Source organism: Gnatocerus cornutus, chromosome 5 (assembly GCF_029298725.1).
Source record: "Gnatocerus cornutus isolate USDA-ARS CGAHR chromosome 5, icGnaCorn1.1, whole genome shotgun sequence".
Classification (NCBI taxonomy): Eukaryota; Metazoa; Arthropoda; class Insecta; order Coleoptera; family Tenebrionidae; genus Gnatocerus; species Gnatocerus cornutus.
Window position 1 is genome coordinate 11,076,374 of NC_142237.1, and position 281,961 is coordinate 11,358,334.

The following is a 281,961-nucleotide window of genomic DNA, read 5'->3' on the forward strand; positions in this document are numbered from 1 at the left end:
TGATCCATCGATTGATTTTTTACACATGTCTAGATAAAACATGCCGTGTGACACAAATTTTACTAAATCAAATGGTTATCGGGTTATTGGAAATGAAATTGTGTCTGCTCATACATACTTGTTCGGCTTTTATTTTTTTTCTTTCAAACCATCGAATCATCAATATGCATACACTTATGTTTGTGATAAATCAGCATTTTTAACTGTGTTGTCATAGTAAAATTGAAGGATATTTTGTGCTGAAGAAGAAATTAGGTAGATTCCCAATCAGTTAATCGACAGATAGCCTCAATTTTAAAATCGATCACCCGAAAAAGTTAAATTTACTTTCATTTTTCCACTTTACATTTAATGTTTAGCAGCTGAGAAATAATCAAAGTGTGTTAAGTTTCACAATCGATCGATTTATCTATAAACTTTTGAAACTTGTTGAATGCAATTATTTTGAAATCATCTTAACGATTGCGATCGATTCGCGTATTCAGTAAAAATACTAAATATCTCGGAAACTATTAAAAACATTGAGCAACCGTTTGCGCCATCGTTTTCCCCGGCTCATTTTACGTTAGAAAAATTTCATTTCAAATTTTTGATGCAAACTTGCGTTATTCGGGCTCATTTTACGCAGAATTTCACGCAGATTCCAAACGCGGACTTAAAATTTACGTACGACAACAAACGACTGAGTTATGGATAGTGAATTTGCCGATTTTTAAATTGTTTCTGAAGAACCAAAGTTGATACACAAAAATGGTAATTATTCTTATTTATAAGTTAAGAAAAACATAATAATATGAGACTGAACCACTTTGTAATAATAATTATGTGTTGTAATGCAGAAAAATGTGTCATGTCATCACTACACGACAATCGTGCTGCCTACACTGATTTAAAAATGATACGAAAAAAATTAAAATTTCATTTGATAGATTCTAAATTCGTTACCATGAACATCGCCGCCGTCACCATATTTCGGCTGAGTATAAAATTGCGTGTCCAGATGGACACACTTTGACCTTGGTCAGCACACCCACCAGTCTATTCACCCCTTGTTAGCATCGATTTAAACCCAAAGAAAAAAAAGTCTATTGACGCTAGCTATAATTATCTTAATTAAATATGTAGTCCCGGCCCATAAAAACTATAGCAGAAAGCATTATATGAGCTTGAGAAACAAGTTGAATTAAAAGTTAATTATTGATTCATACACTCAAGGTTGATTTTTATCGTTTTCGTTTTGTGCAATTTTTTTTATTCCTTTTAATGGACGGAATGCGTGTGGTGATTGTGTTGCAATTGTTATTATCACACGCAGTCGTAAAATTACTTGAATTATTATTCCTATTCCTACTTAAATTATTATTCTTACCTCTATTCTTTGACCTACGAAAGGTATAGTCAATTGGCGGGGCTAACAGAGTTGGTTTAATACCTCGAGTAGGTAATATTAAATAATCCATGTACGCCATACAACGTTTTATCCAATATGCCGTAAATTGTAGTCGGTATTGGAAAAAAAATGGAATAAAGAAATATTTTAATCCGCGTTGTTATTAAATAGTGTCCGCATCGTCAATACATTGCAATTTATTGTTGCAATAAAGTTAAAGAAATTTCCTCTGATAAATTTCCAATTTCTTTGAACTGAGACAACAAAATTAAATCTTTTTTATTGGGACACCTGTATAAAAACTTCGTAGCTAATTTCATCAAACTTCTAAGCTCCGTCACATTCTCAACTCCGCCAAAACTTAAATTGAAACTCCCATTCTCTCCCGGCGCATCCGCCAAATTCCGCCCACGCAACTCACCTCCCGTACATCTTCTTATTACTGTACAGCGCTTTGGGCGAACTCGCGTACGTGTAAGCCACATCTGGATCCTGTAAAGCATTAGCTTCCTCTACAGGTCCTTGATGCAACTCCAACAGAATCTTCGGTTGCATCGTTAAGACGTTATCTTGACCACTCATTCCTCCTCCACCTCACGCGCCTAAAGATGCCGCACCACCGCACATCGCACCTTGTCAAACTAAAGTTAAAGTCATAATAACACACGCCCACTTATGGTTCACATTTTCGTTGTTTTTTTGAATTATTTACATTTTCGTGTTGAAGGAGGAAAACAAAGCAATGGATTGTTAGGACGTCGTTGTAAACGTATCCATGGCGATAACGTGGTAACTGCCAGGAGCTGGTGGGGAAAAGATGGAATTTCGAATTGAGAAAGAATCAATTGATAAATCGATGGTTTTTTGAACTTATTTTATATTGTTACATTTTTAGGGCCGAAAACCTCCGTTAGATCAATAATTTATTGGTTACAGGTAATAGAATTCAATATTTAGTACATACCTTCATTCCATAGCATCCTCTTGAGTCCTTCGTGTCTAGAAACGACGAGAAGAGAGTTTAACTATTGCAGCATAAAACCTTTATTTATGACAGATATGTTTAATAACGATAACAGTTTTACAGTCATAATTAAAATGTTATAGATCTGCTAAATTACAATATAAATTTATACTACCTACATAATAAATTCTTACACGATTTAGTTATGTAGAAAGTAACGATCACACTTAAAGTAATAAGCTATCGATGAAATCTTTTCATTTTACGCTGTCACAACTAAAAAGCCGATCAAATGTACAAACGTGTCACCAACAAAAAAAAATTAATCGCGACCTATCATAGCTCGGGGTCGTAATTTTTGAGCAAAATGTACGTAAAACGGAAGCGGGTAAGTGAAGTGCTTCAGGGAAATTTCGTATCACTAGGAAAATCAAGCGGAAACGACACCAAAGCAAATTCTGTTTAGTACATTGAAGGCATTTTCTCAACGTTCGAGTAGCGTAGTGATAATACTGTGAAACTGAGGACATGCACACAAATATTTTTGTACTAAAATCAAAAGAAATCGTTGAACAGGCCTGAAATAATATTCGTGTGCATGATTGTCCTGAAAAAAAGTTTGATGAGTGCGAGTCCGATCCTGTGATTTGCGGAAAGTTTGTCCCCGGAAATTGGTCCCCACACCTTTTCGTCTCCCCGTTAATTCGTCCCCCGCAAATTTGTCTCTGAAAGTTTTGTTTACATGAGCTGTCATAATAATAAAAGCTTTAACTGCACGTATTTGCAGTCAATCAAGATATAATCCGTTTTTCATTATTTATTATCTGCATAGGGTCTGGCAACCATTGCAGCCACCCCTAAAACTACTATTTATTTTATTGATACAGTGCAACTTCGATTATCCGTGCTTCTCGAAAAACACGGATAATCAAGTTGTTAAATAAACATACGTTTGAGGCATCAGAATTATTTGGAACGTTTTTTTAATTCAAAATATCTAAAAACCTTAACAAAACGTATCAACATCTTAACAATAACAATTTTAAAAATTGAACGAAATAAAACTCAACTCTTATCAGACATTACATAAAGGCAACTATTTTCTAGTAAAAAATGTAGTACTTTCATTTATTTCTTTTTTGGTCCCAAAATTTTCTTTGCCACTTGAGTTTTTAGTTTTCTGAATTATGAAGGTTTTTATTGCAAAGAATTTATTTTAAGCATTTTTTAAAGTATGGGAACATTACTATTCAAAGACAAAAATTTTAACTCATAATTTAGTTTTTGCTCTCTGCACTGACTTAAATTTCATTTAATACACCAATCGTTACCAATCGTTTTAAGTTTTCTAACATTGCAAGCAAAAGTACGAAGTAGTTGGTCTTCGATTTGTGTGTTTTCTGTAATGCACGGATAATCGAGGTTCTACTGTATTGCAGGAAACTAATGCGCTCATTCAGTTATTTTTTAAACGTTCTTTGCATCTGATCATTAAAATGTTTTTCTTAATATACTACGGATTTACTACTTTTATGTAATTTTTTATTTTGGCGGAGACGGACAGAGTGAAAAGTTAAAAATTCATTTGCAGATGTTTGTTCATAAAAAGCCTTTTTTTCGCTTATTAAAAATTATTTAGAATATTTTTCAAACAATAATAATGATTATTTAATTCTTCGTCAGACTCTATTAATTTGTAATGCGTCTTCATCGCATGCAAATAAATTGTGTTACAGATATCAATTTTAAGTAAAGTTATATAAATCACATTCTTTAATTTTATTATCAAAGATCACACCGAGACCAATAAAACTGGGGGCAAATTGCATTGGGGACGAAAGAGCCCGAGACGAATTGACCGGGGGACAAAAAAGCCGGGGACAAATTGGTGAGGAACGAATTATTGGGGGCAAACTGTCGGGGCCGAACTGGTCGCATCCCAATCCTGTAACGGAAATGCTGCGACCAAAACCAGCGCTGGACTCCTCTAATTGTAAGTTAAACTATTAGAGTCGCGTGTTAGAATATGAATATTTAGAAATCTTACGAACGATCATCTACATTCTCTAGTTTCTAATCTAAACAGGCGTTCCAAAGTCGGGGTCCCCTACTCCATCCGCATTTATCGAATTGGCGTTATAAACGTATCTCGCTAGAAGTTTCTCTTTTCTTTGCTCGTTCTCCACTTGCTCGCTGAAGTCTTCGTTGGGACAAAGTCGCAGCGCCTTGCCCACCCTCAAATTCTGTCCATGCAAACTAAAGTACTTCTTCGTTCCTATCGGTTTACTCAACGAAATGCTGGAGACGTTGCTCTCAGCAGCGACAAAGTTCTTCACGAATATGTCCGAGAGGATGTTGTGGATGTTCTCTTCAAACTGCGGACTCGTATCGTACTTAACAACCTTTTCTTTCTCCGTTTTATTGTCTAACTTATTGGTTTCCAGCTCGTCGCCAAACTCCGACGCCGTGCTTGAGATGTCAGAATATCCGTCGTGTTTATTGAAAATACTCTGGAGGGTTTTCACCCCAAAGTACTTTTTCTTGTGTTTCCGCACCTTCTTATACTCGCGGTTGTTGTTTTTATGAACCGGAGAACTCCCGCAACTCTCTCCGGAGTTCAACAGACTCTGGTCGCTCTTCGGATTCGACAACGACTCGTTCGAAGTGTAAAGCGGCTTCAATGCAAATTTCCCCGGCTCCTGATACGTGAAGCTCTGCTTCGACGCGTTATCCTGCACGTTCTTCGGCGACTGCGAATCATTCGACGCCACATCCGTCGACAGCAACTCCGAATCCAAGAAAACATCCGCGCTGGTCTGCATCGGCGAAGAAAAATTCTCCGAGTTGAGCGAGTTCGTGGAACAGTTAAAATTCTCGTCGTCTATAACATCGACTTTCTTGAAATCCTCGAGTTTGATGACGTTGTTGGTGGTGTTGTCGAAAAGCACCATCGTGGTCGCTTCGTTGCTGTTGATCTCTTCATTGGTGTTGCAGTTTAAATCGTCGGCGATTTTGATGTCTTTCGTTGAGGTGGCTTTGTACACTTCCACGTTTCCGTTGGTGTTGAGATTGTAGTTGAAGATATTGTCGGGCGTTTCGTCCAGAACGATCAGTTTCTGGACCTGGGGGACCTCGGGGCTGTGGGGGGCGCTAGTTCTTGAGACTATCCTGAAATTCCTGAGATTATTACAAGAACGGGAGGGGAAGCATGCGGAAGCCGTGCAGAACTGAGCTGTGAGGGACGTCATGCCGGGACTCCAGAAGACGGCGGCAAGCTCAAGTTTCTTCATCATTTCTCGACGTGCATCCTTTTGCATCGTGAAGAAAAACTGGATGACCAGGACTCGGGTCGAGGACGTGTGGGTAAAAATTGCAAATATAAACACAAAACTAACTAAAAACAATTTAATTAACTCGTATAATACTCTGAACACATCTACATTAAATAAAAGTTTCGGCTTAACTAACGTTGGAATTTACGTAGGTAGGAACCACATTTGCCTTCATGCAATCAGTACGAAAAAAAAAACACAGAATCTTTGGTCATGGTAACTCACCGACTCGCCGCTGAACTAGATTCGGGAGTTCTGGGAGCTGTCGGCGTGTTTAACATGTCTAGAGAGTTCGAAGGGTTTAAGTTCGAATGACTGTTGAGATCACACACTTCGCCGTCGAAAAACCTGCAAAGAACAGATAACAATTTGACCAGTGCCGATAATTTTTGAAACCAAAGAAAATAGTGGTAGGATGAAACCCATTGTTAATAGAAGAAAATACATATAACAAAAATGAAAGGAAAAATAAATTACGGGCGATCTGAGTTCGGGAAGCGGAAGGGGGTGAGTTTTAAGGGTAAAAAACGGATTATCGCGATTTCCGACAAAACTACAAGTTCGATAAAAAAAAGTTAAACGGCAAAGTTGTAGGTTATAAAAAGATCTACAACTTTTGTTTTACACTTTTTTCACATAACCTCACAATTTATGCAAAAAATTCAAATAACCGAGTTTTTGGTTTTATATTTTTATCTTCTAAATTTTTTTTTACGAAAGTTGGTGAAAACTTACCAAACACAATTTTACAATTTTTTTGTTTATCAATGTAACATAAAATCTTACATTTTTCGAGTAATTAAAGTGCAAATTTTAATAAACTCGAGCTGTTAACCATAATAATAAAAAAAATCGGATTCGCGATTTTTCGTTTTTTGCATTTTTTGAGAAAATTTGCCGTAATAATGTATATCTTTTTTTACACCATCAGAAAGTAGAGATTTCAACGAAAAAAAACACACCGAGTTTTTAAAAAAAGCAAATATTTTGACGGGAAAATTTTCGATTGAAAATTAGGGTGTTTTAAAAATAATAAAATAAGGGAAAAAAACAAATATTTTAAATATAAAAAAAACAGTACTATGTTTGGGACATAAAAATAAATTTTCACCAAATTTCGTAAAAATAATTTTTTTGTAGAAGATAAAAATATATGTAAAACCAAAAATTCGGTTCTTTGATTTTTTTGCATAAATTTTAAGAATATGTGAAAAAAGTGTAAAAACAAAAGTTGTAAATCTTGTTATTACCTTCAACTTTGCCATTAAACTTTTTCCATCGAACTTGTAGTTTTGCCGGAAATCGCGCCAAACCGTTTTTTACCCTTAAAACTCACCTCGTTTCGCTTCCCAAACTCAGATCGCCAGTAATTTATTTTTCCTTTGATTTTTGTTATATTTGCTTCCATTTCCAATAGGTTTCATCCTACTACTATGTTTTTTCACTTTTTAGGATTTTAAAAGGCTGGTCTAAATTGAGAGAGTTTGATTGAGGCTGACCTGAAGTTGTACCCGTCCTCTTCGAGAGAAGTGTCGCTGTCATCGGCCGCTATGTATTGTACTTGTAGGGTGCAGTCGCCTGTTTGCTTCTGGAGGATGTCCACTGCTTCCCGATGACATGCTTGCCTCAAATCGCGGTCATTCACGGATAAAATGGCGTCGCCGATGTAAAGCTGCTCTGAGAGAGCTGCCGGGCCGTTGGGCTCCAACTCGGAGATTAAAATGGGGACGCCGTGTTCTCTGCCACCCTGAAAAAAAAATCAGATTGGGGGAGAATAACGCTGGTTTGGGGAGTACCGTTATGCTGATCCCCAGTCCCTGACTGGGGCTCCGTTTCACCACCACCGTCCGGATGTCCCCAAAGTGCTCAGTCCTCTCGTTGATCGGATCGATTTCAGGCTTCGGACAACTCTTTTCGGAATTATTCAGGATACTGTTCCTCCGACACGCCCGCACCACCGTCTTGTGCCGCTGCAATAAGATCTCCGACTCCAGTTGTCTCCAAAGTTTATCTCGAACATCTCCTCTCATTTCCCTCCCTGCAATCAACTTTAATACAAGAAATTTCGCGCAAACTTCGAACCTAAAAGCTGTAATTGCTGTATTCTTCCAGCTAATTCTTTGTCCAAGTATTTGGCGGCAAGCTTGGCACCATAAACTTCGCTATTTAGTGATAAGATGGATTTCCTCAATGCTGCGTTCTCCAGCTGTAATTGCTCATTTTCGACGCGCCATTGTGCACTTTCCATTAAAGTCGTGCTGAATTTCAGCTCGTCGGACTCTTTAGTTACTGGAAAAGTGGGAAATTATTAATACGCGAAATCGCAAAACGGATTAAATTCACCGAGGATAATTCTAATTTACGCACTGGACGGTGCTCCTGTAGGAGTTGCTGAGATGTTGGATTACTGATCCGGCGATAAATCTTAATTTTGCAAGGTGAAAATTGAAACCGAGCTTAAAACCGTGGAATCCAGGATCATATTATAAGGATCGATGATAAATTCGGTGACTTTATTATCAGAAACATCAATAATGTCATAGTAAACTTCAAATGACAGGCCTACCAACATGAGTGAAAATATCAGAGTCTCTTTTAACAAAATTAGCTCCCAAATCTAATCTACGGAAACAAAATTAATGTTCACCATTGACCATCTGTCCCAAATTTCAAAATTCTTGAGCAACAAATATTTACCAATCGTACCTGTAATATTCGTAGTTTTCTTAGGAAGGCAATGAAATTTAGAGAGAAATTCCTATTTTAAACCTATTGACTGTCTGTCCTAAATTTCAGATCTTTTGAACAACAGAGACGGATTTTAGAAATTTTCATTTTTAAAACGAGCTAAAAATTTCTAATATTTTCCATTCGGATCTGTAATTTTGGCAGTTTTCATGTTAGGTTAATCCAATTTGGAGAGATTACAATTTTAGACCTATTGACTGTCTGTTCCAAACTTCAAAATTTTTGAGCAACAGGGACGGATTTTGAAAATTTTCATTTTTAAAACGACCTAAAAATTTCCAATATTTTCTATTCGAACTTGTAATTTTGGCAGTTTTTATGTTAGGGCAATAAAATTTGAAGAGTTTACTATTTTAGACCCATTGACTGTCTGTCCCAAATCTCAAAATTTTTGAGCAATAGAAACGGGTTTTAGAAATTTGTATTTTTAAAAACAAGTAAAAATTTGTAATATTTTCCATTCGGACCTGTAATTTTGGCAGTTTCCATGTTAAGGTCAATAAGATTTTGAGAGTTTACTATTTTAGACCTATTGACTGTCTGTCCCAAATCCCAAATATATATTTTTAACAGGGACGGATATTGGAAATTTTCATTTTTAAAACGACCTAAGAAGTTCCAATATTTTTCATTCAGACCTGTAATTTACGTAGTTTAGATGTTAGGGCCCAAATCTAATCTACGCAAACAAAATTAATGTTCACGCGTCAAGTGTCACAAAAAGCAGTATCTTGCAGTCAGCGGCGCTCTAAAACCACTTTCCAACTGCAAAAGCATTCTCCCCGATTGCACAAGTGCACAGCGATTGTATCAATGCCACAAACAAAATGAGTTACGACCGAAAATGAAATATCGCCGATGCATAAAAAACGACAAACTCTGCAATAACTTTATTAACCGGCGCCGGTGAAATAAGAACTATCCTGCGTTAAAACTTTAATAAATTTTTTGATTAAACACGTGTCCCGTCTTGCCAACTGTAAATTGCATGTTTTATGAAGCAAATCGGCGCCCGCAGACGAAAAGTGCGAACTTACTTCTTATGTTACGAACAGGACTTTGTCGGAGTTCTGCTTCGAGCTTTTTCTTGATGTTATTGACGTCCGGTTTGAAAGTGGGGTCTTGTTTTCGATTGACCAAACTGTCGGGCAACTGCGAGAGCTGCGACGAATGCAATTGTAGGAGTAAATTGTGGAGTTCTTGCTCTAGGAGTTCGCGTTTTGCTTTGGATTCCACTAGTTCGGCCCTCATGTGGATGAGCTCTGCCTGAAAAGAATCACATCGAGTTAAATCTGTTGCTTTCTTCTCAAGCTCACGCTTGTTGCTTGCCGTTTATTATAAAAAAAAGGTTCGTGCTTGGATTTTTCGTAAATAATACATGTCAAGATGCGTTCTTCTACGCGTTATGTAACACGCTCTCTGAGCGAAATGGCAATTTGATACGTTATTGTTGTCGGAAAAAATATTTTGTTCGGTAATTGGATTATGATCTTCGGCCCTGGACTATCCATGTTTTTTTAATTCTCACGCAAAAAACTGTATTTAAATGCGAACTCTGATATAAAACAGAATCCCCTGATTTCGAGACCACTCAAGTCTGTTTTATGATCAAGGTCCGACGTGAAGGGCATGGATTAAATGTGTTACAATAATAAATCTTAGTTACAAACAAAAACAAGACAGCAGACCAATCTTAAAACTGAGTTTAATTTTATATGCAAATTGGATTTGTGCAAACAAACCAAAACATTTGAGATTCTGCTTTAATTAAGTAGATCAAGGCTTAACAGTACAATAAATCGAGCTTGTAGCTTTTTATATTAAGCTCATTATCACTAAAGACGCAAATTTAATGAAATGCAGAGAGTTAATGCGCTTGGGTATGTTTAGATCCAATTAATTTTCTTTGAACATTCATTTTGGGCTTCAATTAATAGGACGATCGAGTGGTTGTCTTAATACTTCTACTTACTTTTATTACCCTAATCGCTTTAGAATCACAATAATCTGGACGAAAATAATAATGCCAAATCAATCTTTACCTCTTCAGTTAATTGGGTTTAAAATTTTATTAAAATTCGTTCATAAATAACAAATGTAGGTATTGAACTGAAAAGTCCGTTCTAGACACTCGTCGAGCAGAAATAAAGACTGAAGTTATAATTAATTAATAAAACATTAAATAATTTGTCATAAAAGTAGTAAAATCAAAACTGCAAACAGTTGAGCAAACTCAATGAGAAAATTAATTCATTACCATCACGAATCTATCAAATTTACAATGGACTAAATTTAATCAATTATTTCTTTATTTGGCGTTTTGAATTGTTAAAGCAAGATTGACATGTAACACAGCCCCATTGCATATCATTTGCCATTTTTAGTCCGAATCAATACATCGTAAGAACAAATTTAATATACGAGGTAGCATGTAAAATAGCAACCGAAATTCAAATTGATTTTCTAATTGTGTGGTTTTATCCACAATCCAATTTTTTTTTACAACAGGATCGAATAAAAATTTCCAATGTGTCTCATTCGACTATGTAATTTGGGTAGTTTTGATGTAGAGGCAATGAAATTTGGAGAGATTACTATCTTTGCTTTGCTTATTGTCTGCCCCAAATCCCAACATTTTTGAACAAAAGGGACGAATTTTAGAAATTTTCATTTTTAAAACGAACCAAAAACTTTGAATATTTTTCTTTCGGAGCTGTAATTTTTGTAGTTTTGATGTTAGAGCCATAAAATTGAGAGAGATTACTATTTTTGATCTATTGACAGTCTGTCCCAAATCTCAATTTTTCTAACAACAGGGACGGATTTTAGAAATTTTAATTTTTAAAACGAGCAAAAAATTTTCAAACTTTACATTCGGACCTGCAATTTAGGTAGTTTTGGTGTTGGGGCCATAGAAATTGTATAGATTACTATTCTTGACCTAATATCTGTCTGTTCAAAATCTCAAAATTTTTGAGCAACAGGGACGAATTTGAGAAATTTTCATTTAAAATCGAAGCAAAAATTTCCAATATTTTCCAATCAACCCTGTAATATTTGCAGTTTTGATGCTAGGGCAATGAAATTTGGAGACATTACTATCTTTGCATAGTTTATTGTCTGTACTAAATTTCAAATTTTTTGAACAACATGGACGGATTTTAGAAATTTTCATTTTGAAGACGAACAAGAAATTTCCAATATTTTCCATTTGAACCTGTAATGTTCGTACTTTTCATAGTAAAGCAATGAAACTCGGACAGATTTCTATTTTAGATCTATTCACTGTCTCTCCCAAATCTCAAAATTTTTGAGCAGCATTAACGAATTTTAGAAATTTTCATTTTTAAAACGAGCCAAGAATTTTCAATATTTTTTCATTGAACCTGTAATTTTGGAAGTTTTCATATTAGGGCAATAAAATTTGGAGAGATTACTATTTTAGACCCATTGACTATCTGTCCCAAATCTCAAAATTTTTGAGCAACAAAGACGGATTTTAGAAAATTTTTTCAATATTCTCCATTCGGATCTGTAATCTGTAAGAAATTACTATTACGCTTTCAATTCGGTTATTTATTGACGGACGTAAAAATATCGCCCAGTTTTGGATTCTACTTGAAATTCTGCGTGAAATGAGCACCAATAGTTCAAGTTATTTTTACATAAAAATTTATTTTTTCAGTTAGGAAGTGCAGATAAAAATGCTTATACTAATAAATAAATCCTTGCCTGTGCCAATACAAGAATTTCTGGATTATTCAGAAGTTAATAACACCCTATTATTAATTTTACCGAGGTGAAATATTTTTGGGATCATGTGCATCTCAAATGAACGACGCGTCGCCGTTGCACGTTTTGGTTATATTTTATACCCGTTTACGATCGTGTCCAGAAAGCAGTTCACCAAAAGTCGTTAACTAAAATCCTGTACCATGTATTGCATGACGAGATACCTATTTACGAAAATTTATTTGTAGTAAAAAGAAAATTTAATGATCGTGAAAGCAAAGTGTTGTTATAGTGTTAACAAAATGAAGTAAACTCAGTACGCCTCATCTTTCTATTTTAATCGCATCTAGAAGAATATCGAATGACCACTGAAAATAAGCTCTGTTTGTTTCAGCGAGCATTCACTTTAAACTCTCGGGGTGGTATCAAATCTGACTTTATGTTCTTATAACAAATTTACTCGAGTTGTTAAGTAGTATCCAATTAAATTGTGATTACATAGCGCCGACTATCCTGGTAATCGAATGCGAGTTAATAGGCATCTTGACACTTCATAACTTTGATGGTAATTTTATGGGCAATAATACTGACTGCTGGAAGAGACAGGACAACTCCAAACATACAGGACCGGATACTGAAGTTTATCCATTTTAGCAGCTCTGTTGATAACATTAATTGTCAGTCAACTTTTTAGCACTTATTCCCATAAATCATCTGCAGTTTAACAGTGCTTGCAAACGAGCACTAATAATTTTTATGTAACCACATCCCAGCAAAATATAGCGTCACTTAGCCGGTAATAAAACTGGTTAATTGCAATGAAATTCTCCGTTGAATTTCCACCGCCATAAGGGCCTGCAATAACATTATTGCGGTTATTCAAAATGAAGATTTCGTGATCTTCTCTGCTCGAATGAACGTCATTAAACGACATGTTCGTATCTGGATGCGATCGTTGCCTGTTACCGATATTCCAGCCATTGTTAAAATTTCATTAACTTCCTTCCTGCCAGTTTTGTTCTAGTCAAAACGAGCGTATTGTTGGCAGCGAGGATGAAAGGATTTATTAATGGCGAAACAAGACTTCTTGCATTAATGATAAATTTTTTCGAACTGATGAAGTCGCGAAGTGGTTCTCGACAGGCAGCTCCCAATTAAGGTGGATTTAGAAGGAAACTTTTCGGTTTTTAATGAGTATCACGGAAAAGTCCCGAAATATTTTCGTGACAGCCAAACCCTTCATTTTTCATTGTCATGAAAACACAATAAAAAGAAAATCCGGGCGCAATAAAATCGAATCATTGGAACAATTGGAAACTTCTTTCTCGACACTCACCCGGAAATTAAACGCTAAACTTCACGTAACGTTAAACATTGTACGCCAACGTCCGGAAATATTTTTTGCTCTCTGAGCTTGTACTTGCGCTTGGAGTTGTCAAATATCAAACGCATTAAACAGTAATGATAAAAACACAAGTTTGGAAACGGAATTGATGTTTGGGGACCGGCAGATGCTTGGTTTCGTGATAGGAATTATTTACAAAAAGAGCGAATTGAAACAAAGATTGAAATTTGATTGTCGTGCTTTTACAACTTCCGCTCAGAACTCGAGAGAGATTTTCTCCGGAGAATGTGGAACGAAGATTTATCTAGCCTCCAATAAGTTCAATAAGCGGTGTTTATCCGCAGATTCTAAAAATTAATTCGATGTTTTATGTTTGAAGATTTATAAACGTGCGAATAGAAATTTGCCACGTCTTTGGAGCATCACTGACGATTTAAAAATGAGTTTGTAAGACTGCAACTAAAACCTTTTCGAAAGTTTCAATCCTGGCTATTAAAAACTTCTCTTAAAACGTCTGAAGTAATTCATCAAGTTCGTAAATCCAATTTCTTTACAATTTACATCCATCACATTTTTAACGCTCGTTAATTTCCAACGAGGCCGCTGCTACTGGAACTACACTCACTTTTTTTTTTTGCGATTTTTTAGCTATAAAATCGAACTTAGTTTCAGAAAATAATTCGAAATTTTATTTTTTTCAGTATGGAAGTTAGCTGCTTTTCAGTCTCTAATTCTGACACGGTCGAAATCTCGCTTATTTATGAAGCAATACTAAAGTGTTGTGTTCATTTTACGCAGAATTTCGCGCTGAATCCAAAACTATCAAAAATTTTTCTCGTCCGTCAACAAATAATTGATTTAGCGGCGTTTGAAATTTGCGGTTGTCGCCAGAGAGCTAAAATTTTGGAGGTTCGAAAACAATTTTAGAAATTTTGGAAAACGATCTCCGGAGTTAAGGCGAATATAAAAAAAATCCTTTTCAAAATCGTTTTTCTCGCGTTTTTTAGCTTAGAAATCGATCTTCGATAGTTCGAATTCAAAATTTTATTTTTTTAATGATTTTTAATGAAAAAAAATTAGTTCGTCCTAAAATAAAATTTTCCAAAATCTCTAATCTATGTCCTAAAATTTTGTGCTTTGGCACAAATAATGAACATTTTTGAAGTAATTTTACCATAAAATAAATTTAAAATTTTTGGTTCGTCCCAAAAGCATGTAAATTCTAGTTTTGCCTAAAATGAACTACAAAAATGGTGCACGAACATACTGTATATGTTTACAAGTATTGATTTAACAGAATTCGTATTTTATTGTATTAAAATCAGTCCGTAAAAAGACATTTTTAAGCCTTGCCGTATTAAATTTCCCCGCCGAAGAGTTGAAAGCTCTTTGGCGACCACACCGAAGCCCCATAAAAACTGTCTCCTATCGTAAACGCAGGGATGCCATCTATTTATATTTATTCAGATTAGAAAAGCAAACTGTCTTCTCCGATAACACCGTCATTACAATCATCACGGAAAAACAAATAGAGAAGACATGGTATTTCACCGTCTCGAAATCCAGTTTTGACGCCATCGTCGTTGAGATAAAAAACCCGTGAATTATTTGTGGTGTTGACGGAACGCGAATTCCCTGATTGAATTGTAAACATCATCTTTGGTCAGTTTTTAAACAAGAAGCCGCCGTTGGACCAGTCAGACTTGGTCAAACAACCTACCACAACAGTTCATAAGAGGTTCCTCAGCGTCCGTCATGTGGACGTCTTTCGTGATCGCCGTCAATCTTTTCGTGTGCGCTATTGTTGCAGTGCCCACACAGAACGACGTCGTGAAGAACTTTCAACAAGCGGTGTTTCGACAGGTATTTAACAGTTTCGGGCAAAATTTAAGGGAATTTTCGGAATGCATGCTGCACGATATTAATCGCTCAGAATTTGCAAGAATTTTATTAACGTACTATAAAAGAACCGAAATACATTTTACGAGAGATTCAATACTTTGCAAAAGTCGAAGCTATTTGTAATTTAACACAGCGTTTAACTAAACATGAAAACTCTCCGGGAGCGCAATAAAGAACTTTGTATACTAGACTAAAATTATAGTGCGTTCATGGCTTTGACGTCTTAAATGGTTTACAGAAACCTTCCCGCAAAGCCCTCAAATGGTTGTGTAGAGGTAAAACAAAGCCATAAACGCACTAAAATTTCGAGTGAAAATAAAAATCGAACAATGGTCTTGGAAATAAAACCATCCCCTGTTGAAAACAAAACATTAAACATAAAGAGAATCTCCGTTTATATCAAATAATGACATTTTAATAATAGGATGCACGGTATTGACATTTGCCATTTTCCTGCTGCAGCAACCAATTCCCATTCGCAGCATCAATTTGAGTTCGTCCAACACGAATAGAATCGGCTGATGATTTACGATTTGTTGGATTTTAAGTTCGCACAAATGAAGTGACACTATTCGATGATAAATGGAGCATTGTCGTGTTATTTAAACGATTTTCGCCGTTTTTAGAGTCGAAAAGAAAGAAAATTCCTCCACGAATCTGAAAGCTTGAGCGGCCTGAAATAACTGGACAACAATTTCGGGTATTTGGAGCATTTAGTGCGAAAAATGCAAGGTCTGCCTTTGAGGATTCTAATGTTGAGACGATTACGTTTTAACCCTTGGTGATGGGGATTTTGCTCAAAGTATATTGTCGCAGTCGTTAAGCGGAAAATCCTCATTGCTGACCGTACCAAACAACGTGTTTCATTGTCCTTCTAGCCCTTAAAAAATTCACCTTTTGAAATATCGCCCTGTGGCTAAAACAAACTGAACCTTTTTTGTATCAATAATTTCCTTTTACGCCTCCATTCGTATCACAGCAACATCTTAAGCCCCGACTTCTCGGAAATAAATCGTCCATGAATATACGCCGTAGACATCGGGAATAATGAAGTTTTATCAGGATTTGATATCAAACCTCCCCGAAGGATACACCGATCTTTGTAAGCTTATATCTTCATTAGTGCTAGACTATCTCCAATAATTTAGAACTCAAGTGATGAATAAACGTGGGATTCATTACTGTCGAGTCAGTAAATTTGTGTGCAAATATCTCCCAAAATTATGGGCGAAATTCGAGATGAACAGGTCAAGACGTTAGTGGAGCGGAGATTTAATCAATTTTTACGAGTGGCCAGATCGATCGTGTGCAATTTGTCCAATTTTAGAAACGAACAACGGAATTTATGTGCAGTTTGTGGGAGGAAGGCCCTGGGGTTATGAATTTTAAATTCTCATTTTAGTTTTTCTATTTCTGCGATTCTTTGATGCTCAGTTCTCCAGGTTCTAGGATTCTCGGATTCACACTCCCTCGTTTCCGACTTTTCAGAATTTTGCACGAATTTAATGAAAAAATTGATTTGATTTTTTTGGTTCGATTTGAAAAGATAAATTTCGAAAATTTGAATCGTTTGCTTTAAAACTTTACAATTTCGCACTCTTAATAAATAGCTTAAAAAAATAAACACTCGCCTTACTATTAAAATTTTCAAAGTTGCGAATTTAATAAAAAATTTGGACTTTTTTCGTCTGCTTTATAACTTTCTAATACAGCACAGTTAATAAACAGCTTAAAAGTAGTAAACTCTGCAAATTTCATCGCCATAGCATTAACATTTTCAAAGTTACAAATTTTGATTTTTTTTTGGTTGATTTGAAAAAATAAATTTCTAAAATTTGAATCGTCTGCTTTATAACTTTGAAACTTGGCACAGTTAATTAATAAACAGTCTAAAAGTAGTACACTCTGCAAGTTTTATCGCCATAGCATTAAAATTTTCAAAGTTACGAATTTAATAAAAAAAATTTGGATTTTTTTTGGTGTATTTTGACAAAATAAATTTCTAAAATTTGAATTATCTGCTTTATAACTTTGTAATTCGACACAGTTAATAAACAGCTTGAAAGTATAGTAAACTCTGCAAATTTCATCGCCATAGCATTAAAATTTTCAAAGTTACAAATTTAATAAAAAAAGTAGGTTTTTTTTGTTCGATTTAAAAAGATAAATTTCTAAAATTTAAATCGTCTGCTTTATAACTTTGTATTTCGGCACAGTTAATAAACAGCTTAAAAGTAGTAGACTCTGCAAATTTTTAGCGCCATAGTATTAAAATTTTCAAAGTTACAAATTTAATGAAAAAAATTGTTTCTTTGATTCCATTTGAATAGATCAATTTCTAAAATTTGCATCGTTTGCCTTAAAACTTTGCAAATTTCACACACTTAAGAAACGGCTTAAAAAATAAACATTCCACATTTCAGCGCCATAGCAATAAAATTTTCAAAGTTGCGAATTTAATAAAAAAAATTGGATTTTTTTTGGTCAAAAACTGTTCGTTTTTCAAAATTTTCATCATTTCTGAAATATCTGGGCAAAAACTACCCCCCCCCAGCGTCTTCTACAGTTTTTTTAATTACCATTTCAATCATAAAGTTTCACAATTTTGCAGTTGTCACGCAAAACTAAAAACGAAATCGACCGGTGCAAATTTCGTCCAAAATTTGTTGACAAGCGTTCTTAGCCAATTTTTCCGAGCCTGAGGGGTAAACGAAACGAAAGAGCTTGTAAATTGCCGCTATTTAAAACCGTTTTGCCTAATTTCCCGTATAAATACAAGACTCATTGAATCCGCCGCTGAAATTTAATTGTCCGACGCAATTTAAGCAAACGCCCTTCAGGCAAATCCAACTCGTTAACGTTCACATGTAGTTGCCCCGAAACAAAAAGCCAAATAACGCGGCGAGTAAACATAAGAAAAGGCGCGGACCGAAATCACGTTGTTTTATCCCCCAATTTTGTACTCACCTTGAATTAATAAATAAATGATGGACGAGGAAACGGAGAGTTTGAAAATTTGTTTCAAAGCACGTTTTTGCCACGTCGCATAAATCTAGTAATTTTAGGACCTGCAGTCGATTTTAGTGTCGATCGAAGAACGATTAAGAAACCTGGATAATATTTATTCCATGCACCTCTCGGCGACCCTCGAAGAGAAATTAGAACAATACCAAAGAAAACTCGAGTCAATCGATACGAAAATCATTCGACTGGAATCGTTGGTAATGTTGAATTTAGATAAAATTTCAGAGAACATCAGCACGAGAAACTTCAAAGAAGATATCGCGACGACGAATCTAGCAAAGAAGGTCGATGCTGTGTACGAAGGTATAAGTCATAGATTGAATTATATGGATCGGAAATTTGAAACGAGCGTTGGGAGGATTCAGGCAAGATTTCAGAGTTTTTGGTGGTTTTGTTGAAAACAATAATTTTAGGGTAAAGTGGAGACCACGTTGACGCGATTAGAGCGAATGGATGAGAGTTTCACGACGAGAAATGAAGAGATTGAAATTGAGTTGTCCGACGCTCTCGTCGCTTTGGATGAGTTGAAAACCGGATGTAACGTCATGGAACAAAATATTGTAAACAACACCAACGAAAGCTTTGAGGTTCGTGCGAAAAATAAAAATAAAGTAATGAATTTATCCTTTTAGATCTCACTGAAAGAACAAATGCTGTTAATGAAAAGCTTCAACGACAAATCCAACAAAGCTATACAGACCCTGTACGAAAATACAACGAGGGGTTTTGACAGCCTGGAGCAGAAGATAGGAATAGGATTGGACGCTATTAACGCAACCGATCGATTTTTGGAAAGGCTAAAGCTCGAACTAAAGAGGGAACTTAATGAGTATGCAGTCAAAGTAAGTCGCCTACATACGTAGATTTTGTCAGCTCGAAAAAACTTTTCTAATCACCTGTTTCGGCCATGTAATAATTTGCGTAACGCTTCTCTTGAGTTGTTTTAACGTGATTCACTTAAATTTTCAAAGTCAGCAGGATGGAAAATCGATCTCTACGAGGATAATGATAATCTAATCAGTTTTCCTGCAGCAAAATTATTGACGCGGAAACGAAGTAAAAGTTGCATATGAAAAGGGCTTTTACAATCGAATCCCAACTTTCAAGCTAATCGTATTAAGTCTTAGCACAACTTCTACGGTTTAGACTTTAGTTGAATTAATTTGGCCATAAATTACCGACAATAAAGATCGCTCTAAAGGCTCATTTTAATCATATTTTCCGGAGATTTATATGGTGACTGCGTTTTGTGCAATGAAAACTTCGAGACGCAAATGGAAATTTTATATTGCAAACGAGATTTCAGCGGAGAAAGGAATTCCCCATGAGGATGTTTCTTAAATCTCGCATTGGCGTACCATTTGTGTTTTTCAGATCACAGTCGAAATTGCCACAAATTTCAATAATTTAGCATCAAACTATAACAATCACAGGTCCGACTGAAAAATATTGAAAATGTAAATGTCCTTCAATGTATTTTTTCCGATTTATCGCGTGTTCTAAATCGCTGCAGGTCCCAAAACCGGAAGTTAATTTCAATTTCAAATTAATAGTAACCCTACAAACATTGCAATAAACATAATTTTAGTGTAGATAATTTATTTATGTCAAGAAACAGAAAAGTATCTCCTTGTTGCCTCCGCAATTTCGGGCGTTTATTTCAATTTTTATTAACTGCCTCAGGTCGCCGAAATGAACTCCGAAAACTGGAAAACTGGGACCCTTCTGGAAAACAAGCACAATAGACTGGAATCAACATTAAACTCCACGAAAACGGAAGTGCAAAACGGGATAAGAGCCCTCATGGTACTCATCGGGAAGACTTCCAACAAAGAGTCACCACAAACCGGTAAATATGATTACATCCCTTGATGGAAATTAACACAAATCCTTCAGATCAGTCGCAACTTGAAAAACTAAAAGAAGAAATCGATGCCAACTTCAAAAAGGTGTTTTCGGCCCAAAATCTGTTCATGGATAGCTGCTACAGGCTCCAAATGGATGAATCTCAGATCGAGTCGAAAATCAGCGATCTTTTAGAGAAACTCATTGAAACATTCGAGAAAAAAACTGCGATTGAGCTCAAGGACATCAAAGATTTAGAGACGCTGATCAAAAATCACGACACGCACATCACTAGAAATTTGTACCAAACCAACACAAACGTTGTTAGTCTCTACGAGAAAATCTCCAAAGAAAATGCGAAATCAGAAACAGAAATACGGAAGGTCACTGACCACTTAAACGCTCTATTTTCCTTAATCCAAGACACTCTGGCTGATGAAAATGGATCGTTATCGCCGAAAAATGTAAATGTAAGTACAGCAATGAAATTTATCCGTTCCGTTTTACCAAAACTTTTTTCTTATTAGTTATTATTGAACGGCCTGAATGTGATGGAACAGAAAATTACTGCGCTCTCTAAACAAAGCGATTCTCTCACGAATTCAGCAGGAGAAATCAAGGAAATGGTTGAAAATATCCGTCTGGAAAATTCCACCGGAGTCATCAGTGAATATTTTAAAAACATTTCCCGGGTAATGGCCGGGATGGAAGCCAAAGTAAATACGGTCTACCTCTACTATTATTTCAACAGAAGCAAAATCGACGCGGTTAATCAGAATTTGACGCAACAATTGAGCCAGCTTTCCAACGTTATCAATGAAACAACCCAGGAAACAAGAAGTAGCGCCCGAAACGACCGGATAGACGACATCATCAGCGAAGTCTTCGGGGCTCCAGACACCCCCAGGAATAATTCAAAGTGTCCGGAATTACGCGGAATTATCGACGTTAGGAGCAACTTTGATTGTGAAGAAGAAACGAGCGAACAAGTTCCAACCACGACCCCTGAAAATGATGACGATTCGGATGCCAATTGGCAACAAGTCACGATTTGAATTTTGTACTAGAAATAAAGCGATTTTAAGACCAAAACTTACCTCAATTTTCGCGCTATTCTGAAAAATCGTTTGTGCCTTGTGTGTGAGTTGTGCAAAGCATGAGCTAAGACTGCAGAGTTTCTGGCGGACGTTGAAGACAACATCTGGCTCCTCAGAGTCGAGTTCACCTGAAAATTGGAAAATTCATAGCAACAAGTCTGAAGGAAATGACATAGAAAATTCATGACCTGACAACCACACACTGTCCGGATTTGAGAAAACTGACCGAATCATTAAAAATTACGACAGAATTAAAACGGAATAACGATAAATAAACAAAAAACATGATAACATGTGTGGTTATTGAAAAATGATAGTACGATCACAATCGCGGAAATTGTTTCTCACATCGCTGACTCACCTATTGCCAAGTCCAAGTCTACAAAAGCTTTGTCGAACTCTTTTTCTAAGATATCTAACCACCTAAAACCGACACTAGCCATTTTTAACTACTGTCACTGTCACCATTTGTCAATTTTGTTTGACGTTTGCGTGGTGCGTCCTCTTTCGCTGAAAAAAGTTGGGGACTTTTGACGCATCAGGTTTCATCTTAACACCACAAATACAAATAAATCAATAAAAATTCCGATTTTTCCGTATCCGCAGGCCTAAATAACCTCCAATGTATTAATAAGAACAAAATCTGTTTCGCCGTTTTTTAAATATTGGCGATTTTTCATCATTGACATGTCGGTATTACAGTTTTCTTCTCCCACTAATCAAGTGTCAAATGTGAAAGTAAAGGTTACGTTCAAATTGTGTCAAATACTGTTTATAAACAATTATTTCTGAGGTAAATGTGATGACTACCTCACGGATAGTCCGCGGAAACAAAGCCCGCATCTTTTTGTATGTATGTGCCGTTTTAATAATAACCGGAGTTATTGCGTGTTATAACAACACACTTTCACAACTTGAAGATGCCAGAAAGTCTAATGAAATCTGCCATCAACAGGAAGAGAACTTGTCCACGCAACTCCAAGGTAAAAATTAGATTTCCATATAATTGAACTTACGATTTAGCTTCCAGTTATCTCAGACTACAAACAACGTCTGGAGAAGTCATTAAAAACAGAAAAAGCAGAGCATCAGCAGCTGAAAAACGATTTAGAGAATAAATTGAATGATGAGAAGACGAAGAATGAGAAAGCCACTAACGAGGCGAATTTGCGGTTTAGTTCCTTGCAGCAACATTTTAATATGTTGCAGACACAGTATGAAGACTTGCAAACTAAATTAAAAGAGATGCAGGATGAGTTAAAGGAAGTTAAAGATGCAAAAGACACTTTGAAAGTTTGTAGACGCATTTTATAAATGTTTCTAGATATAATTGTTGTTTTTAGACAAAATACTTGGAAGTGCAGGGTAAGAATGAGGAATTGCAAGGAGTGAATGTGGATTTACAAAAACAAGTAGAGCAGCAGGTGAAAGAAAATGGAGATGGCCAGAAAACTATTAATCATCTAACTAAGGAAAATCGCGTTCTTCAGAAAGAAGTTGAAGAGTTGAAAGTAAAGATATAAGTTTACCTGCAAATTAGGAATTGTTACTTTTTTTTTTTCGCAGCGCAAATGTTCGTCTTATGACTCCATCCAGCCCCCCCATGTGCCCCTCGAAGTCTCTTCTCCTCGCAACGCCCCCAACTTCAGCAAACAAGTACAAGTTGACGGCGACCACTACAAAGTCAAATACGAGAATAAACAAGCGGCAGAGGCACCTCAATTAGACTCTCAAAAGCAAGTAGTGCCCCCGAATCAAAACTACATAAAAACACCATCAAAATCTACAACGACGTCAAGTCTGAAAGTCTCCAAAGGCAGTTTAAACGGCGCCAGACCGTTGTTGGTACCTACAGTGACACCAAAGAGTGCCAACATTGCCGTTCCTCTTCCTTACCAGAAGAAGTTACCGGAAGGAGTGGTGCCAGTCCCTGAAAAGCGCGAAATTGAGAAGAAGACTGAAGAAGAGAAAAACGAGCTCCCTGATGAAACCATCAATAATAGGTATCGAAATAAAATCAGCGACATTGCGTTGAAAGAGGATGTAAAGAAAGTGGAGGATGCTGATAAGGATAATGTTGCCGGGGAAGTTTTCGACCAACATAATGGTTATGATAATTTCGGGTTTTTAGAAGGAAACGATCCGATTAAAAACGCCGAAAAGCAAAATTTCAACAAGCATCATATAGATCAGCTGGGAATTATCGGGAATAAAGCGTACGATAACGAAGATAATCCACAGATTGAAGACAATGATCCTGAAGATGGTGAGTGAGCGATTGAAGTCTTATTTGTTGTGTAATAATTGTTTTAGACGATCCCGACTATGCTGACCATATAGGACGGATGAAAGATCCAGCGGTCAGAAACTGATTTTTAGGAAATTAGGCACTGAACGTGGCATGCTTAAGCACTTTTCCTTAAGCTTGTCACGTAGTACTTAAGTCTCGTTTTTAAGAAAAACATTTTTCAGTGTTACATTTAAGGCTCAACTATTATAGAACTCTGCATTTGTATTTAGCCATCTGTTTAATATACAGGCTTAAATTAAGGATTGTATATATGTTATGTAAGATAATTGGTATTTTAGAATTAGATTTTGTTGGTTAATAATAGTTTTATTGTGTTGATCTCCGTTCAACGAAAAAAAAAGCATTTTTGCAGTTTGTACAATTTTTGTTTGCAGACGATTACTTGTGATTTATTACATTTTTCATCTATTTTGTATATATTATTTGTATTAATACATCCGAATAAAAAGATTTTAGTGTATTTTTTTTCCATATTTCAGCAGGCAAAACCATTGTTCCGCCACTGCTTCGAGTACCTGACAGCGGCGCGCGGTTGAATGTCTCCTATTACAAAAATTATTAAGTGAAATCAATTAATTGATTCGTACTATCTCATAATTAATTTAATCGATCCTACCCTTATTTCAACCCTTAACATAAATGAACAAATCGATTTGTGCCTTAAATCGTACAAATCTCATTAGTTATAATAAGTAGTGGAAATTATAACTCCTGACATTAAATGCGCATCAGTTTAAACGAGCACATTTTCGCCGTTTTTTTGTGGAAAATACCCTCAAAAGTGCCGTAAAAAACAGTCTGTGCGATGGCAATCCGAAATATTCGATATTTAGAGCAATTGCGTGGTTTTTAGTTTAGAAATATGAAAACACCGCCGTCTAGATCCGCACTTTTTGACAGTTCTCTGTCATTTTCCCACCAATCCAGTGGAGTCGATTGTGTTGGCTTGGGTTAGTAAAAATATGATGGTGTGAATATAAAATAAGTCGAAAAGTGCACCAAAGCCTCGGTCAAAATGGCCCAAGTCGAGTACGACTTAAATCGGGTTTGTCGGACGTGTAAAACCGAGTCGACACAGATGAGATCTGTATTTGAGGGCTACGAATTGTTGCACGAATGTCCCCGTATTGACGAGATGCTAATGGCTTGTACCTCCGTCCAGGTAAACAATCATTCTTCGTAATTAGTGTAGAGAGGGTAAATGGACGGTTGCAGGTGAGAGTGGAAGACAGATTGCCCAAGTTAATTTGCGTCAGTTGCACGGAACAGCTCAAAGGTGCTTATATTTTCAAACAACAGTGTCAAGAAGTCGATGCCTCTCTCAGGGAATATGTCAAGAATTTTACGGAGGATATCAAAGTGGAGTTGCAAAATTCCGAAGGACTTACTGGTAAGTAAGGCGGAATTTTAGCACTACGATCTCAAGTTTGTCACGTAAAACAAATTCCAAGCTAGCATACCTTTGAGGAAATTTAAACAAATTGGGTTGAAAATATTCACTTCATAATCGGTTTTGGAAGTAGAAACGTGTGTCTGTGATTGGTCGCTACGTAGTTTCCCAACCGTCACATGTACATAATACGAGTTAATACGATGTTTTACTGGTTCAACACGTCTATTGTTTCTCCATTTATTATATCTACCAGTTTTTTTTAAGAGTAATTGTCGTAAATACCATTTATGTAACATTTCTTACGATTGAAGGCTGACATCTAAAAATTAATTTGTTTTTTAATAAATTCATTGTACAACAAAACGTATTTCTTCTTTTAGAAACCGATGTCCTTCCTCAAGAAGAATCGAAGCAATCAACCAATTCCCCCGAAAACTCGGACTTTATCGAGTTCATGGAGAACAACCAGATGATCCTAACTTGCCGCGAATGTGGAAAAGTCTTCACCACTCTCGAAGGCCTCCGCAGCCATAAACGTATACACTTAGGCACTCTCTTCAAATGTCGGTACTGTGGTAAAGGTTACACTCGTCAGACTCACGTTTACCGCCACGAATTGTCGCACGGAAAACACAAACTCCACGTTTGTAGAATATGTAACAAGACGCTTACACGAATGGAGCACTTAAAACGACATCTTACCACTCATTTGAAAGAGAAACCGTACTCTTGTAAGTCGTGTAATAGAGGGTTTAACCGATCTGATCACTTGGAAGTTCATGCTTTGAGGTGTAAGGGCGAAAGAGTCCATATTTGTGATATTTGCAATCGAGGATTCTCGCGAGAGGATAGTCTGGAGGTGCATAAGAGGCTGCATGAGAATCAGAAGCCGGCGCTACCTACTTTGGATAATATAGATAATATAGAAGAGCATTATTATGAGATTGATTTTGATCCCAATATGGAATACACGGCTTCTTCGGATGTGGATGACTACTTAGAACCTCATGTGGAAGTCACGGAAAATTTCGACGAGCAAAAAATGAAGGAAGTTGCGGATTTGCAGAATGACGACAGTTTACAGAGGAAAGAGGCTGAGCAGATGGACATCAAACAAATTTTAGATTCTCAGGTGGACATCGAAATCAGCGAGAGCGATATTATTATTGACGAAGATAAGAAAATCGTGAGTGGGAGTTTCCAGAGCGAAGATTATGGAAATGAGCAGGAAACGGAAATACAACATGATGGTAACTACTTTTATCTTTATAGTCCAGGCAAAATAGACACAAAAATTTCAAAAGCTTGGAATAATTTCCATAAGGCTGATTTTTTGTGTGGTCGTTCATTTTATTGTTTCAAACAAAATGTTAAAAGTCCCCATCGCGTAACTTTTTTAGCAGCACACCTATCGATAGGGACACTTGACAATTTGTTTAGAACAATAAAATGAAGGTCTGCACGAAAAAATCAGCCTTATGCGATTATTTATTTTCTTCCAATTTCCAATTTGTACTTCTTTTAGCACCTGCGGACAACGACTCTGATAGTACCCACTCCGAGTACCTCCCCACGCGAATGGTGAAAAAGCGCGGTCGCGGCAGACCACGCAAAAATCCAGCAACTTCGTACAAAAGCGCCAATCGCACTAAAAATCGCTCCACTGCCCTGAAAAGAATCGATAATGAAGATGATGAAGAAGGAGAATACCCGTGTCCCATCTGTAGTGAAGTTTTCAACAAAATTAGTTTATTAGACAAACACGCGAAAGTCCACGACGGCGCGAAAGTGCACATTTGTAAAGTTTGTAATAAGGATTTCGTTCGATTCAATCATTTAAAAAGACATATGACGTCACATTCTTTCGTTCGACCATTTTCCTGCGACATCTGTCCGAAGAGGTTTTCCAGAAGAGACCATTTGCAGCAACATATCAAGTTGCATGATAAGAAACAAGACTTTCAGTGTCCGATTTGTTTGAAGATGTTCCACCGAGCCGACCAGTTGGCGAAGCACCGAGTTTCAAAACACACTGAGGGGGAGAAGGTTTGCTATCCAAACATACTTCAGAAGTGCGTTAACTGTTTGTTTATTTAGCCTTTGGGGGAGAAGAAGTACGAGTGCCATGTCTGCTTGAAAACCTTCACAACGGAGAAATACCGCGATGTGCACGTCAAAGGTCACATGGGTGAAAAACGATTTCAATGCAAAACCTGCGATAAATGTTTCCTATCAAAGTCGCACCTCACTGAGCACATGAAGTTCCACAACGAGCATTCAAAGAAGTTTCTCTGTTCGGAATGTGGCCAAAGGTTCATCCGTAACGATTATCTGGTCATTCATATGAGGAGGCATCGAGGCGAGAAACCCTTCAAATGCAAATACTGTGGCAAAGGTTTTCCAAGGACCACGGATCTAACTGTCCACGAACGTTACCACACCGGAGAAAAAACTCATTTGTGTACAATTTGCGGACGAGGCTTTGGAAGGTTGTCGTTTTTCTTTGCATTTTTTGCGGTGATAAGTGGGATTTTAGGGCGTATAATTTGACGGTTCACATGCGGACACACACCGGGGAAAAACCGTACAGATGTACATACTGTGAGGCTGCGTTTGCTCAAGGCAATGATCTCAAAGCGCACGTGCGGAGGCACACAGGCGAGCGGTTCCAGTGCGAGTTGTGCACGGAAAGTTTTCTCATGGGGTACCTTCTAACGCAACATAAAAGAACAGTTCATGGTAAGTCTCCGGGTTTGTTGGGGGTCATAGGGTAAAACTACTAATAAACTTTGTAAGAGTTGGGTGTATTGTAAAAGCCTGCCGAACATTCTAAACGGTAATCCTAGTTTTTGAGAAGCCTTTTGGTACTTTAAGACACCTCTAAAAAGTATGACGAGCTAAAAAAAATATTTTACTCGATGGTTATTATATGTTTCCAAAAGTGAGCTGTCTTTATTTGTTTGCTAAGAAATTGCTTGCTGGTTTCCCTTTTTTTTTTGATCTGCGATGTGTATTTTTTTTGAGCTTCTCGTGACAACGAGAATTAAATTTATAAAATAATTGTGTTAGTATTTGGTGTGAACAGTATTAGATAAAATCTAACTCATTTTTCTATAATTGGCATAGGACTGCCCACTATTGGATGACGATATTTTTCGATTCGTTTTGAAGTTTTTAGTTTTCTTTTAGTCAACTTTTGTTTACTAAATCACTTGCAAAATGTATTTTGTTTTCCCACGTGTTCTTCCACATTTCGGCACACCATATAACTAATAACTAATAACCAGCATGCCTGCTTATAATAAAATTCCCAGATAATAAGGTAACATTTTACATGTATTCAACACTGTTTGTATCTAATTTGAAATGGTGAAGTGTACTTTTCAAAAAAAGAATGATAAAAAGATAAGTAACATTCTGTCAAAATCCATTTCTCCTCGGTAATGTGTTCATATTTCATACCAAAGTAAGATTACTACCACAGAATATAAAAAATCCATTTGGAAAAGAAAGCGAAAAAAAATTGTCCTTGAGTCGAAAAAGACAAAGGGCATTGAGAGAAAAAAGAAGCAGAAAGTAAATGTGCTATTCTGTGCCAAAAAAAAACTGGGACAAAAGACTTTTACAATAAATAATTTTTGTTAGAATAATAACTATTATTATTATTACACTATTAGTCGAGAGCGGTGCCGACTATTGGCAAAAAAGTTGCCCATAATTAGCTCAATGCTGTGTTTTGTGAATTTTGAAGATTTACGAGTTTATAACATTATCTGGAGGTTTCCAACTATTTTTGCAACATATTAAAGTTTTTCTGAGGAAAATGACAACAATCTTACAGGCGTCAAAAATTCAATTTTATACAGCGTTTTGAAGTTAAGAAGTCTGCTAATAGTGCCGATTATTGATAGTTTTATCCTAACTACAATCTGTTTTAGGCTTGAATGTCGTCAGCAATATCCGCCGCCTCCAGCCTGTGAGTAAAATCAAACAAGACACGGACGAGCCGCCTCCGATTACAATTCCGTTGCCTAAGCCGGTGGTACCTGATATTCTTTTGACCAACATTCAAGCGCATTTGACGGCACAAATTCAACACCATCAGCATCCGTTAGCCAGAGAATAACCTCAGTCGTAAAATTTCAGACTTGTACATAAGATTAGTGTAGGTTTCGTTTATACCCATTTCATTTGAAGAATTCTCACTTTGTCTTTCACTAATTTACGGTTTTATTTCGATCTGTAGTACCATATTCTTGTCACCGTTTTTTTTTTGTCTAAAGTAGCATGTTATTGGGAACTGTGTAGTGTGAATTGTATGTGGACACGTTTGCCTTGTTTGATTTCATATCAATGTCCGCGTTCGTAGGTTTGATTTTTACAGCTTGATGGCCTATTATCGAAGTACAATGTAAAGGCGACAAATCAACCCATTACACATCTAAAATTGTTTTCAGTTTGCAGAATATATCATTATTTAGAGTGTAAAAAGCCACGCCATTTTGTATTTACTTTAGTAGATTGTAAATATATTTTTACATTAAAATTGTGGAGCAGCTCCGAACAAATTAAAGTCGGAATCGTGAAAAAAAATTCGTTTTTAGACACCAAAGATCCTACTTCACTATCCTTCGTCACAAGTGGCATAAGAAACATAAAAAAACTAGATTTGAATTGGGATTATTTCGTTTTTATCAAAGGAACATGGCGGCTGGGAGAAGTGTTGGCTACTCCAAATCTCCAGTCTCAGGGCGCAGCCAAATTGGTACCTTGGGAACTTGCAAACTCTAAATAAATTTAACTTATTTTTCCGTATCCGTAGTGCGGAAGGTTGTAGATGAGATTTATGTTGCTTTTAGAGTGGACTGGGCGCATGGGGACTTTACCCGGTGTTTCATGAACGAACAACAGAAAATACAGGGTGATTTACATAACTTATGACTCTGGCAAACTTTAAATCTGCAACTTAATGTACAATCTTTATAAAACTTGGAATTTTAAATTGGTATAACTTATTCTGGAAGGTGGACATCATTTTAATTTGATGCGGGATGTCTAAACTACGTTGCAAACGTTTGCATTGACAGTTATTTTATTATTTAAAGTTGGAAGCTTGATGAATTAGCTTTAGAAATTTTTAGTTCTCCCATAAAACTTTGTAAATCGGTGAATTTTTACACAAAAGAAATCAAATTTGGTGGATTTATGACGAGAAGCGTTAGGTGTACCACTCAAAATTTTAGAACAAGAATTAAAGATTTTAGTATTTTTTATTTATAGAACGAGCTCGAATCTCAAAATTTTGTGACCTTGAATAAACATTTGCAACTAAACGAACTATACACGAAAAATTAATTTGTTTCAATGTTTTTAATCAAGTTACAGATGAATCACGTATAATTGGTTGCATACAAAGTTAGCCAAACTCGTAAAGGTTTATGTCACATTGTATATCAATATGCCCGGAAAGTAATTCCCGCCAGCTTTTTCATTTAGTAAATATTTCTGTTCCCACATGCGGTAATTTGTTCTTTGAATCGTCCGTCGCTGTTAACAATAAACCAAAACAAAATTTCAATAAAAAAACGTCGGGACAATGTATTCAGTCGTTTGTGGCGATCGCTCCGTAATAAATTTTTTAAGCAGATTCCCTGAAGGTACCCGAATGTTATACAAGGGAAGAATGTAATTTTAGTATCGTTTTTTGTCTTTCCATTTCTTTTGAAGTTCCGAACTACTGTGAAAAACGAATGAACAAAGAGTCGAAATTTAATTGAGCGATTTTTTGCAAGCTTTTTTGTTTAAATGTTATTGCGCTAGAAATATTCGTCGAATAAAACTTTCTCGATGTGGAAACTCAACTTCCATCGTGTTTGTACAGCTGTTCGGAGACTTGATTATAAAGGGACAGGAGTTATTGAGAAAATGTAGGCGTATTTGAACAATATATTTGGATAAGAACCCAAAAGTTTCAATTCCAGTAGAATCATAGGTATTATAATACCTCAGAACTTTTCAACCATTATCCTTTAACCGATTCCCAGTAGCGAGCGATTTCAATTCCCTCCCAGTCGGTTTTCTTAAGTTTCGACAGAATTCTGCAAAAAAAGGTAAATAATCCGGACACCGAACAAAAGACGTACTTTTTCACTTCATTGTAAACTTTTGTCTCCGTATCTGTCAACTTATTGTTGTAAAGAGTGTCTAGATTTTGTTTCAACAAGGCGGTGGTGTTGACTCCGACAAGATTCGTGTCAGGGCCTTGTTCGTTAAGAGCGTAGTGAAGAGCGAGTTTCCCCAATTCCACACCGTTTTTCTACAACGAATACTAAATTTTCTCTTATTTCCTCAGTTTTCTTACTTTGCAATATTCTCGTGCTTCCGTGCACGCATCTCTGATCTCTGGAGTCACTGGGTGCCACTCAGGAGGACCCGCACTGCTGAGGAGGCCCATACAATGCGCCGCCGCATTGACAAAGCCTAAATTCTTTGACTGAAACGCGTTGTTACAACTAGAAGGGCACACGGTTCGCCGGAAGAGAATTTTATTCGAAGTAAATTGCTCATGAAAACGAAAACCTGCAATGAAATTTGGTGGATTTATTATTTAAGACGCATTGATTAAGTATACTAAATTACAAAATATTAGAACAAGAATGAAAGATTTTAGAATTTTTCAGTTATAGGACGAGCTTGAAACTCAAAATTTTCTCAATAAAACGTTGTAAAACGGTCAATTTTAACGTTACAATAACCAAATTTAGTGGATTTATTACATGAGTAGTACTTATTAAGTGTACTAAATTACAAAATTTTAGAACAAGAATTAAAGATTTTAGAATTTTTCAGTTATAGGACGAGCTCGAAACTCAAAATTTTCTCAATAAAACGTTGTAAATCGGTCAATTTTAACATGATTAACCAAATTTGGTGGATTTATTACTTAAGTAGCACTTATTAAGTATACTAAATTAAAAAAATTTAGAACAAGAAGTAAAGATTTGAGAATTTTTCAGTTATAGACGTTATGGCAATTTCTTATCTATCTGTTTTGATTTTAGAGTTGTATGACCTAAACGCTTTTCACATCTCTGCTTTTCACAGCAAACATGCTGCTGTCGATTATAGAATTTCAAACGGCTAAGCCATCAAAAGTTCAAAAAATAATGAAAATTCAAATATAATAAAAGTAATTCAACCTACGATGATTTAAATTTTGACTTTTTATGAAAAAAAAAAAATTTTCGAATAAAATTCTTTTTCGCCGAACTGTGGACAGTTGGTTCATACCTTGAAGAATGGGTGGAACTGTTTGGCTGTTTGGTTCAACAGCGACCACCTCGTGTAACACAAAACCATATCAATCTCGATATTGCTTCTTTTAATGCACTCAGCCAGTGTCGCGACTGGATATCCGGTGACACCAATAAAGCGAGTTTTTCCTTGTTCTTTCGCCTCCTTGAGGACGGGGAGGGTCTCGTTCAAGACGATATCCAAAGACGGGGCGAACTCGATATCGTGCACCTGCAGACACAGTTAATTTGATTTTCTTATGAAAGAAGAAGTTTTACCTGGAGGACGTCAACGTAATCGAGGCGAAGTCTTTTTAAACTCGTTTCAATACTCTCTTTCGTTCGCTTGGCGGTGAAGTCAAACATCTCTTTGGGGTCCTTTTCATAGCGAGCTACCTTGGTGGCTATGTAGTAGGCTTTCCGGGGGATTCCCTCCAGACACTAAAATTTCCACCCTTATTTTAGAAATTAAATTAAGAACTCACCTTTCCGAGAACTTCTTCGGAGACGCCGTGACCGTACCATGGAGCGGTGTCGATGTAGTTTATCCCCTTCTTGATGGCTTCGTGTAGGGTGGCTTTGCACTCCTCCAGAGTAAAGGGGCTGGTACCAAATCAACCCTTAACATTTCTATGATTTTTCCATCAAAGTTCTTACCCGTAATTGTAACAGAAGCCTCCAGTCCCGAGAGACAACTGGGACACAGTCATCCCCGTTTTCCCAAACTTTGAGTATTTCATTTTTCTAACAGCGGCTTCATCGTGAAAACCGGCGACGAAAGTTTCAGGCAAACCCGACATTTTGTAATATTGCACTGGTAGCCACGCCACGGAATGCTTAGGTTAATAATGCGAGGAATGTTTTTAAATACTCGTTATCAATTCAGTGGAGGACCTTCTAATCTAACTTTAGATAGGTTTGTTTCAGAGAGTGGAAGCGAGATGGGGAAATGATGTAGAAGATAAAACTTTGCTTTGTATTGTTGTGTTATTTGTTATGATCCTGTAATGTATAAAATGGAAAGTAAACATTATGTGTGCTTGTATGATAGGTCGCGACAAGTGAGATAACTCGCAATTGGTTACATAAATAGCACGCGAAGGTCACATTCTTGACATTGAGATGGTTTGAAAATGAGTAGTCAAGAATTTTTGGAAAAAATGGGAATTGGCCTTCTGATTCAGATTCAGAATCTATGTCTCGCAACAGTGACTTAAAATTTTTATTCTATTTTGGTGCTTTGTAGACTCATTTCGACATTTTTCAAATGATAAATTTTCAATTTTTTTTGTGGTCTATTGAATTATTAATTATTTGGTGCTGTGGATTTTTTCTAATTTTTTATTTATTATTGGCGCTTAGAATCGATGTATATATTTTGAAAAGAACAAAATTAAGAATTTCAGAATTTTTTATTTGTAGAACGTTCTCGAAACTTAAATTTTGTTCAATAAAACGTTGTAAATCAATCAATTTGAACATTTAAATAAACAAGTTTGGTGGATTTATTACTCGAGAAGCACTTATTGGGTGTACTAAATTCCAAAATTCTAGAACAAGAATTAAAGGTTTTAGAATTATTCAGTTATAGGACGAGCTCGAAACTAAAATGTTACCAATAAAACGTTGTAAATCGGCCAATTTTAACACTAAAGTTACCAAATTTGGTGGATTTATTATTTAAGAAGCGTTGATAAAGTGTATTAAATTACAAAATTCTACAACAAGAATTAAAGATTTTAGGAATTTTCAGTTATAGGACGAGCTCGAAACTCAAAATTTTCTCAATAAAACGTTGTAAATCGGTCGATTTTTACACTAGAGTAACCAAATTTGGTGGATTTATTACTTATGAATCTTTTATTTGGTGTACTAAATTACAAAATTTTGGAACAAGAATTAAAGATTTTAGAATTTTTCATTTGATTGGATTGATTTCTTAGGTAATTAAATCATGGTAAAAAAGTGTCATTCATTTAAATTTTCTAAAATTTGAGTTTTTTGTTTTATAATTTTAAATTTTGGTAGAGTTAGTACACGGCTCAAAAATAGTAACTTCCTCAAATCTCGTGGCTGTAGCTCTAAAATGATCAAAACTACAAATTTCAATGGAGGATGCCGGACATTTTTGCTTGGACTTCAAAATGAATATGAAGTGTCGAGAGTTACTTACTCCTTAGTCTATTTCTGCCTTAATGCTGTTTCGTCTTCTCATGTGTAGACATTTCTAGCCCAACTTCTTACAAATATTAACAGAATAGAAAAATGTGGCAACGTGAATCAGACTTTCAAAAGGAACTTTATTGGTCCTAAAAGTAGGTGAAGTTAAACTAAAGTTTCGACAATAATAATAGCCATTTTAGAAATCTTTATTTACAAAATTAATTACAAATCTCGACCTTATAAAAATACAAAAGTACAAACAGCTCGACCTACGCATCCAAATGTTTCATCGCCAACTCTTTCATCCAAACCAGAAAATTATTGGCCAAAGTAATCATTCGATCAACATCCCTCGTTTTTTCAACGTCTTTAAACAACGCTACGGTCCCTTTGTTTATCAACTCCTTATTAGCATTCTTGTAGTGTTCTAAATTTTCTGACAACTTTACAATTTCGTTTTCCAACTCCATTTTCTCGCTCTCAACTCCTTCAGAGTCTTCCCCTGACGTCGCTGATCTTTTAAAAATCCCCAAATTCTCATCATGGTTGTGTAAATCATCCATGAAATTGTCCATCAAGTTGGAGCGTTGATTTCTTTCAAATCGGACTTGAAGCGGTGGCAATTCCGACTCTTGCTCTTCAGTGACTGCAGATCTAAATCTCTCATCTACGTGCTTTTTCGTACAAGTCGTGTTTTTACAGTTACAAAGAGCGTCGGTGTCCACTCGTAGTTTGATCACTCCATCAGTGTCTTGGTACATCTTTAGAGGAAGATTCATGTTTTCGCCGACGTACAACACTTTCTTCATTCTGGGGTCGGTAACTCCGGAGAGGTCTTTGCTCGGAACCAACGAACCAAAGTAGTTGGATTGCTTCCCATCTTCAAATTGAGACCGGGGTTCTAGGGCAACATGTGGCGCCCCCACGTTATCAGGAGCCTCTGCCACCGGTGCTTGAACTTCTTCGGCCGGTGCCGGTGCTTCCACCAACGGTTCTTTCATCGCTGTCTGCATATCTTCCATGTTGGCTTGACTAGATCTTGGAGTTTCTTCGCGCAGCAAGTTTTCACCACCGGCGGCTTTCAGACTATCTTCGACTATTTTCAAGACGTTGCGTTCTAAATCGTTGGCGGGATCTGCTGGTTTGCCAACTATTTGGTTCTCTGAGGGTGGGACTGATCTGTTGGTATCTTCCACTATATTTTCTGGAACTTCTTCTTTCGCGGCGCTTCTTACGTTTTCAGGTTCGACTTCTCTCACCACGTTGTCGTTGGTGTGATCTTTGGCATCTTGAAGACGCGAAGAGGTTTCAGGCACCACTCCTTTGCTTTCTCCGGTGTCATCAACGTAATCATTAACCAAGTCGTCTTTCTTCAGCGGTTCTCCGACGTTGTAATTGTCTTGGATCACCGGAGGATTTTTTATTTCTTCTTCGTACGATTCCGCAGACTCTTCATATTGGGGTTGCGGTTTTTCTTGAGGTTTGTCGTGGTGAAGGGTAGTTTTAGCGCGCTCCGCCATGTCCGCTGGAAGAACAGCAATGAGGTCCTCCACAGCCTCGTCTATATTACACCGCTCTGACTCGGTTTTCTCCTGGGGGCTGCCGACGCTGTTGCTGACCTAAATACCAGAGTTTGAAGTGAACTTCCAACTTTGCATTACTCACTTCTTTCATCGCTTCGTCAATGACTTCGTCGATTTCTCCGGCCCCCAGTTGCTCTCCCGTCTTCTTCTTCTCACTCAGAATTTCATCGAGTTTTTGATTGAGTTGATTGACTAATCTCACGTTGTTAGGATCGGAATTCTCGAAGCGATGAAGAGTAACTTGCGTCTTCTTGGCGGTACCAAAAACTTGCGCTAGATCAATAATAATAATGTTATTAAAATCCGCCCCTTCCGCGGTTCCCTTCATCTTCCCCAAAACAATAAACTTCTCGAAGGCGTTGGGGATGTTGAAAATCTTCGTAAAGAGGCGCGTCGCAGGTTCGGATTCCACCGCACCCACTGAGTAGTACCTCGGAATTGTTTTACCATCGTCACCATTTTCTCCAAATCTAGAGCCTAAGACTACATCGCCTCCGGGAGTTTCTGGAACGGGGGCGGAAGCAACTTCTCTTTTTTCTTGTGGCGGTGTTAACTCTTCCGCCGAAGAAGTTGGTTCTATTGGTGAAGGAGTTGTCGGGAGGTCTTTACACAAAGCTTTGCAATGCGAGCACATGTTGTGCTCTTTACAGAGCTTGCCGTTTTTGCACGCTTCGCACTGTTGAACACGTCTTCCTGTGAGGTCGCGTCGGGCGATGGACAAGGGAGCTTGATGGCTTCCGACTATTTCGGATCTGCAAACGAGTTTTGTTAGTGAACTTGCAGACGTTGGCTCTCACCTCGCGCATCTTTTAATTAAAGGGGAGTCTAGAAACGGTTCCTCTTCTTTAGGAAGTTGCGGTTTGGCCACATCAGTTTCTGGCTTCTCGCCGCGGACATTGCTTGGTTCCGGGATTGAGGTGGTTGCGCCGTTTTCTTCGTTTTGCAGAATCGCGCCCGGTCTATGACAGAATAGGAAATTAACACTCACCACTCCATTATTATCGACAAAGCGAGGGAAGCCCGTAATTGCTAATTTAAAGAACATATTTCAGGTCGCCGGCCACATTCCATCTCCGCCGTTGGCCGTGATTATTGCGTTTCCTTCCAACTCCTAACTTTTCTAATTTAATGTCGCTTTTACAAACACACAACATGAACTTTTTAAGTTAGTTAATAACAGTAATGGTCCTCACACACGTCGGTAAACTCAATAACAGTTGACATTTCATTTCATTTCATGTTCTAACTTTGGACGTTGAAACTTGCAAAGAAGATAGTAAAACCGGGAAGAGTGACAAAACAGTTAAGCTTTATAGTAAAAGGTGTATTAAATCCTGTTTAAGTTTAGCAGCTAAGAAACTATGAAGTTTGTTGAAATATCCAAGTTTTGACAATACAAAGGTGTTTGCTAATGTGAGCTGAATTATTAAATCCTGCGGTGTATCTTTCGAGATGACAACAAGCGAAATACGTGATAATAATGTCAATAACCAGAAGATCTTTTTTTTGCCTTGTTAGAGAAATGTAATCATTTTAAGAGAAATTCTTTGACGCTTCTGCTTTGTTGGCACCATACGCATAATCTCTAATGGAAAAGGGTCTCGTAATGTCGGATTTGCGAGGTGCTAAATTAAAAATAAACATGAAAAGGTTGAGGTGGATTTATTATTTGAGTAGAGTTTATTAAGTTCACTAAATTACAAAATTTTAAAACAAGGATTAAGGATTTTAGAATATTTTATTTATAGGACGAGCTGGAAACTCAAAGTTTTTTCTATAAAATCGGTCAATTTGAACACAAAAGTAATCAAATTTTGTGGAATTATTACTTAAGACGCATTTATTAATTATACTAAATTACAAAATTTTAGAACAAGAATTAAAGATTTTAGAATTTTTCAGTTATAGGACGAGCTGGAAACTCAAAATATTCTCAATAAAACGTTGTAAATCGGTCAATTTTAACACAAAAGCAATGAAATGCGGTGGATTTATTACTTGAGGCGCATTTAATTAGTATACTAAATTACAAATGTTTAGAACAAGAATTAAAGATTTTAAAATTTTTCAAATATAGGACATGCTCGAAATTCATAATTTTTCACTAAAATGTTGTAAATCGGTTAATTTGTACACAATAACAATCAAATTTGGTGGATTTATTACTTAAGACGCATTTATTAATTGTACTAATTTACAAAATTTTAGAACACGAATTAAAGATTTTAGAGTTTTTCAGTTATAGGACGAGTCAGAAACTCAAAATGTACGAGCTGGAAACTCAAAATGTTCTCAATAAAACGTTGTAAATCGGTCAGTTTAAACACAAAAACAATCAAATTTGCTGTATTTATTATTTAAGACGCATTAATTAAGTATACTAAATTGCAAAATTTTAGAACAAGAATTAAAGATTTTAAAATTTTTCGGTTATAGAACATGCTCGGAATTCATAATTTTCTCACTAAAATGTTGTAAATCGGTTAATTTTTGCACAAAAACAATCAAATTTGGTGGATTTATTACTTAAAACGCGTTTATTAAGTCTACTAAATTACAAAATTTTATAACAAGAATTAAAGTTTTTAGAATTTTTTATTTTATGAGAGATTATTAATGAAGGCCCCTCTTGCATCCAAGTAAAACCAAAAACTTTTCACTCTACGTATCCGAATTTTATTAATTTTCCAAAAGCTAATTCTGAAAGTCGGTTAACACAGATAAAGCTCTGTAATCTTTCACGAGATAACAAACGATTTCAAACGTGAGCTCTTGCAAATGTCATAACGTCACCAGCAAATATTGTTATTTGTGGTTATTAGTTCCGTTTTGAGAGCGCTTTTGTTGTAGCTCAGGTTCATTAAAACGTCAGCTAAATTTGTTTCGTTTAGTTGTGGAATATAAAATTTAATTGGATTGGCGGGGGGATGAGTGATAAACGACGGCAATTACGATTCATTGTTCGGTTTTTACTATTTCGAGGTAAATTTTAACATAAAAAGCGACGAGAAGTGGAAAGCTTCTACTGGGGAAGATGTGCGAAACATTCAACACGAGTTAATTTTATATTAGCTTTCAATTAACTTGATTGCTCTCAGGAGTTTACCTACCTATGTTTAGAAGGTTGTTTCTAGTAGAAGGAAGATAATTGAGAAATACTGTCTGCACGTAACTACAAGTAAACAAGCGTTTACTTTGAAGTAAAATTGTTTTATTTCCATGTTGAATCGTAAACCAAATTGATAAATAATAGAACTCACCCTTTCATAACGACCATAGCGGAGATGACTTGGAAGACGCACAGAAAAACCAAAGAAACGTTAAAGACCTTCATTGTTGTCCGCAACTTTTTTCACACTGCACACATTTCACTGGAACTGAAGAATAAGCGTTTCCAGTGCAGTTTTATTTAAGCGATTTATAGGTCAGCTATTTTCCTTACTCATCATTTTCCGCCTCTGCCGTAACAGTTTTGTATTTTCAAAACTATTCTAGTAAACCAATGACATAATTGATGAAATTCAACATGATGAAATCGCTTTTCGCGTGAAATAATTTCTTTCAGTTAATTTGAATTCTCCCGGTAATTTATATACAGGTAGTTCAAATTTATGTGACTAACGCGGTGTGTTTATGGTTGCAATTTCTGACAAATGTTCAATTAGTTGGGTTAAAAGGGAATAAAATTCTATTTTGTGCACGAAATGGATTCGAAATTAAGAACCCGCTTCGTGGTTTATTGTTCGCAGGGGTGTAATTTCCCACAAAGTGCTTGAAGCAGAAGTTATAAATGTTTGCGTTTTAAGGGAACTTATTAAAAAATTCTACGCGATGAGAGAAACTCAAATAATGGTGGGATTATTGTTCTGCGAGCGATAACGGAGATTTAGGGAGACGAGGATTTTTAATAGATAAGTGGTGCAAACGGCATTTTTTTAAATTCTTGTAGAATCGTAAAATTTCTACTCCTATCTTCTGAACTAAAGTTGATTTATTCTTCTGCCATCTCTGACTTTAACAAGCTACAAAAATATACAGTTAATTCTCTCCAAAAACTCTTCGAATTCCCTTTCATCTCCACACGAGGTCAATTTGTTAGCTTACTTCAAACAAAATCTCATTATCACAGAATCAGTCTGCCACATCTTCATGAAGTAGATTAACGGAATTGAAAGCAAACATACAACGTTACACAAATTGTATTGGCTTCAAGCGAATCCTTTATACGAAATTTAGCAATATTCTTGTTACTTTCGAGCTCATATCGAAATCATTTCAACTGGATTCGTGGAAAATTTCGGGTGAAATTGCAGAGCTAAAACTTGCGACAAAAATAAACAACATTTTTAGAATACGCATTTTAGAATGAGGCTTTTTCGGACTCAATCTCAAACAATTGCCATGACAAAAATTGATTAAAAAAATCATGAAATCACTTTTATGGACTCTAAATATTACCCATATTATCATAAGCTTTGCTTTCAATTTTTAGTTAGAAAGCTCCCTCAATATTTACCGATATTACCAAGACAAAAAAACCGCTATAACATCAAAAAAAGAAACATTTTATAGGTTTTTATTTAAAACGGAAGTGCACTGAAAGATAAAATAAAAACCCCAACCCCGTCATTTAATTACGTTTCGTTCCTTAAATTAGTTTTCATGTAAAACGTCTTTTAGTTTTCCTCCAGTCATTGGCTAAAAAATCCAGATACATAAATTATCCATCGTGGTTTGCACAATCTGCAATTACATTAAGCGTTGAAACGGGATAAAACGATTATTCCTGTAGATTTAATGATAAAATTTTCTATTTTTAGACAGTAATTTTTCCGATTTTCAAGTGGTGAATAAACTTTCATCAATTAAAGCAGTGTCGTTTCGCGAAGATTTTTCATTTATCTTTTAAATTAAAATTAATTTGCGCAATTTGTTTTATACCCGTCTAATTTTCGCCTGCAACATCAACTCTCATTTACGCCGCACTGAAAATAATTAAAAATGAAAGCTTGAAAATTGAATTCATTAAAAATATTATTTTTGAGAGCTATCCTTTCTTTGGGTTTTGTTATTCTGCCGTCTCATTAATTGTGTCGCCAGTAATTACATCTTAGGTTGTCTTAAAGGAACGATCTGTTTTAAATATTTCTTTTGCATTTCTTATAAATTTAAGATTGTTGTGATTTTATTACTCTGGTCTCGACCCTTGAGGGGGGCAAACATTTTCATGGTTTCAAAAGGGTATGCAAAATATGGGAACAGGATTGACAGTATTTAATAAAGGAACAAAACGTTTTTAATTAAATTCATTTCTATGCTAAATATCTCACAGCAATCGGAATAAAATTACTTCGTTAAAAAAATCAAAACGCTGAAAATATTCATTATAAATCGGGTGTTTTTTTATTTTAATTTTTTTTTGCTACTGTTAGCTCATTTATTAACTGTACGAAATTATAAAATTCTAGGATAAAAAACTCAGATTTTGGAAAATTTTAATTTAAGGACAAACCCATTAGTCTTAAAATTCTTCATTAAAATCTATATTTAGTTCTCTTGGTGCCACAGCGATGAAATTTGAGAAAGTTTTTACTTTTATCCTATTTATTAAGTGTACCAAACATTCTTGAGCAAGAGACACAGATTTTAGAATAGTATATTAAAACACCGAGTTTCATAAGGCAATTTTTTAGGCACGAATCCAAGTTTATAAAACGAGCGGCAAAGCCGCGAGTTTTATAATGGATGAGTGCCTAAATGGCCTTATGAACGAGGTTTTTATATTATTTTTCCTAATTTGTTCTTGTAACACAGCTATTTTCGCTATTTTCCAATTCGTTTTCAGTGCTAGAATATCCATTTCGATACGGAATGTTAGAATAGCTTTGTTTCCATAGCAACTTGGGAATATTTAAGATACAAATTAGGAAAAATTTTATTTTTAGGACGTACTAAAGTCTCCAAATTCCACATTAAAATCTGTATCTTTGGTTCGCTTCGTGCCACATCGATGAAATTTGGGAAGGTTTCTACTTTTATCTAATTTATTAACTGTACTAAATTTCAAAATTTTAGAGCAAAAAACTCAGAATTTAAAAAAATTTAATTTTAGGACGAATCCAGTAGTCTCGAAATTCCACATTAAAATCTGTATCTTTGGTTCTCTTGATGCCACAGCGATGAAATTTGGGAAGATTGCTACTTTTAGCTTATTTATTAACTGTACAAAATTACAAAATTCTAGAGCAAAAACCGCAGATTTTAAAAAATTTTATTTTTAAAAGTTTCAAAATTCCACATTAAAATTCTGTCTCTTTGGTTTTCTTAGTGCGACAGCAATGAAATTTGGGGAGGTTTCTACTTTTATCCTATTTATTAACTGTACGAACTTTTTAATGTATAGAGCAAAGGTTGTAGATTTTAGAAATTTTTATTTTTAGGACAAACTCAAAATTTCAAAATTACACATTAAGTCGTAAAATCCTACTGACATCTACTCGAATGTAAATAATTATTATCTTGGACATTTGTAAATCTAAACCATACCTATACATGTGACAAACATTCCAATTTTGCCTCAAAACGAATCTTTATTTGAACCTTTATAACCTGCACGAGATAAGTTCAAGATTAACCGAAAACTCAAATAAAAATGCAAATCTCACAAAATCCAGGGAATGCGAAATAAGTTTGCTTACATAAGCACAGATTCATTTTAATGTGACGTTGGAAATCATTTTTCCGTTAGCAGGACCGCACCGTGAATAAAACCTGAAAAGTAACGTCTAGACAAATCCGTCTTGCTCATTTTTGTTAAAATGTCGTCTATAAAGAGAACAATATTTCACATTAATGTAATCATTATTTTCGTTCCTATCTTCAGAGCGATGAATATTTGAATTTGTACTTAAACAAGTCTTCATGCATCAAAAGTAGAATTCCTAACAAAAACAGCAATTATTCTCGAGTTTAATCGCAGTTTCGTTGCTTATTCTTCCTGCATTTTAGGTCAATCGTGTTTAAAATTGCTGAAGCGGACGATTTGAATATCCTGAAAATTAGATTTGTTCGGACTCGGTGATACGGTGAGTTTTTGCGAAGGTTTTGTTTTTAGCATGCTGATGCGGACAAGAGGCGTATTTGCACAAGGAATTTTTAAACAGAATTTTTGAATTTATGAACGGGGATTGTTGGTAATCCGATAGCCTGAGACGAATTGGGTTTTCAGGGCTGCATGATGGATTATTGCCAACTCCAAGAACGCACAATATTAAACGGCGGAATTTTCACTAATAAAGTTGTGCTGTAATTTTATTGGTGAGAAAAATCCAATTCTTTTCCATACGATTGGCAATTTATCGTACCCTTAAATTTATATCAGCATTTATTTGCTCTTTTATACTGTCGATACATCATTGCTTTAAAACGATTCAGAATTTAATGAAACCGCAAAACTGAAGCGAACATTGAGCGTTATTATCTGATATCGAATGTTACCGTGCCGGAATATTTATGACATGGAAATAAAGGGTTTTGAAAAGGCAATACGGCTAGATATTGGTAATAACGTCGGTATCGCATCAGCGTTTATTTCGTTTTACGCCACAGCAGTAGTCAAATTAATCTTTTCCAATTTTTAATTATTTCTCACTCGAGCAATTACAATTAATAATTTCCGAAATTAATCACTTCTATTCACACACGAGATTTGCCATCACCAAATCTGGGTGAATATATTAACGGGCTTAATGAGATTTTTGATTCTGATCGTGAAAAAAATATAAAATGGGGGTATCAGCTCACGTCGCAGCGAATGGATGAGAAAAGGAAACTGAAGTTATCAGATGCGCTGGTTTTTCCTGTCATGTGCCAGATTTCACAATGTCTTAGGGATTTTTGTTTTAACTTGCTTTCTTTATCGCAGGATAAGCAGGTTACACATTCTTTGGAGTTCTTGCGGTTCTTGTCTGGGAATGAAATATTCGCTGTTTGAAATCGTTCCATCATTTCATTTGAAATGCACCTGGGTCAAGCTGTAGCGGAAACACATGGCTCTCGGATGTGATTGATGGATGCAAAATTGAGTCGTTACAGTGCGGCATTGCTGTGCCATCTTAAAGGCGCAGATTTTTTAGAAAATTCTGTTCTTAGTAGAAGAAAAAACGGAAATGTGTGCTGCAAAGTGATATTTAATCAATTTTCTGCATATTTTGCTCTCGGGTGCATGTTTGACAAAAGTTTAACATGGGAAATTTAACTTGTTTAAATACTAAAAAAAAATTCGATTATTTGTACTACTTCTAGTCATTTGAGAGTTTCCGGAGAGTTTGGAACAGTTTAATTAATTTCAAATGATTTAATTTAATTTGATTTAATTAATTATTATCAAAAATAATAACAAAATTAAAGCAAATTAATAAAAATGACGATGTTTTTGCATAATTTCTTGCATTTTTTGTAAAAAATTGCTGCATATTTAAAAGATTTTTTTTTAATTTATGCTAATTCGAGGTTTATTACTTGCATTCAAATAATAAATAATAATAAATATATTGTGGAATGGCCGCCTGAATCCGAATCTGAAGTCCGATATGCTCCTTTAGATTCGTATTTAGAGATATTCTTGAAAAATATTTTTTTAATTTTTAGAACGAACCCAAAAGTTTCAAAATTCCAGATTAAAATCTGTATCTTTGGTTCTCTTGATGCCACAGCAATGAAATTTGGCGAGGTTTTTACTTTTATCCTATTTATTAACTGTACCAAAAATTTCAAAATTCTAAAAGAAAAACTAAGATTTTTGAAAAATTTAATTTAAGGTCGAATCCAATAGTCCCGAAATTTCACATTAAAATCTATATCTTTGGTTCTCTTGGTGCCACAGCGATGAAATTTTGAGAGGTTTTTACTTTTATCTAATTTATTAACCGTACCAAATTTCTAAATTCTAAAACAAAAAACTCAGATTTTAGAAAAATTTAATTTTAGTTTAATTTAATATGCAGTCTCAAAATTTCACATACAAATCTAAATCTTTAGTTGTCTTGGTGCCACAGTGATAAAAGTTTGGGAGGTTTCTACATTTATTTTTTTTACTAACTGAACTAAATTACGAAATTCTAGAGCAGAAGATGCAGATTTTAGGAAAATTTTAATTTTTAGAACGAACTCAAAAGTTTAAAAATTCCACATTAAAATCTGTATCTTTGGTTTTCTTGGTGCCACAGCGATAAAATTTGGACAGATTGTTATTTTTATTTTATTAACTATACCAATTTCCAAAATTCTTGAGCAAAAAATTGCGATTCTAAAATTCTTAAATTTTTTAAATCGTTTAGATTCTAGTTTTTCTGAAATTTGTGGCAAAAATTAACTATTCTGGTGACTTCTATAGTTTTTTAGGAAGCATATTGATTAATAATAAATAAAATGTTATGATTTTGCAAGCTGCTAGGCAAAACAGAAAAAAAAACTAAAGTTACTTAATAAAAAACACTTATTTTATAAATTTCGCTGAGTCCTGACCTGATCGGGAAAAATGGACTTCGGATTTAGAACCTGGAAGCAAAATTTTGTCTACTAGTGTAATTACAACACGATAGATAGCTAATTTTATGAATTTTGAAATATTCTAGATAACGCACAATTCATATTAATTTCGGCACTTGTTTACCCTCATCATCCCGCAGCTTCACCAACTGCAATCGATGCCATTTAAATTAACCGGTTATGAGTTAATTAACACAAATTACAAATAACATTTCCAACAAATATTCCCCAGCTTGTACAACTAGGTCGATAAATTAGCGAAGTAATAAAGGGACTACTCGGTGCATGATCAAGGCTAGAACCGCCTTGCAGCTTTCCACTATGTGGGTTAGTAGGGGTTGTTCTGACAATATTATCATAGGAAACAGGCACCCGGAAATCGCCCTATGCTTCCGCTATCCCTCGAGCTTAAGCAAAGCTTACTGACCACCGCTAATCGACGCATATTAATTTTAGGGCAGTGTTCGTAGGCGTGTTGAACTTTCATTAATCAATTCTGCATTATTTTTTCACCGCTTCCGGCATTTTACCGTTTCTTTCCGGAGTGTAATTAATGGTTGAATATATTAATAATTGTCTGTCTAGAAGCCGCTTTTCGACGTCATTGTTGTGGTAAGAGCTGTCAAGTTGGTATTGTTAGGAGTGGCGGGTTTTGTTTGCAGCGACGTTGTTGTTATATCTAATTGTTTCGTCACATTTGTATGTTGTTTTTCTATGTGTACACACTCTTACATAATAGATTAAGCGAAAGATTACATTGCGTCATTTTACTTACCTTTCATATCACTCCTCTGATAAAAAAACACAATTTTTTTTAGAAATTTAGATTTATTTTTTGCAATATGTACACAGCTACAATTTTTTCTAGTCCTAAAAATAGTTATAATACAAACTAAAATCGTACTTTATACAAAAATACTCCTTCTAAATAACGCATCCGTGCAACCATCGAAATGAATTAGATATGTTTTCCATTATATTGATATCTTATTGTCTCTTTTTCTGTCAAAAAAGAAATTCTTTGAAAGGTGTTTGAATAGTCATACTTTAGGGACAAAGCGTGTATTTTGAAATTTCCGCAGTGCTGAAACATCGAAAATTTGACCACATAAACTTTCTTTGGTCGAGCAAACTTGCGTTATTCGGACTCATTTTACGCAGAATTTTACGCAGAATCCAAATCCAAAATCGTGAGATTTCTACGGCTGTGTAAAAAAATATAGCGCGGTTTTAAAAAATCAAGTAGGTATATAAAACAACAACAAAACTTCAAAATTTTTTCATCCCCTCAAATTTGCTTTACGAGGGTGCAGATCATCGACACCACCCGTTGAGGCTTACTCCACCTCCTTACGACCCATTCCGCCCATGAGCCCATTTCTTTTCCTTATTACTGTACAAGTAATGATGTGGAAAAATAGTATATTTGAGTGTGGTAGTCTCATAACGTCCAACCAAACAACCACATTAAAGTTTCCATAGCTTGAAGGGTCGTTACATAGACACATTCGAGTAATGTTTGCTCGTTTAGATCGGTTGCGCGGAATATTTTTCATCGAGGAAGTTATGATGATGGCTTTGTTCGGAGAGAAAACGGTCAAGTGAAATATGAAAGGGAGGATATGAATTTTATTAAGTTGGGGTTAATTGTCTATCTGGGGTGATTAAGTGCTCAGAAGGGGTGGATTTATTCTTTTTTTTTATTTTATCCACCCTAAAATATCCAACCCAAAATGTGCTTTTCTGTTTCTACTTCTAGGAGAGAAATTCAATTTCACAGTTCGGAACCAGACGAAACTTAATTGTGTTTCAGCACCCAGAAAATTCAAAACAAACTTGTTTTACATTCTATTTGAGTAATTACACGCGCTATTATTTTTCTAAGCTATAGTGACAAGAATACTGTTTCTGTCTTAACATCAAAGAGATCATGTGGCATTTCAGAATACGAAACAGCACTGTTTGGTGTCAACTGAAGAACTACCACCTTGATATGTAGGTCCAAAATTCGATGTTGTCACAGAAGATTTTCAATAACTTTTTACACAGGATCAGGGGCAGGCTCCCAAGTCAACAACTGAAGACTGGTCGACTTCGAGACTGCAGCAGTGGAAGAGGCACGACCCATGCTTGCATAAACTGGTATATGACGCGAAGCTCGGGATTTCATACTTCGAGTGTAGAGCTTTAATACTTGGCAGTTGCATGTGACTAATATTGCAACGAAAATGCCCTGCAGGCCTTGACCGACGTGGTAAGCTATCCAGGCTGTTTCGGATTTTAGGAGTTTGCTGAGGGCGCCTAAAGTTACCACCAAGCCCAGGAGGATTGTGATCTGGAATGAAAAGATGTGTTAACAGTGTCGATTTTGCCCTTTTATAAGAGAAATTTCAAGGAAAAACGAACATTTCCCGTGTTTCCAGGATTTGCGGGGATGTGCTGCTTTGACAAAAGGACTTGCCTACATCTAATTTTCCACAAAGCATGAAAAATGTTGAAAATGCATTTCATATTCTAGCGGAGAAAAGTAGTAAACACACCTCGAATTTTTTGCGTTTTTTGAGACGTTTGTTATCTCCCGCGATAAAGTCGGTTCGTTTTATTCGTCTTCCAACAACTGTTGTGTTTATTTGTAACTTCCCGATTTTAACATGTCTGTCCGAAGAACTTATTTAAACCTCATGAAGCCTTTTAGTGCCCGCGAGACATCTTTCACCGTTCTTTCGTACGATGTAAGTTCCCATCAAACTCACCCCCATTTTACCTCCCTTTTTAGGAAATCTCCAAAAGCGGGTGCAAGAACTTCGTGTTCAGCCCCTTCGCTGCCGAGACGCTCCTCGCCTTGGCTTATCTAGGAGCTCGCGAAGACACCGCCGAGCAATTTCGCGTCGCTCTCGCCTACAAACCATCATCGCAAGATAAAACCGAAGACGCATTCAAAAAAGTGCTTGATACTTTGCAAGAGCAAGCTCCGGTATTTCTCATGTACAATTTTCTTTTCGTTGCAAACAATCACGAGCTAAGAGCGGAATTCAAAAAAACTTGTGAAAACTTCCGCGCTTTTATCTTACCCATAAATTTCAGTAATCCTGCAGAGGTGAAAAAGAAGATGAATCTGCATGTGAAAAACACCACCGAAGCGGATGCCATCGAAGATTTGATCGAAGACAAACACATCAGCGAAACGACTAAGGTAATTCTGAGCACTTTCACGAAATTCAAGGGATTCTGGAACAGCGAGTTTGATATTCATTTAAATGTTCACATGCGTTTTTACGAAGAGGCGAGGAAGCCGTCAGTTTACGTCCCTGGATGTTTAAAATATTGGTTTTATTATTATTTGGAGCACCCGGGGTTGGATTGCAGATTTCTAGAGATTGATTTTTTTGGACGTGACATGGCTTTGACCATTGTTCTTCCGAATAAAATTAACGGATTGGCAGCACTGGAGAGTCAGATCGACTTGGTTGTCAGAGCGGATCATCCGATGCAGAAAGAGCAGATTTCCCTCCATATCCCCAAGTTCAAAATCGAGAATAAAATCGACTACAAAGACATTCTCAAGAAGGTAAGTTTATATTATCGGTTTCCACTTCTTAACTCGCAGATTTTTGCAGATGTGCGTCGAGAAAGCTTTCGCAGATGGAGAAGCCGATTTCACCGGAATTGCCGGACTAGTCGGGGATCTCTGCATCGACGAGATCCTCCAGCAGTCCGTCGTGGATATTGGGGAGACTGGTTGCAACACCAAAGGACTCACTTGCCCAATTAGTAAGAGGGAAAAATTTAGAAAATCTCAATTAACTTTTAATTTTAGATGGGACGGATTTGAGTGAATATGATAACGTCAAAGAAAAACGGGTCGAATTCAAAGTGGACCATCCTTTTCTTTTCTACATCCGAGTCAAGGATTTGGTGTTGTACGTCGGAAGAGTCGTCAGTCTTGAAGAGGACGAAGTTTGGGCCGAATCATTTTAATTGATCTATTTTTTTACATTTTCTTTTATTGTCTCATTGTACCAACTAAATTAAATAAAGATTTCCTAATTATTTTGGTTATCAGCTTCTGGTTTAAACAAAACCTGGCCACTTCTTTCCTCGTTTTTTACTCCAAGCGAAAAACTCGACCTCGCCAATGCACTCTTCGCCAGTCCGCATTTTAACTCGTCTTGTGATCGTCTTGTGTAAAAAATGAATTTCGATTTTCTCACCGACAAGATTTTCTTCCCTACGCTAACATACGAAGTAAGTCTCAATAGTTTTCTTCAAAAAAAAAAAAACTCCTTTTTGTAGAGATTCAGCAACACCAGATGCGTGAATTTCGTGTACAGCTCCCTATTTATCCAATTTTTTAACGTGTTGCTCCGCTTCGGGGCTGGAGGTGCCACCGCCGAAGAGCTGCGGACGTGTCTCCGTCAGTTGGACATCGACTCCGACATCATAAAATCCAACGTGAGGAGGCAAATTGCGTCAATCGTGGGACATGGAGAGATCCCAACCCTCCGTTTTATCAACAGGATGTACATCAGCAACCAGCATCGGATCAAGGAGGAATTCAAGACATTGGCGGCGGAATTTTTCAAAGTCAACATTGCGAGTATTGATTTCACGGATAATGCGAACGCGACGAGGAGTATCAATGATCAAGTGTTGAACGACACGAGGATGCAGACCAGAGATGTTATGAAGGAGCACGAGATTGCGCCTGACACGAAGATGGTGTTGATTAGTGCGGCTTCGTACAAAATCCGCTGGAGGAAGCCGTTTCCGACTGATCAAATCTACGAGAAGATTTTTCACGCCGAAGAAGACGATTTTAAAATCGACTTCTTGCATGCTGTTAATCATTATAAGTACTACGAGTCTGTGGAATTGGGGGTGGATATGGTGGAGCTGACTCTGGAGAACAGCGGCTGCATGGTGGTGATCCTCCCGAAGGAAACCCATGACATCTACGGGATCGAAAAGAAAATCAAAGAAGTTTTCTCCGTACCTTTAAGCGAATTCAAGGAAGACCTAGTCAGAGTCGAAATACCGAAGTTTAAGATCATCACCAGAATCAACTACAAGAACATCCTCGTCAATGTTTGTTTTCCTACCAGTGAAGATTCTTTCTAACTGTTTTTTTTTAGTGTGGAGTCTCGAAGATGTTCAACCGATACGAAGCAGATCTCTGCGGAATTAGCGACGATTCAACCGAATTATCCGTGGATTGGTACTTTCAAAAAATGAGCTTTCAAATTGAAGATGGAGGCATCAGTTCTGGGGATCGTTTCAATCCTGGTAAAAATTTCGTCACGCGCTTAAAATTATGCTAACGAACATTTTTAGTTGAAGGGAGCAGCTCTGATGATGATTTTTTCTCTCAGAATGCAGCAAAGTCGTTTCTTGTCGATCGTCCTTTTATCTTTTATGTTAAATATTGGGATCACATTATTTTTGGAGGGAAAGTCGAAGATCCGACGTATTACAGGAGGCACAGCGTTCATTCTAATCCAGCTCCGGGCCCTTCCAGCCATTATTGGGAATATTGATGGTCTAATTTTGTCTAATTGCTTTATTGATTTTTTAACAATGTGTAGTCTTTGAGTCTTTTTAATTTAAATCTGAAATTTGTAACAAGTTGGTGAAATTATTACGTTTTGTATTTTTTGGTATTTCCAAAAAAAATTAATAAATGAGAATAAGTATTTGTGTGTTAATTTATTAGTCAAAAATTTGGGAAACAATTTGTAATAGAGAAGCAATAAGGTTTCCTGATTCTGCATATGAAGTTGGTTTTGCTCTATCAGATCCGGACCCAAAAATATTCCAGCTTAAGGAAACGTTTTTAAATTTGTTTTTTTTAACAGTTGTTGCATAATTAAATTTTTCTAAAATCAAAGTTTTTTGCTTTAGAATTTTGAAATTTAGGATAGGTAATAAATGAAATAAAAATAATAATCTGCCCAAATTTTATTGCTGTAGCCCCAAGAGAACCAAAATTCAGATTTTAAAGTGGAATTTTGAGACTTTTGGGTTCGTCCTAAAATTATTTTTTTTTAAAATCTGAGTTTTTGTTCTAGACTTTTGAAATTTGGTAATGCTAATAAATTAGATAAAAGTAGAATTCTCTCTAAATTTCATCGATGTGGTACAAAGAGAACCAAAGGTCCAGATTAAAATACGTAATTTTGAGACTATTAGGTTCGCCCTAAAATAAAATTTTTCTAAAATCTCAGTTTTTTGCTCTAGAATTTTGAAATTTAGTATAGTTAATAAATGAAATAAAAATAACAATCTGCCCAAATTTTAACGCTGTAGCGTCAAGACAACCAAAGATACAGATTTTAATATGGAATTTTGAAACTTTTGGGTTCGTCCCAAAAAATAAATTTTTTTAAAATCTGCGTCATTTGCTGTAGAATTTTGTAATTTAGTACAGTTAGTAAGAAGAACAAATGTAGACATCTTCCAAAATTTAATCGCTGTGGCACCAAGAGAACCAAAGATACAGATTTTAATGTGGAATTTTGAGACCATTAGGTTGATCCTAAAATTAAATTTTTCTAATATCTGAGTTTTTTGCTCTAGAATTTTAAAAATTAGTATAGTTAATAAATGAAATAAAAATAACAATCTGCCCAAATTTTAACGCAGTAGCGTCAAGAGAACCAAAGATACATTTTAGAATAAGCCGTAAAAATTTCTAAAATTTGAATTGTTTGCTTTAAAACTTTGCAATTTTGCACACTTAATTAACATTTAAAAAAAAAACATTCCAAATATCATCGCCATAGCATTACAATTTTCAAAGTTAGCAATTTAACAAAAAACATTTTTTTTTGGTTTGATTTTAAAGAATAAATTTTTAAAATTGGAATGGTTTGCTTTAAAACTTTGCAATTTCGCACACTTAATAAACAGCTTAAAAAAATATACACTCTTAATTTCATCACCTAAAAAAAATGGATTTTTTTTTGGCTCGCTTTCTAAAATTTGAATGGTTTGCTTTAAAACTTTGCAATTCGGCACAATTGATGATGTATTACAAAGTTTCATGATTTTAGAAATTGTTAAGCAAACTGAACAAAACAAGCAGCGTACGAAAATGACCTTATTTTACAAATACCTCCTGGTCTGATGAAGTAAAACGACTTTGGAATAATCAGAGTCAGAATTAGAAGACAACTCTACTTTAAAAATACATTTCATTTCGAAAGTAGAATTGCCTTTCCACTGCTCTAGTACAAATTTTGAGCAATCATTACCTTTTGTAGAGAAGAATTTAAACTTTCGCGCCTGTTTTCTTATAAAAATATTATTTACTTATAAAAATCGTATAAAAACGTAATGTTTGCAAGCCGAAAAAGCGATTTTATTAATACAAGGAATTTAACAGAAAAATTAAAAAAAACGTTTGTCGAACGTGACTTCCGCGTTGGCGCGTTTATCTCTTCGTCTTCCAGAAGAACAAACCCAACTTTTTACCACCGTATTTGTCCGAGTTTCTTTCACGTGTCGCTGTTAATAATTGTGTATATATGCATCCCCTTCGAAAAGTGTTCACAATGTTGCCCGCGTCCGCTTTCGGCCCCGTTTCAATTTTACCCCAATATTACAACAACGAGTTCTATTTTTTCGTGGCGACTTTAAAGGTAAGGAATTTCTCGTTTCGCACTTCTCCTCCAGTTGACATTTCAGACGCTACAAAACAACATTTCTACAAATTTCGTCGCAAGTCCTCTTTCCGTCGAAACTTTTGTGAAACTGTTCCAACTCCTCTGCAGCGATGAATGCGCTGAAGAAATCCGCAAAGGTCTCTTTCATTTGGAGCTCCACCGTGAAAAAATTAAGAGTGACGTCCAGGATTTACTCTTCGCGATTCATGGAGAATGCCGCAATTTGAAAGTGGTCAGTTTCATGTTTTACCACAACGAATACGAAATCCGCGATGATTTCGATCTGACCATTGATGGATTCTTCAGAGCGAACAAGGAAAGTTGCGATATGACCAAACCTGAGAAAGCCGCTGAGTTTATTAACAGAACCATAAGTGCAATTAGTCAGAATTCGATTACAAGAGCCATCGAACCTTACAACTTTTCGGAAGACACGAAAGTGATTCTAATAAGTACGCTGTATCTGCAAGCACAGTGGTACCAACCGTTCGATGAAGTTCCTATAAAATGTAAGTTTTTCAAAGCGAAGGATGAAGTCATCATGACGGATGTCCTGCAGAAGATTTGTCCGAGGCGGTATTGCAGAAGCGAAGAACTGAAGGCGGATTTGGTGGAGATCAAATTCGTGGAGGATGGCGCTATGGTCATTGTTCTTCCTGATGATATTAAAGGAATTTCGGGGCTTGAAGAGAAGCTCAAGAAAGTTTTCGAAATTCGCGCGTTTAGTTTCCAGGAAAGGATTCTGAAGATTGTGCTTCCGGTTTTCCGGATTTTTACTCACATTGATTACACCAATATCGTCCAAGAGGTAAGTAAGGCGCCGAAGACAAATCAAAAATTTTGAACATTTTGAACTAAAATTCGTAACTTTGGTAATTTTTGAGATATTGCAATGAAATTTGGAGAGATTACAGCTTTTAACATATTATTAACTGTGCGAAATCACCAAATTAAATTTAATTCTATTCCTTTTTTTTATTTCAGTGCGGGATAAAGAAAATATTCAACAAAAACGAAGCTGACTTTTCGAGGTTCCTCGGCCACAAGAGCGACTTTCACATCAAGAGCATCCTGCAGAAAGTCCGTCTGGAGATTACAAGAGATGGAGTGACTACCAATGATCGGCGTCCGGGTAAAAACTCAAATTGCTACTAAACGTTTTTCTGAAAATTTTCAAAATTTCAGCTAGGAACACCGATTGTCCGGTGTACCCTGTTCTAAACCACCGCTTTTATAAGTTGGTCAACGTAAACCATCCTTTCATTTTTTACATCAGGATCAAAGATGCCATCATCTTCGTGGGCAGAGTCATGGATCCGACTTGGACCGGACCCGTTGAATAAAAGAGAATTACTTTTGAAATCTTAAACTTTTGTCAATTGTCAATAAACGTTTGTTTATCTTGGAAGTTTTTTTCCTTTTATTACATCTAGAAAAAGTCCAAAACCTCTTTATTTTCTTGGTAGTCTATCAACCACGTATTCCAGAAAGTGTGCATAGACGTCGCCGAGCAGGGGATGTCAACCGTCGACGTTGAAGAAGTCGGTGAGTGCACTAAAACTCTTTAAATTCCACACGAGAGTAAACATTTTTCAGAGGAAATTTCAAGCGTTTTTCACCAAGTGTTACAACGATCAGCATTTTAGTAGATCGTCTTTTTATGATTTATATTCGAAGTTATGATGCCGTCATTTTCGGGGAAAGAGTTGTGGATGCAATTAGAGAAGTTTCATAAATATTACAGTTACTTGATTTTGTTGTAAATAAAGGTAATCGTATGGAATGGATTTTATTTGCATTATTTGATTTTATTTATAAAAGCAGCTTATTTAAAAAGTGTAAGTAGTAAACTCTGCAAATTTTATTGCCATAGCATAAAAAATTTCCCATTTACAAATTTAATAAAAAATTTGGATTTTTTTGGTTCAGTTTGAAAAAATAAATTTCTAAAATTTGAATCGTTTGCTTTAAAACTTTGCAATTTCGTACACTTAATAAACAGCTTAATAGAAATAAACCTTTCAAATTTTATCGCCTTACCATTAAAAATTTTAAAGTTACGAATTTAATAACAAATTTTGATGTTTTTATTCGATTTGAAAAGATGCATTTCTAAAATTTAAATCATTTGCTTTAAAACTTTGCAATTTCGCACTCTTAATAAATAGCTTAAAAAAATAAACACTTAAAATTTCATCCCCCTACCATTAAAATTTTCAAAGTTACGAATTTAATAAAAAAAAATTGGTTTTTTGGTTCGAATCGAAAAAATAAATTTCTAAATTTTGAATCGTCCGCTTTATAACTCTGTAATTTGGTACAATTAATAAACAGTCTAAAATTAGTAAACCTTGCAAATTTCATCATCATAACATTAATTTTCAAAGTTACGAATTTAATAAAAAATTTGGATTTTTTTGGTTCGATTTAAAAAGATAAATTTCTAAAATTTGAATAGTCTGCTTTATGACTTTGTAATTCGGCACAGTTAATAAAGAGGTTAAAAGTAGTAAACTCTGCAAATTTCATCGCCATAGTATCAAAATTTTAATAAAAAAATTGGATTTTTTTTGGTTCGATTTGAAAAAATGAATTTCTAAAATTTGAATCGTCTTGTAATTCGGCACAGTTAATAAACTGTCTAAAATTAAGAAACCTTGCAAATTTTATCATCATAACATTAAAATTTTCAAAGTTACGAATTTAATAAAAACATTGGATTTTTTTTGGTTCAATTTTAAAAAATTAATATCTAAAATTTGAATCGTCTGCTTTATAACTTTGCAATTTAACTTTGCACAGTGAATAAACAGCTTAAAAATAGTAACGTCCCCAAATTTCACTTCTATAGCACTAAAATTGTCAGAGTTACAATTTTTTTTATATAAACAAGAAACAAGCAGATAAATCGGTTTGTGCTGCTTTTTATATATTTTGCTCACGTTCCACGTTGAAAACGCGAAATTAACATAAGCTAATGTAGGCAACGTTCATGTTTCAGTAAATCCTCTCGGAAGCATTCCTTACATCTGAAGTTACAATTATGTTCATTTACCCTTATTAAATTTGCATATAATTCTAATATGACACGTTCTCCCGAATTTCCAGCTACCATCTGTAACAACAAACTTTCACATGTGCGACTTTTTCGTGACAAGTTGAAAATGAAGTTTCGCGACTTCTGTTGGAGACGTATGCATAGATAATGCTTCTTTGAAAAAACTCGTTTTGTCTCATTGTTATTAGCATTTTTATTGAGAAATTGATCTTGTTACAGCTCACCTTAGCAAAAAGGGCAATGTGTAGCATCCTTTTACGTCGCATCTTATCACGTATCTTGCGATCCACTTGCATATTGATGACATAACGTGCTACTAAAGCTGATCGTACAAGGAAGTACAGCGTTGAAGATATCAGGATTGCCGAAGGAACCAGTAAGCCGTAGATGAAAGCGTTCTTGTCGAGGAACCTGCAAGGAATTAAAAATGGAACTAATTAACTTGGGGCAAATTTTCATTTTCAAGCTAATTGAAAATGTGCATTAACAACTTTCCGGTGTAATCAAATTACACTTGGAAAATTTTCATTTAAATGCGAGGAAAACTAGCGGAAATAAAATTACAATTTGGATATTACAGCAGTAATTATGTTTATCAAATTTAATTAGTAGCGTTGTAAATGAGATTTGGCTTTTTTGTACAAAGCCGTGCTTCGAAAACAAAATGTTTGTGGATTATGGTGTAATTTACAGTCGACTGTTTGCTGCCAGGAATTTTCCAGTCACAAGTTTACAAAGAAGTTTTAATTTACTACGCTTAAATGCAGTTGGTAAACTGCACCGGGCAAAAATTCAGATATAAACAATCATAAATAGGCGTCGCAACGCCAAACTAGCGGTGATAATGCACAATCTTTGGCGACAGATTCTGGAGTTTGATCAACCGTCGGTGTGTGCAAACTTGCAAATTTTTGTCTTTAAAATTAAAAACAATTTTGGGGGTGTTCATAATTGCTCCAGGATTCAGCATAAGTATTGTGGTCGTCATGAAAATAAAAATTTCTAAATTTACACTATTTTGTTGTAATTTTTTGTAATTTCGCACAATTAATAAACATCTTAAAAGCAATGACTGCAAATTTTCGACATTTTAGCTCTACAATTATTGAAGTTATCGAATTTAATAAAAAATTGGGAATTTTGTGTTGCATAAAAATAAAAAAAAAATTGATATTTTTTGCTCCACAAGTTAGCACAATTCTTCAGAAATAATGACCCTGCAAAATTTCGCCCGTTTATCTGTAAAATTGTCAAAGTTATATAATTTATTAGAGATTTTAATAAGTTTGTGGCAGCTCAATGGTGGTCATAAAATAAAAAATTCTAAAATTTGACTAATCTGTTCTAAATTTCTTTAATTTGGCACAATCAATAAAAATTTTAAAAATAATAACTCTCCAAATTTTCGACTTTTTAACGTTACAATTATGAACGTTATCGAATTCAATCAGAAATTGGAAATTTTGTGTTTATCGTAAAAATGATAAAATTTCTAAAATTGTTATTTTTATTTATAAAATTTTGTAAGCACAATTGATAAACTGGTCACCAAAATGCTCTTGTAAAAATTCGCAATTTAATCTGTAAAATTGTCAAAGTGATGGAATTTATTCCCGACTTTACAAAACGCACACGAGTAGATATTAATTATAAATTGAACTATCGCCAAACATTGTTGACAAACAACCCTTGACAAGTTTGCAATGCTAATTTTCACACAATATTACCAATACTGTTTACCCTTTATATCTCCGTGGGGATAAATATTGCCACGAAACGCACCGATATTTCTCATCAACATCCATATTTTCTAGTGTACAAAATGAGCATGAAAAGCGATTGATCTGTTTTTCCGTATCGCAATGAGAATTCCAAAATTACCAATTTGATCAGTGACACGTCTCGAAACACAGCGACACGGAATAATTATCGATTTTATTCCATTTAATTGATAATTGGAACTTACCAGCAATTTTGCGCTTTTAGACTTGCAGTGTCGAGGAGCTTTCCCGCTTTGTCGTGATATTGTACAAGGACGCTCGCTCCCAAGAAAATTCCGGGAATTCCCCACGCGAAAACGGAATATCTGGAAATATGAAGATCAGTGTGTTTGGAAGTTATTAACGAATTTGCTGGAAACAGTAAACAAAAGGGTTTTTCGGGGATGCGAGACTGCGAGCAAAATAGAGAGGAATTTGGAGTAGGAATGAATATATTAGTTGGGAAAGTTTTGTGAAATTGAAGGCCGAACAAATCACGAATATTGTTTCACTTACCTAAAAAAATGTTTTCCAATTGCATTGTCCGTGATGGGATTCAAATGCAGAATTGTTCGAAATTGCGAATGCAAATGATGAGCCATCGTCAGCATCCAACAAAGGACGCACAGACGGACATATTGCAAAGAAAAGGCCAAAGCGATGCACAATTCAGCGTCCTGAAATGGAAAAGCTTAGCGTTATACCAACGAAAAATTACTGCAGTTAATCCCCTGAGCGATAATCAGCTTCTACCACCTTTTAGAAGAGCTTGATTTATGGCAGATTAATTATTATTATTACTAGGCGTAGGTGGAGGCTTGTCAAAAGGATTCCACTTTGGGAATAATATTCCTGTCTGATATGACATCCTTTGTTAATAATGAACAGATTATACAACTCCTACATGTTATCAATTGGGAAAGATCAAAAGAAAAAGCTCAACGGGAATGGTTTTTGCTAGAAATAGTGAGATTTGGTGTATTTTCTGTTGAACAAATTATTGGTTTATCGATTTAAGAATCTAATGTAAAATGTATTCCGTGTCGTTCTTTCATGGAACTGTTTTCTTGTGTCTCGAATTTGAAAGCACAAATGGATGTGAAGTAACTGCAGAAAATGGAAGACGAGTGATGCCGTTTTTTACCTTTTAATATTCGCAGCAGAAAAATTGGTTACCTTTAGAGTCGTTGCAACAAACATTTAAATTCCGCCAAGTCAAGAATAAAACTTAATTAAGATAATTAAGACAATTCGAGAATTTGGGAAGCTGGAGATCTAATTATCGTCTTTCAAATTTTTGATAATTCCCGCTTCGAAATTTCTCACCTCAGCGCGAATTTCCCGTCCCCCAATCACTTATCTTTCACCATAAACATTAACATTTCTCCCACATTTCCCATCCCAAGTCAAACACATAATTTCTCCGTCATTTTGATGGATGCTCTTTACATTCCCTCCCGTTCCTCGCATTTCTCTTAAGAAAATGGGTCAGACCTCATGTCCTCCCAACAATCTTCCTTCAAATCTGTACGCTTCGCTACCTGCACCACATCAAATCAAGAACATCACCTCCTTCAAAGGCCCTTTCTTTGATAAATGTTCGCAGTGACGTGTCTTATTAAACTCGATCTGCATCGAAATAAAAGTTCGATCGATTGTTAAATAATGGTAAGATGGAAAATAACTGGGACGAGTTGAGCTCCATAAATTTTAATGAGATTTATTTCAGCTTAGTCGGATGCATTTTCGTGATGTATGATCTAATCGGAGTAAGTGGAAGAGAGGAAATAAATCGTCATTGTGAACATCTTGCGAACATAATAATATCACTGAAATTTTTAGCAGGAAAATCGAGTTAATTTTCTAGGAAATAGAAAAGAATTAATTGTGGAATGTCGGATTCACGGTTTGTAAAAATTAGATTCAAAAATGCTGCTTCAGTTTATTATAGTTCGCGTCTACATTTTTTTCATTTGTTTCCCAAGATTTTTTATTTGTGAAAGATAATTTGAGATTTAACATAATATGAGCCAGTTTACAAAAGCTAAATTAAATTTTTGATTTCGATTAAAAACAGGGTGTAACAGAAATAAGTACATTAAACTGATTAAATAAGTACATTAAATTTCTAAAATCTATCTCTGTTGTTCAAAAAATTTGAAATATTGTACAGACAATAAACCTTGTGAAAATTGTAATTTCTCCAAATTTAATTGCCCTAGGCATCAACATTGCGAACTTTACAGATTCGATTGGAAAATATTGGAAATTTTTGGCTCGTCTTTAAAATGAAAATTTCTAAAATCTGTCCCTGTTGTTCAAAAAATTTGAAATATTGTACAGACAATAAGCTATGGAAAGATAGTAATCTCCGTAAATTTTATTGCACTAGCATCAAAACTGCAAACATTACAGATTAACATTACGTAGAATAAACGAAAAAAAAAAGAGTGTTTCCGCCCGGGATCGAACCGGGGACCTTCCGCGTGTTAGGCGGATGTGATAACCACTACACCACGGAAACTTGAAAGACTTGTTTGCAAATACTATTATTATACTAAATCTACCGTATAAATTTTTGATTAGGGAATGACTTGGAAAACAAGAATAAGAAGACGTTTGTCGCAACATAATAAAGATGTCATTTGTCAACTACGCCAGCAATGGGCAAGTTTTAACATTGACTTTATAATATTATTATCAAATCAATGTGCCTTTGACTTACAACCCCTTCAAACCCTTCAACTGTCTTTGCAGTTACCTGTAACGAATATTAAAGCTAAGACGTAATATCATCATTTTCCACTCAAATAAATAAGAAATTATGAACGTGTACCCCAAAATATTCATCCAAATTACAGTTTATTTTATCAAGAAAAAATCACACACGAAGCTGAACAAAGCGAACCTGAAATGTCTGAGTACTAAATTACTACCTAAGGCTAAATGCGCCTCTTTATACACACGTGAACGTTATTTACATCGCTGCCAACACAAACTAAAATAACTCTAAAACTTTTATTTGTGGCGTGTTTTTGACATCTAAACAAAACCAGAATTTGAATTATTCCGCTATTAGTCGACCGAGAGAAAATCCGTTATTTTTGCCGGCTTCGCAAGCAATTAGGCGCCAGCACTCAGTCAGGTAACTTCTCCGAATCCACCCCAAATCAACCCCAGAATTTCTATAACATCTCACAGAAGTGGAGGTATCGGCTGGAGACGTCGCTTATTATAATAAAAGGTAAATGTATTCAAATCTTACATATTACTGCTTTTATGATCCGCGCTTCTTTGTATAAATATATCTATGGATTTTATTTATAGACATGTCCCAAAGCGAACAAGACAACTTCATAAACGAGGAGAAGCAAGAATTGGGCGATGCTGACGTTCAACGGGGTGGCGAAGCACCTGGTAATGAAGAGGCGACGGCGAAGAGTAAAAACAGCTCGTTTTACTACGACGAAGAGTTTTTAATTATGAGTAATATGATATGATAAAGTGGTAAACAAATTCTCTAATATTTGACCATAATATCAGTTTCTTTACGTTTCTGTTCATTTATAAACTTTTTACGACCGTCCAAGTTCTCTCATTAAACCCATCAAATATTCAATAAAGGTTTAATCCCTGTTTAGGTAAATTACCTTTAAACAATACAGAAGTTTGCCGTTAATTTGCATAATTGCTCATCGATGAAAATTCAAACTTCACTCTGAGCCAACAAAGGACACGATTTGGGCCAAAACTTTGCGTCTTCACGGAACTAATCGGAATAAAAACTTTGAGACTTATTTATTTGTTCGGAAAAACTTGGAGGATGCTTTGCATTAATTAACGACTTTTTGGTAATTGGGATAAAAAGGGTAGTTAAGATTTTATGGGCGGATTTGGGAAAATAAAAGCGTTGATAAATTTTAGGCAGTTTAAAAGTTTCAAAGAGCCGGTGGCCTTTCTAATTCAATTAATTTATTTGTACTAGTTTTATTGCGCCCTTTACATAATTTTAACAATACAAATAAACAAATTAATTTCAATTAAAACGTGCATTGGGCACTCCAACTGTCAGCCGGTGAATTAACCGTAATGGATGAATATTTTATCCAATAAATCACAGCTCAAAAAATAATTAATTGTAGGTCTTAGGTAGATGCGTGTCGAGCATATCATTTATTATTTAAAGCAGAGTTCGGTCTGCTCCAGTTTATTATAGACTAATATTTACTTTCGGTTCCCGAATCCCGTAATTAAAATTTCTCCTTATTTGCCTAGCACCTTTTAAATTGGAAGAAAGTTTTTTATTTGAACTTTATCATTGTCGTTTACCCTCGCCCGCTTAACAAATACAGCAGAAAAGTAATAAAGCAGTTTCTTTTCCAACGTCAAAACTCAAATAAATTATTCATACTTTTGCCCGTTTGCGCAGCTTGAGATAAAAGATCCTTGAGGTGAAAATATTACCTAACTTCGGTTCAAGAACTTCGACTTCTTTTAATTAAGTTGGGATATTTTCATATCCTCTCCCTCACAAATATTGCTTTTTTTGATCCCAACAAATCAAGAAATAAGTCTTGTTGGAATTTTTCTTTGTTTTAGAACGGCATCTCAATTTCGCGAGATCGGCTTTTAATAACGGAAGCAAACAAAGTAATTTCGGGAAATTCCTGATTAAACTTTGGGAAATATTCGCATTTGACTGGAGGCACTTTTGATTATTAAGCCTTTTATACACTTTAAAACATGTTTGTTTTCTTTTTAATGTGTTATTTCTGACGGAATGAAAAAACACAATTTAACTTCGTTTGAATAAAAAATTCGTAATTGGGACCGTGTTCTCTTGGATGAGCCGCAATTAGTTTTGTTAAATTAAACATTCAGCGAAAAGAGTAGAAAAAAGACTACAAGGGTCTTTTATTTGGTTATTAAAAATTAAAAATTAAGTTACATTTTACCCGTTTTTCAAATTTCATACTCTAGAACTTGAAGAGTAAACGAGTAAATTTACATTAAAATGAAAGAAAACGTAATAGTTATTTACAGTCGCGTGTGGTAACTTACATTTTACAGCGCGAAATCAGTTTGAAGCACGACGGCGTAGCCGGAGTGCTTTAATGATTGAGCGCTGTAAAATGGTTAACGCACAAGAGTTGTATTAAACTTTTTGGCCGAAAAACTTTAATTTAAATAATTGGGTTTTTCAAAATTCATGAGAACTGTCACATCTGACATTTAAAAATTTCATCATCTGTCAATTCTGTCAATTTTGTAGTTGGTGCACAAAAAGTACACAAGATGGCGCTGTATAAAAAACGTTTTAATATTACTTTAAAAATAGAAATATTGTCTTAATTGAGATAATAATTTAGGTAGATTCCACTTTGGTGATCAATCTTCATTATGGTAAAGTGATTTTAATTTATAAACTCATCTGAAGAGCAGACGATTTGGGCAATTTTTACCGCACGGCGTGTGTAAACGTCCAGGGCGCTTGTAAATCTAGTGTTTCCGAAGATGTCAATTGAATGTTAATTTGACGTTTACAATTCATGAGGCCAAAAAATTATTTTTTTTTAGTTTTTTGTGTTTTGTTAAAATATACATTAACGGAATTAACGACCGTAATATGAATAAAATTATAAGATAAGACAATTTTGGTACAATGGTCTCTTTCTCACACTAAGACAAATGGCAATTTCGTTCGCGCACATTTTAAAAATAAAATTTCTAAAATTTGTCCCTGTTATTCAAAAAATTTGAATTTTAGTAAAAAGATTAAACAACGCAATTATAGTAATCTCTCCAAATTTTATTGCCCTAGCATCACAACTACGAACATTACAGATCCAAATGGAAAATATTAAAAAATTTTGCCTTGTTTTCAAACACATTTCTAAAATCCGTCCCTGTTGTTAAAAAATTTGGAATTTGGAACAAACAGTTAGCAGGTTTAAAATAGTAATTTCTCCAAATATTATTGCCTTCACATCAAAACTACCAAAAATACACCTCCGACTGGATGAAGGTTAAAAATAAAAATTTCTAAAATCCGTCACTGTTGTTTAAAAAATTTGGAATTTGGTACAGACAATAAACAATGCAAAGATAGTAATTTCTCCAAATTTCATTGCCTTGGCAAGAAAACTACGAAGATTACAGAATCAGAATGTAAAATATTGGAAATTTTTGGCTCGGTTTTAAAAGGAAAATTTCTAAAATCCGTCTCTGTTATTAAAAAAATTTGGAACAATACAATTTTCTTTTAAAATTTTCACGATTTCAAAAAAAAAACATTAAACATGTTAGTGAGAAAACTCCAACATTCCTCGCTTCCTATCATTCTTTCCCAACTCAATCAAACCGCGGAAGTTTAGATAGGACCTTTCGGACCCAATGAACTATCTTAAGCAGTGAAATGTCACAAAGACTTCAATTGCGGTATTCAACGGACGATCTAATTTGAATTGTCAAGAATTAAGTCCTTTGATGCGTCACCAAGCAAGTCGAAAGTGAAGCATCCACAAAGACGACATTGAGTGGACTGAATGCATGAGGGTGAAACTTGATTATAGCAGAAACTGAGATACCATAACCTAATCAAATGGTGTTGTTGCACTAAAGGTGCTCCGGTTAATCGATAAAGGATGTCATTGATTCGGACAGAATATGACTGGAATTCGGAATATTGGGTTGGCTAGAGGTAACTGGACGTTTTAGGAATGGTCGAACGGGCTTTGTGTCAAGACTAGAATTCTGATGGCTGATTATTGGAGGACCAACTTTACCGAAATTTACAATGTTATTTTTTTATTAATCAAAATTCGCACATCCTTTTCGAGCGGATTACAGAAAATCGCCTCTATTTCTTCGTCTCCACGACTCCATTAAAACGCTTTATCTACCATCGTTGATGCTTTTGTTGTGTCTCACACCGTAATTCTCGTCACGTAGCAAATACTCAAATTTATAGAGCAACTACTTTCTTTTTATCTCCCATTCTTTGATCCTTCAAGAATATTAGACTTGAAAAATCTGACATTCCTTTTCACTTTTATTTTTCCAATTGTAGCCTGTCAATCTTTCAAAACCTAATTCACGTCTGTCATTCAACGAAAACAAAGCTCTGTTCTCCGCACGTTATTGAAAAATTGGAGGATTAGAATGAACGTAGAAAATTTAATATTGTGATATTAGAGAGTGCAAAATTACGTTCTCGTCCGAGGAAAATCGAAGAATGTGGGAGGAGATTTAAGAACTAATTGCGTCATCTTTTAAAACAGTTTTTGCCGCATTTGTGTGGAGATAGCAATTTTCACATTGCCCTTTAAACTTTGAAAGAGAGGTGAATGAGAATTGAAGGTAAAGGGAATTTTGCAATTCGGAAAGCGAGATTGAAGTCTAGTTCGCATCTGTGTTTATTTGTGTGACAAGACAGTTTTATTGTTTGATTTTCGTGATTAGAATTGCGTCTCTCGTCGATTTTCAAATTACTTTAATGGAGTAACTTTTAACTTTTATTTAGAGTTTTGCTCCATCAGGTTCGGATTCAGAGATATTCTTAAAAAATGTTTTTTTAACATACAACTACAACAAACAACTACTGCACAAAAATTGTTTTTGAATTTATGTTTAATAAAATTTGTATCTTTTTTAGTTCACAAGTTATGACAATAAAATTTGTCAATGTTACTATTTCTAAAACGTTCACGTGTCAAAATACAAAAATTTAGAACAAGAAATAGAGATTTCAGAAAATTTCGCTTTAGGACGAACCTAAAACTTTAAACTTTTTTTTATTAAATTTCGTGTTTTTGTTAGTTTTTAAGATATGACAATGAAATTTGGCGAGGTTACTGTTTATTAAGTGTGCCAAAGTACAGAATTTTAGAACCAAAAATAGAGATTTTAGCAATTTTAGTTTTAGGGCAAACCAAAAATGTTTATCTTTCTATCAATAAAATTCGTATCTTTGTTAGTTTTTCAGATGCTTCAATGAAATTTTGGTAAGATACCATTTCTAGAGTGTTCATTAACTGTGCCAAAGTACAAAATTTTTGAACAAGAAATAGAAATTTTAGAAATTTTGATTTAAGGACGAACCAAACATTTTCAACTTTTTTTCATTAAAATTCGCACCTTTGTTAGTTTTTGAGATACTTCAATGAAATTTTGGAAAATCGCTATTTCCGGAGTGTTCATTAACTGTGCCAAAGTGCAAAATTTTAGGACAACACATAGAGATTTAAAAAAATTTAATTTTGAAACGAACCAAATATTTTTAACATTTTTTTATTAAAATTCGTATCTTTGTTAGTTTTTGAGATATTACAATGAAACGAAAAGTTCTTAGTTTGCTTATAGGGCAACAAACTTAAATGATGAAAATCTTTGCAAATTAATGAGTATAATAATAAGTCCAGATCTGATGGAGCAAAACGAATTTTGGATTTCTACTGCTTCAGCAAAAAATAGTCAATTTTCTATATTCTTATGCTTAATTTTCGGATTATTTGTCAACTTTTTGTAGATTCTAGAAACTAAAACTAATATTGACATTTTGACAGATTCATCCCTTTCCAACCTCAAAACCATAACTCTCTAAATCCTCAGACGCAACTTAGTCAATCCTTCAGTGATAATTTATTGTAATGGTATACTCTAGACTAAAATTACAGCGTCGCGACGCAAGTTCAGAGCAAATATTCACTAAATTCCTGTGTAAGTTTTGGAGAGAATGGTTTTCTGTTAGTTTAAACAATACTCTTGACAATGTTGGTTAATACGACGCGACTCCAATTTGTTGTGTTGGCAGCACTGCATATGAGCCCTGCAGGTGTAATAATGGAGGCATGTGCCCATAACAAATATTGACGGTTCAATATCAACATCAAACCAGATCAAAGCATTTTGGTTTATGGGTGGATATTTGATATTTGATTCACGAAAATCCAAGAAGTTTGCAATAAAACCTTGAGAGCTTCTTTTAATTATTCCTTTCGGCATTGAACAAACAGCTTTCCAGCACTTACCGGCACTCCTCCAACACCAACAACGTAAAGAAGTTGCGTCATGAAAAGTGCTGCCAGCAAATTCATCAGTGTCGTCCCCGACAGATTGCGTAGGTCCGAAAATAAACTGGAACAAACAAGCTGTTAGTGGAGTTGGAAACAGAATGGATTAGGAAGAAATCTTTCACTTTGAAAGATTGAGCCTCGATTCGATTTCGAAGCTTTTCTATTAATGCAACCACAACGACCGACGCTGTACTTTCTAAATTTCGCTCAATTAAACCCGACACGACTCTGGAACGATAAGGGTAATGGACTTCAACACCGCAATAATCTACTTGGAAGAAGATGATTTTTAGTTCGGGCTTTTAGAAGCTGATAAGGTCATAAAAGGCGATTAAGTTGTTTATTTCGACGTGGAATGAGAGTGGAAGTTTAGAAAATAATGCAACAAATATTGAAATAAAACAATAATTAAGTTTATCTGAGCAAAGATTCATTACAAATTACTATAAAAACACCCATTGAAAATTCATTCATATTTATTTCGGTCGATATTTCCTTTATTTGTTAAGGAAATTTGAGCTATATGGGCTCATTTTACACAGAATTTTATGCTGAATCCAAAAAATTCTTTTATTTTTTACGTCCGTCAACAAATAACTGAGTTAGAGCCGTTTGAAATTTCTGTTTGTCGCCAGAGGGCCAAAATTTTGCAGATTCGAAACCGAATTTTCTCGATATCTCCGGAATTAAGCCAAATATTAAAAAACCCTTTCCGAAAGCGTTTTTCTCGCATTTTTTTAGCTTTGAAATCAATCTTAGATAGTTCGAGTTCAAAATTTTCGTTTTTTTAATGTAGAATTAGCTGCCTTTTGGTTGCTTATTTATGGACATTGATAGTAGTTGACAGCATAGCAAAGCGAGATTTACCGATTTCCGAAGACCACCTAGTTTTTCCTAAATTTTGTTCGTCCTAATAGTAGCGTTTGCGTGTATTTAAACGTGTAAATGTACTTTAGATTCGACGTGAGTGGAATTTTAGCCGAAAAGGTTAAAAGTCGCTTTATTAAAGTGCGGCAGTGTGTTAAATTTATTCAAATAAGAACGTCAAAAGAATTTTAAATTAACCAAATTTAAGAAGGTGGCTGTCGGTTTTGAAAGTTTGGAACGCCAACATCAAAGAAAACGAAATGAACCGTAAAAAAACATTTAAAGTGAATTTTCGGGAAGTAAAAACTACTTTTGTTTTAAAATAACGTCCGCTTTAAACTTTCTAATCTAACCAGTCGGTTTAAATGTGAAATTATTTGTTTTGGATTTGTAGGTTCGCCCGCCTAAATAAATAACGCCGAATTACATGGCAGAGCAAGTTTGCAAACAGTTTATGAAACATTTAATTTAAACCCATTTCTGATTGAATAAACTAGCAATCTCAACTATCACAGAGCTGAGAATATATTTTCAACACCACACTACACACAAATGGAAATTAGTGGAGTCGAAAGCTCTCGTTCCAAACGTGATGTCTTTAAAAACGATAAAAGTTATGAGAAAATGTAATCTTCGACAATTCCGTTAAATTAGATCCCATCTTTCACACTTGCTTGATTTCTGCAAAGTTAATTTTCGGTGTTTAGAGCCGACGCCTACACATAAGAGAGATGATAACGGCTTTCAACAGGAGCTTTCGTGTCGAGATAAAGTTTAATGGGAGTACAAAGCGGCAGATTGAGCGCCTATATGAGACAAAGTTGTATTTTAAAGCATTTTTATGCAAAGTGGACGCGACTTTTTTTAAAAATCTAATTTAATTTCTTCTATCGCTTAAGAGATATCGACATTCTAGCAACCGCAAGTGGGCGAAGGCGGCATTTGCTGAAGAGACCTGAAACTCTAATTAGACACATATGATATTTTTTTGTCAACGTTATTTTTAATTTTAGAATTTCTAATAGACAGCGCCACCTTTAAAATTTACGCAACGAAGTTGTGGGTGCTTAAGTATAACAAATAAATATTTAGATATTGATTTTTCCTGAAACCACAAATCAAATTTCCAAGTTTGCCCAACGTGAAATATTATCACGTTTATATTTTATGTGACGATGTTCTTAAAGCGTTTACGACCGCGGCAATAAATCCGGGATTTGAGGGTGCAGTATGAAAAAATTCAATTACCTTCGGTGCCACGTTCTAAAGTTTGAAACCATTAAATATCTGCCGAAGGTCCAAATTTGTTCCTCAAGTATTTCAAATCGTGCGGAAAATAGCGAGTCTTGAAAAAACAGTGTAATTCACTTCTATGAAATCTCTCGCATAAAGCAATAATTTGAAAAAGCACATAATGTACGATTATAAGTTAAAAATACGTTTTTAGATTTTGCGGAAGACAGAAATTTGATTTTGTCGAAGAAATTTTATGATTTAAACTAAATATATCAAAGTTCTGAGATCCATATCTCGCATATTTTTATTATATCTCATTTTACGCAGAATTTTGCGCAGATTCCAAATCTGGGATTGTAATTCAGATTCGACAACAAATAACTGAGTGATGGCCGATCAAAATTTTGGATAATTGTTTTTTATTTGTTTGAAACAATTCGTGCTTAATATCTCGGAAACTATTAGAAATATTTGGAAACAGTTTACGCCATCGTTTTTGTCGCGATTTTTTATATAAAAAATTGTTTTTAAATTTTCCAAAAATCAAAAGTTTTTCGCAAAAATTTATGACTAAAACTATGCCAAACTTCTGGTTTCGATATCTCGCTTATTTTTTTGAGTAATCTTGCATTATTTACCTTATTTTACGCAGAATTTTTTGCAGATTCCAAATCAAGGCTCAAAATTTAAATCCAACCACAAGTAATTAAGTTATGGTCGATTAAAATTACCTCTGATGCGACGTTTTAAAGTTTGAAACCATTAATATCTGCCAACCGTCCAAATTTGTTCAAGTATTTCAAATCGTGCGGAAAATAACGAGTCTTGAAAAAATTTAGGTCACGCCACTTTTAACAGTGTAATTTGATAAACACTTCTTTGAAATGTCTCGATTAGACCAATAATGCGAAAAAGCACATTACGTATTGATGCGAACGTGCTAAAGCGTTTCAGAATTCAGAGAGCACCATTAGAAGATTTCAGCGTGATGTGAATGGCGCCTCTCATTGTTGGCGAAATTTGGGAACATGGAATTGCTGAGGGCGGTTTTTGCGGCTCGTTGGGTTTATAGATAAAACATGTTTTTGAGCGGCTAAGTGGCTAATGAAAAATTACGGTGGTCGAGCTTTTGCGAAATTCAATGTGGACGTGTCTATAAATTTTTTCAATTTTTATTACATATTCGCCCTAACTCTATATCCGCTTCAATATCATCATCGATAATGAACGGTAATTCCCCCATCAATTCATTTAATTTCATTATCCTCGCAAATTGCAGATTAATCTCTCCATCCGGAGGCAACATCGTACCACTACTTGTTCATTACCAAGATGTGTCGTTTTGGTAATTTACGATGTCGTTTGCTTGTCAAGACAATCAATTTTCTCCGGGATAACATTTTAAGTAGCTCTCTCATCCGAAATTAAATTTGCACACAATTTTACCTGACGGATGTATCTTCTTAATTTAGGTGAAACGAGCTGAAATGAAAAATTGAATAATTTCGTCGGAACAGGACGTTACAACTCTTGACGATTTTATTCAATTTGGCAGGAATGATCTTTAAAACTCCACGCTAGAAGCAGAGTTTTGCATTTACATTAAAAATTAATGCGGCAATATCCTCGGGCCTAACGAGCCATGAGCTCAAATTAAAAAGAATATTAGTTTGTCGTAAGGTGTATCAGGACATAGATTAAAAATAACGGACCGTAAAAAAGCATTACGGGCCTGAGACAGCGTGCGAAGTCCGCATCTGGTTTAGTGGATAATTAATTTTGAAAGTTGGGCGACATTATTGGAAGTTTCTCGCTTATCCTATTAGGGACTTTTTGAAGAATTGTTTCTGTTGAATATTGATCAGTGGAAAATAAGAAGACAATCGCTCGGAATTTTGGTAATTAATTTGTGCATAATTGTAGTTTTAGTTATTAGTTTATTAGTCGTAAAGTTTGTCTATTATCATAATAAACTTAGCTACTAAATTTCTATCTTAATTTTAATCACATTAAAGCATATTTGTGATGTAGTTATCTCTTTATCCAACTTTCTATCAGAATTTCTAGTGGCTGGGAACTTCATAAATTTTGTCTCTTACGCCAGAAAGTCCTACGCAGCTTATCTTTGGATTTATGAATTCACTACTGATGTTAATTAGTACCTACTGAAATGATATTCTTTTTTTTAGTTTTATTCGTCATTTTTCCTGCAGAGAATATACCAATTTACAAAGAAGCAATTTTAGAAATCAGCAGGATTTAAAAGGCATAATTTAGATACCTGTAATGGTTACATGTCAACTTTGACTAACCAAACTTTTGAACCAACAGGGACGGATTTTGGAAATTTTCATTTTAAAGACGAGCCAAAAATGTTCAATATTTTCCATTCGGACCTGTAATCATGGTAGTTTTAACATTAGTCTAATGCAATTTGCGGAGAATATTATTTTTGACTTGTTGAATGTCTGTTCCAAATTCCAATTTTTTTGAGCAACAAGAACAGGTTTAAGGAATTTTCATTTTTAGAAAGAGCAAAAAACCTTGAATATTTTCATTCGGAGCTATATTTTTGGCCGTTTTGATGTTAGGGCAACGAAATTTGGAGAAATAACTATTTTTAACCTGCTAACTGTTTGTTCTAAATTTCAAATTTTTTAACAAGAGGAACGGATTTTAGAAATTTTTATTTTGAAAACGAGCCAAAATTTTTTAATATTTTCCATTCGGATCTGTAATGTTTAAAGTTTTGATACTAGGGCAATGAAATTTATATAGATTATTGTTTTAGCATTGCTTATAATGCTTTTGCATTGTCTGTACCAAATTTCAATATTTTTAATAACAGAAACGAATTTTAGAAGTTTTTATTTTGAAAACGAACAAAAAATTCCAATATTTTTTGTTCGCATCTGTATGTTCGTTGTTTTAATACTAGGGCAATAAAATTTAGATAGATTACTATTTTTGCATTACTTATTCTCTGTACCAAATTACAATTTTTTTGAACAACAGAGATGGATTTTCAAGGCAAGTTAAAAATATTCAATATTTTTTATTCGGACCTGTAATTTTGGTAGTTTTATCGCTAGAACATTGAAATTTTAAGAAATTACTATTTTTGATCTGTTGATATTCTATTCCAAATTCCAAATTTTTTGGGTAATAGAGACGGGTTATAGAAATTTTCATTTTGAAGACGAACTACAAATTTCGAATATTTTATACTTGGACTTGTAATTGTGGTAGTTTTGACGCTAGGTCAATGAAATTTGGAGGACTTTATTACTACTTTTGAGATGTTGACTGTTTATTTAAAATTTTAATTTTTTTTGAGCAACATAGACGGATTTTAGAAATTTTCATTTTCAAAGCAGGCTAAAATATTCAATATTTTTATTTAGAACATTGAAATTTGGACAGATTATTTTTTTTGATATGTTGACTGTCTGTTCCAAATCCCAAATTTTTTGAGCAACGGCTTTTTGAGACGGCTTTTAGAAATCTCATTGAAAATAACAAAAGCGAGTTTACATTTCTATAATTTTTCCTACACTTTAGTGACAAATTGACAAATGTGACAGTTCTTCTTTGATATCCCGCAGGATTGCACGAGTTTTAAAAAATAGCCCCGTGTAACTCGTTCTGCTCACCGACCAATCACAGAGTCGCATTTTGGTCTTGGCGCCTACAAAAAATCTCTGCAGGAAAAATGAAGTTTAGATGGTTTATCGGCCAAAAAGCAGCAAATCTCGCACTGGGTAAAGATTTTCCGTCTCTCCAGCAAAAGCTATTTCTATTTCGATTTCACGATTTTAATACCCAACTTAGTTGAACGCAAACTCGATTACGCCGAAAACAAAACATCCACTCTATAAATTACACTCTCAAAAGAAAAAAAAGTGTTTACTCCATAAACAATTCCGTTAATGCAAACATATTCAGAATCAATTATGAAAGTGTTTGAACAACGACACCGTTGTAACATACTATCAACAAAAAAATTCAAGAATTAGAGCTTTCATTTCCTTTGATCCCAGCACGCAAAAATTTGTGTAACTCGGCATCTTTTTTTGCTGCCCGAGTAATTAAATGTGAAAAGTTTGCAGCTTAGTTTGGCCAGTTTAGCTTTGGGTTTTCCCAGATGGAAATGCACTTAAATAATGCAAATTAGATGTAAGTGTATTCTGGTTATATTGACATGTTTAAATGTGGCCTGGATGCATTACAATGAGATATTCCCAGAGCTAGGCAGACATTGAAGCCAAAATTGGCAAACTACGTGCGAAGCCGTAAAGTGAGATTTTAGTCAAACATTAGAAGTCGCGTTAGGCACATGAACGAAATTTCGCTGGGAACGGCTTTATTTCATTTGAAAGTCGATTTTTTATCAGACCGGTACAATTTCTTTTAATATCTGCACTTCTTTCATTATAGCCATGGAAGCCATCACTTTGATCCTGATACTTGAGATAATTCAATAAAATGGCGAGATGAAAGCTAAAGAAAGCTGTCGCTTCGTGTCAACTTTTATGAAAATATAACTTTCGGGCAATCTGGTGCACTATTTTGCCCGACGAACAAGTGTAAGTGATTTATGGTAAAATGTAAAAGATTAATGGGGAAATCAATTTTGGCGGCGCAATGTTTTTATAGTCGGACGGCATTCCGAAAACTCGCTAAAACAGAACAATTTATTATTTAAATTGTACGAAAATAAATCCATTCGTTTTTTAGTCGAAGGTGATTAATTGAAAATGTCGATTTTATAAAAGCATTCACAACAAGAAAAACAAGTTTATACAGATTTTGAGATTTGGAGCCTGTCAGACAAATAATGCGTCCCAAATTCTAATTTTTTTTGATCAACAGGGACGGATTTTAAAAATTTTCTTTTTCAAGACGAAGCTACAAATTTTCAGTATTTTATGTTCGGACTTGACATTCTGGTAGTTTTGACCCAAAATCAATGAAATTTGAAGAGATCACTACTTTTGAGATTTTGACTGTTTATTTCGATTTTCAATTTATTTGAGCAATAGAAACAGATTTTTGAAATTTTCGTTTTTAAAGCAAGCTAAATATGTTCAATATTTTCCATTCGGACCTATAATTTTGGAAGTTTCAACGTTAAAACATTAATATTTGCAGAAATTATTTTTTTAATTTTTTGACTGGCTCACTCAAATACCAAACTTTTGGAGAAACAAGGACGGATTTTGGAAATTTTTATTTTCAAGACTAGCTAAAAATATCCAATACTTTTTATTCGAACCTGTAATCATAGTAGTTTTAACGCTAGAGCAATGCAATTTGTGGAGATTACTATTTTTGATTTGTTGACTGTCTATTTAAAATTTCAAAATTTTTGGGCAACAGGAACGGATTTGAAAAATTTTTGTTTTCAAGACGACCTACAAATTTCCAGTATTTTACATTCAGACTTGTAATTGTGGTAGTTTCGTCTTTAGATCAAGGAATTTTGGAGAGATTATTACTTTTTAATTGTTGACTGTTCATTCCAAATTTAAATTTTTTTAAAGAACAGGGACGGATTTTAGAAATTTTCATTTTCAAAGCAAGCTAAAAATATTCAATATTTTCCATTCTGAGCTGTAATTTTGGTGGTTGTGACGATAGAACAGTTTTACATAAAAAGATCTGAATTATAATTTTTTTTTGTATATCCTAAAGAACACTACACAATCTTCAAGAATCTCTGGAAACATTCTAAAAAATTCTACGAAATTTTTGAATCTGTTTAAAATTTCACAAATCTCGCTTTAGATTTTAAACTCTATAAATGACGCAGTTCCGTTCTGTTTCTAGTGATAGAATTAATTTAAGATTTAATAAAACCCGCAGATAATTTTGCTGACTTCTTGGTAAAATAGTCTTCCTGTGAATTCCGCTAGTGCTTGTCTAAAAACGTCTGTTTATGACTTCATAAAGAACTTAACAGACTCCAATTCTCGTCTAAAACTTGCTACTTCCCTCCAAGTTGACACAATTTAGAAAAGTTCGCGTAAATGAATCCTGTGGCTCAACAACCCAAAAGTTATTTTAACCCAAACTTCTAAATTGATTCCAGAACAATATAATTTGATTTGAGGGTATTTTCACTTTGTAATTGAAAATGTAACAAAAAACACTCGCAATTATAATGAGTGTTTGCATTTTTCTTGAAGAACTTTGAAACATAAACCGTCTGATGTTTCAAAGTTGGAGTTTTCAGGCTGTAATCACATTCCTTTTGAAACTCGATTGAACACACGGCTTTGTCCACGAATACAAAAACAACAAACACTCGGCCAAAACAAACAGCTTCAGTTTCATTTAACACAATTTGGGTTGTCTTCAATAATTAATTTTGTTAGAACGGGGACAACAAAGGTGGTATAAATTTAGACGTGAAAAAATCAATATCCGCTTTTGAACTATGACTTTGTTTCAGTTTTGTTACTTCATTGGTGAAATTTCCTCGCTAACATTTCATTTCGCGCTCCATAAAAGTTGCGAAACTCCCCAAAAATCCCCGAAGTAAAGCCAGCCGGCATATTTCCTCCATAAGAACTGTCCGGAAATAACACCATTTTCCGTTGCCTCTCCATTACAGGAACGCTCTACACGTGTGAATGGCATGCAAAACTCTTTCTTGTCCCAACTTTATTTGAATTCCACTAAACCCAAGTCCTAGTTTTTATGGGTCTGAAATCCTTATCGTGGCCGCAGTGTGACCCCTCTTCATATTCATGGTCGCATCTTCACTCTTTTTATTGAGAGGAGAAAAAAGGAATCCTCCAATTTAGACACTTTTCCTTATTTCTCCACTTTTCGCACGGTTTAATTTCAACCTTCTCGAAGACAATAAAGCGGAAGGGTCAACAGAGTATCACGGAAGTTGTGACCTGGAGCTGATTAATTCGTTTGATATAGCGATTTGTTCGAAAGGTGGAAATAAAGAGGAATCGATGCTGGTCGGGGGCGTGGGTTTGGGTTGACACAGCGAAAAGCCAGGAATGTAAAGATTTCGTACATAATTCCCACTCTGCAAATTTCTACTCACAGAATTTTATTGTTACGATCCTGTAAAAATTTAGCAGGGGAATTGGAGCCTAACCGAATTTTCCCTTCACATCTGCTAATTATTGTCCCTGTTTAGTTCGTTATCATTTGTAAAACATGGCAGAGGGCGTTAATTGCACGGCCTCCGGAGAAGACGAAAGTCACTCCGGAATAACTCCGGTTACAAGGCTATAAACGGGACGGACGATCAAAATTACATGTTGACTGCTTTTCTTTAATTAAGGACTATTGAGAGCTTTTATTTTTATTCTACTATTTTGCGAGTTTAATTAATAGATAATAATTTCTAATTAAATAGAACTAATTGTAGCTTATTAATTAGGTGTAAAGGCTGCTGTATATATGACTTTTATTTTAAATTTTTGAAGCCAGCAGGATTTGAAAGGATTTTATTTTTTTTTCATTTTTAGGAGTAAAAATAGCAAAAACGATTTTGCAGGATTTTAAAAAATCAGTGTTGTGTCAAACGATTAATTTGTCTTTTTCATTCTTTTATTAATTTGTGGGCTAGATGTTTTTATTCACATTAAATGAATAGAGAGTTAGAGAAATCAGAAATCAGAAAATTCTAAAGATTTAATTTATCGACATGGTAATAGAAAGCCTAATATAAAGAAGTCACGAAATTTATTAGAACAGAAAATCTACCAAATCTAAACTTTGTTTTTCCTGTAGATAATTTTTGTGGGCACCAATTTAAAATTTTCATTTTGAAGACAAAACAAAAATTTGCTAAATCCCCCACTAAAATTCGTAATTTTGGTAATTTAGGTGCTATAGCTTCGAAATTTGGAAAAAGTATTAGTTTTGAGTCCTGTATTAATTCCACCAAATTGCAAAATTTTAGAGCGAGAAACACAAATTTTAGAAATTCTCATTTTAGAGACGAAACACTTTGCCAGAGTTTCCACTAAAATTCGTAATTTTGGTAAGTTTAGTCCTACAGCTACAAAATTTAAAGAAAGTACTACTTTTAAGTTGTGTATTAACTCCACTAAATAGCAAAAGTGTAGAGCAAAAGACACAAATTTTAGAAATTTTCATTTTTAAGACGAAACAAAAATTTACGAGCTCCTCCACCAAAATTTGTAATTTGTAATTGTAAACATAATAACATACGGCAAACTTCCCTTGATTTCCGGGTGTTCTCGGCTAAATTTCTCGGATTTTCTTGTGATTTCGTCTAAATTTCCCTGATTTCTTAGTGATTTTGTCTGAATTTCTCTAATTTCCCCATAATGTCCTCTGATTTCCTACTGAATGTCCCCTGATGTTCAAATATTTTTCCTTGATTTTTAGGGACTATTTAGAGCTTTAGTTTGTATTCTATTATTTGGTGAGTTTAATTAAATACATAGTAATTTAATTAAATAGAACTAGTAGTAGTTCATTAATTAGGTATAATGTGTGTAGAATTACCTTTGAATTTCAAAACTCGGATGATTAGCGTGCATTGTTTGAGCTCGAAAATTGAAAATATTTCCAAGTCTTTCGAGCAAATATAGACATATCTGAATTCTCCATTACTTCTGTTTTATTTCCGCACATTTTGCGAGTTTAATCAAAAAGATAATTAGTTATATGACGGGATCACAGAGTTCTTGATTATACGTTAACGTTTTATAAATGTGCTGGTGACAGAGAGACGACAAAACATTGTAACGTTTTATCAACATGCAAAAAACATTAAAAACGCACACACGTGAAATTATAACGGCGGAAAGTGCTGAAAGCTCACTCTGATGGATCAATATCAGTATTATTATTTAAACGGGACTCATCGTCATCAGTGCACATTAAAACCGCATCAGAATGTGGAAACTAGGCCGTAAATTGCGGCTTCGTGCTAAAATGCGTAATTCTGGACGGAGCGAGGCCGAATATATTAATTTTAAATGGAGGGGGATATTTAAATAAAATTTAGAAATTTGTTGGGGCGAATTATTGAAGGGAATAATTTGTGTTTTTAAGCCTTTAATTATATTCAGCACGTACGGGTATAGACATATGAATTCGTTTAATCTGATTATACATTAATATAATGGATCTAGGAAATAAAAATGTTGAAAACTCTGTTTGTATGTACAAGAGTTGGAGAGTTGAAGGTTAATAATCACAACGCATTTTGAAAAAAAAAAAATGTATCGGAAAAGTGGAAAGTGGAATGGCTTTCTGATTCCGAAACTAAAGTTTTTGGAAAAATTTAGCTAAGAATTCGCTCTTGGATTTTCAAAAATTTGACTTGGTTGAGACATTTTTATGACTAAAACTATGTCAAACTTGTGAGATCAATATCTCGCTAATTTTTTGGAGTAAACAGGCGTTATCTATTTACATTATTTTCCGCAGATTCCATATCTGAGATTGAAATTCAGATCCAACAACAAATAACTGAGTTATAGCCGATCAAAATTTCGATTAGTTAATTTTCATTTTTTCCAATTTTTCCTAATTTTTAAAGTTAAATATCTCGGAAACGAATAGAGATATGGAGATGCGGTTTACGCCATTGTTTTCCTCGGCTTATTTTACGTTAGAAATAGTACTAAAAAGCCTAAAATTCGATAGTCGATTTTTTGCAAAAAAAAATCCGACTCAAACGATAAAAAATTTTCAATTTTTTGTTTTTTGCTCATAACTCGTTAACTATTTCGATTTGGCCAGTAGATAGATCTTGAGCTCCTCTTTCGATTGATGGGTAACTCAAAGGTATTAAACGTTGCTTTTTCCTTAAAAACAGTGATTAAAAAACACCCCAAAAAGACAGTTTTTGATGAATGTCCCGTTTATTTCTTAAGCAAACAAATTTAGGCTCATTTTACGCATATTGTCACCCCGAATCTAAAGCCCAAAGAATTTTTAATTTTTGTCAACAAATAACTGAATAATAGTCGTTTAAATTTTTGGGTTGTCGCCAGACGGCCAAATTTTTGAAGGTTTGAAACAATCTGTGCTCAATATCTCGGAAACTATTGGAAATATTGGGAAACCGTTTGCGCCATCGTTTTTCTCGCAATTTTTAGATGAAAACAGTTCTTAGATTTTGCAAAAGTCGAAAGTTGCAGTTTTTCGCGAAAATTCATTACTAAAACTATGCTAAAGTTCTGATATCAATATTTCGCTTATTTTTTGAAGTAAACTTGCTTTATTTCATTCATTTTACGCATAATTTTGTGCAAATTCCAAAGCCGGGCTCGGAATTTCCCTACGACAACAAATAACTAAGTTATAGTCGTTTAAAGTTGTGGATAGTAAATTTTCAACTCAAATTTTTTCTCGCGCTTTTTTCCTTCAGAAACTCTTATAGGAGTAATACATATCAATTTTAAAAAAATTGGCCAGAACGTTAAAATACCTCTTGAATTGCTGTATTTCTGTAATAATATTTATCACTTTGATTTTGCCAAATGGATTTAATGTGATCATATCTGTTATCCTTACGATGTAGTTTCTTTTCATGTGCGCGTTCTTTTATTGCTTCATTAAATTCATACAGAAATCCAACAGCCCTACATAAAATACGCAATTTTCCTTCCTCTCTCCACGCCGTCCTCGCCCATAAATGCCATTAATTTTTTTCATAAACTTTTCGACACACGTACGATTGATGCTATCGTAAATAATAAAGAAGGAGCGTTCGGGACATTGACTGATTGACAGTTGTGTAAACGTTGAAGCTCCGATGTGAGGATATTCCAGCTTACGTTATATACCAAGCCATTGAAATTCACTTTTTGTTGAAAATAAATTTCCCTCCGCTGCTGAAAAAGCAGCACAATTGCAGTTTTAGTCATTCATGGAAAACATGTTCACCATTTCGAATGCATAGAAAAGTTTTAGTTGCAGTATTATGTAACATTAGGGCTAGGAAAAGTCGTGAAAACAGATTCAATTCAGGTGCAATTAGAAGTTGTAGTTTAATGGAAACTGCATTGTTGCAGCTGCTCCCACTTATGTTGGTTTGTTTACAACTCGAAAGTTGCAGCTTTAGGTAACGATTTTAGATTGGTCTTATTGATTTAACTATTAAGAGAGAACGAGAAGCCAACATTATTGTCTTAATGCTGCTATTATTCGTGTTTAGTTTGGATATAAATCTGATTCGTTTTATTGGCAGTTTCGTCAAATTTCTGATCTAATATTCAACCATAAAAGATTATGTTCTCAAACATAGCAGCCAGGGCAATATTACGGAAAGAATGGCGGCGGTACTGAGAGACCGGAGACAGATTAACAAAGTCATCTTTGTAAACTAAATATTCTAGGTTGCGACTCGCTGGGAACTGAAAGGAATAAAAAGTGAGGAGCGCTGCAGAGGGATATTTAGAAGCAGGTTTCAACTGCGCGTAAAATTCTGTTTTATACTTACATACATATTTAAGAACGCAGTTGGAAATGTCAAATGCTGAAAGCAGTAAATACTTCATTTCACGGTGATCACGTTTCTGAATGAAAGAGATTCAATTACCTGTAAATAATGTATAAAAATTGACAAACTTTTATGTTGAAAATACGTTAACTTTAATAAAGAAAGTTTGCTGTATAATTAGCGTATGAAACGCATTTAAAGAGATTTGACACGACGTTATGCAAAGTCTAAACAAATTTTTAATACCTGTAAAAGTAAGCTTTTAGCATAATTACAACTCTTCTCAGTCGCAGGCAAATACGCGTCGACTTTGAAGCTCTCTAAAATATGAACAAACCATATAAATATTAAAAGTAAATATCAACAAAAGCTCCTTACACGATGCTTTTAACTAAAGCAAGCAAACACCGTCACGTAAGCTCATAAAACTACATATTTGACCCGAATTTCGTCGCGTACACAACGCAAAGAGGATTTTAAAGTGATGTATGATAGCACTGATAATATTATCTCACTTTCAATAAAAATTTCAAACGGATTTCGTACATAAATTCGATACAAATCTAGGTAGACAGAGCTCGGAAACTTATCTTTACATGGGGGAAGTACTTTTTGTTCCTGTTGGAATTCACCCTTCAGTTGTGACCTACATAGATAAGTATCGTATTCGGGTTTAAAGCGTACTAATTGACAAATCCAGGATTTGGAACAGGATGACACCTTATCCTTAAGGATGATCAAGTCGGAATCTAGTGAAAGGGATGAACAAAAACACAAGATAAATGTGACAGAGGCGATGATTATCTGGGAGAAAAAACTTGGCCCTTTCGAAATTATTATGTTTGGGGAGGCTAAAATTGGACACCGTACTTCCCTGCAAATTCTACATTTTCAAATTTTTTGGACGTTTCTTCTCAATGAAACTTTCAAACATCAAAAAAAATTCTCGCGATTTTTTACAAAAGAAATAGTTTTTTGATTTTCTAATAGTCGAAAGTTGCAGTTTTTTGCGAAAATTTATGACTAAAACTATGCTAAACTTCTAATATCGATATCTCGCTTATTTTTTGTAGTAAACTTGAGTTATTATAAATATATAAGTGTAAAGCAGAATTTTGCGCAGATCCCAAATCTGGGATTGAAATTCAGATCCGGCAACAAATAACTGAGTTATGAATGATTAAAATTTCGGATAGTTGATTTTCATTTTTCCTAATTTTTCCTAATTTTTAAATTTAAATATCTTGGAAACTATTAGAGATATTAAGATGCGGTTTGCGCCATCGTTTTTCTTGGCTCATTTTACGTTCGAAAAAAATTTCGATTTTTCGCGAAAAAACAATTCGACTCAAACAATAAAAAATTTTCAATTTTTTGGCCATAACTCGTAAACTGTTTGTCCGATCGATCTCAATTTTGGCCAGTTGATAGATTTTAAGCTTTTCTTTCATTGCTATAAATACAATGGTATTAAACGTCGTTTTTACCTTGACGACAGTTATTGAAAATCACTACAAATATTGGACACCGTCTTTGCAATTTTAAATTTTTTGTTTCATCTCAATTAAACTTTCTAACATCAACAGAAACTTAAATTTGTAATTAAAAATGTGAGCGCCGATACCCCAAAATTACTCTTTACATTGATAGAAATTTGATTAAAGAAAAGCTCTCTGAAAAACGAGTTGTAAACCTCCACCGGAACATTTTTTTAAATTAAAAATGACAGAGTAAAGCTCCCAGTTTTTGCTCTAAAGAAAGTGTAGTTTGTATAGAAAAATATGCTTACTTTCCCAAGAAAATGTTTTCTTTCCATTCCGAAGACACGTCATGTAGATTTAGGGAAATGTATTTCTCGTGAGTGGATAAATAGAATACAAGAATCAAAGAAATGCAGATAATATAATGCCCATTGGTTCTTGTAACCCAATGGTCGTTAATAATTCCGCGCTTGCAAAATTTCCAATTAAAACAATTTTCCTGAACCGGTGAGATTATGAGCTTCCCGGAGTTATTAAAACTTTTTCTATCACGAGCAAAAGTTTTTGTCGTATTTCTATTATTGGTTCAATTTATCGGATCCGGGGATTCTCTCCGATTTCTCGTTTGTCATGTTTGGAGGAAAATATGGAAACACGGAACGAACGTGATTTCCGGGAAAGAAAAAATTAAATGTTAACCCTTTCCGGAGTGTAAATACAAAGGGTCGCTTGAAATTCGCTAAAAGTACACAAGAATAAGAAGTTTTATTTAATTTCGCTCTGCAAAAAATGGTTTTGTGCCAAGAGCCGCATTCGTTTGCCCTTTCTCCGGAATAATCGCCTTTCATTGAAAAGTTTGTCGTGAATAGTTAGGATGGAAACAAAGAGGGCCAAAGTGAAACCCATAGAAAAACCAGAAAATTCAATTTGGTTTTAATTAGTCGTCAAAGCGAGAGAAGAGCGAGAGAGATTGTTTTTGTATTTCCTGTAAGCGTCGACAGCTGGCGCGTTTGCCGATGACAGTAAAGAGTCCTCAACGTCTATCCGATCAAAGGATAATGCGTTGGTGCTTTTCGCTCGACAGCCGATCGTGTCAAAAAAAGGAATATCCGAAAACGGGCTGTTAATTTTCAATTAAAAGAAGTGGGAGGGGGTTGAAGGGTTGCTACAGAGTTTTTCCTATACAGGGTGTAATGGAATTTTACTACATCTCACCCTGTAAACATTTGAAATAGCGCAAAAAAGTTCAATCATTTCACGTTTCATATTGAGTGTTTATTTTATTCCTCACTCATATTTGGGTTTGTTTGTTCAATTTTATGTTTGTTAGTTTTTTTTAAAGCGAAAATGGAAAAAAGGATTTTTAAATTCAATTGGAAATTTATTTGAAGCAAACAGAAAAATAAATTGTAAATTACAAAAATGTTAAATTTGCAGTTCGTTTTTTTTGTTTTGATGGCTATCGGCTGCAAAGTTTTGTGGTCTGGCACCTGATGGAGAGTTAAAGAAAGTGCTGAGCGCAGGAGCCGCAGCCAAAAGTCGCTGACGAGCGCCACAGGCAGCCCGTTGCGGTTTAATCAATTTTTGAACTATGCGGGTTTTGAGTTATGCACCGAGCACCCATAATACGCAAAATATGCAGTTCAGGTATATAAAAACGGAATTAATAAAGAAGAATAAAGAAAAAAATTATGACTAAAACTATGTCAAATTTTTGCAGTCGATATCTCGCTTAATTTTAGGGAAAACTTGCTATATCAAAGCTCATTTAACGCAGACTTTTGGGCAGATTCTAAATCCAGACTCAAAATCGACGTACGACAACAAATAACTAAGTTATGCTTGTTCAAAGTTTTGGATACCTAATTAATTTTTATTTTTCAAATTTTTTATGCTAAATATCTCGAAAACTATTACAGATATAAATCAACGCTTTGCGCCATCGTTTTTCTCGCAATTTTTTAGTTCAGAATTTGTTCTTAGATTTTTTGAAAGTTAAAAATTCGATTTTTTTGGCAAAAATGCACGGGTAAAACTATGTCAAAGTTCTGAGGCCGATATCTCGCTTATTTTTTGGAGTAAGTTTGCGTTATTATACATCATTTTATGTAGAATTCTCCGCAGATTTCAAATCTGGAATCGAAATTCGGATCTATCAACAAATAACTGAGTTTCGAATCGTTGATTTTCATTTTTCCTAATTTTTCCTAATTTTTAAAGTTAAATATTTCGAAAACTATTAAAGATACTGACATGCGGTTTGCGCCATCGTTTTTCTCGGTTTATTCTACGTTATAAAAAGTTCTCAAAACCAGAAAATTCGATAGTCTATTTTTCGCAAAAAAAAATCCAACTTAAACGATGAAAATTTTTTATTTTTTTTATTTTTGGCCATAACTCGTAAACTATTTGTCTGATTGATCTCAAATTTGGCTTTCCAGTAGATAGATCTAGAGCTTTTTTTTTACTGATGTAAACACAAAAGTATTAAACGTTGTTTTCACCTTGAAAACAGTGATTGAAAATCACTCCAAAATTACCTCTTAAAAACAGTTTTTGGCCAATGCTTTGTTTATTCATCAAGTAAACTTAACTTTAGGCTCATTTTACGCAGAATGTCACGCTGAATTCAAAGCTAAAAAGAATTTTTAATTTTCGTTAAAAAATAACTGAGTTATGGCCGTTTGAATTGTTGTGAATTTTTAAAGGTTTCACAACAACAATTCGTGCTCAATATCTCGAAAACTATTACAGATATTGAGACGCGGTTTACGCCATCGTTTTTCTCGCAATTTTTTACATAAAAAGTAGTTATTAAATTTTCCAAAAGTCAAAAGTTACAGTTTTTCGCAAAAATTCATGACTAAAACTATGCCAAACTTTTGAAATCGATATCTCGCTTATTTTTATTGAGTAGATTTGCATTATTTAGGTCATTTTATGCAGAATTTTGCTCAGATTCCAAATCTCTGCTTGAAATTCACATCCGAGAACAACTAACTAAGTTTCCGACTCAATCGATGAATTTTTTTTAATTGATTGTATTTTGGCCGCCACTGTAAACTATTTGACTTACCGATCTGAGAATTGACCAGTTGATAGATTTGGAGCTGTTTTTTCGATTGATGTCTAATTAAAAAATTTTAAACGTCTACAAAATAAGTTTTGAATGATCCAAATCGGACAAAAACTGTAATTGCTTGGAGCATTTTTATCGAATCGACGGTATAATTTAATACTTCACAATCCTGGAAATCAAGCGCATCTAAAATTAGCGATACAAACTTTTCGGTTCATAAAATCATGTTTCGTTTGTTCCTCCACCAATTTTAAATAGGTTCCTTCTTCGCCACACATCCGAACTACAAACCTGAAACCAAATTATTTTCTCTTCAGATCCAATCTCCTCATTTAATTAGCAGATTCTCAAGTTTCACCCTACGTGTAACTTGATTGGCATAATGTTTTAAGTACATCTGAATGTTATGTTAGTATGAACTTCCTCCGATTCAATTAGCTTCGTCTGAATTCCTCACGCCAATGCACAACTCGTATTAAAATTCTAAGGTCGAGGGAAATGATAGTTATAAACTCTACACGTGTCTCATTTTTCCACTGGAACAAATTTCGGTGGAATCATATTTTCCCCTGACACGGATGGAGTTTCATAATTTTGTTTCAACATATAAAATGAAGGTAATTTTCTTGGTACTGGAAATTGAATTTCTTCCTAGTATATTATTACAGTGCGGGCGCCGCCGCCGCCAACATCAAAATATTGCAATAGTGGTGAATGTTTGGAGGAAATATAAAGGTACAAAACACATTAGATATTCTGATGGCATTCGATACTCTGTATGGGAGCAGATTTCTGCAATGCTCCACTTTTTAAAATGCATAAGTTGCTATTAGGGAGATTATTCGATCTTGTCAAGAAGGGAGCACTCTCTGGGAAAATTGGAATGAATATCAGATGTTAAGATCAATAGCGGGGTAATGAAGAGGGCGGAAAAACAGCCTGCGATACACAATCAACGCCGAAGTTGTTGAGAAAAATTTCTCAGAAGAAAAAAATAGAATTTTAAATCCAACGCCTATTTTTTCGAAAATGTCTAGACTAATTATTATGAGCCTGAAAATTTTCATTGCATAACTTTTTCCCTTTCAGTAGCGACGTTAATGTGAGAATTCCGTGACGAAAAATCCTTGACATTCCCTGGAGGTCAATTCTCAGGCATGAAATGAGCACAGAAAATAATAAATCGATTTTATTAATTAACTAAATTCACTCTCTGCGCTTTTTTTCCGTAATATTTTCCGCGCGTTGGATGTAGATTTTTGCGTCGCGTCGTGTCGCCTCCGGGTGTTCCCGGATCCGTTTAGGAGCAACTCCGGTACAGCTGCTTCGCTAATGAACAATTAGTTAACGCGGTGTCGCCTGCTGTACCTTTTCCATATAGAACGTTGCTGTACTTTAGTTAATAGCATTAGGAGAGGCGGTGCACCCAACACAAGCTGCCCTTTTACTTTACTGACATCAGGATGTGTAATCTCTCGTCTGCAAGATTGTCTTCAAGAGTTTCTACAGCCATTAAATCAGATCTTTCTGGCGAAATTCAATTATGTTACGTAAGTGCTGACTTAAATAATATTGTAAATGGAAGCAGGCTTGTCGACTTGGAAGGACATTGAAGGTATTTGCGAGAGGGTGGTGACAGCTGATAAGGGAGGAAGCGGGAATGACGTAAAGAAGGGGAAGCATTAAAACGTTGAATTATTACTTTTTTACTACTCTCCTCAAAAAATATTAAAAACAGGAAACTCCTTCAAATTAGAACACAACCCGGCGCAAATCCTATTTTCTTTTAGATGCTCTCCAAACAATTAACATCCCGGAAATTGCAAGCAAAGCTTTGGTGTCAGAATCACGAGATTATTTTCCGTTTCCGATCAGAACAACACAGAAATAATTACGACTGGTCTTGACAAAACAAACAACATGGAAGGTGACACGGAGAGCACGAGAGGGAAGTTTTTCCAATAAAATGGTGGCGAATGGTACGTCCAATAAAGTCGTCGAGAGAAAATGTCAATAATTTGGTTACATATAATTTAATAAAGGAGTTAAAATGGGTCGTTATTGAGTTATTTTAATTAGCATAACGAGTTGGTGATATTTTAAGTTTTCCAGTATTGATCTCGATATTAAAAGTTACGGGGTTTGTCAGGAACTCTGTAAGTACAAAAAAGTAAGAAATGCAATATGTCTTGAACTGGAAAGATTAAAGTTTGAAGTTGCGGTGAGTGGTCTCGAGCCAGGAAAAATGTTTAGAAAAGAGTTGAAGTTTTCAACAAGTTTGTACGGTGAAAAAGCAACAGAAAAAGATTATCAGGACAAAACTGTTAGTTCCAACCTTAGCCGAACAATTACGTCATAATTTTACCTTCTTTAAAAAATTCTTCGAAGTTAACAGGAGTGGGTGTAGAAATCTTTAGTTAACTGACGATTTTAATCTCTTTTATAATTTTTCCATTGGGCATTTCCACATAAATTCCTTTACACATAACTGAATGTAAAAGCGTCTCAAAGACCAAGATAAAAGGCAAACTCTGGTTATAAAATCTAAACAAACAGCATCTAAATTAATTTCTCAGAAACGAAGTTATTTTTCTTAAGCTATCAGAGTGCAGATCTTGAGCTCTTTTTATCAAAACTCATCTCAGTTACGAACAATGGGCTTTATAGTCGAATAACTATAAACATCTGTAAAGTAATTGCGAGAAGAGCAATTATTTTAAAAGACTGCATTTTAATGAAAATTCAGAGAATTCCGTGCACTGAATTAACAACGAAACTTTAATTCAAAGTGGCTGCACTGATTATTTCTCAATTGGCGAAATGAAGTTGCACTTAAATTAATGTTGTTCTTAGTGGAACGTGTCTGGAAAAGTGAAAACATTGAAATGAGTTTAGGAAAATCCACGTGACTTTTCAAATGACTTTTTCAGCCATGAATGAAAATACGCATTTCCATTCTCTCTTGTAAAATTGAGCACGGAGAAAAAGAGGCTCGTATCCTCACCTTGAATGCATAAAATTCCGATATCGTTTAGCATAATATCGTCCGGGAACTCTAAATCTCGTCAAGGTGGATTTATTCCGAAGGAAAACAAGCCAATTTAGCGGAAGAATCTAATAGGAGATGGGGAAGAAATTGGGAAAATTACCTTTCGATGGGAGAAGGACGTTGTTGATCTTGGCGATAAATGGAATTTTTGATGCGAAAAGTGAAAAAATGTTTGATGGATTGACGTTAAGAAGTTAATCATTTAGCTAATGTAATAAGAGAGGAAGCGGTATCTAAATATTTATTAAGTTATTAAACTGCTTTGAGAAAATGAGAAATGGGAGGAAATTTTTTAAATCCGGAGGAAATTGGATGAAGCTTAAGAGTTTGTAAATGAATAAAAACGCGATTATTGGTCCGAATGAGACAAAATCCGGATCGATAAGTTACTAAATTTAATCGGCCATAACTTAGTTATTTAATAATAATATTTTTAATAATAATTTTATTTATTTACAAAAGACAAGTCTATACAGGAACAGTACAAAATATTTATAAAAAAATATTTAATGTAAATTTAAAGCATAATTATGCTCAAATAAAGTAAAAATTAAGTTTAATACAAAAAAAAATAAAAAATAATAATAAATAATTAAATGAATAAAAAAGAGAAAAGACATTAAATGGGGAGATAACTTACTTTATGACAACATACAACTGATTAACTTTACTTAAATACTTTAGTTTTGTGACATACTTTGCATTATTTGTTAACGTATGTTTAAAATTTGTATAGTTTTGGATTCTGCGAAAAATTTTGCGTTAAATGAACCATAATAACACACCTTTGCTTCAAAAACAAGCTAGATATCAACCGCAGAAATTTGACAAACATTTTTTTTATGAAGTCAAATTTGCGACTTTCAAAATATATAAGACCGAATTCTTAACTCAAAAATCACGAGAAAAACAAAGGCAAAAACCGTTTCTTTCGATCTGTTGTAGTTTCTGAGTGAGATATTGAGCACATAGTTTCACCTTTAAAAATTTGACACTCAAGCGACAACCCAAAAATTCAAACGGCCATAACTCAATAATTTGTTGACGTACTTTACAAATTCGTTTTAAATTCTGCGAGAGGTTTTACGTTAAATGAATACAAATAACTTGAGTTTGCTTCACTAATAAACGAGACATGGACCAAAATCTATTTTCAAGTGGTATTTTTAGGGTAATCTTCAATAATTTTTTTCGAGGCAAAAAACAGACGTCTAATAACTTTGAGTTATACATTAATCGAAAGAGCGGCTCAAAGTCTATAAACTAGCCAAATCTCAGATTGGTAGGTCAAATAGTTTACGAGGGGCGGTCAAACAAACAAAAAATTGAATAATCTATATCGATTGATTTTTACGCAAAAAAATCTATCATATTTTTTTTAAGAATGAATTTAAAAAAAGCTCTTAAAAAACAATGGCGCAAACCGTTTGTTTTTATCTGTTGTTGTTTCGAAGATATCGAGTATTTAAAAGTTCGAAACCAAAAATTCAATTTTTACCTTTGAACAGCCATAACTTATTTACTTGTTGCTATACGTCGATTCTGAGCTCAGATTTGGAATCTGTGCAAAATTCTGCGTAAAATGAGCTATAACAATACAAATTTTCTTTAAAAATAAGCGAGATATTGACGGCAGAAGTAAAATTAACCCCCAAAAATTCAAACGACCATAACTCAATTATTTGTTGACGTATGTAAAAAATTCGCGCGATTTTAGACAAACCCAACAAATAGTTGTAATAAAAAAATCATTAAACAATCTATACATCATTCTAGTACAGAATTGTCACCAATTTCGAATCAAAATCCTGAAATTTTTTAGAGAATCTGAATTTTAAACTCTTCAGTTTTCAGGTCTTTAGTATCGCATAGTTCCGTCAATTTTTAGGCTAATTTTGCCTTTTCTTTTTATTCATTTGAGTGTTAAAATTGTAAATTAATAGGTAAAGTAACTTACCTAAATATAACAATTTTGAAATTTTCTCCCCAATTTTCCCGTATTATGCCAAAAATTATACATCCTGCATCCACTGCCAGACATCCGTCCAATTAGATCCAAACCACTAAACACCACAAATTTTCCGTCCAATTTCCCGCTTGTGACACGAATAAAAAACAAACCTCAAATCCCACAAACGATGATTTGAATTCGCCTTCAACTCATTTTGACTGTCCTCCACCATTATCTCCTTTCTCTTCGAGAGCCATCATTTATATGTACGAAACAATTGAGTTCCGCCAACATTAATAAAAGTAGAATAGCTTTGCGGGAATTTCATCGTAAATTGATGCGGTAAGTACCAATAAAACTGGACGACATGTGCTTCGAGCATTATAGCGAATCTTACAACTATTTTTATAGCAGAGATTTATCGATTGAAAGAAGCTTTATTTCGTTGCAGTGATGCACTCTGCGAAATTAATGGGGAAAATAGAACCACGATGACAGTTTCAATTTGCGTTGTGAAAGGTCAACAGTCAAATGGAGCGAACACGTTTGTAAATAATAAAATAACGCAGAGCATATTTGTTCAAATCAAATAATGGTGCTCGCATTTGGTGACGTTGCATTTATTTATGTTGGTAGCCCTGTCAAAGTGACGTTTTGAAATTACGTACAATCTTACCAACCAAAGAATGACATAAACATGTATTTTAATAAGGAAATCCTAGAAACAAAAGTATGGCATGTATTCCCCAGAACCGCAAGAATTTCCATTAGAGCCAGACCGGTAATTGAAAATTTATTTCGTTCCCAGGTACTTCCGGCGCATAGCGGCAATTCCCGGCATTCTTACCTTGTTGCAACTTTAATAAACTGCCCTTTACAATTAGGAACATTTCACTGTTGACATTCTCGAGACAATTTCGAATTAAACAATTACTTGACGGTTGGAGGCGAAAACCTTTGAAGACGACGAACCGCAATTTTAATTATTCCAGCTAAAGAGCGTCAAGAGAGATAAATCCGCGGTTGAAATCAGGGAATTTTGTAGAATTTTTGCAGCGTATGTTTAATAATTTGAGATGTCAAGTTTTTTAATAAAAATTTTCCCAGATAATTTCCCAGACAGCAAACTTTAAGATCGGAATTAAAGTGGAAACCCCAACAAAATAAAACACGCTTTTGGTGCCAGGAGAAACTTTCAAGCACTCTCAAAAAGTTGGTGATAAAAGCGACCTTTTTTGGGACTTCCTGAAGGAGACGTCCCACAGGAGAGCAGTCGCATTTGCGTATGAATCCCCAGCTTCTTCAGACGGATAATTCGATCTTAAAGGAAGTTGGATATCGCGATCGCACGCAATTATTATTACATCTAATTAAACCGTTTCTGCCCGTCAATGGCCTGATTTGAAAACGTCGAAATAAATTATTCACGAACGTAATTGCGAAGTTAAATCCGGAACAAGCAATTCGCGTTTAAAAACGATTCATATTCGCGCGGGTAAATTGTCTCAAAAGTAATTTATTCGTAAATACAACAATAGCAAACGCTTCCTCTGTTGAGGATTAGCTGAAAGCAATGAGAGTACGAAAAGGGATTATTTAGCTTTGAGAGATTAGCACTTTAGATGAGTTTAGAAGGCGTGTTCGATGAAACACTCACCTGTAAGTGATGAAAGCGAAAACTAGACCAACGAGGGATATGCTGCTCCCGAGGACAATGAGAAGAGATAAAACGCTTTCTTCAGTGAGTACGGTGGGTTCCAAGCTGTTCCGGCTCAAGTTGGGGAAACCGTGAAGACGGGCTGTATATAACGTGTCCATGATTCTGAAATTACAAAGCGGCCGTTGAATTATTAGCCGAGGGTGGAACAGTCAGAACAGACAGTACTTTTGTAATATAATTTTCAGACTTCGTTTTGTGCGAAAATCTGATTTGCGGACGAATTTTTACATTGATTTGAGAGCGGTCACGAGTTTTCACGGGGAAGTTTTTCCGGATGATCAGATTTTATTTTGCGTATTGTAAAATTACATTTTGTTACAAATGCAAACAAATAAATTAAAATTAAATATTAATGCGCCATTAGTAATTTCATAATTCTGTTATCGAGTTTCCCGGCGCATCCACCAATTTTGTTCAACAAAATTTTTAATGGCAAAATTATATATTTTATTTTCTATTCAATTATAATTTGTTGGCAAACATTTTACTGTTAAAATTCAATTTTTGCATATTTTTTAAGGTAATATTTTATTGCCTGTAAAAGCTCAAAAAAGAAAATTTTCACTTATAAGAGTTGGTGCTTTATTTAAGTAACACCCTGTATACTCTGAGCTGCTTTTTTGACTGGATTGACATACTACAGGCTTAAGCAATATTCTCGTATCAAAAAATTCTTGAAAATAACTCCTAAATTAATAATTTTTGCAAAAATTTTATTTGTTTGTAATGTTGGATAGTCCTTATTTTGAGTTTTATGTAGAGTTCAAATATATTTTTATAATATTTTCAGAACAGCAAATAACTGAATTAAATGCACATTTTGGAGGCGAGATAAAAATTTTACTCCTATTGTTTTAGTCATAGCTCAGAGATTTTCACTCGTTCGATTGCCATATCGTCCCGCAGCCACCATAAAATTTATGGCATATTAAATGACCGTCATTCGTTCGAAATCAAACATTTAAACTAGCAGTCATAACGAGCAATTATTCGAAAATTTTAACCTTTGCCCTTTTTATACATGGATGCAATAATTTCTCACATTTTTGCTACTTGGCGTTCTTTTTTAGCCATTTATCGACTTTTTATTCCCATTCGAATCACAAACTAAATAATTCTCTAATCTCTTTCAACTCTCTTCTCCTCAAAATAAAAATTTCTGAAATTTGTGTTTTTTGCCCTAAATTCTTGCAATTTGGTAGAGTTAATCCACGACTCACAAATAGTAACTTTCCCAAATTTTGTAGCTGTAGCACTAAAATGACCAAAATTGCGAATTTTACTGGATGATGTCGGAAATTTTTGCTTTCACTTCAAAATAAAAATTTCTAAAATTAGGGTCTTTTGCTTTATGTTTTTGAAATTTGATAGAGTTAATACACAACTTAAAAATAGTATAATAACTTTCGTAAATTTCGTAGCTATAGCTCTAAAATTACCAAAATTACGAATTTTAGTGGAGGATTCCAAAAATGTTTGCTTTCTGCTCAAAATAAAAATTTCTAAATTTTGAGTCTAATGCTTTTTTAACTACTCAAAAATAGTAACTTCCCCAAGTTTCGTAACTGTAGCGCTAAAATTACCAAAATTACGAATTTTAGTTGAAGATGTCGAAAATTTTTGTTTCCTGCTCAAAATAAAAAGTTCTAAAATTTGCTAAATTTATGCCATTTGGTAAAGTTAATACACAACTTAAAAATAGTAACTTTTCCAAATTTTGTAGCTGCAGCACTAAGCTTACTAAAATTACGAAGGTTGGTGGATTTCGAAAATTTTTCTTCCTCTTCAAAATAAAAATTTCAAAAATTTGTGTCTTTTGCTCTTTGTTTCTGAAATTTAGCAAAGTTAATACACGCCTTAAAAATTGTAACTTCCCCAAATTTCGTAGCTATAGCACTATAATTTCTAAAATTACGAATTTTAGTTGAGGATATCGTAAATTTTTGTTTCCTGCTTAAAATAAAAATTTCTAAAATTTGTGTCTTTTGTTCTTTTTATTTTTTGAAATTAGGTAGAGTTAATACACCCTAAAAATAGTAACTTTCCCAAATTTTGTAGCTGTAGCACTAAAATTACAAAAATTACGAATTTTAGTTGAGATTATCGAAAATTTGTGCTTCCTCATGAAATGAAAACTTCTAAAAATTTGTGTTTTTTGCTTTTTCTTTTTGAAATTCGGTAGAGTTAATACACGCCTTAAAAATAGTAACGTCCCTAAGTTTTGTAGCTATAGCACTAAAATTACGAATTTTAGTTGGAAATAGCGAAAATTTTTGCTTTCTGCTCATAATAAAAAAATTTAAAATTTGGGACTTTTGCAATAAATTTATGCAATTTGGTAAAGTTAATTCACGACTCAAAAATAATAAAAAATAACCTCAAATTTCGTAGATGTAGCACTAAAATTAAGAAAATTACGAATTTTAGTTGATGATGTCGGAAATTTTTGTTTCCTCTTCAAAATAATGAGAGTAATCATTCGTTCAAAATCACATTTTAACTAACCATTAACGCCATAACAAGCAATTATTTGAAAATTTTAACCTTTGTCCTTTTTATAAATGAAAGCAATAATTTCTCACATTTTTACTACCTTGGCGTTCCTTTTTAGATATTTATCGACTCCTTTTTTTCTATTCGAATCATCACAAACACTCTCCACTAAATCAGCTTTTTTATCTGAAATTCCTATTTTATTTCCAGATATCATTATCCTCTCATCTCTTTCCACTTTCTCTACGTTATTTAGTCAACCATCGGATCGACCAAATCTGGCTCCACTTCCCTTCAGTGTCATTTTATCTCATTCGACACATTGTGTACCTAATTTATTCTTCAGTAATTATGGCAGCGCGCACCGAATCGACAAAACGGTGGATTTATAGCCAGCAAACTCATATTTCATCCCTTGAGCTACAATTTATGCAATAATTGCTGTGGAAGTTGGTCTCTGGGATAATTTATACAAGTTTGGTGTACGTAAGAACAGGTTACAAAGTGCACTTAACCGCAGTTTTTATTCTCTCGCGAACTTGGCTGATTATCTCAGGGAGGCTAATATTTCAGTGACTTTCGTTGGATTGATTTAGTGAGTTTGTGAAGTTGGTAACTACAGACGTCCAATTAACTAATTGATATATAGGGAAAGTTTAAATAGAGAATAATAAATGTGTATAGTTCCGGAAGGGAGCATAAATTTCAAGCAAAGGAAATATTAATGCTGATATTGTAGCTTGTAGAATTTCGCGTCCAAATAAAAGGTAATGTAAAGTCGTGAGTGAACTTTTGGCATATTCATGGATTTTATGGCGTAAACAGGATTTTTGGTGTAACTTTTACTTTTACATTACGTGGATTATGAGAAATTTATTCATGAAAGGCGCACGATGGAAACGGGTAGAATATGTACTTTTTTAATTTGAATAAAACTGTACTTGGCAGTTTAGTCATGTTCAGTGTGCTTGTTTTTATTTCATATTTTTTTTAATTCAATCAGCAAGTCAGAGCGTTTCCCAACAAACATTGATTTTCGTGATGTAACTTTAATGAATTGTAACTACGTCGTCACAGCGATAATTGCCTTTATTTTCGCTTTTTGTGTTTTTGCTACTTTATTATGAACTCGACGCTGTAATAAAGGAGCACGTAATTACTCATTTTTAGAGGTGCTTGTAATAAAATATTTTAGAGGCGTCTAATATAGGTGACTGGATTAAGCTGCAACGATGAAATTAATCATTACTTGAGCTTATGAGCGCAAGTGAAAAATAAAAGAAATTTATTTTTACACCGAGGTGTTTTTTAAAAAAATTCGACCCCCCCTCACCAACTGGTGAGATGTCGTGAGATTTTATTCAACCCCCCTTCCCATCCCCCAATCTCACGCGAGATTTTTCAAAATGTGTGTTTCTTATGTAATTGCGTTGAACTTGTAATTCTAAAAAGAAAAAAAATAATTTGCTTAATATTGCAACTTGCGGCGGCCGCATTATCTCCTTGAAGGATAATATCTAATAGATACATATTTTGTGTACGGTTTGGCTATATTTTATTAAAGAATCATGTTTTACTTAATTTAAAACTTTTTTCTCGCAATTTTGCTGTTTTGAGCAAAAAAAAATTGCCTGATATTTGCCGAGACCCCCCCTCCCCCAAAGGAAGATTAGATGAGATTCGACTCGACCCCCTCCCCTCCTTGAACACCTCACGTAATTTATGGACGCCCCCTAATTAAAATCTCTACGGAAAATCATATTTTATTAGTTGGAAAAAAATTGTGTAAAAAATTAGACACTTTCTGTCTTTAACTTTAGGAACACTCTCGAAATCGCCGTTAATTTTAAAGATATAAAATTGCAATTTTGCATACGCTTAGTGTTGATCAAGCTTCAGAATCTCACCTAAAAATTTGTTTTTTATCATCGTTAGTCTATGCAAATTTTATTGACCTAGCTTCAAAAATGCCACAACTATAGCTCCAAATAAAAATTATTGAAAATAAAAATTTTTAAAACCCGTACCTGTTATTTAAAAAATTTGGAACTTGGAACACAGTCAACAAACAAGAAACAGTATTTTTTTTTGTTTTTAATTTTATTAGTCAGTTGTTAACATTACCAAAATTACAGGTCCGAATAAAAAATATTGTAAATTTTTTTGACTTTTTTGACACTATGACTCAAAAAAATTAAAATTATAAACAAAGAATCAATAGACAAAATATTGTAATCTCTGTAATTTTCAATGCCCTAGCGTTAAAACTACCAAAATTACAGATCCGACTGGAAAATATTGAAAAGCTTGTCTTGAAAATAAAAATTTCTAAAATTCGTCTCTGTTGGTTAAAAAAGTTGAAATTTGGAATAAACAATTAACAACTCAAAAGTAATAGTTTTTCGAAATTTCATTGACCTAGCATTAAAAGTAACACCATTACAGCTCTGAATGAATAATATTGAAAATTTGTAGCTTGTCTTAAAAAGAAAAATTTCTAAAATCCGTCCCTGTTGCTCAAAAAAATTAAAATTTGGAATAAATTTTGTTTAAAATGTTGCCAAATTCTGTATTTAACAATATCGTTGTTAAAAATTTCAAATTGAAAACGTGTGTTATTTCATCTTCCATTAATTTTAGCGGATTTTTGCTTTCAAAACAAAATAATAAATTTATTTTGTTTATTTGTTAATTGATATTTTAATTGAAACTCTGGAAAATATATACAGGATGGTCTCAATAAGCTTGTTCGACATTTTTCTTAAAATTTACAATTTTATAAGGAAAGAGAGTCTTTACCTCTTCTTGGTTTAAATTGTATTAAAATCCGTTTGTAAATACCAAAAATATTTTTCTGAAAAGTCTTAGATGAGCCACCTATCATCCAAATACATTTTTCCGCGTGCGTTTTCTACAAACATTTAATCCGCAAGAGTACCAATAAAGAAAATACAATTATACAAGTGCAGCAACTTCAGTCCACTTTTATCGATTTTACCAAGCAACATACCTACCTCATTTGAAAGGATTTTATAGCCACTTTAAGTAGCGAGTTTAGACCCAAGTAAAAGGAATTAGTTTGAACAAGAAAAAATTAATAGCGTTAATAAAACAAAAATGTGAGTTACCGAACTTCTGCCAAGACTTTAACGAGGAAAAATGCTTAAATTTGCAGCATTTTGTAGTAAAATAAAAAGTCTGAACAATGTAAAAGAACAATAAAATGTCTTTCGAAAATATTCTGGGTCGTTTGGAAATAATGTATTTATACTCAAGTCATCTCAGACCAACTGCAAAACACTTTAGCCAGATTATGTTTCCACTTTTAGCAAGCCTGGGATTATATTTTGCACGGGATATTATTCATTTTATTTGCAGTTGGTTTAGTTGAGCTACAGAAACGTCATGTCGCGTTAGAAATTATCGATTCGTTTTTTTTCTTACCATTTTGTGTGAAAATTTTAATCAATCGAGAGCACAAGAAGAAAGAAATCGAAATAATAGAAAATAAGAATAAAAATCTAAACGCATTTTACGATCCGAGGATTCAAAACATCAGAAGAATCACAGCAGCTTATACACCGAAGTGCGAAAATCTGACAAAAATGACGTTATTTTTAAATAGAATACAAGATTTTATCCAAATTTATTAGAAATATTTGATTTTGATATTAAAAGACACAATCTTAGATTTGCTATTTCACTTTCTTCAAAATAAACTCCCGGCGCATCCACCATTTGTTGACTTCAAAAGTGTCCCTATTACATATGCAGTTTGCATATTTAAATTAAATGCGACCATTTAGTCAGATTAACTGATTAATTTTCCCCATAAAACTTATATAGCATTTGATAACTTGTTACCAAATACTTAATGCACCATTTAACATCACAATTAATTAAACAAATAATTTGTAACGATTGAACCTTGGTGAGAATTAATGGATTTTCAAGCCGAATAGAGCTGCTGAATTCATCATACAAATTCCTATGAAACCCAAACTGAATAATTTCAACGAGTCCCTTTGCGAATTTCCTGATTAGTTATATCGTCATGTTGCATCCCTTAATAACCAAAATTCCTGATTCAAAATTGTTAAAAAGTTTAATAAAACCCCGTATTGCTCCTTTCAATCCCAACAAAGCCTAAATCAGTTTTATCCCTGGATATTACCTCAAAAATGTTCCCATTAATATTTCAGTTCAGAATAAATCTAATTTTACGTAGGAGGGATCCTTTTTGTTTCGTTATTGTCTGGAACGGACAGGACTATAACGTTCGAGATGCGCTTAAAGAACTCTATATTGTAATAAAGATATTATTTTTCTCCTCGTGTCTACTTTTCTATTTTCTTTTGTGGTGCGATGGAAATCACAAAAAGGAAAAGAGCACTCGCGACGATGTAATGTGGTTTTACTTTCGAAGGGTATCTGGTTACGCGTTTTTATAGGAGATGTGTTATTTATCATTTTGAAGTGTTTGTGGAAGATTTGTGAGCGCGTGGAAGTAATCGGGGAAATGGGCAATAATTTACAGGTTTCAATATACGAAAACACGAATTTAGGTACGCGAAAAATCCTGTTATTATTTGATTCCAATTTTGAAACAGTGCTAATTTACGCCTTAATAATTATTAGCTAAAATTTGGCCACCTGGAAATGCAATAAAATTTTACTATTGCCTAAATAAATAATTTAATAACAATTAATTTTGGTATTTGCTAATTACATTTTGTGCTTCTATTAAAAATCCTTCCAATATGTGCGCAGTTCTAGGAAAAGTACAAACAGTAAATTAAACATAAATGGTCTATATTTATACTCCCGTAATTCTATTGACATATTTTATTCAATATATGAACAATGGCAAAACGATTCTGTTGATATAATGCTTTATCACGCCAGAAAATAAAGTAGAATTTTTTCCGGCACTAATCCAAATCGAAACCACACATTGAATAATTAATTTATTTAGCATCAAAACTGTAACAATTACAGGTCCGACTAAAAATTATTCAAAATTTTTAGCTTATCTTAAAACAAAAATTCCCATAATCCGTCCCTGTTTCTCAAATAAATTAAAATTTGGTATAATCAGTCGTCAACTTACTTAAAAATAGTAATTTCTCCAAATTTTATTAATTTACGATCAAAAATACAACGATTACAGTATCGAATAAAAATTATTGGAAATTTGTAGCTTGTCTTGAAAATGAAAATTTCTAAAATCCGTGTCTCTGTGACTCAAAAAGATTGAAATTTGAAATAAACAGTCAACAACTTATAAGTGGTAATCCCTTCAAATTTCATTAATTTAGCATCAACACTATAACAATTACAGGTCCGACTGGAAAATAATGAAAATTTTTTGCTTGTCTTGAAAACGAAAATTTCTAAAATCCGACCCTGTGGCTCAAAAAAATTGAAATTTAGAATAAACAGTCAGCATCTCAAAACTACCACAATTACAGTTCTGAATAAAAATTATTGGAAATTTGTGGCTTGTCTTGAAATTGAAAAGCTCTAAAATCCACTCCTGTGGCTGAAAAAAATTGAAATTTGGAATAAACAGTACATAAATAAACAGTAAAACCTTAAATTTCTAAAACAATGTACAATTTTTTCCGCTACTAATCCAAATCGAAACCACACATCGAATTTTTTTTTTCATTTTTATCACAATCGATCTCGCCATTAGCCGAATAATTAATCCCTTTTCCAGGGAAACCAATTCAGTAATTCCAAAACAATCCCTTAAAAAGCCCTGCATTTACCCAGATTAATGAGGAGCAAAACCAACCAAATTACAAAGCCGCAGCCTAATTTATTTATATCCAGGTGAACAGATAAAAGCTTTGCTAATTTATTTAAATCCCATCACGAAAAAATTTCGTTTTTCTCCCAACGTTCAACTTACAATTGTGAATCTTCTCTTTGAGCATAGACAAGTTCGCAGACACGTGCTCCTGCGAGCGCGTTTCACAGCAAGGAGGAAAGGAGACGTTTGGACGTCGCGACGTCACTGACGCTCACCATTCGCTGCAGTATCCTTGTAGTAGGTTCATTCATTATGCGCCGGCGCTTTTCTTCACCTGTAACCTCGACTTGGGGGTTGCAGGAAACACTACAATGCTAAATTACGTCAAAGTTGGAAACCAAGAAGAAATTTGTTTAAAAGTAGCGAACGAGAAAGTTGGAAAAGTTGTTTCGGAGTCATTTTTGGGGGCGACGAGAAGTGGAATGGAATTTAGTGTATTTGCATAAAGAGGCGAGTTTGGGAAGTTAGAGGGCTGATGAAACTTGGAGGGTGTAATTAAATATAATTAAATTTTTTGGGAAATTTGGAAGAATTCGTTTCCGCCAAATGTTTAATAAATTGTTTCAGACATTTGAAAAGTCTTGTCTTTGATTTTATAAATGAAATTCATATTTTGTCCATTTACATCTGGTGCATTCTAAAAGTTTTGAAATTTTTATGAAATGGGAGAACCAAAGTCTTGCAAATTTAATGCAATGAAAAACAAAATTTTTCTTGGATTAAATTTGCAGCTCTTTTGTCCATCCGGGGCACTATGAATTAGTAAAGATTAATGTTTGTTTAATAACTCCAGGGACAAACTGGCAAAAGTCATCTTCAAGTTGGGATTTAGTGTTAATTTTACTTTTGAAATTAATAATTTTTAATGTAAATTTTTAGACCGTAGGAAAAAAAAAATCTAAATCTTCTATTTCTTGTTTAAAAAATCTTGTAATTTTGCACAATTGATAGACAAGTCTAAAGTAGTAACGCCATCAAATCTTGTTGTTTTAATTTTTGTTTTCTTTCATTGTTCAACTTTTGTTACAATCTAAAGCGAACCAAAGGATAGATGTCATTTGTGACACAAGATGTTGACAGATGGGTGTAAACGTAGTTCCCAATTTTGACGTAATAAAATTGGAAACTAACTTGATAAAACAGCATTTTTTTCTCAAATTTTGAAGACAATTTGCATTGAATCTAAAATGACAACTGAGATATTTTTAACACATTTATATTGAAAAAAATAAATTAGAGGTTGATTTTACAAACCTTCACAATTAACTAAAAATTACATTTTTAAGGCGTCGCGACGCCAAAACTATTAGTGATAAAAAACAAATCTTTGCGTCAGCTTTTAGAGCTTTGCCAACTATAAACGAATGCAAATTTTCAAAATATTATCTTTAAAATTAAATACCATTTTGGGGGTGGGCACAAGTGTTGCCGGACCTTGTATAGTAGAAAAAATTGTGAATTTTTTATCGTTCCGAAGAAAAAAAAATTTAAAATCTCTATTTTTTGTTCTAAAATCTTGTAATTTAGCCCAGTTTATTGACAAGACTAGAACAAAAACATTGCAAAATTTTAATGTTAAAAGCATCAAATTTTCCAAAGTTACGAAGTCTGATAGAAAACTGTTGAAATTTTTTCTTTGTCCAGAAAAATGTCTAAAAATGTACACTCTTGTGTAAATTAAATCTCGAAGTTTCAAATAAATCTAGATACTGATAATAATGTAAAGAAAATTTGAACACAATTTTTAAACTATCAAAGCAATCCAAAGAAAATCAATACAGAGTTTTAGAGTATTTCAAAAAGAATCAAAAGTAATATCTAGTTAATCTGGAGAATGTAAAGATAATCGAAAATCAACTTTTATTAAAAACTTAATAATTTACTGAAGCGAAGAGCGAAAAAGAACTAAATAATTCATGTTCATAATGGCTTATATTTTACTATAAATGGGGCATTAAAGACTACTTTCTTAAGCAGATAAGCAAGTCTAATACTAAGCGCAATTAAAATTTTAATATCTGCTATAACTTAAGGTAATAAAGCAATAAGCAGAAATTTTATAACAGAACGAGCTGTACACACAAATGTCGGATCGTTTTTCCGACATAATAAATTTTCTAACATTCTGACTCTCACAGTAAAACTTTAGTTAAACGATCTGCACTCTTAAAACTCAACATTTTTCTCTTCCTTCAAATCAACTTCCATAACTTTAGCTAGATTACCCAACAAGTCTCCTCCCCCACGATTTGTCTCGATTATTCTCTCCTATTGAAACTTTTGTTTCTTGTATCCCCCACAAATCTCCATTCATTAATCACTGAAATAGTCGTGGTCCAAACCAGACATTATTCAGTCGGAGTAATTTTTTCTCGAAAAACGGGCATTTCCAAATTACCCAACTCCATTATTTACTGCGAACGATGGAAGACAAATAACGAAATTATTCCATTTGTGCGTTGTTTTGACATAATTTTATTTTTTCTGCGTGTTTTGCTCCAATGTTTAATTAGAATAGATGGTGAAACATTCCGATATTTGTGGGAACAAAAAGCGATGAGATTGCTAATATTAACTAATGGAATAGTTGGAAATACTTTGATGGTGGATACGAAATGAGGACTTTTTGTTGGGAAAGTTCAAAGCAATTCGACTTAAAGGGATGATCAAACTAGTATAAGCTTTTGAACCATTGCAGTTTAGTTAGTGTGCAGTGAAATCGGAGTTATTAGACACTGGAAGTGACAGGATCTTTAGTTTCAAACTGCTAGTTTTTGTATTTCGCCGACTTTATTTTTGATACATTTTTGATACAATTACATTGTGCCAAATCCACTTGCACATGCAGTTTATTTTCTCCGGCTTTATTCCCGAATAACACCGCCAGTGCTAAAACTTTATTTCCCTCTAAAACAGGATTTGTGTGTGAACTCTGGACACTAACGTCATAAAATGCTCTAACTGCATACCGGATTTGACCAAACTTAATATTATTTAATCAAATTCCGGACAGGCATTCATGAATAAATTTACACCTAAATCAGACCAAACCCACACCATATTGTTGACTTATCAGAAAATAGTTACAGTGTCTTAATCAGGATAAATCGCTTTGGGCAAACATTTCGGGTTCCCCTTTTTAAGTCTTTTTGTGTGAAACAATCTCCACAAACCCAGTGATTAAAGCACCCATTATTTCAGGAACCGGACGACATCCCATCCGCTCCAGAGACAATTTATGCTTCAGTGTGGTCTGTTGGGCTCACCTAAAATTGCCATCGGTGGGCCAAAGATGCTCTCAACAACGTGAAACACGGCGCGTTTTACGCGGCATTAAGCCGTGGAAATAAAAATCTGGTGCTTCGTAAAAGTCCTCAGCGATTCAATTACTGTGCTAAAAACTAAAATGGGAGTTACGGGGATTTGGGGATTGTTGGAGTTGGTTGAAATGTAGTTTTAGAATGAAAAAGTTGCACTAGTCAACCAGTTTTGGACGAAATATAATCGATTTTGACCAAAAAAAATTCTAAACTTTTAGATCGTTCCAAAGAAAAAATTTCTAAAAATTTTATTTCATGTTCTAAAATTCTGGAATTTAGCACAATTAATTAACAGATCTAAAGTAGTAACACTGTTTAAGATCAGTGTTTTAACATCAAAATTGTCAAGGTACGAAATATAATAGAAAACTGTTGCAATCTTTCGCTCGTCCAGAAAATTTAAATGTCTAAAAATTCACACTCTTGTTCTAAAATTTTGAAACTTGGCACAGTTATTAAACTCGTCGGGAGTAGTAATGCCTCAAAATTTTACTTTTTTTGGACAAAAAATGCCAAAAATTTCTAGATCGTTCCAAAAGAAATAATTCTAAAATCTCTATTTCTTGTTATAAAACTTTGCAATTTAGCACAGTTAATAGACAAGTCTAAAATAGCAACACCGCCAAATATAAGTCTTTTAGTTTTAAAGTTGCCAAAGTTACAGAACCCAATAGAAAACTGAAATTTTTTGTTCGTCCAGAAAAATAAAATGTCATAAAAATTACATTTTTGTTCTAAAAATTTGTAACTTGGCACATTTATTACCCTTGTCGTAAGTAGTAACGCCTCCAAATTTTACTGCTTTTGGACGAAAATTGTCACAGTTATAAAATTTTGCAGAAAAGAAATAGAAAATTTTTAGATCCTTCCATAGAAAAATTTCTAAAATTTCTATTTCTTGTTGTAAAATTTTATAATTTTGCACAGTTAATAAACAGGTCTTAAGTAGTAATAATGCAAATTTTTTGTGTTATAGCAGGAAAATTGCTAAAGTTAAAAAATTTAATAGAAAATTGTTGAAATGTTTTGTTCGTTCAGTAAACTAAAATTTCTAAAACTTCACATTCTTGTTTTAAAATTTTGTAATTTAGTACAGGCATTAAACTCGCCGAGAGTGGCAACGCCTCCAAATTTTACCGTTTTTGGACAAAAATTGCCAAAAATGTAAACTTTCAGATCAATTATAAAAAAAAATTGTAAATTTTCTATTTTTTGTTATGAAATTCTGTAATTTAGCAGAGTCAATAAAAATGAGTAAATTAGTATTACTGCCAAATATTAGTGTTTTAGCATTAAAATTGCCAAAGTTACGAAATCTAATAAAAAACTGTAAAAATTCTTTCGTCCATAAAATTAAAAGTCTAAAAATTCACATTTTTGTTCTAAAATTTGAATCCGGACCGAAGAAAGTAGTACACATGTTTTCTAAAATTTAAATTAATTGCAAAGCGCCTCTTTCCTCCAGGAATTCCAGGCATCTTAGAAAAATCTGCTCTTAAAACCAGATTCAAATTGTCGCAAAGGTCCAAATCCCCTTTCCTTCTAAAATTGATTTCTTTTCCCATCTGAGCACTTGTAATGGATGCACTTCTGTCATTTCGTAATCGCATTGAGCCGTTCCACGATAGGTCTTCGATTACACGTTTGAAAATTTTTATTGGAGACGCAAAATTATGTGGGATCATTTCTAGCTGTCGTAAAAAGACGACCTTATCGCAGAAACCTTATAAACGGCCACGGATTCGGCGCCGAGTCAAGAAATATTACATTAGAGAATCTGAAAGAAATTCCTCTCATGGCTTCATCCATATTATGATAGATCTCCTCTCTACCACCACAATTTATAACACATTTGAGTTGGAAAGATGTCAGCTGGCGCGTGATGTTTTATTTAGATTTTTCGCGATAATTAATCTGCCGCGTTGTGTCGTGATTTGATATTTACGAGTCATTTATTGCTGGAAAGAATTTATAGTTTTGTTGTGTCGTTGGTATTCCAGAGACAAAAAACGTTTTCTTTTGGTTTAATATCGTGTGTTTGCGAAGTTGGTCTCATGAAAAATTCCATTCCAGAAATCGCACCGTCTGCAATTTTCTATCTATGAAATTTTTACAACGTGGCTTTGGATAAGATTACTAATGAATTTCAAATGTTCAATTATCGTGCACGGATCGCTCGAGATCTGCAGATTCTCTTGTAACTTGAGCGTAAATGGTGGATGCGCCGGGTCAAAATACCTCTCGCGTCAAACGATATTTATCGTTTCGTTTTTCTAGCAATTCCAGGTCAGAGATAACAGAGAAATAATATTGACATTCGCAAGTTAATATTTGATTTTTATTATTCGAAACTCCCTCATAAATTTCAATTTCATTGTGTTTCAACATCTCACAACAAGCCTGAAAGGAAGCAATTTCCGGTGACCTAGATATTCTCTCAGATAACGTAACACAACAACATTTCACAATTTATAGTGCACCCTAAACAGAAGTAAAATAAGCGCAAATTACACCCCCCTTTTTAAACTTGCCGAGGAAGCCACTAACCAGAAAAATATCTCCATTTTGGCTCACACTAGCGCCCTGTAATTCCCTAAGCACGTTTCAACAGGAATACCAGGATTCTTAGTCCCGTGGGCTAGTTTATTACGGTCGGCTTTGCAGTAATTCCCACCGAGACCGGCGGACTTACAAACCAATCAAGCACCAGGACATCAGATTGCATTCGCTAACCCACATCAGAATTAAATCGCATTCAAAATGACACCTTTCATAAAGTCGTTTTTACAGGAGCTTGGGGAATCTTTAATTGAAAGCCGTTTTGAATTCCAGCGAATTGCGGCCGCGCTGCGGGAATTGCTTTAAAATGCCTTAAAATCAAACTCTGGAAGTTGTCAAGTTCTCTTAGGTAAAACAGAAAAATTTCAGATCCGATTATGTAGTGTTGTTTTTACGCGCTGATGAGTCTATTTACTTCTTTAAATATAAATTTAAACTCTTAACAATCCTGTTTGCTTTCCGCCATAAATTTATCTCCGACCTGCTTCCCCCGTTCCCTGAATTAGAATTGCAAAGTTTAACACTGCATTGCAGTTCATATCTATATTTTTTGCTTTTATTTCCTCGACGCCACTCACTGAGAATATTAAAAGCACGATCATATCGACGCTGAAAAAATGAACTCGTATTTATTATTATTGAAAAGCTAGAGCCTTGAATTATTGAGACCCGGACTAAAATGAAATGTCGGAAATTCCTTGTTCTATCTAGGGAATTAATTTATTAACAATTTTCATCTAAAATGCAAGTATCGCTAATCCTGAAATAAAACGAAATAAAAGAGAGAAAAATCATAACGGACGTATTCTTGTGACTGCCTCAAAGAAGTTTTTAAATTCAATTATGTCTTTCATGTTTCGCACAAAAGACGTCAATTTAAAAATCTTCTCAGGTCTTTTCGTTGCGAGGTTGAAGGGTGTAATGCGAAATTAATAAGGGATGATGATGAGAAAGACGATTGTTGGATGTTTGAAGTAATAATTTTCAATAAGGCTTCGGAATTGGGGATGGGGGAAATTTTTCACTTCATCTAAAACGAAATTAAACGCAGGACTAGCAACTCCACACTAAAAAGAACAATTCGTCGCTATTGATTGCCTCCGTGCTTGTAAATCATTTCCAAATTGGTTTTTATGGAACAAAAAGGTTTTACAACGGAACTTCCTCGCAAGTTTGGCGTGAAATGTCTTCCTTTCGTGTTTTTATGTTAAAGCGGCTAATGGGAGGTAAAATGGTCCCAGTAATGATGATTGCTCTCTTAATCTTTAGATGGTTAGAAGATCGTTAAAAGAAAATTGTGGGGTACGAAAGAATGCCACATATTCGAGCAATATTTCTCGACGTAAAAAGGTATAACGAACTGAAAAATGGTAGTTGTATCCTTCGCGAAAAAGATAAATGGAGAGATCGGGCTCCGGACGGAATCTCAAGATGCTACTGTCTCGATGAAAAAAGTAATCCTCCAATCAATGCTCTCACAAAAATCGTTAGGGTTGATAGATTGTCGTGATCTTTTACCTTCAGAATTTCGAGAGAGTTGGGAGTTTTATTAAAGTTTCTTGGAACCAAGGCGTCAAGCAATACATTCAAGAATTGAGCTAGTGGGTTCCAATAAAAAATGAATTGAAAATTAAGGCTTATTTACACCTAGTCCAGCAAATTAGACGCAAAAATTTCAAAATCTCTGAATATTTCTCATAAGGCTGATGTCAACGAAGATATACAATTATCCATTTTATTTCTTTCAGGATCTTCAGAAACTATAGCAAGTTCTTAGAGAAAATATACACAAAGAAATTCAATCTGAAGAAGATTAATTTCATACGATGTTACAAAATCTGGTAAATTAGACTTTTTCGATGTATTCTGTTATAAAAAAAGCGCTCAAAGTACTCTGTTTTAAAAATGCTGTTAAAAATAGACAATTTTTTGTAAATTTCAAATAAATCACTATATCTTGAAAACGATTAGTTCTACGACGTTGGAATCATCCGTGACGAGATATTTGCAAAGAATTGCTTTCTTTGACATTTACCACCGCGTAACTTTTTTAGCAGCACGCTGATCAAGAGGGACTTTTGACAATTTGTTTAAAACAATAAAATAAAGAACTCCACAAATTACAGAATCTGTGAGTAAATTGTCCTGATGCATCCACTTGTCGTTTTTTTCGTCATTTCCATCTTCTTCTTTCATTATTTCGAGTTTCGTATCTGAATTACAGCCAATTAGTAGTAATTGTCTAAATTGAAACTCCCATTTAAGAAAAGTTCCAATTAATCGTGTCAAATTAGCATTACATTAAACAAATTACGCAAAGTATTAAAACCTTTCCTTGTTAATGAACGGATCTTAATTGCGAGCGAAAGTTTAATTAACAGATGGATTTCCAACGACAAATTACCATTTATTCAACTTTAATAAATTTTATTATTCTTTATTTCATATTGATCGCGACAAGAGAAAATTTAGAATGAAAAGTCTGCAACTTTCCAAATCAATACAAATTTCGCGGCGGCATTCGTAGATCTATTATTACTCCTAGCGGTAGACATTTTGTCCCCACTCGTCGTAGTTCTCCCGGTGCAGGTAGGTATTTCGCCCGTTTCCCCATTTGAGGTTATGCAAACGCTTGTAATCTAAAATTATTCCTTTTAATTATACCGTGTGACACCCATAAACCACGTCAACTTTGATAACGGCCCCATTTTCCACCTTTCTCCTTCACCAAGTGAGGTTATGTCAAATCATGGCAACCCGACCCATGATAGTGGCCCCCATCTACGCCCGAATCCTCTCGAAATTCCCCCAAAACTTCACATTCTGCTTCGCTTATGGCTCCGGAGTGAAAAAACAACTATCAAAGAAACCAGAAGACAAAATGATCGATTTAATTTATTGCGTCGACAACCCCGTCAAGTGGCACCAAGAAAATATGAAAGAACACTTTTCGCATTACAGCGGCTTGAAGTACTTCGGGCACGAATTTGTCGCGAAATTCCAGGAAAATTTCGGGGCGAAAGTGTATTTTAACACCCTTGTGCCGTTAGAAGGGGTGTGGATCAAATACGGGGTGGTTTCAACGAAGGATTTGATCACGGATTTATTGGAGTGGTCTGAGTTGTACTTGGCTGGGCGGCTGCACAAACCGGTGGAGATCATCAAAAGGAGCTCCAGCGCAGAACTGCAAACGGCGCTGCAGCTGAATTTGCAGTCTGCGGTGCACACGGCGCTGCTGTTGCTTCCGGACACTTTCAGCGAGTATGAGTTCTACCACTCGATTTCCAATATTAGCTACGCGGGGGACTTTCGTATGACTTTCGGTGAAAATAAGAATAAAGTTGAGAATATAGTGAGGCCCCAGGTTGGGGCGTTTCGGAACTTATACGGCCCCTTCATCACGACTTTGAGCGACTACGTCGACTTTCCTTCCCTGCAAGAAGCGAAAACGGAAATTTCTAGTTGTTGCAGTCAGGATGTTAGCCCTTTAGCCAAGTTACACCATCTGAATCAGCTGCCGCGGTGGCCCCAGAAAGCCCTGACGAGGTTTTGGAACAAGGGGGCCCTCAAACAAGACACTGAGGATGTTTTACGAGCCATAGCGTACGACCCAGACTGTGACTACATTGTAGGGCAGTGCATCAAAGAGATTGTATTTAAATCCTCGGCGAAGCAAAGCATAAAGGGCATAGCGACAGCGGGGCTCGTTAAAAGTCTTAAGTATAGTTCAAAGAAGATTGCAAAAATGTTCTCGTAGGATAATGGGAGCACCTGTAGATGTAGAGTGTGTGTTAATTGGGTTTTCTTTTCCAGAAATGAGTCAGTATTCAGACTCAGAGTCGCAAGACTCTGAAGATGGTATTCGGTACAAAACTGACACCACGAGGTTTAAAAATCTGTCGTCGAGCAACCGGCGGAGGTCGAGTCCGAAAAGGAGCGCCGCAGGACCTGATTTACCGCCCCATCTAAGAAAACGAGGGGAAAAAAAGGCAGAATCATCTGTAGGACCTCAGGTGTTAAAATCAAGCCCAAAAAGTAGTTCTGTGGGACCTGAATTGCGCCCCCATGTCAGAAAACGTGAAGAAAAACAAGAAGATCGTGTGGGGCCCCAGCTGCCGCCCCATCTATTAAAATCAAGTCCGAAACGTACTGTAAGAGCGGAGCCGCCGCCCCATCTAACAAAACAAGAAAAAAAGGATGTTTATGTGGGGCCCCAGCTCCCTCCTCATTTGTCAAACAAACAAACGGACCTCCAGACAGATTACCAAGACAAAGAAGTTTCTCCTTCGTACATTGGACCTCAGCTGCCACCACATTTGTTGCAGAAACAAGACGACTCACCTGATGAATCACAATCAGAACATGAAGACCTCGAAGATGCTCCTTTACGAATAGGTCCTCAGCTGCCACCGCATCTGTTAAAGAAGCAAACACCACCAGATTCGTCTGAAGCGAAGGACTCCTCGTATTTTGGCCCCCAGTTGCCTCCTCACCTCAAAAAAGTCGATCCAGAACCCGTTGAAGAAGACAGTGACGACGAAGACTATGGCCCTCTGCCTGCTGGAAGTTCCACCTCTTCTCCCGCTCAGCTTGCTCTGGAGGAACGCGCTCTTCAGTTAAAATTGGATCAATTGGATCCTGGTCAGAACCAAGCTCCTGTCCGCGAAGAATGGATGTTGGAGCTGCCAACAGTCAAAGCTTCCAACTTCGGTTTGGGCCCCCGACAGTTCCGTAGTAAAGCCGGACCGGATATGTCCGATCGCTCCTCTTGGACTGATACTCCGGAAGATAAGAAGAAGCCTAAGAGCCAGAAAGTTGATTTGAAGAAGGAAGCTGAGGTTAAGGAGATTAGGAATAGGGACGAGGAACAAGAGAAGATTTCCAAGAAGTTGAAGAGGAAGAAGGAGAGTTTGTTGGAGATCCATCAGACCAAAATGAAGCATAAGAAAAAGGTTGGTAAAAGGTGGTTTACACGAGTTTACAGGGTTGGTTTCAGGATGAAGGGCCCGCTGAGAGGAGGCCGTTTAGTCGGGAGCTTGATCTTCAAGTGAATCGGTTTGATGAGGCGCAGAAGAAGGCAGTATTGAAGAAGGCGCAGTTGCTTGATGATAGATTTTCCCGTGGACAGTCAAAGTTTTTATAAGGTGTAGTTGGTTTTAACTTTTAGAAGTTAAAATAAATATTTTACGGACATTTTAGTTTGTGTAGAAACTTTAAATCTTGCCTAAACATACGGGGTATTCCATACCGAAAGTTTACATTTTTTTCTACCCTAAGAAACAGTTCTCAGAATTTTTTCAACCCAAAAAAAGTTATGAATTTTTCTGAAAAATGGCTTTTATATTTTTAAATAGCAATAACTTTTTCAAAAATTAACTTGAAAAAAAAAACTTTCAGCCAAATCAAAAAGGGCCGGGGTCAAAAGTGATCGATTTGGTATGGAATACGCCATACACATTTAGCAGAAGTGGATTTTAGATAAAAAAATTTCCCGGCGCATCCACCACTTTTGACATTTTATATTTGCAATCGGAAAAATTTTTACTAAAATAAACGCAAAGAAATCGTCAATCTGTTGGAAACTTTATTGCCAAACACACCACTTTATTCACCATAAAACTTAACAAAATAAAAACACTCCTTTATCAAAGTTTGTGCACCAAATTGGTCACTTCAGGTTTGCCACACTGAAAAAAGTAGATGTAAAAATTAAACCACTTTGAGGCAGCACGATATAATACCAGCATAATATCTACATCTTATCACTTTCGTTTCAGAAATGCTTATAAAACACTGTATAAAATATGTTTATGGGTGACTATGGGATTAAAATGCAGACAAACAAAAATCGGAGTTACTTTACATTTAGCACAGTCTCATTAATGGCTTTGGCAACGTATGCAACGTTCGAAGGCGTGATGCCGCACATGCTGATACGACCAGAGCGGAGCATGTAGACGTGATGCTGCGCAATCATGTGGAGGGACTGTTTTTCTGCAAAAAAAAACATTTCTTTCAAGAGTCGCTTAAAACAGCACTCACCATTAAGTCCAGTGTATGAAAACATCCCAATCTGCGAAGTGATGTGACTCCAATCTCCCGGAGTTTTCAGCTTTTCCAGCTCCTCTCTCAGCGCTTTTCTCATTGAGATGATCCTTGACGACATCGTCTGAATGCACTCCTTCCATTGTGCATAAAGCGCCGGGTTGTTTAGAACGTGAGTTACAATTCTAGCGCCGTGACTCGGCGGATTCGAATACATCCCTCGGATCAACAAAGTCACTTGTGACTTAACGCAGGGAATAACATCAGTGGTTTTAGTCACAAATGTTAAATTACCAACACGTTCGTCTGGAAATCTCAAGTAGTTTCTTCGTGTCTTTCGCGGAATTACTTACTGTACAACCCGAAGTTCTTGGCGAAAGACTGCGCGCACAGCAACTCAAACCCTCTGGATAAGAAATACCGAACACTCCAAGCATCCTTCTCCAAGTCCCCTGAAGCAAACCCTTGATAAGCGGAATCAAAGAACGGGAACAGTTTGCGCTTTTCCATAACATCGGCAATTTTAGTCCACTGATCCTGAGTTGGATCGCATCCAGTGGGATTGTGAGCACAGGCGTGCAAGATTATCACAGAGTTTTCAGGGGCTTTGTTTAGGTCCTCCAGGAAACCGTCTAGGTCCAGACCGCGCTTTGATTCAGACCAATATCTGTATTGTTTGAACTCGACGAAACCAGCGTTGAGAAACACGAGGCGGTGGTTTTCTGGAAAACTTGGTTAAGAAACGGGCGTTGGGGAAATGGGGATGTTACCCCAAGTTGGCGTGGAGGAATAGAAGGTTTTGTAGCCCAAAGTTCGGCTCAGGAATTCGGCGCCGACGCGGAGGCAACCCGTTCCTGATAAGCACTGGACGCCGAAGGCCTAAGAAAAAATATTTTTTATTTTGACAAAAATGGTGGATGCGCCGGGTCGAATTTACCAAATATGCCGTTATTATTTTCCTTGCAGTTTATCTAAAGTACTTAATTGAGTTGTTTTGTGCAATATGATAAGTAATAATGTGTTTTTTAATAGCTTTATAAAATGACGTGGGAATGGAGTCAATCACCAGTCATCTGACCACTTCTGACGTCAATGAGTGGTACATGAAGTTGCCAAAGGTTTTGCAACCGAGAAAACATAGATATAATCAAAGGACAAGTTATCAGAAATGTTTGATAAGATAAGAATGCAAAGACCAAACCATTCGAATTAATTGGCATGCCTAGAACCATGCAAAAAACTTCGTTCAAAATTGACCTGAATTAACAAGGTCGTTAAAACCACTCAATTAAAAAATCTCCTATGACCACAATTAGTTTATGGGTGCATTCAAACTGTACAAACCCGATTTTCCTTAATAGCGGGGTTATCATCCCCCAGCAACATTTTAGTGGCGGCACTAGAAAACGCCTCCAACCCCAAAACCGGCAAATACTCCTTGTTGAGTTTTTCATCGGCTGCTAGGACCTTTTCGGCCTCTCGAACAACTGGTAAAACCCAAGGTTGGCCCTCATTAGTACGATAAGCTATAATACCGCAAATTAACACACACTTTACATACCTTGGATCAAACTTACCCCCAACGCCTAAATTGACTTTATTCGGACAGGTGTCGGCAGCACACTGTTGATTTAGAGCGAAGACTTCGATAGGGGGGCCCTGTTGAACGGACGCGTAACGTGACATGTTCGCACTGTTGAATTTTCACGAGAACTGGGATAAAAGTCGAGATGAAATGAAAAGTTGTTGTTGACTAACCTTTTTGACCTCGATGGGGCTTCAAGGGCACAGCGTGTGCTCGTGCGCAGGAATTTAAAAGTCATAATAATTGAAAGGGGTTTTGGATCTACGCGTAGGTGGAATGCGCCAAGCCTACTACTTCAACCCAGGTAGAATTGTTTATTGATATTTTTCACAAACACGACAAATTCTACGCTAAAAAAGAAGTGTTAATAAAATTGTGTTTTTTTTTTGGTTATGTGTTAGCTTTTACGGCTGATTTTAGAACTACTCCGTAGATCAAATATTTTTAGGTATCTGTCAAATGTCAGAGTAGTTCAATATTTAAAAACCAAATTTTCAATTACGCATTAATCAAGCTCAGTTGCTTTTAGCGTTGTATTTTACCGTAAAACAGAATCGAGCAGCACAGGTGAGTTTATATGTTTATATTAGGTAAATCTTAGGTAACCTTTCTTTTCCAGACAGTTCTCTAAATCGAAATGCTAAACTGCGAATACGGAAAAAGATTTTAAAGAAGTTGGAGAGGGAGGAGAGTGTTGAATCTGCTGTTTCTGGTTGGTAACGGAGCTTAAGAACAAAGAAAAATAGTTTTAACAAAACGGGTGAGATTGCCGCATGAAATAAAGAAATTTTTACCCGGCGCATCCACCAATTTTAGATAAGTAAATTTTATTATATTTACCATAAAAACTTAACAAAACCAAACACTGCTTAGTCGATTGGATCTTATCCACTCTTTGCCGAAAATGCCTATAAAATACCCCCAGGGGCGCTAAATCAGCTACTTTATATTTAATACAGTCTCACTTATAGCTTTGGCTACATATTTAACATTGGAAAATGTGAGCCCGCACACGCTAATACGGCCAGAACGGAGCATATAAACATGGTGCTTTTCCATCATATGAAGAGACTGATTCTCTGCAAACATAAAAAATGTAGCATGCAACCAACACCCCCACAATTAATTACCGTTAAGCCCCGTGAACGAAAACATCCCAATTTGTGAGGTGATGTGGCCCCAATCGCCTGGAGTGTTTAAATTTTCTAGTTCCTGTCTTAAAGCTTTGCGCATTGCAATGTTTCTCGATGATATTGTCTGTAATTCTTGTTTCCATCGTGCATAAAGCATCGGAGTGTTTAAAATGTGGGCTACAATTCTAGCCCCATGGCTGGGTGGATTTGAATACATCCCTCTGATTAATAGAGTGATTTGGGACTTGACGCGAGGTATAACTTCAGTGTTTTTTACCACGAAAGTTAAATTACCAATGCGCTCACCTGGAAATGTCAGTTTTGAGTTACCATTGGGTTAATTTTGAAGCACTCACTATAAATCGCAAAATTTTTAGCAAAAGATTGAGCACAGAGCAACTCGAAGCCCCTCGATGCAAAATACCGCACGCTCCAAGCATCCTGCTCCAAATCCCCGGTGGCAAAACCCTGATAAACTAAATCAAAGAACGGAAACAGTTTTCGCTTTTCCATAACATCGGCAATTTTTCTCCATTGCTCTTGCGTTGGATCACATCCGGTGGGGTTATGAGCACAAGCTTGTAAAATTACAACGGAATTTTCACGTGCTTTGTTGAGATCTTCGAGAAGACCGTCTAGGTCGAGTCCGCGAGTTGCTTGGCACCAGTATCTGTATCGTTTGTGTTTGGTGAAACCTGCGTGAGGGAAAATGAGGCGATGGCTGTCTGGAAAAAATGGGATGGAAAAGTGGTAGAAAAACGGAAATGTTACCCCAAGTTTCCGCGGAGGAGTAGAAAGTTTTGTAGTTCAGGATTTGGGTCAGGAATTCGGCGCCCAAGCGGATGCCGCCCGTTCCTGATAACGTCTGAATACCAAAAGCCTGAAAAAAATTAATTAGTTACAAATTTAATTAAATAAAATGTTTGAATTTTGGTGGTAAAAATGGTGGATGCGCCGGGTCTATTTTTTTTTAACATTATATGCTCTTCTAATAGATCTAATTCGAAGTCGATTCTCGATAATTCGAATTTGAAAAGCTTCCACAATTGATAATAATGTACTGTTTTGATCATATTGGACTACACGTATTTAAGCTTAATTATTATTAATTGGTGTGTTTAGAAAAATCAGAGATTAACTGAAATGTCAACTAACTGCGATTAAATTTAATCTTACTAAAAACAAAATTATTTTATTTTCTCTACTACTAAAAATGTTAGTAACAAATAAACACATGATTTGAAATACATAAATATTTGGATTTTTTTTATGACATCATTAGTTACGAAATGCAGCATTATTGCATAAATGAATGATATAATAGATCATAGTTAAAAATATTTCATTATGCACATCTGACGTCAAAGATTAGATGCCAAAGGTTCTGCATCAGAAAAATGTGTTCAGATAAGAAAATCAAAAAGAAAACACAAACTAATGAGCAACTGCAATTATTGACCTGCACTTTTAAAACCGTTGATTTTATCAAAATTACAAACTGGAAAACTACACAAACCCTATTTTCCTTCACGGCGGGATTATTTTTCCCCAACAACATTTCATTTGCAGCTGTATAAAACGCCTCCAACCCCAAAACCGGTAAATACTCCTTGTTAAGTTTATCATCGGCCGCTAGCGTCTTTTCAACCTCTCGCACCACTGGCATAACCCAAGGCTGGCCCTCATTAGTACGATACCCTAAAACTCAACTCTCCCTTTTGATAATTTTATATCAAACTTACCCCCAACGCATAAATTGACTTTATTAGGGCAAGGATCGGCGGCACATTGATGATTTAAAGCGGTGACTTCGTATAAGGGATTCAGTTCAAGGGTGGCGTAACGTGACATCTTAACAGTGATGAGTATCTAAGAGAATTGCAGAAAATTGACCTCGATGGGGGCAAGTATGGAGGCTGTGAGACCACCGCTCGTGCGCAGGGATTTGAAAGTTGAAATAGAGGGGAGATGTTGAACCACCCGCTGTTTAAATTGGCTAATATTCACGAATAATTTGAGTTCTAAAAATGGTGGATGCGCCAGATTTTAGAAAAAAAACATTCACAGTCTGCAAAAATACGTTTTTGTAGTTTTAATTGAAAAATGTCTGAGCTTAATAAAAACTCCAACAAACGTACCAAACTTCCTAGAATTCGTGTATTTTAGAGAACAAAATGAAAAAAAAATGCATTTTATGCAAGGTGCGATTTATCGCAATCAGTTAAAATCATTTCATCACATCCGGGGTCAATGGGTAGTATATCAAATGCTAAAGGTCTCGGTGGAATGAAAACAGAATGATTGAGTATGTAATACTAGAAGAAATCGTTAGATTAGAAAATTAAAAAGTCGATAAGTTGCGGAAAGTAGTGCGTAGTTACATAATAACAATTTATTAAAATTATCTTCAAATATTTTTAGCTACCGTTTCTAAGAAATATTCGTTTTTAACTACTAGTCCGTTAAAATTCGGAGTCAAGTAAAGTCATGACGTCAAGTAAAGCGCATTTGTATTACTAACATAAAAATTATTAGATAAAATATAAATCTGACGTGTGTAATGGTACATATACAGTATATTTAAATATCAAAGTTGTTATTTATTTTAAATTTGGTCAAATAAATACAGAAAAAAACGTAAGAACTAATTAGCATGTCCAGTAGATACAAAAAACTGTTTTCCAATTAGACTGAATTAATCAATAAAAGGACCTAAAATGGAAATATTCCACGTAAACAGTATTGTTTTTATAGTTTTTACAGTTTTTGCAGTGGATAAAACAGTAAATACAACTTTTTTTAAATACGCGGGAAAAGTGGTCTACAGAACATTGACCAATGCGCCGACAGTAGCGCAAAATGTAAGGAGAATTGGAACTACTTTGTCCACACATAAAAACAATAATTTACGAAAATTAACATTAAAAAGAGTATTTTCAAAACTGTAAATTTGTTGTTGCAAAAAAATAAGGAAAAGTCTGATAAACAACTGAATAATAATGAATCAATCGAACATCAACTGCGACTACCGACTTTTGAACTACCTGGTAGATTAAATATTTTTACTATTTTTATTTACTTTAAATCTCTATTGTAATAACTTAAATCTCGAGGATTTGTAGAGAAGATAAGAAAATCTCCCGAATCATTTGATGGTCGTATTTTCTCATAATACAATTAACCTTAACATCGTTATTAGCAAGTGTCACCTGTTAGAACTGTCATAGTTGTCAAACCTCTCACAACAAAATATTTACTTTCTCCATATTTTCCGTGCAATTTAATTATTAATACCATTTACTGTCGCTGGGTACAGGTCAGTTCACATTCCACCAAATCAATCAATCGATTTTTCATTCCACGTCAGTTTTAGATTCCATCATGTCGTCAACAGTCCCACTAATCCTAGAAGAAGACTGCGAACGTGGCGGCAAAGACTACGATGAAGATGGCATCGAAAATGAGTTTGCTTACCGCAACAACGTCATGCAGGCGTCGAAAAACATCCGCATGGGTTTTATACGAAAAGTTTATGGTTTACTCAGCATGCAACTTCTTCTCACTGTCATCGTGGGGGCGATTTGTTTGTTGACACCGCCGATCAAGAGTTTCATTCACACAAAGTATATTTTTTGTACTAATTAACGAAAACACTCATGTTGTTCTTTCAGTAATTGGTTGGTATTTGTTACTCTTTTCGGAAGCCTTGGTTTACTTCTAGCTTTACATGTGAAGCGCCGAGACACGCCTGCAAATCTTATTCTTTTAGCCGCATTTGTACGTTTGTTTTTTCCCCCAATTCATTTTTGTTAACTCTTCAATTTTAGACTGTGGTGGAAGCTTTCTCAATTGGTGTAATTTTGACGTTCTACTCGCAAGCTGTGGTGCTCCAAGCGTTGGTGCTGACGCTCGTTGTAGTTGCCGGTTTGACTTTTTACACTTTCCAGACCAAGCATGACTTCTCAGCCATGCATTCAAGGTAAAAAATCTAAAGAAACAAGCCCAAGACTAATTTTTGTTTCAGTTTGTTTGCAGGCCTCTGCATTTTGATAGTGGGTGGCTTCCTGCAAGTTTTCTTGCAGTCAAATGTGTTTGAAATCGCCATTTCATTAGGGGGTGCCTTTCTGTTCTGTCTTTTTATTATTTTTGATACACAGATGATTATGCATAATTTGTCAGCTGAAGAGTACATCTTGGCCACCATCAATATTTACATGGATATAATTAATCTGTTTTTGTACATTTTGCGGATCTTGCAAGCGATGAATCGCCAGTAGTGACGACATTTATTGGAATCTTATTAAAAACACAAAATTTTTGTGGTTTAACACTTGATTTTTGAAATTTACGCACATTTGAAGCATTTAATGCAACTACTTTCTGTAGTTCAACTTGTGATATCGTTTATGTATTATAATTGTAAAAATATGTCTATATCGTAAATTGTTTGTGTAAAAGTTCAATAAAGAGATTGGAATCTTATTACTGTTTTTTATTTATTGTTGTTACATACAAAATTGCATTTTTTGCAAGAAAAGTAGTTGCAATTATGAATTCCCAACTCTTGACCTACTTCCCGTGCAAAAAGAACTACTCGGCGAAGAAAAGCTGGCAAAACCTCGAAAATTGAGAGTGAGATGTGAAAAACGTGTTGTTATATTTCAGGTAAGAAAAGCGAAGCACTTTTCCACGAATTAACTTGTAAATCAAGTTAACTCGTGTAAATCAATATTTTCTTTTTTTTTTTTAAATAAGAACTTTGCCCCCTTTAAAAATAGACCTTAAAAACAGTTTCTACTTATAACCGTTTCTTCGTTTTCTCGCTGCGGTGACTTATCACACCACTTATCAAACTGTTAGACATGTGACGTCCTCACCTTGTGACGATTCCAAGAAAAATTAACACATTTGGTATTTATAAAACTGATTTTTTAGTTGCTGTGATGCCACCAGACAAAACCAAAGAAAATGGAGGCAAAAATGGATCTTTTACCACATCTTTGTCGGCCCCCTTGTTGCCTCAAAACAGTCAGGAAATCCATGAGTTACCAGAGATATCACCTGCAAGTTCCCAATCAGAAAGAACCAAGTTTAATAAACATAGAGTTACAATAAGACATGGAGATAGCTTAGAACATGATGGATTTATGTACCACCCGTATATTCTTAGTTATTATGAAGGAGAAGAGGGTGGACAGAGGCAAGCAAGAAATAGGCATAAAAATCCACACAGTTCCAATGATACAGGGGAAGTTACTGAAAGTGGAGACAATTTAGACTCAGACATGGTTGTGGAAAGGTAAGTCATCAAATAAACAAGGAATCGTATATATTTTCCACCTGTGTTTGTTTATTTTATTTGTTTATACTGACATCTAATAGGCAAGTGAAATACAAAAAAGTTACGTCTGATCAATAATCATAACAGAAACACGCAAATGAAAATTAACACCGGTCGACACGATTTTTGAGTCTGGCTTCTAAATGTCAAATTTTGTTTTTTCTACGTTATTACCAACAAAGGAAACAATTTTTTTTTATCAAGCAATTTTTCGAATTTTTAAGAAACATGATTGAATTTCTATAAATTTATTATAAAGTACAATCAGATTTTTTTGCTGAACATCGGAGTTTTTTTAATTCAAGACTAATAGCATACAAATTTAAAATAATAAAAAAATCAAGATTAGATATTTTAGTGTTTTTTGAGGTCTAGCATCAGAATTTATGCATTAGAACAGAAACCCAGAAAAAAAAATTGTCGACCTGAGTAATCGATTATTAAAAGCTGATAAGCGTAGTCTTTCTTCGATTTTCGAACTTTTATGTTTAGAAAATTTCGTACCTTTTCTAGAATTGGTAAATCGTTGGACGATCCTAATATTGGACTAAATTGCTTTTTAATTGCACTATTAATATCGACAGAAAGTTAAGAGTTCTTGTACAGTCAGTCGAACTCGATCAACAAATTTGCATCGCATGTCGCAACTCCCGCAGCACTTGCGCTAATTGAGTGCTATTAACTAATTAAACCCATAATATACTTCCAGAGACATTTCCGCCGCTCAATCAAAGCCTAAACTTCGAATTCCGATGCCGGACTCGATCCAAAGTGAGTCTCAACCAAACGAATCTAGTCATAATAAAGACCCCAATCATAAGTGCCGAGTTCCTACTATATTCTTCGAAGACGGCATGAGGTCCATCGACTTTGTGTTAGTATGGGATGCCTTCAGTGAAGATGCTATCAAAGACGCTGCTTATGATAAACGAAAAGTTTTCGAAGCGAATTTAATTAAGGACGGTTTGGAATTGGAACACGTTCCTCAAGAGCCTAATGGACTTAATTTCGTCAAGGTTCGTCTAAATCCAACGCGACTTTATCTAACGTTGGCTCGTTTTAGATACACGCGCCTAAAGAAGTGTTGAGGAGATACAGTGAAATTTTGAAGCTGAGGATGCCGATGCGAAAAGTAAGTTACAATGGAACTGCGCCACTATTCCCAATAAGTCTGTCTTTTAAACACATTTTTTTTTGTTTTTGTACAATTCTGTTGCTGCAGGAGTTATGTAAGTTGCCCAGAGAGTTTCGCCACAGCCGTTTGTACAACGCTACAGCTTTCATTCGTCAGGTATATGAAGACTTTTGAAGGACCTAACAGTTTTCTTGTTATTAACTCTTGACGCGTGGGGTTTTGCTTTGATCTGTTTCACCACAAATAAGTAGAAAAACCGAAATTAAATAACTCAATTTTACAGATTCCTGCTCTGCGCCAGATGCACTCAAAAACCAACTTCATCGTCGAAGGAATCACCAATTCATGGGATAAACTGAAGTCGTACGTCATCGTGGATCATGCGAAGTTTCCTGAGAAGAATCAACGATTCACTGCTGTTTATAGCAGAGATCGGGAATACCTGTATGTTAATTTGTAATATTCTAAATTAAAATACGTAATTTTGCTAATTTTACTAGTTCTTGAATGAAATTTGGAGATTTTACTCCTTTTGACTCGCTCATTAAATCTGCCAATTTCAACATTTTAGAACAAGAGACTGAATTTTTTGAAATTTTTGTTTTCAGGACGAGCTAAAAATTTGTAATATCCTGATTTAAAATACGTAATTTTGCCAATTTTAGTAGTACTTGAATGAAATTTGGAGACATTACTCCTTGAAACGTTTATTAACTTTACCAAATTTCAAAATTTTAGAACACGAGACTAATTTTTTAGAAATTTTTGTTTTCAGGACGAGGACGAAATCGGGAATACTTGTATGTTAATTTAGAGACGACATTTAAACTGAAGATAAATTCGTGGTGTCTTTTCCAGATTTGATGTTGATTCGCCTTGTTTTTTCACCCCGGCAATTCATTCAAGGATCGTTCAGTTTATTTTGGACCGTAAACGCTTCAGTGAGAACCATCACGACGACTTTGGTTTTGGGATTGAGAAGTTGTTGACTGACAAAGTTTACAGTGCCGCGTATCCTTTGCACGATGTAAGTTTTTGATTACTTTTTATGGTTTTTATTACTGCTTTTTGTATTCTACAGGGTGATTTGAAACAACCGGGTTCCCTCCGGTACCTCCTCTACGACGAGTGGACAGCCATAAGAAAATGGTACCGCTACCAACCCTTGGATTACGTCAAAGATTATTTTGGGGTGAAAATCGGCTTGTACTTCGCCTGGCTCGGTTTCTACACCCACATGTTACTCCCAGCCGCCATCGTCGGTTTGGCATGTTTCATTTATTCCTGCGTCACTCTGTATACCAACAAACCCAGCGAAGATATCTGCAATTCTAACGAGACAATCAAAATGTGCCCATTGTGCAACCACTGGTGCAACTATTGGGATTTGAAAGAGACCTGCACGCATGCAAGAATAACATATCTTTTTGACAACGCGGCGACTGTCTTCTTTGCTGTTTTCATGTCGTTTTGGGGTGAGTTTAAATTCGAAAAAATATCCCCAATACGGTAAAATTTCAGCGGTTTTGTTTTTGGAGCTCTGGAAACGGTACTCTGCGGAAATTACCCATCGCTGGGACTTGACTGGTTTTGACATCCAAGAGGAGCATCCCCGACCACAATATTTAGCGCGATTGGCTCATGTGAAGAGACAGGAGGTGAATGTGGTGACGAATCTACCGGAGCCACATGTCCCGTTCTGGAGGCTCAGAGTTCCAATAACAATCTTCAGTTTCTCGGTGGTTCTTTTGCTGATCACGATGGCTCTAGCTACTGTAGTTGCCATTGTTGTGTACAGAATGTCTGTCTTATTCGCACTGAGAGTTTACTCGGATCAAGTGGACAATAGTCAAGCGATTTTGTTCACCACGTGTACTGCAGCGTGCATTAATTTGTTCTTCATTGTCCTTTTTAACTTGGTAAGATGTTAATTGACGTTAAAAAATAATCTTGACGTGTTCGTAGTTTTACAATTTCGTGGCGGAGTACCTGACTGAGTTCGAGCTCCTGAGGACTCAAACCGAATTCGACGACTCTCTCACCCTCAAGATCTACCTCCTCCAGTTTGTAAATTATTACGCTTCAATTTTCTACATCGCGTTCTTTAAAGGAAAATTTGTTGGCTCGCCCAAAGAATACAGAAAGTTATTCGGGTACCGCCAAGAAGAGTGCGGCCCTGGCGGGTGTCTCATGGAATTATGCATCCAACTAGCTATCATCATGGTCGGAAAACAAGCCGTGAATACGGTCCTGGAGATGTTATTCCCGTTATTCTACAAGTGGCTCAACACCATTAAAGTGAAGACCGGTATCAGTAAAGATCTCTCATGCAAAGGAGAGCGCCCACAGTGGCTGAAGGACTACAAATTAGTAGAATGGGGGCCAAGGAGTCTCTTCCCAGAATACCTCGAAATGGGTAAGTTTGGGATTTTGTACGAAAACGAAAATCTCGGTTTAGTGTTGCAGTACGGCTTTGTGACCATCTTCGTGGCTGCGTTTCCACTGGCGCCGTTTTTCGCGCTTTTGAATAACGTCCTGGAGATGCGTCTCGACGCCCGGAAGCTCATAACGTACTATAGGAGGCCCGTGAGTCAGAGAGTCAGAGATATAGGAGTGTGGTACAGGATATTGGATTCCATCGGAAAACTTTCAGTGGTTACAAATGTAATTAAACAGTTTTTTTAACTGGAAATTTAAGCGAGTTTTTAGGGTTTTATCATCGCCTTCACCTCTGAATTTATTCCTCGGTTCATCTACCGGTTTTATGTGAGCAAAGACCACAGTTTGACGGGCTATTTGAACTTTTCTTTATCGTACTTCAATTCGTCCGACTTTCGTAATGAGTCCGTCCCGCACAGCAGCTCTTCTTTTGAAATTTGCAGGTATCGTATAACTCAAAAGCAGAAAAGGAACTGAATTTTTAATACAGTCGAACTTCCATAACTCGAAACTTGAAGGAAAACCACAATTGGTTTGAGTTAAAGAAAAAATGAAAATTTGGTTGAAGTACATAATCCGTTATTAAATTTTAGCGCAAATGTTTGTTCTTACAATTCTTTTCATAAATTTAGTTTTTAGATAAGGTCGCCTAAAAATTGTTTTTTAAAGAATTAAAAATGTAGTCAGTAGCATAATCACAGTAAAAAGAGAGTTTCAATGTTTCAAGCGCATTTTTCACTTGTAAATGTAAACCTTCAAAATCTACATCGTTTCGAGTTGCAATTTTTATAATTTTCTGAAATTTTTGTTATAGATCTGATTTTGATCTGATTTTTTAGGATATTGTTCTTCTTGCACTTAGAAATTTGTTTTCTGGCTCAATTCTTCTAGTGGGATATCGTTGTCGGAATCACTTACCGAAACCAGATTTTCGAAATAAAATTCTGAATAGTTTTTTCGGTAACATCGGAGCTCCATATGGCGGATACGATTTTTACACAACCCAGAAGATTAATTTTGGGCATCTTTCACTTTTGATAAAATTCTAGATTTATGGTGACATTTAAAGCTATTTTAACTTCAGAAGATTCAGTACCACAAGTACCACAATATCATCTTTAACGAACTAATTCTGAGAAAATATGTTGGTACAATTTAATTCGATTTATAGAAATTTTCGAGTTATAGAATTTCGAGTCATAGATATGAAATCACATGTAAGATTTAAGAAAAACGGAAGGGAATAAAATAAATTTCGAGTTGTAGAAAAATTCGAATAATAGAAGTTCGAGTTGTGGAAGTTCGACTGTATTTTTTTCATCTTTTAGATATCCCGACTTCCGAGAGCCCCCCTGGTCCCCCAATCGCTACGAATCAACGACAGTCTACTGGCACATTCTGGCAGCTCGCCTCGCTTTCGTCGTAATTTTCGAAAATATCGTCGCTTTCATCATTATTATCATCAAATGGTGCATCCCTGATATACCAGGTCCTCTAAAAGACCGCATCAGACGAGAAGCTTACATTACCAATGAGATTATCATCAAACAAGAAACGATAAGAGCGCAGCAGAGCTACTTATGTGAGTTGTGTACACAATTTTTTTCACAATTGAACTGTTTTTTAGATCCGTCGCCAAAGATATGTAAAGAGACTATAAGAAATATCAACGAGTGTCCTTCGACTCCTGAGCAATGGGACAGATTGTTAAGTAGGTCTTTAGCAGGTACCGATTTTGATTTGATGGTTCATAGTAGTACTTATCCCTCCGAGCGGCGGGGAGATAAAAGTGAAGCGGACCAAACACCGTTAAGTGTTTAGTTTTTACTTCTTTTATTATCGATAAAAAAATCCTGTGAAGCACAAATATGGGATTGTTGTGCCTTTTTTAACTCAAATAGAATTTTTACTTATACCTATAAATGTGAATATATGAATATTTTGCTCATTTGTTAAGAGATCTGTACGCATTTTATTGCCACGTTTATTATTCGTTACATAATTCTGTGATAACACCATTGAAATTTTGTAATTTTAAAGCAATGTTGACTGATATTTCTTTGAGTTTAGTAAGTACTTATTTATTTGATTTGTCTCGACTCGAATTACTACTACTACGTAGCTTCCAAATGTAAACAGCTTAGAAATATGTACTTCCGTTGTTGCATTGTTTCCTATTTTGGGTTTTTTGCTCGAATTTTAACTATTTGTGGGCTGTGGAATAAGTTTTTTAATTTGTAGATGCAGTTATTTTATTTTGTAATGTAATTTTTGAGATCTGCTGTTTCTAATAATATGTTTAAACCTGAATAAGTGTATTTCCAATAAAATCACTAATCAAGTTAGTTTTTTTTACTTCCGTTTCTTTGCTTCTCAATTTTCATGTTTAATTAATTAATTCTCAAACCACTGAATTAATTAGGGTATTGACGCTTGTGACTTAACTTTTCTTCTCTCAATACTTAAAAGTTTGGTAAACCAAGTGTTCGTTAAAGGCAGCAAAAAAACACAATATTTTATGGAAACCCGGTGCATCCACCATTTTACACAAATATATTTTTTAAATTACTCGTATATTTACGTAGAAGCAAAATCAGATTGCTTATCAAATATAAAACAGTTTTACCTCTGCTTATCGACTTGAATCTAATCAAAGCGCGTTGTTTTCTATAATTGGAAGATAATTAATAATCTTAAAAAGCTGCGTCATTAAAAGATTTTCATCAACAAACATAAATTTAAAAGAGATGTTTCTTATATCATTTCCAAAGTATCTCTGACTGTTTTAAGACAAATAATGCCTCTCAAGATCACCATCTTGTTGTGTTGCTATCTGTGGATTGTTAAAACAGCAGAAATAAAAATTCCCAGTGATTTCAAACTTGGAGTAGCGACAGCCGCGTTCCAAATCGAAGGAGGATGGAATGCCAGTGGTCTGTGAAAACCATTTTTTTAAGTGAAGTGGATAATCACACTTTTCAGGAAAAGGCGAAAGCATCTGGGACCGTCTCGGCCACTCTCATCCTGAACTCATCGCCGACCAAAGCAACGGAGATATTTCCTGCGATTCTTACGATTTCTGGGAGAAAGACATCGAAATCTTAAAGTACCTAAACGTCGATCATTACAGATTTTCTCTATCATGGACGCGAATTCTTCCAAATGGTTTCTCAAACTACATCAACCCAGATGGAATCAAATACTACAATAATCTAATCGACGCTCTTCTGGAGAACGGGATTGAACCCATGATAACTCTGTACCATTGGGACCTTCCTCAGAATCTGCAGAATTTGGGTGGTTGGACTAATCACGACATTTCTGATTATTTCACGGATTATGCTCGAGTAGCGTTTGACCATTTCGGAGATCGTGTCAAACACTGGATTACAATAAACGAACCGAATAGTATTTGCGTGGGGACTTTCGAAAGCGACAATGCTGCTCCCGCTGGTTTGGCGAATCCAGGAATTGGATTATATTTGTGTGGAAAAACGATTTTATTGGCTCATGCCAAAGCGTACCGACTGTATGAAGAGGAGTACAAGGAGAAATTTAGCGGTAATGTTGGGATAAGCATAGATTCGAACTGGTACGAGCCTAAAACTAACGAAACTATCGACGTGTTAGCTGCAGAAAGAGAAATGCAATTCATGGTAATTTTTGGTGTGGTTTTCTTAATATGGAAGAGTTTTTGTAGCTGGGGTGGTGGGCGCATCCTATTTTTTCCCCAGAGGGTGATTATCCTGACGCTATGAAAACTCGTATCGCTGCTGTGAGTGAAGAAGAGAATTTTAGCAAGTCCAGGTTGCCTTCGTTTACTCCTGAAGAAATAAAGCTCATTCAAGGGAGCTCTGACTTTATGGGAATTAATCATTATCACACATATGCAATTTCTGATGTTGGAGAAGCTAGTAATGTTACCTCTCAAGCTAAAGATAAAGGAACAGAACGCTCAACTAACCCTGACTGGGAACCAACTCCTACAATCGTTCCATGGGGCTTCCGCAAACTGTTAAATTTTATTAAGAACGAGTACGATAATCCTCTGGTTATTGTCACAGAGAACGGGTCCAGAGATCCGACAGAATATGCTGATAACGAAAGAGTTCTTTATATAAATGTTAGTTTGTCTTGATAAAATGAAGATACTGAGTTTTTTTTCAGGAGTATTTGAAAGCTGTGCTGTTAGCTGTCCTGGAAGATGGGTGTAATGTGCAAGGCTATACGGTTTGGAGCATAATGGACAATATAGAGTGGAGAGGAGGATACACGTAATTTTTTTAATTCCGGAAATAACATATTTGCACTTTAATTTTTAGAGCCAAGTTTGGGCTGTTTTTGGTCAATTTTACCGACCCTGAACGACCCAGAACTCCGAAATTGTCGGCGGATTACTACAAGAATATGATAAAAACACGAACACTTACTTATCCTGACACAATAAAAAGTTAAATAAAAGAAATGCAAAAAATGATTCAACATGTTTTATTGACAATTATTCTTTAAGTCACTGAATTAGTTGCAGTATTGACGGTTTGTTGACTTAACCTTTCCCCCTCTTCTTCTTTGAAAACTTCCAAGTGTAGTAAAATAGTGTTAGTTATCGATAACAAAAGAAATGAATATTTTATGGAAACCCGGCGCATCCACCATTTTTACAAATTCAATTATTTACTAATATATTTACGTAGAAGCAAAATCAGTTGATTTCTTATCAATTATAAAACAGTTTCACCTCTACTTATCGACTTGAATCTAATCAAAGCGCGTTGTTTTCTACAATTGGAAGATAATTAACAATCTTAAAAAGCTGCGTCATTGAAAGATTTTCATCAACATACAAATTTAAAAGAGATGTTTCTCATATCATTCCCAAAGTTTCTTTGACAGTTTTAACACAAATAATGCCTCTCAAGATCACCATCTGGTTGTGTTGCTACTTTTGGATTGTTAACACGGCAGAAATAAAAATTCCCAATGATTTCAAACTTGGAGTAGCGACAGCCGCGTTCCAAATCGAAGGAGGATGGAATGCCAGTGGTCTGTAAAAACTATTTTCTTTAAGTGAAGTGGATAATCACACTTTTCAGGAAAAGGCGAAAGCATCTGGGACCGTCTCGGCCACTCTCATCCTGAACTCATCGCCGACCAAAGCAACGGAGATATTTCCTGCGATTCTTACGATTTCTGGGAGAAAGACATCGAAATCTTAAAGTACCTAAACGTGGATCATTACAGATTTTCTCTATCATGGACGCGAATTCTTCCAAGTGGTTTCTCAAACTACATCAACCCAGATGGAATCAAATACTACAATAATCTAATCGACGCTCTTCTGGAGAACGGGATTGAGCCCATGGTGACTCTGTACCATTGGGACCTTCCTCAGAATCTGCAGAATTTGGATGGTTGGACTAATCACGACATTTCTGATTATTTTACAGATTATGCACGCGTAGCGTTTGACCATTTCGGTGATCGTGTTAAATACTGGATTACGATTAACGAACCTAATGCTATTTGCGTGAGGACGTTCGAAACTGACACTGCTGCTCCTGCTGGTGTGGCGACACCAGGAATTGGGTTGTATTTGTGCGGGAAAACGATTTTATTGACCCATGCTAAAACGTACCGCCTGTATGAAGAGGAGTACAAAGAGAAATTTGGCGGTAGTGTTGGGATAAGCATCGATTCAAACTGGTGTGAGCCCAAAACTAACGAAAGTAGCGACGTGGCAGCCGCAGAGAGGGAATTACAGTTTACGGTAATTTCTAATACGCTTTTATTGAAATTTAATTTTTTTGTAGTTGGGATGGTGGGCGCATCCTCTTTTTTCCAAAAATGGTGATTATCCTGAAGTTATGAAAACTCGTATCGCTGAAATGAGTCAAAAAGAGAATTTCAGCAGATCCAGGTTGCCCTCGTTCACTTCTGAAGAAATCGAACTCATTAAAGGCAGTTCTGATTTCTTGGGACTTAATCATTACATTACTTACGCCATAGCTGATAAGGAAATCGCCAGTAATGTTACTTCCCAAGATAAAGACAAAGGAATAGAACGGTCAGTTGATCCCGACTGGACACCAGGTCCTTACATCGTACCCTGGGGCTTCCGCAAACTGTTAAATTTTATCAAGAACGAATATGATAATCCTCTAGTTATTGTCACAGAGAACGGTAATGGAGATTCGGCGGAATATAGTGATACAGAAAGAGTTCTTTATTTAAATGTTAGTTTCTTCTTGTTTAAGTGAAAATATTAATCTTTTTTTAAGGAGTATCTGAAAGCAGTGCTATTAGCTGTCCTGGAAGATGACTGTAATGTACAAGGCTACACAGCTTGGAGTGTAATGGACAATATGGAGTGGAGATCAGGTTACACGTAATTTTCTATTCTCGTAAAAAGCGTTGTTTGCATATGAATTTTCAGAATCAAGTTTGGCCTGTATTTTGTCAATTTTACTGATCCCGAACGACCCAGAACTCCGAAAATGTCGGCCGATTACTACAAGAATGTGATAAAAACACGCACCATTACTTATCCTGATACAGAATAAAAATAAAATTACAAAATTTTTGAGAAATAGAAGCTTATTACGATTTGTTTACAATTGACGCGACTAACTAAAATATTTTGTTAATCTTTGTTCATAAATATAAAAAAAATGTTTTTGTCACAAATTGGTAAATCCGGCTCTGTTCGAAATACAACCCTGTATTCCATACAAGTCACCAGATGAAATAAAACTAAACCAACTATATCAACCAAAAATCCCTAAATTACTGTTTTAAGATTAAAATAACACATTTAAATAAACCGGAAAGTTTAAAATCCCAAAGAAATTAACATCTTTAGTATACAATGGTACTAAATTTTACCATTTGTTTAATTGTTGTATTTCCCTAATTAAGTTTACCGGTATTTTGGTGACCTCCCGTAGGTTGGCAGCGCTGTGCATGGCGGCTGTCAAGAAACGAAACCGAAAATTGTCATCTGTCCTCATGTTTATTGCTAATTGTTTAATTTTTTAGTTACAGTGCAGCAACAAAGGTGTGAACTGAAACGTTACCCCTCAAAAATCCCTCCTTTATGTTAACCTTTAACCTACGTAAAAAACTTGCAATTTCGTTGAACCTCTTAAAGAAAAAAATCTATGCCGGATTTGCTCCATCGTATATTAATTCCGTTGTGTTGAATTGTGTTCGAAGATATGGCTGATTCGGCAAGTGAGTCTGACTCTAGCAGCATCGACGGGGGCCCCATCATGATGCCCCCAAGTCCCATAACAAGAGAACAACTCCAGAAACGAATTGAAAGTTTGCAACAACAAAATCGAGTGCTCAAAGTGGAGCTTGAGACGTACAAACTGCGCGTGAAGGCTCTGCAAGAGGAGAATCGCGGTCTTAGACAAGCTTCTGTGATTATTGTAAGTTAATTTTTGTTGTGAAAGTAACAGATTTGATTTGAGAGTTTTAGCAAGCTAAAGCGGAACAAGAAGAGGAGTTCATTTCCAATACTCTATTGAAGAAGATTCAAGCTTTGAAGAAAGAGAAGGAATCTTTGGCTCATCACTATGAAAGAGAAGAAGAATGCCTCACTAATGATCTCTCTAGGAAACTGACTCAGTTGAGGCAGGAAAAGTGTCGACTTGAACAGACTCTAGAACAGGAACAAGAGTGCCTTGTTAACCGTCTAATGAGGAAGATTGAGAAACTTGAGGCAGAGACTCTTGCCAAACAGAGCAATTTAGAGCAACTCAGGCGAGAGAAGGTGAGAAAATCATCAAGTTTTAAAGAGGATTGTCTTTTCAAGTGTCACATAACATTTGTCAGGTGTTGGCACACTTTACTAGCGTGACATTGCAGTTTTAAGATCGAAAATGCCTAAAAATAGAACTAATTTCAAGGGGACTATTAGCACAGGTCGCAATTTATTGAGAATTCTTAGCCAGAATGATCATTTAGTTTACTTTATTATTATCATTAAAGCTATTTTTAAATTTCGAAATTTATGGAGTTTGTGATTTACCATGTTTGCTCAGATGATTCATATCCAGTTGAACTACTTCACTTGGAAGAATTTTTTAATCCAAAAATTTTTTCAACGCTGAATTATTAACTCTTTAACTGTTGTAAACGTATATTTACGTTTTGTTATTTTTCTCAGAAAATGCAAATGATAAGAATTTGAAATTTAGGGGACAAAAGTAAGCGGATAAGACGAATCGAATAAATAGATTCGCATGCACGTGACACTGCCGGTTATGGAAGTGGCAGTCAACTTGCTTATTTTAAATGGAACACCCTATATTTTATTGCATTTCTAAATTCTATGTGCAAATTGAAGATGACTTAAATTGTATCATTCCTGAAATATCTCGATTTTTCAAAAAAAATAATTAAATTTGCATTACAAAAAAAATATTTCTACAAAATTTTGTGAGAATTTTTCATTTCTATTAGACTACCAAAATTGTTTATAAAAGATCCACCTAAAATTGAATTGTTACCATTCCAAAGCATGCTTAAAAAAATTGGAAACAAAAGAGTAAAAACACTCCTTTTTTCCGTATTTTTAGTAGGAAACATGTGTCCAATACATAAAGTTAACGCATAATTTTGTTGTACGTTTGTAAAGTCACCCTTAATTTGAATGTAGAATCTGTAAATGTAATAATATATGGGTGTTCCATTTTAAATAAGCAATTTGACTACTACTTCCGGCATAACCGGAAGTTTCACGAATACGTGAATATTGTCATTCGATTTGTCTTATTCGCTTATTTTTGTTCCTAAAATCTCAAATTCTCATCTTTTGTAGTTTATGAGAAAAATGTCAAATCCTATATTAGATATTTACATAACAAGTGCAAAAAGTGACCAATTTCGCAAGAGGATGAATGTAGATGCCGAGTGCATATACTTTTATAACAGTTAATGGGTTAAGAAGATAACATTGACGTAATAAATAAATATTTCCGCTTCAGGTGTCATTTTATATCAATAAATCAGTGATAAGCAGATAATAAAGTAAACAAATATGTATTACGTAAATAAAACATTTTGGGCTAGATTTAATTTCGGGCCTTTTTTTCTAGGTCGAACTCGAGAACACTCTCGAGCAAGAACAAGAAGCCCTCGTCAACAAGTTATGGAAGCGAATGGACAAACTCGAGGCTGAGAAACGCATGCTCCAAATAAAACTCGACCAACCGGTGTCAGATCCGGCGAGTCCAAGAGACATCAACAACGGCGACACTGCCACCAACCTCAGTGCCCACATTCAAACTCTTCGTTCTGAAGTGGCGCGATTAAGACAAACTCTCGCTATAAGTCAACAAGAACATACTCAAAAGATGCAGAGATACGCCCAGGAGGAACGCAACATCAAAGAGGAGAACCTGAGGTTGCAGAGGAAGCTCCAGTTGGAGGTGGAGAGACGTGAAGCTCTCTGCCGACACCTTTCAGAGAGTGAAAGTTCTTTGGAGATGGAGGAGGAGAGACATTACAACGAGCAAGTTTTGGGGGTCAGGCAGCACACCGTGTCGCCGGTACCGTATAATCCGTCGCCAAGTCAGAGTCGTCCTCTCAGTCCAGGTAACTAATTGAATTATTTTAGGAGACTCTTAATTTACGAATTTTCGTTTCTCAGGTTTGTCTTCGATGCAAGCGCCGTCCCCCCGCGACTCGTTGGTAGTAGGGGCCCCACCGCGCTGCCCAGCCTGTGGTCAATTACTGACGCCCGCTTGCGTCTCCTCCGGTTTGCACAATGTAGGTTCTAGCAGTCCCCCAGCGCCCCCCCATCGAAGAACTAGTGAGAGGTTTATCAAACCAGCGATTCCAGCGCCCCAACCAGCTAGTCCCATGGATACATCAATCACTAAAGAATAGGAATAAGGTACGTTGGACTTCTCTGCATGTTATTTGTAAGAACTTTGAGTTCTCAACAAATAAATTTCATAAAACTACATGGTGTTTCTGTGAAGCTAATGAATTCTCCTTGATTTCTTGGATTTTCGATTTGGGGCAGCTGTATTTTCATTGATTTCAGGATCTGCTTTGCTTTTAATATGTGTACTTAACGATGTATAATGTAAAAGGAGCTTAATATGGGTAGCTCTAGAATATTTCCATATTTAAATGTTCTTTGAGTGATTTTCAACTAGGCAAACTTTGTCACGGGATTTATGCCATGTTGCCAACAACTTTCACAATGTTTGTGATATTTGAACACTTGTTAGATGATGCGACTGGGAATTTTATCTTTTTGGTTTACTGTATACACAACTTTTGTTACGTTTTAAGCACGCAATAACAAAATCGCTTGGGTAGTTGTCAGGAAATGAAATGTTACTTCTAAATAGGAGAAGTAACATTTCAAGTTCTGTAGTTTAATTTACAATTTTATTGTACCATTTCAATCGCCCCCGATTGAAGTGCTGTAATTTGCATCATTTGTTACATTCATTATGCTAGAAATTACTGAATAAAGACTATTTAGTTTAGATTTAGGTGTTTTTTAGCTTAACATTGTTCTCAAAAATTGACACTACAGGTGGCAATTCAAAAAAATTGTGAAAAGTGATATTAGGATATAAATTCTTTTCATTGGTGAAATATATAATTTGTGCCACAGCCAAATATTTCTATCGTCAAAATCTTCCTTAGCGAGTAACTTTTACAAACCAATGAAAAATATCAATGACTATTTCAGGGTCATGCTGTAGTTTAGGTTAACATTTTGTTACTGTAAGTTGAAATATTTGTTATGTTTTTAGTAAACTGATGTATTTTTCCTGAAAATGTTGTTTTTATCGACTTTCGCAAATGCTGTGAACTGAAGGCCTATTTTGCGAGACCTGACACAGTTCTGAACCAACTGGCTTACGAATTCCTGTATTTTTATGCTACGAATTATTTTATATTTTAATAATTTGTAACAAGGTTGATATGTATTGGTTTTTAAATGATAATAAATATTTGAAAAGTACGTTTTAAATTACCCGCTCATTTTACGTAGAGGCGCTCGCGTCGGTTTGACAGCAACCAGGACCCTACATTACCGGCGGTTCTTTTCCTACCCGTCAAAGTGTCAAGATGGTAAGTGGTGCCTAGTTTTTTCTTTAATTCGCAAACATCGTAATAATTCCTGACTAAAATCAACCAAATTTGGTTTAAACCCAAAACGTAGCCCCATATTCATTCACCCGTGTGCGTATTTTTGGCCTAATTTGGAATGATTGTCACAAAAATTCGTCATGTCAACATTGCCGATTTTGTTGTTATTCTCCAGTTTTGGGGCTCAAAGAAGAAGGAACTGTGATTCAAATTGGTATTGCTTTGTGTCAAATTAGTCTTTTAAAATTATTTAGTTTTGTTGTGGTGTTACGGACGTGTTGATTTTATAACCTTACTTTTCCAGGCGCGAGGTCCCAAGAAGCATTTGAAACGTCTCAATGCCCCCAAAGCATGGATGTTGGACAAGTTGGGGGGTGTTTTCGCCCCTCGTCCATCCACCGGCCCCCACAAGTTGCGAGAGTCGTTGCCTTTGGTCATTTTCCTGAGAAACAGGCTGAAGTATGCTTTGACCAACTCAGAAGTAACCAAGATTGTTATGCAGAGGTTGATTAAAGTTGACGGGAAAGTGAGGACGGATCCTAACTACCCCGCCGGGTTCATGGGTAAGTTTTCAATTTTTTTTGTCTGTTATTACTAATTAAATGTTTTTAGATGTGATCACTATTGAGAAAACTGGGGAGTTCTTCCGTTTGATCTACGATGTTAAGGGAAGGTTCACCATCCATCGCATCACCGGAGAGGAGGCCAAAGTAAGTCTACTTAAAAACAGTCAATTTGTGGCGCTTTTGATGAGACAATCAGGCACTCAATTGAGTCGCGACAATGATCCCACTCTTACTCATCTGATTGTACTTAAAACAACGCCCGTGATTTCGCCCCCTTCATTTTAATGTCTCCCTTGTGTTTTAGTACAAACTCTGCAAAGTGAAGAAAGTGCAAACTGGCCCCAAAGGAATCCCCTTCTTGGTCACCCGCGACGGCCGCACCATCCGGTACCCAGACCCCATGATCAAGGTCAACGACACCATTCAATTGGAGATCGCAACTTCGAAAATTTTGGATTTCATCAAATTTGAGTCTGGAAATCTCTGCATGATTACTGGAGGTCGTAACTTGGGACGTGTCGGTACTGTCGTGAGCCGAGAACGTCATCCTGGATCGTTCGATATTGTACACGTCAAGGATGCAAATGGACACACTTTTGCAACTAGGTGCGTTTATAACAATTGGAGGCCCTATCGAAGCTGCGTTTGTTGTTTGGTGACAAAAGGCAGTCAATGTGAGGCCAAAATTAAATTTCTGTAATTGGTCACTGAGTAGCCATGTGGCTAGAGCAGTATTACCCAAACAGAAAACAGTTTTTTTGAAGTTTTGAGTTTTTGGTTCTTATTGTTTGTTTGTTGCAGGTTAAATAATGTATTCATCATTGGAAAGGGTAGCAAACCTTACGTTTCCTTGCCTAGAGGTAAAGGAGTCAAGTTGAGCATTGCTGAAGAAAGAGACAAGCGGCTGGCTGCAAAGAGCCAGTAATGTTGTAAGATTACAATATTTTCAATAAAAATGTAAAAATTGGGTCTTTTCTTTTATTTTCTGCAGTCCCTTGGAATTCGAATTATTGAGAGTCGACTGTATGTCACAATACGAATTACATACAAAATTTTATCTGCTGCTAGCTGGAAATTGCGATTTAGCCGTTAAATCTTGATGAAAACTCGTAGTTTTTTAGATTTCGTGCTCTACTCCTGGAATCCAACCCAAAAAACGGCAAGAATTTACGAAAAATTGACATTTAGTATCAAAACAAGCTATTTCTCTCCGAATTTTGCAGATTTTCAATAAAAATGTAAAAATTGAGTCTTTTTTATTTGTTGCTCGGTAATTCGAATTATCGAGAGTCGACTGTATGTTACGACTCGAATAACATACAAAATTTTATCTGCCAACACAAAATTGCTTGCAAAAGATAGAAACTAAGCTATTATATGAAAATTTATTAAAGTGAGGATATAAAAATTTAGAAGATCTTTTTATTATGGGAAGACTGATTAGTGGAGCTACCCAATAATTTTAGTTTTTTTATTACAGTAAGAAACAGAGATACAAGTTAAAAAATTATTTTTTAACAGCAGCTGCAGCCTCATCTTCTCTTTGATAATTCTGCAACACTTCTTGTTTCTTAGCGGCGATTCTCTCCTCACGCCGTTTCCTTGCTTCTTTCACCTTTAACCTCCTAGCATCAGCTTGGTCATTCAACATCTTTGCACGCGCCTTCTCCGCCTTCTTCTTATGGATGTACTCCATAAGAACCCTCTTGTTCTTGAACACGTTACCTTTCGCCTTCATGTACAAAGAATGGTACAGATGGCGATCAATCTTCTTCGCCTCTCGGTACTTCTTAAGAAGCCTCCTCAAGACACGCATCCTTTGCACCCACAGCTCCTTCTGGGGCATACGCGCATTGGCCGTACCTTTCCTCTTACCAAACCCACAGTGGCGGCCTTTCCTTCTAGCTTCCGTGTTCTTGCGGACACGAGCCCTGGAGTGCACAGCGACGGGCTTCTTGATGATGAGACCATCCTTGATCAATTTCCGGATGTTTTGACGAGAGTTGGTGTTGGCGATCTCGTTGATTTCGTTCGGATCTAACCACACTTTTTTGCGACCGCATCGCATCACGGAGGCTGCGAGCCGCTTCTGGAGCTTCAGGGAACTCATTTTTCACGTTTCGTACACGCGATTCGCGCTAAAAGGGGCCCAAATTCACGAATTTGAGCGAATTCGACAATTTCACAACGTGTAGAAATTTGACGAAAGACAGAAAGGACGTGCCAACCCAACGACGGGAAATTCACCAGGCCGGTACCAACCTTTTGTGAAAGTCACCAGTTCCTGCCAACTCAAACTGGAGCTTTAGGGAACTTAGTTTTCACGCGATTCGCGCTAAAAGGGACCTAAATTCATGAATTTGCACGAATTCGACAATTTCACGTATGGAAATTTGAGGAAAGACAGAAAGGACGTGCCAACCCAACGACGGGAAAGTCACCAGATGCTGCCAACTTAAACTCCGGTGTTTTGATCCTTTGAAATGCTAAGATAAAAGGGATCATATTGTCACGTAGTAGTGAGGTTCCGATGTGTCCATCCGCGGCGTTCACGGAAAATTTTCGAGGTAGGATAAAATGACTTAAGGCGTTCAGCACCCCCTGGCGTGGCAGGGTGCAAACGGCGACTTAAGTCACTGAATTTTGTAAATATCTCTTTAATTAGCTTGTTTTTGTTTTTGTAAGTCGACATTGGGATGTGTAATGTGGTAGTTTTATTTTTTTTACCATGGAAGTGTGGAATTCCGAAAAAGTCCCGAAGAAAAATGAAAATTCTTGCACGATGAATAACGAATACGATAATTTCGATTTTAGTTTTAATAACTTGTCCGAAAATTTCACGAAATACGACGACGACAAAGAAAAGATCCTCAATTCGAGGTATTTCGTCCAGTTGCAGGAAAATGGCGAAAGTTGCGGGTAAGTTTTCGGTGTGAAAACTTACTAAACTCTCCAATGACCAAATTTAGAAATTTGTGATACTCAAATATGTTTTGGTTTGAAGCTTAGATAACGTAAATATTACAAAAAGTAACAATTAATCGCTGCTTGATCCCGATCAGCGTCTTTCAACGAGCCATAATTTTTAAAAATAGACCACAAATTGAGAAACCTGCTGGCTGCATATTTTTTAGGTTATGTCAAAAGTGACGTTTATGACGTTTGACGTCTGCGATTATTAATTTCAGAATGAGTCCTACTAATAAATTTAGAATTATGGGGCCGACGTTTGGAGGTAATTAATTTTTAACTAACACTCACTTTTATCCACTCTGAAAATAAACACGATTTGTAAAAACAGAAATTGAGGTTATGTGTGCACGTCATGTTGACATTCAATTTAACTTGTTCATTTAATTCCTGCAATGTGACAATGATTGATTTAACTCTTTAACTGTTGTAATAGATATTTACATAACAAGTACGGAAAGTGACCAATTTTGCACGAGTGTAAATGTAGATGCACGAGACGTATTTTCCTATGACCCCATATGACCAATCATCTAACTATGTGGAATACGTCACTTTTATATGAGGTCATAGAAAATGCCATTTAGAATGAACTAATGTCGAGACTTATGGCTTCTTCCTAATAATGGAAGGTCGTAGGAAAAATAGTGTACATAACACGTCGGAAAATGTCTTTCTTGCACTCGTGTAATATCTGCACTCGGCTGACGCCTCGTACATCTACATTCACACTCGTGCGAAATTGCTCACTTTCCGCACTTATTATGTAAATATCTAATATGTAGTATACGTTTTGACATTTTTCTCATAAACTACAAAGGAGGAGAAGTTGAAATTTTGGGAACAAAAATACGCGAATAAGAATTTAGGTATAGCACATTAAACAGAAAGTGATCTTCAGTTTGCATATAGAATTCAAAACAACAATAAAATATAGGTGTTCCATTTAAAATAAGCTAGTTGACTGCTACTTCCGGCATAACCGGATGTGTCACGAAAATGTGGATCTATTTATACGATTCGTCTTATCTGCTTACTTTTGTCCCCAAAATTTCAGATTTTTATCATTTGCATTTTCTGAGAAAAATGACAAAACCTATATAAAATATACATTTACAACAGTTAAAGGGTTAATAAACTTGGTTTTAGATACATCCACCAGACCGTTTCGTTGGATGAAATCTACATGCATATCAACCCTGGTGACTCCACGAAGATGCCAGAAAAACCGTCTCATGCCGTCTTGACGGTGACCAGCACAGACCCCACGACCAAGGAAACGACAGTGAATCGCTACAACTGCGAGTACGAAGGCTGTTCGCGGACTTACAGTACCGTGGGGAATCTACGCACTCACATGAAGACCCACAAAGGTACTTTCAACCCAAATTTCGCCTTTTTTCCTAAAAATTTTTAAATTCCAGGTGAATATAGGTTTAAATGCACCGAACCCAACTGTGGGAAAGCCTTCCTGACATCCTACAGTTTGAAAATCCACATCCGCGTCCACACCAAAGTGAAGCCCTTTGAATGTAAGTTCCCTGGTTGCGGGAAGGCTTTTAACACGCTGTACCGACTAAGAGCCCATGAACGGTTACACAACGGGAAAACCTTTAACTGTGAGTCTGAAGGCTGCGTGAAGTTCTTTACCACACTAAGCGACTTAAAGAAACACACTCGCACTCACACACGTGAGAAACCTTACAAGTAAGTCACAGAAAACCTCAAACATTTAATACAATTTTCCGGCACTAGATGTAAACAAGATGGGTGTGGAAAAGCCTTCACGGCGAGTCATCATCTGAAGACGCATCAAAGAATACACAGCGGGGAGCGGCCTTACACGTGCAAAGAGTCCACGTGCACGAGAGCCTTTTCCACGCCTCACAGTCTTAAGTCGCATATTAAAACTCATCAGAGGTCTCTGGTTAAAACTGACGGTCAGAAAGCACCAGACGGTGAGGGTGAGGCAGCTAAACATGAAGATGGGGATGATGATAACGCCATTTCGTTCGATTTTGAAGGGAATTATAATTACGAGAGCTTTAACACTGCTTTGGAATCGGCGTGGGACGTGCAAGCTAAGAAAAGTGGTGAGTTGGAAAGTGGCGTTTTTTTTACGTTCGTTTATTATTAGGGCTTTTTTCTCGCGATTTAGTCGTTGAATCTTGATGAAAACTGGTGGTTTTCTAGATTTCGAGATCTACTCTGCGAATCCAACCCAGAAAACGGCCAGAATGTACGAAAAATCGTCATTTAACATCAAAATAAGCGAATTTCTCTACGAGGGCTATTATTAGGGCTTAAAATATTGAAGTTTTTCGAAATTTTGGGTTTATTACTGCGAGTTTGTTTGTTTGCTGCGTTTGTATTATTAATGTTGTGTTAATGCCAAGAAATTACGCTCCGTGCTCGTGCAGCGGATTTATTTATGTATATTTTATATCTAATGAAATTTTGGAACATGTAAGCGGTTACTACTGCAAAGACTTCTATTTTTATTTTTATGCTCTGGAGACTTGTGCTAATGTTTAGAATGGAAAGTTTTTTCTATTTATAAACCAGCAGTACATAAATTTTCCACTAAATCTCAGTTTGCGCCATCGTTTTTCTCGCGATTTTTTTACATAAAAAATAGTTTTTAGATTTTCCAAAAGTCGAAAGTTCAGTTTTTCGCGAAAATTCATGACTAAAACTATCCCAAACTTCTGATATCGATATCTCGATTATTTTTTGGAGTAAACTCGCGTTATTATACATCATTTTACGCAGAATTCTCCGCAGATTCCAAATCTGGGATCGAAATTGAGATTCGACAACAAATAACCGAGACCTTGTGAAATCTGTTACAACAAATAATTTTTGCAGGCCTCTCCTCCGCCGCCACGAAACCAGTACCTGAACCAAAACTGAGCCAACCCCCGCCGAATTTACAAGAAGTCAACTTCGACAACCTCTTCAAAAACACGTACAATCTAGTCAACAACAACTACGTAGCCCAAACTCCCAACATCAACGACGTGAACTTATCCTCTTTGACGCTCGACAACAAAGCGAAATTCGCGGCGGTCGTCGAAACCGACCTCAGCTCCCAATTCGAAATGGCCAACGGCTTGAAGAACTACGCGACGGTGAACACCACCGAACCGATTCCCACTCAACTGCCGTACAACATCGGCACCGAAAACGTGGAAGATGGCAAAGCCGAAACGTTGAACGACACTCAGATGGAACTTGAGGATGGTTCTATAATTACCGAGATTGAGAACGTCGGGATTAATTTGTACGATCTAAACACTCATGCGAGTGTGAATGGATTCGATGTGGACATGCTGGATAACGTGTTCAACGAGAATAAGAAGATTAACGTAATCAGTGTGAAGAAGATCGTTCCTCCGGAGACCTCCGTGAATTTGGACAAGCAGATTTACACCCCCGAGGCGCTGCAGATGTCGCTCGCGTGCGACGAAGAAGTTCCTTCAATGTGGGTGGACGTGATGAATTATTACAACTCGGGGCAAGCTAACGTCTTCGAGAACTCTGTTGATGACAACCAAGTCATCGCGGTTCCCACCGCTGTACAATCGTATCTTAATTTACCGCCAGCTCAGTCCAACACTGACGCTCAGTTGGACACTTTTAATTTAATTCTCCAGAGTTTGAACGAGGAGAACGTTGAACAAACTACCAACACCGACAACAATCTCCTGAAGAATCTAACAGCGGACGCGGATATCTGCAAGTGTGTTGACTGTAAATGTGACGCCGTCAACAACTGCCAGAATTGCGACGGGTCGGATAGGCCGCCCCCAGTTGAACAGATAAAAGCGCCTTGTTGTCAGACCAAAGGGAGTTGTTGTCAAAATAAAGTCAAATCAGCAAACGGCGACACTAAAAATGATTGTTGTGTTGTTGTTTGCTTGAAGACTTTGGATCAGTTGAAACAAGTTTTGCACATGGCGAGTACTTGCGGGAGCATTCAGAATTTAATGTTGGGGTGTCTGAAAGGGGCGGACTTCTGCACTGTGCAGAAATAGCAGCTTTTTGAAATGTTTTTCAATGCATACAACTGGAAAAATAGTTTTGTGCATTGGAAATTTTGTGATGTAGAAGTGCAATTAATAGCGTAGGTGTACTAACTTGTGTGTGATTTTACAGAAGTGCCAAATATTCTTAAGCTATGTAGATAGTGCAATATGTTGTGATATTCATAATTTTTTAACAAGATTTAATCTAGCGTAGTCTGGGGGCGTTCATTGCGAAATATTCGCAAGATTCTCGATTGGGAGCGCACCGCCATGCGCAGTATTCCTAGTGCCTTCTCGGTATTTTTTAATTCTCTCAACTTACCACTTTTGTAATTAACATTTCGTACTAATGAACTGCGAAGATATATTCTAGTCATTGTTATTGTTCCACCATGGAGTTCGTCTGTCTTTATTTACTCTAAGGCTTTATGTACCTACAGTAGAGATTCTTAATAAAATTATTTCAACGAGTTTTTGTTTTATTTTTGTCGACCATGAAAAAGAAATTGTAGTAACAAAATTCTAAATTAGGAGGTCCAAAAGTCGAAAGTTGCAGTTTTTCACGAAAATTCATGACTAAAACTGCCAAATTTCTGATATCGATATCTCGCTTATTTTTTGGAGTAAACTTGCGTTGTTATACATCATTTTATGCAGAATTTTCCACAGATTCCAAATCTGGAATTAAAATTCAGATCCGACAACAAATAACTTATGGCCGATTTATATTACCTCTAGTGCCACGTTCTAAAGTTTGAAACCATTAAATATCTGCCGAAAGTCCAAATTTGTTCAAGTATTTCAAATCCTGCGGAAAATAACGAGATTCTTAATAAAATTTCTTGTTTTATGATTGTCGACCAAGAAAAAGAAATTATTGTCTATAACAAAATTCTTAATTAGAAGGCCCAAAATTAAAGAAAAAATATGTTAGGGGGCCCGCAAAAAATCTGTGGAATCCGGGTCTGGGCCACTGAAGAAACGAAGAAATGTAAAGTTTTTGTTTTTCTTTAAATAAATGTCGTTAAAGCATCTTTTATTTGTTGTTTTGTTTTTTTATTCTCAAAATTCAAATTTCTACTCCCGAAATTGAAGTTTGTATTCTGTTAAATAGATATCACATCAAACAATTACGCAAGTAAATAATGTTTATAATCGAATGATACAGCAAATAAAAGCAACTGTCATCATTAGCAGCCGAAATCTAAAATAATGTTTATTCACTAAATGACAATCGTTCTTTGGGCGTTATTATAAATTGAAGAGAATTAAGCCACTTTCCAGTTTATTTAACTTTCAGTGTTCTAAAACATTTACAATGTTGGGTTTAATATCGATAATTTTCGCTGCTGGTTTGTTGATATGGTACTTCTACTGCCTCCACTGCTTTAACTACTGGAAGAAAAAAAAAGTGCCAACCAGCTCTCCACGATTTCCAGCTGGCAACATCCTAAAACCAATCATCGGCCAAGAAAACCTCTTCCTAACGATACAAAATTATTACAACGAATTCAAAAAGAAAGGCCATAGGCACGCAGGTCTGTACTTCTTCAATGGTCCAGTTTACATGCCCATCGACCCTGAAATCGTCAAGTCCATCACAACCATTGATTTTGAACACTTCGTGGATCGAGGAGTGTACGTCGATGATAAGAATTTTCCAATGAGTGGTAATCTTTTTGCCATCGAAGGTTCCAAGTGGAAGAATCTGAGAAGTAAATTAACACCAACATTCACTTCTGGGAAATTAAAAACAATGTATGAGATTTTTGTAAAAACGACTGAAGTTTTGATTGACGTTGTTGGAGAAGACGCGAAGAAAAATGGTTGTGTAAATATTAAGGAAGCTTCTGCGAAATTCACCTCGGACTTGATCTTCTCAACAGCTTTTGGTTTGGATGGTACTATTTTAAAAAATCCCACTGGAACACTGACGAAAATCGTAGAAACTGTGTTTTCTGTGTCATCCTGGAATTTCTTCAAAACTGTGATAACTGAAGGTTTCCAGAATCCGGGACTTTTACTCAAAGCGGCTATGTACGATAGATCACCGGAATTCGTCTTCCGGGATATTCTGAAAGAAAATATTAAATACAGAGATGGGAATAAAAACAACCGGAAAGATTTTCTTCAGTTATTATTAGAAGTTCGCGACAAAGAAGGTTTGAATTTTGATGAGATCCTCGCTCAGTGCTTCCTGTTCTTCCTGGCTGGTTTTGAAACGTCGTCGCAAACTATAAGTTATTGCATCCACGAATTGGCCCACAATCAAAACCTGCAAGATAAACTTCGAAGCGAGATTTTCGAACAGTTGGGACGAGATTACAGGCAGTACAAGTATGAAGACATTTTCAAACTGCCTTATCTCGATAAAGTTTTCAATGGTAGATAAAACAACTTGAAGTGTCACAAATATACAAATTTTTTTACAGAGACACTGCGTTTGTATCCAGTTCTTGGCTTCTTTAATCGGATTTGTGTAAAACCGTACCAAGTTCCGGGAACTGACGTTGTTATTGAAAAAGGAACTCCGGTTTTGATTCCAGTTTTGGGACTCCAGAGAGATCCAGAATACTTCCCGGATCCTTTGAAATTTGATCCTGAGAGATTCAACGAGGATCAGTCTCACGTTCCTTTTACGTTTCTTCCGTTTGGTGAAGGTCCAAGATTTTGCATTGGTACGAAAAGTGGTCGAGCTTAAGTTTACATTCGTAAATTTTTACTTGCAGGTGCTCGATATGGAAAGCTTCAAACTAAGTTAGCAATTGCTGCGTTGGTATCTCAGTTTAAGATTTCCCCGCATTCTTCAACTTCAAAATGGATTGAATTAGATCAGTTTTCTAAAACTTTAGCCATGACTCCAAGGGCTGGGATAACAGTAAACGTGACGAAATTGAGGGAGTAAAAATTATGTGTATTTCACCTTGTAGCTATTAAATAAAATTTAAAAATTTTGTGTAGACTTAAGAATAAGGAACTGTTACAAGACATTTCTAGTTTACCTGATTTTTAAAAACTTACTTTTTAAAATAACAAACCTGAAAGCTAAACTGTTGTTGCGAATTTAAAACCCTTTTATATTTAGAATTATCTTTCTTTTACTTACAACACTGAATTTACAAACTACACAAACGTCTTTTCTGTTTGAATGCAAAACCTTGACGGCCTCACTCGTCTCAAATAGTATCGTTTTTCTCGTCATCCCAAAAAACGTCTCATTAGTCATCACGAGTAAATTCTTATGTAATTTAGAAGGTGTGCAATTCTTTTAATTAATTACATAATTTATGCGTTTTCGTACATATTTATCCTCTTTAGACCGCATCAATCTTATTACAATCATCTCATTATTCTTTTTTGACTCATAGCACAAATATAACAAACAATATTTATCAAAGAAATACACTTCGATTTATTTATCACGATAATTTTAAATTGACTTATAAAATAAATAAAAGAAGCGGTCATCAGTAATAACAACCAATATTTAAAATAAGTATTTATAAAATAAACCAATGACGATTATTATGTGACTGATAACCCAAGTCCCAGATACTTAAACTACCTTCAAGTTTATTTATCTTTTAGTATTGTAAAGTGCCCACAATGTTAGGTTTAATATTGACTGAACTTTTTATTGCTTCTGTGCTTATATGGTACTTTTATTACCACTTCTGTTTTAACTACTGGAAGAAAAAAAGTGTGCCAACTACCTCTCCACGATTTCCAGCTGGAAACATTCTAAAACCAATCATCGGCCAAGAAAATCTTTTTATAACATTACAAAATTATTACAACGAATTCAAAGGAAAAGGTCATAAACATGCAGGTCTGTACTTCTTCAATGGTCCGGTTTACATGCCCATCGACCCGGAAATCATCAAATCCATCACAACTATTGATTTTGAACACTTCGTGGATCGAGGGGTGTTTGTCGATGAAAAGAACTTCCCTTTGAGTGGTCATCTGTTTTCTATCGAGGGTTCCAAGTGGAAAAATCTACGAACTAAAATAACACCAACTTTTACCAGCGGAAAACTGAAGACCATGTATGAGATTTTCGTTAAAACGACTGACGTTTTTATCGGTGTCGTTGAGGAAGAAGCTAAGGAAAATGGTTGTGTTAACATTAAGAATACTTCGGCGATATTTACAGCAGATCTGATATTTTCAACGGCTTTTGGTTTGGATGGTACTATCTTAAACAATCCCAATGGGACGCTGACAAAGATTGTAGAAACTGTGTTTAGTGTCTCGGCTTGGAATTTCTTCAAAGCTGTGATGACTGAAGGTTTACAAAATCCAGGACATATAATCAAAGCCGTTTTGTACAATAGAACTCCAGAGTATGTGCTTCGGGATATTCTTAGACAAAATATTAAGTACAGAGATGAGAATAAAAGCATCCGGAAGGATTTTCTTCAGTTATTGTTAGAAGTTCGAGACAAAGAAGGTTTGGATTTTGATGAGATCCTTGCCCAGTGCTTCCTCTTTTTTGTGGCTGGTTTCGAAACGTCGTCTCAAACCATAAGTTACGCCATCCACGAACTGGCGCACAACCAAGAGCTTCAAGATAGACTTCGAAATGAGATTTTTGATCATTTGGGACGAGATTACAGACAGTTCAAGTACGAGGATATCTTCAATTTGCCTTATCTTGATAAAGTCTTTCATGGTAAACAAAATAACTTTAAGTGTCACAAATGTACAAACTTTTTTACAGAGACACTGCGTTTGTATCCAGTTCTAGGCGCTTTTAACCGGATCTGTGTAAAACCGTACCAAATTCCAGGAACTGACGTTGTTATTGAAAAAGGGACTCCGGTTTTGATTCCAGTTTTGGGACTCCAGAGAGATCCAGAGTACTTCCCGGATCCTTTGAAATTCGATCCTGAACGATTCAACGAGGATCAATCTCATGTTCCTTTTACGTTTCTTCCGTTTGGTGAAGGTCCCAGATTTTGTATTGGTACGCAAAATGGTCAAACTCAACTTAAAATTTATAAATTTCTAATTTCAGGAGCTCGATATGGAAAGCTTCAAACAAAACTAGCTATAGCTGCTTTGATATCACAATTTAAATTTTCCCCGCATCCATTGACTCCAAAACGGGTTGAATTAGACCAGTTTTCCAAAACAATAGCCATGGCTCCAAGGGCAGGAATAACAGTAAATGTTACGAAATTGACGGAGTAAAAGTGCTGTGTTTCAGTTTGAAGCAATTAATAAAACTGAAAATTTTGTATTGACTTTAGTATAAAGAATTGTTACAATACATTTCTAGTTTACCTGATTTTTAAAAACCTCCTGAAAAAACAAACCTGAAAACTTGTTGTTGCGAATTTAAATACCCTTTTGTAATTTTAATTATCTTAGTTTTACTCACCAGACTAAAGAGTTGTAGAAATTTATCACCACTTTATTAACTTTAACAATTCACAAACTGCACGAATGTCTTTTCTGTTTGAATGCAAAACCTCGACTGACTCGTCACAAATAGTATCGTTTGTCCCATCATCTCAAAAAACATCTTATTAGTTATCAGGGGGACATTCTTATGTAATTGAGAAGTGTGCAATTTTTTTAGTTATTTACATCATTTATGCGTTTTCTAAAATTTGTTTTTCTCTTCTAATGACTAATGAGACGTTTTTTGGGACGATGGGAAAAACGGTACTACTTGAGACAAGTATTATGCATATTGAAATTTTGCTTTGAAGCAGAGAAGACATTCGTGCATTTTGTGAATTGTTACGATTAATAAAAGTGCTGAAAAATTTCTTCAACTCTTCAGTGTGGTGAGTAAAAAAAGGATAACTTAAAATGTAAGACAGTTTAAAATTCACACTAATAATTATTAATTTTAATATTGTTCTTTAACCCATGTTATAGTACTATTAACAAACAATATTTGCAAAGAAATAGGGTAAAACTACCAATAATCGGCACCATTAACAGATTTCTTTACTTCAAAACGCTGTATAGATTTGAATTTTTTATACGTATGATTGTATGATTGTATGACTGTATGATTGTTGTCATGTTCCTTAGAAAAACTTTAATTTGTTGTAAAAAAAGTTGTAAACCTCCAGATAATGTTTAAAACTCGTAAATCTTCAAAATTCACAAGACACAACAAACATTAAGCTAATTATGGGCCCCTTTTTTACTGCTATTAGTCGGCACCGCTCTCGATTAATAGTGGGCACCATTTCAAAACACTTTAGGGGATTACCAAAATTGCAAAATTGTAAATTGGTGTAATAATAGTTATTATTCTAACAAAAATTCTTTATTGTAAAAGTCTCTTTTCCAAGTTTTTTCTTTTTGGCTCAAAATAGCACATTTGCTTTCTGCTTCTTTTCTCTTTCAATTGTCTTTTTAGACTCTTAGACAATTTTCCAAATTGTTTTTTTTTATTCTGTGGTAGTAACCTTGCTTTGGTATGAAATATGACGACTTTACTGAAGAGAAATAGATTTGCGTATCTTTTTATCATTCTTTTTTTGAGAAGTACATTTCACCATTTTAAAATAGATACAAACAGTGTTAAATAAATGTTAAATGTTAATTTTTATTTAGGAATTTTGTCATAAATAGATCAAAAAACGTATGGCGTGGCGGGTGCCGAGTATTAGGGGGGGTGCCGACTATTAGTAGTTTTACCCTAATACTTCTATTGATTTTTTCAGAACTTTGTAACAAAAGTATAAGATAAGCGGTTATCATTACTAACAGCTAAAATTTAAAACAAATATTTGTAAATTAAACCAATGACGAATATTATTTGAGCGATAAGACAAATCTAACATACTTAAACTACCTTTTAGTGTCTCTATCTTTTAGTACTGCTAAGTTCCGACAATGTTAGCTTTAATATTGACCGAACTTTTCATTGCTTTCGTGCTTATATGGTACTTTTACTACCACTTTTGTTTTAACTATTGGAAGAAAAGAAATGTTCCAGCCACCTCTCCACGATTTCCCGCTGGAGATATTTTGAAACCAATCATCGGCCAAGAAAACCTCTTTGAAACAATCGAAAATTATTACAACGAATTCAAACGAAAAGGTCATAGACATGCAGGTCTGTATTTCTTTAATGGTCCGGTTTACATGCCTATCGACCCGGAAATCATCAAATCCATCACAACTACTGATTTTGAACACTTCGTGGATCGAGGGATGTTCGTCGATGAAAAGAATTTCCCTTTGAGTGGTCACCTGTTTTCCATCGAAGGTTCTAAGTGGAAAAATCTTCGAACCAAATTAACACCAACTTTTACTAGTGGAAAACTGAAAACCATGTATGAGATTTTCGTTAAAACTACTGGAGTTTTTATGAGCGTGGTTGAGGAAGAAGCTAAGTTAAGTGGCTGTGTTAACATTAAGCATCTTTCTGCGAAGTTTACAGCAGATTTGATATTTTCAACGGCTTTTGGGTTGGATGGTACTATTTTAAAAAATCCCAATGGGACGCTGACGAAGATTGTAGAAACTGTGTTTAGTGTCTCGTCTTGGAATTTCTTTAAAACTGTGATGACTGAAGGTTTCCAGAATCCGGGACATTTAATCAAAGCAGTGGTCTACGATAGATCTCCGGAGTTTATTCTTCGCGATATTCTTAGACAAAATATTAAATACCGAGACGAGAATAAAAGCAACCGGAAGGATTTTCTTCAGTTGTTACTCGAAGTCAGAGACAAGGAAGGTTTGGATTTTGATGAGATCCTTGCTCAGTGCTTCCTCTTCTTCGTGGCTGGTTTTGAAACGTCATCTCAAACTATAAGTTATGCTATCCACGAATTGGCACACAACCAAGAGCTTCAAGATAGACTTCGAACTGAAATTTTTGAGCATTTGGGACGAGATTACAGACAATACAAGTACGAAGACATCTTCAAACTGGCTTATCTTGACAAAGTTTTCAATGGTAGACAAAATAACTTTAAGTGAAACCAAAATACAATTTTTTTACAGAGACACTACGTTTGTATCCAGTTCTAGGCTTCTTGAACCGGATCTGTGTAAAACCGTACCAAGTTCCGGAAACTGACGTTGTTATTGAGAAAGGAACTCCGGTTTTGATTCCAGTTTTGGGACTCCAAAGAGATCCAGAGTACTTTCCGGATCCTTTGAAATTTGATCCTGAAAGATTTAACAAGGATCAGTCTCATGTTCCTTTTACATTTTTTCCGTTCGGTGAAGGTCCAAGATTTTGCATTGGCACGTAAAATTGTCAAGCTCAACTTTACATTATTATATTTTTAATTTCAGGTGCTCGATATGGAAAACTTCAAACAATACTAGCGATAGCTGCTTTGGTATCGCAGTTTAAATTTTCCCCGCATCCATCCACTCCAAGACGGGTTGAGTTAGACAAGTTTTCCAAAACTTTTGCCATGGCTCCAAGAGCGGGGATAACAGTGAATGTTACGAGATTGGAAAAGTAACTTTTGCTTTGTTTTACCTAGGAAGAATTTTAGGAAGAAGTCTGTAGTGTCTTTAAAATAAAGAGGTGTGGGAAAATATTTTTGCATTTTCATGAAATCTCTTCTCTTTGCACTCTATAATGTACTCAGTTTTCCTCAATAATACTCCAATTTTGGTGCAAACAATTTAAAACACTTTAAATCGGTTTCTTATCATCAAAAAAAAACATGAAACAGTTCTTATCATGTAGAGGTCAATTAAGATAAACTCCTTGATCTTAGATCTTATTACCGAACGGTGCTTTTAACATCTACAGTTAATCACTTTGACTTTTTACAACTAATAAAATCACCACAATTTACATTGTCACGATGAATCGTATTCGCAGTTTACAGTCAGCCTAAGCGGCGTCAACATGTTCCTCGTCGCCGCAGAACTCTTCACCGTTTTCGTAGTGTCTCTAATTTTCGCCGCGTATTTATACTACCGGCACTGCTTCACTTATTGGAAGAAGAGAGGAGTCCCTCAACTTGACCCGACTTTTCCCGCCGGCGACCTCGCGTCTTCCGCTTGGGGCAAAGAGAGCGTCTTCGTGAGAGCCCAAACGTTGTACCACCAATTCAAAGATGCCGGTCATAGATTCGGGGGAATTTATTTCACAAATGGTCCGATTTTCTTCCCCGTGGACCCGGAGTTAGTGAAGAGAGTTTTGGTGACGGATTTCGACCATTTTGTTGACCGCGGGATGTACATCGATGAGAAGAAGTTACCTCTGACTGTTCATATTTTTTCGATGAAAGGAGAGCAGTGGAGGAATGTTAGGATTAAGTTCACACCCACTTTCACCTCAGGGAAGATGAAGAGTATGTATAACATATTGGTGAAGATCTCGAGGAATCTCTTGAAGGAATTGGAGCCCATAGCTGAGCAGAAACTCGAAGTTGATATTAAGGAGGTGTTGTTGAGGTACACGACTGATATTATCGGATCCACGGCGTTCGGTGTTGATGTTAATAGTCTTAAGTACCCAGAAACGGAGTTTGCGAAGATGGTCGCGATGATTTTTAACAGTCCTCCGTGGAAGTTGTACAAATTAGCGTTCCAAGAAGGGCTTCATAACCCAGGGAACATTATCAAAATTGCTCATGATAACAAAGTTGTGCAGAAATACTTCACGGATTTGACCAGAGACACCATCGAGTACCGCGACAAGAATAAAATAGTCAGAGACGATTTTCTCAACATGTTAATGCAGTTGAGATCCTCCGGCATGCAATTCCCGGAAATCGTCTCTCAGGCCTTCTTATTCTTTACCGCCGGGTTTGAAACTTCGTCCTCGACAATGAGTAACTGTATCCACGAACTTGCACACAACCAAGAAGTACAAGACAAGTTAAGAAAAGAAATTCACGATAAATTGGGGAGAGACTCTGCTAACTACGCTTATGAGGACGTCTTAGGGTTACCATACTTGGATAAATGTATAAAAGAAACTCTGAGAAAGTACCCTCCGGTTGCAATGTTGAATCGAATCTGTGTGAAGGACTACCAGGTTCCTGGGAGTGACGCCATCATTCAGAGAGACACTCCGGTGTTGATTTCCATTCTTGGTCTGCATAGAGACCCGGAGTATTTCCAGGATCCTCTGGAGTTCGATCCGGAGAGGTTTAACAGTGAGAATAAAATAGTTCCGTTCACGTATCTCCCCTTTGGTGATGGCCCAAGAAACTGTATCGGTAATTAACATTCTTACGAGTTTCCAGAAACTGGAATTTTAATTTCAGGTTTGAGATTTGGCCTCATGCAGACGAAATTAGGTCTCGCCACTCTTCTAAACGATTTCAAGTTTTTACCGAGTCCTAAATCTCCCCGCCACCTGAAGGTCGATCCCAGCACCACCACCATCGTCTTTAACATTCTTGGAGGCGTTCACACGAAAATGATAAAAGTGTAAATTTTGTAATTTCATTCTTTGCTAAATAAATTTGGTCACAACGTTTTTATTAAAAGAGATACAATAAAAAAAAACTCCAATTACTCACCTTAGTCTATTATATAAAGTATTGTCTGCCTGCACGGTCACATTCTGCGGTCGCATGAAGTATGCATGAGGCCGCTAAAACAATGAAGTCATGGTGTGGGGTTTTTCAAATAGAACACAAGAATAAGAGAGGATTTCAATCAAACGAGATGAACTCATGACTTTATGCAAGAGGTGGGCAAAGCGTCGCAATTCTACTACTCCTTATTGACTTTGGTTATATCCTGCCTCGTTCCTATCTGCCTACATTAAGAATCTCTGCTAAAAATGAGTCTTCGTCACGAGAACATTTGTGAGACAAGAAAAGTTTTTGCTTGGAGAGGAACGCTTGGGTTTTACAATCAAACACATTTTATTGCTAATACTGGTTTCAAGGTTCTCTTAATTGAACTAATTGTTCTTATCTGATTGTCGAGACCTAATTATATAAGTCGTGTCCTCGATGGTATAATAACTGTTAAAGTATTTAGAGAAAGTACGTTATTTACCGGAATGTGTGTGTTTAGGTTTTGGTTTATTGTTTGCGCAAATAAATTGTGCCGTTTTTAGCATTTTACTGCAACTTTATTACTTCTTCTACAATTCTTTTTTCAGTAAACATTTTTATCAGTTTGATAAGAATTTGTGAATTTATCAGTGAGACCTGAATTTTACGAATTTTTATTTTGAAGACAAAGCAAACATTTCAGACGTCCTTGACTAAAATTTGTCATTTGAGTAATTTTAGTGTTACTGCTATGAAATTTGGTGAGATGACTACTTATGAGTCGTCTATTAAATCTACCAAATTTCAAAATTATAGAGCAAGGAACAAAAATTTTCAAATTTTTATTTTGAAGACGAAGCAAAAATTTCAGAGGTCTTTAACTAATATCGGAACTTTTGTAATTTTAGTGTTACTGCTATGAAACTTGAAGAGATTACTATTTATGAGTCGTATATTAACTCCACCAAATTTCAAAATTGTAGAGCGAAAGACACAAATTTTCCAAATTTTTGTTTTGAAGACAAAGCAAAATTTTCAGACGATCTTAACTAAAATTCGTAATTTTGGTACTTTTAGTGCTGCAGCTATGAAATTTATAAAAGTCACTATTTTTGAGTCGTGTATTCACTCTTCCCAATTTCAAAATTGTAGAGCAAAAGACACAATTTTTAAAATATTTTATTTTGAAGAAAAAGCAAAAATTTTAGACGTCCTTAACTAAAATTCGTAATTTTGGTACTTTTAGTGCTGCAGCTATGAAAGTTATGAAAATTACTATTTTTGAATCGTGTACTAATTCTACCAAATTTCAAAATTGTAGAGCGAAAGACAAATTTCACAAATTTTCATTTTGAAGATGAACCAAAAATTTCAGACGTCTTTAACTAAAATTCGTAACTTTGGTAATTTTAGCGCTACTGTTATGAAATGTGGAGAAATTACTATTTTACTCTCGTATTAACTCTACTAAATTTCAAAAATGTAGAGCAAAAGACACAAATTTTCCAAATTTTTATTTTGAACACCAAACATAAAGTTCATGCTAAACTTTAACTAAAATTTGTAATTTTGAAAATTTTATTGCTACAACTATGAAATTTTAGGAAATTACGATTTATAAGTCGTATATTAACTCTATCAACTTTCAAAATTGTGGAGCAAAAAACACAAATTTAAAAAAAAATAGTTTGAAGATGAAGTAGAAATTTCAGTCGTCATTAACTAAAATTTCAAATTTTGGCAATTTTAGTGCTGCAGCTATGACACTTGGTAAAGTTACTACTTATGAGTCGTGTATTAAGTCTACGAAATTTGAAAATTGTAGACCAAAAACACAAATTTAAGATATTTTTATTTTGAAACCGGAGCAAAATTTTAAGACGTCTATAATTAAAATTCGTAATTTTGGTAATTTTAGTGCTACTACTATAAAATTTGAAGAAATTACTATTTATGAGTCGTGTATTAATTCTATTAATTTTCAAAATTGTAGAACGAAAGACAGATATTTCACAAATTTTTATTTTTTACAATTTTATTTTAATTGGTTTAAAACTCTTCTAATACAAAGCCAAATGGATCCTACCAATAATTTAAATCCAGAATAGTATGATGATTAGTTAACTTCACAATTTTTCTATCCTCACTTTAATTCCTTTAGAAGGCGTCATAGCAAGAGACGTCGACAATTTATCAAATTCCACAAAACTCGGAGTTTCAGGACTGGGAAAAAATCTAAACTGAGAAATCAAAGCTGCCATTCCCAATTTCGCTTGCAAAATTCCATACCGTTTCCCTGTCAAACATCAATTAGAGAAATTTTCCGTGAAACTCACTCATTACCTATACAGATTCTTGGCCCTTCTCCAAAAGGCAAGAAACTGAACGGCACATTCGACGCATTCTCATCAAACCTCTCCGGATCAAACTTCAGAGGCTCCGGAAAATAGTCAGGATCCCGTTGCAAACCCAAAGTCGAGATTAAAACCGGAGTATCCTTCTCTAGGACAATGTCAGTGCCCGGAATTTTGTACGGTTTCACACAGATGCGGTTTAAGTAGCCGAGAACTGGATACAATCGCAGAGTTTCTAAAAATAAAATTAGTAGTACAATTCTTTAATCATTTTAAGCTCACCATTGAAGACCTTTTCTAAGTAGGGCATCTTGAGAATGTCTTCGTAAGTATACTTCTTGAAGTCTTTCCCAGCAACTTTCCAAATCTCTTCACGCAACTTATCTTGAAGAGTTTGATTATGAGCCATTGCGTGGATTGAGAATGCAATGGTCTGAGAAGATGTCTCAAAACCCGCAAGAAAGAAAAGAAAACTCTGTGCGATAATTTCTTTGAAACTTAGGCCTTCCTTGTCTCTGATTTCCAGCAACAAAGACATGAAGTCTTTGCGAATGACGTGATTTTTATCTCTATGATTCACGATTTTGGTGACAAGATCATCAAAGAAAGTCTCAAGTTTCTTGTCGCTGTGCACCACGTTGATGATATTCGCGGGGTTCTGGAAACCGTCCAAGACCACAAATTTTAAGTAGAGCCAAAGTGGAGGATTAAACAACCGGAAGGTGATCTTAGAAATTTCATTATCGGGGTTCTTGAGAGTGTTAGCATCAATCCCAAGCGCCGTCGTTGATATAATATCAGCGGTGAAGTTAGTTGCTAGATATTTAATATTGATTTCGCTTCGTTTCTGAGCTAGAGGCTCTAAAGTCTCAATGAAACTCTCCGTGGTTTTCTGAAAAATCTCATACATGGATTTAAGCTTAGCTGTGGAGAATGTGGGCAACAGTTTATTCCTTAAACTCTTCCATTTCCCCCCATTTATTGAAAACAAATGGGCGCTCAGTGGAAGCTTCTCTTCATCTATTAAAGTGCTTCGATCGACAAAGTGATCAAAATCGGTCGTAAGGATCGATTTGACCAGATCCGGATCTATAGGAAGATAAACAGGTCCGTTGAAAAAGTACAGTCCTGCATGTCTGTGGCCTTTTTTCTTGAACTCAGTGTAGAGATTTTGGACGGTGACGAAGAGATTTTCTTTTCCTAGGATGGCTGCAGTGATATTGCCAGTGGGGAAAGTTGGGGGTAAAGTTGGTACGCCTTTTTTTCTCCAGTAGGTGAAACAGTAATAGTAGTAGGCGTACCAAAGTACGAAGAGGAATGAGAGAAATGTGAACACTGATTGGAGCACCACTGGATTTAGTAACATTTTTTTGGACTGAAACCTTGGATGGTGATTCAGGAACTTTATATGAATGTTGTATTCAAAGGAAATTGCTGAGACACGTAATTATGGAATATTAATAATGAGAAGTTTTCTTTGTGTGCAATTTTTGTTTATATTAATAAAGGGTTAGAAAATTACGTAGCGCGATGGGAATAATTAAATAAAACAAAGAGTTTTATTTTTACAGTAAACATGCTAAAAAAGATCTCTGAAGAAGAGACAACTAGTTGCCAATTTTTCCTTTTTTTCTTTGGATTGCTTTATGTCAAGTTAAAGTGCCAAAATGCGATGATCGTGCAAGAATTAATTAATAATAAGCTGATAAATTTTTGTAACTAAATAAATAAATTAATAGATCACTGTCATAGCAGTACTGAAAGTTTTGCAAGAAATATTCATCATGATCGTGCCAATTTATTTGCCAAGTCATTGTTTATAAATATTTATAGCAAATCATGCTAAAAATAAATTGTAATTCAAATAGTTTGATAAAATATTGAGAGCGTCAATAGGAATACAATTTAAGAAATGAAGGAAAAATATGAATTAAAATTTGAGATGTGGGAAACTGCGACGGCAAAAATGTTTAAGTGGAAAGTAAAATTATTATTAAATTGGATATACAGTAACATAAATAAAAATATCTGTTATTTAGTGTGACATTTATTTACGATGTTATTGTTTACATTTATTTTTAGCATACATTTTTGTAGAATAAATAATTTCTATTTAACAGTTTGATAAAATATTTGTAGCCTAGACAGGAAGGAAAATAATAACGCAGTTCAAAAATAGTTATTTAATATTTACATTAAAGCAATTAAAAGTAGTGAAGACCGCATTTGCTGAAGAGGACAAAAAGAAATTTAAGGAATTAAAGAAAAATTGAACTTGAGATGGGAGAAAATACAAACTACAGAACAACTATTTAATTTTTGAAAACTTTCTTCCAGTTGCAGTTTGAAGCGATGAAACAAGAATTTCAGACGTGGTTAAATAAAATCCGTACTTTTGGTAATTTTTGGTCTATTGCTATGAAATTTGAGGAAGTTACTATTTATGAGTCTACTAAATTTTTATAATTGTCGAGCAAAAAACACAAATTTTAGAAATTTTTATTTTGAACACGAAGCAAAAAATTCCGCCGTCCTTGACTTAAATTCGTAACTTTAGTAATTTTAGTCCTGCAGCTATGAAACTTGGGGAGATCACTATTTTTGAGTCGTGTATTAACTCTATCAAATTTCAAAACTGTAGAGCGACAGACACAAATTTTAGAAATTTTTATTTTGAAGACAAACCAAAATTTTCAGACATTCTTAACTAAAATTCATAATTTTGGTAATTTTAGTGCTGCAGCTATGAAATTTGGGGAAGTTATTATTTTTGAGTCGTGTAAAAACCAATTTGAAAATTGTAGAACTAAAGATACAAATTTTAGAAGTTTTTATTTTGAAGACGAAACAAAAATGTGCGAGATTCTCCACCAAAATTCGTAATTTTGGTAATTTTAGTGCTACAGCTACGAAATTTGGAAAAAGTACTATTTTTGAGTGGTGCATTAATTCTACCAAACTTCAAAATTTTAGAGCAAAAGACACAAAATATACAAATTTTGATTTTGAAGACGATAATATTAATAATTTTTGAATACTTTTCTGTTATCTGAGACAAAGGAAAGCAACGTGAAGACCAAATAAAAACATAAAAACTTTATTCTAATTATAGATACAAAAACAATTTTGCGTAACAATTAGTTCTTCAACTTTTTAACAGTCACTGTGATTCCCTTCATGGGAGTCAGAACAAAATTGAAAATCGGATCAGGATTAAGCCATTTTGGAGTTGAAGAATTCGGGAAAAATTGAAATTGCGATATTAGCGCAGCAACGCCTAATTTAGTTTGAAGTTTTCCATATCGGGCACCTACAAACCATTCTAGTTATTGTCTCAACCCCTAAAAAACTTACCAATGCAAAATCTTGGCCCTTCGCCGAACGGAAGAAAAGTATAAGGAACCTGCTTCTGATCCTCGTTAAATCGTTCAGGATCAAATTTCAAAGGATTAGGAAAATATTCAGAATCTCTGTGGAGACCTAAAACTGGAATTAACACCGGAGTCCCTTTTTCAATAATGACGTCAGTTCCGGGAACTTGGTACGATTTGACACAGATTCGGTTTAAGAAACCAAGCACTGGATACAAACGGAGAGTCTCTGTAAAAAAAAATTATATTTGTGTTGCTTCAAGTTATATTAACTACCATTGGAAGACTTTGTCAAGATAAGACAATTTCGAAATGTCTTCACACTTATACTCTCTGAAATCTCTTCCTAAATGTTCGAAAATCTCACTTCGAAGTTTATCTTGCAATTCTTGGTTGTGTGCCAATTCATGGATACAAAAACTTATAGTCTGAGATGAAGTTTCGAAACCAGCCAAAAAGAACTGGAAAGTCTGTGCAAGAAGCTCATTGAAGCTCAACCCTTCTTTATCTCGACTTCTAATAACAGTTGCAGAAAGTCTTTCCTGTTGACATTATTCTCTTCTCTGTATTTAATATTTTTTTCAAGAAGATCCGCAAGGGCATATTCGTGCGATCTGTCATACAAAAATGCCTTCGTTAATTTTCCAGGATTTTGGAGACCTTCCGTTAAAACCGATTTGATGTAACTCCACGTCGAAACATTGAACAAGTTTTGAACAATTTTCCCCAGGCGTCCATCAGGTTCTTTCATTACAGTGCCTTCCAAACCAAACGCTGTTGATAATATCAAATCTGCCGTAAATTGGGACGAAAGTCTCTTAATATTAATTTCTTCATTTGCTTCAACTTTCTGTTCAACCGTGTAAATGAAACCTTCAGTCGTTTTTTGAAAAATCTCATACATCGTCTTAAGTTTTCCGGACGTGAACGTTGGAGACAGTTTCTGTCGTAAGTTCCTCCACTTGGAGCCTTCAACAGTAAAGAGAGCACCACTTAACGGGAAATTCTTCTCGTCCACGAACCCGCCACGGTCCATGAAGTGGTCAAAATGAGTGGTCATGATGGGTTTGATGATTTCTGGGTCGATGGGCATGTAAACAGGACCATTGAAGAAGTACAGTCCTGCATGTTTATGACCTTGCTGTTTGAAGTGGTGGTAAAACTTTTCGATTGTTATGAAGAGATTTTCTTTGACGAGAGTTGATTTCAGGATATTTCCAGCTGGAAATGTTGGGGTGATGGTTGGAACTCCTTTTTTCCTCCAGTAGTTGAAACAGTAGAGGTAGTAAATGTACCATATGAATACAGAAACTATTAGAACTTCGAACACTAAACTTAACATCGTGAGAGCAAAGGGGAAAGAATGAGATAATTTCGTGGCAATCACTTGAATACTGATAATTTTATCAGCTTCGTTCTTTCCAGTTTTATAGTAAATTTTTCTAAATTTCTAAAAATAGGTAAAAATAATGACAGAATTAATGACTTGCCATATTTGAGCAATTGTACAAAGAGTTTTCTTCAGTTCTGAATCAAAGAGATGCACCGTGATCGTGCAAAATTTATACCCAACAAGCTGATAATAGAGTTTCTTATCATCGATAACTGATTGTCATGTTAACACTAAAAGTTTTGAAACACATAAGTATTTGCAATGTCATTGTTTACATTTACTTTTTGCATATTTTTCTGTACAAGAAGTCATTCCGATTTAAACGGACATTGATAAAACATTGGGAGTGTAGACAAAAAAAAGAAAATAAAAACGCATTTCACAAAAGCAATTAAGGAAAAATATATAAGTTAAAATGGGACTAATTCTGCCGTCCATAACTAAAATTCGTAATTTTGATAATTTTCATGCTACAGCTACAGCTACAGCTAATTTAGAGAAGTTACTATTTATTAGTCATGTATTAACTCTATAAAATTTCAAAATTGTAGAGCAAAAAACACAAATTTTTATTTTAAAGACGGAGTAAAAATTTCAGACGTCCTCAACTAAATTCGTATTTTTGGTAATTTTAATGCTACTGCTGTGAAATTTGGTGAAGTTACTATTTATGAGTCTTGTATAACCTCTACCAAATTTCAAAATTGTTGGTCAAAAGACAAATTTTACAAAATTTTATTTTGAAATGAAGCAAAAAAACTCGCCACTTCCTATTTAAATGCGTAACTTTAAATTTAAATCCTAAAACAGTGAAATTTGCTGGTTTTACGTGTTTCGACCTCTTATCAACTGTGCTAAGTTTGAAAATTTTAGAGCAAAAGACAAAAATTTTAAAAAAATTATTTTAGAAATTTAAGTCCGACTGGAAGAGAATCCCAACTTTGTACTTTTTGTAAGAAAATTAATTTCAAAAATAAATCACATAACTTTATTAACAACTCTTCCTTGCAACCAACAAACCTAAATTACAAAATTACAACCCATAAACAGTAGCAGGAACGCGCACACTAGGAACTCCATACTCTTCACTCGGAACGCCGTACGTCACAGCAGGAACTCGGACTTGGGGCAAACCATAAGTCTCTTCAGGTGCCACAAACCTCGCCATCGACCTTGCAGGAACTCCATACTCTTCCGACGGTGCAGTTCTCACAACAGGAACTCCATAAGAAGTCGATGGCGGTAGAGCAACTTCTTCATTATCATCATCGAAGTCAAAAGTACGAGAAGCGGGAACTGGGACTCGGACGAAAGGAACTCCGTAACTGGTTGAAGGGATTTGGAAAGTGCGGAGAGTTGGGGCTCCATATTCAATGCTGGGTTTCCTTGGGATGATGGTGCGGATTTCGGGGACGCCATATTCAATGGTAGGTTTCCTTGGGATGGTGCGGATTTCCGGGACGCCATACTCAATAGATGGGGCTTTTCTTGCCGCCACCACCACGGAGTCGTAGTTGGGGTTGGCGTACAAGGCGGAGCAAGTCGCGATGACGCAGAGGAAGAAGATTTTTGCCTTGAATAAAACGGAAATTGGTACAATAAAAAAAGCGCAGACGATGGTAACTGATTACTTACAAAGGAGTTCATGATGGAACGTTTTGTACTGATAAAAAAATTCGAAGTTGATTTGCTTTTATATGTCGAAAAAGCAAGCGGCCTTTCTTTTTTTGGGCGGAAGTAATGAAAGGTGTTGGGCTACCGTAATTTGTCTCGATAATTAGGTTTTCATGATGGAAACTAATTCGAGATTTTATCGCTTTGTGTTAAATGTATTTCGATTTTATAAGTAAACTGGTGCAAATATCTATTTTTTAATTTTTTACTTTTTGGTAGTTTCAAAATTTTAGAGCAACATTCAGAATTTTTAGAAATTTTCATTTGGAAACGAAAGAAAAATGTCCACCACTTTCTATTTAATTTCGTAACTTTCACAGTTTTAATCCTAAACCATTGAAATTTGCTAGTTTTACGATTTTAGACCTCTTCATCATCTGTGCTAAATGGCAAAATTTTAACTTTCACAGTTTTAATCCCAAAAATATGAAGTTTGTTGGTTTAATGATTTTTGAACTCTTCACTAAGTGTGCTAAATTTCAAAATTTTAGAGCAGAAAACAAAATTTTTAGAAATTTTCGTTTTGAAATGAAGCAAATAACATATATACGCCATTGTTCATTTAATTCCGTAACTTTGATAGTTTTAATGCCAAAACTGCGAAATTTACAAGTTGAACTTCTTTCAGCTTGTTGATAACCTGTGCTGAATTCCAAATTCTTAGAGTAAAAACAAAAATTTTAGAAATTGTCATTTTAAATCAATTTTTGATAGAGGCATATAAAAATCTTGGGAGAAAGAAATATTGAGAAAATTGTACAATTTAAAACAAATAAAGGAACTTTGAGGCATCTTAACACCGCCGCAGTTACTTCTAATTTTTTACATGTTGGTAGCTGTGTTTGACATTTCAAATTTTAAAGAAACGTTTTATGATGACAAGCAGTGCTACCAACAAATATCAAGTTTCTGCAGCAATGATTTAAATCCAGAAGGAACGAGTTTAAAAAAAAGTTATGTTGACAAACGTCAAACTTGATAAATAGCAGAGCTGCCAACATTATCGTTTTACGAAACTCTGCTCTGATGACTCTTGGAAGTTTTCTGCGTCACTTGGCGCTTAGTAATTCAATTGTAGGTCTCTACAGTGCAATTGTGTTTTATCAGCGGATCTAAACTGACCATTGGTAATTTCATTTCCATATCTGGCAAAAGAAGTGCTGGCCTTTGGCCCCTTTCCAGTTATCATCGTACATTTATTTCAATTCCTTTATCCGTCCGTTTTTATTAATTTGCACTCTTTCTATTTTTGTGTTTTTCTCTGAAGCGTCTACAGTCTGGCAAACATAATAATGATTTGCATTAATATTGTCGGACCCTTCGAGTTATCTCCGCTCTGTTAAAGCTGTCAGTTCGAGAGCGTAACATATTTTCTCCTTTTCTTCCGCTTTACTAGCTCCCAACCAAAAATTATACCTCCAGCAGTGGACATCTCGACTTGACGCTGTTATTACAGACTTTGTACACCAACAGACGTCCCCGACTTATGCATTATGGATGTGGTCATCCGCAATTTATAAAACGAATGGCAAAAGTTGAGAAATTTCGGCTTTCTTGTAATCTCTTATCCAAACATGTCAATTGTTTTAATACTGGCGGAATTGTGTCATAAAAACTTATCTTTATATGGGCGGCGGCTTGCCACCCCTGTCGTAAAAAGGTACGTCTATAAAATAAAAATAATTCTCGTGTATGGGCGGCCGGAGGCGGCGGCGAGAAAAGAGAAATAACCCGAGAGCGGATAGAGTGGTCAGCGTTATTCGGGCGGTAAATTTGTATTTTTATGTTTCAATTTTGCATTTTATTGCACCTATGATCGTGGCAATTTTTCAGAATGATGCAATTGCATGCTTACATTTCAGACCATTTGGAATTCAATTATTCAAATCGTATTCTGGAGCGGCACGGGGCATTTACAGGGCAGTTGGGCGAGAAGTGGCCATTTCATTCGCTGCACTGTTGTTAAAAACTGCACACAAAAACCAAAAATAACAAAAAATCTCATTTTTCCTGTAAAATTTTTTTGTCAAATTTAAAATCCGGCTCTGCGATTGGTCCTACAATTCCTGCGGGATGTCAAACCACAACTGTCACAAACTTGTTTTTATTATTTACAGTTTTGCAATAATGCGATTTGGCAAAAGCAATTTTTGCATATAAAAATCTAGGAGAGTAAGAAACATTTAGAAACAGAATTTTTAGAAATTTTTATTTTCCTCTTACTATTTAATTGCGTAACTTTGACAATTTTAATTCCAAAACAGTGAAATTTGCTGGTTTTACGATTTTCGACCTTTTCGTCAACTGTGCTAAATTTCAGCAAAAATTTAGAGCAAAAAACAGAATTTTTAGAAATTTTACTTTTGAAACGAAGCAAAACTGTCCGCCAATTTCTATTTAATTTCGTAACTTTTCAATCCCAAAAACTTGAAATTTACAGGCTTAACTTCTTTCAACTTCTTGATAAACTCTAAAAAAATTCAAAATTTTAGAGCAACACAGAATTTTTAGAAGATTTCATTTTGAAAGAAAGAAAAAATTTTCACCACTTTCTGTTTAAATGCGCAACTTTGACATTTTTAACCCTAAAACCGTGAAATTTGCTGGTTTTATGATTTTCGACCTCTTCATCAATTGTGCTAAATTTCAAAATTTTAGAGCAAAAACAGAATTTTTAGAAAGTTTCGTTTTGAATCGAAGCAAAAATGTCCGCCACTATTTATTTAATTTCGTACTTTGACAGTTTTAATGGCAAAACTGTGAAATTTGCAGGTTGAACTTTTTTCAACTTGTTGATTAACTGTGAAAAAGTTCTAAATTTAAAAGCAACATACAAAATTTTTTGAAATTTTTGTTTTTGAAAATTTCGTAGCTTTGACAGATTTAATCCCGGAAACGTGCAATTTGCTGGTTTTACAATTTTTGGCCTATTTATCAATTGGGCTAAATTTAAAAATTTTAGAGCAAAAAACTGAATTTTTAGAAGTTTTTATTTTGGAACGAACCAAAAATGTTCGCCACTTTTTTAATTTTGTAACTTTGACAGTTTTAGTGCTAAAACTGAAATTTTCAGGTTTAACTTTTTTTCACTTGGCGATTAACTGTGAAAAAGTTCAAAATTTTAGAGCAACATACAGAATTTTTAAAAAAAATTATTTTGAAACGAAAAAAAAAATGTTCATTAATTCCTATTTTTTGAAATTTTTATTTTGAAACGAAGCAAAAATGACCGCCAATTTCTATTTAATTTCGTAACTTTGAGAGTTTTAATGCTAAAACTATTAGATTTACGGGTTTAACCTTTTTCCACTTGTAGATTAACAGCAAAAAAGTTCGAAATTTTAGAGCAAAATACAGAATTTAAAAAAAAATTAAATTTTTTATTTCGAATAAATTTTTGGTAAACGCAAATAAAAATCTTGGGAGTAAGAAATATTTAAAAAAACATTCAATTTAAAACAAATAAAAAAACTTTGTGGCATTTTAACGCCGCGTCAGTTGAGAGAAGCCTCATAAACTTCCGAAATTTGGACGTTCCCAATCTTACCAACCATAAAAACTAAACACACTAAAGCAACCAATGTTTTATGTTAAACAGAGCCTTGAATTATTTCCATTGCGGATTCTCTCTCGCATCCTTCTTGCAACACTATCTTCACATTTAATTTAAACGGGCAGTTTTCAGGCAATAAAAATGCACGCCTTCTGGTTTCATGAAAAACCGTCTTTTTATTTATTGCCTGCAACAGTTCGGTCCAGGATTTCCACCGAGCTCGACCTAAAGAAGCCGCAATTTTGTGTGTTCAAACCGGCAGAGCTCCGTCCAAATGGTGGCAGCAACACCGGGAAAAGATAAGTTTTTCTTTCGACCGAGAAATTTGTTACAATCCACGAAACATTTATACACATTAACAGTGGAAGTTATTTATTTCGTCTGGCCCCTTTTAACTTGCGCGCTTTTATTGCCTCGGATTAGTGCTAAAAGGAGTTATTAAATTTATTGTTGGCGGAGATTTGAACTCGGGGGAAAGTGTAAAGAAAAGACAAAAACTGTATTTGTTTTGACTGTTCCATTCGGCAATCACAAGCGGTGCAGTTTCCGTTCGGAATTAATTCGGCGTAAAATCGCTGCGGTTGGAACTACTTGCATGATGCCCTTTGGCAGTTTTTGCTTCCACCACCGACTATTTTTCCAATTCCGCCCGAGCGATTCGAACACTTGGCAATTCTCATCAGTACGAATGATTCAGATCTCGTTCACTGATCCGACGTACAAATTATCGCTACGTTTACCTCGTTATTTACTGTTCATCCGAATAATAATCGCGTATTCGAAACGTAATTGGAAAGCAAACATTCAAACGACGACGATGTTGCTATAACTCCAATCAAAACAGAATCGCTCAGTCGATCAAATGGATAGTTCGGGCGTTTCAATTTCTTTAATTTTACAACGAACCGGGGAAAAAGACAATAGTCCAGGCAAAATAAACATAAACTTCGGAATAATTTTTATGTGGACCTTCATTTTATTATTCTAAAGAAATTGTCAAAAGTTCTCATCGATAGGTGTGCACCAAATATGTATAAATTCGTTAATCATTGTTTTTAGTTTAATAAATTAATGCCAATTGTAAAATTTATTGCCAATATCTTTTTATGCTATGGGCTTTTGCATTTCGTTTCAAATTAAAAAATCTCATAAACCTAAATAATGATTAGTTTTTAATTAAAATTCTCATAACAGAGGCTAACGGCCCCATTTGAATAGCTGTTATTTTACAGAGAATGTAAGTAACATATTGTTAGTAACAGTGGCTAACAGAAGATAAAGAATATCAAAATGCTAACATTGTGTTATTTTTACATTAACAGAGGTTTAACAGAATATTATAAGTTAGAGAATAGCACCATTAGTTATCTAAAACGATAGTTTGAAATATTTGAGCAATTCTTTGTACATAAAATGACAGAAGTGTGTTTCATTTGTACGAAAACGTTGACTGATGGTAAAATTCTTAATGTATTTTAAATGTATTTTAAATGGATTTTAAAGACTTTAGAACTCCTCTTAGAATTCACAGACCCATGAAAATTTAACATTTTATTCCAATTTACGTTTACTTTCCACGTCGTACTGTAACATTGTTGCAGCAAAAGCAAAAGAATGATTTGGAAGAGGTAAGTACTTTTAGGAGTCAACCTCGCAGTAGATTTCCTCAAAGTGAAACCATTTTTGCTTTTAAGCAAAATTTTTTATTTAATTTAATTTTAAATATTGGTAATGACCAACTTTATTATTGCTGATCGTTGCTGAAGACAGACATGAAGACTAAAATGAAGATTAGCAGGCAATTAAAACTGGGTCTACATTTATTTCAAATACACTAGTAAAAAGTAATTCTTTTAATGGTGGTAAGATTTATAGTTTTAATTGTGCGCAAAAAAGTTAAGTTTTATTTTTCAACAGTCTGTGGTAATTGCCGCCGTTCATCTTACCTGAATCTTAGGTAAATAAGTCTAAATTGTACGATTTCAACAAAGATATACATAAAATCCGTCCTGTTTTTTTGAGGACTCTCAAAAACTAGAAGAAGTTCTTAAAGAAAATCAGTACCATGAAAAATAATTTGCAGAAGATTAATTTCATGACTAGCTGGAAAATTTCGTGGATTAAGTTCACTCAATGCTTCCACAATCTAAAAAAAGCACTAAGTTCTATGTTTCGACTGTGATGCACAAAAGAATAAAATTCTTGAAAATTTGAAAAATATTTTCATATCTCAAAAATGGTAAGTCCTACAAAAAATATTACGAAATCTTTTTAGTGCCAAATTTGATAAGGTACAATTTTCATATTAAGTATTTTTACTATTGAAATCACCACTGACAAGATAATTGCAAATATTTGTTTTCTTTGACATTTACCACCGCGTAACTTTTTTAGCAGCACCCTTAAACATGCGGACTTTTAACAACTTGTTTATAACAATAAAATGAACGTCCACACAAAAAATCAGCCTTATGGGAATGATTGCGACTTTTTGAAATTCTTGTGTCTATTTTGCCAGGACTATAACTTGGGGTTGTGTTGGAAGAGTCGTTTAGTGGGTCTACGTCCATTTATCTTAATAAATCGATTCGGGGTCCCCATGTCATCTGACAAGGGCTTCAGTGGTTCGGAAAGTCGCGATAATTTGGTTAGATTTGCCATCGATCTGTTTCTCAATTAAGAAAGAGACTTAATTGTTGGGACGATTTTTCCGGGCAAATCCGAGAACACGGCAATTGCCGAAAGTTCGGTTTATCTGGAGATTTGGCGATATAATTAAAACCGTAAACAGGTGGGAAATCCGGATAAGCTCCCGGAATGTAAATTGAGACAAGGCAAGCGCGAAAATGCCTCGGATTATTTTATAAAGAAGCCAGCTTAAATCCCGGAATTTCCCGGATTCCACACGAAACATTACCTGAAGACACCTGAAAAATAATTACTGGAGTTCCTCCGTCTCGACGCATACATGTCTTATCCTAATCCTCAATCTATATTACAAGTAGCGCGTCATTTGCTTCTAAATTGGATTTTTTTATTTACTTTTTATCTGTATGTGGAAGGCGTCATCCCTGTCATTTCGTATAAGACAGGGGCGAGTCGATTTAACTCATCGAAGAGATGACGGAGATCAAAGGCTACAGTAATCGAAAAGTTGTTTGTTTCGATCGCTTTTTTGATTGCCTCGCGATAAAACGTGAAATTTATCTAAATATCTTCGAGTGACGGCTTTGTCAGATGCAGATGATGAAATATAACGCGTTCGGAGCATGTAATAAAGCAGTGTTGCCACTACCAGTAGCTTCTCCTTACATAAATCAACCCCTTATTAAGTCAAGTGGTTAGGTTGGTAAGAATGGGTCGTTACGAACGACACCCTTGCTAAAAAATAATGTATAAGCTGTCATGTCGCCGAGAATTTACCGAACTTTCGTTTCACCAAAGAAAAAGTGATAAATAAGAACAATAAAACTTTGGTTTTTGATTTAGAAAATAAATTAGATAAAATTCGCCCTCTTTTGAGTCGTTTCTTTGACTTTGCGCGGCCGTCCCTGAAAAATGCAAATCTTAATACTCTAAACACACCTCGTAAAATATTCCGGTAAAACTTCATAAAAGTTTACATCGCATCGTCTCTCGGCAAACTTAAAAGAAAAACATAACTTTTCCGGAACAGAATCACCGATTCGTGGCCCCTTAATGCAGCATTTTACTATTCTAATGAATGCATATCGGCTTAGAGCGGACGGGTCCTAAGCCCCGGAGAAAAACAGAGGTTTCCAAAAGTCGGGGCGCATTTTTCCTTAATTGATCGTCTTTTTAATTCAGGTAGAACGTCTCGAATAAAATTTCAATTTGGAGCGATGGTGGAAGAAAAAAAAAATTCTATCGATATCAAAGCTGTTTTCGCTTCCTTCATCCTTCTGACTGGATGAGACCTGAGCAATAAGGCGGCAAGATAAGAAACTCCGGTGGAAAGCTCCGCCCGGACTCCCGGAATACAATATTTCCCGGCCAATCGTCGATGTTCTACTACTAAAAGGATTGGTCAATTTTCACGACTGACCAATGGAAAAGTCTTTTTTAATGACGCAGATGGAAAATTTTTGTTATAAATAATGGATGTTGTTAAATGGGATGAGTGGAAATTCGGGGGGAAACGAGAGCGGCTTTTCTTACGTGGCCGAGTTGAGGGACGACTATGACGAGCTTTAAGGGGTCTAGAAATTTGTTTATTTAGCTTTTATTACTAAAAATGATGCCCGGAAATCGGTATTTTACTTTGAAGTTGCAATTTATATCGTTTTACGTTCCCTCATAAAGATTTACCAGATGTTCGGCAAATTATTTCAATTTCTAAAACTTCTATTTCTTGTTCTAAAATTTTGTAGTTTGGCACAGTTAATGAACACTTTGAAAATAATAACCCCCTTAAATTTCATAGTTATAACTTAAAAACTAACAAAGATACGAATTTTAATAACAAAAAGTTTAAAAAAATGGTTTGTTCTAAAATAAAAAAATTTAAAATCCCTATTTTTTCTTCTAAAATTTTGTAAATTAGCACAGTTAATAAGCAGTTATCTCCTCAAATTTTGTAATCATAACTTAAAAGCTAAAAAAGATACAAATTTTAATAAAAAATAGTAAAAAAAATGGTTTTTCTAAAATAAAAACTTCTAAAATCTCTGTTTTTTTCTTCTGAAATTTTGTAATTTGGCTCAGTTAATGAACACTTAAAAATAGTTACTTCCCTAAATTTTGTAGTCGTAATTTTTAACCTGATTTAATATGCAATTTTAAAATAAACCCGGCGCATCCACCATTATATCACTTTATCAAACGTAGTAAAAACACCAAAAATCTGCTCTACTGAGAAGTTACATAATTAAATATAAAACGTTCTTCCTTTTCGGTTTCTTCGGTTCTTGGTTTGATTTTTATTTGGTAGAGATTTTCACTTTTACTCTTTGGTTTATTTGAACAGTTTTTCATTTCATCAGCAATTTCACACTTTCTTTGGCTATTTTTTTAATTTTTATTGATGTTTCAAGATCTGTGGTGTTGGTTTTCCAGTTTCCAGTCTTTTCACTTCTACTTTCGTTTTGTCAAGTTTTAACTTCTTCCAACTTTTTCCAAACTATTGAGTTCCGCGGAAATTTGAATTTTATTTTTTTCCTGCTTTCCCGAACCTCCAAATTAAATTCGATTAATGTTGAATTATGCTTTAAGAAGTTTTTAAGTCGACAGCCATTTTTAGAATCTAATGTTTATTGTCGCATTATTTAAAAATCGAATTAAAAATGAGAAATTTCAAATTTCCCACTCAAAATTTCGAAGTTGGTATTACTGAAAATTAAACAGCAGCTGTCACAAAATTGTCTAAACTAACCTTACTTTTGGCATTTACTCCTGCGGGGAAAATACCAAAGGCAAAAACGGACCATAAAATTGCGTTGGAACGGCATATTTGCAGTAAAAAGGTTAGTTTAGGCATAAAGCAACATTGCACAGTGACAGTTCATTTCACAGTCATACAAACCTTCGACATTTTAAGCGGGAAATTTGAAATTTTATATTTTTTATTCCATTTTTTACCTACTAATGCCGTAATAACAGAATTCTAGAAAAATATCTCAGATAAAGAATTCTTTAGAGCACAATCCGCCATTATTTGAATTTGAAGACTCGGCAGAGCAGGAAAAAATAAAATTTAAATTCCCAGGATATTTCAGTCTTCCTTTCTTTCTAAATTCACATTGCTTTTCTCTGTAGCTTCTTCATTTCTTCACATTTAAATTCAAATTGTCGTCACGTTAACCACAAAAGCTCAAGGTCAAGCATATGTCAACATTGATACTGCGTGATTTCAAAAACCTATAATTTCCTCGATGGTACGTACATTTCCAACCATTTTTTCGTAGCCGTCACATATTTCCTCTCATTTTAGATAAAACGTTGTATTCAACAAAGCTCCATTTAAACAAACACGAACTTTTCACTTTTTTGGCCGATATAACCTCAATCAGCAAGTATTTTGCCCGCGAAATTCAAAAATGGACGAGTTAAAATGCAGCAAATGCAACAATTACCTCTCTTACTTCCCCATTTCGATAACTAAAACTGGTTTAAACATCTGTGGACGCTGTGAAGTCCCCAAAAACCAAGAAGACGAAGTAGTACCGCATACTCGCAATGTGGTCTACGAAATTTTAGCCAAAGAAGTCGCTTTTCCGTGTCGGTTTGTTGGTGAAGGTTGTAGTGAAAAACTGTTAGGAAAAAATATTGCGAGGCATGAAGACCACTGTTCATTTCGTACCGTTACATGTCCAGCAAGTTTCCTGGATTTGTCCCATACAAAGGTGGCACTCCCACAAATTAGCAGTCACTGTAAAGAGGCGCATCCACACATTTTAGTGGAGGAGGGATTTGAAATTGACGTGTCAGAGTCGAAGAGTTTCCGCCATATAGTTATAACTGATCACGCGTGCTTTATTTTGAAGCTACAGTACGATTTACAAAATAAGAAACTGAGTTGTGGCATGAGGAGTCCAGATTTCAATGGAAAATTGGGTTTTGATCACTTTAAACTGATCTTGGAAGATGACGACACCAATGTTACTAAACGTTTATTCATCAAAGATGCAGAAGAGAGTACTGATGTCTGTTTGAATGTCTTTGATTCTTTGGACAGTCAAGGAGTGATCAAAGCGAAACTGCTGTGTGAAGAAGAGAAGAGAAGTTGGGTACCAGTCCCTGAAGAAGTCAGAAAATTATTTCAATGTGCTTTTTGTAACACAATTGTACGACCTCCTATTATTATGTTCTTGCAAGATGATGAAGTCTTCTGCGGTACTTGTATAATGACGAACAAAGACTATGCTGCCATTGAGGGTAAGAATTTCGACAAAGTAGCAGAACTTCTCTTATACTATTGCCAAAATAACTCAAAGGGTTGCAAGTATAAATCTCACCCGTCTCTTCTGAAACAACACGAATTTCGGTGTTCATTTCGGACTGCTTTCTGTCCATTAGACTGCAATTGGAACGGCACTATTGATGAAATGACATCTCATGTTACTGAGTACCATCCTGGCGATATAACTTCATCTTTAGTGTTTAAGGAACGAATACAAGATGGTAGAAAATACGTGGATTTTACGAAGTTGTACATTATTCCATTTATGGGTCAGTTCTTCCGACTGTATTTCAGTGGAAAAAACAAGTCTTACTATTGGTCTGTGCAGAAGATTGGGTGTTTTCAAGAAGGTTTTAAATACGATATTGAAATTTTCGATAAAGTGGAGCGGAAACTGAGTAGTACTAAACTTTGCACACCCTTGAAAAAGGCCAAATTTCTTGATAAAAAGGATTTTTGCTCTTTTACTTTGAATCAGTTTCAAGAACTGTTAAGTTCGAGCAATTTGACGTTTAGAGTTCGGATTTTTAAGTAAGTGATCAAATATTTGACTCTAAGTTGGAATTGTATTGTTGCTTTGTAATGCTAATAATTCATTTCTTAAATAAACATTTTCAACGAAAAATTAAATTTATTTATCAGTTTGTACAGTTGCGAGCACGGAATTTCAGTCACTTGAAAAAGTTGGATGTATTTTAAGCTTTATTGCAACTAAATTCTTGTACGAATTTTGCTTTTTTTTAGTACAACGTGTTTCAAAATGATTTTCATCTAATTCTTTTTGTGCCGCCCGGATTGTACTGTGTTCGAACTAGTTCTGTCACTCTGGACTTCTGTCATTGTCACTTGTCAAACCTCAAAATCGCCAATAGAGAAAGAATTTAAACAACAAACAGAAGAATTAAGCAGAAGTTGGTCTGTTTTGTCTCTTCAGCGACCAATTTGTCCTAGATCAGTGTCTAGGATCTTTTTGAAACACGCTGTATTAATTATTTGACTCCTAGTCATTCTGAAAGTTCTTCACTTATCGTTCGGTTTCTTTTTCATTTCTTCTTTGAATTATCTACCCAATTTTTCTTTGCATTTGGAAACATTAAACTAGGTTCGAATGGAAAATATTAGAAATTTTTAGCTCGTTTTAAAAATGAAAATTTCTAAAATCCCTCCCTGTTGAAAAATTTGGTATTTAGAACAGGCAGTCAACAAGTCTTAAATAGTAATTTCACCAAATTTCATTGCCGTAGCATTAAAACTACGAACACTACAGCTCCGAATGGAAATATTGAAAATTTTTGACTCGTTTTAAAAACGAAAATATTTAAAATTCGTACCTGTTGCTCAAAAATTATTGTGGGATTTGGGAGCTTCAGTCAACAGGCATAAAATAGTAATCTCTCAAAATTTCATTGCCCTAGCATCAAAACTACGAATATTACAGGACCGAATGAAAAAATATTGGAAATTTTTTACTCGTTTTAAAAATGAAAATTTCTAAAATCCGTTCCTAGTAAAAAAAATAGGATTTGAGATAGATAGTCAATAGCTCTAAACTAGTAATCTCTCCAAATATCATTGCCCTAGCATCAAAACTTCTAAAATTACAGTTTCGAATGAAAAATACCTATTGTAAAGTTTTGGCTCGTTTTAAAAATGAAAATGTTTAAAATCCATCTCTTTGATAAAAAAAATTGCACGAAATTCCTGGCAGTTTTTCTGTCACTTTAGAAAGTTGTATGTATTTTAAGCTTTATTGACATTACGATTTCGTTATTTCTTGTAAGAACTTTACTTTTTTTTTGGTACACCGTGTTTCAAAATGATTTTCATCTGTAATTCCTTTTGTGCCGCTCGCATTGTACTGTGTTCGAACTAGTTCCGTCAATAGTTCGCCAATAGGGAAAGGATTTAAACAACAAACAGAAGAATTAAGTAGGCTCTGTTTTGTCTCTTCAGCGATCCAGTTGGCTTAGATCAGTGCCTACCTAATGATTTTTGAACATTATTGTGAGGTTAGATAACCAACATTCCAATCACTATAATTGTAAAGCGACATTTTTTAATTTGTACGGAAAATCATACGCGACTTGACGAAAATCTTTTTGAAACACATTCTAGAAGTTCTTCCCTTATCGCACTGTTCCTCTTTTATTTCTTCTTTGAAATAATTATCCAATTTTACTTTAAATTTGGAAACATTCATCAGAGGAGCAAAAAAATAAAAAAAATACAATAAAACGGGAGGGAACAAAAATAGAAAACATGAACCAAGAAAAAAGAAATGACAAAAAGCAGGAATTGGTTGGAGTTAAGGCTTGATCAAAAAAATGAAAAAATGGTATAATGCAAATATGTATCATTTATTTATAATTTCATGAAAATACAAAGATTACAGGCATGCGTTTACAAAAATAAAATATGTAAGTTATTTCAAAATACTCGAACTCTAAATCTCACGTACTTCGAATCTAACAACTCTGCAAACTGAGAGAACGTAAACGAACAATAATCATCTTTATATAACGATTTAATATCTTTTAGCGGTGTACAAAGTTTAGTGCAACTCAGTTGTCGTCCTAACTTATCGTATATTTCAATGTTGTACCTAAAACCTTTATGGAAACCACCAACCATTTGAACGGACCAATAATAAGATTTTCCCTTACAACCAAAATATATTCGAAAAATAAAACCCCTAACTTTTATAATATATAGCTTAGTAAAATCTGTGTATTTTCCATCGTTTTGTAACTTTATCTTGAATTCCGTAAAAGAAACAAAATTATTACTGTGATCTACATCAACATGTAATATTGTTTCACGAATCATTCCCTTCCAATTACAGTTTAATGGACAAGAAATGATCTGAAATGGACACAAAATTTCGTGTTCTTCTAACATATCAGTGCTAGAATTATAATTACAACCATTTGAGTTATACTGACAAGGGTAACATAAAGTTGTTGCCAAGTTATCTAAGGTGTCAGTTTGAATCTTAACGTATTCCGAAAAATTGTAACTTACGCATTTGCTGCAAACAAATTTTTTATCTTTCAAGTACATTTCAACAGGAGGTCTGATCAGTTTGCAACAACGACTACATTCAAATAACTTTGCAATAGTTTTTGTGATCTCGGTATCAGAGTCTTCTTCAGTTTCTTCCAGTAATAATTCCGCAGTTACAACGGTCGAGTCCATATTTGGGAATTCAAAAAAATTTAAACACATATCAATATCACCACAAAGTCCTGGTGGGGCTTTAGAAGTACAAAAACTACGAACGGTGGTAGTATACTTATTCTTTAAAGACAGTTTGTACCATTCAAAATCTACTTCTTCAGTGAATAAAGCTTCATATAAAGTACAATTTAAAATTTTAGTTTCTGCATCGTAATTCCCTTCAACAACAAAGCATTCATCATCTGCAAACAGTATATGATTGTATTTTGCCGATTTTGCTAAATCTATTTTAAATTTTGAATCTTTTAAAATTAAATCAGCGTGCATCTCTTTACAATGATTGTTAATTTTCGGTATTGAGACTTTTGCATCACACAAATCTAACAAACTAGCGGGACAGTCAATTAAGCGCACTCGACACGATTCTTCATGACGTGGTACATCTTTGGTGAGCAAATGTTTAGTACAACCTTCATTAGCATATTGACATGGAAATCTTACATCTTTAGCGAGAACTTCATAAACTTTGTTATGTATGTGGGGCACTGCTTCATCACTTTCATCGTCTAATGGGATTTCACAGCGACCACATATGTTCAAACCATCTTTGGTGGTGTTGATAGGGAAGTAGGATAGATAATTCCTACATAAACCACATTTTAAGTCTTCACAATCGGAAACGATGAATTCCATATTTGAATTGAATTTCGCGCCAAACCACTTGTTGATTCAGGTTATGTCAAGGGCGATGAATCTTCTTGAATTTAATGTAACTCAATTGGGAAATGTACTACCTAAAATGTGAGTAATTTAGAAAGTGAAATGGTCGGAAATTAACGTACCTTTTATATAAAAATTATATTAAGAAACACAAGAAACACATTTTAAATCACATGCGTTGCCAAATTTGACAGAAGCGACAAGTGACATGCGCACTGAGAGATAATGGTGGCTACGGTTACGACGTTTTCTTTTATTCAAAACTGTTTCATTAATTTTTTGTAGATTTTCAAACGGTTCTTAGAGACTACGAGTACTATAAAAATAGTTCTGTATACTTTTGTTAACATGACAGTTTTACAAAATTACAAAATGCCATTTTTGTTTGAACATTTTTTCCGATCCGATCCTGTTTTTAAAAAAACTGTTATTTGGGACAGTCAGTAGGTCTAAAATAGTAATTTCTCCAAGTTTCATTGCCCTAAACTACTGAAATTACAGGTTCAAATGGAAAATATTGGAAATTTTTGGCTCGTGTTAAAAATGAAAATTTTTAAAATCCGTTCCTATTGCTTACAAATTTTGGGATTTGAGACAGATTGTTAATTGGTTACAAATAGTAATCTTTCCAAATTTCAATGTCCTAGCATCAATACTAAGAATATTACAGGCCTGTATGAAAAATATTGATTTTTTTTGGCTCGTTTTAAAAATAAAAATTTCTAAAATGCGTTCCTGTTGTATAAAAAAAAATTGGTATTTGGGACAGACAGTCAACAGGTCTAAAATAATAATTTCACCAAATTTCATTGCCTTAGCATCCAAACTATAAACACTACAGGTCCAAATGGAAAATATTAGAAATTTTTGACTCGTTTTAAAAATAAAAATTTGTAAAATGCGTTCCTGTTGCGCAAAAAAAATGGGATTTGGGAGAGACAGTCAACGGGTCTAAAATAGTAATATTTCCAAATTTTATTGCCATGACATCATAACTACCAAAATTCCAGCTCCGAATATTGGAAATTTTAGCTCGTTTTAAAAACGAAATTTTCTAAAATGCAAGAAATTCTAAATGCAAATTTACAAAACATAATGTTTTATTATACATATAATAATAATATATACTATATTATAATATATTATCTAACTGATGTTGAAGAAACATAAGTAAGTAATGTAATATTTAAAAAATCAACAAAGCACTGACCTACAAGGTGTTTATAAATGTTTCTAGCATCAAGGGTGGCTCTGGAATTCCTGTTATGCACTATTTTGCCGCTTTGTTTTCATAGTGAATACAACTATCTAGAAAATTATTGATAATGTTATTTGCGTCAACGATTTTTAAGCTACGGTTTTGTGTTTCAGTTTATAATTTTGAGGTTTTAAACCACAACTAGAACAGTTTTTTTTTCAAAACTCACTTTGCTACATGATTTAGGTTAACTACAAATGTCAGTTAAAAAATCTAAACCCACATTCAAAATGAGCGGCAAATTTCTTTGACATTTAATTTCATAAACACCTTCTATAAATTGAAAAGCTACGAAAAGAAGGATAATTAGAAGAGCGATAAGTGACGAAAGGGATGTAAGAGACAACAATTATTGGAGATATATTTTCAATGGTTTTTATTTTAATACCAGAAAATTCGACAAAAAGTAGGAATAATATTACAGATACATATGGATAGTTTTAAATATAACATAATATGTTGTAAACTTACATTGCTAACATAATATGGAAGATTTCATTTAGACAAAGTCGAGAAACAACTTTGAATTAGGATTCATTTTGAATTACTCAAAAATCCGAACTCTAAATCTCATGTACTTCGTACCTAACAACTTTTCTAACTGATCCAACGTAAAATAACAATAATCATCGTTATTAAGTAGTAACAGTTTTAAATCTTTTAGCGGCGTACACATTTTGGTACAACTCTGTTGTCGTCCCAATTTATCATATATTTCTATATTATACTTAAAACCGTTTTGAAAACCACCAACCATTTGAACAGACCAATAATAAAATGTTCTAGAACCTGAGAAATATATTCGAAAGACATAACCATTCGCTTTTATAAGATAAAGCTTAGTAAGATCAAAATATTCTCCATCGCTTAGGATTTTTACCTTGAATTCGGGAGAAGTAACAAAATTTTTGGAGTGATTTTTATCAATGTGTGGTGGTATATCACGAATCATTCCCTTCCATTCGCAGTTTAATACACAAGGAACTACTTGAAATGGACACACAATTTCGTGTTTTTCTAACATACGAGGATGAGATTTATAATCACAACCATTTGAATTATTCTGACATTGGTAAAATAAAGATTCAGCCAATTTATTAAATATGTGATTTTTAATGTAAGTGTATCTCATGTTATTGCGATTTATGCAATTGCCGCACAAAACTTTCTCGTCGTGGAGGTATATTTCGACAGGAGGTCTGATTAGCTTGCCACAGACGCTACATTCAAATAATTCTTCAACGGTTTTTGTAATCGGCGGCTTTGCAGGTGTGGAATTTTCTTTAATATCTTCCAGTAATAATTCTGCACTAATTGTCACGTCTTTATTTGGAAATTCAAAAAAGTTTAATCGTACATGAATATCACCGCAAATTCCTAGCGGAGCTCTGCAAGTAAAAAAACTTCGAACGACACTAGTATACTCATTCTTTAAAGACAATTTGTAGCTTTCAAAATCTACATTTTCGGTAAATTGTGCATGATATAAAGTGTAATTTAAAATCGTAGTTTCTGAATCATATTTTCCAATTATAACAAAACATTCATCATCTGTAAAAACTATGTTATTATATTTTGTTGACGTAGCTAAATCGATTTCAAATTTTCGATCTTTTAAAATTAAATCAGAGTGCACCTCATTACAATGATTGTTAATTTCCGGTATTGAGACTTCTAAATCACACAAATCTAACAAACTAGCTGGACAATTAATTACGCGAAATGGACACAATGCTTCATGCCCTGGTACATCTTTGCTGAGCAATTTTTCAGTACAACCTTCATTAGCATATCGACATGAAAACTTTAGGCATTTGGCGAGAACTTCATAAACTTTATTGTGCGCATGAGGTACTACTTCATTATTTTCTAATGGGATTTCACAGCGACCACATATGTTCAAACCATCTTTGGTGATGTTGATAGGGAAGTAGGAAAGATAATTGCTGCACAAACCACATTTTAAATCTTCACAATTGGAAACGATGAATTCCATATTTAAATTGAATTTCGCGCCAAACCACTTGTTGATTCAGGTTATGTCAAGCGCTATGAATCTTCTTGAATTTAATGTAACTCAATTGGGAAATGTACTACCTAAAATGTGAGTAATTTAGAAAGTGAAATGGTCGGAAATTAACGTACCTTCTATATAAAAATTATATTTAAAAAACAATTTTTAATCCTATAGGTTGCCACATTAGACATAAGCGACAAGTGACATGCGCAGTGAGATAATGGTGGCTACGGTTACGACATTTTCTTTTATTCAAAACTGTTTCATTAATTTTTTGTAGATTTTCCAAACGGTTCTTAGAGACTACGAATACTAGTTCTGTACATTCTTGTTCACATGACAGCTTTACAAAATTACAAAATGCCATTTTCCAGAAATTTAATTTTAAAAATGAACATTTCTAACATCGGTTCTAACAAATAAGGATTTGGAACAGATAGTCAATAGGTCTAAAATAGTAATCTCTCCAAGTTTTATTGCCCTAGCATCAAAACTACTAAAATTACAGGTTCGAATGGAAAATATTGGAAAATTTTTGGCTCGTTTTAAAAATTAACATTTTTAAAATCCTTTCCTGTTGCTTAAAAGTTTTGGAATTTGAGATAGACAGTCAATTGGTCAAAAATACTAACTTCTACAAATTTCAATGCCCTAGCATTAAAACTACGAACATTACAGGTCTAAATGAAAAATTGGACAAGTTTTAAAAACAAAAATTTCTAAAATCCAAACCTGTTGCTCAAAAAAATTGGGTTTTGGGACAGACAATTAACAGGTCTAAAATAGTAATTTTACCAAATTTCATTGCCTTAGCATCAAAACTACGAAAACTACAGGGCCAAATGAAGAACATTGAAAATTTTTGGCTCGTTTTAAAAATGAAAATTTCTAAAATTCGTCCTAGTAGCTCAAAAATTTTGGTATTTAGGACATACAATCGATAGGTCAAAAATAGTAATCTCTCCAAATTTCATTACCTTAACACCAAAACTACTAAAATTACAGGCTCGAATAAAAAATATTGAATTTTTCCGGTTCGTTTTAAAAATGAAAATTTCTAAAATCTGTTCCTGTTGGATGGGATTTGGGACAGACAGTCAATAGGTCTAAAATAGTAATCTCTTCAAAAGTTTCACTGCCCTAGCATCAAAACTAGGAACATTACAGGTGCAAATGGAAAATATTGGAAATTTTTGTCTCGGTTTAAAAATAAAAAATTTTAAAATCCGTACCTATTGCTCAAAAATTTAGGATTTGGGACAGACAGTCAACAAGTCTAAAATAATAATTTCTCCAAATTTTATTACCCTAACATCAAAACTACCAAAACTACAGCTCCAAATGAAAATTTTTGGCTCGTTTTAAAAACGAAAATTTGTAAAATCCGTCCCTGTAGTTCAAAAATTTTCGAATGTTGAACAGACCATCTATAGGTCAAAAATAGTAATCTCTCCAAATTTCATTGCCTTAACACCAAAACTACCAAAATTATAGGTCCGAATGGAAAATATTGGAAATTTTTAGCTCATATTAAAAATGAAAACTTCCAAAATCAACATTAACAACGGTAGTGACAATGCAAATTTACAAAGCATAATGTATAATATAATAATAATAATAATACATGTAAAACTAATTTACTATAAGTAGACACACAAATATAATCCTTAAATTTAAAATACAAAATCAAAAATATAAATTAGACACTTTACTTAAATATTCGAACTCTAAATTTGATCCTTTCGGAATCTAACAACTGCTTCAACTGTGACATGGTAAAGCAACAAAATTCATCATTACTCTTCGACTTTTTTGTTATCGTCGTGCACATTTTAGTGCAACTCAGCTGGCGTTCAACATTGTCATATATTTCAATGTTGTACTTAAACCCTTTTTGAAAACTGCCAATAATTTGTACAGACCAACAGTATTCTGGATGCTCACTAAAGAAAAGCAGTCGAAAGAAATAACCCTTAAATTTTATAACGTACATATTTGTAAAATCCGTATAGATTTCACCATTTTCTATTTTTATATCAAATTCAGACGAAGAAACAAAACTTTTAAAGTGGTGTTTACTAACGTGTGAAGTTGTTTCATGAATCGTTCCCTCCCAGTCGCACATTAATGGGCAAGGAATGATTTTAAAAGAACATTCCATTTCGTGTTCTTCTAAAATATAAGGGGTAGATTTGTAAGCACAACCATTTGAACTATATTCACACCGGTAAATTAAAGTTTCTGTTAATTTATTGAAAGTTTCATTAAAAATTCTATAATCGAATTTTATAGAATTGCGTATTATGCAAGAATGACAGAAAAATTGATTATTTTTAGAATACATACTAATGGGAGGTCTATTGAGTTTGAAACAGATATAACATCTGAACAGCTTTGTAAGTGTTTTTGTGACGTCAGTCTTTACAGGTGTAAAATTTGTTTCAAGTTCCGACATTATCAATTCCGCAGTTACAATCATATCTTTATTTGGAGATTCAAAAGAATTCAAACATATATCAATATCACCACTAATTCCTTGGGAACCTCTACAATTATAAAAATTTCGAACGATACTAGTATCGAGGTTTTTTAAAGACAGCTTGTATCTTGCAAAATCTATTTCTTCATTAAAGTTAGGATCATATAGAGTGCAATTGAAAGTTTTGGAGCTTGAATTATAGTTTCCCTCAAAAACAAAGTTTGCATTATTTGTTAGTACTATATTTTTGTATTCACTTGTCTTTGCTAAATCAATTTCAAATTTTTGATCCTTTAAAATTAAGTCAGAGTGCGTCTTTTTACAATGATTGTTAACTTCAGGTAGTGACACTTCTACATTACATAAATTTATCATATATGCCGGACAGTCAAACAAGCGAACTGGACAGAGTTTTTCATGGTCTGGTATATCTTTGCAGAACAATTCTTCAGTGCAACCTTCACTTGCATATCGACATGGAAACTTTATGCATGTAGCGAGAAGTTCATAAACTTTGTTATGTGCATGCAGGACTTCTTCATCATTTTCTTCATCTTTAGGGACTTCGCAGCGACCACAGATGTTCAAACCATTTTTAATCATCTTAATGGGGAAGTACGAAAGGTAACCACTGCACAAAGCACATTTTAAGCCCTCAAAATTTAAAACGCTAAATTCCATATTTGAATTCAAATGTGGCGCCAAAACACTTGTTGATAAAGGTTATGTTAAGGTCACTCAAATCTTTTTTGGATCCAACGTAACAACAATTAAAACGTGTTGCCAAAAACGTTAGTAACTTCGAAGTGAAATGTTTGAAAGATAATGTACCTTCACACTAAAAAATATCTAAGAAAACGATTTAAAACCACGTGTTAAATTTGATGTACGTGAAAGTGACATTGACAGCACAAAAATGACAGTGATAGAAGGTAGTGTATAGAGTTACGCCTCATATTCTTCAGGATATTTTTTAAATTAAATTAAACTGTACATTGTATTGTATGTGAATTAAATATTGAGATTTAAAAATTACCTTACATTTTGATGGAGACTTTGCCATTCATACAAATTGCGGTAATCATGCACAATCGGGACCTGACATGTGCGCATGTGCAAGCGTACTGCGATCCAGCACGAAGACATAGCTTTGTTGCCAAATTGCTTCAGATCACAGAATAGATGGAACTTCGAAGATGGAAGAGGAGTGCCTATTTTGTTAATATTTTTACTGCGAGGAAGGACTTCAAAATTAATTTATCAAAGTAATAACATTTACAAAATTTTAATTTGTTAAAGTGATTGGTCTTTCATCTAATGTAAATTATTTAGGAATAGTAAATAACATTCACTCATTAGGAGGACACAAATTTACGCCTAAACATTTTTTTCTATTGAATTGCACGAAGAACACTGCTTAATTGCAAATGTAATGTGTAATTGTAATATTTAAAGGGATCAAACGAAAGATTTTATCAACGCTCAGAATAATTTCTATCTTTTTTATACAATTTCAACGAAAAAAACAAAGTGCAAAACCTCCATCAAAGAATTTTCGGGATACTGCTGGTAAAATTTGGACTGTTAGATTCGATTTATAAGACAAGGCACTGATTTACATAATAAATTAAATAATTTTAAGTTAATCTCACAACAAATTTGACGATTGCTGACATTAGATTAGCGAAAAACAATCACATGTCATTTTAACATGATGTTAAGTTTTCTAATCGAAATTAAAGATTTAATTTAGCTTCTGCAAACTGGCCCGAGAGGAGATAAATTTCTTCACGCCATTATTTTTTCTTCCTCTAAGCATTATTTTATAAACAACCTTTTTTAGACAACCTTTATACATGCAGCGGCAACTCCAAACTCAAACGATTTGGCAACATTGTAGGTCGTCTTTACCCGAACGGTGTCAAAAATGTCAGCTGTCCTTTCTCAGGTCCCGATTGTGCATGATTACCCAAATTGCTTATGTTCTGGGACACTCTGTATAGTGAAGTTGGTTTCGTGAGTTGGTGAAGGAAGTCACTATTTTTAAAGTGATCTTTGATAATTCGAATTTGAAATTTTATTTTTTTTAGTATGGAAGTTAGCTGCTTTTCAGTCTCTAATTCAAACACGGTTGATATCTCGCTTATTTATGAAACAATATTAAAATAGTGGTGTTCATTTTACGCAGAATTTCACGTAGAAACCAAAAAGCTAAGACTTGTTAACATCGGGCCACAAATAACAGAGTTATGAGCGATCAAACTTTCGGATATTGAATTTTGAGTTGGAAAATTTTCAAAACTCAATATCTCCGAAACTACGGAAGATTTTGGGAAACGGTTTTCACCATTGATTTTCTCGGCTCATTTGACTTTAGAATCTGCCCTCAAAAGTCGAAAATTCAATGATCAATTTATTGGGCAAACAAATTTTGCGACTCAATCGATAAAAAAATTTTCAATTTGTTGTTTTTCGATCGTCCCTCGTAAACTACCTGCCCTATCGATCTGAGATTTGGCCAGTTGATAGAATTCGTGCTCTCATTCGATCGAAATACAATTCAATTGTACTAAACGCAGTTTTCGCGTCGAAACAGTTTCTTGAAAATGACCCAAAAAACACCCTCTAAAAATCTATTTGTTAAGAAAATTTGAGCTATATAAGCTTAATTAACACAGAATTTTGCGCTGAATCCAAAACTACCATCATTTTTTTCGTCCGTCAACAAAAAACTGAATTAGAGGCGTTTAAAATATCGAGTTGTCACCAGAGGGCTAAAATTTTGGAGGTTTAAAAAGGATTTTTTTCGATATTTCCGGAACTAAGACGAATATAAAAAACCCTTTCCGAAATCGTTTTTCTTGCATTTTTTTTCTTTAGAAATCGATCTTAGATAGTTCGAATTCAAAATTTACATTTCTTTCAGTTCATTACAATGTGCCAAACTACAACATTTTAGAACAAAAAATGGAGAATTTAGAAAATTTTATTTTATGACGAACCAAAGATTTTAGTTCAGAAAGTGGAAAGCCTTCGAGAAAGCTCTGTTCGAAAAAAATGCTTTCGAGAATTTGTTCTATATCAAGAGAGCAGATTATACCCGGAATCTCCATCAAACGTCCATTTTAATTTATTATCCCAGTAAATAAACGTTTCGCTTTTAATTAGATAATCCCGAATTTTTCTGGCTGTGGTTTCTTATAAAAACGACAAAGCCTTCTACCTTCCTCTCAAACTTTTTTCAGTTCTAAAAACCCGTAATTAATTCTGAACGAAAAAAAAACACGTAATCCCTTAAAAGACAGCTACAAATCTCGTCTCCACTCCATTGAACGCAACTTAATCACGTTAAAACCTTAATGAAATAAAAACTTAGAACGCCAGACTCTTTTCGTGCGTACTTTTCATCCTAAAAACATAAATAAAAGTTCGTTTTCGACTAAAAAACGTCGGTCTTTCCGTCACATCCTGAATGCAAAATCTTCGGTTTGATTAAAGAATTAAATAAAGCAAAGTAATGGATTCAAGTTCATCAAGTTTGTTTTGACTGTCGTCTCGGAGACTTTTCGTTGATTGCAAAAACACAAAATCAACTTTACTTCCCTTGATTGAAGAGACTTTTAATTGTATTATGCAAATTGTGTGTTTTTATATTTGCATTCTCGAAGGGCGCGATCGAATCGCGGAATTTTCGTGCTATAAAAAGCTAGAGTGACCCTTATTGAATCTCGTTCGGATTGGAGCGAATCAGAGGATGATCGTTATAAGAAGCGGCTGCAAATATTTAGCTGTTGAATATGCATGAGGTCTAAAGTACACCGTCTGTTTTTCCATCGTCCTCAGATTGTCAGTCGACAGCCGACGCTACGAAACGTCCACTAATGGTGCGCACTCTTATTCCAGATCAATTTTAAGCACTCATAACTCCTATTTTGCTTGTAAATTGTTCCCTACACGGATTGATATGCAAATCTCGAGCCTCTCTGACGCCTTTGTCACCTAACACTTGAACGAATTTCGCAAATCAAAGCACCGGACGAGTGCAAATCGAAAGATGACGACTTAACGAACATTCGAAGTGAAAAATTCTAATTTTTAGTTAATTCGGGGAACCACAGAAAGGGAATAAAAATAACAAGATAAGAAACGCTGTCACGACAATTCGCATAAGTGAAAAATAAAAATGTCTTGTCAAGTTGTAAAATAATGTCCGTAAAGCGTTTAACGTTTTCCCCGATAACCAGAAAACACGCCATGCGAAGTTTCCGTGTCGCCAGTCCCTCAATCTTTATCTAAATTCACATATACGTATAACACTTCTATATCTAAACCGTCGAATTTCCACTCGTTTCCATAGCCTATATTATTTACTTTTCCGCATGCTAATTACGATAATAGATGGCGCGTGTTCCAGCCTCACATGTATAAAATGTAGCGCACGGAACATCCGTTTTAGAAATCAGGGCCAATAGCTAAGGCTGTTCTTGCCATTACTCATTTAAAGTGCCTAGACTGGCCATTCCACGGAAGGAAATGTAAAGTGGTCTCTATTCCGGAAGTCGCTGAAAGAATGCCGGACGGTTATCGCACATACTTCCGGTCAAACGTTCCGCCAAATCGGAAGTTACAGTCTAACGTATGCGATAGTGTCTATGCTGTTTTGTTACGAAGGACGAGGCGTGCAGAAGGTGAGAGGAATGGAAAAAAGGCACGTTTTGAATTTTTAGCGCAAATATTTTTCCCGGCGCATCCACCAAAAGTATTTGCATATTATTACAAAAATTGAAAGATACATATAAATAGGGAGGTAAAATAATATCTATACGTCACTTCTTCTGCAGAGAATTTACCGATTTACAAAGGAGCAATTTTAGAACAAGAAATAGAAACATTATTTAAGAACGAATTTTCAATTTTTCTATTGATGTTTGGATCTTTGTTAGTTTTTAAGTTATAACTATGAAATTTAAGGGGGTTATAATTTCCCAAATGTTTAATAACTGTGCTAAAATTAAAAAAATTTAGAACAAGAAATAGAGATTTTAGAAAATTTAATTTTAGGACGTGGTACCATTTTTTTTACTTTATTTCATTAAAATTCGTATGTTTGTTAGTTTTTAAGTTATGACTACGAAATTTGAGGAGGTAACTACTTTCAAAGTGTTCATTATCTGTGCTAAATTACAAAATATTAGAACACGAAATAGAGATTTTAGAAAATTTTATTTTACGACGTACTAACATTTTTTTACTTTGTTTTAATAAAATTTGTATCTTTGTTAGTTTCTAAGCCATGCCTATGAAATTTAAGGGCGTTACTATTTTCAAAGTGTTCATTAACTGTGCTAAAGTACAAAATTTTAGAGCAAGAAATAGAAATTTTAGAAAATTTTATTTTAGGACAAATAATTTTTTTACTGTTTTTCATTATAATTCGTATCTTTGTTAGTTTTTAAGTTATGCCTATGAAATTTGAGGGGGTTACTATTTCCAAAGTGCTCAATAACTGTGCCAAATTACAAAATTTTAAAGGAAAAAATAGAGATTTTTGAAATTTTTATTTTAGGACAAACCATTTTTTTTTACATTTTTTCATTAAAATTCGTATCTTTGTTAGTTTTACGTTATGACTACGAAATTTAAGGATGTAATTTTTTTCAAAGTGTTCATTAACAGTTCTAAAGTACAAAATTTAAGAACCAAAAATGGAGATTTAAAAAAATTTCATTTTAGGACGTATGTACCAAAATGTGTTAACTTTTTTTCATTACAATTCGTATCTTAGTTAGTTTTTAAGTTGTCACAATGAAATTTGGCGAGAGTGCTATTTCTAAAGTGTTCATTAGCTGTGCTAAAGTACAAAATTTAACGATTTACGACAAACATAAAAAAAAAAATAAAGAAAAAGACTGTCAAAAAATGATAACGTAAAGTAGCAACGTGAAGCCGCCGTAACTTTAGCCACTACCAGCAAGCAGCAAGTGGTTGTCAAACTCAAGGTTAAACATGTCAACACGAAATTAACAGAAACCGTTCTCACAGAGTTTAATGGTTCGTATGTTTATTTCCATTATATTTCCAACTATTTTTCATTATTTTCTTGTTTTTTAGAACTTCCCTCTTGCTCTGAATTTAAGTTTCATTCATCATTGTTTTCAAATAACATAACCCACTCAAGTGGTTCGGCGCCAAATTCAAAAAATGGATTTCAACTCTTTAAACACGAAGTCGTTTATCAAAGACTTAAAGTGCAGCATGTGTAAAAATTACCTCTCGTACTTTCCCGTTCGCCTAATTAATAACAATTTGAATGTTTGTGGACGATGTGAAGTACCCAAAGATCCAAAAAGCGAAGAAACGGTCCCGCACGCACATAATAAGGTCTATGAAATTGTAGCTGAGGAAATAATATTCCCTTGTCGTTACGTCAGTGAAGGTTGTACTGTGATGTTACCATGCAAAGACATCCCTCATCATGAAGACCACTGTCCACTTCAATTAGTTAAATGTCCCGCAAACTTATTAGATTCGTGCAATTTAAATGTGGCGCTTTCTGAAGTCAGCACTCATTGTAAAGAAGCGCACAAAGATTTAATTTTGATTGATCAAAAATTTGAAATTGATTTAACAAAGTCGGCAAAGCTCAACAATATCGTGGTTGATGGTGACTGTTTTGTTTTCAAGCGGGAGTTTGATGCAGAAACAAAGAATTTGCTATGCACGTTGATATCTAACAAATTCGATTTTAAATTGTACAACATTTCATTACAGAACGACGATGTCACTTTTGTGAAAAATTTGGCCAATTCGCCAGGTGAGACTAAAATGTGTTTAAATTTTTTTGAAGCGGGAAACGCGACAATAAAATGTCAATTATTCAGAGGAAAAACTAAAGAAAATAATGACAGGTCGATGGAGGATATCAGACAAAAAATTTCGAATATTTTTGAATGCAACGGTTGTCACAAAGTTATTAGACCTCCCATTAAAATGTTCTGCAAAGAGGAAAAAATATCATGTGTGGATTGCGTACCGAGACATTGCAATTACACTTATTTTACCAACAGTGAGAAGTTCAATCGATTAGCAGAAAGTCTACTTTACAATTGCCGGTATTCAAAGATTGGTTGTAAGTACATATCGCACCCTTCTGATTTAGAAAAACATGAATGTTCGTGTTCTTTTAAAACGATCGACTGTCCATTGGGCTGCAAGTGGAAAGGAACAATTCGCGAATCAGTATTGCATATTAGTAGAGACCACCAGAAAAATTTTGCACATAACTGTGAGTTCTATGTTAATATAAACAATTTTCATTATAATCAATACGTTCTTAAATTTGCGAATTTTTTGTTTCGATTGACTTTGATAAGAAGGAACAACCACTTTGGTTGGTTCGTACAAAAAATCGGAGATTTCCAAGACGATTTCAAGTATGAAATTGAAGTGTACGACCTGAATGACAATACATTGAGTGCAACAAAATGGTGTTCTTCGTTAAAAGAGGTTGGCGATTTAGATCAAAACGAGGTATGCTGCTTTGTGTTAGATCAATTTCAAAGTATGTTGCTAAATTTGAATACGGTGCGTTTTCGAGTTCGCATTTTCAGGCGGTAGAAACCTAATAATTGGGTTGGTAGCTCTGACAGGCTGTTATGGGTACAGCGCTGCCAACAGCGTAGTTATTAATTTTAGTTTTAGGGTTAAATGACGGAATAAAACGAATTCGTTGTGTTGATCTTGTTTTGTTTTATTTTTTCCTCACCTGGATTTCCCATTTAAAAATACTAATTACTGTAAATCGCACGGCGGAAAAAAGCAATAAGAACTTTAACAACTCCCAAAGAGATTGTTGATTTCAGACAAATGCGTACTCCAAAAGATCTTAAAAGGGTTTTACGATTTTGCAATTTGAGATGACCACGCGATTTTTAGATGGCAGTATTGTTCGTCACAGTGGTGAAGAAGCCGTGAATCTTCTTTTTAAAGTTTTTTTTTTATTGACTTCAGTAATTAAATTGCAAAATTGTAGAGCAAAAAACTCAAATTTTAGAAATGTTTATTTTAAAATTCAAGCAAAAATTTCCGACATCCTGCAGTTAAATTTGTAATTTTAGTAATTTTAGAGCTACAGGTAAAAAATTTGGGTAAGTTACTATTTATGAGTCGTGTAATAACTCTACCAAATTTCACAAATTTTTGGCAAAGCACAAATTTTAAAAATTTTCATTTTGAGGAGAGAGCAAAAATTTCCGAAATCCTCCACTAAAATTCGTAATTTTGGTAGTTTTAGTGCTACAAAAGGGAAATTAGGGAAAATTACTATTTTTAAGTCGGGTATTAACTCTACTAAATTGAAAAAATTTAGGATGAAAGGCACAAATTTTAGAAATTTTTGTTTTGAGAAGGCAGTAAAAATCTCCGAAATCCTCCAGTAAAATTCGTAATTTTGGTAATTTTAGTGCTACAGCAACGAAATTTGGAGAAGTTACTATTTTTGATTCGTGTATTAACTCTACCAAATTGCAAAAATTTAGGATGAAAGGCACAAATTTTAGAAATTTTTGTTTTGAGAAGGCAGCGAAAATGTCCAAAATCCTCCAGTAAAATTCGTAATTTTGGTAAATCAAGTGCTATAGCTACGAAATTTGGGGAAGTTACTATTTTTTCTATATAAATTTGTTCCCTCATATTCACTTTTCCCCTCCGCTTTATTTTAATAAATTTACATTTCTTGTATCTGCCTGTCTTGATATTCTACCTCGTTTCCGATTATCCTTCTTAGATTCCACGTTGGTGAGATCAATGAAATTACTTCGTTCGTTTTTTCTTTTACACCAAATTATCCATTAATTTTTTTACTCTTATTAAAAAAATAAAAAACCGTTCAACCTCCCAAAATATTTATATTTTTAAATGTGTACACGCCCGTAATCCGTCCACTTTTTATCCCACTCTTTGTTCCCTCCTCATTCTTTACTTTTCTTTCACAATAAGTTAGTGAAATTAATCACTTCCTCCTCGTGTGTTGAACACTAGGCTCATTACGCATGTGAAACTTCCTGCTTCGCTCCGGTCGCATTGTGCGGTTTCCGGAGTCCGGTCTGGTGGACAGACCAAGATAGACGATGTATGGTGGAATCCCTGAAACACCACTGATTTACTGCGGTTGAATTTTTATACGGTCCTTCCTATACGGGACTCGCACTAATACATGATTTACAACGCACATAAATCCACCCTCGATCCTACAACAACAAGATAATGAATTGTTGGGAATTTCATTTCCTTAATTGCACACATGTTCGCTATAACTTATAAACGGCAGTTTGGAGCGCCGAAAAAAGAGTTATTATGCTGCTGCGAGGATTTAAGGACTTTTGTTTGGGGACACAAAAAGTCCTTTCTAAGATGGTGGAGGCGCCGGGAAAAGGTCATTTAATAACATAAAAATTACAACTTTATTTGGTAGATAAAAAAGCAGTGGTTACAAAATGTGGGTCAAGAAGAGCATAAATATCACAAGTGGTTTTATAATAAAACAGTGGTAGTAAAAAGGTACATAAAAATTAGAAATTAGTAATTAGCTGTTAGTTGTCATGGCTTGTCTTCATTTTTGGCATACTGGCAAAAAATCCGCACTCTAAACTTCAGCACGTACTTACTCAACATATCCTCGAACTGGCTCAACATAAAATAACAAAAATCGCGATGATTCCCAAACAACAACTTCTCCTCCACCAGCGGCGTACAATTCTTCGTCGTGACCATTCTCCTCCTGTTATTAACATCAATCAACTCAATTTCGTACCAAAACTCGCTGCGAAACTCCCCGATCATTTGAACAGACCACCGACAACAATCCTTCTGACTAGAAAAACACAATCTGAAGAAATAACTGGCAAACTTAAGAATGTAAGATTTGGTGAAATTCAAGCAGCCGAAACCATCACAGACTTGGACAAAGAACTCAGCGGAAGGAGCGATATCTTGGGGGTGTTCCGTCGAAATGTGAGAGACGGTGTCGCGGGAGAGGCCCTTCCATTCACAGGGAAGAGGGCAAGAGGTTGGTCGGAACGAACAGAGAGACTCGTGGTGGGTTAGTTGAAAGGGGTGGAAAGCTAGAGAGCAACCGTTTGGTTGGTACTTGCAGGGGTAGAGTAACATTTCGGCAAGTTTGTTCAAGGAGTCGTTGTCGAAAGTGTAAATATAATTTCCATTGCAGGAAGAACAGAAGATTTTATTCTGTTTGAAGAAGATCTGCACGGGGGGTCTCAACATTTTTTTACAATTATAACACTGCAGGATCTTCATGACTGTTTCCACCATCTCGTTCTTACTCGTCATGGTTTTGTTACCACCCTCCGGGTCTAACAAATCGAGTTTTATAGTAGAAGAGCTCCCAGGACACTCAAAAACCTTCAAGCAGATATCAGTTCGGAACGACGCTCGCCTGTGTTTGTTAAAGCTACGCAAAATACTCGTGCAGTCGTTTTGTAGCGACAGTCTGTAAGTCTCCAACTTCATTTGGTCGTATTCTGAAGACATCAGGGTGCAACTCAGGTTTTTGCTGCCTGTCTCAAAAACCCCTTTAAAAATAAAACAACCCTCCTTCCTTATCACAATATTGTTGCAATTTTTGGACTCTGCTAAATCAATTTCGAGTTTCTCACCAAAGACTAGCTCAGCGTGTGCTTCTTTGCAGTGCTTCGCCACGTCTGGTAGTGTCACCATTTTCCGACAGGCCTCCAACAAACTAGCTGGACATTTAACTAGCCGAACTGGACAGACATTCTCATGATTAGCCACGTTTTTTCCTAATAATTTCTCGGTGCAGCCTTCGTTAATAAATCGACAGGGAAACGTGACTTCTTTGGCAATAGTTTCATAGACTTCGTTCCGAATATGAGGGACCACATCGTCGCTGTTTTCTGGATCCTCAGGGATCTCGCAGCGCCCACAAATATTCAGATTATTTTTGGTTAAAAAAATGGGAAAGTAAGAAAGGTAGTTCTTACAAACGCTGCACTTCAGGTCTTTGATGAAGCTGTTCGTTTCAACGGTGTTGAAGTCCATGGTGTGGCGTCCTGCAATTTTATTTTTGAATGAGGGTAAAATGCCGCCAAAACACTTGTTGATTCTGCTTACCTCATGTGAAACTGCGAAGGGGTTAGTTTGGGGGTGTTTGAATATCGAAGGAACCAGAAATGGGGGCTTTGACCAGAATTATGGGATAATTGGGTAAATTGATGACGGGTGTTGGGAGTGGAGCTTGAAAAACTAACCTAAGAGTGTAAACAATGAGAGTCACGTGGGTTGTGTTTGACGGATGTGGCTAGAGGCGCGGGTTCGGGAATGGTATAAAGTCATTTCAATTGCCGTTGTTACATTTAAAACTTTTTTTAACGTTTAGTAGCACACTCGGTATATTTGTAAGTTGCAAATTTATAAAGGAGCAATTTTGAAAATCTGCAAAATTTGAAAGGGATAAGTTAGATACCTGTAATGGATGCATGCCATTTTTGATTAATAGATGGCTTAACAAGCAACTGTCAAGATTATTAAAGATTAAATTAAAAACTTGTAAAAAAACAGTATATACAACTTGTAGTTGATAATATTTTAATAATAACACAATAATTTGTTTGCCATATCAACTTGAGTTACACTTTATTGTAGTTCATGTATTTTACTATCGCGGAATCAAAATTTCGAACATGTTTAAAAATTGTAAACTGTCCTTTGATTTTATAACCTTAAAATTTATAAACGGCACAGCAAGTGTCAGAAATTTACTTTAAATGTCAGTCACAATGACAATAAAGCTTGCTTTACATTGCCATGTCAAAAAGTGATGTTCGAAATTTTGATTCCGCGATAGTACATTTTCGCATTTTTGTTTTTAAGTTATGACAATGAAATTTGGGGAGAATACTACTTTTAAAGTGTTCGTTAACTGTGCTAAAGTGCAAAAATTTAGTACAAATAATAGAGATTTTTGAAAATTTTATTTTAGGACTAAAGAGAAATATTAAATATTTTTTTGTTAAAATTTATATTTTTGTTAGTTTTTTAGTTATAAGTCCAAAAATAAAACTTTCTAAAATCTCAATTTCTTGTTCTAAAATTTGGCCCTTTAGAAAATATACGAACACTTTAGAAATTGGAACTTTGGCAAATTTTATGGTCATAGCTTAAAAACTAACAAAGACATAAATTTTAATTAAAATAAATAAAAATTTTTGGTTGGTTCTAAAGTAAAATTTTCTAAAGTTTCTATTTTTTCTTCTAAAATTTTGTATTTTGCGACAGTTAATGAACACTTTAGAAGTAGTATTCTCCCCAAATATCATTGTCATAACTAAAAAACTAACAAAGACATAAATTTTAATAAAAGAAAATTAAATTCTTGGTTCGTTCAAAAATAAAATTGTCTAAAATCTCTATTTTTTTGTTCTAAAATGTTGCATTTTAGCACAGTTAATGAAAACTTTAGAAGTAGTATTTTCTCCCAAATTTCAACTATGTAACGTTGTCTTAGATTCTAGGCTTTTCAATATTATTTGTTTGCTATTGTGTCCAAACAATTTAATTCAGCCATTCTAACAATGCAACAAACATCACACACCGTTTCTCTAATTACTTCCCTTATCGATCAAATATCTCCTCAAACAAAGGCATGAAGGCACATTTATCGCCAGCATTGTTCCCAGCAACTGATTGCCTTTTGAGTATGACGAATGACCGCTCTCTTATTATTTATCTCGACCTAACGCAACCCTTGCGAATGTAGATTTACTAACCGAAACCCATACATCATCTTCTCACTTTATACCGTATTTAACGATATAAAATTCAGTGGACTTTGGTAACATTGATGGTAGGAAACGGTCCTGGCCATATGTAGAACTACATTTGAGAACAACGATGTAATTATGGGTGTTAGACAAGCGATCGCGACGAGTTTGTGGAGGCCTTATCAGGTGTTAAGCTTAGAGAAAGCTCCGTGTGAACGATGCAAGAAGCTCTGTTCGGAGCTTATTTGCATGCTATCAAGTACACTTTCTACCCTCCAGTTTACTACTGCCGAACGTGTAAGCCATTCTTTCAACTGAGGACCTCATATTTAATTCAAATGCTGGCAAATGACGACAACAAATCTGAGCGAAGATCAATATTTTCTGTTTTACCAAAGAGAGCAAATAGTTGGGTAAATATTTCATCAAGTCCTGGACTAACTTATTTATAGTCTGCATAATCCTAAACCCAGTACATCATCCTAAGAGCATTAGAAGAAATAAACGTCGTCGCGTAATCACTTTTAAAGGTAGATCGGAACACAAACGTGGACCGTGCGCGATGATTCAGTGGGGAGATTTATCCTACCCTTGCATAACTCGTCGATTTGCATACCATTTGCATACTAGTTGATATTGCAAGTCTGCAAAGGACACCCTCAAGAAATCTCTATCCCAACAAATCAAAACAGAATCGGCTCTACACTATTCAACTCCCAATGAAATTGTCAAGTCGAAAAGTAAAGGAGCAGGATTTTCGGATACGTTTCTGCATGTCCTGCTAATTGCAGGCTTAGGTAAGGAGAAGGAACAGCAGGAGACGAGACAATATTGCGTATTGTGAGCTAATAAAAGTGCCAAGCCAGGGACGAAGCACTTAATGCCAATGAAATGTAAGATAAAACAATCCCATTACCGAGACGATGTTTACAACGGAGACAAGAAATATTTATGGAGAGGACGAATAAATCCGGACGGTACGCGCATTTAGGGGATTAAACCGACTATTGCCGGAGGGAAAATGAAAAAATCCATGTACTACAATAAAGTGTAATGGCTCGGTTTAATAAAACGTGCGAAAATGCGAATGCAAGTTGTGTATACTGGTTTTTCTACGTATTTTTAAAATAAACTTGACATTTGCTTGTGGAGCCATCTATTAATCAAAATTGGTATGTATCCATTACAGGTATCTAACTTATTACTTTCAAATCCCGCTGATTTCTAAAATTGCACATTTTTGGTTTGTTCAATAATAAAATTTTCTAAAATCTTTATTTCTTGTTATAAAATTTGATCTTTTAGAACAGCTAATAAACACTTTAGATGTAGTATTCTCCCCATATTTTATTGTCATAACTTAAAAACCAACAAAAATACGACTTTAAAATTTATATTATGGGACCAATAAGGAATTTTATTTTTTTTTTTATTAAAATTCGTATTTTTATTAACTTTCAAGTTATGACATTGTGATTTAGGGAGAATACTACTTCTGAAATGTTCATTAACTGTGACAAAGTGCAAAATATTATAACAAAAAATACAGATTTTAGAAAATTTTGTTTTTAGAGGAACCAAGTATTTTATAAATTTTTTAACTAAAATTCGTATTTTTGTTAGTTTTTAAGTTTTGACTATAAGATTTTAGGGGGTTTACTTTTTGTATAGTGTTCATTAACTGTAAATTTTAGAACACAAAATAGAGATTTTAGAAAATTTAATTTTAGGGCCAACCAGGAAGGACCGGGAATTTAAACTTTTTTTTTATTTAAAATTTATATCTTTGTTAATTTTTAAGTTATGACAATAAATGTTGCCGAGGTTACTATTTCTATAATAGTATATTATGAAACGCGTTTCATAATGAACATTTTGCGGCACGCACGTTTTAAGACTTTAGTCATAAAGTAGTAAGTGCGGCAAAATGCATTATGAACAAGTATCATACGCTATTTTTTCTATTTGCCTTATTTTAAACGAAAAAACTTGATTTCGAAATCTAGGGAATTTTAGGGTAGTTGGCATTTGCAAAATGTTCAGGAAAAAAAATCGAAGTAGCCAAATCTAATTTCAGTCAGTTTGACAGGTGTGACGTTTTGAGGTTATCGAAGCGCAAGAGAGCCAAGAGAACGAAGATGTTGATCATGATCATGATGGTTCTCTTGCATCCAAACAGTTTTTCTCCGATGAATTGTTAAGTCAAGTACAACAAGAAATAATAGTGTATTGATCGATTTATCATGGTTGATTAAAACCAAAATCTAAATTGTCAACGTTGACGACAGGTTGACAGTTTGTCTGCTGCAAACCTAAGAAAAATATATGCTCCTGGAAATATTGGCACGGGATTGGTCCATTACGATACCGAAATACGGTCAAACGCGTATCGAAATATCTTCATTATGAACGCGAAATAGAAAAAGTGTTTTTAACTGTGCCAACGGACAAAATTTTAGAACAAGAAATAGAGATTTTAGAGAATTGACATACCTACTTGTCAATAGGTCTTTTATAAATCGGTAAATTCCCTGCAGGAAAAATGTTGTAGAATCCACAAAATTATAAAACAATTTGGCAAATGATTTGAAATGTCACGTTTTTCAGCTTGAACAAGTAAAAGTTTGCTCTTATCCCACACGCACCCGAGTTTGTTTCAACCCAGAAACCACTCGTAATTATTCATAATAACAGAAAACCCCCATCTGAATTACCATCCCGACGATATTTTCCATTTGCTCTCGTAAGAGAAAGTTTGGTGAAATATTAAAATGAGTCAATCAGAGCTGCGGTGGATTGCAGCGTTGCCAACCAAAAAGGGAAACCGCAGCGTTAATTCCGAGAATCCCCAAAGAGCGGTAATTCCAACAGTGTAAAAACCAAAGGGTTCAGAAAGCTTTCCCTCAAAGACATGCAGATTTCGTTGCGGCCACAAACAGAAATATTTGGCTCTAAAATTTTAACTTTTTTTCGTTATGTGAGAGGAACAGTTCCGGACGATGTCAAAGAGTGAGTTTATTGCTTGTGCTGGAAGTAACTCCCAGAGAGAGTTGTTGGCGCAAGATAGAGTTTACTAACACACCTCTTGGCTTTGATCTGCTTCTTGATTGCACGCGTCGTTATAAACATGCTCGCTATGAAGTCTTTATTGGATCTGTTTGGAAAGCCTGACACTTTTCCTTCGTGTTGTCGATATCGACGAAGGGAAGAAGGAAGTTTCCTCCTCCGTTTAACCGCGGAAATGGTGTCGTTAGCGGTTTTGTACTCTCCGAACTCCGTTAATTAACAATACACACATCCCGCGAGTGATTATTAGTCATGGTCCCCTATAAACACCGCACAATCGAGTTTTATTCCTGTGACAGGAACTTGTCCGCATTTACATTTTAATAACTCCCATGTCGATCTTTGTTGTTCTCCCAAAGGACTACCATCTACCATCTCTTTTTCTCCCATTGCATAGACGACACACGGGGTGATTATCAATTTTCTACCAATTTGGTTTCGATTGTGTTGTGTTTTCATACAACGAACTAATGCGGATAACTCGCGGCGGCTTTCTGCATACTCGACTCGCTAAATGGGAGACTCGCGGGAATGCAAATTCGATGGATTTATTGATGGACGGCGATAACAACGTGGGGACATAACGGATATTGCTGATTTTTAGGGATTTTGGGCGGGGGATACGGGATTGGAAACACTGACACATTCTTTTACAATAACTTTGATTCCTTTTCAAATTCATGCATTGGGCAAAAAAATTGGGTTTTTTAAACATTGGATTTAATGTCATAAGATTGCTTTCTCGGTTCTGTTTGACTAAAAGTAGGTATGTCAACCTTCTGTGGTCAATAGATTGCGTATTTTTAGAGGAAACTTGTGTTATTGGCGCTCATTTTACGCAGAATTTTGCGCAGATTCTAAATCCGAGCTTAGAATCAACGTCCGACAACAAATAATTGAGTTGTGGTCGTTCAAAATTTCAGAAAGTAAGTTTTAAGTTTCGAAATTTTCAATGCTTGATATGTAAATGTAAAATAAATGGTTTTCCTACGACCCTATATGAAAGTAGCATTTTCCACACGGTTAAATGACTCCGAAAGTTGATGTTTTCGTACATCCATTTCCGAAAGTAAAAGTCACTAGTGTGATATGAATATATCCGCACAGGCCTGTCAAAATTGACAGTTATTTTGAAATACAAATGTAACTCTTGAATTTTTGTCTCAAATATGTAGACGATTCACTGTAAAACAACATGCATAATGATAAAAATGAATTGTTTAGGTCGTTTCTGACAAATCAGTTTTGACAGGTCTGTGCGGATATATTCATATCACACAAGTGACTTTTACTTTCGGAAATGGATGTACAAAAACATAAACCATCTAAATATGTGGAGTACGTCACTTTTTTATGAGGTCGTTAAAAATGACATTTAAAATAGATAAGAAATGAACTATTGTCGAAATTTATGGTTTCTCTCTGATGATGGAAGGTCGTAGGAAAAATAGTGTACATAACTCGTCGGAAAGTGTCTTTCTTGCACTCGTGCGAAATTGGTCACATTCCGTACTTGTTATGTAAATATCTATTTCGCCATCGTTTTATTTGCAATTTTTTAGCTAAAAAATTGTTTTTAGATTTTCCAAAAGTCGAAGATTTGACTTTGTCGAAAAAAAAATTATTACTAAAACCATGCCAAATTTCTGATGTCGATATCAAGCTTATTTTTTGGAGTAAACTTGCGTTATTATACATCATTTTACGCATAATTTTCCGCAGATTCCAAATCTGGGATTGCAATTTATATCCGACAACAAATAACTGTGTTATGGCCAATCAAAATTTCGAATAGTTAATTTTAATTTTTCCTAATTTTTCTTAATTTTTAAATCTAAATATCTCGGAAACTATTACAGATATTGAGATGAGGTTTGCGCCATCGTTTTTCTCACCATTTTTGAAATGAAAAATAGATCTTACATTTTCCAAAAAATGAAAGTTGCAGTTTTTCACGAAAATTTATGACAAAAACTATACCAAACTTCTGATATCGATTTCTCGCTTATTTTTTGGAGTAAACTTGCGTTATTATACATTATTTTACGTAGAATTTTAGAATTTTAGATTGAAATTCAGATCCGACAATAAATAACTGAGTTATGGGCGATCAAAGTTTTGAATAGTTGATTTTCATTTTTCCTCATTTTTAAAGCTAAATATTTCGGAACTTACGACAGATCAGTTTCCGCCATTGTTTTTCCCGCAATTTTTTGGTTAAGAAAACGTTCTTAAATTTTCCGAAGGTTAAAAATTTGATTTTCTTTAGAACAGTTTTTAGCTTATTAAGATTTTCTGTGAAGTTGTTTTCAGATTCCTTTTAGATTTTGTTGGATCTTTTGATTTTTTTGTAACTAAATATATAGATTTTTCTTATATTCAGAAGAGGTTCTCAAATTTTTTTGTTTTTTTTGTTCGATTGTCTTTAGGAGTTTTTAAGTTATTTTTATACATATTTCTTAGATTGTTTATATTTTTTGGACGTCATAGATTCTGTCTGTATTTTTTTATAATTCATTTATTTCAATTTTTTTTTGTGCAAATTGTTTTGAGATTTTCTGTAAATCTTATTTTCAATTTGTTTTTTTTTCAAAATTATTTTTATATCAGTGTCTCTGAATATATTTTAAAGATGTAGAAATTGTAAAATGATTTTGGGTACGTACTTCTATCACGTGTAGTAATTAAAATAAGACTTGCATAAAAAGTCGATTTAATATCATTGTACTATTATAGCGCCATATACATAAAAAGCCCTGAATTTTCTTAAGCCGCTTCTTTGCGAATCTAATATCAATGTTTTACGAGGTGTCGGCCTTAATGAAACCCATTCAGTCGGAGGCTTAAGAATAACGAGGGCACCGCCGTAGACCAGCGCAATTAAAAACATCTCCGACTTAATTAAGATGCTATTATTAAAATCCGTCGGTGCTTTCGGATCCCGATGCAATATGACGGAAAACCGAAAACCGAGAGTGGAATGAAGAGAGGTGGATTACGACAGAGGACAAAGAAAAATACACGAGTATCTCGAATCTGGACGGATATTACGTTTTATAATGAATACACCAGATGCCGCTTTTCCTTGTTCCTGAAGGGTGGTAAAGAGGGTTTTCTGGAAATATTGCACCTGAAAATCGGGAAACGCAGGATGTCTTCACCTAATAACGTTCCTGTAATCGCTTCCAAATGTTAAATTTTTTCCCATATTTAATTTCGCACACTGTCGTTTTTGTCACCCCGTGCAAACATTGTCACGTGTCATCCCGAAAACACGTATCCGTTCTAACAATTAAAGTCGGTTTAGTAGAGAGCCACCCTTCGTTTGTGTTCCCTTTAAAAAAAGAAGTATTAGCTCAATGCCATGGGGTAGCTATTGTGTTCTTTTCAATGCTCTGTATCTAATAGAGGTGACGCTTTGACCGTCGCTTACCCCAAGTTTTAGCGCATTGTTTATGGGCCCTTTTACACTGATAAACAGACAGCGGCAATCAAAAGGGCGAAAAAACTACAGGATTTGGACACCTCGGACCCCAAATAACTTTCGAAGGAAACATTTCGTTCTTCTGGCTCCCTGGGCGACCACAGTATTACTCTTAATGAATTACAGCAGTTTATGTATACTCGTGGGTGCTGTTACAATTTAACCCCACATTATGGGAGACACAGCGACAGATTGGCGAAGTGAGTGTGACAAATCGAGCACACTAAGTCAGGTTCAATCGTTGAAATTAAACTGGAACGGACATATGGTCTAACAGCGGGGTTGGAAACGGTGGAGAATGAAGGAAGAGACAGAGAACTGTGGCAAACCGATAATTAGAAGTAATGTCGAAATGATTGTTTCAAAGGGTGAAAAGCTGACATATGCGGAGGTGATTTGCAGTTAACACGGGCTTTGTTTGTGTAAATGTCACAATTAAAGTCAAACTCTACAGCTGGCCCAAATACAGGCGGTCGAAACGGTTTGTTCTCCTCTGGATGCTCCCATTGATCCCAGTTTTTTTTATATGCCTATTTTTAGGTTTCTTTGAAGTTCGAAAATTGGTGAAAATTTTGGCGCTGCAATATTTCTTTTCGCTTCTTTGGATTTTAGCTCTTCGGTTATCTTAGTTTTAAATTTTATTGAAATCCATTGACAAATAACAAAGATTTTAAACTGGAAGTCTTACTATAGTGTACATACAGCTGTTCCAAAATTACTGAAAAACTGGTATATGAAATCAAAAGACAATAATTCGGCAGAACATTAGTTAAGGGGCACAACCAGTGTGAAATTTTGAAAAAAATCGATTATTTCGATAGTCTAAATTTAAAAACAACATACAAAAATTTCAAATAACTTTTTAAAATAATTTTTGGGTTATCTCTATTAGTATAATACTATTACAGCTATTAACTACACTCACGTTCAAAAATCTTGCTCCCCCTTATAAAACTGTGACAAATATCGAAATTTGAATATGGGCATAACTATACTGATTTTAGTTTTCTTGCGATTTTTTAGCTTAGAAATCGATCTTCGATAGTTCGAATTCAAAATTTTATTTTTTTTTAATATGAAAGGTAGCAGCTTTTTGGCCTCGAACAAAAATACGATTTTTTATAAAAAAATGTTGAAAATTTTTAGTTCGTCTTAAAATAATAGATATGCTGCATATTTTTACGGCAATTTTGAAACTTCCTGTATAAGATCCTTTTTGTTTAAGTTACGTAATATTAATTATTCCTTTATAAAACATAAAAGTTACTAAAGTTGGTAAAAAAAAAATTTCCTAAACGTGACAGTTGGCGAGAGTGGTTACTGAATGGGCAGTTGAAGTTTCTAATGTCAAAAGTTCAATTTCAAAGAGTCAAATTTGATTGGAATTTTACTGTTTTTCCTCTAGGCAACCTAAAATAAATGAATTTGACATTAACAACAAACTTTAAATTACAGTTCTAAAAATAATTCGTTCTAATACACATATTGCATTTTCATAATCTCTGAATTTTATTGTTTTCACCTATTTGAGCGCATTTGAGTTAGTTTGAGTAACTTAGCGATGTATAAAGAGTTGTCTATAGCAACTACCATCACCTTACTTCGAAGTCCTTCATTTTCTCCCATCTTACATTGAAATTTCCTCTAAACTCCTTAGCAACGTTTTTTCATCCCTCATCCAAAACTTTCATCCCTTAATTAAAATCCAATTTCTTGATTTTTTTCCCCCAACTTCGTACGAGAGGCTTCATTTTGTTTTGGCGTGGTAACGCCACCTTAACGCAAATGCGATAATATCACAGATCAGTCATGCGGAAAATGACGGTGTCAGACGGGGAGAACCCGGACAATAACCCACCCCGTGTATAGCCACAATACGCCACTGACTATTCATACGCAAATGTCAAGATTACAGAGTGCTCTTCACGAACCAGCTCTTTGATGATACACCCACGACTTGTCAGCTTCATGTCGAAGGCGAAAGCGCGATAGGGCAGGGAAATTTTTACGAAATTAACTTATTAACGCCAACTACCATCAGAAATTTTTTCATAAATTTTACATTATGAGGTTTAGTTTAGATACCTGAGTGATCCTACATAAAAATTTTGAAATTTTTTTTATTTTTGCTAAGCTGTCCTTTATATAGGACACAGCGGATTCATATTGAAACGTTTATTAAATAAATAAAGGTAATATATTTTACTGACCAATATAACATGACTCAAAACCTTCAATGCTGGGTTAAATATCATATTTATAACAAAAAGGTTTTTTTTCATAAATTTTTCCTTCATTCCTTATATTAGGTGCAACCCCTAGAGTTTAAACTTCATAGTTTCGCAACAATTCTTCGAAAATCAAAAGCGACGAAAAATTTGTAGCATATAGTATATAAAATTCATGTATAGGTAATTGATAGCATTATTGTGACTATTCCATGCTTATAAGTTAACATCCAATCAGATTTGAGATCTACCATGGTATTATCGCGGCAAGCCTTAGCACGATGCTGGTGTTGTCAACCATGGTTACATAAGCAAATTAATTTTTTGACGTTTAAAAATGAGTCGTTTTGCTAATAATTCCGCTGACGAAATTATTATTATTATTACTACTGTATGCATGGAATAGTCGTGCAAAATACAATTCGTAGGATGAATATTCTGTGATAATTTAGACTTTTATTAGCAAACTCAATTTATGTTGCTCTTAGAAAATACCACTCGTTGCTACGCAACTCGTGGTATTTTCATAGCAACATAAATTTCGTTTAGCTAATAAATCGTCTAAATTATCACGAATATTCACCTACTCATGGTATTACTATTGATAACCGCCTTGGACCACTTTTTAGTTTCTAATTTGAATGGAATATGTATCTGGTAACCAGTCGTATTGTTCAAACCCTCTCAAAAATGGTAAGAATTGTTTTAATACATGATTGGAAGTGTTCGGCTTTTCTTTTTTCTACTACCTCCAGCCTTAAAGGCTTATTTGGAAAAATTTGAGAATTTGTTTATTTCATTAAAACGATGATCATAAGTAGGTACCTCTTTTCAACACCTTATGGTTCTATAAGTGTAATAAATTTAAACTTTTGCGACTCATAAAGTTTTTTAAAAAATGCTACGAATTACATTAGACAATTGGAAATCTTTTTGATCGACCATAGTTGATTTTTGCTTTATTTTTATGTCCAGATCTTACCCATGTACGTCAATTTTTAGGTTTCTTAGTATGTTATATAGTCATCCCCCTCCCGTATAAAGACTATCATCCTCTTAATAGTTAAGAATAATTGCTTGCATTGGTAAATCAATATGCAAAAATTCGCCAAGAAAAATATGCGCTGATATAGGTACTTTTGTAAACTTAACGAATTCGCCCAGTGTCCTATATACAGGGTCCGGCAACACTTGTGTCCACCCCCAAAATCGTCTTTAATTTTAAAGAGAAAATTTTGAAAATTTGCATACGCTCATAGTTGACAAAATTCTAGAAGAATACGCAAAAATTTGTTTTTTATCACTGATAGTTTTGGCGTCGCAACGCCTCAAAAATGTAATTTTTAGTTAATTATGAGGGTTTGTGATATCAATCCCTAATTTAACTTTTTTTCAATATAAATGTGTTAAAAATATTTTATTTGTTATTTTAGATTCAATGCAAATTGTCTTCAAAATTTGAGAAAAAAAAGCTGTTTTATCAAGTTAGTTTCCAATTTCATTACGTCAAAGTTGGGAACTGCGTTTACACCCATCTGTCAGCATCTTGTGTCACAAATGACATCTATCTTTTGGCTCACTTTAGATTGTAACAAAAGTCTTAGTTGGTGAAATTGTCGCTTTGTCGATGTTAATTACCGATTTCTGGTGTCCATAAAGTGCAAAATGCCCGAGTTAATCAAAATTGACCTTCATACGAGTGAATGAAGTGACTTGTGAAATTTTAGTGTAAACGTAGTTTGCCGATGCGCTGCCATAATTTTGAAAACTAACTTGATAAAACAACGTTTTTTTCGCAAATTTTAAACACAATTTGTATTTGATTTAAAATAAAAATTCAGATATTTGTATCACAGTTATGTTGGAAAAAAATTGAATTCGCAAATATTTCCGCAAAAACTCAAAAATCGCTAAAAATTATACCTCTTGGGCGTCGCGACGCCAACCAAATCGTGGTAAAAAACAAATTTTTGCGTCAGCTTCTAGAGCTTTGTCAACTATGAGCGCATGCAAATTTTCAAAATTGTAACTTTAAAATTAAAGACGATTTTGAGGGTGGACACAAGTGTTGCCGGACCCTGTATAGGACAGCATAATTTACGACCTATTATTACTATATAAAAAGTAGAAAATATGTACAAAATATGTGACTTTGTTAAAAATGAACCTTACTTGTAATAATCCATAAGTCAAATTATATATTTAGTTTATCATTTTACAGCAAAAAAATTAAATACGGTGAAGTGATAAATGCACTGAAAACCGAGGTTTTTCAGTTTTTTTTTTACTAAAAACAGAGACAACTATTTGTTTGAAAAAAAAAGTTAATGGAAAGTCAAAAGAGAGAAGTTTATGGTAATAATTAAAACATACAGAAGAAACAATTCTAAAGTAGTTTAAAAAAATTGTAAACTGGCTGTCCTATATACATATAGGACACTGGGTGGTAACGGGTTAAGGCGACTAATTTGTACTCTTAAATCACAAGCAGAAAGAATTTAATTAGAGGTTTCCATGAAAAGTAAACGACTCGTTCGGGGATATCGTGAAAATAAATCTCGAGTGTTTATGCCGGTGAGATCTGGAGATATTATTACGGCGCAACAAGTAAAAATTTTTAAGAAGAATTTTCCGCACAACTGGAAAAGTTCGATAGTCGCTCCCGCGACTTTCCCTGGCTTTTTTCCGCAAATCTATTATTCTCTTGTGTTGTACCGTTAAGATCAGTATCCGTAACAAACAATCGTTGCAACAATGTAAACGCAAATTGTTATCGCTTCCATGTTCTTATTCTTCTTTCGATTAGAAGAATATCACACGAAGAAGCGTGCATTAGCTGCATGCAAAGATGTCAACAAGTTGATTTATACAGGTCTAATTAAAGCCCACGCAAATAAAAAGCGTGCTTTCTGGACCGGTAAGTCACGGTCGCGAAATTACCGGCCGAGACAGAAAGGGCCAATGGTGACCGCGCTCCGGTAGCGATCTCGAATATTTGTTTTATTGCTTTTGATGACATTGCCGCCGCTATTGGAGGAAACGGAACAGAGAAACACTCCCACTTGGGAGGAAGGCGGTTTGGGAGATTTTTTCGCTCGAAGGACAACACTCTTCAGGAAGTTTCTGAAATTCGCCGACTTTCTCGAACCGTCTTACCCATTCGCTCTAAAGACAATAATTAACTCAGTCAGCGTGTGTGAACTCTGGTAATTGTTCGCTCGTTTCGGTTGGCTGCACTGCCACCGTCGACCAATAACGTCCTTTCGACCCTAATTATCTCAGATGCACACGCAAAAATTGAAACGTTCTTCGCGTCTAGACAGTGTTGCGCAACCGAAGCTATTACACAAACATGGAATTCATAAATTGTTCGGCTTTTATCGGATGGATGGAAATTTCTGTAAAGCGGAGAAATTATGAGTTTCCCCTGTATTAAATGGACCCTCTATGACCCGGAATCAGGACCTAGTCACCCTTGCAGTGTCATTATCCATCATGTGTGGCACCACACCCCCACAACTGCCGCAAAATCTGTCCAAATGTACGATACGGTGTTAATGGTACACCATATGACAACTTCGCAGACTAATAACGTTTAATGGCAGTTATTAAAGTTAATTTGATTTAAAATGGACTGAAAGTTCCATGCCCAAGAGAAGAAATGATTAATAAGTTTCTACTTATTGTTGGAGGACTCGATAATGTAATTTAGTGTATCTACAAATTTGTAGGCGTCGTCAAAATTTTAGGGGAAAGACAAACTTTTATTGGCGAAGTCTTTACAAAAAAAATTTAATCATTTATTTCCTTCAAATTTGAGAAATTATGGAAAGCAAAAAGAAATTATGACGGAAATCATGAAGCACTTCACACGTCTTGGGGTCTACAGGGATCTCTTTTCTAATTCTCGCCTATCCAGTGTGTAAATTTTCTTTTTTTCATAATTTTAAGTTGTCAAATTTAAGATTCTTACATTTTAAGTAGTTTTCCAGTTTGCAGTTTTGCCAGTTTTAGTTTTGGAATAATAAAAATTGCTCTCAGTATCTCACTTTTTCAAGTTTCGAGATCCTAGATTTTAGATTCACTAGTTTTTCAGTTATTTTACCATTTTTGAGGGTTTTCATAGTCTCAGTTTCAGAGGCTATAGTTTTCTGATGATCTGGGGACCAAAAATGATTTTGAATGATGAATTTTTAGCTTCTTTATAATATTTGGATTTTAGACCTAAAAATTCTTGTAATCTACTCTTGAGATTCGCAATTTTTTTATATTCTTCAAACAGTTGAGACCTTCTTAGATGCTTAAAATTCTTTAGATGCTCTTGATTCCATCGAAAATTTAAACTTAAAATTCCTAATATTTGGATTGTTTAGATTTTGCATTGCTTAATTTTCGAAGTTTTATTGAGTTACATAATTAAATTTTTTTTAATTTAATTTTTGAGATCTTGAAAAGGTTTTACCTGTCTTTTAGATTCTCTAGATTAATTTTTAGACATTTTTCGACAACATATTTAATTTGTTTAGTTGTTTCTAGAAATTTTAGGCATTTAAATCGCAAAATTACGATTTTCGTCTTCTTAAGTTCTATTAAAATTAAATAAATTAAAATTTTTGGTTTTCCATGGTCCCCATGTAATAATTTGCAAAATGTGCGAGTTTTCACACTTTAAAGGTTTCTAAAAATTTTGCGATTTAATATAAAACTTTGAAATTTGCCACAGTTAGAGAAAATCAAAAAAGTAATCTTAGCAAATTTCAAAGGCAGAGACCTCAAAAATCAAAACAGATTTTTTTAAAATTGCGGTAAATTGCAAGATTTGGGAGTTCTCACACTCCAGAATTTTCTAAAAAGTTTGCGGTTTAAAGTAAAATTTTGAAATTTAACACAGCTGTTAGAGAAGACCAAAGAAGTAATCTCAGCAAATCTCAAAGCCAGAGTACATTAAACAGTCAATTTATGAATGCTGCTGTTAAACTGCAAATTTAAAAGTCCTCACAGTTCAAAATTTTCTAAAAATTGCGCGGTTTTATGTAAAATTTTGATATTTCCCACAGTTATTGGAGAAGACCAAAAAAGTAATTTGCGCAAATCTCAAACACAAAGGTCCTAAAACAGTCAAATTATGTTTAAATTACGATAAATTGCACAATTTGGGTGTCTTCAAAACTTTAAAAATTTCTAAACAATTTGCGGTTTAAAGTAAAATTTTGAAATTTTACACAGTTCTTAAAGAAGACGAAAGGAGTAATCTTACAATATCTTCTCAATACAGTCAAATTATGATTTTTTTTTTAAATAATTTTAAAATTTAGGAGTCCTCACATTTCAAAATTTTCTAAAAATAGAGGCCTTAAAACAGCCAAATTATGCTTTATTTAAAAATGGTGGGAATTTACAAAATCTATTGATCAAAATACCGTACTTTGAAATTGGGCTCTTTGGAGGAAATTAGAACGATTCACTTTAAAACCGCTCAAGAAAATCGCATGAAAAAAAAACCTTCCATGCGTTGGTCACTTTGTAGCACCTTCTAAGCCTGTTATTATTTCATTTAAACCGTGAAAAATACAAAATAGAAACATAAAGAAAAAAGGCGCATAAAAATGCAAAACAGAGTAATAAAGGTCCAATCTGAGTTTCAATCTCCCCTTAAACACACTGAGTGTGTCAAAGGTATATTAATAATGAGGACTAAGGACAGTATTGTAGGATACGCGAAAACGTTACAACACGAGAAATGTAACACTGTTTTGATTAATAAGTGTTAGCGACACGCACATTTCGACTTAATCATGCCGTAAAATGAAGAGAATTTGCATAAGGAATGATTCTTTGTTCATGGTTATTATACACTCGTCATTAAAGTATCGCACTTTTACATCTGCAATTAAAATATACATTCAGACACTTTGTACACCGATTTCAAACGATCAATGGAGAAACTGCGAGCTTCAGTCACGGAAATTGTGTTCTACAAATTACAGGGGGATAAGCAATCGAAAAAAAATGACCGCTCGGTCGTTACTATTCCATTCCGAGCAATTAAACAGTCTTAAGGTTACTGTCTCTCATAACAGTTTACATCGAAATCTCCTTTTTTTCGAGTCTTGTTAATTGTTTGATGGCGTTGTTAATTTTTTCGGTGACTTGTTCTTTACAATAGCGTGAGAACGGAAAAATTCCAAACGAAGAGTTTAGGAGTGTTGACGTGTATTTGCAATTCAAGCATCCTTCAATTAATGATATAAAAGAGCCGTATCTTCGTTAAATTATCATAGGCACGAGCTAAGAAGGTGAATGCGATCAATTAGAGGATTTAATAGCAGCGGCTTCCGTTCAACATCGATGACTCGTTGAAATTCTGACTTCCAATATTACAAGTGCAGGGAACGTGATTTGAGTGCAGTGGGGCATTCTTGGGAAGATTTTAAATTGCTGGGTTAACACGCATTTTTGTGCTTAACAAGAAGTTTCAAAAATGCAATACATTGTTAGAACTTTGGATTATATCTTCACTTTGGATTTTTTAGATCTGCAGGTTCTCCCTTCAGAGCTTCTTCATTCTTCACAATATTTTTGAAATTACTTTGATTTTTTACATTTGTTTTATCTAAAAAAAAAATTAAATTTCTTGGATCCATTTCAGACAATTTTTTTTAATAGCTCTTATCTTATTTGTTATTAAAATTAGTAAAGATATCGACAGGTACAGCAGTTGACACGGCAATTACAATAACAACAAATTTCCGCGAACCTTTTTTCCGTGTATCCAACGTCCGGGAAGTCCAATCTGATTAAAAATTAATACCAGTATTCTCCACTCCATAAAACATAACCAATTCGCGATTACTGGAAACGAGCTACAATTAACTATTGTTTACAATAACTGTTTACACAGCCATTGTTGCCACGCCATGTTAGTCCAAATTAACACTGTCGTATCCCTAGAATCCAACCTCTTTCTTCCTTATTATGTCACAGTCTTGGAATTACGTAAAATCGCCATAATTTTGGGCAGGTATGGAATAACAATGTATGTATTATTCGACACGGTATTTAATTACCATATTCATAGCGCATATTTCTACACCTCGCTCTTATTGTTTGCAAAAGCGTGGGCACAACCGCATAGGAATCGAAGCTGTACACAAACACTTTGCAATAATTGGTAGACCACTGCTAAGATCTTTAGCATTGTATTTTAATTCGAAATCGTAAACAGCCACCTCGGTCACCGCATATACATATGTAATGTCTGTAATTTGCCAATGCTGGAGAAACACATCAATTTGGGGTTTTGACCGGAAAAACTTAAATCTGAAATAGTGCGGTTGAACTTTGAACCAGGTACGATCTTAGACCAACATAAATTAAGATTTTGTCCGGACAAATTTCTGCACATACCCTCTGGAATCCACCATAAATTACACAAGACGACGCTTTCTACCATCGTGGGCGCCACCATCGCCAAGGTGCGCCCGACCTTGTGCCGCTCACGTATTTCGATACAGATTTATGGTACGTATGTGTCTGGCGAAGTCTTCAGCTCCATTATGCACTCGGCATAACAATTTATTGCAATTATTAGCATTGCAAGGTTTTTCCAATGCCCGCCGAAAAACTACAATTTCCCGTTTGAGACGAAAGGAAGGCATTTCACGGTTATCTAGAAAAACGAGGATTCACGTATTTGAACTTTGTGGTTGGTTGTGAATGGGCGAGCGACGGGCGGTAAGAGTTAAAAGTGCAGACGGTCCCAGATTTGTATGATATTCGAAGCAGGTCCTTCGGACACGCACATTATACGTGCTTCAAGGACACTCCTCGGTAATGTCCTGCATTTATAACAATGCGGAGACGACGCGAACATGTAATGGGACGGATGTGATTTCGAGTTTGGGCTATTTTCGGGACGAAAGGGGAAAACTCGAAAAAATCTAAGAGGTTTAACAATAAGACGTGCGTCTGAACTTGATGTTTAAACGTCAAATAACTGACTGAATGGTGGAGATATCTAGACATACGTTCACATACTAACAGCCAACTTTTTGTGATTTATGATTCAAGTGGCCAAAAACTTTTGAACAGAACGAATTGCAAAACATGGAAGAGTTTTGGTTGAATTAAAGAAAGTTTTCAATAAGTTTCTACGTAGTTTTTTCGTCAACATTTTTGGAAAACTCTCAATTTTTAGCCGTAACTAACTTTTTTATGATCAGAGAAAATCTATGCTTGGGATTAACGTCAGTAAAAAAAAAAGGAAAAGAGTTTTTTGTCTGAAAAGTGTTACAAGAACTGCGATTGTGAAACTTTCAACCTACAAACCTTTTGGAAGTGTTGTTTGTTCCAATTTAGAATTATGAAACGTTCTTCGTATTTCAATTTCCCAAATTTTTAAATTTTCGTTATTAGATTTAACAACTATAATAATAAATTAGCACACCACTAAATTTCCATTAAAATTATGCGTAAGACAACGATAGCTTCATAGCAATGAAAAAGAGAGAGAAATGAAAAAGTTGTGGTCAAAAATAAACTTGATTCACTTGGAAATTTCAAAGTCGAATATCTCAGCAGGCTGTGACTGTGGAAAGAAATTGAATACACCACTGAATTCATACCGAAATTATGCACAAGGTGAGACTAAATTCATACAAATTGAGCAAGAAATAAAAAAGTAGTGGTCAAAAATTAGAAATTGTCTAACTTGATCCACTTGGAAATTTCAAATTTGAATATCTTAGAAGGTTGTGACTGTGGACAAAAATTGAATACACCACTTAATTCCTACTGAAATTATGCGCAAAGTGAGACTAAATTCATACAGATTGTGCTAAAAATAAAAAAGTTGTAAGCAAAAATCTGAAGTTTTCTAAATAGTCCTCATAATACTATTACCGCCGCTCTTATTGAAAATTATTGAAAAACGATCAAGAACTGTAAAATTTTGGATTTGCTTTGTAGTTTTAGATACTTTGACTTTTCCTTTTTTAATTTAAAAAAAATAACTAAAATTTTCACTTAAAAGCACTTACATTTTTTATCTGTATAATGTTGTTGACAGTTGGTTCCAGTTGAAAAAATTGAATTTTTGTTGTTAATTACAGTATTTTTCTTAATTGACAACACTTTCAAATTTTTAGATTTTTGAGAATGTCGTAAACTATTTTTTTTCTTGGTTTTTAAAGAGTTTTATTTACAAATTTGGCGGATTATTTTATTGGGAAATAAAAAAAACATGTAGATAAAAAATTTAAACATTATTAAAGCCAACATCTTGAATTTACATTTACATTTTGTTGTTAAATTTATTGTAAAATTAAAGAACTTTTTTGCGAACAATTCAAGGTTCGCATTTGATTCTAAACAACCGTAAAATTTAATCGATTTTGGTTGTTACATTTATGACAATTTTATTTCAGCTTTTAAGGGTTTTGTGGAAACTTGGTTGTTTTAATTTTTCTTGAATTCTAAAAATTTTAAATTATCAAAGATAAGATAAGAATTATTATATCGTGGCGATAAAAAAAAACTCATCATCAGTTGGCTTTGAAATGTCAAGTCATGTCTTTGATTAAAGAAATAGTCTTTTGTTCCTGTCAGAAAATTTGGCGTTGTCAAAGTCAGAATTTTGTGAGAATTTTAATGAAAGATTTTCACAAGCCAGTATTTGAATTGTAGCATCGTATCGTAGCGAAAAGTTCTTTTAATTTAATTTTTTGCATTTCAAGACAGTTTTTATCTAATAACTAAAAATTGACAGCTGTCTAAGTAGCAATTAAGTATACGCTGGGGAATACCAAAAGTATGAGTTGATTGCTCGATATTTTATTCGTTTTTAAATTTAAAAGTATTCTCAGACTTATATTTTAGATAAATCCTAAATTTTCTGGTCGTTGATTTTTATTCAGTTAAATTTCGCGTTTTAAAACAATATTTCTCATTCCTTTCAAAAATTTAAGCTTTTTCAAATTTGATAGGAAAAGAATTATGTAAGTACTAGATTTTAGATCTAACTGACTTTTAATTTTTCTGGAAGCGTAGATAAGTTTTTTTTACAGTAGAAAATCGGGTAAATTTCATAAGGAAAAAACAAGAAGTAAAAGAATGCCAGAAGTAAGCGGCTAAAACTGGAATAAAGTGGGGAGCGTCGGTGATTTCTATAAGCTGACGGCGCAACGGCCAAGTCCGTCGCTACGAAGATTTATGAAAGTGAGCTTAGTTGTATTTTTCGTACAAAAAAGTATCATTTTTTATAATCTACGTCTGAAAATGTTGACTAATTAGTGTCGCAACTGAAAAAAAAAATAAAAAAAATTCGGGTTAAATAAATTTTATTTCATTATTATCGCCGCGATCACTGCGCTCATGTGTCATATCCACTGTATTTAGCAGTTCCCCACCTCAAACTTGCACCCAACATCCGAATTTCACTCGTATTTATAGCCAAGCATATCCAAGATGGCCGCAACAACAGCCGCACCTAACCTCACTTTTCCACACCACATATGTGCACGTGTTTTAAGTATCTCCAGAGGGTGTTCGGATGGTATCTATGGAGGAATTGTAGATCGCGTCGGTGGTAAATGTGGAAAAAGCACCTGGAGGAGACCTGGGGCTTCGGCGGCGTCGAAGGGTGTACGTGGACGCGACGCGACCGACGCCAGAATGTGCCATCACTGACACCCTTCCCAATTTTATAGCGCGGTGTTGGCACAAAGAGGGGGCAAAACACTTTTTATTCCATCCAGCAGACTCAGTCGCTCATCTGCAAGTCGGATAACACACCTAATTATCAAGTTAATATGGCCATTCTGTATGGCCGCTGGAAAGAGGTTTCAATTTGGCTCCCCGAGAGCGAGAAGGCGCTAGTGGCGTCGCCTTAGATCGACAAGGAACGCCGCCACATTGATATTATAAGTAAGTTCAATAGCTGTATTCATTTGTAAACTAAGGCCGGTATATATTCAGAGGGAGGGCAGAACTCATGTATGTTTCATACAATTTAAAGTACCCGTTATATTCAGACGGCGGCGCGACGCCCGGAAGATTTCCGGGGCCTAACGACCACCCCCTGAGGATGCCGGCGGATGACCGCCACGGTGACTTCAACGCCTACCATATGAACGACATATCACACCCCGAGAGCACGCCCCTGCTTCACCACCATCCATAATTCAACATGGAAATTAGAAATAAATTAAATATTAAAATTATGCCAAGAAAAAGAGCCTTATTGATTATGTATGCAGTAGAGGAAAAATTAAACCTCTAATGAAGAAATACGTCTTTTGGGACGCACGCGAAAGAAATTACTTAACCCTCTCAAGGACGAACGCAGGTGGCGCCCTCAACTTTTTAAATTTACATCCTCATTACCCCAACGCGGAATTAATCGCGGGGATTATAAAGAAATCCATCTCGAAAAAAGTCTTCATCTATCACGTCGTATGAGGACCCCTGCGGCCGGGATATGAGTAAGTCTTCGAAATCCAGGATAACAGACGAAATTCTCTTTTTATATCCTGACATGAGATTCACAAAAAAATATTGCTCTTCGCTATTCAACCGCATATATTAATATTTTATTTTGGAAAGAATAAACTTTGCCTCTCGAAAGTAAAAGTGGCAGTTCTGGAAAATATTTTATTAAGAAGAGGAAAAAACTCAACGCGGCGTCACATAAAAAAGGGGCGCAATTTTTCTCTATCATAATGTTGCAACTAATAGAAACTACAATGAAGAAATACAAACAATAAAGAACGTTAAAAGCAAAAATTTGAAACTTTTAATAAAAATTCATATTCCGGCGCCTCCACCATTTTTCTACCAAAACTCAACATTACTTACTTTTTTGTGGTCTCTTGGGGAAACTAAAATTTCTTAAGGATTTATGAACGCCTTTGAGTTTACCTTAAAAATAAATCATCCAAAAGTTCTAATTAAAAAATTTCCATTTCAACTTGTCCATTTTGTTTTAATTGGTTTTACATAATTTTTTGGAGCTAGATACCGCATTTTTTTAGCAGTTTTAGCATCACAAAAATTGGGGTGCGTATTATTTTTAAGATTTGAGCTAAATTTTGCAGGCAGTTCATAAATAGAATAACATATAGGACGTTGTCTTAAAAAATAACTTTCTAGGCTAAATATTGAAAAAATTAAAATGTAAACTTTGGTTTCGCCTCGGTTTGTTTGTCTTATAAATAAAAAAATCCGTGTTATTTGCTCTACAATTTTACAATTTGGTAGAGTTAATACACGACTTAAAAATGGTAACTTCTTGGACTTTCATTGCTATAGGACTAAAGTTACCAAAGTTACGAAATTGATACAGGATACAGGAAATTTTTTCTTCGTCTTACAAATAAAAATTTCCAAAATTTGTGTTTTTGATTTTACAATTTTGCAATTTAGTAGAGGCAATAGACAACTTATAAGTAGTAATTTCCTCAAATTTCATTGCAATAGAACTAAAATTACCAAAGTTAGGAATTTAGGTGAAAGATGCATGCAATTTTTTCTTCGATTTATAAATACAATTTTCCAAAATCTGTGTTTTTAGCTCTACAGTTCTGCATTTTAGTGAAGTTTATACGCGACTCAAAAATTGTGCTTTGTCCAAATTTTGTAGCTCTAGCACTAAAATTACCAAAATTATTTGGTTGATTTTTAGAAACGGAAATTTTTTGTTTTCAAATAAAAATTTCTAAAATTTGTTTCTTTTGCTTTCAAATCTTAAACTTTGGTGAAGTTAATTCACGACTTAAAAATAGTACCTTCAAATTTCATTGCTATGGCACTAAAATTACTAAAGTTAGGAATTTGGGTGGAGGATGCATACAATTTTTTCTTCGAATTATAAATAAAATTTTCCAAAATCTGTGATGTTTGCTCAACCAATTTACAATTTGGTAAAGTTAATACACAACTTAAAAATACTAACTTCTTAAAATTTTATTGCTATAACACTAACATTATTAAAGTTACAAATCTTAGTGGAGAATGCAGAAAATTTCCAAATTTTGTGTTTTTTGCTTTAAAATTTTGCATTTTAGTAGAACTAAATGGACACTTTGTAGGTAGTAACTTCCCCAAATTTCATTGTTATAGCATTTAAATTACCAAAATTACGAATTTTATTGGAGATAGTAGTAGGGGAGAGGGGGGCATAGTGGGGTACTTAACATTCAATTAGCCACGCATGTTAAAATAATAGAAATTAACAATTTTTTTTTACTAAATATCGTAGACTAATGTATTGCGGATGATTTTTGTTGAACTTTTTTTGATTACCATAAAAAACTTACGACTTGTGAGCATTATTTTAAAAAATGGGATTTGCCCCGCTTTGCCCCGCACATAGGGGTAAAGTGGGGTACCCTATGGGGAAATCAAATTTTTGAATTACTGTGTACCTACTTAGAAAAAGTAACATTTTAAAATTACTTAGGCATCAATGCCAATTGCACATAAATGAGCAGGTTCATTATAATTAGCCACAACATTTGTATGACTAAATTTGAAAAAAACTTGCTCCCTAACTTCGCGAATTTTTTAACGAAAACACTGAATTTCACATATTGTTTTATAAAACATATAGGTTTTAACATTTTGTTTTATAAAACACACGTGGTTAACTGTCAACTAACAACCAATCAAAACACGCCTTTCGACTTTTTTCACAGCGTTTGATTTGAGCAGCAGGAGTGTTACCCCGCTATGCCCCGGTACCCCACTATGCCCCCCTCTCCCCTACCTATTTTTTTTTTCGTCCTACAAATAAAAATTTCCAAAATTTGTGTTTTTTGTTTTATCATTGTGCAATTTGGTAGAATTAATGCACGACACAAAATTAGTAACTTCTTTAAATTTCATTGATATGACACTAAAATTAACAAAGTTACGAATTTTAGTGGAGGATGCAGTACATTTTTTTTTCAGCTTAAAAATAAAAATTTTCAAAACTTGTGTTTGTTGCTCCACAATTTTGCAATTTGGTATAGCTGATAGACAACTTATAAGTAGTAACTTTTCTTAATTTTAAGTTATTCCTCCATAATTTAAGCGGAATAAAATTTTTTTAGAAATTTGAAATGTAGATTTCCACAAAAACGACTTATTTTTCCATCACGCTTGACTTATTATTCGTATTACCGACATCTAAAACTAACCATCATTTTTCATATTTAATCTCAATTTATCACTTTCTCAACCTGAAAGCAAAATTCTCCTCTCCCATCTTTTTTCCAATGGAATTAATCGTTGTGTGGTGCGTCCATGAGGGGCGTCAGTGAAGGCGGTGGCCACCCGCCGCCGCCGCCAAGGGTCGCAACAGCAGCAGCATCCTCAACTTATGATAAGTACATATTTTATACGGCGATGCTTTGGCCTGATGTGCTGAATTCATACATGTGAATGTGTAGCTTATCCAGGGTTAGCTTTTCAGCGGCTTTTCTATATTTTTACAACGTCTTCTACTACCTTTTGACTGCACAGCAGTTGAACGTCTTTCACGTTTGATCGAATCGTGCGTCAGCAACAGGGGAATCGTAAAATCAACAACCGCATAAAAGAGATAGATCTCTACATAAACACGAGTGAAAAACGAATTAAAATATGTTTGAGACACCAAGAGTGAAATAGTACTTCTTGGAATTAATTTTACGTTGGATAATAAAAAGCGCGAGGACCACAAGTGCCTGAATTGGCCACTCTTGTTTGGTTTCTTTCGAGAGCTGAGCTCATCACTTATGGATACTGATGACTTCGACAATGAGGATGAACCCCACCATCTCGCCTACTTTGATACCACCAGCACCTTGTTAGATGGAGCCGACGTACCGATAGCCTCTTGTTAAAATAAATTGGGAAGCGATAGGCTTTGATGTTTTCGAGCGGTTTCTTCAGAGGGACGAACGATCGGGATTAAATAGGAGGAGATACAAAACTTGGATAATCGCAAAAAATGAAAATAAAAGAAAATGTGACTTACAGTCAGCAGCAAAAAAATAGCTCATGGGCGGAATGGCAACGCTCAACTAAAAATATGTCAAATTTCTTCGGTCAATATGTCCCTTATTATTATATATATCATATATCTCTTATTATTCGCGCAGACTTCAAATTCGGGCTCCTTGCGTTAACGTTGAAATTATTAGATTTGTTGGAGTTAATAAAAATTTTTAGCTTTTGAGTTCGACCAATAAATGAAAAATTCTCAAAATTTTTATTTTTTGTTTTAAAATTCTGAAATTTAGTAGACTTAATGAAGGGCTTTAAAGTGATATGCACACCAAATTTCGTTGCTTTGCCGTTAGAATTATTGGATTTGTTGCTGTTAATAAAAAATTTTAGCTTTTGAGTTCGACCTACAAATATAAAATTCTCAAAATTTTTAGTCCTTGTTCTAAAGTTCTGAAATTTAGTACACTAAATAAAGGGTTTTCAAGTGCAAGGCACACCAAATTTCGTTCCCTTAGCGTCAAAATTGTCGGATTTGCCGTTTTTAATAGAAAATTTTAAAAAATTTTAGTTCTTGGTCTAAAATTCTAAAATTTGGTACATTTAATGAAAGCTATAAAGTGATACGCACACTAAATTTAATTGCTTTAACTTTAAAATTATCAGATTTGTTGGAGTTAATAAAAAATTTTGGCTTTTTAGTTCGACCTACAAATAAAATTTTTTTTAAGATTTTTATTTTTTGTTTTAAAATTCTTATATGTATTTTGTACACTCTGTGAAGGGGTTTAAAATACGCACACCAAGTTTTGTCGCGTTGGTGTTAAAATTGTCGAACCTGCAGCATTTAATAGAAAATTCTAACTTTTGAAATTTGATCTACAAATTAAAAATTCCCAAATTTTTTTTTCTTGTTTTTAAATTCTGAAATTTAATACACTTAAAATTATTAGATTTGTTGCAATTAATAAAAAATTTTAGGTTTTGAGTTCGATCTACAAATAAAAAATTCTCAAAATTTTTATTTCTTGTTTAAAATTCTGAAATTTAGTACATTTATTGAAGGGCTTTAAAGAACACCAAATACGCACACCAAATTTTGTTGCTTTTGCGTTAAATGGTCGAATCTGCAGTTTTTAATAGAAAATTTTGGCTTTTGCAATTTTTAACTACAAATACAAAATTTTTACTTCTTATAAAATTATAAAATTTCGTACATTTGGCCAGTTGATACACTTTGAGCTTCTCTTTTGATTGGAATAAACTTAAAGGTATTTAAGGTCGTTTTTGCCCTGAAAAAAAATCTTTGAAAATTACTCCAAAATGATCTTTTGAAAACAGGTTTTGGTCAATATCTTGTTTATTTGTTAAGCAAACTCAAGTTAATTGCGCTTATTTAACGCAAAACTTTACACAGAATTCAAAACCGGGCGAGTTTTTAACGTACGTCAACAAAATAATTGTATTAACAAAATTTTGGCCCGGCGCATCCACCATTTATCAAAATAATAAAAAATAAAAATTCGATTGAAAGTCATTTTTCAAGACAAAATCCTCAAATTCATTTAAATTTATTAATAAAAATGCCGTTTAAAGTGAGCATGCAGCCTGTTGCATGCGCGGCTGCACTCTAAAAAATTGCTCGTATAAGCACAGAAAAAGACGTAAAAATCTTGAAATTAAAATGGTGAATTATTTATCGCCTTACTCTGTACTCCGTCTCGAAAATAAACTTATATTCGAGAAGCACTCCAAATGTAAAGCATTAAAAGAAAAGTTATCTGAAATCTGCATAATCCTAAGCTCGTCTCCGCCTTAAGCGGACATATACGGATATTTACAAGTGAAATTAGGCTACTTAGCGGACTTTTCAACTTTACATTTCGGCATCCACTTTAGAATATTGCGATTAAAACATCGAAACACGTTTCGAATGCTCTAAATAGATAAAAGTTACCGGACTCGCATTGAGAAGGGCTCAAAAACTCTTGAAATAAATGCGAAAATTATCGCCGAGTCATTCACTGCAGGCGAGTCGTCAGCAGGAAGTAACGATCATTTCATATCGTTGACATATAAAAAGATTACTTCCGGTGGTGTTGCATAATGGCCCGTTCAGACCGTACTTAGATTTATCTTGAAAGCGCGGATGAAATTCGGGGCTCGTTGGAAATGACCGCATTAAAAGTACGGTAAATAATTGTGTGCAAGATGCGTTGGGAAAGTGTAGTAAAATATATCAAAAGTCCGTTCCGGGGGCTTACCTCACTGCATCAATTCAATTTAACACGACAAAGCTGCACATTTATAGTCCCATAGATCATGAGAAAATATTTCAATTACTCCATCCCAGATCCGAGCAGGAAGGCAATCTATATATCTCCGGTGGTGTTTTCATCTTCTGACCGTTCATTTTTGTCGGAGCCATAAAAAGATATATAATATGAAATATTTCTGTTGCAAGTTCTGGCATCTGAGCTCGGTGTTCACTCAATATATCCTTATTTCTGGCGATTTTATGTGTTTATTATACCGCAGCAAGGTTCATAACAGTCCCTCGGATTTGCCAGACTGTAAATTCTACAAAAGTTCCTTTATGTGATACAATGCGTCCGGACTTTTATTAAATAATTTCGCCGCTTTTATTAAAATTCGTCGACGTTGATAGATTCGGGCTCGGGTTTGCTCTAATTGCTTAATTCAGGTCTATCGAAACAGTGTCAAAAGAATAATTCACGAGTGATTAATAAAACATGGAAATTACCTCGGGTATCTGGACGTAATCTGCTGCTCTTTTATTGAACAATCGATCAAATGGAAATTTTAACTTCAAGGTGAAAACAATTGGCTTTGTGTTTAAAAATACCTGCCCGGTTAAATATGCAGGCATTTTGTTGACATTTTTGCCGCATAAAGTCGCAGAAAGTTTATCTTTTTGGCACAATATTTAACACTAAGAAATAAAGACTGATGAATGTACTTATTGATAGTGTAATAACTCTTATTTCTACCGTAAAATCTATTATACCATTTCACGATTAATGTCTACCTTTATAATTATCTCTAGTTATTTAAATTTTATTGTATAATATAATTGCTAATAAAGGTTTAACGCTACATTACTGGCTACTTTCAAGGATTATCAACCCATTTTAATAGTTTGAGATTTTATGAGCAGAAAATTTTAATTTAAAAAAGATTTTTTGTATTTATATCTGCAGATTTTTAGATTTTTAATTTTAGAGTTTACATTTCCAGTTCTCAGAATTCTAGCTGATTCGAGAAAACTTTAGACTAGACTTTCAAGAGACGATTTTCTTGCTGCAAATGCCATAAAATGTGACAAACGGTTTTCGCCATTGTTTTTCTTGCAATTTTTTAGATAAAAAATTGTTCTTAGATATCTAAAAGTCGTAAGTTGGAGTTTTTCGGGAAAATTCTAGACTAAAACTACGCCAAACTTCTGATATCGATAACTCGCTTATTTTTTTGAGTAAACTTGCGTTTTATACAAATTTTACGCAGAATTTTCCGCAGATTCTAAATTTAAGATTGAAATTCAGATCCAATAACTGAGTTATGGCCGATCAAAGTTTCAGATAGTTGATTTTAATTTTTCCTGATTTTTTCCAATTTTTAAAAATAAATATCTCGAAAACTATTAGAAATACTGAGATGCGGTTTGCGCCATTGCTTTTGTCGGCTCTTTACACGTTAGAAAATGTTTTCTTAAGTCCAAAATTCTATAGCAGAATTTTCGTGAAAAAAAATTGCGATTTAAACGATGAAAATTTGGCCATAACTCGTAAAATATTTGTCCTATCTATCTCAAATTTTGGCAGTAGATAGATCTCGAGCTCCTCTTTTGACTAAGCTAAACACAAAGACATTAAACGTCGTTTTCACCTTGAAAACGGTGATTGAAAATAAGGCCAAAATAACCTCTTCAAAACAGTCAATTTTAGTCAATGCCTCGTTTATTTATGAAGCAAACTCAATTTAATTGGTCTCATTTCACGCAGAATGTCTCGCTGAATCCAAAACCGAAAGAATATTTAATTTGCGTTAACAAATAGCCGAGTTATGGCCGTTTGAATTTTTGGATTGTCGCCAGTGGGCCAAATTTTTTACTGTTGAAAACAATCGGTGCTCAATATCTCGGAAACTACGACAGATCGCAAAAAACAGTTTTCACCATCGTTTTTCTCTCAATTTTTTAATTAAGAATTCGTTTTTAAATTTTCCGAAGGTCAAAAATTCGATTTGTTTGGAAAATATGCACGACTGAGTTATGAAGTCGACATGTTGTTTATTTTTGGAGTAAACTTGCGTTATTATACATCATTTTACGCAGAATTTTCCGCAGATTTCAAATCTAAGATTAAAATTTAGATCCGACAACAAATAACTGAGTTAAAGTTTCGGATATTTGATTTTTCTTTTTCATATTTTTCAAATTCAGGCGTTAGCAGAAATGTTAAATTTTACACTGTCACAAACTGTTTACTTTTACCAAAAGCAACTGCGCTAAGGAATTTACTTACAAGTAATAATTTATTAGATTATTTAATTATAAATAATTTATTCGTGTTTAAGCACCGGAATATGACTAAATGTGTGCCAGTCTATAAAAACTCGAACAAATTTGGCCAGTTCGCTCCCATAAAACCGCATAATTAGAGTTATAATTAATTATTAAAACGCCAATCTATCGAAACAATAAATTTCGAAAACGTAAATCTAAGACTAGTAAAAAATGGTTTCAATTAGCCCCGTTAAACTCCGCTATTAAAAATAAAGTGCTTCCGACAATCCAAACGTCAGTCCGTCAGCTGAAAGGCAAATATTTCAAATTCACATTTTTTTCCACGTCTGTCAATTAAGCCACAATTACCATGCAAATTATAGCAAATCAAGGTCTGATCAATCCACTCCAATGCATAAAATAAAACTACAACAAATTGATTAGCGCTTATTGAATAATTCAAATCGCTGTGAACTTACTCACGTTTTCATGTATAATAATCGCTTTCACAATATTTAATTAAAACGCAAAAAAATGTTTAGCGCCAAGACAGCCGTAATTACAATAATTAGACCAATTGCCTCGAGCATGCGACACTTTATCGAGTGTGTTGGCGAGATTGAAAGACTTTATCCCGTCCGTCGCAGAAATTTTTTAATAAAAAACCCGAAAAAGACAAACACCAGACAGTAAACAGCCTCTAATGGTATATTTAGATGGGAAAAGCAGCATCTTGGGCCGTGTACATCCCCGGATATCGCGCACTTACGCAATAAGTTTAGTCCAAATATTTGGCGAAGGGTGGCATTTAAATTCGGGGTTGTTTTACGATCTGCATTGTTTCTTTAGGGTGATGTTTATTTTTCCGAATGTGTGAACCGACTCGCTGACCGTTTTTAACTTATGCTAAATTATTATAATGAAATGTATCCGAGATGAATCTCCGACTAGTTTTTACTCGTGTTTCCTTCCGGTCTGTAATTACAACCGCGTTAAATTATCTTATTATCTGTCGGTAATAACGAGCGTTATATTGCTAACACACATGATACAGTTTCGAATTTTTCGGCTGTCGATAAATTATTCAACGAGGATGTGTTGCTGAGTGATTTATTGGCGATTTTGACATTGGATGCGTTTAATTTATTCGGAGGCTAAAGGCGGAGGTGCTTCCGGTTGCTACTGCACAACGGAAAATTGTTTTTTGGACGGGCTGTTTACATTATTTTAACCGTGCGAAAATTCAAATTTCACGTAATAATAAACAACTGGAAGATTTTTTGATTAATTAAATTGGTGAACTAAATTTGAGTAAGTCAAGACAAACATTTCTGAATATTTATCTACTGCTGTCAAGATTTTTTGCAAATTTAGTGTGTTTAATACAGAAATAAAAAGCAACAAATCCTGAAAAATTAGCTATTTTGGTGAAAGTCAAAATTGCAATTTCTCGTCGTTTTCAAGACAAAAATGTCTAAAACATTTAGCACTGCAGTCAGCAATGTGCCATTTAGTGTGACTATTAAAGAACTTAAAAGTGACAAATCCTAAGACTTTCATGTACATAATTTAAAATATGAGCTATTTTTAGAAATAAATAGAAAGATTTCTTGGTCAAAATTACAATTTCTGATCTTTTTCAAGACAGAAATCTCTGAAACTGTTTTTACTTCAGACTAGATTTTACAATTTATTGTGTTTAATAAAGAAACAAAAAGTAAAAATCCTGAAAATTTCAAGTCGATGACTGGTAAAATTAGCTATTTTTAGGGATGAATATAAAGTGTTTAAGGTCGAAATGGCAATTTCTTGTCGTTTTCGAGTCAAATATTTCTGAAACTTTTATCAATGCAGTCAGCATTGTGCCATTTAATTTGATTATTAAAGAACCCAAAAGTGACAAATTCTGAAAATTTCAAGTAGATAATTTGAATAATGCTATTTTTAGAAACAAATAGAAAGTTTTCGTGGTCAAAATTACAATTTCTGGTCCCTTTCAAGACAGAAATTTCTGAAATTGTTTATCCAACAGTCTAGATTCTACAATTTATTGTGTTTAATAAAGAAATAAAAAGTAACATATCCTGAAAATTTCAAGTTGATAACCTAAAACATTAGCTATTTTTAGTGATAAATATAAAGTGTTTAAAGACGAAATGGCAATTTTTCGTCGTTTTCGAGCCAAAAATTTCTGAAACTTTTACTATTGCAGTCAGCATTGGGCAATTTAGTGTGATTATTAAAATTTTAAATTTTTGTGATTATTTAAAAAAAAGTGACAAATCCTGGCAATATCAAGTAGATAATTTGAAAAATGAGCTATTTTTGGGGATAAATAGAAAGTTTTCTTGGTCAAAATTGCAATTTTTCGTCCTTTTCACGACAGTAATTTCTGAAATATTTTCTACTGTTGTCAAGATTCTACAATTTGTGTTTAATAAAGAAATAAAAAGTAACTCATCTTGAAACTTTCGATAACTTTAAAAATTAGGTATGTTTAGGAATGAATAGAAATTGTTCAAAGTCGAAATTGGAATTTATCGTCGTTTTTAAGACAAAAATTTCTGAAACTTTTACCACTTTAGTCAGCATTGTGCTATTTATTGTCATTATTAAAGAAACTAACAGTGACAAATCCTGAAAATTTCAAGTAAATAATTTGAAGAATGATCTATTTTTAGGAATAAGTAGAAAGTTTTCTTAGTCAAAATCTCAATTTCTCGTCTTTTTTAACACAAAAATTTCTGAAATTGTTTTTACTGCTGTCAAGATTTTACAATTTATTGTGTTTAATAAAGAAATAAAAAGTAACAAATCCTAAAAATTTCAAGTCGATAACTGGTAAAATTAGCTATTTTTAGGGATGAATATAAAGTGTTTAAAGACGAAATGGCAATTTCTCGTCGTTTTCGAGACAAAACTTTCTGAAACTTTTACCACTGGAATCAGCATTGTGCCATTTAGTTTGATTATTAAAGAACCCAAAAGTGACCAATCCTGAAAATTTAAAATAGATAATTTAAAGAATGAGCGATTTTTAGGGATAAATAGGAAGTTTTCTTGGTCAAAATTACAATTTCTCGTCTTTTTCAAGACAGAAATTTTTAAAATTGTTTCTCCAACAGTCAAGATTCTACAAATAATTGCGTTTAATAAAGAAATAAAAAGTAACAAATCCTAAAAATTTTAAGTCGATATCCTGAAAAATTAGCAATTTTTAGGTATCAATAGAAAGCGTTCAAAGTGGAAATTACAATTTCTCGTCGTTTTGAAGCCCAAAATTTCTGAAATTTATACCACTGCAATTAGCATTGTATCATTTAGTGTGATTATTAAAGAAACTTAAAGTGACAAATCCTGAAATTTTTAAGTAGATAATTTGAAGAATGAGCTATTTAAAGGAATAAATAATTGCACTGCAGAATTCTAGAGAATTTATAAAGACTTCTAAGCTTCCAAAGAATTGCTTAGGGCTGAATACAAAGACATTTAAAGGATCTTTCAGATTTCAGAAAATAATTTCAATACATGCAAAGAACAAAGAGACAAAAGCCTAAAGAAGAATATTTTAGGTGATTCCAGAGGACTCTAATGAAAGGATTAAAATTTTACTAAAGCTTGAAGAATCCTGGAGGTTTGGGAAGAATATAGTGAAGCATTGTTAATAATTTCTTCACCCAAATGAAGATCAGGAACCGTTCGAATTTTCGGCCAAATTAAAGTCAAGTTATCTTGTCTCGTGTGAGTAATGCGTTTCGCTTATCGCCCGATCTATAAAGTAGAACAAGACACATTCTGTCACGGCAATTAAATAATACACTATAAGGAACCTCCAGAGTGTTGTATAATTACAGTGGCATTTGTGCACGGTCTATGACTCCGCTGGCTAGTTATTTCTGTACTTTTTTAACCATATCCAGTTCTGTAATTAACGGAAACTCCATACTGGTCCTGGTTGGTTCTCTCCTTTCGTTGCACAAGACTTATTCGAGAATTGGACGAAGTATCTATGATAATACGCGAATGGTAACTGACACGACTATCATTTTCCTTCGTCGACAAAAAGAAGATTGATGCTCTCGCTTGTCACAAATTTGCCTAAAGAAATCTCCAGAGAGTTTTGTTTTGGTGCATATTTTCCCCTGCTTCTCTCGACCGACACATTGTTGAAAAATGCCGCGGAAAATTATGCTAAGGGCGAGGAGGGTGAATGAAAAACTCTTCCAACAAAGATTTTATTCGGTGGGGACCTGCAACAAAGAAAATTCGATAAGTACAGACACACGAAATTTTATGGGTCACACATTTTTGCAAAATTTGAATTGTTTGCTAATGAGATTTTCAAAATTATTTTAATTACTCATTAAAAAAAGATATATTACATCGTAATATTTTCTTAAATGTGACACTAAACATCTAATTAAGTTCTTCAAAAGTTTACGAGTGGTTTTATGGGTGAAGCAAATAAATTCGTTTTTATTTCTTTCTCCGACGGATGAACTGAAGAAGGTCACAATTTCGACTCTTTTCTTTAATTAAGTAAGAAGCGCTGTCCAAATAACGGATTTGTGCCACACGCCTGCTAAATTTCATAGAAATTTTTGTTCATAATCGAAAAGCGTGAATTAAGGATCTAATAATTGAGGAAGTGTAAATTTTGGATTGGGAACGTGCTCATGTTACGTTACTAAAGAGACTGTGCTTATCATAATTTACTGTTAAATTGGTGTTTACAAGACCTGGAAAATAGAGAATTTACGCCAAAAGAACGTAGTGAAAGTTTTTTAGGTCGAGTGCAGTTATGCTCGGTTAATAAAATGTGCTAAATGAAGAACTGAAATAATTTAGAAATAGACACTCGTTTTATTGCTAATTAGTTGTTTCCAAAAACAATTTTAAGCATATAATTATAGAAACTTTTGAGCCAAGAAATAAAGATTTTGACAATGCAGAAGAGTCAAAGTCCTCTTAAAAGTCACCAAAGTTCTAAACGTCAAAAATTGTAAAAATTTTATGGTTGTAAAATTTTTATTTATTTTGAATTAGTCATTAATTTTTTCTAATTAATTATCTATTAATTTATTCATCAACTAGTTAACATGATATAATATTTAAAGACTCTAACAGGAGTGGTAAATCATTTTAATATTAATTTCTCAAATTTAAATAATAAAAAATTCCCAACATTCTTCATTGTTATTAGAGCTGTAAAAAACTGATCCGCTTTTCAAAAATCCTTAAGCCGGAAAAACGAAAAATTTTAAAAGGATCTAAAAAGGATAAGTTAGCAAGTTAGCAACCTGTAGTGGATGGATGGCAAAATTTTAGAGCGAAAGACATAAATTTTAGAAATTTTTATTTTGGAAACGAAAACAAAATTTGCTAGATCTTCCGCTAAAATTTGTAATTTTGGCAATTTTAGAGGTACAGCTACGAAATTTGCACAAAGCACTATTTTTGGGTCGTGTATTAATTCCGCCAAATTGCAAAATTTTAGAGCGAAAGACACAAATTTTAGAAATTTTTATTTTGGAGACGAAACAAAAATTGGACAGATCCTCCACTAAAATTCCTAATTTTGGTAATTTTAGCGCTACAGCTACAAACTTTAAAGAAAGAACTATTTTTAAATCGTATATTAACTCCATCAAATTGCAAAATTTTAGAGCAAAAGACACAAATTTTAGAATTTTTTATTTTGAAGACGAAACAAACATTGGCGAGATTTTCCACTAAAATTCGTAATTTTGGTAACTTTAGTGCTACAACTACAAAATTTGGAGAAAGGACTATGTTTTAATCGTATATTAACTCCACAAAATTGCAAAATTTTAGAGCAAAAGACACAAATTTTAAAAACTTTCATTTAGGAGACGAAACAAAAATTTGCCAGATCTTCCACTAAAATTCGTAATTTTGGTAATTTTAGTGGTACAGCTACGAAATTTGCACAAACTACTATTTTTAAGTCGTGTATTTAATCCACCAAATTGCAAAATTTTAGAGCGAAAGACACAAATTTTAGAAATTTTTATTTTAGAGACGCAACAAAAATTTGCGAGATCTTCCACCAAAATTTGTAATTTTGTAATTTTAGTGCTACAACTACAAAATTTGGAAAAGGACTATTTTTGAGTCGGAAACAAAGCTGCGTTTTGAGTTTAGCGCCTACAAAAGTTCGGTGTAGAAAAATTGATGTTTAAACGTATAAAAAAATGTATTCTCAGTTTTGTCAAAATTTAAAGGTAACTGAGGATGAACTTGGAAGAAATATGCAATAAAAGATAAAAGAACAAAAAATTGTGTTTGGAATTGTATTCAGCTTCAAAATATATATTTTGTAAATTTGTAAATAAATCGAAACTCAGAAAGCGTAACATTTCGCTCCTCGCAGGACATAATTAATAAATGCCGTCTCAGTAATAATCCTGCGATTGAGTCGTCATTGCGGCGATGTCCTGCTTGTATCAAAGCCCGCATCTAACCGTCGTTTTACGATCGCGCAATCTGCAAACCATATACTTAAAGCGTTATAAAACCCATTTCTCCCGCAATGAATTATGTTCTTCCTGCATCAAGCTCTAGCGCTCCATTGACAAAAAAAACGGTAATTAGAAACAAATAGACCTTCGAAGTCATCGGTTCCGCATAGATATTAGGCGATAAAGTTTATTTATGGGCAGATCCTGCGACAGATACATACATAATTTCGGTCTGTGTTGTTAGTTCAATTGACAGCCGCCGTATGGCGCCCGGAGGCGGGAAACAAAGACATGTCGTACCGGAACTGCGATTCCGGTTCAGCGAGGACCGCCGCGGCATCTGTCGTACAAATGAATATTTATAAATGTGAGATTTACATATTATCGGCGAGGTCCCATCGACTGTGTCGGGGAATTTATTCGCAGGTTGTGTAATTTTATAACGGACACAGCCAATGTCTCGGACTGTGAACAGTCGAGCGATGAGAAAAAACGATTCTCGTGTTTGTACTACATGTGTGGTTTCATCAGTTTTTTTCTTTACTTTGCCTTTTATTGCGATCGAAACAAAGAGAAGCAACGCGTGGGAAAAGGAAAAAAGAAATGATAATAAATGGGATTAAGTTGAGGTGGCATGAAACGTGGAAATTCCACGTGCATAACGGCGAGTAGTAGCTATTTGTGTTTAAATAAATAAACGAGGGAAATATCGCAAATATGTGGACACTTTTCTTTCAGTTGTGGTGGTTTTCAAATTCACACTAGCAATCTCAAAGCGGAAATTATTTTAAAATACTGAATAATGAGACGTCCGTCGAAGGAATGTCGGCTAGACAGACCCATTCGTTATCGTCAAATTTAAATGTGTCACGAGGTTTTAGTAGTGTCTATGAATATTTTTATTGATAAAAATGATTTGAATGTAAATTTGGGTGCACATTTCCGCATCGAAGGACACATAAAATATTAGAATAATAGACAAAATTATGAGAAACATCGCCGTTTAAGACAATAAAATAAAAATAATGCTCCTTTTTATACCTCTACATTTCGTTAAATTTATTTAGTGAAAAGTCACATCCGGCAATTTGAATAATTATAATGCTCATGCATCGTACGAGTAATAAAACCAGACAGACTTAGAAAAAATAGTTAATTATAATAATAGCAAAGTATAAAAATAAATTTATCTTTACATCTCTCGTAATTTTTTAACAAACGAGATAAATTATACTGTTTATGGCTCATTTTTAACTTCATTCTTAAACAAAGTAGATAAAAATTTTAAAACATAAGCAGATAAAACATTGTGAGGATTTTATAACAATTATTAAAATATTTAAGATCCATTTAAAGCGTTATTAATAATATTTCAGTAAGAATATGCGGAATAAAAAAATTGTGATGAAAATTAGTGATCACACTGAAACGTTTTTGGGGTGAAATGATCTAAATTATCTGAATTTTAACCAAAATGGATAAAAATAAGTTCAGACTTTCGCGAAAGCTGCTAGTTGTGGGTCCAAATTGTTAATAAAAGTTTCAGGGCCGGTTTACAGAAGCTTAATTAAATCTTTAATTTCGATTAAATACTTAACATTATGTTAAAGTGACATGTAATCGTTTTTCCGGCAATCAAATGTCAGCGATCGTCAAATTAAATGCGAGATTAACTTAATTTCTATTAAATTATTGTGAAAACCGGCGCTTAGTTTCCAAATTATAATCAGTGGAAATAGTGCAAATTTAATGCTTCTGCAGTTTACAATATGTAACTACAAGTAAACTTTTCAATTTTTTGTTCTATAATCAATAAAAGTTTCTTAAACTGTAAATTTCCTTAAAAGTTAATAATTTTCCAAGTTTTAAGTCATAATTTCACCAAATTTTAAGCTGTGGAGATTCGAAATTTTTTTCTTTTATTTAATTCCGATGAAAGTTTTAAGTTTTCATCTAAGACCATGCATAAAGAACACATTTTCAGGTTGCAGTTCAAAACGTAGCCGCTTAGTGAATTCTTTTTGCTTAGATACGACAAATCAGCTCTCAAATTTTATTTATTTTGACGTTTGATGTCACATGATTTATAATTACTTAACTTTTTTTATAATTTACAAACGGAGAACATTTGTAGATAAAACGATGTAATACATTAAAAATTTTAGTTCAAAAAGTAACCGATTAGGTTGCACATTTTTTACTTAGATACGTCTAATCAGCTCTTGACTTTGATTACTTTTTCTATCAGAAAAGAAGATAAATTGTAGATTAAACGTTCTAAGATATAACTTTAAGTTTATCGTAAACTTGTGTTTTAAACCAGTCACTCATGCAATAAAAACTTATTTTTTAAACTTGGATGTTAACTAACATGTTTTTTTTCTTATAAGTTATAAGATTTTATTGATTTTTTCTTTATAGATGTTAATATAGAAACAAAATTGTTATTATTGCTTAAAATCGACATTTTTGGATCTTTCCCTGTCTTGCTAAATGAAGTTTTCGATTAATTTAATTTGCGGTTTCTAAAATTCTAAACGAGAACTGTTTGAAATTCTTCCATTTATTTATAACTAATAACTAAAATTTAACTATTTTTGTTAAAAATTATTACGATTATAGATCTATAAAAAGTCTATAATATAATTATTACTCTTGAAGCTTTTCATTTTATTATACTTAGGTATATTCTTATACCTAATAATGTTCTAAAGTTGCACCTCAATTCCTTTTCATGCTTTTACAATCTTTATTGACCGAAATGGGAGAAATTAGTCAGATTCCCAAAGTCCAAATCTTCATATTCCAATATTTAAACGCTCGAAATTTTCACTGCCCCAAATTTTTTTTAACTGTGAAAGTTTTAGATTTCTCCACTTACAGCAACTGAGTCGCTTATAGAATTTCAACATCTTCGTCAGAAGTGCCACTGGTTCGAGTTTCTCTAATTTTGGGCATAAAAACAATAAATTTCAAAAAGTTTCGAAACAGAAAATCTTAGTTTCTTAAATTTTATTGATTTTTTAGCATTTATAATTTTATTTCCTAGGAATCTCACATTTATAAATTGTTTGCTGTTTATACTCGTCATTTTCTTCAAGTTTCAAACCTTAGAAACTTCAATTTCTCAAAACTTCGAAACGATTAGGTATAGTAGATACTTATAAGACCAAATTATCGTTCGTCGGTTCAAATTTTTGGATTTTCAAGAATTTAGAACTTTATTAGTTTCTTTTTTTTTTGTTAGTTTCTTAAACTCTAAGCAGTTGTTTATTTTATTGTCTCTATTTCCGATTCGTTAATTTTGATTTTTTCCTCTTCGTTTCAACATCTGTAAATGCGAATTTGTGACTGAAAACAGATTCTTTTTTTCCTTTTTTAATGAAAAATTTTTCAGTGTCCCGAATGTTGAATTGGAAAATTAGTTTCCTTCAGTTATCCACACGTAATTATAAGCAAATAAAAATAAATTTCTGCCAATTTTCTATTATCGATTTTACACGTAGAAGTGCAATGACTGGCTATTCTTGACAATGCACAAAACTATTGTGTCTAATTTTTTTTGTTTCAAACAACAAACAGTTGCGTAAAACCAATAATGTTTTTAAAGTAGACATTGAATAATTAACTTAAATTTTATATGTTTGTTAATCGACACGATAACTGTGAAAATTAATTTCGTTATTTTGTTTTTACATGCTACAATTTACAATGATTTATCTGCAATAATGTGGTTTTAAATTTAATTAAGTTTTCACGAGTGATTATCTATTTGCTAATAGGAGTAACTATTAATTAATTTTTTATGGGATTGAAACAAATAGAAACTATCTAAAGATTACATAATTTAAGCAATAAAATCTTTACTGTTACAAATCGTTTGTCGGCATACGTTCATCCGACCTTGTATAAAATCCCATTTAAAATTACAAATATTCCCATAAATCAATATCCAAGATACTATAATATACAGTTAACAATTTTATGTGGAATAAAACAACTTCAACAGGGCTTTACCATAACGATGTGTTTATTACCCCCCGCCACCTTTATTACCCCACTCCAAAGCATCGGAGGAGAGGACATCAAAAGTAGTGGGATATCGAAAGTAGTGGGAGTCAAAGAGAATAAGAAAGAAAAAAAAGGGGCGTTGATAACACAATCGACCAATGAGCATGCGCCGAAATGACAGCACCTAGCGGCTTTTTACCACAGCCACAAACAAAATGGTTGACGGTAGTTGGTAGGAAAGGACACAGATGGCGCACTATTATAAAAACCAAAGAAGAATTGTTAATAACTTTGCGTTTTCGGGCGATAAAAAGCGAAATTAATTATAAGCGAGGATTTTGGAGAAGACGAAAATTCGCGTGAATTCTGTCGGAAATGCAGGAAAAATATGCAAACTTGGGCACTTATAAACAATTTCGATATCCGTATTTTGACACACTAAGTGCTGGGAAATTACCTCTAAGTTTGAAGCTAAAAGTAGTGTTTATTGTCACGAATTTTAGTTCGTTGTTTGGTTAATAAGTGTTCGCTTTTCTGGTTTCAAATTATGTGTTTTAGCCTTAGTGAGGGTAATTTACAAATAATAAGCGCCGGAGTTTGTGAGTCATGGATATTGATCCGGTAAATTCTTAAGTGTGGAACTGGAAGAACAAAAAGCTTTGTTTCGTACAGACGACGGTGGCGACAAAAAGAGTTTGTTTTATTACAAGCTGGGGAAACTTAGTGGGAAGATCGAGCGTCCAAATGCGCCGGAAACGGAATTTTAACGGGAAAATTCTTTGCGATATGATGCTCTATCGAGAGCTGAAACTGAAAAGATGTCTACTTTGCTTAAAAAACTTATTTCCAGGCGTGTGGACACCTCTTGATTTTTTTTTCCGATTTCCCAATTTTCTTAGCTTGGAGTTTCGCATTTCGATTATTTAAAAATTTCTAAGCGAATTGTGAGAATCTCAAATTACAGTTCTTAAAAATTTAAGAGTTGAAATAGTGTAAAAGTCGTTTTAAACGCTTTGTTATTGGCATTTTTTGCATTTTTCAGTTCCCTTTTGTCTCAGTCCTCCAATTCCCCCTGATTGAATAATTCCCGTCCGTATGCGGCACTTTGGCATCCTTCCCGTTTTTCCTTCTTTTATGTAGGAACTCACAAAACCATTCCGGTCCATTTGGCGATGTGAAAATCATAGATGGCCGCGACGTCGTATATTTCATCTTCGACGGGCGTCCCGCGAATCTTTTTACGAGAGTTTTATGTCTGCGCACAGATATTCTTGTTGTGAAGCACGAGAGTAATGGACCATGATATTTTTACGAAAATTGAAACGTAAATAAACTTTTATGACTCCTCGAAAAACTCGAGCTTTCTTTCGACGCGAATAAAACCGTTGAAAAGATGATAGATTACTCCGGGGATGTATCAGTTCTGCAGGATAATTACAGGCGGCGTCGCGACGCTGATCCGAAAAAAACAGACCATATTGCAGTGCGCTGTGCTTGAATGCGATGTTCGTGTGTTTCACCATGTAAAGGCTGGTGGAGAATTGTAGGCGCTGCATAAAATCCAGAGCACGAGCTGATTTGCATAGCTCAGCTGAGGGAAACAATCGATGCTAGAATGGCTTTTGTTTCTCATTTGACGTGTGCACCCGGATTTCTGAACGGGTTCTGATTTTTGCACAAATTTTAGAAATTCTCATTTTCGAGACGAAACCAAAATTTGCCAGATCTTCCACTGAAATTTGTAATTTTGGTAATTTTAGTGCTACAGCTACGAAATTTGGTAAAAGTACTAATTTTGAGTCGTGTATGAACTCCACTAAATTGCAAAATTTTAGAGCAAAAGACACAAATTTTAAAAATTTTCGTTTTACAGATGAAACATAAAGTTGCCAGATCCTCAACTAAAATTCGGAATTTTGGTAATTTTAGTGCTACAGCTATGAAATTTGGTGAAAGTACTATTTTTGAGTTGAGTGTGAACTCCACTAAATTGTAAAATTTTAGAGCGGAAGACACAAATTTTAGAAATTTTCATTTTGAAGACGAAACAAAAATTTGCGAGATCCTCCACCAAAATTTGTAATTTTGGTAATTTTAGTGCTACAGCTACGAAATTTGAAGAACGTACTATTTTTGACTTGATTTGCATAGCTCAGCTGAGGGAAACAATAGAATGGCTTTTGTTTCTCATTTGACATGTTCACACGGTATTTCTGAACGGATTCGGCTTTTCGGAGCGTCTTGATACTTGATTTACACGAAATTAATTACTTTTAAAGTTTCGTTTAATAAACCGGTTTGCTATTTTTCCGGGCGTTATCTTAATTCCCCTCATAAAAAATTCCGGGAATTACCGCCACAACACGCGACTGCCCGTTTCGCCAGTTTTTCTTTTCCGTATTTCGTCAAGTTGGATCAGCCATATCGACGCTCCCGACGGAGGTGTCGTTGCTATAGTGACTATATCGGCGCTTGCGTCGACGTCGTCACGTGCGCTTCTCGTTAGCGTCGATTTTTGATATACGCCATCTTATATGAAAGCCTTTCGTGCCGAGACTTTCTATATAAAAGCGAACGACCCGATAATGTCGACGAAACGACGGTTCACCACAAATAAACGAAATAAACATTGACGGGCATTAGACGCCCGGATTCGGGTAATAACAGAGGGAATTGCGGTCGGAATTTTCTGATGCAGGAAATGCCGATAAAGTCGGCGAAATTAGAAATTTCTGTGCACTTCCTAACGGCAGATACATGGAAAGGGACTTAATGGGAAGCTCGATGCTGCGGACAAAGTGGCGAAATTTACAACAGAAAGGGGCGGCGCTCTGCGGACAAAAGATTTTTACGTTGACTGAGGAAAAACAGTCGGGGGTGGTGGCTGCCTCCAGGAGTTCTTCAGGTTCCCAAAAAACGCAAAAATCAGAAGTAATTACATCAAATTATGATTGCTTCGAATGCGTGCGTAAATTGGTTCCATTGAAGGCGCCGCCCGCCTTGAACGTGACAGGATCTAAATCAGATTCTGTCATTTTTCAGTTCTTCACTTCTTCCCCCTGTGTATTTTCTTTCTTATAATAATTTTCACGCATGCTCGAGCTTTATCTCTATTAAAATCTCTTTGATATTGAAATCATGTGACGTTTCATTAATTTTGTGTCTTGTTCGTATTCTTCTTGGGTTGTTAGTTTTGATTTTAAGACGCGTCTTTGATTTCGCCCCAAGCGATTGAATCTTTTTTCGCAAAGACTGTGGCAACACTTAGCGCTAAGTAAACCGTAAAACCCTAAATCCAACATTGCGTCATACGTTATTGTTATTCAAATTTATAATTCAATTTGGGGTAATAAATTTGCATAAAGACGGAAGGGTCTGACTGCGCTAGGATGCAATGAACAAGTGGTCAATTACATTAGGGATGGCAACCGGGGTGGAAATGTCCGAAGTTGGGAGGTTGCACTGTAAACCGTGCGGTCAGTTTTTCATTTTTGTGTCGGGAATACACTTACAGAAAGTGAATAAGTCGAGCGAGGGCTGGAAGGTTAGGTTAGGTTAGGTCCAGTGCTGCTCATGTAAAATGCATAAGATGGCAACGAAGCACGAGTTCTGCATGTGAATTATATCTAAACAAACAGAGCTAGCCGAGACCGAGTTGCATTGAATCAGACAACCGAATTACCCCTTGTGCTATTATTGCTATTAAACATAGACTTCTGGGGCGGAAGTCCGACGCGGTTTATTTCGTTTTGCGGGATTTCAGACTGGGAGACAATAAAAAAAAATCAGTTGAATGGAAAATGGAATTGGCGAGCAACACTGCCCCACTGTTAGTCCAGTTTCAAAAATGAGAAAAATAATTATCCATAATTTCTAATATGCGGAAAAGTTAGGTGACTTAATGTGTAAAACAATGACATAAAGTATAAAAAATTAAGTTATGTTTCTATGTGATACCAGATCTTGTGTATTACATTAATTTACTGACTCTTATAAAATTTATATGCAAAGAATAAAATTGGGATTGATAGAGGAGAAGGATTTTTAATAATATATGTAAATATACAGGCTGTTCTGAAAATGCATGTACAAAAAAGTTTTGCGCTATTCCAGAAGGAGTATGAAGTATGAAAAACGAATTTTAAAATCAAAAACTGACAAGCTAAAATTAACCCCAATCCATGTACTTTCTACACCACTGGCAAAAAACGCATCTGGAATGACTTGTTTCCATAGCAACCAGCAACTCGATATAATATTCACTTTTAAATCAGTGGCGCCCAAGTAAATTCATTTAACTTTTTGTGTAATTTTAGCTCGAAAACAAAAAGAGTTTTTTCTATTTCGCGTTCATAATGAAGATATTTCGATACGCGTTTGAGCGTATTTCGGTATCGTAATGGACTAATCCCGTGCCAATATTTCCAGGAACTTATATTTTTCTTAGGTTTGCAGCAGACAAACCGTCAACCTGCCGTCAACGTTGACAATTTAGACTTTGATTTTGATAAACCATGATAAATCGATCAATACACTATTATTTTTTGTTGTACTTGGCTTAATAATTCATCAGAGAAAAACTCTTTGGATGCAAGAGAACCATTATGATCATGATCAACATCTTCGTTCTCTTGGCTCTCTTGCGCTTCGATAACCTCAAAACGGCACACCTGTCAAACTGACTGAAATTAGATTTGGCTACTTCGATTTTTTTTCCTGAACATTTTGCAAATGCCAACTACCCTAAAATTCCCTAGATTTCGAAATCAAGTTTTTTTGTTTAAAATAAGGCGAAATAGAAAAAATAGCGTATGATACTTGTTAATAATATACTATTACTAAAAATTTGTTCTTTTAATAGATTTAATTTGTGACAAGGAATTACTACTCTTTTTGTACATGCCTCTCGAAAACACTTTGTATATAAAACGAATCTACTAGTTTAACGAATGGAATAACTCTACCATAAAAAAAAAACATTTTATTATGTAGGAATAGCTAAAAATGTTCACTTGACCTATTGTTAGGCACAGTTTTCAATAATATGCAAAAAAAATTTACGGTAGTTTGCGAAAACTGGCCAAAAATTAGTTTAGTTGTGTTCATTTGTCTTATTTTAAATGTTTGAAGCTAATAAAAATATAATATAATTTTTAAAACTTGAAGTTAAAGTAGCGCCCAAAATTTTAGTTTTATCAATTAAAAAAAAAAGAGTTTAAGGTCTTTTAGCGAGCAGACGTTAGAGTTGGTTTATTCTGATTTTACGAAGATACATACATATAGGTGAGATACAAAATTGTTGAATCTCATCCCAAACTCGCTAGTAAATTTTTCGACGCCGTGACATTTTTTTAATGCATTACATTTGTAATTCTTTTTCATTTTTTTATTGTTTCGCATTGTTTATTAATTGTTATGGCCGTTTGTTATTGATTTTGTTCTTTGTCATTCCACATTTAAATAAACTGTTTTTAAGCTTATTTTAAACAAACTCTTTAAGTTTTAAAACAAAACGTAGTTTCTTTACATGAAGCTGTTTTTGTATTTGTAGAAATGAGTTTTATCATGCACAATTGTTAAAAATGATGGGCAATTTTTTTTACGATTTTATTATTTGGACGTGGCCCGTTTTCATTACTTAAGTCATTGTTGTTATCCGTACATCATCATCCTATCACACATCCTGTATCGGCACATAATCCTGTTAGTATCCCGGTTGATGCACGGAATATAAGCTTTCCGGCAAGCAGCCGAGTATAGCAGGAACGTGGGGGTTTCTGGGGGCGGTTGCGAGGGCGGCAGCGGTAATGTGCGATAATGTCATTTGACGCGTTATGTGGAGCCTTTGATGCGTACGCGAACCACTCACTACACACAGACCCGCTCTTACTTTATAATTAAAGTTGTGTACGTGGTCCCGCTCCGCTCTAATCTGCCTCTAATGGACCTATACCTTTCATCTCAACACTCAATTTGGACGGGAAACGGCACAAAAATATTTACTAGACTGTCAAAAATATTTGCAGGTTTTTTTATTGCGCTAGGCAAGATAGTAGTCGTTTCTGCTGTATAGTTGACTTTTATATAAAAAAATTGAAACCAGCAGGATTTACCAAATTTATTGCTTCCGCTCCACATGTGGCAGGAATTACAGAAATAAAAAAAATCAGTATTGTGTCAATCGTTCAATTCGTCATTTTCGTTCTTTTTATTCGCATTAAATAAATTTAGATAAACCAAAAATCAGTTTTCCTGCAGATAATGTTTGTGTGCACCAAATTTCAGCAGACCGAGTTACTCAATGTTGATGTCACATTTGTCAAATTTTATATTTTGCAATTAGTAAAAAACTTGACAGTTGTTTGTGCAGCCATCTATTAATCAAAATTGACATGTATCCATTGCAGGTATCTTTCCAATTATGCTGATTTCTAAATTTGTTCTTTTGTGAATCAGTAAATTCTCTGAAGGAAAATAAACACCTTAATTTTGGTCATTTTGGTGCTACAGCTATGAAATTTGGGGAAGTTACTAATTGTGAGACGTGTATTAACTCCGCCAAATTGCAAAAATGTAGATCAAAAAGCACAAATTTAAGAAATTTTTATTTTGGAGACGAAACAAAAATTTGCCAGATCTTCCACCAAATTTCGTAATGTTGGTAATTTTAATGCTACAGTTACGAAATGTGGAGAAATGACTATTTTTGAGTCGTATATTAACTCCACCAAATTGGAAAATTGTAGAGCAAGGAACCCAAATTTAAAAAAAAAATATTTTCAAGATGAAACAAGAATTTGCGAAATCTTTCACCAAAATTCATAATTTTGGTAATTTTAGAGCTACAGCTATGAAAATTGGAGAAAAAACTATTTTTGAGTCGGGTATTAGTTCAACCAAATTGCAAAATTGTAGAGCAAATGACACAAATTTTAGAAATTTTAATTTGAAGACAAACCAAAAATTTCCGACATTTGTTTCAAAAAATCGTTAATTTGGTAATTTTAGTGCTACAGCTATGAAATTTTGAGAAGTTTCTATGTTTGAGTCATGTATTGACTCTACCAAATTGCAAAATTGTCGAACAAAAGATACAAATTTTACAAATTTTCTTTTCAAGACGAACCAAAAATTTCCGACAAACGTTCAATTTTTAAATTTAAAAATTTTTGGTTGTTAAATTTCAGATAAGTTTATAGGAATTGGAGAAATAAGTAGCAGCAATCTAAACAATTTAAATCTAAAAATAGAAAAAAATGAATTCGAAAAGTTGGAAACACCTAAAATAAGAATAAATAAAAATAAAAATCATGAACATTTTTGAACATTTTTCGACTTTGTCACAATCCCTATAATTGTGAGAATCTAGAGAAAAACTTCATGAGGAAGAGAGAACTTGGAACTGAAAATTAACAATTCTTAGGTTCAAAATAAAAAAGTTAAAGGCCGGTTTACACAATAATTTAGTTAAAATTAAGTCAATCTCGGAACTAATTTGACGATGGCTGACATTTGATTGGCGGAAAAACGATCTCATGTTACTTTAACGTGACGTGAAGTAATAATTTAATAATAAATTAAAGATTTAACTTAGCTTCTGTAAACCGGCCCTAAGACATGCAAACATAATAAAGACTATTTTGTGTTAATTTCAACTTTTTAGAACTAAAACTAGACTAAAAAAATACAAATGGGTAGATTGGACAGTGAAACAGGTTTTCCTAAAATATATTGAAAATGTTTGTTTTTACTAATCAATAAGGTAAGCTCAGAATCCATAATTTTAAAAAATACTTAGAAATGACCGCTCGCTGCCCCAGTCCATAGTCCAGTGCATTTTATGGTTCGATAATCGCCTCCACTTTTTTCTATTGCATGTAATTGCACGTTTGTCTATCCGCGTACACGCGTTTTTTCCTTTCAATAGCACTTTGCATTCTAATTTCTTTACTTATGTCGATTAAAGCGATTATTTTTTGTTAAGTACCATGCGGGGTGTCAATTGTACCTACTTACATGTAATAGATGATGGTATTAGCAATGTGTGAAACTACTTAAATTAATTGATGGCATCGCGCGTTTAAAACGCACAATCATCATTCTACGTAAAAACAGTTTGTAGAACTTTTCGTCCGGCGACCACCCATTTCCTCGTCGCCGCCGATGGATATGTAGACAATTATTATTCTTCAGTGTGTCGAAACAAGATCCAGCGAGCGACGTCGGTGATGAATGTTCCTTCGCTCCGGAAACAGTTAATCAATTGTTCCAGTGCAACCTACCCTGCAGTCAGCAGACAAGCTTTGTTTAGTGTCTATCATTACTCTGCCAATCATTTGCAACAACACTACTTTCCTGGATTGAAGTTTCACTTAGCATAAACTTATTTTTATGCGCTCCTGCCGATGACGAATGTGGAGCTCAAACTGGTGATTTATGATCGGAAGAAGACCTGGAGTAGACCAGTAAAGGAAATAAAGAATCGTGAAATAGAAAAGCGAGTTGTTTAGATGTCTACAAATCATCCCGGAACGACAATATGGACCAGACAATGTTGGATGAAATTCCGGGGAGAGTTTTATTGGAGCGAGCGAGCCTGCAACTGCAACATATTTCTGTGGCGGATGGGACGGCGGTTTTATTGTCACTATTGGATTTCCAGATTCAATTTTAAAAATTCATTTAACCAATCAAAAAGAAAGAAGAATATGAATCATTGTCTCTTCCGCCTCCAGCAGGAATCAATTAACAAATAGCAAATGCCCCACGTCAAGTAATTTCGCAAAGTGGAAATAAACATTGACTCTGAATATAATTTTTGCTTCTTCGGTCCACATCCCCGATGGCACACATTTCGGAGGCGGTTGCAGCCGCCTCGTGCTCTGTATCGCGGCCCCAGAGTAAATATATTTAAATGTATGCAGCATTAATTCAGAGCGCAGCACTCACAGCTGACTGCCTTCTGTTTGTAAACATTGAGCTCTCTCACCACGACGAATGTTCGCTATGATCATCATCATCAACATCATCATCATCGGCCGCGATTGCAACCACCGCCGCAATCAAACACGCCGTGTTTTGTTGTTTGGCCGCGTTGTTTATCCGTCTTGTCAAAATAGTAACGGGCGAAGGAATCGTGTGGGAAACGCAAGGTGGATGTCGGGGCCCTAGGAGGCCTTCACCTGGAAGCCCCTCTGAAATAACACGGCCGGAGGATAGGAAAAGAGGAGAAATAATTATAAAATGGGAGTTTACGATGTGATCGCTTTGAATTCCAGTAAGTCAAGGTCTTGACGAAAGACCGTCAAGCGACACATGCCGCAAAATGTGCATGACATGTCATAAAAGTCGAACGATGTTCGAGCTTTCACCGGTTTATAATGCTTCTGGACATGCTCCAATATTGCCATTTACGGCCCTATTTACTTTTACTGCTGACCGATTTATGGCGGCATTGCGAAACGGCTTGATGCATGTTAAGCAATTTACACACGAAAATTAATATCTACTTTTTATTTCATCAAGCTTGCGACCAGAGAGGAAAATTTGTTAGGGGAAATCAGGAGATTTTAGATTTCCATCAATTTTAATTTTGCTTTGATGTTCTTCTGAGATGTTAGTCATTACATATCTTGGCTGTTTCAAAATGATAAATGATAGAGAATGGATCCAAACAAAGCAAAAATTTCAAAAAAACTAAAAGATTTAAGTATTTCTAATACTAAGAATTTCAAAAATTCTTTCGATTTTATTCTAATTGGGCTGTTTTTAAATTTAACTAAGAGACCCTAAATGGTTAAAAGCTTAAAAGTTTGGATTCTTTGGATTTTTTGGATATTTGATTTCTTCAGATTCTTTTCATTTTTGATTTAATTAAATTCTTTGGATTTTCCAGATTCTTCGATTTCTTTGGATTCTTTCGGTTCGTTAGATTCTGCAGTTTCTTTTAATTCTTTGAAAAGTACCATTTTTTTCTTTTACAGGGATAAAACATTTTTATAATGTTCTTATTAATGCACTAATAAATAAATGATTCAAAAGAGTGGAGAATCTGCCAAATTTTTGTTTTGCCTTTAAAATAAAAATTTCTAAAATTTATGTTTTTTGTTCTAAAATTTTGCAATTTGGTGAGATTAATATACGACTCAAAAATAGTACTTTCTCTAAATATCGTAAGATCTAAATATCGGAGGATCTGGCAAATTTTTGTTGTCTTCAAAATAAAAATTTCTAAAATTTGTGTTTTTTGCTCTAAAATTGGTGTAATTAATACACGATTCAAAAATATTACTTTTTTCAAATTTCGTAGCAGTAGCACTAAAATTACCAAAATTACGAATTTTGGTGGAGGATCACTCAATTTTTGTTTCGTCTCCTAAATAAAAATTTCTAAAATTTGTGTCTTTTGCTATAAAATTTTTCAGTTTGGTGGCATTGATACACAACTCAAAAATAGTACTTTTTCAAAAATTCGTAGCTGTAGCACTAAACTTACCAAAATTACGAATTTTGGTGGAGGATCTCGCAAATTTTTGTTTCATCTTCAAAATATTTTTTTTTTAAATTTGCGTTTTTTGCTCTAAAATTTTACAATCTGATGGAGTTAATACATAACTTAAAAATAGTACTTTTGCCAAATTTCGTAGTTGTAACACTAAAATTACCATAATTACGAATTTTAGTGGAGGATTTGACAAATTTTTGTTAAGTCTCAAAAAAAAATTTCTAAAAGTACTGTCTTTTGCTCTAAAATTTTGCAATTTAGTGGAGTAAACACACGACTCAAAAGTAGTACTTTGTCCGAATTTCGTAGCGATAGCACTAAAATTACCAAAATTACGAATTTTGGTGGAGGATCTGAACATTTTTTATCTCGTTTCCAAAATACGTCTTTTACTTTAGAAATTTGCAATTTGGTGAAGTTAATTTACGACTTAAAAATAGTTTTTTCGTCAAATTTCGCGACAACAATCATCTTGCTAAGCAACTAGCAATGGAAATTTGATTATTTTTTTAATAAAATATACCTAATATCCATTCACAAAACATAAAGGTACTATGGTTGGCGATAAAAAATAACCCTAAACGGAACAGTTGGTGAGATTGGTAACCAAATGGTTATTTGACAATTATAATGCCAAAATTTCAAAATAAAGTCTTTAATTTCGACTCACTCTGCAAGAAAGCGTAAGAAATAGATAATTCCTGCATTGGGAAGTTTCAACAAGACACTAAGAAGTTCTCTAAGGTAAACTAAAATTAGAGAAACTGTACTGACATTGACAACAAACTTCAAAGTATAGTGCCATGAAAAGATGATTGAAAAGTACACTCAAATTTTACAGAAATCAAAGGTAACTTGATTTTTATGTTTTGTGAATGGATATTATGTGATTGCTGAATTTCAAATTGCTCTAATTTAAAATCTGACGTGTTTACAATGTTTTTAGCAAATTCACTCTCAGAATACGTGTTTAGGAACATTTAAAATAAGAACATTTAGAATAAATTTTAGGAACATCCTGTTCATATTATATTACATCCGTCTGCTTATAAAAAAGAATCCAAAAATCTAACATAGATTGATAGAACTGTGTAAAATCTGCTAACGAATGGAAGTATATTTCAAAAATCTGAAGAATTAACATTTTCAGCTTCAAAAATATAAAAATGAATCCCATATAATTAAACTCGTGGACTCGAAAGAAAACTTTTTTGAGAATAGAAATATGAGAATTTTAGCAAATCATGCATCAGAAATGCCTTCAAATAGAAAATTACACCTCATTTCACTAGTAGTGTTAAAGCCAGCACCATGCAATTAACTTTTTAATTAACATCTTGCGCTATCTATCTCCAACAAAATCTTAACAGACTTATCGACAATATATTACACATGAGGGCTGTCTTTATGTTGCGCCATGAATGCCAGCGGAAGTCATAATCTATAGAAATGCTATTAAGATAATTAATTACAACTTCTTCTCATAATTAGTAGCTATTTATTTTGTTATTAATTTGCAACACTATAATTCTTCAGCCCCCATGTTACGTCGTCTGTCATTCACTTGTTCTCCTTTGGTCTGAAGAAAGAATTTGATAAAAAACCCGATAGTGTCCCATATGCCAGAAACTAAAAACCGGTCGCACCCCCTATAATCCGCTTACGTCCAGTCTTTTGTGCGAGCGCATCGCGCGGTTTTATATCAATACGCCTTATCTGATCCAATCAGCTTGTCTGTTGGTGAGGACATCTGCTCACCTAAGCGTGCATAAAACGCGATTTTCCGAAGACGAAAATGTTTGTTACGATCAGTTGAAAATTTAGCTTTTCTATCATTTTTCTTTGATCCCGGCACCATCTGCTTATCCAACAGCCCGTCTCGTTGAAAAAGGTCGCAACAAAGGGTCCAACAATACTTATTGCTGGCTACCCGCGGTTCAAATTAGCCGTATCGTTCGGGGAGACCACTGCACTAGCCTGGCACCCCATCGACAGCCTCAGGGCACATGACACCTCGTCTATTAACTGTTTTATTGTTACATTTCAATCCCCCGAGTGTGTAAGGGCGACACAAATGCCCGCTATATTTTTTTTCGCAAGTAATAACGTTATATGCGTCATTATTGAGTTTCCACATTTCTGATATATTTATGGGGAGGTCGCGGTAATGAGATACGTTCGCACGGTTCGTTTTTACCAGGAAAATCGTCAGAAGCCTTTTCGTCATAGATATGAATATGATTGGCGCAGTGCCTACAGGAGCACTCTTTAAATCTAATAAATATTCAGTTACATAATGGAGTGTGTTAAATGGCAGAGAGGGCTTTTAGTGTTGCTTCAGGCTATGCGATACCTGTTGTGCGTAACTGGGTCTTTATGTATCGAGAGGGTGGTACAATGCTAAGTAAGCACTTACAAAGTGGTCATAGTGGTGGCTTCATGTGTGAAAAATCAATTACCCTCATGTTGGAGGTGCTTAGGAGAAATGCAAGTGTTTAGCTGCAGAGGTAAAATAAAGGGACTATTGTCCAAGAACAGATTCTTTCAATTTTTCAAGTAGACGAAAAAAATCCAACGACATCCTTTGATTATTTTAAATAAATTTGACGTAGTAAAAATGTTAATCAGGAAACGTAACAACCCTCAAATTAGAAATTGGACAGTTTAAATTCATTATTTTCAAAAGCAAGGAGCTAAAATAGTATATTACGTAACAAGTTTTATAAACGTCACTTTGGTCACTAGCGGAGCCAGTGTTTTGTCAACGAAAATTTCTAACATTTGTCCCCGTTGCTTGTCCCCCAAATTTTGAAATTTAGGACAATCAAATAACAATTCAAAGGTAGTTAATTCCTCAAATTTCATCGCTCTAGCAGTAAAATTACAAAAATTGCAGCTCCGAATACACAATACTGAAAATTTTTGGCCTCTTCTAAGAACAAAAATTTCTAAAATTTGTCCCCGCTGCTCTGAGATTTTGAAATTTGGGGCAGTAAAATAACAACTTCAAAGTAGCAAATTTCCCAAATTTTATGGCTTTAGCTTCAAAATTATCAAAATTGCAGGTGCGAACACATTATATTGATAATTTTTGGTATTTTCTATGAAATAAAAATTTCTAAAATTTGTTCCCGTTGATTCAAAATTTAGGGCAATAAAATTACTACTTATGAGTAGCAAATTCCTCAAATTTCATCGCTCTAGCTTTAAAATTACGAAAATTACAGGTGCAAATCGTCGTCTAAGTGGCAACTGCCTCTATCTCAATTTTGACGATTTTTTGTTTTTGCTTGTTTTCGAATTGTTTCTTCGTGGGGAATGTAGTGACAGAGTATGTTTTTTGAATTTCGCTACATTTTATGCTCTACGCGAAAATTTGACAACATCCGCTATCTCAATAAGTTACGAAAATTACAAATGCGAATACATAATATTGTAAATTTTTGGCTCCTTCTATGAACGAAAATTTCTAAAATTCCTTTCCATTGCTGTAAAATTTTTAAATTTGGGGCAGTATAATAACAACTTAAAATTAGCAAAATCCTCAAATTTCATGGCCTTAGCATCAAAATTAGAAAAATTACATATGCAAATACTCAATATTGAAAATTTTTGGTTTGTTCTAAACACAAAAATTTCTACAATTTGTCTCCGTTGCGCTAAAATGTTAAAGTTGGGCACAGTAAAATATCTATTCAAAAGTAGCAAACTGCTCAAATTTCATCGGTCTATCATTAAAATTACGGAAAATGCGAATACAAAATATCAAAATTTTTTGATTCGTGCTCTGAACGAAAATTTCTAAAATTCTTTTCCTTTGCGCTAAAATTTTGAAATTTAGGACAGTAAAATAACTACGTAAAGGTCGCAATGCCCTTAAATTTCATTACTCTAGCATCAAATTTACGAAAATTACAGGTGCGAAGACACAACATTGAAAACTTTTGGTTCGTTTTAAGAACAAAAATTTTGTAGCTCTAAAATTTTAAAATTTTGTACAGTAAAATAACTACTCAAAAGTAATAAATTATTCAAATTTCATCGGTCTAACATCAAATTTGCGGAAAATTTTCTAAGATTCGTCTCTGTTGCTCTAAAGTTTTGAAATTTGAATCAGTAAAATATCAACTAAAAAGTAGCAAAGTCTTCAAATTTCATCGCTGTAGCATCAAATTTGCAAAAATTACAGGTGCGAATACACAATATTGATAACGTTCTATGAACCAAAATTTTGAAAATTGGCATAAAAGTTTTATTTTTATAGCGTTAAACCTGATACAGATTTTTACATCGACCTAAAGTAGAAGAAACTTGGCTGAACATTAATAATAATCGGATTTGTAGATTTTTGGAGTCATTTAAAAATCACTTTAAAAACACATAAATTAAACTTGAGAGAAATATGGCAAATAAGCAAAAACGCATAATTTTATTTAGCAGCGACATTTCAAAAAATAAAATAAATGATAGTTGGCTCAGTGTTTTGAAGAAACGAAATTGAATTTTTATCAAGAAAGTCGAAGAGATAAGTGAACCTCGGATTTTCTTCACTCACTCGCTCTTCAAGTGCGCTTTTTCAGAAGCCATTTATCACCATAAATGCCGTAATGTCCGTTTGAGTGTGTAGATTTTTGCTTGTTATATCGAGTTGAAGCCCAAGTTAGCTCATTGTTGTTGTGTTTGCGGAATATACCGGAACCAGGGGTTGTTATCTCTAAAGACACATTCCAACTCTAATGAATCCTCCGGGGACCGCGGAGCTATCACGAAACTCCATTAATTCCCCGAAATAAGATGAGCTCGATTATTGTTTCTGAAATAGCCTGCAACAAACTAAACGATAATGACAGTAAACAATCTGTTATGAATCCGCGCGGATAAAAATAGATTATAATTAAAAGCGTCTTTTTCCTTTTCACTACTAGACATCCTACCAACCTGCGCCCCCATCCCGCTTTGGGCTTTGTGATGCAGGCCGCGTAGTAACCCGTCGCGTCGCCGCCGCCGCCGCCGCCATGCTGATTTGCATGCGACGCCATGCCAGGCGCGGGGGTGGCGCGGCGACCGCTCCACTCAGGGAAAGTAATCGATATGTTATAGTCCGTGGACCTCCGTACACAAACGCACATACAAAAATCGAGGAATGAGCTACCTTGCCAGATTCTGGAAACGAGCCAGTTTAATCTGGAAGTATGAGATGAAAAATTACTTTCATGGGGGAGACGACCGATGAAATGTTTAGGGCATTGAAAAGTTGGGAAGTTGCTGGAAATTTATATCTGCAGATTTATGAATCATGAAGATTTTAAGGAGTTGTGCAGTTGTTGAGCACTAAACTTTACAAACGTGGTGCTAGGCCTGAATTTTTACGCATGTTGCCTTGGTAATTTATTTATGGAATGTTTTAGTACGTTGTAACGTTGTGATATCAAGAAATTTATCAAAGTGCCGATTTTTTAACTCCACGGCTTAATTTATTGCCACGTGTTATGAAACACATTAAAACATTATGTAAGAATACAAAACAGTCTATTTCGATTTTTTGCCTGCACGGTATTTCTGTGTCGCCGTTTAAAACCGAATTCATAATTTTATTTAATCACAATAATGAACGACAACACATGATTTTTTTTTTAAGAAATTATCCTCTCATTGAATATTCCCATTCGTTTCTTCCCCTCTTTTCTAAATCTCTCGTTATCTCGTCGTCTATCAAAATTTAAAAGTAATTTTCATTGGGAATTAAAAAGGTTTCATCTCAAACTTCATCGCTCTAGCAGTAAAATTATAAAAATTACAGGACTGAATACACAATACTGAAATTTTTTGCCCTTTTCTAACAACGAAAATTTTTGAAAGTTGTTGCTCTAATTTTTGAAATTTAGGGCAGTAAAATAACAACTCAAAAGTAGCAAATTTCTCAAACAATATTACCAAAATTGCAAGCTCGATTACACAATATTGGAAATTCTTGGCCCTTTCAATAAAATAAAAATTTCTAAAATTTATTCCCGTTGCTCTAAAATTTTGAAATTTTGGACAGTAAAATAACAACTCGAAAGTGACAAATGCTCCAAATTTCATTATTCTAGCTTTAAAACTACGAATATTACAGCTACGAATACTCAGTATTGGAAATTTTTGGTCTGTTTTATAAACGAAAATTTTAAAATTTATCCCCAATGCTCTAAACTTTTGAAATTTCGGGCAGTAAAATAACAACTTAAAAGTAGTCTATTCCTCAAATTTCATCGCACTAGCTTTCAAATTACCGAAATTGCAGGCGCGAACAGAATATTGGAAATTTTTGGCCCTATCTATAAAATAAAAAATTCTAAAATTTGTTTCCGTTGCTCTAAAATTTTGAAATTTGGGACAGTAAAATAACAACTCAAAAGTGGCAAATTTCTGAAATTTCATCGCTCTAGCTTTAAAATTACGAATATTACAGCTGCGAATACTTAGTATTGGAAATTTTTTGGTCCGTTTTATCAACGAAAATTTCTAGAATTCGCCCCCGTTGCTCTAAATTTTTGAAATTTCGGGCAGTAAAATAAAAACTTAAAAGTAGTGTATTCCCCAAATTTTATCGCTCTAGTTTTAAAATTACCGAAATTGCAGGCGCGAATACAATATTGGAAATTTTTGGCCCTTTCTATGAAATAAAAATTTCTAAAATTTGTTCCCGTTGTTTCAAAATTTTGAAATTTAGTGCAGTAAAATAACAACTCAAGAGTAGCAAATTCCTCAAATTTCGTCGCTCTAGCTTTAAAATTACCATAATTGCAATCTCGTATACACAATATTGGAAATTAGTAAATTACAATAATGAACGACAACACATGAATTTTTTTAAAAATTATCTCGTTGAATATTCCTATTCGTTTCTTCCCCTCTGTTCTAAATCTCTCGTTATCTCGTCATCTATCAAAATTTAAAAGTAATTTTCATTGGGAATTAAAGAGGTGTCATCTTTCAGTCAACATAACGCTTTGAAGCAACACCGAGAAATTCAAACCGTGCCTGGGGGCCTCGCACTTCAAAGGACGGGAGGGGCACAAGGCGTCGGACCGGAATGAGAAGCCTTTTGACGGGACTTCACCTCGTAGACCCACAGGGATCACCTCCGAAGCCCCCGCAGGGACCGCCCCCGAACCAAGTCCCACTTAGTTTGTGATGTTTAAGTTATAACATATTTAGATACAGTACAGGGATCTATCTGCTGATGCCGTGTTTGGATGAATTACTCTTTGAATATACACACACACTCGTACTCCTGAAGGGATTAACTTTGGTTAGTTTGCATCTAAATTGACGCACGGAAAAGATTAACGAATCATAAGAGAGGAAATAACTTACGTTAATTGGAGACGAGCTTTGCTGAGGAGAATTAAAAAGTTTTAAAGCTCCGAGCTTTAGGAAGTGAAAGAATTCAGGGAAGATAACAGTTATGGTTTGTGGTAGTAACTGTAAATCTGACGCCTGGAAATGTTAAGGTGGTGGTGTTGAGGTTGTGTTACAATACCGCAACATGTCACTGTTAATTTTCTATTAGCCACAGTTTAACACTAATGGTAATGACACAAACGTCGCACTAAATCAACAAAGAAGGAGTTTATTTCACAGAGTCCTGCGTCAGTACAGAAAATAGATCGTCAATAAATCAATTTTTATCTTTATCTGTCTATCACGAAACCCAAATTCTCTTAAATTCAAATTTTTTTAAAGCTCGGAGTTTTAGCAACAGGGACGGATTTTAGAAATTTTTATTTTCAAGAGGAGCAAAAAATTTCCAATATTTTACATTCGGACCTGTAATTGTGGTAGCTTTGACGCTAAGTCAATGAAATTCAGAGCAACTACCACTTTATGGTTTATTCGAAATTTCTATTTTTTGGAACAACAGGGACGGATTTTAGAAATTTTTATTTTCAAAGCAAGGTAAAAATTTTGAATATTTTCCAGTCGGATCTGTAATTTTAGTAGTTTTTATGCTAGGGCAATGAAATTTGCAGAGATACTGTTTTCTATTTGTTAACTGTTCGTTTTAAATTTCAATTTTTTTTAAACGCAGGGACGAATTTTAGAAATTTTTATTTTTACGACGAGCTGCACATTTTCAATATTTTACATTCGAACCTGTAATTGTGGTAGTTTTGAGGCTAAGTCAATGAAATTGAGTGCAATTACTACTTTTGAATTGTTAACTATTTATTACCTATTTAAATTTTTCTGAAGACAGAGACGGATTTTAGAAATTTCATTTCATTTTAAAGCAAACCAAAAATTTTAAATGTTTTCCAGTCAGATCTGTAATTTTAGTTTTAGTAGTTTTAGTAATTTTTTTTTAGTAGTTTTGATGCTAGAACAATGAAATTTGCAGAGATAACTATTGTTTGTTAGTTGACTGTTCGTTTTAAATTCCAAAGTTTTTGAGGCGCAGGGACGGATTTTAGAATTTTTTATTTTCAGGACAAGCTAAAATTTTTGAATATTTTTCATTCGGACATATAATTTTAGTAGTTTTGACGCTAAAGCAATGAAATTTTCAGAAGTTGCTACTTGTTATGTGTTGATTATTTAACTTAAATCCTAAATTTTTAGCAACAGAGAGGGCGTTTGGAAATTTTCAGTTTCAAGAGAGCCCAAAATATATAATATTTTTCATTCGGACTTGTTATTATACTAGTTTTATCGTTAGGGCAATGAAATTTGCAGAGATTACTATTTTTAATTTGTTGATGGTTTGTCTCAAATTTCAAATTTTTTAAGCAACTGGGACGGATTTTAGAAATTTTTAGTTTGAAGACGAGCTACAAAATTTCAGTATTTTACTTTCAGACCAGTAATTTTGGTAGTTAACTGTTTGTTCCAAATCCCAAATTTTTTGAGCAACAGGGTCGGATTTTACAATTTTTTATTTTCAAAGCAAACTAAAAATTTTCAGTATTTTCAAGTCGAATCTGTAATTTTAGTATTTTAACGCTAGAGCAATGAAAATTGCAGAAATTATTATTTGTATTTTATTGACTGTCTGACCTAAACCCCAAATTTTTTAAGTAACAGATTTAAAAATCGGACGGATTTAAAGATTTTTATTTGCAAGATGAGCCAAAAATATTCAATATTTTCCATTCGGAGTTATAATCATGGTAATTTTGACGCTAGGGAAGTTAAATTTGCAAAGAATTCTATTTTTTATTTGTTAATTCCAAATTTCAATTTTTTGAGCCACAGGAATGGATTTTAGAACTTTTTATTTTCAGGACAATTTAAATTTTCCCAATATTTTTTATTTACACCTGTAATTTTGGTAGATTTAACGACAGTTTATTGAAACTTGGAGTTATTGCTACTTTTTATCTGCTAACTATCTGTTCCAAACTTCGAATTTTTCGTGCAACAGGAACAGAGTTTAGAAATTTTAATTTTTAAGACGAGCTACAAACTTCTAATATTTTAGATTCGGACCTGTAATTGTAGTGGTTTTGACGCTAAGATAATGAAATTTAGAGAGATTACTATTTATATGTTGTTGACTGGTTATTCCAAATTTCAATTTTTTTGAGCAACAGGGACGGATTTTAAAAATTTTCATTTTTAAGACAAGCTAAAAATTTTTAATATTTTTCAGTTGGACCTGTAATTTTGGTAGTATTGACGCTAAAACAATGAAATTTGCAGAGATTACTATGTATAGTCTGCTGATTGTCCGACCAAAATTTCAAATTTGTGAGCAACAGAGACGAATTTTGTAAATTTTTATTTTCAAGACGAGTCAAAAATATTCACTAGAGCTTCAAAAAGTCGTTGATATTATTAGAGTTTTAAAAATTTTGTAATTTCGTATACTTATTGGGGACTGTTATCAAATGACGCCCATTTCTCCAGTAGAAAACTGTGCGCCTAGTTCCGCCCTGTATAAACCGATCTCGTTTTATCATCCCCATTTGGTTGAAAAATCCCCACCGCCCCTCCTCCCATTTGTTTCTTTTTTGTTGACTTATTTCATTTCCTTTTAACTCGAGTTTAATTAAAGCCGACCCCGATCAAAGCTTCCAGATCAAACATCATAAAGCCGCACCGAAAAAACTTTCGCTCTATTTATCAGTGTTTGCAAACAGTGACGTTGCGCATGCAAGGACAAATCCGGCCATTAAGGCGTCAATAATGGCCGAACGTCGGCGTTAAAATACATAAATAACGAGCTGAAGCCAGGGAACGACGCGAGGACATCCTGATAGATAGACTCCGTAAGCTCGCGACAGCTCTACCGCACCGATAAAAGCTCAGCCGCCCCCATCAACCCCTAAATAAATCGATACACCAACCCTTTTCATCGTCGTTTAATCGATACATGCAAACTTTTGCGATAAGCGAAAGTTTGTGGAGTTTGTTATGGAAAAGTGGAGAGATCGAAAGTCGGTTTGGTCGAGGTGGTAGATCCTGGCGAATCACCCCTTTGAAGAAGAAGAAGAGGTCGGGGGTTGTCGAATGACATGCGACTAACTCTATTTACTCAACAACCCGGTCCGTTCGACTGCTTTATTGGCAAGGGCCGGAATGGGACCGGAGTCTAAGGGGCGCATGCGGGGGTGCCCACCACACTTAATTAATACGAATTGAAGGCCTAATTTGCATCGGAGATGCTCTAATGAACCTACTGTACCCTTAAAATATATGAGCTCGAATCTGCAACCTCAAATTTTTAAGAAACCACTCTGTATAAATCGTACGTTTGTAAAAATGCTCCTGCCGAGTTTCACCCTCGAATCCATCATATCGATAGTCCGGGTGGATTCCGGGGGCTCCAGATGGGGCTGAGTCACCCACACGCGGCCACATGTATCGCCCGATACATATTCATGAGATTCGCGGACGCTATCCGTTCTGCTTTCCCTTTCCATTCCGAGATTTGATACGTATCAGTGTGACCAACTGTACCGCAGGAGCACAAACACGCAAAACTCAAAGACACAACAATTTCAATAATGTCGTGTGAAACTCTAGTGGTAAAATTTAACGAAAAAGCCGACTTGTAGCGACAGCGATGTAACTGCGTTCCCATGGTTTGTTTATTCCGGTCACATGGGCCAACTGACGTATCGACTGGCCCATTGTCGTTAACTCGATGCTTTTCAAAAAAGTGGTTCTGATCGCCGCTGGTTGTGGTCCTCATAAAACAATCCATGGACGAAAACCGCTATCTGCATCTCTCATCTTGGAAAAAACTATGAATTACAAAGCATGGCGATGTGCCGTTACTGAATGTCGAGCAAAAAGGATTCGAATTATACCAAAGACATTGTTGAATGTGGATGTGTGTTGTATGAGAAGATGAAGATGCTAAACTGGGGCGGAGGACACAAAAAGAGGTGCATTTCTCTCGATGGCTGGACGAAAAATACTACTTTTCTAGACTAGCAGTTTTTGTGGATTGGATTGGCAAAGCTCAGCTTTACTGTATCAAAGTTTAGACGGAATTGCATTTTGGGGAATCACAGCTTCGAAAATGTTCACAATTGTATTTCCTGAATTTAAAAACGTTCGCCAATTTTCGAAGTCTTTCAAATTAAGCTCACTTTCTAGGAGACAATGTGGAAAATTAACTTTTGTATGCATTTAATGCAAACACTTTTAAAGGTGTGTCTGAATGATTTTATATTTTGATATTTTTGTTTTTCTTTTCTATTCTCTAGATTTATCATTTACAAAATATCATTTAAATTAATGCACTGTCATTCCAGATGTGTTTTTCAATAGTTTTTTAAGTGCTACCAAATGCCGAAAAGTCATGACCTGCATAATGTTGTTTAATGACATTGCATATGCTTTAAATGCTTTAAATTATCCAAATTTTTCTGTAAAAAAAATTACAGGCTTCGGAATCTTTAGAGAATTATAGATTTTGAAAGTTTGAAATATGCGGTTTTCACTATCCTTTTCCTCGCCCTTTTGCCGATAAGGTCGATATCGATTATCTACGGAGCAATCATAAACTATTGGTGCTTACTTTACGCAGATGCGCTTTTTTACTTAAGAATCCATAAATGTCCACAAACTAATTAATTTACACAAAATATGAATTTTAGAAATTATTTTTCTTTCGAATAAAAAAAATCGACTTTTTTTCTAAATTCCTCAACTTTGACAATTTTTCTAATAAGGCAATGAAATTTGGCACGCTTATTGCCTAAAAAGCGTTAAATGTATCAAAGTTTTACAACAAAAAATAACAATTTTGGAATTTTTAATTTTTCTTTCGAACAAAAAAAATTGACTTTTCGACTATTGAAAATTTTACTGATAGCGCAATGAAATTTGCCACACTTATTGCTTGAAAATTGATTACTAATTGTGTCAAAAGCTGAAATTGACAAACAAACTTAAACAGTTAAAAAGACGCCGTTTTTACCATCGTTTTTCTCGCGTTTTTTAGATCTGAATCTGGTCTTCACTCAAATTTGAAAAAAATAAAAAAATGAGGCCAAAGGTAGCAAAGGTAAACCTTATGGTTTTAGAGAGATATTTTTGGAACTATGTCGATAAGAATTCTTGCCTTTGGGACGATAACAATTATTGTATCCCGAATTTGAAGTTTTAAGGTTGCTGAAAAAAATTTGGACTCTAAATCTAGTTAGATCAGTAACAAACAAACTATTGGTGCTCATATTATGCAGAATTTTTCGTTAAATTCAAAATTGGGCGAAATATTTACGTACGGCAATAAACAACCGAATTAGAAGCGGTTAAAATAGTGGATAGCGAATTTTTAGTTCCGAAATTTACAGAACTTTTTCAGCGCACTTAACTCATTTAGACAAAACCAGTTGACCATTCATCAAAAAAATTAAATGAAACCGTGAATTTACACCCAATTTTCGAGATACTTCTTCTTTAAGGACATTTTTGTGGTATATTTCTCATGCGAAACCACAAAATTATGAAGCAAAATTTTTGGATGTAATTTTAGATTTTCAAACAATTTTTTTATGCTCTTTAAACTCCTTCGATTCTCATCTTAAAAGTAAAAAATTTTTGCAATTGAAAAATGTAGTAAATTATAGAAAATTTCAAATCAAATCCGGGAAGGATGACGGTTATTTATTGAAAAACCATTTAACGCAAGAACTCGAAAGAAGAAGCTTCGAGGACGTGAGAAGAGGAAGCGAGCACCACAAGGCACAAAATCGAAGGAAGTGAAGAAAGTCTAAAAATTTTTCCCCAACAGAATTTTTCCTTTTATAGTCCACGCATTTTTCCAGGCGACGCGACGGATGCAGACATATTTCATCAGTCATTTCCTTTTTCGTCGTGCTTTTTATGATTTACGATAGACGCACAGTCTCTTGTGTATTTTGTCGTATAATTAATTCACTTAATTAATTATTGCATTCTTGAGTCTTCCTTTCTTAGTAATGTTCTCTAGCATTCTCACGTCAATCATTAACGCCGTTAGTACCATAACTGCGCAAACTAGTTTCGAAAGTAGAATTTTTCTTTGAACAGCGCGACACTTTCGGTATATAATTTGTAGATATTTGCTTAATATCTTGGAGCTTGTAGTCGCAGGCACCCCCCACATAACTCAAAGCGATGACGCGAGAGGGTTAACGCAGATTAAATGATTATGAAGTAGATACGGACCATTTGTCATGCTGTCTGCTCATCTAAAAGGGCAGAAGGAGCGGTTCCGATAGCGACTATTCCATTTAAGAACTAATAAACACATAGCTAAGGGGTTGGAGTTATGACCATACCTTAATTAAGATTCAGTCGGATGACGTGCATGTCTCGACACGTAATTTACGATCGGTTCGGCTTGTGGACATGTGCTTAGTTGAATCAATCAGTTGTCGGGAGGTCTTGAGCCCCCCGCGAGCTAGATTCCAGGAGACCGGACAACCTTAATTGGGATTTACATTTGCCCGAGCTCGTTCCTTAGCCAGTCAAAGACGGATGGCTTTCTGTTCGCTCCACGTTCAAACGAGACCATCAATGTTGATGAGGACCCGAGACGGACAAGCTACTCACTTTAATGACACACACACATACACCGAATTTAAATTAATCGATACAAGGAGCTGGGAGATAAGCCCGGAGCAGGTGGGAGAATTTTTCAAACTATAACAGGTGCTAAGGATATTAATATCTTAATTAAGCACTTAATGTCGATCAACAAAAATATTGACTTAGTGTTCGTGACCTTGTTATTAACAACAACACCGTCTGTTATTAAACAGTCTGCATCGACAAATCCGCGTCATAATTCTCCGGGAAATCCTCTCCGAAAGCCGATAAAGACATTATCCAATTCTAAGTTTCACCCTTTGAAAAGTCCCAAATGGGCTCTCGGAGATGGCATATGGCGTCCATCAAACTCTTTTAGAATCAAACACGAAACGTCCGTTTCAGATTCCGTCCAAGGTTTTTGTAGTGCAAGCAAGAGTCTGTTGCTATAGTGAATCCGGGAACAGTGTCACCGGAGTTGAAAGCGGTACGTGCTCGGACTTTTAATTAGATGCGTCGCACAATCGATACCGGGACTCACCCGAACTCAAGACATACTATCGATTTACCACGTTATATATCCAACGGGTAAGTCTGCCAACCTAATCAAAACTTCTACTTTACTTAATCCTGGGAGGACGACGACTGCAAGGGTCAAGTAAACAAGGAAATATTCTTTACACGTTTCATCCAATTCTAATGGTGGTTTGAAGAGATATGACTGATAATATGTTAAAACTGACACAAGTCGAACAAGAAGTTTTTTTTTTTTAATAATTTATAAGACTCTAAACTGAACATAAATTAAATCTTTATTTGAGATTATATTTTAATTTATAATGCCGTGTTAAAATGACATGTTTCTGATTTTCTTCCAATAAAATGGCAGCAATCTATCTACACTTTTAATTTTTTAAGCAACAGGGACGGATTTTAGATTTTTTAGTTTTAGGACAAGCCAAAAATATCAAATATTTTCCATTGGAACCTGTAATTATGGAAGTTTTAGCGCTAATGCAATGACATATACAGAGATTACTATTTTTGATCTGTTGACTGCTTGTTCTAAACCCCCAATTTTTTCAGCAACAGGGACGGATTTTAGAAATTTTCATCTTCAAGACGAGCTACAAATTTTCAATATTGAACATTCGGACCTGTAAATGTAGTAATTTTGACGCTAGGTCAATGAAATTTAAAGAGATTACTGTTTTCTATTTGTTGATTGTTTGTTTTATTATCCATTATTATCCAGATCCAAGACGAGCATCCAATTTCCAATATTTTACATTTGGATCTGTAATTGTGGTAGTTTTGGCGCCAAGTCAATGAAATTTAGAGAAGTCGCTACTTTTGAATTGTTGACTACTTATTCTAATATCAATTTTTTTGAAGAACAGAAACGGATTTTAGAAATTTTTATATTAAAAGTTAGCCAAAAATTTTGAATGTTTTCCAGTCGGATCTGTAATTTTGGTAGTTTTGATGCTAGAACAATGAAATTTGCAGAGCTAGCAATTTTTAATTTGTTGACTGTTCGTTCTAAATTCCAATTTTTTTGAGCCGCAGGGACGGATTTTAGAATTTTTTATTTTCATGACAAGCTAAAAATTTCAAATATTTTTCATTCGGACATGTAATTTTAGTAGTTTTGACGCTAAAGCAATGAAATTTGCAGAGGTTGCTACTTGTTATGTGTTAATTGTATAACTTAAGTCCTAAATTTTTTTAGCAACAGGGACGGCGTTTGGAAATTTTTAGTTTCAAGAGGAGCCCAAAATATATAATATTTTCCAATCGGACCTGTTATGATAATAGTTTTAACGTTAGGACAACGAAATTGGCAGAGATTACTATTTTAGATCTGCTGATTATTTGTCCCAAATTTCAAATTTTTTAAGCAACAGGGACGAATTTTAGAAATTTTTAGTTTAAAGAGTTTTCCAAGTATTTTACATTCGGACCTGTAATTTTGGTAGTTTTGGCGCTTAAACAATAGAATTTGCAGAGATTACTATATTTTTGATTTGTTAACTGTTTGTTGTAAATCCCAATTTTTTTGAGCGACAGGGACGGATTTTAAAAATTTTCATTTTCATAGCAAGCTTAAGATTTTTTATATTTTTTTAGTCGGATTTGTAATTTTGGTAGTTTTGAAGCTAGAACAATAATTTGCAGAGATTACATATTTTTATCTGTAAACTGTTTGTTCCAAATCCCAAATTTTTTGAGCAACAAAGACGGATTTGAGAAATTTTCATTTTGAAAACGAGCTGCAAACTGCCAATATTTTACGTTCGGACCTGTAATTGCTTTTTTATATTTCTCATTCTTATATCTATAATTTTTTGACAAAGCGAGTCTAGAAGTTGGTTCGTAATTGTATAAACTTAAGGTTAATTGAAACAGCGTTCTAGTTTGAAGTATACAGAAAAAATATAAATAAATAAATTTGAAAAGTTTCAAGGAAACACAATTTTAAATAGTCAAAAAATAAATTAAAAAAATCACAAATTTTAAAGGACTTAGGTCTTCTATTATAGTAATTGGAATAGATAAAGAATACAAAGGGGCTAAATCTGAAATAAAAATTCAGATTTGTAAAAGTCCCGAAAATACAAACGATACAAATTAATATTTAGATCTAAACAAATCCAAAATGTACCTAAAATTTTGTAGTTATGAATTTTGAGCAGACGAAATTAGGTCACGTCTTTATGATAAAAGTGATAAACTGTGGACGCCCAAGTTATTTAAAGGGCAATTTTGATGTTTCTACCACAATTTTCCCATAATTTGACGTAAAATTCAAACAGATCTCTGCAATTTCAAAGTTTAGGTTTCATTTTAGGTCATTCTTCTCAGTTACTTGCATGCGGTAAAATTTTAAAATTTATGTAAAAATTGCTAGATAATACATCATCGGAATGTGAAGGTAAGCGCTTGAATTTTATTTAGTGGAAAGCCTCCACTAAAAGTAACGATCCAGTTAGGTAAATAATTTATACACAACTATAGAAGACTTCTTTTTGTTAAAAATAGGAGTTTGATCTGTCCGTCATCGCCTCTTCACATCGTATAAATTTTTATTCTCAGCGTGGACTTTTCATTTAACCCATATGTTTAGACGTTGAGGAAAAGTTCATTCACTTTCCCCCTATTGAATAATTCATATATCGATCTACCTCAGTCTGACCTTTCTGCTTGGCTCATATTAAGTAGCGAGGAGCTTTTGGGCTGCAATTCAAGGTCGCGTTGTACTCGTACTCCTCTTAAAGGCGTCAAATAGTAAAACGAGCTTTGAGCTTTCATCGCGCAAGTGGCTCCCCCAAAACGTAGATTTTCTTCCGTTGCAGGAAGATGCGTGTGTGCGTTTCTCGATCTGCACCCACCATTAGCGGATATTAAAGGGGTGGTGGCATCGGAGGGTGGCCTCCACGAATAACGATCCGGGACTCGTCCTGGAAGGATAGGGCGCCTGCTCCTTCCAGGTGACGCGATCAGGTGACGTGGACAGGCGCAGTTGGCCTTGGTCGTTGGGTGCATCGGCCCTATCTGCCTTGCAAATGAGTCCTGCTTATTTATGGGATTTATGAACTTCAACGATGCATTTCCGGTCTGTGGGAATCGATAATCGCCTTTTTCGCGGGGGTTTGGAGTAATCTCGACCATCTTTATTCGGTGCTTAGGCTCCATCATCGGAGCCGTTTGCAGATACTAAAGGACAGACCCTTGGAAGGTCTTAGAAGGGCTAACTGCCTTCTAATCTGCCACGTTAAACGACCACAATACCAAGATTATTATACCCTTCCGGTTGCGCCGCAGGATTCACAGTATTACTGTTGCGCCAACTTAAATCTCGCATTGTCGAGAAAATGGTGGCGGAGGTGAAGGAAATTTACTAATTGCTGACGAAATTAACTGGAGGTTACGCCATCTGCTGGACTGAACGAGAGACAGAATAATCACACTGCATCTGCTGAAAATCTTTCGTGACTGCAACGCTCACTTAATTACCGGAAAACTACTCCGGAATAAATGATGCTCCAACAACTGCAGACAATTATTACAATTTCATAGAAACTCTTAAAATTATAAAACATCCGCGCCTATTTGCCGCAACTACTTTTTTCTACAATATCCACATTTTGTTTCCTGTTTTTTATAACTTTTTGCATGTTTAGATATCATTAAAGTGAATGTGCAAATTTATAGCAGGTGCTCTGATGGTAATTATTACTTTGTAATTATGAATTTGCCCAGCGGGTGGTGTCATGTTCACTTTAATAGGAAAAAAATGTAATTATACATCTGTAAAAGTACTACGTATTGTGCGGTTATTAATGTGACTAATGTGCCTATTGGGGATATAATAAAAAATAATCGTGATATAGTGTTCTAGTTGGAAAATTAAAATCTGAAAATGCAGCCGGTACAGCTCAATCAGGCTAAAATTTTGGAATTAGTTGGTCTACTGAGCGCGAAAATTCTGGTAAAAAATTGTTGTTTTTTGAAAGGTTTTAGGTCAAAAATTGAATTTTAGAACAAGAAATACAGATTTTTAAAATTTTTAGTTTAGGACGAACTTTTTTCATTACAATTCGTATCTTTGTTAGTTCTTAAGTTATGACAAAGAACTTTGGCGAAGATACTATTTTAAAATTGTTTATTATTAACCATGCCAAAATACAAAATTTTAGAAATGCAGATTTTAGAATTTTTATTGTAGGACGAACTAAAACTTTTCAAATTTTCTGTAATAAAATTCGCAACTTTGTTAGTTAGCTATGACGATGAAATTTAGGGAGGTCACTACTTTTAAAGTTTTCATTAACTGCACCAAAGCACAAAATATTTAAACTAGAAATAGAGATTTTAGAATTTTTCATTTCAGAACGAACCAAAAATTTTCAACTTTTTTTAATAAAATTTGTATCTTTATTAGTTTTTAAGTTATAACAATGAAATTTATGGAGGTCACTACTTTTAAAGTGTTCATTAACTGCACCAAAGTACAAGATTTTAGAACAAGAAATAGAGATTTTAGAATTTTTTATTGTACCTATAGAACGAATTTCCGAATTTTTTTAATAAAATTCGTATCTTTGTTAATTTTTAAGTTATGACGATGAAATTCATGGAGGACTCTATTTTTAAAGTGTCCAATAATTGCACCAAAGCAGAAAATTTTAGAACAAGAAATAGAAATTTTAGAATTTTTCATTTCAAAACGAACCAAAGATTTTCAACTTTTTTTAATAAAATTCGTATCTTTGTTATTTTTTAAGTTATGGCAATGAAATTTATGAAAGTTTGAAAGTTTCTAAAGTGTTTATTAATTGCACCAAAGCACAACATTTTGGAACAAGAAATAGAGATTTTAGAATTTTTCATTTCAGAACGAACCAAAAATTTTCATTTTTTTTTTAATAACATTTTTGTTTTTGTTAGTTTTTAAGTTATGCCTATAAAATTTAAAGAGGTTACTATTTTCAAAGTGTTTATTAACTGTGCCAAAGTACAAAATTTTAGAACAAGACATATAGATTTTAGAAAATTTTATTTTAGGGAAATTGTAAAAAAATGTTTTAAAATTTTAAAAATGTATGCCTGTATCTATCAGATGTAACATTTTCAAATTTAATTTTTCTAACATTGAAATGGATAGTTTTAAGTTTAAATTTTTAGTATTAAAAGAATAAAAAAAATTGGCAATATTATAAAAATCATTTGGAAAAATAAATCTAAAATCGATAGTTTTCATAACATAAGCTTAATGATTTGAAAAGTAGAAATAAATTTTTCCTTAATTTATATTCTAATCTAAATGACTAGTTAAAAATTGAGATACAACTTTGAATATTATTCTGCTGATCACATTGAAACCACTGAATCCTTGAATTTCGTTCGCTTGCCCGTAATTTCCCAGCGCCATCTGTTTTCAGCAATGAAACCGTAAAAAACACGAATCGATCATGTCGCAACAAGCCGAAAATCGTGAACCAACCCATAATAACTTTTTTGGAATTCGTCGTCCCCGAGCTCGCATTTTATAAATTGTTCCGTCGAAACGTGCAATTAGACAATCAGTCGGCTTAATATCAGGCCGCGATCTCATCATCGACAAGGGGGTGAAAACGTGGCTGCAGCCCGGAGCCTCCCCACAATAGGGAATTATAAATTGGTAGGGGATTTTTGACTTCAAACCACTACATTGTGGCTGACAGCTGTCACGTCGACGATAAAAACCTTAACGAAGTTGAATTTTTCGAAATTAGACATAGTCGAAGGGACAATAAAATTTTTATGACTGTCTCTCTTATCCCCGTTTGTCTTAGGAACGAAAAGTCCGTTCTTTTATTTGTATGTTGCGGATTTTCCGAGGGTGTATCGTGGAATTCGGGTCGGACCGGTTGGGGCTTGACAATACTCTAGTTAAGTGAACTCGTAGCTGCGAGGCGTCATTTCCATGACAAGGGGATTCGAGGCAGCCACCCGGTGCCGATGTCTCTAACACCACATATTCAACTGAAACATCCAATATAAATCCCATACACCGCAAACCTTTCTTCGACGGGGGCTGACTCACTTTTTATCCAAACACAAATTTCATTTCCCACCAGATCCCTGATTTCTAAAAACGCCACAAAAACGATCCTCTCTCTACACCAAAATTAACTATCTCGTTTATATCTCATAGAACCCCCCTAAAAACCCCCATAAACCTCCCTATCTCCCCAATTTGTCTCTCGTTGTTTCGTTACCGTCGCCGGCATTTACGTTCCCGTTTTCCAGCGTATTTTTATCAGATTCAGCGTCACATTGCGCCACATTCAGGATCGCAACTGTACAAAAATAGGAGGCACAATGAGCAGAGCTGGGTTGCGGCAATCAATACAAGGTGAAGACGGCCCCTGAATGCTAAACAACTGCCGACGTCGACGTTGCTACCGCCGCCGCTGCCACGAAAATTCACCATCACTGCTGTCCTGGGGGCAGCTCGGACTGACTGCAGTATTCCCCTTGAAACTGGACGGTAGAACAGTTCGTGCTTGAAATTTTCAGGAAATGCACTTAAATACTTCAAGGAAGAGAAGACGTAACGTGTGGAGTTCAAAGAAAGGGGTGACAGAGGAATTGCAGTGCTAGATTTATATTTATGGCGTGGCAGCACTGTTTTTACAATAATTTTGTTTTACGGTAAAATGCATTTATGGAAATGATGGGTTCGGAATCGACAATTCTGATCCGATTGATTTCAAATTCTCTTTCATTCTCTTACGTTTTTTTTTGATACATTCTTCATAAATATATGGTTAATTTTAAGAATCAAAATAATAAGGCAGTAAGCAAACAATAAATAAAGGAAAATGTAATAAAAAAGTTACAATATTTATTACAAAAAATCGGTTCTCGGTTCATTCAAAAAATATAAATTTCTAAAATCAATTGCTGAAATTTGGCGTAGTTAGTAACTAATCTCAAATTAGTAACCACCGAAAATTTGAACGCTGTGGTATTAAAATTACTAGAGTTACGACTCTTATACATTTTTTTTCAGTTTTTGGTTCATCCAAAAAATAAAAATTTTAAAAATCAGTCGTTTTGGCTCTATAATTTTAAAATTTGCCGGAGTTAGTAACTAAGCCCACATTAGAAAATTCAAAAGTTTGAACGCTGTGGCATTAAAATTACTAGAGTTACACCCCTTAGTAAAATGGTTTTGGAGTTTTTGGTTTATCCCAAAAATAAAATTTTTTAAAATTAGTGTGTTCGGCTTTATAAATTTGAAATTTGGCAGAGTTAGTAACTAATTCCAAATTGCCAACCATCTCAAATTTGGCTACTGTGGCATTAAAATTACCAGAGTTGCAGTTCTTATTTTTTTCCAATTTTTGGTTCATCCAAAAAATTAAAATTTCTAAAATCAGTCGTTTTGGCTCTATAATTTTGAAATTTGCTGGAGTTAATAACGAAGTTTAGATTGCTAACCCTCCCAAATTTGGCTGCTGTGGCATTAAATTTACTAGAGTTGCAACTTTTAATACAAATTTTTTGCAGTTTTTGGTTGATTTAAAAAATAAAAACTTTTAAAATCAGTCGTTTCGGTACTATAATTTTGAAATTTGGCGGTGTTAATAACTAAGTTGAGGCTGCTGACCCTCTCAAATTTGGCTGCTGTGGCATTAAAATTACTTTAATTACAACACATTTTTTTTTGTAGTTTTTAGTTCGTCCAAAAATTTTTTTTTCCAAAATTAGTCGCTTTGCCTCTAAAATTTTGAGATTTGGCATAGTTGATAACTTTGTCTAGATTGCTAGCCCTCCCAAATTACCAGAGTTACAAGCTTTAATAAAATGTTTGGAAAATTTCGGTTTATTTTCAGAATGAAATGGCTAAAAAGGATCATTTTTGACTTAGAATTTTGATATTTGATGCAGTTAATGACCAACTCCAACTTACTATATTCTCTATTCTTCAAATTTGATTAATGTGGCGTTAAAATTATAAAAGTTACAGTCCTTAATATTTTTTTCAAAAGTTTATGGTTGATCTTTAAAATTAAAATTTCAAATTTTGTTTCTTCTCTTATATGTATAATTTTGCAATGAATTTCAGTTACCAAGCAACTGAAAATTAGTAACTTCCTCAAATTTAGTTGCTGTGGCAAATTACCAGAGTTACAACAATTATTAAAAAAAAACGCAGTTTTAGATTTATCCAAAATATAAACATTTCTAAAATCAGTCCCTTCGACTCTATAAATGTGAAATTTAGCACAATTAGCAAGTAAGTCTGAATTAGTAGCTTCCGAAAATTTGACTGATATGGCATTTAAATTACTAGAGTTACTAACTTTAATGCTTTTTTTTTAAGTTTTCGTTTATTTTCAGAATAAAAATTCCAAAATTTGTCTTGTTTGACTTTTAATTTTGTTCAATTTGTTCAATTGTGTTTGATACAGTTACTAATAAATTAACACTTAATAACTTTCCCAAATTTAGGATGGGACGTTAAAATTACCAAAGTTACAGCCCATATTTTGTCAGAAGTTTTTGTTTATTCCCAAAATAAAAAAAAATAGATTTTGCCTTTTCTACTGTATGTATATTTTTGCAATTTATTTCAGTTAACAAGCAAATTGAAATTAGTAACCTGCCTAAATTTAGTTGCTATGGCATTAAAATTACCAGAGTTAGAACTCTTAATTTAAAAAAAATCATAGTTTTTGGTTTATCCAAAAAATAAAAATTTCTATAATTTTGAAATTTGGCGGAGATAGTAACTGAGTCAATCGTAGTAATTTCCCCAAATTTGATTGCTGTGGCCTTTACATTACCAGAATTACGACTCTTAATAAAAAAAAATCGCAGTTATCGGTTCATCCAAAATATAAAAGTCGCTTCAGCTCTATAATGTTGAAACTTGGTACTTTTAGTAACTAAGTCGAAATTAGTAACCTTCGGAAATTTAATTGCTGCAGCATTTAAATTACCATAGTTACAAGCTTTAATTTTTTTTTAGAAAATTGTGACTTGCAATTTTGCAATTTTATGCAGTTTATGAGCAACTCCAATTTTTTTATTTCCCCAAATTTGATTGTTGTAATCTTAAAATTATCAGAGTTACAACCCTTGCAAAAATAAAGTGAATCTAATCAACTTGTCACAATAAGTACAAACTTGTCAAATATAAGTTCAGGAGGTCAAAGCTCGATGATATTACTAAATTTTCATGTACTGTTCCCTGCAAACCTTATGTAACTTTTGTCTCTTTAATCAATACTACAGCGTCTCATTTGGTGCACGTGTGACCAAACCACAACAAACCTATTTACCATAGTTTCATCTACCCGAAATTAAATAATAATAAAACCCCCATAAACCGAATTCTAAAATCCCTAAACTTAGATTAACCCTCCGATCCATGACGTCATAAGTGCGAATAGAGCAAGTATAGAACGTGACCCAATTTCGGCGGGTAATTTAAATTCCACTACGTGACGCCCATAAGTATGCACATACTATAAACCGATTAAAAAGAAGAATCGTGAATATTCATAAGAAACGCTGTAAAATGTAATTAAGAAGTTGTAAATAATTATTTTCACATTAGATTACTCGAAAAATATCGCCAGCTTGTTATCAAAAGGGATTAATCTGAGTTTAATGGCGCCGGCCATATTTCACCCTTCACATTAATAAATATTTTGACATTTTTTCCCGAGCCGCTTAAAACATAATATAGAAAATCATGCGAGTGTTTTTATGGTCTCCGGCACGTCACTGTTTCGCAACCAACGAACTAAACAGTGCATTTTTCAGCGTACCTATCCACGTGGTTTCCCCCACCACTTCAATCGGATCCATGGAATGTTGGAGCTTTCAGCCTCGAGCTTTTCATGCACACTTGCTAAATGCTCGCACACGCACACCGAGAGTTTTTTTTTGCAAAATTTTGGATTTTCTCCATTTGAGCTTTGTTGGAAGCTCGACTTGACTCCACGGCTGACTTGAGAACACTGGATATATGGTAACTACAATGGCTTCCCTCGCCCCGCTGAATTTCTCTCGAACACGAGACAGCGTTTGCATGTTAACGTAATCGCTTTGTCTCTGTTTGTCTTGTTTGTGGACGCTGTGCACTTGACTCTCTCGTACATACAAAATGACTACTTTCTATGCAAAAGTATGAATGAGATACGCGCCACGGGTACGTATACATGCCATGTGCCCCGACGACGCGCACAGAGCTTTCGGCGGCGGATGCGGCAGACGGCGAGACGCCCGATGCGATACCAGAAAAACTGATAAGGCGATGCATGTGAAGACGGAGGAAGTTGAGGTCCTTTTATGTCAAAATTTTGGAAGAAGAAGATGATGATGATGAAGAAGAAAAGGAAGAAGCACGATAAAAAATAAGTTCCAGAAGTATCAGCGCTCAGACGGCGCAATATGGGCATAACTGTACTTTAAACTTTATAAAAAAAGTTGAAAATTTTTGGTTCGTTCTAGAGTAAAAGTTTCTAAAAGCTCTATTTCTTGTTCTAAAATTTTGTGCTTTGGTGCAGTTAATGAACACTTTAGAAGTAGTGACCTCTATAAATTTCATCGTTATCACCTAAAAACTAACAAAGATACGAATTTTAGACTTTTGAACGTCAGTGAATTGAAAGCTTTCATGTAACAAACCAAAACACTCATCCAAACCCCATTTTCCCGAAGAAGTTGAACAAATCCCCGGGACGACTGGGGGTGGGGTGGCGGCGCCCCCGGAACAGACATCACCACACGGGCAGTCGATCAATCAGACCACGATTTGAATTCACCGCACGTTCATATAATCTCAGTTTTGCATTATTTTATCTGCTACGACACTCTTAACCCGGCGCGTGGTCCACCGGCACGATCGCCTCCACCCCCATCGGTATAATCGTTATCCTTTTTTTAATTATGCGTGCAATAAAAAATGCGCCCCGGATCATAGAAGAGTCGCATTGTGTTGAAAAGCTTCGAGGTTGTAAAAGTTGGTGAAGGCATTTTACTAATCGTAAAGCGCGAGAGTATTGCCGAGATTTTATACAGCACTAAGTCCTAGAAAAGCTCTAATAAATCTAAATAATTTCCGGGTAATCTCTGTTGAAATTACACGGGAATATATGGAGGTAAAGGCGACCCGGAGCGGCGAAAAAACTCGAGAAAATGTTTTCAATACCGCTCATCAAACCGCCATTTGAAATGAGACGTCAATTAGTTAGGGATGGAAATCACCCCCGAATGCACTGTAATTATAAAGTATTAGTCGGTGGTGCGACCCACCACAATACGCAATCAGTCCGAAGCCGTCCCATAGTTTTCCGCTCTTGTAATTTCGTTATCGTTCGGAGCTGTCGGTGGTGAAAAAAAATTTTGACAGCTCAATCCTGAAATATTGTGAGTTGTATCTTCTGATGGAATTTCCCATTATGAGATGGTATCGCAATAAGGTGCGATCAGATGCGACGCACTCGGGACTGATTGGACTATTATCGTTCAGGCACCACCTGACAGATACTAAATTGTGTTATTGTTGGGGCCCAAAGTGTTTCAGTGATTTTCGCGCCAGATAGCAGAAAGGTTCAATGCTATTAGGTAAACAATAAGGCCCACGCGAGGATAAATATTGGGACGTGGCGTGGACGAAAGAGCCGAACTGTCACGATAAGCGGAGAAAAAGAAGGCAGACTTACTGCTTTGTTGGGGAATTAATTTCCACAAAAAGTAGATTCTCTGTTCGGGTATAGGAATATAGTATAGACAGGTTGGTAGCCCTGTTGCATTAGTCCTGAAAATCTGGTAATCTTAAAGCTTAAAATTTTAGAACGTTATAAAATTCGTTTTGTAAACCTCAAAATTTTAGAATGTTTAATTTCAAAATATAAAGAAAACCAAAGAATGAGAATATATTTCGCAAGAATTTGCTCTGTTGAACATTTTAAAATCTGAGAATTTTATAATTTAAAAATGAGAGAATTGGGTAATATGAGAACCTGAAATTTTGACAATTTAAAATTCAATTTCATTTAAAATTTGAAAAGTCAGATGCTTAAATTAGAGTTTCAATATTGCGGCATTAGGAAAGAAAACACACTGAAATCGTGTTGGAATTTAAAGTTACTAAAAAACGTTTAAGAATGGTTCATTCCAGCAAGATTTTTAGTGCCTCAATAGAAAAATTTAGTTTTCTGTTCATCCAAAAAATAAAAATCAGTCGTTTTCGCTTTATAATGTTATACTATTAGTAACTGAGTCTAAATTTGACTAATAACACACACATTCAAATTACCAGAGTTACAAGCTTTAATATTTTTTTGTAAAATTTTCGTGTATTTTTAGAATAAAAATTCCAAAATGTGTCTTGTTGAACTTACAATTTTGTAATTTGGTACAGTTACGAATCAACTCAAACAACTTAATAACTTCCCTAAATTTGATTAGCGTGACGTTAAAATTACCAGAGTTCTAGCCCTCAAAATATTTTGTCAGAAGTTTTTGTTCATTCCCAAAACAAAAAATTTCAAATTTTGTCTCTTCTACTGTATGTATAATTTTGCAATTTATTTTAGTTAACAAGCAATTCAAAATTAAAATTTAGTTGCTATGGCATTAAAATTACCAGAGTTACAACTCTTAATTTAAAAAATCATAGTTTTTGGTTTATCTAAAAAATAAAAATTTCTAAAATTAGTCGATTTTGCTCTATAATTTTGAAATTTGGAGGAGTTAATGACTGGGGCAATCTGAGTAATCTCCCCAAATTTGACTGCTCTGGCGTTTAAATTACTAGAGCTACAACCTCAAATAAAAAAAAATTGCAGTTGTCGGTACATCCAAAATATAAAAAAATTCTAAAATTAGTCGCTTTAGCTCTATAATATTGAAACTTGCTAATGTTAGTAACTAAGTCCAAGTTAGTAAACTCCAAAAATTTGACCGCTATGCCATTTAAATTACTATAGTTACAAACTTTAATATATTTTTTTGGAAAATTTTCGTTCATTGTCAGATTAAAAATTCCAAAATGTATCTTGTTTGACTTACAATTTTGCAACTTAATGCAGTTACTAATAAATTCCAAATTAATAACTTCCCCAAATTTGATTGATGTGACGTTAAAATTACTAGTTCTACAGCCTTCAACATATTTTGTAGAAGTTTTTGATTCATTCCCAAAACAAATAAAATCAAATTTTGTCCTTTTTTTGTATGTATAATTTTGCATTTTATTTCAGCAACTCTAAATTAGTAGTCTCACCAAAATTAGTTGCTGTAGAAATAAAATTACCAGAGTTACAACCCTTAATAAAAAAAATGCGGTTTTCGGTTTATTCAAAAAACAAAAATTTCTAAAATTAGTCATTTTTGCTCTATAATTTTGAAATTTTGCAGAGTTAGTAACCAAGTCAAAATTGGTAATCTCCCCAAATTTGGCAGTCGTGGCGTTTAAATTACTAGATTTACATGAATTAAATTTTTTTTTGAAAATTCCAAAATGTAGATATGTTGTTTGACTTACAATTTTGCGATTTAATTCAGTTAATAAGCAACTCCAATTTACTCTTTTTTGTCCTTTAGATGTTTTGATATAAGATTTTTGTCTTTTTTTGTAAAATTATATCATTGAACACAATTTTTCTTCTCGGTCGAAAGCTGACCTGCTGCCCTACCCCCGACCATTTCAAAATTCCCAAGCCACATCCGTGCGGGTTTGGGATTATTACCGCAATATAAGAGCCCATATTTATAGCCCTTTGTGAAAACAGTAGCCTATAGCTAATTAACATTAGCAAGTTTCGTGAGCAACCACTCAATTTAGGGTCCCACCTAATACTATAGAGGGTTGATTGAAGCACCGTGCGGATTGTTATTTAAAATAAGGGCTGACGTAGTTCTGATCCGATCAGCATCTCCGGACTCCGGTTAGTGTGAAATAATGCCCCAGGGAACCTCGTCAGCCACGTTGTTGCATGTGGGGCGACGCCAGACCATAATAAAAGGATTAATCAAAGTAGACGCACGAGAGGAAAAGGGGAACTATAACTAGCTAATTAAAAAAAAACTAATTCGGAATTAGTCCAGGTGATTAGGCTTTGAAAAATGCGCCGAAACGAAATTACAATGATAAATGAAGCGTGAAAGGGTCGCGAGGGCACAACGTCTGAAAGACTAATCAGGACAATCTTGTCTCCGGCTATTAACTTATATAGCGGTATCAATTCCGGCTCTAGCATTGCTGCTTACTGAAATCCTCCGGGACGTCGTTTTAACTTGGAATTTCTTTTCTTTAATTTGTTTTCGTTGGAAGCGGAACGAGCTCTGGCGTCCTCTACATGACTTATTTAATAAAAACTTTGCTTTATCGGGGACAGGAATTACTGGCGGGGTGCGACGAAGGAGTGTCGATGGCATTGTAAACACGACGAAAGGATGACTTTTAAGATGCAAGGGTGCGACGAATGACATTCCGAACATCGGTTTCTTAGCTCTGACCCTTGGTCAATCCCCAAATGATCACGGGGTTTTATTGATATACAGGGGCCCCAAAACGGGGTGCCAACTTCTTCCCGCTTGCGCCGATTTCTCCCACAAAACTTCCCTGTCTCTTATTCTTTTACGACCTAGAAAAGTGGTAAAATTTTCAAGATTTGGAAACGAAGCGATCGGAGGAAGATGGTCTTGAGCTGGGGAACTTTTGGCGACCCCTGCTCGGAAAGTAAACGTCTTAGAGGTAATCTTTCACCCCAATTTGTCGCCAATGCCGCTTTACCCAGTCTGGACACGGTCCAGAGCGCCAGTCTATTACACTAATAGCCTTATTGTTAGGGGGAAGAAGTGACTTTAAAATATTCCCTGTTCCTGCAGAATTCCAATCTCTCCCAAGACATGTGTCCTCTTAGTGACCCTCCAAATTCCAAGTCAGCCGTTCCACCGCCACAATTTCCCAAACCCAAAATCGTAAAAATAACAATTCTTCATTGTTCTAATTTCAAACGTTTAGCCTTGCACCTTCGGGGCCACGAAGTCGTCCCCTTTTGTTTCACATCCTGGCATTCAACATTATCACAACGTATCCTTGGTCTATTGTTAAAAATTGTACAATAAGACCCAACGGTGTCCTAAATGACTTTGGAAATAAGGTCAACAATGATTGACATTTTTTATATCGATTTCCTGTTTTTGCATGTGAAATGAGCACGAACAGGATATGTGCGCCACCCTCAGCTCCCGGGGGATGTGGAGAAATTTTTCTGCACCCTCTAAAGTCACGGGCGCTGGGGGAACATTACGGCCAAGGTGGATAAAGGAATTGGAATTATCGCCGGCAATAATTTCAAGTGGAGGGTGGGTTTATAGGACAAGGAGGTTTCCTCTTTTTTTAAATCCTCATCGAATAAAACTTTCAATTTGGACCAAAAGTTACCTTTTTTTCTGTTTAATTCTATAACAGTCTTTGTTTTACGTCCATTGTTTAGCGCTATCAAGTGGCCGCATGGACAGCGTGTGTTATCATAAAGTAAAACGGCCGCTTGTCAGTATTATAAATTAATGTCAAAATCTAATTTAACTTTCTGTATCTGTACTTCCGAGCTAAAATTTTATATTTTTGAGTTCCTAAGATCTTATATTTTTTTCGTCCAATTGTATAATAATCTATGTTTTAAGATATCGTTTAGCGTCCATAAAGTGACTCTGTATGGACGGCGTTCGTAATGATGAAGTGAAACTGCCGCTTGTCAGTATCAATTAATGATCATAAATTAAAATCAAAATACAATTTAATCTCCTTTATGCGTACTTTTGGGTTAAAATTTTATATTTTTGAGTTTCTTAGTTTTTTAAGTATGGTTGTATAATAATCTGAGTTTTACGATATCCTTCAGCGTCCGTAAAGTGACTCTGGACGGCCGGCGTTCCTTATGGTAAAGTAAAACGGCCGCTTGGCAATATCATAAATTAATATCAAAATCCAATTTAACTTTCTGTATGCGTACCTCTGGGCTATAATTTCATATTTTTGAGTTCTTAGATCTTATATTTTTTTCAGTCCGAATGTATAATAATCTATGTTTTACGATATCGTTTAGCGATTTAAAAAAGAGGAAAACTCCTTGTCTTATAATCCCACCCCCACTTGGAATTATCGCCGGCAAGAGTTTTCCTCTTTTTGAAATCCTCATCGAATAAAACTTTCAATTTGGACCAAAAGCTACCTTTTCCGGCAACACTTGTAAGTGACGGATCCTGTGGTCGCATTTGAGGCAACACACAATATGAGACGCACAACCGCAACACGACGTCGGCGGCGGCGGCGGCAACATCTGGCTCAACATGCGACTTGGGGGACTGCCGAGGTGGCGGCGAGGGTCCCTCCATATTAAATTTTTAATGAAACCTGCGAGCATTCGTCCTTCGGCCCAATTTCCGTCTTTGGCAATATAACGATGGATATCTGGCTGCACTACATTGATTTATTTCCTGTTCGGTGAAATATGTGCAGGATCGCGTCACGTCCTGGCAGCAGGATCTCCCTTCTGCTGGAGACGTAATCAAGATATATCCGACCTTGGAGCAACGTGAGATATTACTCCCGGAACATATCGTCTTTATAACCGTTATTTACTATTTATACATCGTTTATGTTATTGCCGGTTTATGGCCGATGGACGGATGGCACTGCCGGAGGCACTCTTGACTTACTTTCGAGGTTGGAGGAGAGTGAATTATTTACTTTATTGTCCGAGCTAATAATTATTTACTGCCTCATTGGGTTTTCAGATTGAAGGCTTTCCTACAGGAAATCGCACGTGATTTTATATTAATTTCAAGATAAATCGAGACGAGGGCTTAATGATCATGATTTTGCCGTTCGATTACGATTACGTCTTTCCATTACAGAGAGGTTTTTATGCTACTCAGCTGAAAAAGCAGACTTATTTTTTAAAAATCTTAGAAACTTTAAAAAGGTATAAAAATTCATTTTACAACTCTTATTTTTATATTTAGCTTCTGGACAACACTTCTGGATGTTTCAACTAAATATATTTTAACCATTGTGTCATCGAAGAACTAAAATTGCGTTATGTAATTTTAAGTGCAGAATTTTACGATTCGTTAATTTTACCGCCACTTACGACACACCTTAGTCAGCCTTGTAAGGTTTAAAAATGTTTTACTTTTATCTAGTTAGTTTTAAGAATGATTTATTATATATAAAAAATGTATAATCCAAAATAAATTTTTCAATTATAAGGTGCACCAACAAATTAAGAAAATCGTAAAATTCCAATGTTTTTTTTACAATTTTCGGCCCTCAAAATTTTATATTTTTACATCAAGTTTTTTAAAAACGACATCTTATTCTTTTTATTTAAAAAAGCGAAAAAATCTTGCAGATAATTCGGAAATTCTTAAAAATTCACCTCCATACTTAATACTTACTTAAATGTAAGATTAAAAGCAGATTTAAATAAATCTAAATCTAAATAGGGTGAGTTTACAAAGCACAAATTACATACAAGACTTTATCCTCGATTGAAATGAAGACAATTTTTTTTCAAAAGAATAAGATTTGGCATCGAAACGATTTAACGTGCATAAAAAAAAGCTGGAATAGTTTCAAAATGTAAAGAATCTTTTGCAGAGTCACTTTATGGACGCTAAACGATATCGTAAATCAGAGATTATTATTTAATCGGACTGAAAAAAAATAAGATCTAAAAACTTGAAAATTTGAAATTTTTGTCCAGAAATGCGCATGCAGGAGGTAAATTGGATTTTGACATTAATTTATGATACTGACAAGCGGCCGATTTACTTTATCATAACGAACGCTGTTCATACAGAGTCACCTTATCGACGCTAGACGATACCGTAAACCACAGATTATCATTAAACAATCGGAATAAAAAACTTAGGAACTCAAAAATAAGAAACATTAAATCTTCAGGCTGAAAAGGTAAGACCAGAAAAATCAGAGAATGAAGAATAACATTGTCGATTTTAAGCAGTCATACTTTTTTATTATTTTGGACTCCTCTGTTTGTTTTAGTTCACATTTTTTTGTACAAAAAAAGGTTCTCTTTGCTTCTGCCCGTAAATGTTTTTTGCGCTTCGCTTTGAATTTACAGTCTATTTAGTAAATTGCCATCTTTCGTCCGGAAAACCGTCTGATATTCGTGACGGATTATCCCGGTTTTCCTGTGGCCGAACAGGCAGATAATATGCAAATTATTTATAGTAAAATATTTGAAATATTATATTAACTAGATTTCTAATAAACTTAAACGTTCTGGTGTTGGAACCTTTGGAATGCTAATGCAGAGTCCAGTTTGGAAACTTTCGAGGATATTAGAATACTTGTAACTAGAGAATCTTAAATATGTGTTTACTAGTAGAATTTTCAAAGATTTCGCCTTGGAAAATTCAAGAAATGTTTGTCTAGACAATTTTTCCAAGCCGTGAAAAATTCCGTAGTAAAAGCCCCAGAAAAAAAGCAATAAATTATCAAGTTCTTAACGGTGATCGCGTGTTTTCTGTCCGTATGACAAGCAAGTACACATTTCATAAAATGGGACAAAAACCTTCTAGAAATAATTTAATGTAATGCGCTCGTTGATTAGCCGCACGCAACAGGAGTCCAAGAATTCGCCCGAATCCATCTATAAACGGTAGCCTAAGGAAAACTATATTTAATCTAAAGATCATTCGCATCGATAGTTCCGTTCGATCGAGTCCGGCGGCGAAAAAATCTAATCTGGACAGTTATTTTAACGTTTGCATGTTGGCAACGCCTGGAAATAGGACAGGGACACGACACAATTGCAATTCCAACGTTCCACATATTGGAAAAAGGGCGTTTCGCAGGGCCGCATAATTAGCCGAAAAGTAAAACTCGTCACGTCCTTTATTAATTTCAATAATAAATTTTCTTCGTAGAACAAAGGGTGTCTCGAAAGTTCTTTATAATTAACGCTGCGTGCTGGTCCTTATGATTTGAGCAAGTCGTTGTGTTGTAAGAACATAATTAAACAGCTTTCGGTCTTTTATCCTCGAGTCAATAGGACACGGTCGTCGCAGCTTTTATTACGGCCATGCCACCCCTAAATGACAATGCGCATTCCGTGGCAAAAGGGTTGCTATTATATTAATTAGATGTTGGACCAAGACTTTATTAGATCGCTTTTAATTGACGATTTCTTAACGGATTGTCACCCTTTACCGCATTCCGATTAAAAATTAATTGCTGCAATTTACAACGATGAAGGAAAAAACTCTTTGGAGTGAATATCCGTCATTAAAGACTTTGAAATGTCAAGAACATTGCTCCATTTATGGTCGCTCATTAAAGAAGATACCTTAGGGCACGCTGAATATTAAGTGTTTAGAATTAGTCGCGCGGGTTTGCAGAAATGCGAAAAATATTGTGGCCGCTGGTCTCCCCACTGGAAACAGAAACCAATTGCAAAATAAATACACCTATGGAGTACAGCAATCAAACGTGCATTAGCTGCCCGGATTTTTTATTGGCGCGGATTTCCTTTTACTCAAGTTTTTTAAGAAATTTCTTCTTCTGTATTAAAAGGCAATAAAGGCTAACTTTTCAGCAGATCTTTTTTAACAATTTTTAGAAATTTTCGTTGATGTAACAAGTAAGTTTAAAGCCTTATTATCCATAAATTTGAAGGTTGTGGTCCAAATAATTATTAAATTACAAAAGTATTTTCGCAATTTCAAAATTTTACTGTTTTTTTTGAGATAATTTTTTTTTTAAATGTGTGTCTATTTGTTAACAATGTTCAATTTTTGTTGATTTAACAAGCAAGTTTAAGGCTCCATTTTCCATAAATTTTAAAGTTGTGGCTTAACTAATAATTGAATTACAAAAGTATTTTTGAAATTCCAAAATTTTGCTATCTTTCTAAGACAAAAAATTCTAAAATTTGCGTTTGTTGGTTAAGTATATTGAATTTTTGTTGATCTAATAAGCAAATTTAAAGATTCATTTTCCATAAATTTCAAGGTTGTGGTCCAATTAATAATATAATTGTTGTTGATTTAACAAGCAAGTTTAGGGCTCAATTTTCCATAAATTTTAAAGTTGTGGTTTAATAATTAATAATTGAATTACAAAAGTATTTTCGAAATTCCAAAAATTTGCTATCTTTCTAAGACAAAAAATTCTAAAATTTGCGTTTGTTGGTTAAGCATTTTGAATTTTTGTTGATCTAATAAGCAAATTTAAAGATTCATTTTCCATAAATTTGAAGGTTGTGGTCTAATTAATAATTAAATTATAAAAGAATTTTTGAAATTTCAAAATGTTACTATTTATTTTAAGATACAAAATTTTAAAATCCGTGTCTGTTTGTTTACAATGTTGAATTTTTGTTGATCTAACAAGGAAGTTTAAGACTCCATTTTCCATAAATTTGAAAATTATTTCTCAATTAATAATTGATTTATCAAAAATTTATGAAGAAATTAAAACAAAAATTCAAGAAAACGAATTGAAATGAATCACAATTTAGAAAAAAATTAATATAAAATTTAAACAGAATCTAAAAATGTAACAGAATTTGAGAAAAATCTAAAGCATTAAAGACGAATCTAAAAAGAATCCGAAGAATCTATCGAAATTAGAGACAAATTTAATCAATAAAGAAATCGAGACTCTAAAGGCAATGAAAAAATATAGAGAATTAAGGAATATAAAAGGAAATTCAACACATTTTGCAGTTAAAAAAAATCTAGAGAAAAACAGAATATACGAACAATTCGAAAAGAAAATAAGAATGAAAACAAAGAAATAGAAAGTTTAAAGACAATTTAGGTAAAATAAAAAAAATATATAATTGAGGGAAAATCGAAAAAGAATTTGGAGTGAACACGAGAAAATTAAAAGAATTAAAAAAGGGGTAAAAGATGAACGTAAATCTATAGAATGTAAAGGAACCCATGAAGCTTCTACAAACTTTTAAAAAGAATGAATAATAGCTTTGTTTCCATAGCAACATGGGAATCTTTAAAATACAAATTATAAAATAGTACATTATGAAACCCGTTTCATAATGAACATTTTGCCGCACGCACGTTTTTAAGACACGACGAGCGCAGCGAGGAGTGTCATAAAGTAGTAAGTGCGGCAAAATGCATTATGAACAAGTATCATACGCTATTTTTTTCTATTTTCCCTTATTTTAAACGAAAAAACTTGATTTCGAAATCTAGGGAATTTAAGGGTAGCTGGCATTTGCAAAATGTCCGAGAAAAAAATTCGAAGTAGTCAAATCCAATTTCAGTCAGTTTGACAAGTGTGACGTTTTGAGGTTACCGGAGCGCAAGGGAGTCAAGAGAGGGAAGATGTTGATCATGATAATGATGGTTCTCTTGCATCCAAAGAGTTTTTCTCCGATGAATTATTAAGCCAAGTACAACAAGAAATAATAGTTTATTGATCGATTTATCATGGTTTTTCAAAACCAAAATCTAAATTGTCAACGTTGACGGACGGTTGACGGTTTGTCTGCTGCAAACCTAAGAAAAATATATGTTCCTGGAAATATTGGCAGGGGATTGGTCCATTACGATACCGAAATACGCTCAAACGCGTATCGAAATATCTTCATTATGAACGCGAAATAGAAAAAAAAAAGATATTAGTTCTCATTTCTCATGCATTCAAATCTGCACCAACCTTAATCCACCTCTGGTTTTTCAGAATTTTATGTTTCTAAAAAATTAACTCGATTGCTTTCAATAAATGAATAGTTTTATCATACTTCTAAATTAAATAATAAAAATGAATTATACTTACTATAAAAAAAAAGTTTTTTTATGGAATGTGAGATTTCTGTTTTGTGCAATTTCGGAGCGTCTTCTCTTAATTGAACCCCCTAACTAACCGTCATTTCCAGCAGCCCCAAAAATGTCGTTCCACTCGAGCAATCAATCGTAGTTGAAGAGTATTTTAATACCGAGCCTCTGTCTTTTCTGTCACCCTCCCAGAATCCCCTTTTTTTAATTTCTTTCCTGTCGCCGAAGCTTATACTTTTACACACCCTCCCATATTCCATTTTTTCTTGTCTCGTTCAAGTTAATTGTTTCGATATATTTCCTTGCGCTTTTTCTTCCTCGAACAATGGGGCGGATTGTTGTCAAGTCGTAGATGCATATCAGAACCGGAGCATAAAACACTTCGTGTGTGTGGCAGTTCTTCGGGGTTATCGGCCATCGAGAGTCAGAGCAGCCCTCCATATAAAGCGCAGATAAAGGGCTAGAGGTTACCACATTCACTGAAGAAGTTGAAGGGCTATCTCGTCGATCGTTCGTAAAATTTCCAAGTTTGTCCATTCATCCGATGACTTTGACAAATAGACACAAAGACGTAATGATACAACAAGACCATGAATGGATTGTATTTAGTCAGCAAGAGTATTATTAAATTAGATACAATAGTTTGAGGGCGTCTGACAATTGGTCGGATGGTGTTGCACGTGCCGCATTTACCTTCGTGTCGAGTCATCGCGGACAATGAGATGGTTCTGTGTGGTGGCTCAGTTCTTCATGGTAACTGTCTGACCATTTATGTAAACGATAGTGTCTATTTAACGGTGGAAATTGGGCTTTATTCTTCGGTGTTGCGCAAGGAGGAAGGCGGGACGGGCTCGTGTAATTAGTAATAATAGGCGTGTATGCAAATTCGGACAATAAACGAATAATTTCTATTCATTATCGTCTCAACTCGTTCTTTTAAATCCAACTAAAATCGTATTTATATCAGACTGAAAGGAAGTGACTGTTTCTCCGGTATGTTTCTCCATCTTGGTAGTATTGATCTCGTTCCGGTCTATCCACCCTCCCGCGTTTGTTGTGTCCTGCATACCAATTGCCTGCTATTTTTTCTTCCCTCAGTGTCGATGCTTCTTTCCCTGCTAAATAAAAAATACCTATACTAACTGAGAGTGCCAATACAATTGCCTTTAATGACTTTTCTACTCGTTCGGAAACTCAAACTCAAACTTAGAAACTAGATCAAAATCCTCACAAAAGACCCAATAATCGCCGCCACACTGGCGAGCATTAATTTTCTCCCTAATTAAGCGATGCAACGGCATTCATCAACCCTTCAACAGTTCTGCTCTAGGGCATTCCAACCCTTCCGTTCGCCCGACACTTCTTTATCGAATCGTTAGCACTGTCAGTATGGAGCTTAATTATTTTTGTGTTTGGAGAAGACTGAAACTGATTTATGACCGGGGATGAATGTGATGATTTACAGCCGTTGAGGACCACGAAATTATCAACGCAAACTTTTGACACGGTTTCAAATTTTCTCTTTTTATTCTTCATCCTGATGTT

At 34.6% G+C, this 281,961-nt stretch overlaps 31 protein-coding genes, 1 non-coding gene and 1 pseudogene across 45 annotated transcripts; 19 read left to right on the plus strand and 14 right to left on the minus strand.

Annotated features, from left to right (window-relative positions):
* Positions 1–3,453: 3,453 nt before the first annotated feature.
* Positions 3,454–21,905, minus strand: LOC148174437 (uncharacterized). The gene is made up of 8 exons (XM_088037510.1): positions 21,741–21,905; positions 21,380–21,507; positions 9,472–9,700; positions 7,769–7,975; positions 7,483–7,724; positions 7,186–7,433; positions 5,912–6,034; positions 3,454–5,522 (listed from the first exon to the last, which is right to left on the minus strand). Exons 1-8 carry the CDS (start codon positions 21,820–21,822, stop codon positions 4,433–4,435), a joined length of 2,349 nt encoding a protein of 782 aa, XP_087893636.1. The 5' UTR covers positions 21,823–21,905; the 3' UTR covers positions 3,454–4,432.
* On the plus strand, positions 15,165–21,371 carry LOC148174438 (uncharacterized). The gene is made up of 7 exons (XM_088037511.1): positions 15,165–15,374; positions 18,479–18,802; positions 18,851–19,024; positions 19,070–19,279; positions 20,121–20,286; positions 20,334–20,752; positions 20,810–21,371. The coding sequence occupies exons 1-7, from the start codon at positions 15,267–15,269 to the stop codon at positions 21,335–21,337; spliced, it is 1,929 nt and encodes a 642-aa protein (XP_087893637.1). The 5' UTR covers positions 15,165–15,266; the 3' UTR covers positions 21,338–21,371.
* Positions 21,906–22,053: 148 nt separating the features above from the next.
* On the plus strand, positions 22,054–24,150 carry LOC148174439 (uncharacterized). The gene is made up of 5 exons (XM_088037515.1): positions 22,054–22,362; positions 22,410–22,672; positions 22,723–22,890; positions 22,946–23,645; positions 23,693–24,150. The coding sequence occupies exons 1-5, from the start codon at positions 22,182–22,184 to the stop codon at positions 23,749–23,751; spliced, it is 1,371 nt and encodes a 456-aa protein (XP_087893641.1). The 5' UTR covers positions 22,054–22,181; the 3' UTR covers positions 23,752–24,150.
* A 244-nt stretch (positions 24,151–24,394) lies between these two features.
* On the plus strand, positions 24,395–29,551 carry LOC148174440 (uncharacterized). Its single transcript, XM_088036687.1, has 7 exons — positions 24,395–24,852; positions 24,906–25,080; positions 25,464–26,333; positions 26,609–27,129; positions 27,181–27,572; positions 27,620–27,822; positions 29,022–29,551. Exons 1-7 carry the CDS (start codon positions 24,706–24,708, stop codon positions 29,207–29,209), a joined length of 2,496 nt encoding a protein of 831 aa, XP_087892813.1. The 5' UTR covers positions 24,395–24,705; the 3' UTR covers positions 29,210–29,551.
* A 1,464-nt stretch (positions 29,552–31,015) lies between these two features.
* Positions 31,016–33,439, minus strand: LOC148174441 (uncharacterized). The gene is made up of 7 exons (XM_088035911.1): positions 33,033–33,439; positions 32,861–32,978; positions 32,655–32,816; positions 32,374–32,607; positions 31,445–31,576; positions 31,227–31,399; positions 31,016–31,181 (listed from the first exon to the last, which is right to left on the minus strand). Exons 1-7 carry the CDS (start codon positions 33,173–33,175, stop codon positions 31,106–31,108), a joined length of 1,038 nt encoding a protein of 345 aa, XP_087892037.1. The 5' UTR covers positions 33,176–33,439; the 3' UTR covers positions 31,016–31,105.
* A 1,368-nt stretch (positions 33,440–34,807) lies between these two features.
* On the minus strand, positions 34,808–37,166 carry LOC148174442 (uncharacterized). The gene is made up of 3 exons (XM_088036826.1): positions 36,919–37,166; positions 36,204–36,873; positions 34,808–36,157 (listed from the first exon to the last, which is right to left on the minus strand). Exons 1-3 carry the CDS (start codon positions 37,164–37,166, stop codon positions 34,808–34,810), a joined length of 2,268 nt encoding a protein of 755 aa, XP_087892952.1.
* A 10,537-nt stretch (positions 37,167–47,703) lies between these two features.
* LOC148174443 (adhesion G protein-coupled receptor E2-like) lies at positions 47,704–100,575 on the minus strand. Its single transcript, XM_088037365.1, has 7 exons — positions 100,472–100,575; positions 91,999–92,163; positions 67,179–67,284; positions 58,666–58,826; positions 58,356–58,475; positions 56,614–56,800; positions 47,704–48,005 (listed from the first exon to the last, which is right to left on the minus strand). Exons 2-7 carry the CDS (start codon positions 92,157–92,159, stop codon positions 47,712–47,714), a joined length of 1,029 nt encoding a protein of 342 aa, XP_087893491.1. The 5' UTR covers positions 92,160–92,163; positions 100,472–100,575; the 3' UTR covers positions 47,704–47,711.
* Positions 48,352–49,648, plus strand: LOC148174444 (serpin B3-like). The gene is made up of 5 exons (XM_088035414.1): positions 48,352–48,402; positions 48,447–48,863; positions 48,894–49,238; positions 49,288–49,441; positions 49,524–49,648. Exons 1-5 carry the CDS (start codon positions 48,352–48,354, stop codon positions 49,646–49,648), a joined length of 1,092 nt encoding a protein of 363 aa, XP_087891540.1.
* Positions 60,601–60,673, minus strand: TRNAV-AAC (transfer RNA valine (anticodon AAC)). The gene has a single exon. It is a non-coding gene; the product is annotated as a tRNA-Val (tRNA).
* An 8,215-nt stretch (positions 100,576–108,790) lies between the features above and the next one.
* On the plus strand, positions 108,791–111,444 carry LOC148174446 (uncharacterized). 2 transcript variants are annotated; one of them, XM_088035267.1, is made up of 3 exons: positions 108,791–108,840; positions 110,065–111,203; positions 111,248–111,444. In XM_088035267.1, exons 2-3 carry the CDS (start codon positions 110,067–110,069, stop codon positions 111,392–111,394), a joined length of 1,284 nt encoding a protein of 427 aa, XP_087891393.1. In that variant the 5' UTR covers positions 108,791–108,840; positions 110,065–110,066; the 3' UTR covers positions 111,395–111,444. The 2 variants fall into 2 exon arrangements, with proteins under 2 accessions (XP_087891393.1, XP_087891392.1); XM_088035266.1 differs by lacking the exon at positions 108,791–108,840 and having other exon boundaries at positions 110,013–111,203.
* Positions 108,847–110,008, plus strand: LOC148174447 (phosphatidate cytidylyltransferase, mitochondrial). The gene has a single exon (XM_088035272.1). It carries the CDS (start codon positions 109,001–109,003, stop codon positions 110,006–110,008), a length of 1,008 nt encoding a protein of 335 aa, XP_087891398.1. The 5' UTR covers positions 108,847–109,000.
* A 369-nt stretch (positions 111,445–111,813) lies between the features above and the next one.
* Positions 111,814–114,147, minus strand: LOC148174448 (aspartate aminotransferase, cytoplasmic-like). 3 transcript variants are annotated; one of them, XM_088035269.1, is made up of 8 exons: positions 114,055–114,147; positions 113,874–114,009; positions 113,641–113,822; positions 113,067–113,175; positions 112,650–113,018; positions 112,294–112,602; positions 112,115–112,245; positions 111,814–111,938 (listed from the first exon to the last, which is right to left on the minus strand). In XM_088035269.1, the coding sequence occupies exons 2-8, from the start codon at positions 113,980–113,982 to the stop codon at positions 111,897–111,899; spliced, it is 1,251 nt and encodes a 416-aa protein (XP_087891395.1). In that variant the 5' UTR covers positions 113,983–114,009; positions 114,055–114,147; the 3' UTR covers positions 111,814–111,896. The 3 variants fall into 3 exon arrangements, with proteins under 3 accessions (XP_087891395.1, XP_087891394.1, XP_087891396.1); XM_088035268.1 differs by having other exon boundaries at positions 113,874–114,093; XM_088035270.1 differs by having other exon boundaries at positions 111,814–112,245; positions 113,874–114,092.
* Positions 114,148–114,175: 28 nt separating this feature from the next.
* On the minus strand, positions 114,176–116,944 carry LOC148174449 (aspartate aminotransferase, cytoplasmic-like). The gene is made up of 7 exons (XM_088035271.1): positions 116,757–116,944; positions 116,531–116,712; positions 115,786–115,894; positions 115,371–115,739; positions 115,012–115,320; positions 114,722–114,960; positions 114,176–114,231 (listed from the first exon to the last, which is right to left on the minus strand). Exons 1-6 carry the CDS (start codon positions 116,863–116,865, stop codon positions 114,821–114,823), a joined length of 1,218 nt encoding a protein of 405 aa, XP_087891397.1. The 5' UTR covers positions 116,866–116,944; the 3' UTR covers positions 114,176–114,231; positions 114,722–114,820.
* Positions 116,945–118,091: 1,147 nt separating this feature from the next.
* Positions 118,092–119,496, plus strand: LOC148174450 (protein lifeguard 4-like). Of its 2 annotated transcripts, none has more exons than XM_088035982.1 (5): positions 118,092–118,330; positions 118,382–118,637; positions 118,686–118,791; positions 118,842–118,993; positions 119,039–119,496. In XM_088035982.1, exons 2-5 carry the CDS (start codon positions 118,396–118,398, stop codon positions 119,289–119,291), a joined length of 753 nt encoding a protein of 250 aa, XP_087892108.1. In that variant the 5' UTR covers positions 118,092–118,330; positions 118,382–118,395; the 3' UTR covers positions 119,292–119,496. The 2 variants fall into 2 exon arrangements, with proteins under 2 accessions (XP_087892108.1, XP_087892107.1); XM_088035981.1 differs by having other exon boundaries at positions 118,094–118,330; positions 118,388–118,637.
* A 90-nt stretch (positions 119,497–119,586) lies between these two features.
* Positions 119,587–126,271, plus strand: subdued (anoctamin 1). 4 transcript variants are annotated; one of them, XM_088036239.1, is made up of 14 exons: positions 119,587–119,679; positions 119,950–120,313; positions 121,065–121,371; positions 121,419–121,487; positions 121,569–121,646; positions 121,774–121,934; positions 122,349–122,517; positions 122,572–122,965; positions 123,012–123,409; positions 123,456–123,906; positions 123,949–124,154; positions 124,200–124,372; positions 125,258–125,511; positions 125,557–126,271. In XM_088036239.1, the coding sequence occupies exons 2-14, from the start codon at positions 119,958–119,960 to the stop codon at positions 125,748–125,750; spliced, it is 3,210 nt and encodes a 1,069-aa protein (XP_087892365.1). In that variant the 5' UTR covers positions 119,587–119,679; positions 119,950–119,957; the 3' UTR covers positions 125,751–126,271. The 4 variants fall into 4 exon arrangements, with proteins under 4 accessions (XP_087892365.1, XP_087892367.1, XP_087892369.1 ...); XM_088036241.1 differs by having other exon boundaries at positions 121,578–121,646; XM_088036240.1 differs by lacking the exon at positions 119,587–119,679 and adding an exon at positions 119,793–119,894.
* Positions 126,272–126,646: 375 nt separating this feature from the next.
* On the plus strand, positions 126,647–128,406 carry LOC148174452 (myrosinase 1-like). Its single transcript, XM_088036995.1, has 5 exons — positions 126,647–126,862; positions 126,912–127,585; positions 127,630–128,052; positions 128,097–128,203; positions 128,252–128,406. Exons 1-5 carry the CDS (start codon positions 126,727–126,729, stop codon positions 128,382–128,384), a joined length of 1,473 nt encoding a protein of 490 aa, XP_087893121.1. The 5' UTR covers positions 126,647–126,726; the 3' UTR covers positions 128,385–128,406.
* Positions 128,407–128,815: 409 nt separating this feature from the next.
* LOC148174453 (myrosinase 1-like) lies at positions 128,816–130,505 on the plus strand. Its single transcript, XM_088036642.1, has 5 exons — positions 128,816–128,972; positions 129,023–129,696; positions 129,740–130,162; positions 130,208–130,314; positions 130,363–130,505. The coding sequence occupies exons 1-5, from the start codon at positions 128,837–128,839 to the stop codon at positions 130,487–130,489; spliced, it is 1,467 nt and encodes a 488-aa protein (XP_087892768.1). The 5' UTR covers positions 128,816–128,836; the 3' UTR covers positions 130,490–130,505.
* A 338-nt stretch (positions 130,506–130,843) lies between these two features.
* LOC148174454 (coiled-coil domain-containing protein 6-like) lies at positions 130,844–134,931 on the plus strand. Of its 2 annotated transcripts, XM_088035826.1 has the most exons (5): positions 130,844–130,983; positions 131,142–131,359; positions 131,410–131,703; positions 133,031–133,529; positions 133,585–134,931. In XM_088035826.1, the coding sequence occupies exons 2-5, from the start codon at positions 131,144–131,146 to the stop codon at positions 133,821–133,823; spliced, it is 1,248 nt and encodes a 415-aa protein (XP_087891952.1). In that variant the 5' UTR covers positions 130,844–130,983; positions 131,142–131,143; the 3' UTR covers positions 133,824–134,931. The 2 variants fall into 2 exon arrangements, with proteins under 2 accessions (XP_087891952.1, XP_087891953.1); XM_088035827.1 differs by lacking the exon at positions 130,844–130,983 and having other exon boundaries at positions 130,990–131,359.
* Positions 134,932–134,948: 17 nt separating this feature from the next.
* Positions 134,949–136,583, plus strand: RpS4 (ribosomal protein S4). Its single transcript, XM_088035828.1, has 5 exons — positions 134,949–135,032; positions 135,355–135,613; positions 135,663–135,760; positions 135,921–136,222; positions 136,418–136,583. Exons 1-5 carry the CDS (start codon positions 135,030–135,032, stop codon positions 136,539–136,541), a joined length of 786 nt encoding a protein of 261 aa, XP_087891954.1. The 5' UTR covers positions 134,949–135,029; the 3' UTR covers positions 136,542–136,583.
* Positions 136,584–137,073: 490 nt separating this feature from the next.
* On the minus strand, positions 137,074–137,903 carry LOC148174456 (large ribosomal subunit protein eL19). The gene has a single exon (XM_088035586.1). The coding sequence runs from the start codon at positions 137,724–137,726 to the stop codon at positions 137,124–137,126; it is 603 nt and encodes a 200-aa protein (XP_087891712.1). The 5' UTR covers positions 137,727–137,903; the 3' UTR covers positions 137,074–137,123.
* A 69-nt stretch (positions 137,904–137,972) lies between these two features.
* Positions 137,973–143,084, plus strand: MTF-1 (Metal response element-binding Transcription Factor-1). 5 transcript variants are annotated; one of them, XM_088035583.1, is made up of 6 exons: positions 137,973–138,183; positions 138,282–138,535; positions 139,736–139,959; positions 140,011–140,293; positions 140,342–140,679; positions 141,455–143,084. In XM_088035583.1, exons 2-6 carry the CDS (start codon positions 138,345–138,347, stop codon positions 142,621–142,623), a joined length of 2,205 nt encoding a protein of 734 aa, XP_087891709.1. In that variant the 5' UTR covers positions 137,973–138,183; positions 138,282–138,344; the 3' UTR covers positions 142,624–143,084. The 5 variants fall into 5 exon arrangements, with proteins under 5 accessions (XP_087891709.1, XP_087891708.1, XP_087891707.1 ...); XM_088035582.1 differs by having other exon boundaries at positions 138,302–138,535; XM_088035581.1 differs by having other exon boundaries at positions 138,352–138,535.
* A 718-nt stretch (positions 143,085–143,802) lies between these two features.
* Positions 143,803–145,568, plus strand: LOC148174458 (cytochrome P450 6a2-like). Its single transcript, XM_088036317.1, has 3 exons — positions 143,803–144,998; positions 145,047–145,292; positions 145,344–145,568. Exons 1-3 carry the CDS (start codon positions 143,933–143,935, stop codon positions 145,517–145,519), a joined length of 1,488 nt encoding a protein of 495 aa, XP_087892443.1. The 5' UTR covers positions 143,803–143,932; the 3' UTR covers positions 145,520–145,568.
* Positions 145,569–146,206: 638 nt separating this feature from the next.
* Positions 146,207–147,891, plus strand: LOC148174459 (putative cytochrome P450 6a20). Its single transcript, XM_088036310.1, has 3 exons — positions 146,207–147,289; positions 147,338–147,583; positions 147,635–147,891. Exons 1-3 carry the CDS (start codon positions 146,221–146,223, stop codon positions 147,808–147,810), a joined length of 1,491 nt encoding a protein of 496 aa, XP_087892436.1. The 5' UTR covers positions 146,207–146,220; the 3' UTR covers positions 147,811–147,891.
* Positions 147,892–149,434: 1,543 nt separating this feature from the next.
* LOC148174460 (putative cytochrome P450 6a20) lies at positions 149,435–151,145 on the plus strand. Its single transcript, XM_088036541.1, has 3 exons — positions 149,435–150,547; positions 150,595–150,840; positions 150,892–151,145. The coding sequence occupies exons 1-3, from the start codon at positions 149,479–149,481 to the stop codon at positions 151,065–151,067; spliced, it is 1,491 nt and encodes a 496-aa protein (XP_087892667.1). The 5' UTR covers positions 149,435–149,478; the 3' UTR covers positions 151,068–151,145.
* Positions 151,146–151,399: 254 nt separating this feature from the next.
* Positions 151,400–153,046, plus strand: LOC148174461 (cytochrome P450 6k1-like). The gene is made up of 2 exons (XM_088036032.1): positions 151,400–152,783; positions 152,832–153,046. The coding sequence occupies exons 1-2, from the start codon at positions 151,463–151,465 to the stop codon at positions 152,999–153,001; spliced, it is 1,491 nt and encodes a 496-aa protein (XP_087892158.1). The 5' UTR covers positions 151,400–151,462; the 3' UTR covers positions 153,002–153,046.
* A 2,032-nt stretch (positions 153,047–155,078) lies between these two features.
* LOC148174462 (cytochrome P450 6k1-like) lies at positions 155,079–156,804 on the minus strand. The gene is made up of 3 exons (XM_088036231.1): positions 155,711–156,804; positions 155,418–155,663; positions 155,079–155,370 (listed from the first exon to the last, which is right to left on the minus strand). The coding sequence occupies exons 1-3, from the start codon at positions 156,792–156,794 to the stop codon at positions 155,201–155,203; spliced, it is 1,500 nt and encodes a 499-aa protein (XP_087892357.1). The 5' UTR covers positions 156,795–156,804; the 3' UTR covers positions 155,079–155,200.
* A 1,761-nt stretch (positions 156,805–158,565) lies between these two features.
* Positions 158,566–160,324, minus strand: LOC148174463 (cytochrome P450 6a2-like; annotated as a pseudogene). The gene is made up of 3 exons (XR_015770153.1): positions 159,079–160,324; positions 158,783–159,030; positions 158,566–158,738 (listed from the first exon to the last, which is right to left on the minus strand). The product of XR_015770153.1 is annotated as a cytochrome P450 6a2-like (transcript).
* Positions 160,325–161,210: 886 nt separating this feature from the next.
* On the minus strand, positions 161,211–183,110 carry LOC148174464 (uncharacterized). The gene is made up of 2 exons (XM_088036320.1): positions 183,026–183,110; positions 161,211–161,765 (listed from the first exon to the last, which is right to left on the minus strand). The coding sequence occupies exons 1-2, from the start codon at positions 183,050–183,052 to the stop codon at positions 161,226–161,228; spliced, it is 567 nt and encodes a 188-aa protein (XP_087892446.1). The 5' UTR covers positions 183,053–183,110; the 3' UTR covers positions 161,211–161,225.
* Positions 171,244–172,880, plus strand: LOC148174465 (uncharacterized). The gene is made up of 2 exons (XM_088036589.1): positions 171,244–171,313; positions 171,370–172,880. The coding sequence occupies exon 2, from the start codon at positions 171,476–171,478 to the stop codon at positions 172,871–172,873; it is 1,398 nt and encodes a 465-aa protein (XP_087892715.1). The 5' UTR covers positions 171,244–171,313; positions 171,370–171,475; the 3' UTR covers positions 172,874–172,880.
* On the minus strand, positions 174,683–176,453 carry LOC148174466 (uncharacterized). The gene is made up of 2 exons (XM_088036237.1): positions 176,358–176,453; positions 174,683–176,309 (listed from the first exon to the last, which is right to left on the minus strand). The coding sequence occupies exon 2, from the start codon at positions 176,206–176,208 to the stop codon at positions 174,766–174,768; it is 1,443 nt and encodes a 480-aa protein (XP_087892363.1). The 5' UTR covers positions 176,209–176,309; positions 176,358–176,453; the 3' UTR covers positions 174,683–174,765.
* LOC148174467 (uncharacterized) lies at positions 181,219–182,885 on the minus strand. Its single transcript, XM_088037078.1, has one exon. The coding sequence runs from the start codon at positions 182,668–182,670 to the stop codon at positions 181,219–181,221; it is 1,452 nt and encodes a 483-aa protein (XP_087893204.1). The 5' UTR covers positions 182,671–182,885.
* Positions 183,111–188,106: 4,996 nt separating the features above from the next.
* Positions 188,107–189,727, plus strand: LOC148174468 (uncharacterized). The gene has a single exon (XM_088036196.1). It carries the CDS (start codon positions 188,191–188,193, stop codon positions 189,604–189,606), a length of 1,416 nt encoding a protein of 471 aa, XP_087892322.1. The 5' UTR covers positions 188,107–188,190; the 3' UTR covers positions 189,607–189,727.
* Positions 189,728–191,445: 1,718 nt separating this feature from the next.
* LOC148174469 (uncharacterized) lies at positions 191,446–193,316 on the minus strand. Its single transcript, XM_088036086.1, has 2 exons — positions 193,138–193,316; positions 191,446–193,076 (listed from the first exon to the last, which is right to left on the minus strand). The coding sequence occupies exon 2, from the start codon at positions 193,063–193,065 to the stop codon at positions 191,587–191,589; it is 1,479 nt and encodes a 492-aa protein (XP_087892212.1). The 5' UTR covers positions 193,066–193,076; positions 193,138–193,316; the 3' UTR covers positions 191,446–191,586.
* Between the last annotated feature and the right edge of the window lie 88,645 nt (positions 193,317–281,961).

Excerpts from the sequence above, each read along its gene's own strand:
- LOC148174438 (XM_088037511.1), top strand. The coding sequence starts at position 15,267 with ATGTGGACGTCTTTCGTGATCGCCGTCAATCTTTTCGTGTGCGCTATT. Across the intron at positions 20,287-20,333 it reads CAAAGAGTCACCACAAACCG|ATCAGTCGCAACTTGAAAAA; the intron begins GTAAATATGATT and ends CAAATCCTTCAG. Across the intron at positions 20,753-20,809 it reads TATCGCCGAAAAATGTAAAT|TTATTATTGAACGGCCTGAA; the intron begins GTAAGTACAGCA and ends TTTTCTTATTAG.
- LOC148174437 (XM_088037510.1), bottom strand. The coding sequence starts at position 21,822 with ATGGCTAGTGTCGGTTTTAGGTGGTTAGATATCTTAGAAAAAGAGTTC. Across the intron at positions 7,976-9,471 it reads TCCTGTTCGTAACATAAGAA|TAACTAAAGAGTCCGACGAG; the intron begins GTAAGTTCGCAC and ends CCACTTTTCCAG. Across the intron at positions 5,523-5,911 it reads TCTAGTTCAGCGGCGAGTCG|GATAGTCTCAAGAACTAGCG; the intron begins GTGAGTTACCAT and ends CAGGAATTTCAG.
- LOC148174439 (XM_088037515.1), top strand. The coding sequence starts at position 22,182 with ATGACTACCTCACGGATAGTCCGCGGAAACAAAGCCCGCATCTTTTTG. Across the intron at positions 22,363-22,409 it reads CTTGTCCACGCAACTCCAAG|TTATCTCAGACTACAAACAA; the intron begins GTAAAAATTAGA and ends TTTAGCTTCCAG. Across the intron at positions 22,673-22,722 it reads ATGCAAAAGACACTTTGAAA|ACAAAATACTTGGAAGTGCA; the intron begins GTTTGTAGACGC and ends TGTTGTTTTTAG.
- LOC148174440 (XM_088036687.1), top strand. The coding sequence starts at position 24,706 with ATGGCCCAAGTCGAGTACGACTTAAATCGGGTTTGTCGGACGTGTAAA. Across the intron at positions 26,334-26,608 it reads AACGGAAATACAACATGATG|CACCTGCGGACAACGACTCT; the intron begins GTAACTACTTTT and ends TACTTCTTTTAG. Across the intron at positions 27,573-27,619 it reads TGCGGACGAGGCTTTGGAAG|GGCGTATAATTTGACGGTTC; the intron begins GTTGTCGTTTTT and ends GTGGGATTTTAG.
- LOC148174441 (XM_088035911.1), bottom strand. The coding sequence starts at position 33,175 with ATGTCGGGTTTGCCTGAAACTTTCGTCGCCGGTTTTCACGATGAAGCC. Across the intron at positions 32,979-33,032 it reads GGCTTCTGTTACAATTACGG|CCCCTTTACTCTGGAGGAGT; the intron begins GTAAGAACTTTG and ends ATTTGGTACCAG. Across the intron at positions 31,400-31,444 it reads AAGCACGAGAATATTGCAAA|AAAAACGGTGTGGAATTGGG; the intron begins GTAAGAAAACTG and ends TATTCGTTGTAG.
- LOC148174442 (XM_088036826.1), bottom strand. The coding sequence starts at position 37,166 with ATGTTCTTTAAATTAGCAATTACGGGCTTCCCTCGCTTTGTCGATAAT. Across the intron at positions 36,874-36,918 it reads TTAATTAAAAGATGCGCGAG|ATCCGAAATAGTCGGAAGCC; the intron begins GTGAGAGCCAAC and ends ACTCGTTTGCAG. Across the intron at positions 36,158-36,203 it reads TTGACGAAGCGATGAAAGAA|GTCAGCAACAGCGTCGGCAG; the intron begins GTGAGTAATGCA and ends TCTGGTATTTAG.
- LOC148174444 (XM_088035414.1), top strand. The coding sequence starts at position 48,352 with ATGAAGCCTTTTAGTGCCCGCGAGACATCTTTCACCGTTCTTTCGTAC. Across the intron at positions 49,239-49,287 it reads ACAAAGACATTCTCAAGAAG|ATGTGCGTCGAGAAAGCTTT; the intron begins GTAAGTTTATAT and ends AGATTTTTGCAG. Across the intron at positions 49,442-49,523 it reads AGGACTCACTTGCCCAATTA|AAAAACGGGTCGAATTCAAA; the intron begins GTAAGAGGGAAA and ends ATAACGTCAAAG.
- LOC148174443 (XM_088037365.1), bottom strand. The coding sequence starts at position 92,159 with ATGGACACGTTATATACAGCCCGTCTTCACGGTTTCCCCAACTTGAGC. Across the intron at positions 67,285-91,998 it reads TTCGCTTTCATCACTTACAG|TTTATTTTCGGACCTACGCA; the intron begins GTGAGTGTTTCA and ends TGTTTGTTCCAG. Across the intron at positions 48,006-56,613 it reads ACATTGCCCTTTTTGCTAAG|ATCACAATCCTCCTGGGCTT; the intron begins GTGAGCTGTAAC and ends TTTTCATTCCAG.
- LOC148174447 (XM_088035272.1), top strand. The coding sequence starts at position 109,001 with ATGGCAACCCGACCCATGATAGTGGCCCCCATCTACGCCCGAATCCTC.
- LOC148174446 (XM_088035266.1), top strand. The coding sequence starts at position 110,013 with ATGGGAGCACCTGTAGATGTAGAGTGTGTGTTAATTGGGTTTTCTTTT. Across the intron at positions 111,204-111,247 it reads AAATGAAGCATAAGAAAAAG|GATGAAGGGCCCGCTGAGAG; the intron begins GTTGGTAAAAGG and ends GGTTGGTTTCAG.
- LOC148174448 (XM_088035269.1), bottom strand. The coding sequence starts at position 113,982 with ATGTCACGTTACGCGTCCGTTCAACAGGGCCCCCCTATCGAAGTCTTC. Across the intron at positions 113,019-113,066 it reads TTCCTCCACGCCAACTTGGG|AAAACCACCGCCTCGTGTTT; the intron begins GTAACATCCCCA and ends CAAGTTTTCCAG. Across the intron at positions 112,603-112,649 it reads CAAGAACTTCGGGTTGTACA|ACGAACGTGTTGGTAATTTA; the intron begins GTAAGTAATTCC and ends TGAGATTTCCAG.
- LOC148174449 (XM_088035271.1), bottom strand. The coding sequence starts at position 116,865 with ATGTCACGTTACGCCACCCTTGAACTGAATCCCTTATACGAAGTCACC. Across the intron at positions 115,740-115,785 it reads CTCCTCCGCGGAAACTTGGG|ACAGCCATCGCCTCATTTTC; the intron begins GTAACATTTCCG and ends CATTTTTTCCAG. Across the intron at positions 114,961-115,011 it reads TTCGTTCACGGGGCTTAACG|AGAATCAGTCTCTTCATATG; the intron begins GTAATTAATTGT and ends TTATGTTTGCAG.
- LOC148174450 (XM_088035982.1), top strand. The coding sequence starts at position 118,396 with ATGTCGTCAACAGTCCCACTAATCCTAGAAGAAGACTGCGAACGTGGC. Across the intron at positions 118,638-118,685 it reads AAGAGTTTCATTCACACAAA|TAATTGGTTGGTATTTGTTA; the intron begins GTATATTTTTTG and ends TTGTTCTTTCAG. Across the intron at positions 118,994-119,038 it reads TTCTCAGCCATGCATTCAAG|TTTGTTTGCAGGCCTCTGCA; the intron begins GTAAAAAATCTA and ends TTTTTGTTTCAG.
- subdued (XM_088036239.1), top strand. The coding sequence starts at position 119,958 with ATGCCACCAGACAAAACCAAAGAAAATGGAGGCAAAAATGGATCTTTT. Across the intron at positions 121,935-122,348 it reads AGCAGAGATCGGGAATACCT|ATTTGATGTTGATTCGCCTT; the intron begins GTATGTTAATTT and ends TGTCTTTTCCAG. Across the intron at positions 125,512-125,556 it reads AGCGCAGCAGAGCTACTTAT|ATCCGTCGCCAAAGATATGT; the intron begins GTGAGTTGTGTA and ends ACTGTTTTTTAG.
- LOC148174452 (XM_088036995.1), top strand. The coding sequence starts at position 126,727 with ATGCCTCTCAAGATCACCATCTTGTTGTGTTGCTATCTGTGGATTGTT. Across the intron at positions 126,863-126,911 it reads AGGAGGATGGAATGCCAGTG|GAAAAGGCGAAAGCATCTGG; the intron begins GTCTGTGAAAAC and ends CACACTTTTCAG. Across the intron at positions 128,204-128,251 it reads GAGTGGAGAGGAGGATACAC|AGCCAAGTTTGGGCTGTTTT; the intron begins GTAATTTTTTTA and ends TTTAATTTTTAG.
- LOC148174453 (XM_088036642.1), top strand. The coding sequence starts at position 128,837 with ATGCCTCTCAAGATCACCATCTGGTTGTGTTGCTACTTTTGGATTGTT. Across the intron at positions 129,697-129,739 it reads AGAGGGAATTACAGTTTACG|TTGGGATGGTGGGCGCATCC; the intron begins GTAATTTCTAAT and ends ATTTTTTTGTAG. Across the intron at positions 130,315-130,362 it reads GAGTGGAGATCAGGTTACAC|AATCAAGTTTGGCCTGTATT; the intron begins GTAATTTTCTAT and ends ATGAATTTTCAG.
- LOC148174454 (XM_088035826.1), top strand. The coding sequence starts at position 131,144 with ATGGCTGATTCGGCAAGTGAGTCTGACTCTAGCAGCATCGACGGGGGC. Across the intron at positions 131,360-131,409 it reads GACAAGCTTCTGTGATTATT|CAAGCTAAAGCGGAACAAGA; the intron begins GTAAGTTAATTT and ends TGAGAGTTTTAG. Across the intron at positions 133,530-133,584 it reads GAGTCGTCCTCTCAGTCCAG|GTTTGTCTTCGATGCAAGCG; the intron begins GTAACTAATTGA and ends TTCGTTTCTCAG.
- RpS4 (XM_088035828.1), top strand. Across the intron at positions 135,761-135,920 it reads TCACCGGAGAGGAGGCCAAA|TACAAACTCTGCAAAGTGAA; the intron begins GTAAGTCTACTT and ends CTTGTGTTTTAG. Across the intron at positions 136,223-136,417 it reads GGACACACTTTTGCAACTAG|GTTAAATAATGTATTCATCA; the intron begins GTGCGTTTATAA and ends TGTTTGTTGCAG.
- LOC148174456 (XM_088035586.1), bottom strand. The coding sequence starts at position 137,726 with ATGAGTTCCCTGAAGCTCCAGAAGCGGCTCGCAGCCTCCGTGATGCGA.
- MTF-1 (XM_088035581.1), top strand. The coding sequence starts at position 138,147 with ATGTGTCCATCCGCGGCGTTCACGGAAAATTTTCGAG. Across the intron at positions 138,184-138,351 it reads GTTCACGGAAAATTTTCGAG|TGTGGAATTCCGAAAAAGTC; the intron begins GTAGGATAAAAT and ends TTACCATGGAAG. Across the intron at positions 140,294-140,341 it reads ACACGTGAGAAACCTTACAA|ATGTAAACAAGATGGGTGTG; the intron begins GTAAGTCACAGA and ends TTCCGGCACTAG.
- LOC148174458 (XM_088036317.1), top strand. The coding sequence starts at position 143,933 with ATGTTGGGTTTAATATCGATAATTTTCGCTGCTGGTTTGTTGATATGG. Across the intron at positions 144,999-145,046 it reads TCTCGATAAAGTTTTCAATG|AGACACTGCGTTTGTATCCA; the intron begins GTAGATAAAACA and ends ATTTTTTTACAG. Across the intron at positions 145,293-145,343 it reads AGGTCCAAGATTTTGCATTG|GTGCTCGATATGGAAAGCTT; the intron begins GTACGAAAAGTG and ends TTTTACTTGCAG.
- LOC148174459 (XM_088036310.1), top strand. The coding sequence starts at position 146,221 with ATGTTAGGTTTAATATTGACTGAACTTTTTATTGCTTCTGTGCTTATA. Across the intron at positions 147,290-147,337 it reads TCTTGATAAAGTCTTTCATG|AGACACTGCGTTTGTATCCA; the intron begins GTAAACAAAATA and ends ACTTTTTTACAG. Across the intron at positions 147,584-147,634 it reads AGGTCCCAGATTTTGTATTG|GAGCTCGATATGGAAAGCTT; the intron begins GTACGCAAAATG and ends TTCTAATTTCAG.
- LOC148174460 (XM_088036541.1), top strand. The coding sequence starts at position 149,479 with ATGTTAGCTTTAATATTGACCGAACTTTTCATTGCTTTCGTGCTTATA. Across the intron at positions 150,548-150,594 it reads TCTTGACAAAGTTTTCAATG|AGACACTACGTTTGTATCCA; the intron begins GTAGACAAAATA and ends ATTTTTTTACAG. Across the intron at positions 150,841-150,891 it reads AGGTCCAAGATTTTGCATTG|GTGCTCGATATGGAAAACTT; the intron begins GCACGTAAAATT and ends TTTTAATTTCAG.
- LOC148174461 (XM_088036032.1), top strand. The coding sequence starts at position 151,463 with ATGTTCCTCGTCGCCGCAGAACTCTTCACCGTTTTCGTAGTGTCTCTA. Across the intron at positions 152,784-152,831 it reads TGGCCCAAGAAACTGTATCG|GTTTGAGATTTGGCCTCATG; the intron begins GTAATTAACATT and ends TTTTAATTTCAG.
- LOC148174462 (XM_088036231.1), bottom strand. The coding sequence starts at position 156,794 with ATGTTACTAAATCCAGTGGTGCTCCAATCAGTGTTCACATTTCTCTCA. Across the intron at positions 155,664-155,710 it reads CTTAGAAAAGGTCTTCAATG|AAACTCTGCGATTGTATCCA; the intron begins GTGAGCTTAAAA and ends TTTTATTTTTAG. Across the intron at positions 155,371-155,417 it reads AGGGCCAAGAATCTGTATAG|GGAAACGGTATGGAATTTTG; the intron begins GTAATGAGTGAG and ends GATGTTTGACAG.
- LOC148174465 (XM_088036589.1), top strand. The coding sequence starts at position 171,476 with ATGGACGAGTTAAAATGCAGCAAATGCAACAATTACCTCTCTTACTTC.
- LOC148174466 (XM_088036237.1), bottom strand. The coding sequence starts at position 176,208 with ATGGAATTCATCGTTTCCGATTGTGAAGACTTAAAATGTGGTTTATGT.
- LOC148174467 (XM_088037078.1), bottom strand. The coding sequence starts at position 182,670 with ATGGAATTTAGCGTTTTAAATTTTGAGGGCTTAAAATGTGCTTTGTGC.
- LOC148174464 (XM_088036320.1), bottom strand. The coding sequence starts at position 183,052 with ATGGCAAAGTCTCCATCAAAATGTAAG. Across the intron at positions 161,766-183,025 it reads AGTCTCCATCAAAATGTAAG|GCAAAAATCTTCTTCCTCTG; the intron begins GTAATTTTTAAA and ends GTTTTATTCAAG.
- LOC148174468 (XM_088036196.1), top strand. The coding sequence starts at position 188,191 with ATGGATTTCAACTCTTTAAACACGAAGTCGTTTATCAAAGACTTAAAG.
- LOC148174469 (XM_088036086.1), bottom strand. The coding sequence starts at position 193,065 with ATGGACTTCAACACCGTTGAAACGAACAGCTTCATCAAAGACCTGAAG.